Source organism: Mangifera indica, chromosome 7 (assembly GCF_011075055.1).
Source record: "Mangifera indica cultivar Alphonso chromosome 7, CATAS_Mindica_2.1, whole genome shotgun sequence".
NCBI classification, from domain to species: Eukaryota; Viridiplantae; Streptophyta; class Magnoliopsida; order Sapindales; family Anacardiaceae; genus Mangifera; species Mangifera indica.
Genome location: NC_058143.1, coordinates 19,287,020 through 19,514,842, shown reverse-complemented (window position 1 = coordinate 19,514,842; position 227,823 = coordinate 19,287,020). Strand labels below are relative to the sequence as shown.

Sequence of the window (227,823 nt, the reverse complement as noted above, 5' to 3'; positions counted from 1 at the left end):
TTTGTGTTTCCCTCAATCTTTTTGTAATCATCTTAAATTCTCGATCTGATGTAAATAATAGAAGATGAAAACAGCTATCTTTCCTGTATAATAAGCAAAACTGAATATCGAAAGCTCCAATAACATCAATCATCAAAAGATGCACAATATAATATGGCAAAACCCTTTATGCAATTTGTATGGTAATAAGAACAGGACGAGTTGCAGGTAGGATTTACTGATATATATAAGTTCAATGGCCGGCAATCTATGGTGATTGATGCTGATCGCTGCACTAATATACCGACGGTCTATCAGATACAATAATCTTCCGTTGATGTCAAAGGCTTCGTATAATAAAATGAAATCTTCATAAGATGACAAAAAAGTAATCCCAGCTGGGTTTAGAAATATTTGAAAAGAAGGCTTGAAATCAATCTCAGAAGTAAAGACGAAGATCTTAATACATGCACCGACAAATTTGAAAACAACCATGCATTATGCTTCTTTTTCTGCAGGCAATGAAGCTGCAGCAAGAAGCCATAGCTATTTTGTCTCTGCTTATTTATCTCCTATTTACAATGCACAGATGATGAACTCAACATATATTAAAGCATGAAACTGAAACACCAACAGAAGAACCATATAATTAGTACATTAAGAGGTGATCACGATCAATATTCTGCTGATAAACAGGCGCCACCACGTCATCCAGCATCCATAAATCAGCTGAGTAACAGTCGCCGTTTCCGTTCAGCTGCTGAGTCGTTGGATCCAGCCCCAGGAACGTTTCCAAGCTGCAGATTTGCTCTTTCAGCTCCAGCTCGTTGTTATTCCGCCCAACTTCATTGGGTTGATGATAAAACTCGTTTTCAAACCCGAAATCCGCGTAGGGTGATGGTAAACTCGGCTGAGTCAACTCGGGTGGGGATATGCAGCAGCGCTTTTTAGACGGAGGTTCGTCTTGAGGTGGTGGGGTAGGCGGAGGTGGTGGAGTAGGCGGAGGTGCTGGTGGTTCAGAAAAGTTGAGCTTGGCTTTATCTCCACGTATGCGCTTGGCGGCTTCGTCGTAGGCTCTGGCGGCTTCTTCGGCTGTGTTGTAAGTACCGAGCCAGACTCGGACACCCTTGTGAGGATCTCTAATTTCAGCCGCCCACTTCCCCCATGGCCGCTGCCTTATTCCTCTGTAAACGTTCTTCCGAGTTCGTTGAGTCTTAGCTTTACCTTCCACCTGCTTCTTCTTTTCACCTTTTCCGTTCCCCTCTATAAATTGAAACAAAAATTATAAAAATTATAATCTTTTCAGAGATTAAAATATGAAACACTTAGTTAGATCTCGTATTATATTCTAGCAGCTCTGCCATATCCATTAAAGGGCATTAACTGCAACTGTCAACTTTCTAAAAAAGGTAAAAACCCAAATAAACAGACATTTCTAGACGATCAAGATCGAACCTTTAGATATACCCAGATGAGAAAAGAAGAAAAAACTTCACCTTTCTGAAGTTCGCCTGGTTTTTGTTGAGATTCAAACTGCTTAGCGTAGTCCAAGCCCAAGAGGTCAGAAATGATGTCAAGCTCCGACCACAAGTCTTCCGCGGTCAATTTCCGGCCACGCTTCAACTCAACGAAATCGGAAATAATGGCACCGCCGCACATCTTGTTCGGTGTGTGATACTTTCAGAGAAAGCAAAGAGAGAGAAGAGAGGATTGTATTGTACTGTATTATATAGTGGTGGAGTAATAAATTTATAGCGTCAGCCAGGGACGGTTTCTGTTTTAATGAGCCTCATAAACAGACAAATAGATTTTTATATTGTATCAACCTATTAATGGTATATATATTTATGTATAAATAATATTGTGTATATTTATTTTTAATATATAATTTATATATCTAATAATATGTTATTATATAATTAAATAATTTTAAAATATATATTATTATATAATAAAAAAATATCTAATTATATGATAATATTTTATCTGTGTATATAAATTATCTACAAAAATAAATACATATAATATTACTTTTTTATATATAATCAAATATTATTTTTTTTATTATTTAAAATTATTAAATTATATAATAATATATATAGATATGTATTTATTTTTTTAAATAAATTTTATTTTGTTTTTGTTATGATTATGATGATCTGACGGTTGAGAGAAGACCAATGAAGTTGAATCAACGCAAAAGCCAGGACCAGGACCGCAAAATGAAAAAGGAAATATGACCGTGCGATCATGGGGGAATTTAGAAGCAAGTGAAAGTGGGGCCGAGGTGGTGTTTATAAAGACAAGTGGGTGGTGAAGAGGTGACGTGGCGAATGGTGAATGGCGCAGGAAATGACGGGACTGTAAGTGTGTCGTGAAGAGCTTTTGTTGTCACGTAGATGATCAGGGCATCTAGACACCCAAACGGAAGGGTGGGTCAGTTTGAGTGGTATTTTAATATTTGATCAAAATTGAGGGCATTACTTCGATAAAGCCATTGACCTATTTAATGAATGATACAATCACATTGTATTTTTGGTATCAAGTGGGCTCTGGCTATTGCCAAAACTGGCAAAATGGCTAATCATATGAAGGTACAATGAAAAGAGTTAGTTCCCACCTAAGGTACCATAAATTTCTTTAATTTTAAAAATTTTGAATACTTATTTATAAATTAAATCCCGTTAATAAATTTAATTAGAGTAAAACATAAAATTATTATTTATTAAAAGTTTAAAAAATTAAAATTTTACTATATTCTCATCTCTAAGTTAAAAAATATTACAATTTTTCTCTTTAGAATTTTTTCATTTCTCTTCGATAATGATTCGTTAACCTTCGACTGCCACCCATCTTTCCTCCCACCTTATTTTTTCCTTTTGGTCTCTCCTTTACCTTGCCAACTGTCATAGGCCAAGATGAGACAAAAAAATCATTTTTGTCTCAAACGAAAACATGTTGTCTTCGTTTGAGTCTCGATCGAAAACGATTGGCAAGGCAAGAGAAAGTACTAGGAGGGAGAGACGAGATAGGAGGGAGGATGGCTAGTGGTTGGAGGCTAGCAAATCATCACCAAAGAGAAAAGAAAAAACCTTAGGGGATAAATCATCGTTTTTTAAACTTTTGATTGGAAAAAATTATGAAATTTTTAAATCTAAGGATAAAAATGTAATAAAACTTTTATTTTTTAAATTTTTTAGTAAATAACAATTTTATCATTTACTCTAACTGAGTTTTTTAATAGAATTTAATTTATAAGTAAATATTTAAATTTTAAAAAATTAGAGAGAGTCACTTAAATTTTCACTATAGCTTGGGTGAGGAAAAGTCTTTCGGCCTATTGTATTTTTGGTATCAAGTGGGCTCTGGCTAATGCCAAAACTAGCTAAATGGCTGATCTTATGAAGAGTTATTCCATTGCCCTATAGTGAGATATGCTGAGCCTGAATAAAACCCAGGTGGAGACGACGTGGTGGATATAAAAGCATCAATTTCTAAAACTTAAATTTAATTTGCAATTAATTCAATTTTAAATTAAATTTTTAAAACAAATTCAAACTTAATTTATTTAAAAAAAAAGTTTAATCTTTAATTTGAATTTGACTTATTCATTGGGATTCAAATTCAAACAACTCATATTATATTGAATTTTAGTTCCACCCCTTCTCTTTCTATCCTAACGGTGGAGCTTCAGAGCCCACAATGTCGAAATAGATGTAAAAGGGATGATCTAATTGTTGGGATTTCTCATTAGTTCAACTGAAACACATTTAAATTTTTTTATCATATCATATATTTTACATTAAAGTTATATTTGACTCTAAACAAGACCTAATTTGAGATTGATTCAGATTTAATAGAATCAATTCAATATCTGACTAATAGATGTTTGAATTCAACTAAAAAATAATTAACTTTAAATTTGCTTTGATCTAGCTTAAATTTGAATATTTATATTGACTCATACTCGATTTGTTCATAAAACTAAACTCAATCTTGAATTCAAACTTAATTAGTACAATCTAAACTTGAATTCAAACTTAATTAGTACAATCTAAACTTGAATTCAAACTTACTTAGTACAATCTAAACTTGAATTCAAACTTAATTAGTACAATCTAAACTTGAATTCAAACTCGAATACTTTGCATAGACTTCGAGTGTAACTTACATAGGGGAATGGAATGACCCCTTTTAATGTTAAGCACTCCAAGTGATTAAATGAAGCAAGCCCAATAGTTAGTGACAAGGGTGTGTGTGGGGGAAACCACAGATTTCTTCAGCGTTCATCGAGTAGCATAAAAGCATGGGAAGGAAAAAGGACCAAAATGTCGCAGGCTTTCAGGAAACAGGCAGGGCTAAAGTTGCAGAGAAACGCTTTCTGTTTCCGCGTCCTCCCAACTCAGACTCATATAAACTTTTGTTCTCTCTGATCTTAAAGGATTTATAGATACATCCATTCTTCAACAACCGTTATAGACTTATATACACCCAGTTCAAGGAGGTTTTCCCACCTAGCCGCCTTCATTCCAATCCACACAACAGATATCTTGAACAGGGAAAATCATAATTACAACCATATATTGTCATATTCCATTCTTCATTCTTCTCACTTTAACAGTATCAAGGGCAAAAGATAAGATATGTGGGCGACACCTATTTGTATCTTTTCTTGATTTCAACATCCAGCCGCCCGCCCCATTATTTGACATTTCTCTCTCCCTGATGCACTTATAATCGATCAATTATTAGATCCCATGAATACTTTCGTCTCTTTTGCAAACAGCTACAGCTAGTCCACCATCTTACTCCACTGGAACCAACCTACAAAAAAAAATCTGCTGCTTTCATTTATCGCTAAAATGTGCTGCCTGTGGTAATGTTTCCAAACATCAAGACTTATCCAAGTTAGACGTCTGCACCTTTTCAACATCCATGGATGCTTAGCCCAATACCTTTATCATGATTGCGGCTGCCTCTGCTTGTTTGCTATCAACAACCGACCTCATCTTCGTTACTCGGTATCAGGCCAGTTTGATATACCATGTTCTTTCAAATTCAACTTCTATCTGATACTTTATGTGTCTCCTCAACTCTTGAGAGTTTCTCTGGTGTGCTTTTTACTAAGACAAACTTACCTTCACTTATTACATGGCCTCTTTCTACTATCAACAACTTCATTTATTTCCCAACTGCACAGCTCTGAGATTCAATCTACTATGTAATACCAGATAAATCCTGAGGTTACAGTGAAAACAGAGAAACAAACGAAAACAAGAAGGCAATGAATTTAATAGTTTCATATCTATGAAAAATACAGTACAGTTGACAAACCTACGGCAAATTCTGAAGGCCATTTAATGCTAAAAAAGGAAAATCATTTCCAGTCGCAAAACAATAAAAGATATCACGCACATTAAAATCCTCCAGAAGGACACACTGATAATATGAAATCCACATATCATGGAAAATTGCTATACTTGCCCACTTCCTATGGTAAGAGGGGAAAAGGTATTGAGCTAAATCAAGGAGCTAACACAAACAAAAAATTATCCCAAAATCTCTCTAGTCTGCCATTTTTGTCAAGCGATGAATTGTACTTCTCGCAATCCGGTTCGTAGGATCAATCTTCAGGACGGTCCTCAGGTCTTCAGCCCCAAGTTTATACTTTTCCATGCTTTCATACAGGAGTGCACGCTGTACAAGAATGGATACATTTGCTTTATCTTGTTCTAGCACCTGCACAGAAAATTCCAAACTAATAAGCCGCACACAAATGATATTAAGAAAAGTTATAGGAAAATATATTATTATCCCCATAATCTATGGGAACAACACATGAATTTGAATCACTCTACTGATTACCATTGTTTAAATCAGCCCTTGTCAATTAAGTGCATTAACAGAACTAATCAATGAATAGAAACTGAATGAACTGAATGCTATTCCAATAAAAAAGGAATACAAGCCTCAAACTGGCAATTGGCACAACACCAGGCCAGTGAGAACTGGTCTATTTGTGCTCCTGAGAGCAAATAAACAATCAGCTTTGAGAGTGAGCAGAGTCAAGCTTGAAATAAATTTGAGAAGCTGGTAACATAAAAATGATCCAGAAACTACTTCATTTGACACCCAAATTCAACAGCTAAAAATTTCTCAACATTATTAATATTCACAGATTTAATACCGACCAATAGTAGCTAGCTAATTCCTCAGCCCCTAAAGACCAATAAGAATTTTGTGATTATTGATGCTGAAAACACACAGTAAGTGCTCAGATGATTCAAAAACCAACACATACTCACAAATTCCTATTTGCAAACTAAACAATCATGTTCAGATTAAAAATTAAAATTCCTAACAAACTGCTAGAAATAATGAAGCTAAAGGAAAGAGATGATTGATAATACCTTTGAACAGTCAGCCACGGCCTTCTTATACTCCCCAACTTCTTTATAGCACGAAGCCCTGGTCGATAAAACCTCCTTTGTAGCATCCTTGTCGCCTGATTTCTCAAAAAGTATAACAGCCCAAGACAACCACTTAATAGCATCAGCATATTGGCCTGCCTTTTGATTATCTATACCTTTGTTCTTTGCGGCAGGACCAGTTACCCCAGTTGGAGGAGGAGGCAGTCCTTCAAGTTCAGTGGTAGAACCACCAGTATCATTTCCTCCTCCAAAATCAGATTCCAATCCCCAGTCATCTTCTGAAAACTGCTGCCCTCCACTAGATACAGTAGCAGCACTTCCTGTTGCAGCTGATGATGAGGAAAAGAACATGTCAAGTGGATCACTACCAGTACCTTGACTTTGACCAGAGGACTTATTCTGAGAACCATGATCCTTGAATGCCCCAAAACCAGATTCTAAATTGGATCCCATAAAATCATTATTACTTGAAGCAAAACCGCTAGAAGGAAATGTTGTTGTGCTAGGTTTAGATGCATTCTGGAACTCCCCAAAAGAATCATCAGCCCTACTCTTAGTATTCTGTTTACTAGCTGAATTAAGGCCACCTGACTGCTTCAATCCCGTATCAAACAGAGAACCAAAAGGGTCCTTATGGGCACGCATCCCATTTCCAGTCATGCTCTTCATTGGCGGACCCCCAAGAACATTAGTATTAACATTCACATTCGAATTCAGATTCACATTACTACCACCACCACTATTAAATCCACCAGTATAACTCCCAAAAATCTCTCCAGATCCCCAATTTCCACTACTTTTCGATGCATTACTTGTTTTCGGTAATGAATTAGCCAGATTACCCATCGAATATGAACTCTTATTCGATGCCACTGGTGTTGCATTTTTCAAAGGAACATTACTATTACTCTCGCCCTGACCTAAAGCAGAGCTAACAAGATCACCAAACAAATTCGGATTCTTATCAACTATCCCAATCCCGATCCCAGAATTCGATTTAGCCGGGCCTGAAGCGGCCCAACTTTTGCCATGTATATCACCCACCATAGAAGTGGGTGCATTTTGCAACCTGGATTGACTCGGTGCCGGTTGATGAGTCCACGATGGCTTGTTTGGCTGCCACGCGGGCTTTGACTGAGTCTGTGTAGTCGTAGATGACGAATATGAAGATTTAAACGACGAAGTGGCTCCGCTCTTTTGGTCATTAAGTGACTTGGGCCGACCGGACCCGATACCCAGATCGAAGTCAAAATTAAAGCTATTGAGTGAACCAGATGTCGATCCTTTAGGTTTTCCGTAATTGGAATTCATGGTTTATTGCTTAATTTGTAATTTTTTATTAAAAAATGAAAGAAAGAGATGAAATGAAATGTGCGAAATTTATGAATTAAAGAAGAAGTGATAGCAATTGCGGATCTGGGTTTAGCCAGAGAACATACCTTGTAAAACGAGATCTTAAGAAACAGAGATCGGAGGGAGAGAAAAGACAGAGAGAGACGGTGGGAATTCGGACAGCTTCTGATCTGAGGTGATTTGGAATTAGACCCTGAAAACTATTTTTAGTAGGACCAGATCGTAAATTTTCCCTCTTAAAAGGGTATTTGTAAAATAAACTCATTTTTCTTTCTTTCCAAATTTTCTCATTTTTAATTAACATCGAAAATAATATAAAAATATTTTAAAATAATTAAATAAGAAACATTTAAATAAAAAATATATTAATATTTTTTTATTATCTCAAATCAAATACAATAATTATTTATAACTATATATTTTTATCAAAATTTATCAAATATAATAATAATAATAATTTATACTTAATAATTCTTAAAATAATCCATCTTCGAAATAATTTTTCAATTTTGATAATAAAATATTAATTAAAGGACTATTTTTCACCCAAGATATGTTTTTACTCTTCCCCCCCTCCCGGGTTAACTTTGAAAAACCCATTTATCTATCATTAGACTGTTAAAAAAAAGGTCAGATTGGCGAATTCAAGGGTAAAATCGTTATTTTATCTGTAATATTACAAATAAACTTAAATTTAATTTCTTTTTTACCCTCAAACCCTACCAACTAATAATTTTCTTTCAACCCAAGTTTTCAAAAACAACATTTTTCCCCCTAAGATTTCCAAACTTTCGGATTAAATTTTCTGGCAACGACCGACAATCTCCAGGCGACGTCTCTTCCTCCCCGGCATCTCCTCTTTCTGATCATGCGACATCTTCCCCTCCTAGGCGTCGTCTTCTTTGACGACGATGTCATACAGTGTCAGAAGTATACGATCGGAAGGAAAGGCCATCAGAGAGGGAGAGTAGGTGCTTGGAGATCGTCGGTCGTCACCAGAAAAATTGAATCTGAAGGTTTGAAAACCCTAGGGGGGGAATACAGTTTTTGAAAACTTAGGTTGAGGAAAAAATGTTAGTTTTTAAGATTTGGAAGAGAAAATGATATGACCAACTGACTCAGTTAAGTTTAACGACCCATGAGTGGTTAAATGAGATTTTCAAAGTTAATGAAAAAAATTTGGAAAAAAAACATACCTTGGGTGGGAAATAGTCTTATGGCCTAAAATATTTTCTAAACCAAACGTCTCTTATACACAACTCATAATTGTTTGTATGCATTTACTTAGGCAGCTATGTGAGGAGCTGGATTAGAGCTTGCAATGAGTCAAACTCATTCCAAGATAACCCAATTTAAGTTTGAATCAAGTCAATTAGAATCTAATGAATCATTGAAAAGTCACTAATATATCCATCACTTCTAGTGACTTCTATTCTTCTTTGATTTCTTATCTAAGAACTCTTTTTCATCATCTTTAATAACTCTTTTTCTTCGATGTTTTACAAAGACTTTTTTAACAATCTCATCACTAACTCAAATTGAATTTTTTAAATTTGAATCAAATTTAAACTGATTCTTATTTTGACTCGATTCCTAATTAGGTGGCCTGAGAAAGTATAAAAACAAGTAATACTGCATATACTAATGTATGGACAATAATAGATGCTAACAATTTAACTTGCTATCATTTAAATGAATAATTTTGAATTAACGACCAAATCATTTACCCAAATAATAATACATTAACAGTAAATATCCTATCCGATGGTATATACTGTATTTCTCCTCACTCCGACGTGGGACAACTTCAAAATGCAGTTTCAGTCTCTTCACAGACCTTCAGTATCACAAGACAAGCTCACAAATCATTGACAATTTTAATAATTCTGACCTTACACTCAACAGCTGGAAAATCCTATCCGAGTTTTGATGGTCAATCAGAAGTAACACAGTTGCGTGGTTCATAATCTCCATGCTCAAGGATGTTATCAGGGAATGGGAAATTAGGACCAGGACAATCCAGAGGGACACTTACAAGATCAGTCTCACGAGTTTGTCCCTTACATGAAGTGCTTCTCTTCAAATTTTTATAACAAATGTAAAAGCTAAACTACAAAAATGAAATCTTCAAGTGTCAGAAACATATTGTCAGCAGATGATTGAAGTAGACATCAATATATAAAGAAATATATCACATTTCAATTTGGCAGGCATTCTCCTAGAAAACAACATATTGGAAGGATTTAAGAATACGATGACCACTTAATTATTCAATTTTTGATTGCCTAATGACCAAAAATATGCATAAATTTGCAATGAAACAAAGAAAGCAGGAAAACCTGGTTGTTATCCACCAAACAAGAAATGCAACAATGAACGTTAATCCGATATTCTACAACTACATTGAGAATTTGAAGCGTGTTTCTAGACAAACTATCCTTTCTTCACTGGAAATCTGACCCTCCACCTTGAGCAGAATTCTGGTTATTCATTGATATTGGTTGCTGCATGGGTGCAGTCTGATTTTGAGACCAGTTCTGTCTTTGCATTGGTTCTCTTCTCTCAACCTGCATTGTTTCTCGGCGCCTATCATATCGCGGGCGAGGCCTGTTCCTACTATTTTGCTGCCTCTCATTGAATCTATACTGTGGCCTATGGATAACTTTCCCATCGATAAACAAATCACCTAGTAATCAATATGACACGAGACAAAGAAAAGATTGAAAAGGAAGTTCATGGTCCATAAACTTCAACAAAAACACCAGGTAGCCCTGTTCCATTAAAATCCAATAAACATAACTTTAGGAAATACCAACCTCCATAATCTTTGTTGGGGACATCAAGGTATGAATCTGGCAAAACCCAAAGAACACCAGGCAGCCCTATTCACCACAAAAATCCAACGAAAAATCAAGCCAGTGTGTATTGAGAAAAAGGATACATCTAGGCCTAAATCATGAAAATCAAGTGACAAATATATCAATGTTGATTCAATAAATCATCCAGAATACCCAGTGAAAATAAATCAAAGCTGATTCATTAAAAAATCCAGAACTTGAGATAAACAATAGATCATTCTTCAGCAACTGTTACCTCTAATTTGCATCCACAAAAGAGTAAGCTTACCAACACTAATAAACCACAAAAGCCTGAGCGTTTTATACTGAATAAAACTAATCAAAGCGAATTCCAGCAAGCAGCCATATTGAAACTAACATAGGATGCACAAGAACTCCTTAACATAAATCTTTGGGCACCCAACATTATTAAATCAATCGACAGAGGAAAAAAAACAAATATATTCAACAAACATTCAAACTACAGTGAAATACAAAAACCTAATACCCTGAACCCCCCAAAAATTGTAAATTTAATTCAAAAGATTATGAAACAACCCAAATTCGAAATACTTAAAAATAAACCTAAAACCCTAAACCCACCAACATGAATGACTAATACTACATTACATACACCTTTAACTTTGTAAGAGAGCTCTTTAGAGATCAGAGCACCAAATCCAGTATATGTCGTCGTACACACCGAGTATATCTTCTTCTTCGCCTCCTCCTCACTACAACAAAACCCCATAACAAAATTAATAACTTTATCTTAATTATAAAAGAAAAAAACACAAATTGAAAGAAAAAAAAAAAAGAAATGAGTCAATGCAGTACCTGCCAACAACAGTAGCGAGTGTTTTGTCATAGGCGTTGATCATCTCGTCTTCGGTAGGCTTGGGATCATTAGGGAACTCCATAACAATGAGTCAGTGCTCGTAGTCACAACCATCGAGCAAGATTGTCTCCTTCGGTGGATGGTTGCTCCAGTTGGGAGAGGGGTCATTGAGAGGCGAGTAGCCCAACCCGTTTGTTTTGAAACGGATCGGGCTACAAACTGAGTTTTGGATGAGCTAGGGCTGTACTAGTGGGTTTTTGTTGAGAAGAGGTAAAGAGAAACGACATACAAATTGAGAAGATAGTGTTCAGTGAAATGACCGATGCTATTGTGCACTGGCAAACGATGAACACCATGTTGGCTGTTTTACTCGATCTTCTCTGTTTTTGGTGTTTGCTTACAGTCGGGGCGATTTATCGCTGGGACTGAGAGCCAAAACTTATTTTACTTTTGTAGTTAAACTATACCGTTAATTTTCTTTGCACTTATAATTTTATTCATTTTCTATTGTTTTTTATTTCATACATGAATTCAATAAAAATGGCTTCTATTGAAACATCAGTTTTTAAACACAAATTATACATAATTTGTGTTTGGTAGCTGCAACCAGGGGTGGACGTGGTGATCGAGTAGGCTTGGAAGTAGCGAGTGTTTTGACATAGGCGTTGATCATCTCATCTTCGATAGGCTTGGGATTGTTAGAGAACTCTATAACAATGAGCCAGTGCTCGTAGTCGCAACCATCGAGCAAGACTGCCTTATTCGATGGACAGTTGCTCCAGTTAAGAGAAGGGTTGTTGAGAGGCGAGTAACCCCACTCACTTGTTTTGAAACGAATCGGGCTGCAAACTGAGTTCTGGATGAGCTGGGGTTGTAGTAGTGGGTTCTTGTCAAGAAGAGGTAAAGAGAAACGACATACGTATTGGGAAGATAGTATTCGGGAAACGACTAATGCTATTGTGCGTCGGTAAACGATGAATGCCATGTTGGCTCCTTTACTCGATCTTCTTTGTTCTTGGTGTTTGATCACAGTCGGGGCAATTTATCATTGGGACTGAGAGCCAAAACTTATTTTACTTTCGTAGATAAACTACACCGTTTTGGCTCCGGCTTAATTTTCTTTGCACTTATAATTTTATTAATTAATAGTTGATTTTTTTTTTCATACATGAATTCAATAAAAATGATATCTATTGAAACATAAGTTTTTAAACAAAAATTATACAAAATTTGTGTTTGGTAGCTACAACCAAGGGTAGACGTGGTAATCTGAGTGGGCTTAGGCAGTAGAGTGTTTTGACATAGGCGTTGATCATCTCATCTTTGGTAGGCTTAGGATCATTAGCGAACTCCATAATAATGAGCCAGTGCTCGTAGTCGCAACCATCGAGTAAGATTGTCCCCTTTGGTGGATGGTTGCTCCAGTTGGGAGAAGGGTTATTGAGAGGCGAATAGCCCAACCTACTTGTTTTGAAACGGATTGGGTTATAAACTGAGTTCTGGATGAGCTGGGGCTGTAGTAGTAGGTTCTTACCAAGAAGAGGTAAAGAGAAATGATATATAGATTGAGAAGATAATGTTTAGGAAATGACCGATGCTATTATGCGCCAACAAATGATGAACGCCATGTTGGCTGCTTTACTCAATCTTCTTTGTTCTTGGTGTTTGATTATAGTCGGAGTGATTTATCACTGGGACTAGAAGCCAAAACTTATTTTCCTTTCGAAGTTAAACGACACTGGTTTGGCTCTGGCTTAATTTTCTTTGCACTTATAATTTTATTCATTTTATGTTGTTTTTTTTTATACATGAATTCAATAAAAATGGCATCTGTTGAAACATCAATTTTTAAACAAAAGTTATATAGAATTTATGTTTGGTAGTTACAACCAAAGGTGGACGTGGTGATCTGAGTGGGATTGGGCAGTAGCGAGTGTTTTGACATAGGTGTTGATTATCTTATCTTCAGTAGGCTTAAGATCGTTAGAGAACTCCACAACAATGAGCCAATGTTTATAGTGGCAACCATCGAGCAAGATTGTCTCCTTCGGTGGATGGTTGCTCCAGTTGGGAGAAAGGTCGTTGAGAGGCAAGTAGCCCCACCCGCTTGTTTTGAAATGGATCAGGCTACAAACTGAGTTTTGGATAAGCTGGGGCTGTAGTAGTGGGTTTTTATTGAGAAGAGATAAAGAGAAACGATATACAAATTGAAAAGATAGTGTTCGGGAAATGTCTGATGCTATTGTGCGTCGACAAACGATGAACGTCATGTTGGCTGCTTTACTCGATCTTCTCATTTCTTGGTGTTTGATTACAGTCGGGGAGATTTATCGCTAGGACAAGAAGCCAAAACTTATTTTACTTTCGTAGTTAAACAACACCATTTTGGCTTCGACTTAATTTTCTTTGCACTTATAGTTTTATTCATTTTCTGTTGTTGTTTTTTTCATAATGAATTCAATAAAAATGGCATCTATTGGAACATTAGTTTTTTAAAAAAAAATTATATAGAATTTGTATTTGGTAGCTACAACCAGGGGTGGACGTGATGATCTAAGTCGGCTTAGGCAGTAGCGAGTGTTTTGACATAGGCGTTGATCATCTTGTTTTCGATAAGCTTAGGATCGTTAGGGAACACCATAACAATAAGCCAGTGCTCATAGTCGCAACCATCAAGCAAGATTGTTTCCTTCGGTGGACGGTTACTCTAGTTGGAAGAAGGGTCATTGAGAGACGAGTAGCCCCACCCAATTATTTTGAAATGGATCAGGTTACAAACTGAGTTTTGGATGAGTTAGGGCTGTAGTAGTGGGTTCTTGTCAAGAAGAGGTAAAGAGAAACGACATACAGATTGAGAAGATAATGTTTGGGAAATGACCGATGCAATTATGTGCCAACAAACAATAAATGCCATGTTGCTGCTTTACTTGATCTTCTCTATTCTTGGTGTTTGATTACAGTCGGGGCGATTTATCGTTGGGACTGGGAGCCAAAACTTATTTTACTTTTGTAGTTAAACGACACCGTTTTGGCTTCAACTTAATTTTCTTTGCACTTATAATTTTATTCATTTTCTATTGTTTTTTTTTTATACACGAATTCAACAAAAATGACATTCGTTGAAACATCAGTTTTTAAACAAAAATTATACAAAATTTGTGTTTGGTAGCTACAACCAGGGGTAAACGTGGTAATCTGAGTAGGCTTGGGTAGTAGCGAGTGTTTTGACATAAGCGTTGAGCATCTCGTCTTCAGTAGGCTTGGGATCGTTAGGGAACTCCATAACAATGAGCTAGTGCTCGTATTCACAACCATCAAGCAAGATTGTCTCCTTCAGTGGACGATTGATCTAGTTGGGAGAAGGGTCGTTAAGAGGCAGTAGCCCCACCTGCTTATTTTGAAACAAATCGGGCTACAAACTAAGTTATGGATGAGCTGTGGTTGTAGTAGTGGGTTCTTGTCGAGAAGAGGTAAAGAGAAACGACATACAGATTAAGAAGATAATGTTTGGGAAATGACTGATGCTATTGTGCATCTCAAACGAGGAACGTCATGTTGGCTGCTTTACTCGATCTTCTCTGTTCTTGGTGTTTGATCACAGTCGGGGCAATTTATCCCTGGGACAGAAAGCCAAAACTTATTTTATTTTTGTAGATAAACTACTCCGTTTTGGCTCCGACTTAATTTTCTTTACACTAATAATTTTATTCATTTTCTGTTGTTATTTTTTTAAACATAAATTCAATAAAAATGGCATCTATTGAAACATCAATTTTTAAACAAAAATTATACAAAATTTGTGTTTGGTAGCTACAACTGGGGGTAGACGTGGTGATCTAAGTGTGTTTGGGCAATAGCGAGTGTTTTGACATAGGCGTTGATCATCTCATCTTCGGTAGGCTTGGGATCGTTAGGGAACTCTATAATAATGAGTCAGTGCTCGTAGTCGTAACCATTGAGCAAGATTGTCTCCTTCGATGGATGGTTGCTCCAGTTGGGATAAGGGTTATTGAGAGGCGAGTAGCCTCACCCATTTGTTTTGAAACGGATCAGGCTGTAAACTGAGTTTTGGATGAATTGGGGCTGTAGTAGTGGGTTCTTGTCGAGAAGAGGTAAAGAGAAACGACATATGGATTAAGAAGATAGTGTTCGACAAATGACCGATGCTATTGTATGCCGACAAACGATGAACGTCATGTTGGTTGCTTTACTCGATCTTCTTTGTTCTTGGTGTTTGATTATAGTCGGGGCGATTTATCATTGGGACTGGAAGCCAAAACTTATTTTCCTTTCGAAGTTAAATGACACCGATTTAGCTCCGGCTTAATTTTCTTTGCACTTATAGTTTTATTCGTTTTCTATTTTTTTTTTCATTCAGGAATTCATTAAAAATGACATCTGTTCAAACATCAGTTTTTAAACAAAAATTATACAGAATTTGTGTTTGGTAGTTGCAACCAGGGGTGAACGTGGTGATCTGAGTGGGCTTGGACAGTAGCGAGTGTTTTGACATAGGCGTTGATTATCTTGTCTTCGGTAGGCTTGGGATCGTTAGGGAACTCTATAACAATGAGCCAATGCTCGCAGTTACAACTATCGAGCAAGATTGTCTCTTTCGGTGGACGGTTCTTCCAGTTGGGAGAAGGGTCATTGAGAGACAAGTAGCCCCACCCGCTTGTTTTGAATCTGATCAAGCTGTAAACTGAGTTCTGGATGAGTTGGGACTGTAGTAATGGGTTCTTGTTGAGAAGAGATAAAGAGAAACGACATACAGATTGAGAAGATAGTGTTCGAGAAATGATCAATGTTGTTATGCACGGGCAAACGATGAATGCCATGTTGGCCGCTTTACTCAATCTTCTCTGTTCTTGGTGTTTGATTACAGTCGGAGAGATTTATCATTGGATTGGGAGCTAAAACTTATTTTACTTTCACAGTTAAAGGACACCGTTTTGGCTTCGACTTAATTTTTTTTGCATTTATAGTTTTATTCATTTTCTGTTGTTGTTTTTTTTCATAATGAATTCAATAAAAATGGCATCTATTGGAACATTAGTTTTTTAAAAAAAATTATATATAATTTGTATTTGGTAGCTACAACCAGGAGTGGACGTGATGATCTAAGTGGGCTTAGGCAGTAGCGAGTGTTTTGACATAGGCGTTGATCATCTTGTTTTCGATAAGCTTAGGATCGTTAGGGAACACCATAACAATAAGCCAGTGCTCATAGTCGCAACCATCAAGCAAGATTATCTCTTTCGGTAGACGGTTGCTCTAGTTGGGAGAAGGGTCGTTGAGAGGCGAGTAGCCTCATTCGCTTGTTTTGAAATGGATCAGGCTACAAACTGAGTTTTGGATGAGTTGAGACTATAGTAGTGGGTTCTTGTTGAGAAGAGATAAAGAGAAACGACATACATATTGAGAAGATAGTGTTCAAGAAATGACCGATGTTATTGTGCTTGGGCAAATGATGAATGCCATATTGGCTGTTTTACTCGATCTTCTCTGTTCTTGGTGTTTGATTATAGTCGGGGAGATTTATCGTTGGGACTGTGAGCCAAGACTTATTTTCCTTTCGTAGTTAAATGACACCGGTTTGGCTCTGGCTTAATTTTCTTTGCACTTATAATTTTATTCCTTTTCTGTTGTTTTTTTTTTCATACATGAATTCAATAAAAATGACATATGTTGAAATATCAGTTATAAAAGAAAAATTGTACAAAATTTGTGTTTGGTAGTTGCAACCAGGGGTGGACGTGGTGATCTGAGTGGGCTTGGGCAGTAGCGAGTGTTTTGACATAATTGTTGATTATCATGTCTTTGGTAGGCTTGGGATCGTTAGGGAACTCCATAACAATGAGCCACTGTTTGTAGTCGCAACCATCGAGCAAGATTGTCTCTTTTGGTAGACGGTTCCTCCTATTGGGAGAAGGGTCGTTGAGAGACGAGTAGCCCCACCCGCTTGTTTTGAATCAGATCAGGTTGTAAACTAAGTTCTGGATGAGTTAGGACTGTAGTAGTGGGTTCTTGTTGAGAAGAGATAAAGAGAAACAACATACAGATTGAGAAGATAGTGTTCAAGAAATGACTGATGTTATTGTGCGCGGGCAAACGATGAACCCCATGTTGGCTGCCTTACTCGATCTTCTCTGTTCTTGGTGTTTGATTACAGTCAGGAAGATTTATTGTTGGGACTGGGAGCCAAACTTATTTTACTTTCGTAGTTAAATGACACCGTTTGGGTCCGACTTAATTTTCTTTGCACATATAGTTTTATTCATTTTCTATTGTTTTTTTTTTCATACATGAATTCAATAAAAATGACATCTAATGAAACATCAGTTTTTAAACAAAAATTATACAAAATTTGTGTTTGGTAGCTTCAACCAAGGGTAGACGTGGTGATTTGAGTGGGCTTGGGTAGTAGCGAATGTTTTGACATAGGTGTTGATCATCTCGTCTTTGGTAAGTTTGGGATCATTAGGGAATTTCATAACAATGAGCCAGTGCTCGTAGTCGCAACCATCGAGCAAGATTGTCTCCTTTGGTGGACGGTTGCTCCAGTTAGGGGAAATGTCGTTGAAAGGCGAGTAGCCCCACCCGCTTGTTTTGAAAAGGATCAAACTGCAAACTGAGTTTTGGATGAGCTGAGACTGTAGTAGTGGGTTCTTGTTGAGAAGAGATAAAGAGAAACAACATACATATTGAGAAGATAGTGTTCGGGAAATGACCGATGTTGTTGTACGCGGGCAAACGATGAACATCATATTGGCTGCTTTACTCAATCTTCTCTGTTCTTGGTGTTTGATTATAGTCGGGGAGATTTATTACTGGGACTGGGAGCCAAAACTTATTTTTCTTTCGTAGTTAAATGACACTGGTTTGGCTCCGGCTTAATTTTCTTTGCACTTTTAATTTTATTCCTTTTCTATTGTTTTTTTTTTCATACATGAATTCAATAAAAATGACATCTGTTGAAACATCAGTTGTTAAGGAAAAATTGTACATAATTTGTGTTTAGCAGTTACAACCAGGGGTGAACGTGGTGATTTGAGTGGGCTTGGGTAGTAGCGAGTGTTTTGACATAGGCGTTGATTATCTTGTCTTTGATAGGCTCGGGATCGTTAGGGAACTCCATAATAATGAGCCAATGCCTGCAGTCACAACCATCGAGCGAGATTGTCTTTTTCGGTGGACAGTTCCTCCAGTTGGGAGAAGGGTCATTGAGAGGTGAGTAGCCCTATCCGCTTGTTTTGAATCTGATTAGGCTACAAACTGAGTTCTGGATGAGCTGGGATTGCAGTAGTGGGGTCTTGTTGAGAAGAGATAAAGAGAAACAATATACAGATTGAGAAGATAGTGTTCGGGAAATGACTGATGTTGTGCACGGGCAGATGATGAATGCCATGTTAGTTGCCTTACTCGATCTTCTTTGTTCTTGGTGTTTGATTACAGTCGCGAAGATTTATCGCTGGGACTGGGAGCCAAAACTTATTTTACTTTCGTAGTTAAATGACACCACTTTGGCTCCGACTTAATATTCTTTGCACTTATAGTTTTATTCATTTTTTGTTGTTGTTTTTTTTGTGTGCATGAATTCAATAAAAATGTCATTTGTTGAAGCATCAATTTTTAAACAAAAATTATACAGAATTTGTGTTTGGTAGCTGCAACCAGGGGTGGACGTCGTGATTTGAGTGGGCTTGGGCACTAGCAAGTGTTTTGACGTAAGCGTTGATCATCTCGTCTTCGGTAGGCTTGGGATCGTTAGGGAACTCTATAACAATGAGCCAGTGCTCGTAGTCGTAACCATCGAGCAAGATTGTCTCCTTTGGTGGACGGTTGCTCCAGTTGGGAGAAGGGTCGTTAAGAGGCAAGTAGCCCGACCTGCTTGTTTTGAAACGGATCGGGCTGCAAACTGAGTTCTGGATGAGCTGGGGCTGTAGTAGTGGGTTCTTGTCGAGAAGAGGTAAAGAGAAACGACATACAGATTGAGAAGATAGTGTTCGGGAAATGACCGATGTTATTGTGCGCCGGCAACCGATGAACGCTATGTTGGCTGCTTTACTCGATCTTCTCTGTTCTTGGTGTTTGATTACAGTCGGAGCGATTTATCGCTAAGCGTGGGAGCCAAAACTTATTTTACTTTCGTAGTTAAACGACACCATTTTGGCTCCGGCTTAATTTTCTTTGCACTTATTTTATTCATTTTCTGTTGTTTTTTTTTTTAATACATGAATTCAATACAAATGACATCTGTTGAAACATCAGTTTTTAAACAAAAATTATACAGAATTTGTGTCTGGTAGCCGCAACTAGAGGTGGACGTGGTGATCTGAGTGGGCTTGGGCTTGGGCTTGGAATGTAGTTTGATCCTGATCCACTAGGCTTGAGATTTATTTCTTGTCAATGTCATTATATCAAATATGGCTTTATCAATAATTCTTCTTCTTTTTCTTTTTTCCAATAATTTTTAATTTTCTTTGGCATCATTGATTAACTAGTTTAAACAAACTAAACTTTAATTAGCTATAGTTTGAACTAAACTCGATTCAAATCCATCTTTAATAGTAGTTTGATATTGAACTTGAGACCATATTAATGAGTATTAGTCGATGGTGCTTAGTCTAGAGAAGACTTAATCACAAACAAAGTTATATCATTTCAAAATCAATAAAATTATATACACTTAGTTTTGAATAACAAATTAGATAATTAAATGATATATTATTATATGGATGAGTGATTTTAAAATAAGAATAAAATAGCATTTTCCATGTAACTTGTTTTAAAAACAGTTGACAAAGAGTTATGAAAATTCAAGCAAGTGGTTCATAACCGCATTCATACATTTAATTACATCTTTTACGGTCCGTTGCGTTTAAGTTGTTTATATACACTATTTTATTATAAAATTCGTATCACTTGAAAGATATAATATTCAATTATAGTCATTTATTTAGCAATGGTAGGGGGTTGGTTTTTTTTTTTTTAAATATTTAGCAAAATATTAATTTAGTTTCTGTAACAGGCAATTTCGCTTTTATATGAAATTTAATTTATGTTTAACATTAATCGTATAATAATATATTATTTAAATATGTAATCAGGTACTTAAAATTTAGTATACATAATATTTTTGTTTCAAAAATTCGAGGTGAAATATAAACCTATAATTCTGACATTTCAACAGCTGAAAAGATCACTGCAGGGATTACAGAGTGCGAAACCTGGTGTTGGTAAAAAAAAAAATTCAACTTAGAAACTCGAAGTTAGAATTTCTAATCCATGAACAACACCCATCACACTAAAATGGCCCTGGTCTCGAGTTTCCCTTTTGATGAATTGCATATTAATGTCGGCCAGATGAATGTTCTCGCAAGGCACACCAGAGCTGCAAAACAAGCTCACCCCAGTTGGTGTATTGTATGTCCCTCTTATGTTCTTGAAATTCATGTTACTGATCTTCACTCTAGAGGGCTGATTACAAAAACATTGAAACAAGAATTGATCAGTTAGCTGTATATGTGACAAAAAAGTTTAAAATTTTCAGAATTGCTTTGAAATTTTTACCCCAGAATCTTGGCAGCTACCAGAGGGACAGTATTCTTGATCTATAATTATGGGGTTTGACACATTGATCATCACAATATCCTCGAATGTGAAGTTGGAAGCAGTGCTTGCCGAAGATCCTGGCAATGTCTTTACTCTTACTCCATTCTGAGTGTTGCTCATTGTGCAGTTTCTAACCAAAACTCCCACAACATCTGCTTCGTTTTTGTATTTGCCTAGGCTTCCAACGCTGCCCATATTGCAGAAATTTGTTCAGTTTTGGCTTTGCTCGAATTCACCCCTAATAACTAGATAAGAAGCAGAATTGGTACCTGATTCCATGGCCCGGACCACATCGAATATCAGAAACAGAGATGTTGAAGCTGCCAGGTCCGATTGAAACACAGTCATCGCCCACCCCGATAGCAGCAGCAACAATGTTGATATTAGAGGACTCATGAACATGAATACCGTCAGTATTTGGACTATCCCCAGGTGCTTTGATGTTCACATTGAACATTTCCATCTGGTCGCAGTTATTGAAACTAACATGGAACGCCTTGCTATTTGTTACAGTAATGTCGCTAATGGTCCCATTTGAAACTCTGTACAATTTCAGCGACTGCATAATGTGTTTTGGTTACCAATTATTCAACTCTGTTCCTTTAAATAAAATTACAGGAGACAAACTTACTGTGATCAATCTGTTGCAATTTGCAGACTGGACGCAGCTTTCCTGTTTCCAGGCATCTAGGCCTCCCTGGCCGTCTAAAGTTGGCTCATCAGGGTCTCCAATGAGATTGAAACCTTGAAGATTATCGAACACGATCCAATCATCAGCCGGGTAGGCGCTGAGATCAGGCACAGCCAGCAGAGTCCCTCTGATCTGAACATCGGGAGACTGGTTTTTGTAGCAAGGGCCGCTAAAAGTTATGGGACCAAGAAGAAATTTTCCCTCTGGTATGAAAAATGTGGAGCTTCCGGTATAATCACATGCGGCTTCCCAGGCCTTTAAGAATGCCTACAGGTTTTCATCACAAAGATTATACAGGTCAACGATAGTTTTCATTTCTACCCCTTGAGGTTTCATAGAAATATTATTAGACCCAAAAGTTCTAGCAAAATGGAAACTGTAAATACAATGAGAAACATACTGAGGTACTGTCTGTTTCCCCATCAGCTACTGCTCCATACTCTGTGACATGAAAAATGGCTTTCGGATAATTTTGTTCTGGTGGCAGTGGTGGCGGTTGGCGAGGAGCTGGTACTGGCCGGGTTTTGGATTTATGAGCTGAAGAACACTTGCCTTGGACTGCACTAGGTATATGGAAACAAGTTAAATAAAAAATAGCTATACTTCTGAACATCCTGGATGCCACCATTTTAATTACTTTGTAAGCTCCGTGGTACAATGGCTGCAGAGCTTCAATGCCTTGTTTACCTCATATGGCATTATACAGAAAGTCAATACACATTGTTAATGAGAAAGCTGCAAGTTATTTATATATAACATTATAGTTTATTCATATTTTATAATTGTGCAAAGCGATGGTGATTTAATAATGTAAAAGGGTGTGAAAAACAAAAACAAGTATAAAAACGCCACAAAGTCCAATTTATTAGGTAAAAAGAAGCATTTGAGGGCTACTTCTTCATGTTTCTTGGTTCCGGTGGAAGTTGGGGGCTGGCTGGAGCATGCTGCTGAACCTGAACTCGATACACACACGGTTTTATGCATCTTTGTTTAGGAAAATACAGTACACTTTCTGCACACCAGACCTCTGAGATTTCTGCTGGCGTTTACCACATGAACTTATCTGCTAATATTTCAATTCATTCATTTTTTTTTCTGGGATTCTAGAGGGGCAGGACAAAAGCCTTGCACGGGCGAAAAATTATAATTTTGACTTCAAGTATTTTTGCATACATTTCTGAAATTCAAGCGCTCAATTGGGTATCTAATTTTGAGTAACACTTGATCACTAATGATACATCAAATGAATATCCAATCGGTTACTTAAAATTAGATTCACATATCTTCCGACATTATTTATCGGAAGTTTATATATATGTTTCTAAATATATAGATTGTATTTGCTTATTCTTTTCATTGCTTTAGAACGCATTCATAACATATTTCCAGATTTGTGCTATAATTGTTTAAAATATGAGCCCACGGGACTCTGGAAATCGAATATGCAGGTGCATGCAGCCACATGAACTCTATTTTATTAGGGGCTCGTTTTGTTTCTGCTACTGGAAGTAGCTGCATCATTGTTAAGTGTTTTGGAAATATATACGTGATTTTATTTTATTTTTGCTAATGCTGGAGTTTTCATCATGAAAAATATGATAAGGGTTTCCATGTTGCTTTCCATCAATGTGAAACAAATGGGGATTAGTTATATGTATATCGATTCCTTTATTACTTTTTTTTTTTTAATAAATAGAAAATTCCATCATTTTATTATAATAAAAATGTAATTCTTCGCATATGAAATCTAATCCGTATCGGATTATATCCCAAATCAATCCAATAATTGAAGAATCCTTTCGCGTCACTTACAAGGAAGAGTTACAGTAGGCGACAAAGCCGCCACACAAAAGCAATCGCCCTTATCGCAGTATACACTGGTGCAAATGGAAGGGCACTTGTCAACACAGTCGGGGCCCTTAGAACATCGAGCTGCAGCTTTATTTGGAAACAGGAACTCATTCGGGTTTTGCAGTGGCTTAGCCGGCATTTCTGCTAGCTCCCTTGATCTTGCTCCATGAAGAAAACCAGAAAGAATGGTTGCCAGGATGAGTAAGAAGGATAAGTTGAGAGGAGTTCTCTGCATTTTTGCTGCGTTTGAGTCGCTGAAAATGGAATCTGGTGAATGATTTTGACAATCAATAATTCAATATATATTACTACAGTTTAAGGAGTTACCACTAGTTCAATGTATATTTGATTAATAAAGTAATAAAATATTTTAGGAAATTAATATAAAAGGTATGAAATTTGCTAGATATAAAAAAATTACCTTCAAAGTTATTGCCTTTTCAGGATAAAAATGTTTCCATATTCAATTAAAATAAAATGTGAACCGAAGTTGGTTGATGAATTTAGGCCTGTATATATTCCGAATTGGCTCAATCTTTAAAAAAGATTTGATTTGATTTATCTAAATTTAAATTCTTTTAATTAAAATTCAAACTAAAAATTTTGATTGTTTTTTAATTTGAACTAAACTTGAACCAAGGGGTGTTCGGTCAAATTTGACTTGAATTTAAGGCTAAATCAGTATTTCAAATTCGTGACTTGATTCAATTGAAATTGAATAGGTCAAATTTATTACTTGATTCGGTTCGAATCTATTGCTCAAATTAGAAATTTTGAATACTATTTGTGTAAAACGGCATTGTTTTATCAATGAACCACAAACTTGAGTCATGAATCTGAGTTATACAATCGAACCATCAATTCAAACCAAACCGAGCTTCAAATTCGAACCATTGATTTAACCTACAAAATCAAATCAAACTCGAATTAAGTCGAGTTGAGCTATTTTTCATTCGAACCGAACTTAATTTTGGTTCAACAAACTTGAGCCAAATTTGAGCAAGACCATTTTCTGTCCAAACTGAACTTGAGTCAAGGAGTGTTCACGCTGGACTCTAACCAAATTTACCTTTAGATGAATTGGTGGTAATTTAGTAATATTTTTTATGCATTTATTTTTAAACAATAAAATTATAGATATTAATTTTTTTGAATTATTTTAAATTAATTATAAAATAACATTTAATTATATAATAATATATTATTTAAATTAAATATTCAAAATCATAAATATTTAACTGAATGCTGATAATTATATTTGAATTTAGCCTACAAAAATTACTATTGACCAAGTTTGGAGTACATGTAACTTTCAAAGTTAAACTGTAAATTCAGTCAAATCATACTAATAAAATATCTTTAAAGGGTCGGTCCAAAGTCAACAACGTTTCTTGTGGAGCTTCAAGAGATTCGTTTGTAATTATGCTGTAGCAAATTTTCTTTTTATAAACAGATCTCTTGCATTTTATACGTATAAAAATTAGTAAGAAGCTTAATACAATTGCGGACGTAAAGATTGTTTACCGAACCAAGTAAATTTATGTAAGTTAGTCCCATCCTTTGTATAAAAGAGAAAGACAAAATTGTAAGACAGACACAACAGCCCATATATAAGAACTACAAAATTTAAAGGCATAATATGGCTCTAGCTCTTTACAGAGTTCAACATAATTACATACTCAGTTTCAGATTTAATATAACTTTCACACTCTCTACTCCTTAAATTTGGGACACCAAGAAAACCTGTACAGATTAATGCATACTTTACACGGCATATTAAGGCTACTAAGCATGCAGGTTTCTGAAGAAAATTAACCAAAAGCTTAATAACCATCGTTGGGAATTCGTTTTCTTGTCCTATGATCAACAATCACCACGCCACCGTAGAGTTGAGTTGCCTGGTTGCAATCTATAATGGGCTCTTTCAACCTGATAATTTGAGGACCGCCACGCATATAATCAAGAGGCTGATGAAGCTCGTGCTGAAAGTTAGTGTAGTAAGCTGCTGTTTGATGAAAATCATGTGGTTGAGGAGGCTGCTGATGCCCGTTTTCAGACTTCTTTGACCGGCGGTTGAGGTCCAACTCCTCCAAGAGAGCAAAGCCCTCCCTGCCAACCTTAGCAAGGCAGTTGTAGTGATCTGCCTGATGAGCCATTGATTAGCAGTGTAAGTTTACAAAGAAGAGTAAGTTCTTGTTGTGTTTATCTTGGTACAGAGAAGAGAAGTCAGGTTTCTTTATATAGAAATCATCACAAAGATCTCACTTTATTAAGAAGAGATATCTTGCAACTTCAGTACTGTGGGAAAGCTATCCTAAAAAAGAAGCAAATTGGCCTTCCAAATATGCTTAAACCTTCTACGATTCCATTCAAAACATATACAGTAATATCACCCAGTTAGATTTCCAGCATTAATTGGTTAAGATTAAATAGAAAAAAGAGCTGCACTTCAGGCAACTTTATTCTTGTGCATTGCCTATAGCATATAGAGTTTATTAATATCTCATAATTTTTCACTTTATTCTTTACACAACAAAAAGTCAGGCCTTGTCAATCATTTAAGATAAAAGATGCTCCAAAATTGATTGTTTAGAACCTTGTCTTTTCACTGCAGACTATATAATTTATGTGGCAATCGTAACTAGAAGTTGATCTATACATGATAACTCCGGAGAGACGAATATTTGATCATAGAATTTCCATTTTATTTCTTTCATGTATTATTAACTATATATTCCAAGTAGAAGACAATAATCTTCCTCTCCTCTCCTCTCATTAATCTATCTGAGAGATGATGAAGAGGTTAAGATAATAAAGAGTTTTCAGAAGGCTGCTAAGAGAATTTGTCTTGTGGCGTAGGCCAGTATGTGTCGAAATTCATTAGCATACATAAGTTCATATTTTTGAGATACGAAAAAATAATATTCTTTTATCTGAACAGAGAAGGCATGCAAGGTCACTAGCGGTTGCAAATGGCAGGATACTTTTAAGATGCATATGGTGAAGCATGTGTCATGTCAGTTCTTCCTCCTATGCGTAAGTGAGACATAAATTCAAGAGAATTTTTAAATGGTCCCATATAGTCTTCCGAATTTGTGATGAGGAATGCCTGAGTTTGTTGGGGTTAAAATTCCATATTGATATGCATGAATATATGCAGATTTGACTTGGTCCAATAACAAGCCTCAGGATGATGACGACTTAACGAGTTCAGATATTTTGAACGCAAACACAGTCAGAGAACCTTATCTTCTATAAGTCTGTAGTGAATAATGTCACAAAACTTAGTTGAAAGTGGCAGTACTGTTGATTTCCAAGCTTAGCCTGCTGACATGTGTTACTGCAAATTGATACTGTGTGTGGTTTGCCTTCAGCTCATAGTCATATACAAAGCTAGATACATTGACATCTTGTGGGAAGAAAATTATATCCCACTTGTGAAATTTCGGCCGATTTATCAGTTTCTTTTTCTGATGATAATGGTGTATATATATCGTAAAGTATTGAGTACAGACCAAAGCCTCTTACTCGCCAACAGATATGCATGGGCTCAAAAGAGACAATATATACAACAACAGAAGATTATTGGTTATTTATAACAGAAGGCCTTGTGGGGATGTCCTCTAATACACCTTATTCTCGACCCTGTCGTAGAACTTAGCTGCATCCTTAACCTAGTGATAAAAGGAACAGGTCCTTCATTATGAGGACCTCGGTAAATATAATAATTAGGGTATTGTCTCTTTCGAGCTTGGTAAATATGATAACAGGAACAAGTAAGTAAGGCATTTGAGATGGCAATATCTTCTTCTATCTTAAAAACATATAAAAAGGAATTAGATACCCACCAAGCCTTTCGTATAGATCAAGTAAAGCATAAATTACAAGGGCCAGGGCATGCCAAATAATTAAACCTTGAATGAAATAACATCAAATCTTTCATGGTCCCATACTTCGAGATTGTGATTTTTGTGCTTTTGGAAGGTTCTTAATTTATTCATCAACACATCTTAAACACAGTTATATAATTTTATAAACAATAAAATTATATATATTTATTTTAAATATATAAATATTATATTTATATATTTTATTATGTAATTAGATTATTTTAAATTAATAATAAAACAGTACTTAATTATATGATGACATGTATAAGTGTACACATATTCATATGTCTAAAATGAGTATATATAGTATTACTTTTTTAAGAAATTTTTTTTTTCCAAAAAAGCCTTGAGAAATATAGATACGGCCAATGGAGTGGGAGTTTAGTTTATTCCAAAATCGGTAGAAGATGAGTTTAATATTATTCTTGGTGAATTAGATTCCTCTCGCATACACTTTCTTCTTTTTTGTGAAGATTTTATATTACTCGTGTTCAGATCAAATAAACTAAATTTAAGCTAATATATGAATTTTTTTTTATAAATAAATCGATTTTAAACTTATATAAATATTCAAATTTGATTGAACTTTCATCAAATTCAAAATTAAATAATTTTTAACTGAATTTAAATATCAACTTGTCATTTTCAAAGTGATCTCAAATTACAATTTTTAAATCTCAAGCAAAATTGGCCTTAATCAAATGATTCAAATCCTCCCTTTATATTATTGTATATGATAATTTTTTTAAATTTTATTTTTAGGTCTAATTATTTATTCTTAATCCTTTCAAATATCTTTTTATCATCACTGTTTTTGTAGTGCAAAATCTAATAAAATCTTTTTTTTATAAAATAAATCTTATAATGAGTTACTAAGTAAAATAAGTTTTTATATATAAATGGTATGGTTATTGTAAAATAATTTTTCAAAAAATGAAAATGATTTTTCCTTTTTTAAGATTCCCAATTAGGTAACCCTAACTTAACTTGATTGAATCGTTAAAAGAAAAAAAAAAAAGTGGTAATTTCATCTTCTCTATTGACATTTCAACCTGTCTCACAATTTTTATTTTTTTAAATTTACAATAATCTATCTTTTTCGTTCCCAATATATATATGATAGTTTTTCGTACAAATAGAATGATTAATCAAGTAACTTAGACCTGATTTCAAACTAATCGTTTTTGTTTTAAGTTAAGTTCAAACTCACCCTTGAAAAATTTTCAAACATTACACAATGTCAACTAAAATGAAATATTAATTAATTTATATATTTTTAAAATTTCTTAAGTATAATACTGTCAATTAAAATAAGCTCGGGATTGCATAGTGAAGAGGTGACCCTAGGACAAGCAAGGCCCAAGCTTCAATCCATAATTTGACGGGTTCTTGTATAATTCCAAACGTCCTTATTGATCGGACTCGTGATCCGATCAAAATGCAGGTGCATGCAGCCACATGAATTCTATTTTATTAGGGGCTCGTTTTGTTTCTGCTACTGGAAGTAGCTGCATCATTGTTAAGTGTTTTGGAAATATATACGTGATTTTATTTTATTTTTGCTAATGCTGGAGTTTTCATCATGAAAAATATGATAAGGGTTTCCATTTTGCTTTCCATCAATGTGAAACAAATGGGGATTAGTTATATGTATATCGAATCCATATAACTTTTTTTTTTTTAAATAAATAGAAAATTCCATCATTTTATTATAATAAAAATGTAATTCTTCGCATATGAAATCTAATCCGTATCGGATTATATCCCAAATCAATCCAATAATTGAAGAATCCTTTCACGTCACTTACAAGGAAGAGTTACAGTAGGCGATAAAGCCGCCACGCAAAAGCAATCGCCCTTATCGCAGTATACACTGGTGCAAATGGAAGGGCACTTGTCAACACAGTCGGGGCCCTTAGAACATCGAGCTGCAGCTTTATTTGGAAACAAGAACTCATTCGGGTTTTGCAGTGGCTTAGCCGGCATTTCTGCTAGCTCCCTTGATCTTGCTCCATGAAGAAAACCAGAAAGAATGGTTGCCAGGATGAGGAAGAAGGATAAGTTGAGAGGAGTTCTCTGCATTTTTGCTGCGTTTTAGTCGCTGAAAATGGAGTCTGGTGAATGATTTTGACAATCAATAATTCAATATATATTACTGCAGTTTAAGGAGTTACCACTAGTTCAATGTATATTTGACTAATAAAGTAATAAAATATTTTAGGAAATTAATATAAAAGGTATGAAATTTGTTAGATATAAAAAAATTACCTTCAAAGTTATTGCCTTCTCAGGATAAAAATGTTTCCACATTCAATTAAAATAAAATGTGAAAATTGATTTGATTTGGTTTATTTCAATTTAAATTCATTTAATTAAAATTCAAACTGAATTTGAACTATAAAATTTGATTCGTTTTTTAATTCAAACCGAACTTGAACCAAGAGATGTTCAGCTCAAATTTGACTTGATGGCTCAAATCAATAGTTTGAATTGTGACTCGATTCAATTGAAATTTAATAGTTCGAATTTATTACACAATTCCGCTCAAATTTATAGCTCAAATCAGAATTTTTGAATACTATTTTTGTAAAACGACGTTGTTTTGTCAATGAACCACAAACTTGAACCATGAATTTGAACCATACATTCGAACTGTTAATTTAAACCATTAATTCAAATTGAACTGAACCTTAAATTTAAACCATTGATTCAACTTACGAAATCAAATCAAACTCGAACCAAACCGAATTGAATCATTTTTCATCCAAACCAAACTTAGTTTTGGCTCAACTAACTCGAGGCAAATTCAACTTAACTTGAGTCAAAGAATATTTGGACTCAGTCCGACCTAAATCTATCCCTAAATGAATTGGTGGTAATTTAGTGATGTTTTGTATGTATTTATTTTTAAACAATAAAATTTTATGTATTAAATTTTTTTGAATTATTTTAATCTAAATATTTATTTAATTAAGTATTTAAAATTATTTATATATTTAATTAAATATATTATATTCGAATTTATCCTACAAAAATTACTATCGAGTAAGTTTGAAGTACATGTAACTTTTAAAGTTAAACTGTAAATTCAGTCAAATCATACCAATAAAATATTTTAAAGGGTCGGTCGAAAGTCAACAACGTCTCTTGTGGAGGTTTGAGAGATTTGTTTGTAATCATGCTGTTGTAATTTTTTTTTTAATAAACATATCTCTTGCATTTTGTACCTATAAAAATTAGTAGGAAGCTTAATACAATTGCGGACGTAAAGATTCTTTACCGAACCAAGTAAATTCATGTAAGTTAGTCTCATCGTTTGTATAAAAGAAAGACAAAATTGTAAGAAAGACAAAATTGTAAGACAGGCACAACAGCCCATATATAACAACTACATAATTTAAGGGCATAATATGGCTCTAGATGTTTACAGAGTTCAACATAATTACATACTCAGTTTCAGATTTAGTATAACTTTCACACTCTCTACTCCTTAAATTTGGGACACCAAGAAAACCTGTACAGGTTAATGCATACTTTACATGGCGTATTAAGGCTATTAAGCATGCAGGTTTCTGAAGAAAATTAACCAAAAGCTTAAAAACCATCGTTGGGAATTTGTTTTCTTGCCCCATGATGATCAACAATCACCACGCCACCGTAGAGTTGAGCTACCTGGTTGCAATCTATAACGGGTTCTATCACCGTGATAATTTGAGGACCGCGGTAAATATAAGCAGCAGGCTGATGAAAATCATGTGGTTGAGGAGGCTGCTGATGCCTGTTTCCAGACTTCTTCGGCCGGCGGTTGAGGTCCAACTCCTCCAAGAGAGCAAAGCCCTCCCTGCCAACCTTAGCAAGGCGGTTGTAGTGATCTGCCTGATGAGCCATTGATTAGCAGTGTAAGTTTACAAAGAAGAGTAAGTTCTTGTTGTGTTTATCTTGGTACAGAGAAGAGAAGTCAGGTTTCTTTATATAGAAATCATCACAAAGATCTCACTTTATTAAGAATAGATATCTTGCAACTTCAGTACTGTGGGAAAGCTGTCCAAAAAAAGAAGCAAATTGGCCTTCCAAATATTCTTAAACCTTCTACGATTCCATTCAAAACATATACAGTAATATCACCCGGTTAGATTTCCAGCATTAATTGGTTAAGATTAAATAGAAAAAAGAGCTGCACTTCAGGCCTCTTTATTCTTGTGCATTGCCTATAGTATATAGAGTTTATTAATATCTCATAATTTTTCACTTTATTCTTTGCACAACAAAAGGTCAGGTCTTGTCAATCATTTAAGATAAAAGATGCTCCAAAATTGATTGTTTAGAACCTTGTCTTTTCACTGCAGACTATATAATTTATGTGACAATCGTAACTAGAAGTTGATCTATACATGATAACTCCGGAGAGATGAATATTTGATCATAGAATTTCCGTTTTATTTCTTTCATGTATTATCAACTATATATTCCAAGTAGAAGACAATAATCTTCCTCTCCTCCCCTCTCATTAATCTATCTGAGAGATGATGAAGAGGTTAAGATAATAAAGGGTTTTCAGAAGGTTGCTAAGAGAATTTGTCTTGTGGCGTAGGCCAGTACGTGTGGAAATTCATTAGCATACGTAAGTTCATATTTTTGAGATGCGAAAAAATAATATTCTTTATCTGAATAGAGAAGGCATGCAAGGTCACTAGCGGTTGCAAATGGCAGGATACTTTTAAGATGCATATGGTGAAGCATGTGTCATGTCAGTTCTTCCTCCTATACGTAAGTGAGACATAAATTCAAGAGAATTTTTAAATGGTCCCATATAGTCTTCCGAATTTGTGATGAGGAATGCCTGAGTTTGTTGGGGTTAAAATTCCATATTGATATGCATGAATATATGCAGATTTGACTTGGTCCAATAACAAGCCTCAGGATGATGACGACTTAACGAGTTCAGATATTTTGAACGCAAACACAGTCAGAGAACCTTATCTTCTATAAGTCTGTAGTGAATAATGTCACAAAACTTAGTTGAAAGTGGCAGTACTGTTGATTTCCAAGCTTAGCCTGCTGACATGTGTTACTGCAAATTGATACTGTGTGTGGTTTGCCTTCAGCTCATAGTCATATACAAAGCTAGATACAGTCGACATCTTGTGGGAAGAAAATTATATCCCACTTGTGAAATTTCGGCCGATTTATCAGTTTCTTTTTCTGATGATAATGGAGTACATATATCGTACAAGTATTGAGTACAGACCAAAGCCTGTTACTCGCCAACAGACATGCATGAGCTCAAAAGAGACAATACATACAACAACAGAAGATTATTGGTTATTTATAACAGAAGGCCTTGTGGGGATCTTCTCTAAAACACCTCACACTCGGCCCTGTCGTAGAACTTAGCTGCATTAACCTAGTGATAACAGGAGCAGGTCCTTCATTATGAGGACCTCGGTAAATATAATAATTAGGGTATTGTCTCTTTCGAGCTTGGTAAATATAACACCAGGAACAAGTAGGTAAGGCATTTGAGATGGAAATATCTTCTTCTATCTTAAAAACATATAAAAAGGAATGAGATACCCACCAAGCCTTTCATATAGATCAAGTAAAGCATAAATTACAAGGGCCAGGGCATACCAAATAATTAAACCTGGCATGAAATAACATCAAATCTTTCATGGTCCCACACTTCGAGATTGTGATTTTGAGAGCTTCTTAATTTATTCATCAACACCTCTTAAACACGGTTATATAATTTTATAAATAATAAAATTAAGTGTGTTATATTTTAAATATATAAATACATATGTATCATCATGTGATTAGATGATTTTAAATTAAAAATAAAATAATATTTAATTTTATAATAACATATATAAATATATATATTTATATGTTTAAAATAGATACATATAAAACTTTTTTTTTTTCGGTTTCCAAAAAAGCCAAGGGCAATATAGATATGGCCAATAGAGTGGAAGTTTAGTTTATTCCAAAATCGGTAGAAGATGAGTTTAATATTATTCTTGGTGAATTAGATTCCTCTCCCATACACTATATTACTCATGTTCACATTAAATAAACTAAATTTAAGCTAACATATGAATTTATTTTTATAAATAAATCGAGTTTAAATTTATATAAATATTTAAATTTGAGTGAACTTTAATTAAATTCAAAATTAGAACAATTTGTCATTTTCAAAGTGATCTCAAATTAAAATTTTTAAATCTCAAGCAAAACTAGCCTTAATCAAATGATTCAAATCCTCCCTTTATATTATTGTATATGATAATTTTATTTAATTTTATTTTTAGGTCTAATTATTATTCAAATCCTCCCTTTATATTATTGTAGTGCAAAATCTAATAAAATCTTTTTTTAAATAAATCTTATAACGAGTTGCTAAATAAAATAAGTTTTTATATATAAGTGGTATGGTTATTTGTAAAATAATTTTTCAAAAAATAAAATATTTTTTCCTTTTTAAGATTCCCAAACAAGTAACCCCAACTTAACTTGATTAAATCATTAAAAAAAAAAAAAAAGAAACAACGGTAATTTCATCTTCTCTAATGGCATTTCAACCTATTTCACAATTTTTATTTTTTTTAAATTTTCAATAATCTATTTTTTCGTTCCCAATATATTTATGATAGTTTTTCCCACAAACAGAATGATCAATCAACCTAAACTGAATTTCAAACTAACCATTTTTGTTTTAAGTTAAGCTCTAATTGGTATTTAAAAAATTTTCTAACATTACATAATGTCAACTAAATCGAAATATTAATTAATTTATATATTTTTATTAAGTATAATACTGTCAATTTAAGTAGGCTCGGGACTGCGTAGTGAAGAGGTGACCCTAGGAAAAGCCGGGCCCAAGCTCCGATCGATAATTTGGCGGGTTCTTGTACAAATCCAAACGTCCCTACTGATCGGACTCGTGATCCAATTGGTCAGTGGACTCCACGAACTCCGACTCCGACGGGGCGTTACAGTCTATGAACAGAACTTTACAAATTTGAAACCCAGCCCACTGTTTCGTTTTCATTTTTAAAACAGCGAGGGAAAAGAGCTGCGTGGTTTTCACTGAGCTTCCTTCAATACACTGCCAAGTGCCTCTGAACTTTTATCACTTTCGCATGCTAACAATGGCTGTTTCTGCCCTCCTTTTGGCTTCGTTTCTCCGTATCGATTCCTGCTTATCTTCGGTTCTATCACTTCTATTTGGCTATATATACAAAGCATCTTCTCTTCTTGATTTCTCCATCTGTTTTGCTTTGTTTTCATTTTCTCTTTATTCGTTTTTGAGGAATTATGCCTAATACTAGGTTGGATCGAGTTCAGGACACGCTTTCTGCTCACAGAAACGAACTTGTTTCACTACTTTCCAGGTTAATTTCAGATTGTGCTGTACTGTACTGTATTCTTGTGAAATTTTCAGTTGCATTTTTGAGATAGATTTAATTTAATTTTTTTTTTTTTTTTGGGTTTAGATATGTGGCTAAGGGAAAGGGAATCCTGCAGCGTCATCAAGTGACGGATGAACTGGCTGAAATTGCTAAAGAAGATAAAGGAATAGAGAAGCTGAGCAATGGCTCTTTCATAAATGTCCTACAATCTGCACAGGTCAAACCAAACTCAGCGTGATCGTGGTTTCTGGTCACTTCGTGGGAACTCTTTATTTTGTTATTTTTTTGTTCTTACGTCCCAAGTACCTAGGAAAATACATTAAGAAGCAACTTACGTTCAGAAATTACATTTAGATAGTACTAAATGTGTGTATCTTGGTTTTTCCTTTAGCTGTTTGCTTTTTTATTTTTCTTCTCTTCTAAGGTTATTGATAATTCATGTTAACAGGAAGCCATAGTTCTTCCTCCATTCGTGGCTCTAGCAGTTCGCCCTAGACCTGGTGTTTGGGAATATGTTCGTGTTAATGTATATGAACTCAGTGTGGATCACTTGAGTGTGGCAGAATATCTTAAATTCAAAGAAGAACTCGTGGATGGGCAGTAAGAAATTGATCTGTTTTGTAAATGATATAATCTTGATTATTGGATTTAATCTCAGGATTTGGTTCTTGAGAGTTGGGAGTGCCTTGTTTTCTCAAATCATTTTATGGTGATTGGAGTTGCTTTTTTAAAAGGAATGACAATTTCAATTTTGAAACACGAGGACTCTTTTCTTTAATAAACTGCTACTGAAAAGGGTGCTATGTTTGTGCCGCTTCATGTCTTATTTCACTTTTCTTCTTGTTTCATCATCAATATTAGAATCTGGACGATTATTTATGCTAGGTCCAATGAAAACTATGTGCTTGAACTTGATTTTGAGCCATTTAATGCAACTTTTCCTCGACCAACGAGGTCATCATCCATTGGCAATGGGGTTCAATTCCTCAATCGTCATCTATCATCTATTATGTTCCGCAACAAAGAAAGCTTGGAGCCTTTGGTTAATTTTCTTCGTGCACACAAGCATGATGGGCGTGTAAGTTTGCTTGAGCTTTTGGCTTTTAGTGAATGTACAGACTATATCTCTTTTTATTATATGTATATTCAACCTGAAGCCTATGCCTTTTTTAGAATATATTGTTGAACAATCTGTTGCAAGATGCTATATTGATATTCTTCCAAAAAATTGTCTTTTTACCTCTGGCTTCTTACCAATTTCAAATATTGATGACAATGGAAGAAGAATTATTATTACTTTCAAAGGCATACGATGAAATAAATTTTGAAAATTTCCACTATATTGTCTAGGCTATGATGCTGAATGATCGGATACAGGGCATATCCAAACTACAGTCTGCTTTGGCAAGAGCTGAGGAGTACCTTTCTAAGCTACATCCTGATACACCTTATTCTGAGTTCGAATTTGAGTAAGTAGTTTTATTTATTTACATTTGCTCAATGTAATTTATTCTAGTGAAGATTTGCTGGAAGTTCCTTTTATTTGTATGCTCAAATAACCTATTACTTTAGTTTTTAAATTTAATAATCTAAGAGTAGTTTACAAGGAATGGGCTTTGAGAGAGGTTGGGGCGACACTGCACAACGGGTATCAGAGATGGTGCACCTTCTCTTGGATATTCTTCAGGCTCCTGATCCTGCTACTCTGGAGACATTTCTTGGGAGGATTCCAATGGTGTTCAATGTTGTTATCGTGTCTCCACATGGTTACTTTGGCCAAGCAAATGTCCTGGGTCTGCCTGACACTGGAGGGCAGGTATACTTTCAAATTCCACTTAATACAAGCATTAAGTGTTTTTTCTTTTGTCTTATGTCTTCTAGACTTTGTACTTCCAGCTATACATGATTTTATTAATGACAAATTGAACTGTTCACTTTTAATACACAGATTGTTTATATACTTGATCAAGTGCGTGCTCTAGAGAATGAGATGCTTCTTAGAATACAAAAGCAAGGACTGGATGTCATTCCAAAAATTCTCATAGTAGGTTTTCTAAAATTTCCATCTGCTTAAAAGTTCAACCAATCTATGAATTCACTCTCTTTTTTGTGCACTGAGTTTGACATAAATGGCCTTATTAATTTATGAACAAATGGTGATTTAAGGTTACCCGACTCATACCGGATGCCACGGGGACGACATGCAACCAACGATTAGAAAGAATAGGTGGAACAGAGCACACAAACATACTGCGAGTGCCTTTTAGAAATGAGAATGGTATTCTTCGTAAGTGGATTTCAAGGTTTGATGTGTGGCCATATTTGGAGACATTTGCTGAGGTAGGCATTAAGCAGTGTTATATTTGTTTCTTCCTGTTGTTTGTCTCTATTCCTTCCAATTGGTGTTGCCAAATCAGAGCTTCAATTACATACCTCAGATGCCGAAGGATTCTTGGTTTTGAATTCTATTACATAGTTGAAGTATGGATGCCATTGAACTACTGGATCTGTAATAAGTCTTGGGCATGTAAAAGTTAACTCTTATTATATTAACACAAGACTAAAAGATTAGTAAACATCATATGCATTTTTTTTCCAAGTAAAAACTTCTCATAAAATCATTATATGTTAGATTGAAAGAGAGAATAAGTGGAAAAAGGATATCTGGAATGCTTTTGTAGAGGTTATTTCTAGCAGGCTAGCTTATATCTTTTAAGGTTGAGATTTTAAAAGCTATAGGAGTGTAGAATTCTGAACTCACAGCATGGTAATCATTTCCTAGTTTATCAAAAGAAGAAAAGGGGGACTGGACTGCATAATAGCAGACAAGTAGCCCATATTTTGTATGCTTTCTCCCATTACATGAAAAGGTTATATTTCACTCTCTTTTTTTGTCTGTTGCTAGGATGCATCCAATGAAATTGCTGCTGAGTTACAGGGTGTTCCAGATCTGATCATTGGCAACTATAGTGATGGAAATCTTGTTGCTTCTCTTTTATCATACAAGCTAGGAATCACACAGGTTTGCTGTGATTTTTCCTAATTTATTTTTCAGAGAATAAAAGTTTCGGTATCTATAGAGGTCATTTCTTCTAATCTAAACTTTTTTATTTTGCTCTATTAATGTAGTGCAACATTGCACATGCGTTGGAGAAAACAAAGTATCCTGATTCTGACATATATTGGAGGAAATATGAGGACAAGTACCATTTTTTAAGTCAATTTACTGCTGACCTCATTGCAATGAACAATTCAGACTTTATTATCACTAGTACATATCAAGAGATTGCAGGAAGGTAAGTTCTGTGTTTATTGATTTGCAATGGAATTGGAATTCTAATAGCAAATTGTTGTTTGGCTTGAATCAGTTTCCCACCATACTACATATATTTCTGCTACCTTTCTAATAAGCTTCTACCAAAGTCAAATGAAATATATATTTGGTTTGAATTTTATAATTAAGTTCATTATGGATCGAAGTTCTTATAACCCTCGGTCCCTGTGTTCTTCAGAGATCCTACTTCCTTTACTTCTTACTTTATTAGCTTTATTGCTTATTATGTTACTTACAGTCTCTGTTCTGTACCTCAGCAAAAATAATGTTGGACAGTATGAAAGCCATACAGCTTTCACGCTTCCTGGGCTGTATCGAGTTGTTCATGGCATTGATGTTTTTGATCCGAAGTTCAATATCGTCTCCCCAGGAGCAGACATGTGCATATATTTTCCTTACTCTGACAAGGAAAGAAGGCTTACTGCTCTACATGGTCAAATTGAAGAACTTTTATTTGATCCTGAGCAGAATGATGAGCATGTGTAAGATCTTACTACCTGAAGTTCAATTGTGTGATTTTGCAGCCTGTTATCCATCATTTTATATATGATTCTTGATGTTCAAGGTGTATTTTTAAATTGCTTCAATTATCACAAGAGCCTCAAGGCATGACTTATAGGGAAAATTTACATAAACTTAATCAACCACAACATACTCTTGAACAAGACAGTTTGTACATGCATTTTTGTTCGTGTCTTTTTAAATGTGCAATTAGTTCATCTTTACATGATCTAGTTTCCGATCTTTCCTAAATTTCCATTGAGAACTATGCTTTTTGATCTGCTACTTCATCTATCCCCTTGCAGTGGTATGCTGAATGATCGATCAAAACCCATCATCTTTTCCATGGCAAGATTGGATCGAGTGAAAAATTTGACGGGGCTTGTTGAGTGCTATGGTAAGAGCAGCAAGCTAAGGGAAATTGTAAATCTTGTAGTGGTTGGTGGTTACATCGATGCCAAGAATTCCAGGGACAGAGAAGAAATGGCTGAGATTGAAAAGATGCATAGTCTCATCAAAGAATACAATTTGCATGGCCAGTTTCGATGGATAGCAGCTCAAATGAATCGTGCACGTAATGGTGAGCTGTATCGCTATATTGCAGATACAAAAGGAGTTTTTGTGCAGGTATGTGACTCATAGGTGTGGACATGCAGTGAAACTAGTGGTTTTTAACCATAATAAGCTTTTGATGTCTGAAATTCCTTTTCTTTGTTCTAATTTCTTGCAGCCTGCTTTCTATGAAGCTTTTGGCCTGACAGTTGTGGAAGCCATGACTTGTGGGCTTCCTACATTTGCCACTTGTCATGGAGGCCCTGCTGAGATCATTGAGCATGGTGTTTCAGGGTTCCATATTGATCCTTATCACCCTGATCAGATGGCTGCTACTCTTATTGAATTCTTTGAAAAGAGTGCAAAGGATCCTAGTTACTGGGGCACGATCTCTGATGGAGGGCTTAAACGAATTTACGAAAGGTCCATTTTTTCTTGATAATCCTGGATTTAAAAAAAAAAAAAAAAGCTTTTAGCATACTTGATTATTACTGATTCAATATCAATTCTGCAGGTATACATGGAAGATATATTCTGAGAGGTTACTGACATTAGCCGGGGTGTATGGCTTCTGGAAGTATGTGTCTAAGCTTGAGAGAAGAGAGACTCGCCGATATCTAGAGATGCTTTACATCCTCAAGTTTCGGGATCTGGTTTGCACTCTTATCACCTTCCCACCATTTTCTTACCATCAAATGCCATCACTATGAACTTGACCTATAATTGAAGTGGATAATGTTTTAAATTATTAAACTATTTTGACACTTTGAGAGTGAAATTTTATCATTGTTTTTTTTTTTTTCAATATTCAGGCAAAGTCTATTCCGTTATCAGTGGACGAGCATCATTGAACTTCAGCTGAAGTGGAAGCCGTGTGAGTGTCTGCTTCTGCAGCTGGTTTCTCCGTCAGACACGTATCAAGTTGTTGATTTTGTTGTAAATGCATCTTTCCTTTAGTAGAATAACGTGGTGGCTCCTCTTTGATATACAGAGGACGCTACCATTCTGTTCTTGGTCAGGTTCAGTGTGAGTTTTCCATTTATGCCTAATAAAATGTCTCCAAGAGTGTCTTGCCTGTCTGTCCAGTCACTCTCAACACGCCTCTATTTAATTTTCAGTTGTTATCCAAATAGCTTAGGGCGATACTGGATGATTAGATAGCTTTGTCAGGTTGAAATCCTAGTCAAAGTTATTAACATATCACCCATTAAGATTTATTAATTTCATTAAAAAGCCAAACAAATCAAACCAAAAATTAACAGTCTTAACTCTTAAAAGGAATTAAAATCCAACAAGCAAAACTTGCATTAAAATCCAAAACTAGAGTTACGTTTTAAAACAACAAATGAAGAAATAAAAGGGTGCACAAGTGGAAATTTTGGTGGCGATATGGGTTGTGTTTGCATTGGATTTTAATTCAAAATGACTCTCACCACCACCATTGTTCCAGAGTAAAAATTGAGGCGGAAGTTTGAGCGAAAGCAGAATCTGTAAACGAAATTATTTTCACTACCGCCATAATTGGAGAGTATAAACTGAAGCGGAAGTTTGGGTGGAAACCACTCAAATCAGTGAAGTCTAGGTTGTATCAGCATGGTTTGGATAAGAGGTTACAAAATTGGCTGTCAAAAGTTATATATATAATCTAGGAGGGAAGGGTTATAGATAGAGAGAAAAAAATAATACGGTAATTATATGAAAACATTTATTTTGGTAATTAATTATATCAAAACTTAAATTTAATTAAGGAAGTTGTATTTTGGATGAAAAATATGTTATTTATAAAATGAGTGGGTTAAAAAGTCTGACTGCAAAACCTAGGCGGCGCACACATTTAAAGTCTATTCAGTTTTCAAATTACCAATTTGGCCAAAGAACTATTTCCCACCCAAGTATGCTGCATGCTCAATTTCCCCCTTTTAACTTTGATAATACTAATACCCACCCATAAATAGTTCAAATTAACTATAATAAAGGTAAAATAGTTATTTTATCTATAATATTAAAAATAAATTAAAATATAATCTCTATTTGTCTTCCTAAACTTTAAAAACTGAAAATTTTTTCTAGCATAAATTTTAAAAAATGGTAATTTCATCTTAAGGTTTCGTTTTAAAATCTCTAATATTATCTTCGGTTCTATTGTCAATAGCCTTTTTCTCTCAAAGTATTTTCTTCCTTCAATGGTCCTTCTCCTCATATTTAGACGCCTGATTGATGTCAAAGAAGAGATGAAAGACGAAGAGCTTCAAAGTAGACAAACATGAGAATATAGCATTTCTTGGATGGAATTCGTCCTTCGGCCTACCAATTTTCGATTCAAGAATTCATTGCAACAGTGGAGCATATCCATCCGGGCTATTATAATAATATTATTATTAATACGTAAGACAAAAATTAAATAAAAAATTGAATAGATGGATATCTTCAAGGCTTCAACAAGCGACTGTTTAAGGAAGTCTCAGACTTCTTTCTTAGCACTACCTGCTGGCGAGTAGCCTCCATTTCTCACTCTATCAGCTCGGTTTTTTATATGAATTTTGTTTAAAAAACAAGACGAAGAAGGAAGATATTGGAAGATTCTTTTGATTTTATTCCGAGGACTGGTTTGATTTTGTTGATCGCAGTAATCAGATCAAGAAGTTACCATGGCGAGCCGTACAGGAGATCTAGTGAGCCAAGTCCATCCAGCTCACCAGCTTGACCTCTATGCCTTGCTGCGTTACGCCTCTGCTAACGTCTCTGGCTTCCCTTCATCTCCTTCTCATTTCAAAGTCTCTCAGGTTATTTTCCTATCTGTCTGTCTCTCTTTTAATTTTGTTTGATGTCCTAATTGTCTCTTTTATTTATTTATTTATTTTTGTTTTGGTTCAGTTTGGCCATGGACAATCGAACCCGACGTTTCTGTTGGAAGCTGGCTCGGGAGGCATAGTGAAACGATATGTTTTGAGGAAGAAACCTCCCGGCAAATTGCTCCCTTCTGCTCACGCTGTTGACCGAGAGTTTCAGGTGACATTGATTATTTTTCATAGTCCTTTTTATATTTTTCATATCGACTTTATTTGGTTCTGATCTACAGTATTACCAATAGTGTGTTTGGAAGTATTCATATGATTATGAGAAAGTAGATATTTAAGCATTTTTAGAGCGTTTCTATAAAAGCAGAGTTTTTTAACGGAAAGCATCTGCTACAGAAAGTACTACAAACACTACTTTCAGTATTTTCTCTGCCTACTGAAATATATGTTGAATTTTACATTGATCAGAATTTTGTAATTATTACAGCTTGAAACACGTCTTCACTAATAACAATGATTTTAAGTGTGTATTACTTTTTTTTTATTAGTAGAAACGAATTTACTAGGGAGTGTGAGCTATTTTAATGGCACAAATTATGGAGTCTGACAGTTCTAAAAATCACATGGCCACTTTTTAAAACCTTTTCTTAGTTTTTCCATGTAATCAATCATCTGAAGAATTTTGAAAATTCTTGATGTGACAGGTACTCCGAGCATTAGGTGATCATACTGCAGTTCCAGTTCCTAAAGCATTCTGTTTGTGTACAGATCCAAAAGTTATCGGAACTGCATTTTACATCATGGAATTTTTGGAAGGGCGTATATTTATAGACCCCAAGTTACCGGTAATGTGTTTGGTCTTAATATTTGATGGCCAAACTGAACTTGTAATACAAAGACTTAATTCTGATTGGTGAAGAATTTGGTGTCGGCTTGAAAGCTTGGATAAAATTATTCTTCTGTTTGACTAGGGTGTGGCACCAGAAAGGAGGAGGGCAATGTATCGTGCAACTGCAAAAGCATTAGCTTCTGTTCATTCAGCCAATGTGGATGCCATTGGTCTTGGAAGATATGGACGGCGAGACAACTATTGTAAGCGACAGGTGATTAAGCTTTTTGAAAAATTTTAGCTGTCATAATGCAATTTTTATTTTAATTTTACAAAATAGTTTCATGAATTGAGTTAAGGTTTTGTTTTTAAAAGAATTGGATTACAGTGCAATAATGAAAATACTATGTTGTTTCTTACACTAAGTAGCCCTTTTGAATTTTGTGGTTGCTTTAGGTAGAGAGGTGGGCTAAGCAATACATTGCTTCAACTACTGAAGGGAAACCTGAGAGCAATCCTAAAATGTTTCAGTTGATTGATTGGTTACATCAAAATGTTCCACCAGAAGATTCATCAGGAGCAACAGCAGGCCTAGTTCATGGGGACTTCCGTCTTGATAATCTTGTATTTCATCCCATTGAGGTCTAGTAATCCTAAACTCTTGACTAATATAAATTGCATTTTTTTTATACATAACTTGGTTGTTATATGTATTTCATTTATCAAATATATAAACATTAAGTCAAATCTTCCTATCTCACATTTCATTATTAAGGAAAATCAGCATGGGAGATTTTGCTCTTTATAATTAAACTGTTTCTGGATTTTGTCAGAGCTCTAAATATTTGAAGTTTTCAGAGGAACTTACATAAACTGATTTGCAGATCGGATTATTTATGTATAATGGTTCAGCGTCGAGTGATTGCTCTTTACACTTAAACTGTTTCTTGATTTTGTCAGAGCTCAATATATTTGAAATTTCTCTGAGGAACTTACATAACATGAGTTGCAGATCTGATTATTTATGTACAATGGTTCAGGATCGAGTGATTGGTATTCTTGACTGGGAATTGTCTACTATTGGAAACCAGATGTCTGATGTTGCATACAGTTGTCTGGTAATAAACCAATTTTTAAACATCAGTTTTGGCATGGAAGGTTCTATACTCTATTATCTTTTTTTGTTTCTGTGTTGCACTTGCCATTCTGTTCTGTTGAGGCTTTCTTTTTGTTAATTGACATATATACCCTTTTAATGTAATAAGTTTTTGTTGTTGAGCCTTTTTAACTGACTACTTCCTCCCTTTCTTGTCAGCCTTATCTTGTGGATTTTGGGAACAAAGAAGGGGTGTTTCAAGGTTTTGAACTTACTGGAATTCCAGAGGGGATTCCCTCACAGGCAGAATTTTTGGAAGACTACTGTTCTACAGCTGTAAGACCCATTAAGTAGCTTCGATTAAAATACCATCTTTTTTGCACTTTTTTTTTTTTTTTCTGTCATAGAATTTAGTTGCCTAAAGAGGAATTTGAGTCAATTGGAAGATTCTTAGGTAGTTCTTTTTTTACCGCAAAAGGGGCTACCAGATGTGAGGAGACATTAAGCATACATCATATTATTGTAGCTAACTGGCACGCATTATTAAGCAAGCAATTAGGTTGTGTCGGGTGAAGTACTCCAAATGTTTCCGTGGAAAGTGATGTCTGTTTGATGTATTGCACTTCAAATACATGTGAACTTGGGAATTACTTGCTGAAAATAATGAATAATTCTATTTACGTAATGGTCTTGATTATTTGACAAGCATTACTCCTTATTGAAGGACTTCTTATAACACTTATGTTGCAGGGAAAACCATGGCCTGCAGCAGCATGGAAGTTCTATATTGTGCTTGCTTTGTTCCGTGGGGCATCAATATTCACAGGAATATATAATAGATGGCTTATGGTATACTTTGAAGAAAAAACAGTGTGATACTTGAATTTTGAATTTGATTAGGCTTTTCTTATGGAGGATCAATCCATACATATCTTCTTTTATTATCTGTCATATGCAGGGTAATGCTTCAGGAGGTGAACGTGCTCGGGATTCAGGAGCTCGAGCTAACTATCTTATAGATTTTGCACTTACTTTTGTTGCAAGGAAATCTGTGCTTCCTGAGTTCCCTCCATCTGGTAACTGAAACATTTCTCAATGTCATTGGTCTTGATATTTATTCATTTATTTATTTATTTTTTTTGAGCATATCATCATGCTTAGTTTTTCTGAAATATGAAAAACATCAACTTCCCATATCAGTTTTTTTGTTATATATGTGATAGGAGGGGATGCTTTTTAAAAGATCACCAGACTTTTCTCTGTTAAGACTTTGTTTGAAATCTTTATCAGTTCCAATATAGCACAAGTCCTTACTTTCATTGGAATTGGTGACTTTCAATGCCCAACTCTCTATGGTTACTCAGGCTTTCCGTAGTTGGGTTTGGGTTTTATCTAAAGAATAGTCATGTGTGTGATTGCGTTAGTATCCCAACCAATATTCAACACAAGCAATGTACAACACAAGCAACATAAATGGCAATGATGAAAACAAGAGCTTTTTGAATTGCTTTTGTTCAATAATTACACCCTGGACAGACTACAGTACTTCCTTATAAGAAATCTGTTAACAAAGTATGAACAATTCAACAAAAACTTCCCCAATGGACTGGCATTTGAGAGGGCAGCCACACTCCCCACTCAGCCAGAGGCTGCCCAACACTTGAAACAATTTTCTTCCTGGATTTTCCTCCCTTCCCCCTCGTCCAACTCTTATTCTGCTCATTCTTCTAACTTCCCATACCAATTCTTGCCAAGTCCTTCTCTTTCAGGCGGTCCACCCCTTCCTTGTGTGTTTGTCACATCTGTGCCCTCAAGGTGTTGCTCTCTGCTTGTGCCATCTGTGTGGTCCCCAATTTTATACAAATGGGGTCCTGACAGATTGATATGCAATAGAGTGGTTCTTTCTGTTCTTGAGCCTTTCCTTCTTTATCTTTATCTTTTTTTATGTTAGATTGTTGAATTGTGTTCTTCACTCTTATATTTGATTATATTCAATTTTACATTTTTATGACCTGTTTGTTTGTGTAGATGTATCAAAAAGCTTTTCAGAGGAAAGAGGGAGGTTTGTTCCCTATGAAAGGGTTAAATTACTGAGAGACAAGTTGATTAAGTTCATGGAAGAACACATATATCCCATGGAAAGTGAGTTCATTAAACTTGCTCTGTCTGAATCACGTTGGACAGTTCACCCTGAGGAGGAAAGGTTAAAGGAGCTGGCAAAGAAACAGGGTTTATGGAACTTATGGATTCCTGTATGTTTCCAGATTGCTTCTAGTCATATTGCTTTCTTTCCAAATTTATGTTTATGTCTATTCATTCATGTTGCTCTTCCTAGCTCAAAAGAGATTGATTAGTGATAATTTCTTTTTCCCATGAATTTCTGTTTTGATGCAGTTTGACAGTGCTGCTAGGGCAAAAAATCTTTTTTTTAAAGGGGGTGGACATGCTTTCTCTGGTGACACATACAATTCCTTGCTTGGAGCAGGCCTCTCAAACCTTGAATATGGATATCTTTGTGAGATCATGGGTCGCTCTATCTGGGCTCCACAGGTCTTTAACTGTGGTGCTCCTGATACAGGAAATATGGAGGTAAAAATTATTTGAGACTCTTTATTATATAGGTATTATTAATTGCAATGATGGTCACCATATTTATCTTACCTCTGAAAGTTGCAAATTGTCTGTAGCCTAGAAAAGTTATCTTGATATGCTCGTAGAAATTAAAAAGTAGCTAGTGGAAAATGATTATGGCCACTTGCTTGATCTTATTAGGAGATTCATTGTCTGGTCCTTACAAATAAGCTGTTTTATGTAGGTACTATTGCGTTATGGGAATGAAGAACAACTACAGGAATGGCTTATTCCATTGCTTGAAGGGAAGATTCGATCTGGATTTGCAATGACAGAACCACAAGTGGCGTCTTCTGATGCAACCAATATTGAGTGCTCGATTAAAAGGTATTTTTTTTACAAAATTTTCGCAGAGTTATAACTTCTGAATGGTAATTGTGAAAGCAACCCCTTTTTTTAATTAATATAGAAGTGGAAATTCTATAGTCGGTATATTTCATTGTTTTCATCCTAGATTAACTTATGATTCAAGTTGGACCTCCTGCTCAAATAATATATAGATGTCTATGTACTTCCTCAGACAAGGGGATTCATATATTATCAATGGAACCAAATGGTGGACCAGTGGAGCCATGGACCCTAGATGCAGAATTCTTATAGTCATGGTTAGTACTAGTGTGGTGTGGCTGGAGTATTTTTATTAGTTACCCATCTGATTGCTGGGAATGATCTAATCAATATGCAGGGAAAAACTGACTTCTCTGCTGCTAAGCACAAGCAGCAGTCAATGATCTTAGTGGATATACAAACTCCAGGCATACACATTAAGAGACCACTCAAAGTGTTTGGTTTTGATGATGCACCTCATGGACATGCAGAAATTTCATTTGAGGATGTACGTGTGCCAGCAAAGAATATTCTACTGGGAGAAGGGCGCGGGTTTGAGATTGCCCAGGTAAAGTTGTTAAGGGCGAAGATGAGATTCAAATTTTGTTCCCAATGTTATTATAGCAGTTTTGTGCTGTACAGACATTTGTTTACTTTCTTACAGGGTAGACTAGGCCCAGGAAGGCTCCACCACTGCATGAGACTGATCGGAGTAGCTGAGCGTGGCATGCAGATGATGGCTCAGAGGGCACTTAGTAGAAAAGTTTTTGGGAAATATATAGCTGAACATGGTTCTTTCCTCTCAGATATTGCCAAGGTAAGCTCATTTTGCTGTCAAACACTGTCAATACCATCAATTAGCTTAATTTTGCTTGTTTGATAACGCTCTCGGTGTTTGTAAATGGCCATGGATGCAGTGTCGAATAGAGCTGGAGAGAACCAGATTGTTAGTGCTGGAAGCAGCTGACCAACTCGATCGGCTTGGAAATAAGAAAGCCCGGGGAACCATCGCAATGGCCAAGGTGAACAATATATTATGTTCATTGATATTTCAATCCGCCACATAAGATACGTGTAAATTTTTCCTCAAAAAATGTTTTTGATGTTGCACGGAGCAGGTAGCAGCTCCAAACATGGCACTTAAAGTCCTGGACATGGCAATTCAAGTGCACGGTGGCGCTGGCGTATCATCTGACACTGTTCTGGCGCATCTCTGGGCCGGAGCAAGAACTCTGAGAATTGCAGATGGACCTGATGAAGTTCACTTGGGTACCATTGCCAAGTTAGAGTTGCAGAGATCTAAGCTTTGAATTTTTATAGGGAGAAAAATATAAAATAATTTTAAACGACAAAAGTCCACATATCTGATAATCCCAAAATTGGGAACAATATTATATATGGCGACTACTCCAGCGGCCGAGTTGAATAATATATTGTTTTGTTTTATATCTCAATCAGCCACATAATCTACGTGTGAAATTTTCTTTTAAAATGTTGTAGTAAATAACATTTTTTTAACACAAGGTTTGGCCATTGAAAAAAGCTAGTAAAATAATTATCTTATCATTTAAATTTTGTAGAAAAATAAATTTTTATATTTTTATATAGTGCAATGTTATGTATATCCATTTTTTTTACATAATTTATGTATTTAATGATATGTCATCATGTAATTAGATAATTTTAAAATATGTGTTATCATATAATAAAAAAATATTCAATCATATGATAATATTTTATCTGTGTATATAAATTTTATATCAAAAATAGATATACATAGTTTTATTGTTTTATATATATCTCATGTTAAGGTATAAAACATGATATGGCTGATGGAATTTAAGATTTCATCAATGAAATCATTTCGTCAGCGAATTGATCAAGTGGAGTTGTCAAGACCAAGGTTTTAAGAACCAGATTGTAGCATGAACCGTTTTGAGGTTCAATTTTGAGCGAATTGGTTAAACTATTTTGATCGATCAGTTCAATCACAATTTTAATCTTGTTTAAGAACTTGAAAATTTACACACTTCTGTAGAAATATATATGTATGTGAACAGGTAACAGGTCATAAAATATTAAAAATAAGTTCACATTCATAATAACTCTTTACTGTTCAACATCTTCTTCTTCAATCTTCACCTCTAATTTCTTTCTCTCTCTAGATTCTTCTTCCTGTATTTCATTGTTAGCTTGTTTCTCACTCCAGAACACATCAAAGCTGTTAGTATATGGGTGTAATTGTAAGATGGCCAAACTTGAGGTACTAAGAGGTGAGCTCCAAAAATGAAGAGGATTTAACTGTTATGTGTAAACAATTGAGGCGTTGATTGGTAGGTTAGCCACACGCATATAAAAGGCGGTGGTAATTGTAAATATATTTGAACAATTTTGCAGTTAAATAAAAAATAACTCTATCTCTCTCTCCTTTCTAAAACATTCCAGAGAGTTCCTCACTCTCTTCGTCTTCACTCGTTCTACTTGCAAATCTAGGGTTAGCTCCTGATAAAAGAATCCTTGTTTGGCTTATCTCACATATCTTTTCATGGTATCAGAGCAACAGACTTGCGTCTTCAGATCTGGACCTGTGCGTGGAAAAGGCTGAGGTATCGACAAACGATTACTGTGATAATGATTTTTTTGTTGTATATTTTGTTTTTTTTGTGTTTTGGTTTGTTCCTCTCTTGGCCATGAGATGATGAATGATTTGTTCTCTGTAAGAGTTTTTCATGTTAGTTAGTTCGTTGTTTGATTGTTGATATCGAATAAGTTGTTCTCTGCTAGATTTACATGCTATTCATTTTTTTTGTTTGTTTATTTGTTTGTTAACAACGAATTATTTGTTCTCTGCAAGGTTTACATGTTATTCAGGTTTTTAGAACTGTTTGGCTCCAAGATATTTGAACTTGAGTCAGTTTTGCATGTTAGCCAGTTCGTTGTTTGATTGTTAATAACGAATGATCTGTTCTCTGCTAGATTTGCATGCTATTTAGGTTTTCTGTTTGTTTGTTAATAACAAATGACTGGTCCTCTGCAAGATTTACACATTATTCAGTTCCTTTTACTAGATCTGTTTGATTCCAAGATATTTGAATGTGATTCGGCGTTATTCAGTTCCTTTTACTAGATCTGTTTGATTCCAAGATATTTGAATGTGATTCGGCTCCTTGCTTAATATGTAAAGTATCAAATCTGATTTAGTACTACCCGGTCTGCATTTTTTTTAATCTGTTTTTTAATATACTGGATTGTTTTGCATATATAAAGGTTATTTTGATGTCTCCTTCAATCTGTGTGCATCTGATATACTGCTTATATGCAAATTTTTTGTTAGTTCAACGTGTTAAGCTGTTATCTCAGTGCTGATGTTCCCTAGCAGGTTCTTTCCTTTAAATAGGTTGATTTTTTTTGAATGTGATCTTTTAGACTTGGTTTTCTGAGATCCTTTTTTAAAATTAGCTTTGATTCCTTTAAAATAGATCTGGTTTTGGATGTTATGACTCTGGTGTGCATTGCTTGTCTCTTGATAGTATAATCAATGTGTAATCTGCCTCTTAGTTACATGAACTGGCAACCCGAGGGTGCAGTGCTACTGGCGCGAAAGAGGAGGTTTATTTAAAACCTCGTCCCTCTGGTATAACAAGGTTCTGCAACTTTGATGCAGGTTATAACAATGGTTATAACATCTATAATTGTCACTTTACACTGTTAGTTGAAATGTTGTAAATAATACAAGTAATATTACTGTTTTTTTTTTGTGGTGCACTGTAGTGTGATCCTGGTGTATCCTGGTGTGTTTCTCTTAAATCTGTTAAGCCCTTACAAATCTATCCTATCCCAGTGTGGTCTTCTTGAATCCTATGGAAAATTCAGCCAGTTCTGTTGCAGAAGGTATCTCCACTAGTGGGGGAACCTCTAGTTGCTCCTCTCACCTACAATCCATTAGTCCCAAACTTGATAAGTCTAACTTCAATTTTTGGAGATCCCAAGTCCTGTTTACTGTTGGTGCTCATGGTCTAGATAATCACCTTCTAGGCTTCTCAAACTGCCCTCCTCCTTACATACAAATTCAAACTGAAGATCAATTAATCTTAAAAAAGCCAAATCCTGAGTACTCACTTTGGCAAAAGACTGATAAACAACTAATGAGCTGGCTTCTGTCTTCAATCTCTGCGTGCATGTTTAGGGTAATATCCAAGTGTCAACATGCTCATGATCTCTGGATCACTCTTGAAAATGAATTCTTATCTGTGTCTAAGTCTCAACTGTTGCATATGAAAAACTTGATGCAAACTACAAAAAAGAATAATATGAGCATTACTGAATATTTTGAAAAAATGAAAGAGTATGCTGAGATTCTTATGTCTGGGGGACACAATGTCACTGATGATGAGGTCTTAAGCCACATTTTGGATGGATTAGAATCTGACTATGACTCAGCTGTAATCACCCTCAACTCCAGAATGGAATCGAAATATGACAAACCCACTCTTCAAGATGCCCAATATCTGTTACAAAAACATGAACTTAGACTTTCCAAAGCCCAGCAATCTCTCACATCTAATGTGTCTCTGGAATTTCATGGTGCCCACTCTATCAATTTGGTTAAACCTTTGGATAAATCCCCTGAACCTACAATAAATAGTCACAAACCTTCTGCTACTCACACTGAAGGGAACAAACATTCATACACTAAAAATTGGGTTCCTCCTGGGTCCTTGAATTATGGTCAACACACTTACAATCAGACTCCAACACCGTACTATAATCAAACACATTTCCCTGGTCCTCCCAACTATAGACATTCTGGTCAGAACAATTTCCCTTACCAGTCTTACAATAGGTTAGCTAGGGGTAGAGGAAGAAGTGGAGGAAGAGGTCGTGTCATCTGTCAACTGTGTAATAAACCAGGACACTCTGCCATACAATGCTACCATAGGTATAATCATAACTATAGTAGTCAAAATGTCATGCCCCAATTCTACCCTGGTTCTGTTCCACCAACTCAATCACATTACTCTCAACCCATATCCCTATCACACAATACCTATCATCAGTCAGAACAATACCAACCAATGTCAGTTTCCCACACTCCTCAGTATAGTACAAATTTTCCAGCTACTCATCTCACATCTCCTAATGCTCATCAAGCATATCTTACCCAGAATTACTTTCAGCCCAATGTTACTCCTCATAACACTGTCAGAACCCCTTCCAATAATGCTCCAAGTGTTATCAATACACCTATAGCTAGTCCTACTACCCTGCAAGATGGTGCTTGGTTTATGGACTCAGGAGCTACTGATCATGTCACTGCTGATCCCTCTCAGCTTGCAACAGCCTCCACCTATCAAGGCACTGATCAACTTCAAGTGGGAAATGGTGAGAATCTTCTTATCTCTCATACTGGTCAGTTAATCTTACCAAGCTTTATCCACAACAAAGCTGTTCACTTGAAGAGTGTACTTTGTGTTCCCCACATTACTAGGAATCTCCTCAGTATATCTAGAATCACCAAAGACAATAATGTTTTAGTTGAATTTTCAGCTGAGAAATGTGTGATTAAAGATAGACTGAGTAATGCTATCTTATTGCAGGGAACCCTTAGAGATGGTCTCTATATGCTGTCTCTACCCAAACCATCTGATTCCCAAACTCAAAACAAGACTAAAAATAATATTGGCTCAAATTGCATTAACAAACCTGTCTGTCCTGTGACTCACAAGAATAATGACTATCATGTTGTTACTGTTGAAAACAAACAACTCTTGAATGATAATGTTGACAATTTTAAGAACAAAGGTGATTGTACTTCTGTTTTTACAACAAATTGTGTTGATTGTTCCTCTGTTTTTACAACAAATAAGGTTGATTGCAATTCTATTCATGTCACTTCTAATGACAAATTTATTAAGATTCAGATAGACAAAGGGACAACTTGTGAAGCCACTATTAAATCTTCCAAGTCTGAATCAACTCAAGCTCTCTGGCACTCCAGACTAGGTCATCCTAGTTCCAAAATTGTTACCACAATTCTCAAATCTGTTTGTCCCTTGCAGAGATACTCTAGCAAGAATTTCTTCTGCAATGCATGTCAATTTGGTAAACTAAAACAGTCTAGTTTTCCTGTGTCTCAGTCTAGAGCCTCCAAACCTCTTGAACTCATACATACTGATCTCTGGGGAGCTTCCCCAACTGTGTCATCTGAGGGATATAGGTACTACATCCATTTTATTGATGACTATAGTCAGTTCACGTGGATTTTTCCGCTAAAACTCAAGTCTGAAACTAAGACCACCTTCATGACATTTCATAAATTAGTTGAAAGACAGTTCAACAGTAGAATTATGTGTGTTCAATCTGATTGGGGAGGAGAATATAGATCCTTAGCTCCATACTTAGCTAGTCTAGGAATCGCATTTAGGCATCCCTGTCCTCATACTCATCAGCAAAATGGAAGAGCTGAAAGAAAACATAGACAAATAGTTGAAACTGGTCTCACTCTGTTAGCTCATTATGGTATGCCACTTAAATACTGGTGGCTTGCATTTCAAACAGCTGTGTATCTTAGTAATAGGTTACCCTCTCCTGTTCTTGACTTTCAATCATCATTTCAATTACTGTTCCACAAAAATCCAAATTATCTTGCCCTAAAAGTGTTTGGGTGTGCTGCATTTCCTTATATAAGACCTTATCAGTCACATAAATTTAGCTTCCACACAGAAAAATGTGTCTTTGTTGGGTACAGCCTAACTCACAAAGGGTATAGATGTCTGTCCTCCTCAGGAAAAATTTACATCACTCAAAGTGTTAAATTTAATGAAACTGTCTTTCCTTTCCTACATGATCCAGATTTTAAACAAAATGAGTTCTCTTCCAAGGTGAGTTTTCTTAAACCAGAAGATAGGTGCACTACAACTTATAAATTTCCTCCTCCACAAATGAGTAAGTCATGTGGTCTTAGTTCTCAAACAAACTGTTCTCCAGAGTTAAACAGATCAAACTCCAGTATGTTTGATGCTGAATTATCTGCTTGTGCACCTAATGATGTTCAGCAACTCTCTGAGAACTACATTCCATTCCCTGCTACATTAGCATCTTCCATGTCTCAACCAGGCTCATCCAACCCTAACATACCACAACCTTGTTCAAATACTACCCAATTCAGGTTACCAAGTCCTACTACCACCAGTCAAAGTAACCAACATGAAACCTCTGTGATCAACACACATCCTATGTTAACTAGAACTAAAACAGGAAAACTTCCAAAACCAAAACAATGTATTACCTCTAGTGCCACAAGATGCTCTGCACATATATCTGTCACTTCCTCTGTTGCCAAAACTGAACCTCAAACAGTTACAGAAGCTTTACTTGATTCAGACTGGAAGCAAGCTATGCAAGATGAATATAATGCCTTGGTGGCTAATAACACCTGGACTTTAGTTCCTTTGTCTGATGATATGCACATAGTTGGGTGTAAATGGGTTTTTAAAGTTAAACATAAACCTGATGGGTCTGTTCAGAGATATAAAGCCAGGTTAGTTGCCAAAGGTTTTCAACAAACACCTGGAATTGACTATTTTGAAACCTTCAGTCCTGTTGTTAAATCTGCCACTATTAGAATAATCCTGAGTGTTGCTGTGAGTTACAATTGGGAAATTAAACAAATTGATGTGAATAATGCTTTCTTAAATGGTGATCTCACTGAGACTGTGTTTATGAGCCAACCAGAAGGATTTTCTGAGTGGTCTGAAAGTGGTAAGCAGGTGTGCAAGTTAAATAAAGCCCTATATGGGCTAAAACAAGCTCCAAGAGCTTGGTTTGAGAAGCTGAGAAATGCTCTGATAACATGGGGTTTTACTTCATCAATCTCAGATACCAGTCTGTTCATCTATAAGTCTAGTCATGTGATTGTGTATGTGCTTGTGTATGTGGATGACATTTTGTTAACTGGGAATGATAGTTCTGTGATCACTCAAGTCGTTACTCAATTAAATCAAGAATTTGCATTAAAAGATTTAGGCGCATTACATTTCTTCTTGGGCTTTGAAGTGCTGCGAAATCACACTGGTCTGCATTTGAGTCAAACTAAGTATGCAAAAGATCTTCTGTCAAAAACAAATATGCTTGAGTCCAAACCATGTACTACTCCTTTTTCAACAGAAACCAAACTGTATCCAGAAGACAGTGAAAAATTTGAACATCCATCATTGTATAGGAGTCTGATAGGAGGTCTACAGTATTTAACCTTTACTAGACCAGATATTACATATTCTGTAAACAAACTCAGTCAGTTTATGCAAGCTCCCACTAAGTTACAATGGAAAGCTTGTAAAATGGTACTGAGATACATCAAGGGAACACTCAACTTTGGTCTCTTATTTCATAATGCATCTAATCTTCAGTTGGAGTGTTATTCTGACTCTGATTGGGCTAGCAGTTTGCATGATAGAAGGTCCACAACTGGTTACTGTGTTTTTCTTGGAAAAAATCTGGTTCAATGGAGTTCAAAGAAACAAAAAGTGGTTGCCTTATCCTCCACAGAAGCTGAGTATCGTGCTCTCACACACACAGCAACTGAAATTGCCTGGTTAAAATCTTTGTTTAGTGAATTACATTTAGAATGTTTCAAACCACCTGTGATTTGGTGTGACAACCAAAGTGCTAATGCACTCTGTGCAAATCCTGTTTTTCATGCTCGCACAAAACATATTGAAATTGATGCTCACTATATAAGAGACCAAGTCACTGCCAAAAATGTTGTGGTTCAGTATGTGCCTACTGAATACCAAAAGGCAGACATTTTTACCAAAGCCTTACCTGCTGTTAAATTTGAGAATATACGGAATTCATTAAATGTGTGCAGTTTGAGTTGGTTGGAAAACTCTAGGAATGGTGACTGATCATGGTTTTTGATTGAAGTTTGTGTGTGCTGATCATAATATCTGCTTTGAGATGTATTAGTGCCTGAACTGTTTTTTCTGAACTGTTTACAAGTTTTTCTTTGTAATCATTTTGTGAACATGAAGACTGAAATTTACAGTGATCTACATTAGCATCTGAATTGGGCTAAAAGCAATTGATTGAGTAATCATTTTGTAACATAAATCTGTGAGGTCTGAATTGTTTAATATTGTTATCCGAATCATACACAATTTGTTGTGGTGGTTGTGATTTTCTGGTGTGCTCTGGTCTGTTAACTCTGATGATCTGGGGTGTGAATAAGTTGAGTGGTGAAACTTAAGCACCACCTTACTTGGTGAAAGAGAATGACATTGTGTCCAAGCATTGGTGAAATCTGAAAACACTGCTAATCAGGAAGAAATCAGAAGAGCTGACAAATTTACAAATTGAAAGGTATGCAAGGTAGTATCCCTGGTACTCTCAATTATAACTTGTGGTTTCTGCTAATGAAAAAAAAAAAAGGGAAACCAAGAGGAAAGAAACATGAATAATTTGCCAGTCAGAAGGGAGAAATCTGCCAATCAGAAGGTATACAAAGGTAAGTTTTTTTTTTGGAAAAAGGAAAGAAAAAAGAGAGGAAAGAATTAAAAATAAATAAATAAATAAAAAGAGAGGACAGACTTGAAATTGAAAAAAAAAAAGAGAGGAAAGAATTGGAACTGAAAAAGAGAGGAAAGAATTAAAAAAAAAAAAAAGGAAAGAATTGGAATTGAAAAAAAAAAGGTGAGGATTGAAAAAAAAAGGGGAGGAAAGAATTGAAATTGAAAAAAAAGAGAGAGTAAAGAATTGAAAAAAAAAAGAGAAGAAAGGAAGGAAGAGTCTGAGTCTGTCCCCAATCAGTATCCTATACCAGTTTGGAAGCTATACTTGAAATCACTGTAGCAGTATTGGTTTCTTACGAACGTGCTATGTTCTGCAAGTTGTAATGGTTTGCTCAACCAAGACACAATAAATGTTCTCTCAAGGTTACAGTGTCTACAGGAACACCTGGTCTCCTCTAGCATTGTTCCAGTTTTCGCCTGCCTCTAGCATTGTTCCAGTTTTCGAACTGAGGTGCACTCTGGAATGGAGAAAGAGTGCTGGTGAAAGATGGACCTACAGAGAGGGTCAAGCTTAAGGGGGGATGTTAGTATATGGGTGTAATTGTAAGATGGCCAAACTTGAGGTACTAAGAGGTGAGCTCCAGAAATGAAGAGGATTTAACTGTTATGTGTAAACAATTGAGGCGTTGATTGGTAGGTTAGCCACACGCATATAAAAGGCGGTGGTAATTGTAAATATATTTGAACAATTTTGCAGTTAAATAAAAAATAACTCTATCTCTCTCTCCTTTCTAAAACATTCCAGAGAGTTCCTCACTCTCTTCGTCTTCACTCGTTCTACTTGCAAATCTAGGGTTAGCTCCTGATAAAAGAATCCTTGTTTGGCTTATCTCACATATCTTTTCAAAAGCCATACTGTTATCAACGAAAGTTATCAATGTTTGCGACAGTGAAGTTATTGACACTTTGACAGGAAGAGTCGAATGCTTTCGTTGGCTGGATGCAAGATTTTTCGTCGGCAGTTCACAAGTCATAGTTGAATCGCATGCAAGAATCTTGTGTCGGCTGGATGCGTTTAGTTTGAAGCTGAATTTGTTGAAAATTGTGAATGAGTTTATTTTTAGAGTTGTTGTGCTTCGTGACTGCGCTGGGGAAATTTTCTAAAAAATTTGCACTTCTCTTTTTGTTTTTACTAAACCGGACCATGAATGAACCGACTGAAATCTTGAACCGTAGGCAAGCCTGCGGTTCATCTGCGGTTCAATCCGAGTTTTAACCAAAACGGTTTTTTTACACACAAAAGTCGCTGAAGTCACCGGTTTTTCAACCTTGGTCAAGACAATCTCATATTATGGCTGAAGAGACGGCAGGGGGTAGATTGTGTCTGAGGTAACTTCCCAAAGAAAGGGGAAGGTGGGAACCGACCAGGGACGTAAGAAAGAGCTAAAGAAAAATAAAATAAAAAGATTTTTATAACAATTATATATTTAAAGTTTTCTTAAAATTTTATTAATTTAGAACAGTAATTTTAAAGAAAATTAAATAGTTATAAATGATACGTTAATTTAACTTTTTTACTGTATGACATAGTTCATTTTCAGTTAATAATTTTAAGTAAAAAAGTACTTTTTTTACCGTCCGTCATAGTGAAGAAAGTATTTTTGAATCAAGTCTTACGGGAAAAATCTAAAAATAGTTTGAATATTTACAGAGAAAGACACAAATTAATTTGAAACCACAAAAGTCCAAAGATCTCAATACTACTTAGTATAAATGTCTATAAGTTACCACGAAGCCGAAAAAGGCTCCATACAAGTCGTTTTAGTTACCAAAATTAGTAAAGAAATAAATATGGCGTCTCAGATTTAGTCAAAATAATACCAGCCCTTAGTTTCTTAACAGAAGCAATCCCTTTTCAGCCATTCATTTCCCATATAAGTACACTTTAACTTCAACATCTTCAACGGATCCAGGGGGCATTTACAATAAAAATAAAACTTCAGAGCCCGCCCCAAACGGCTCTGTAAATATTTCATCAAATAAAAGGTCTGTATTTTCAATTTCATACCCAGGAAAAAAAAATACACAGATAAATATATATCGTATCATTTTATTTATATTAAAAAAAATGGCGAATAAGACTGTTTTTATTGGCTTTGGCGCTGTGTTGTTGATCGCCATGGTGGTGTCTATCGGGGTGCTTATTAGCCGCAGCAGCGAGAAAAAAGATGACTCTGATTTATCCACTTCAACAAAGGCTATTAAGGCCGTTTGTGAGCCGACTACTTACAAAGAAACCTGTCAAAAGAGCCTCGAAAAAAAGGGTGGTGAAAATGTGACCAACCCGAAAGACTTGATCAAGATGGAGTTTGAAGTGGCGATTGATGAGCTGAAGGCTGCTCTGGATAACTCTTCTGCCTGGAAAGAGGCTAACAAGGATCCAATGGTGAAACAGGCTTTTCATAATTGTAGGGAACTTTTGCATGATGCCATTGATGATCTGCACACCTCCTTTGGGGAAATGAGCAAGGTTGATGTTCGTAAAGCTGATCATTACATTGAAAACGTGAAGGTCTTCCTCAGCGGTGCTGCGACTTTCCAGGAAAGTTGCTTGGATCAATTTGAAAATGTGACGGGTGATTTCGGAGAGAAGATGAAAAAGCTGTTGAATACTTCCAGGGAGCTTACAAGCAATGGCCTGGCGATGATGCATGATTTCTCTGAGGTGCTCAATTCATTGCATGTAGGGCAAAAAGAGAGACGACTTCTCTCTAATGATGATTTTCCTGACTGGGTTAGCGCGGGTCGTCGGAGGCTCCTTGCTGGGCCTCCTCCAGCTGATGTTGTTGTGGCTCAGGACGGCAGTGGCAAAGTCAAGACCATCGCGGAAGCTCTCGCTCTTGCTCCCGATGCCCAGAACAACCCCACCAATAAGCCCTTCATAATTCACATCAAAGAAGGAGTTTATAAAGAGTACGTGACGGTCGATAAAACCAAAGCAAATGTTATGTTCATCGGCGATGGCGCCACGAAGACTAAGATCACCGGCAACAAGAACTTCATCGACGGAGTCAACACCATGAACACAGCCACAGTCGGTAAGTTAGCTAAAATGTTAAATCTGATAAAACATATGATGTTTAGGGCAAACGTTGATGAAATTTTGTTCATGTTTCAGCCATTTTGGGACCCAATTTCATCGCCAAGGACATGGGATTCGAGAACAGCGCCGGAGCTGAGAAGCACCAAGCGGTGGCACTGCGTGTTCAAGCTGACAGCGCGATCTTCTACAACTGCCAAATGGATGGCTACCAGGACACTCTCTACGCCCACGCCCATCGGCAATACTACCGAGACTGCACCATCACCGGCACCATAGACTACATCTTCGGTGACGCAGCGGCCATCTTCCAGAATTGCAGGTTGATATTCAGGAAACCAATGGCGAACCAAGCCGTGATCATTACAGCCCAAGGAAGAGCCGATAAGAACGCAGTGACAGGATTCGTTCTCCAGAACTGCGTAATCGGCGGAGAGCCAGATTACGTGGCGGTGAAGGATCAAAACAAGGGTTACCTGGGAAGGCCCTGGAAGGAGTTCGCGAGAACATTATACTTGCAATCAGAGATCGGAGATGTGATTCAGCCTGAGGGGTGGATGCCATGGCAAGGAGACTTTGCTCTGAACACTTGCTGGTACGCTGAATTTGGCAACAGTGGCCCTGGTTCTGACACCGCAAGGAGAGTTACATGGCCTGGTATTCAGAAAATCAATGCTCAGCAAGCTGAAGGTTTCACCCTCGCGAAGTTCATCGGGGTTGACTGGATTCAGAACAAGAATGTGCCCTTCACTGCTGGAATGGAGACCGCTTAAGCCCAGGGATGGCTTCATAATCATATACATTCATACATACAAAAAAATTTTTTACCAATGTTTATCATTGAAACAGATATTCAATTTATTCTTGTAATTTTTTGTATTAATGTTGAGAGAAAGGTTACCTAACTTTTTTCTTCAGATAAATAAAGACAAAATTTTATCTTGAGAAGCTTGTAGCTTAGTCTACCAATTTTGCTCTCCATAACGACAAACCGTCAAGGCCAAACGAGTATTTCCCACCTAAAGTATGTGCATTTTCCAAGTGTTTTTCCATTAACTTTACAAATCTTATTTACCTACTCATAGATCGTTAAAATTAATTGAATCCATTAGTTATATCATTTTTTTTCTTTAAACCCTAAAAACTAATAATTTTCTCTCCATCTAAGTTTTAAAAACAATATTTTTTTCTCTAGGGTTTTCAATTTTTCAAATTCAAATTTTCGACGTCGTTTTTTTCTCTTCGACAATCTCCACGTGATGCCTCTTTCTCTCTGACGACTCTCCTAGGTATGGTCGTCGATGAAGACGAGACAACATAGTCGAGACAAAAACAAAGTCTTCGTCAACGACCATGCCAAGAAGAGCTACTGGAAGGAGGTCGCACCAGAGAAAAAGACATCATCTGAAGGTCACCGAAGAGGAAGAAATGACATTGAAAATTTGAATTTGAAAAATTGATTTAAAACTTGAGTTGGGAGAAATTGTTAATTTTTAAGGTTTATGGGAGAAAATAAAATCAAATTTAAATTTATTTTTGATAATACAGACAAAATGACGAGTCGTCGACAAAGACCTTATTTTTCTCACGATTAGGGTTGGACTTGAACCAAGCCTGTTCGAGCTTGGCTCAAACGAGTCCGAAATGAGTCCTATAAAAGTTCAATCAAGCTTGAGTTACTCGTCAAATTTTTTAATTAAAAATTTTAATATAAAATGACATCGTTTTGACCAATATGTGTTAAAATGACGTCGTTTTAATAACAAAATAGTTAAAAACTAGAGCTCAAAATAAGTAGAGCTGAATTTGAACAGAGTTTGAGCTTGGCTTCCACGAGTTCGAGCTTGAACTCGAGCTTTGTTATATATAAATCGAGTTGAACTCAGTTTAGCTCGAATCTAATCATAATCTAAATAAAGATGACTCGTCCTCGTCGACGATTATGCCTAGGAGAGCCCCTGAAAGGAGGTCGCATTAGAGAAGAAGAGGTGTCGTCTAGAGATCCTCGGAGAGGAAGAAATGACGTCAGAAAATTGAATCTAAAAAATTAAAAACCTTAAGGTAGAAAATATTGTTTTTGAAAACTTGAATTAAAAAAATTATTAGTTTTTAGAGTTTATAGGGGAAAATAAAATAATATTTTATTTTATTTTTAATAATATAAATAAAATGATAATTTTATTTTTAAAATCGTTAATTTTAATTACTTATAAGTAGGTAAATAAGATTTTTAAAATTAATGGAGAAAACACCATATTATGGGTGGGAAATAATCCTTTGGCCAACCGTAAACTATTTAATTGAATAAACAAAACTATAAATTACTAATTAATTAAAAGATTCCGACCTGCCGGATTCGAACCAGCGACCTAAGGATATGCTGTCGTATTTAACCACTACAGTCCTCCGCTCTACCAACTGAGCTAAGGTCGGCTTTTATTCAAACTTGCCTCTTTTTTTATTAATTTATAACCTTAATTAATATTGAGATATGATAAATATTAAATAATGTTTTCTTATTGGAAAAATTAAAATATATTGATAGAATGTTTAATTTGGGAATGTTTTATTATCAAAATAAAAAAATTATCTTGAGCATTATTAGGTATAAATTATCACTATATTTGATAAAAATTAATAGTTGTAAATAATTATTATGTTTAATTAAAGAATATATTAAATTTTTTTTACTTAAATACCCTTAAGTTTAATTATTTTAAAATTATTTTATGTTATTTGTTATATTAATTGAAAATGAAATTATTTTTATCTTAAAAAATAATAAATAAGAATATGGTATAATAAAATCAATATTTTCTTAATAATTTTTTAATACATAAAATGAATATTATAATCAAATTATCTCTTATATTATTTATTAAATCATCATTTGTAATAAAAAATTATTGAAATATTTTTATTATTTATAAATAAAATAAAATAATATTATTTATAAATCAAATAAAATAATATTATTTATAAATCAAATAAAATAATATAAATAATAAAAAATATATTATCAAAACAATTTTAATAAGTGTTTAACTAAATTTAAGTGAAAAGTCCTTAAAATTTTAAGTGTAAATGTAAACCAGAGTCAATTTAACTCTAAATTTTATTTAAATTAATCCGAATTTAATTCATTTAATTTTAAACTTAAATTCGAGCTTAAGAACTTAGAATTTAGATAGAATCCGACCTTATTCACGCCAGTGAAGAGGCTTCAATTGGGCGAACACCAGCCCGTTAAAAATATTAAAGTGGCCCAGTGATATTCAAATAAATACGCTTGACGAGCGAGCGGGAAACCAGATCGACTCTTTTTGAACCTTCTGTGTCTCCCTCTCTTTCTTTCCAAAAGCAAATCCAAACTCTGTGCGTCTTTAGCTCCTGAGGATTAAATCTCACTCAATTTTCCATCACTTTATCTTCATTTTTCTCGGGAAACAAACAATCGAGCAAAGCATTCATAACCCCCAAAGTTTTTCCCTTTTTTCATTTCCACCCCCAAAATCCAAAACCCTAGGAATCGAAATGTGCTCCAATGATAATGTGAGGTCCAATTACCCAGCACTTTCAATATGACTAACCACAGAGAACAAGAACCCAATTGCGATGCGGCTGGTTGTAGTGGTACCCGGTTCACGGTGCAGCCAGAGCGTGAACTACAAGCTAACTGGGAAGTTGATTTGGCGAATAAGCTCGAAGACTATCTCTTGAAAATTTGCTCTGGTCAAATTTATGACTCCGAACATCTCATTCCCCCGGTGAATTTCGCTGAAGGTTTGTCTTTTAACTTGCTTTTGTTTTTCCATCTTGATGTTTGATATTTGATTGTAATTAAATTTTGGAGAAATGTAGCTGCTTTGCTGGTTCAGGGTTCGGTTCAGGTGTATAGCAGGAAGGTAGAATATTTGTACAACTTGGTTTTGCATGCTTTGGAGTTTCTTTCTCAGAAAAGGTTTGTTTTTTTTTTTTTCTTCGTAAAAATAATATTCACTATGACCGACAACTGTATGTCTTTCTCAAATTTTATTTGTAATTTTAAATTTGTTTGGTGTTCTATGGTTTTCGTTGGAAAGGAAATGAATTATTGTGAGAGCTTATTAGTCCATCTAATGGATTAGGAAGGTTGACAAATAAATTAACTTGTTATGGATTATCACTGCACTTCAGTTGTTGTAATTTTGATGGCAAGTAATTTAACAGTAGTTCTTAGTTCACTCAAGTTATGTTGTCGTTAATCTACTGTCTTGCAAAATTTGAATGGCAAGTAATTTATAGTTCTCTCAAGTTAGTCAGCGGACAGTGATGAAACTGTATTGTGGGTTTAGATCCTACTTCTATGGCGCTTTATCGTTGTTATTTAATTATCCAGCCAGCAGGATCAATCAAAGGAGACATCAGTCCCTATCGAAGGAAGTGAATCCCATGCAGTTTCTGATGAAGAAAATGATCTGTTTTGGGGCTTAGATGACATCCCAGGTAAGCTTTAACCATATACTCTATTTTGGTGTAGTTCAGAGAAACATTAGCTAAAATTTCCATATGTTGCAGTGGAAGCAAAAAATCGCTTAGACAGTCCAAATGGAAATGATAATTTTTTTAATCACTTTGTGAAGCCCCCTGCAAATTTAATTGTTCTTGAAGGTGACTGCTTAGACTCTCTGGGTGATGGCACGGAATTAGAGTCCTATCTGGTATTACAATTGCTTTTACTGGTTTTGTGTTATGCATTGACTAACAAAATAATTTAATTATTCTTTTCGTTTTTCTGTGGTTGCAGTTAGCTACCAGTGATCTCTATCGAGATTTTATTCTATTAGATCCGTGTGATGCTGTAGCAGTTAATGACTTTTTAGAGGGAGGTCAAGTTGGCAAGGGGCATAATGGTGCCTACAGAGGAAGTGCATCTCGCAAGAGCTTTCAATCCCCTACGAGGTGTTCTGGTGGAACTGCAAATAAGCCATCTATCAGAAAGAAAAAGGATGCCAATCTTAATCCATCGCCAAGCCTTAACATGGGCCATGATCCTCCTGCCTTTGATGATGTTGGAGAGAGCAATCATGAATTTGATATGGAGGACAGATATTCAGAACCTAGGAACTTGGATAGTAATTCTGATGAGGAGGAGGAGGATCCTTGGAAGCCCTTGAACCCTCATGAACCTGGGAACTTGAAAGTCATACCTTTCAAAAAAGGTTGTTGAAGCATACTTTTTTAACTCGAGTTACCATTAATGTCTTGTGCTGTGGTCCTGATGTTGTGGTCCCTTTATTTTTTTCCTTACAATCAGTTAAAGCTTTCAGAAGAAATGCGGTAAATTCTACTAAACAACACTCAGTAACTACTCTGTTTCCGCTTGCAAAATTGCATGGTACTATCAGTCCAGAGCTCACACAAATATGGGAGGCACGACAAAAAGCATCTGAAAAGCAACAGGCTTTCCATTCTTCTCCATTATATGAAAAGGTTCTGCTCTCCAGATGGTGTGTTTAGCCAAATTCTGTCTTATTATCTCTATGTAAAACCTGATATTGTTATTACAGCTCCGGCAATCACTTGCTAACAAAGGACAACAAGCTTTTAGTGCTTTTGGTCATCCTGACAATTTTAATGAGGACAAGGGATATGATAGTGGTGACCCAGATTCTGAGCATCCTGATATTGACATGCCAGAGAGTATGTATATGGATGAAGATGTACTTCATTTTGATAAGGTTTGCAGGACAACTTTTTGAGTGATTAAAGTCAAAACAGTAGCATTAGATTTTGCACATTGCTTATTCATTGACATTTACACAGCATGATGATGGTACTACTCACTGTGAAATCAATGAAGCATTTGAGCATGAAGTTCAAGATTGTCATGCAAACCTAGAAGATCTTTGTCGCTCTCACCTAGTAAGCATAAATTTCTTATCAGTTTGCTTCTATTGAATCTGCTCTCTGCAATTTGTTCTTACTTAGTTCATCTTTCCACTAGATAATTATATTTCTAGTTGCTACCAAAGCATTACTTGGTTGATTGAATGCCTTTTCTCTTTCAGGATGCTCTTCTTGCTAGCATAGCTGAAACCGAAAAATTGACTGAATTAGCTGCTCGAGTCTCATCATGGAAACAGAAAATTGAACACAACCTAGATGAGCAAGTAATTCTATTTTTTTCCTTCCTTTCTTTGTCTAATCCAACCAACATTGATCAATTATCACCACTAGTTTTATCATAATGTTACTACCTCTTTTAAGTTGAACTTTTGTTGGTATTTGAAGCTTCTCTTTTTTGATAGGATTCATGCCCTCCTTTTGATATTCATGAATATGGAGAAAGTATTATTGACAAGCTATCTCTTGAAGGAGACCAAGAAAATGTCACATCTTTCACTGATGTGGTAAAGGGCCAAGAGAAGTATGATATTGCTCGAACATTCTCTGCACTTCTTCAATTGGTAATTTCCTTCCTCTATTTGAAAATTTTTTCTACAATTATTGTTTGTTCTGATTGCAGTTGTCTATCTTAAAGTAGTTTATTCTGGTGAATTCACTAAAAAAGAATCTGGTATTGCTTGTTTCATGTGTGAAAAATGAATTGCTAGGCATTTTAAATTTCAGGTGAACAATGGAGATGTTGCTTTGGATAGGAGTGGGATTGATGGTGAGTCCATCTGTTACACAGCAGTGAATCCTTTCCATGTCCGGCTGCTCAGGCACGACAAGAGACAAAAAGAAACACAATATCAATTGTCAAAAAAGAGAGCCAAGTCTCCATCAAGAAGATTTTCAAAAGATGATAAGGGCAAGTCCATGAGAGAGAAATCCCCAGTTGTCAATCCATCTACAGAACATGGATCATCAGGATTGCCGTCACAGCCAAATTGTAAATTTTCTGTGAAGCTTGGTGGTGCAAGGTGTACCCCAGAAGGAAAGAAGCGAAGAAGGTCTGGACTTTTTGAACCAGCTGATTTACATACCTCAAGCTGAACCAGCTTTGAACTGTTGGGGAATTCAACGACTCTGCTGAATGGCTCCTAGCAAATTCTAGTTGTGACATGATTGTAGCTCAAGTTAAATTACAATGATCAATAATTTACTTTTCCAAATTATTATCAGACACGTACTTAATAGTCAAGACTAGGCCTGGATTTGAGCCAAACTTGTAGTCAAGACCCTGTAATAAAACTATGATATTGATATCCCTTGTAGAATGAATATGTTCCTGTACCATACATACAATGCCACCAATACTTTCAGCAGAAGTGGTCACCTCTTTTAATTCTTTGTAATTTTATTAAAACTCTCAATCAGGTATCTTCAGAGCTGTTTGTCAATGATTGAAGCGATATGTTTCAAGAATATATAATTCATCCTATGGCGGACAACTTTGACACTGGCAGTGGGTGTAATAGTGTAAACGTTGAACACAAATTCCTTGTCCACCAAGAGAGCTTCAAAGTGTTTCAGCTGACCAAGAAACCCACTGGTTTAGTATCTTTTTATTTGAATGTGGCTTGCTTTGCTTTCCCACTATACGTGTATACCACTAGCTTGTTCGTGGAAAAGGTTACTTACTCTTTTCATCTTACCAACCAAATTGAACAACTACGTCATTCCAGCCAAGTTTTGTCTTGATGTGAAAATATCGACTCATTTACTTTGTTGATGTGGGTTTTCGGATTGTGCTGAAAATGTCTCTGATCCCTGTCATTGTTTGATCCAAAGTAGCTTTTTGAATAATTTTTTCATGAGTTTGGTTAAACAGGGGTTTTACAGAATAATCACTTCTTGACACAATAGTAAACAAATAAAAGAAACGCGTTTATGAACAGGGCTTGGCGTGTCGCTGTAACTGGGGCATGGGGATTAGGCAGATTAGGCCCCAGCAGTTTCTCTTTTGTTGGAATCACACTTCGACGAGCTTTACTGGAAACCTCGTCACTCCATTGACGTCTGTGTAAAAATAAGATGCCAACATTTTGAATAATTTCTATTTATGTTGAAGGCAGAAACAAACTCAACTGTGACAGCAGCTCAATTAATTACTCTCCATCGCTGCGAAACCAACAATTGTCACAATAATTCACTTTCTTGAGCGTTTTTCTCTTTCTGCAGAGGCCCCCACACGGATGCTAAAGAAGGAATCAGCGGCTGCTGCTGCTGTTGCACTTAGTTTGGTTATATTTGGGTCAAACTAAGACAGCTTCAGCTTGAACAGGCAACCCACCATTCTTCTTATTATTATAAATTAAATTATACACACTCATAATTGGGTGGAACGTCTAATTTAATACGATATGTTGTTTGGACGATGAGAATAGTCCGAGAAATTCAATGGGAAAATACACATCACATGTGCCTGCCATCTACTCCAAATAAATTATAACTGAACCCTACATATGTAAATTGTTTCAACAGACTCTCAAAACTATAAGAGATTTGATCCGCGGCTTAAGAAGTCCACATATTTGGTCATGTTATTGACAAATTTCGTTGACAAGTTTCCAGGAATTATGCACTGGAATTTCACAAGAATCCAAACTATATAATATTATTAGGCCTTTCAATTCTTGCTTTCACATTCGGAATTGGAACAATATCTGATACAAAGGACTTATCAAGTCAACAATCCAATATAGTCATTGTCTGCCGTTTGTAAATTGCAATCAACACACAAGTACTCAAATTTTACTTACGATAAAATTATAATAAAAAAATCAATAAGACAAATAATATTATCTATACAAGTGAATATTTTAACAGACGTCCAATATCTGCCACGTGTGCATTCTCCGCCAATCAATACTAAAATGTTTTCGCTCCAACGAAATATCTGCTACGTGGCCCACTTACTCTGTATCCCTGAGTTACTGCTACTGAGTCTGCCGAGTCACCTATCCTCTACCTCGCTCGATGTCTAACTCAGTGACAGTTCCACCACAGCTTGCGGTATTCCCTGAAGGAGATAAATTTCCTCTTCTTTCTCTGCTTAGAATCCTTTTAAAAGATAGCATACGACTCACCGGAGATCGAAACGACGACTGAGTTTGAACCTGACTAGATGGTGAGTCACACCTGCTTGACTCGCTATCAAAACCTTCGTTATAGTTCCTTGCCGGAACCTCTATCGACACGTTTATAACGTCCCTCGGCTTGCCCTTATCTTCAAACGACGATGTTCCGGCCGTTTCGTCCTCGTGCTGACGCGTCATAAACAACCCGGAACTTGACCCTGGCTCAGTCACTGAAACCGCCACATGAGTCGGGTTTTCGGGCTCATCCTGACAAGGCTCCACTGAGGACCGACACAGAGGGCACGTGGAGTGAGAGTGGAACCACATGTCAATACACTCGATATGAAAACTGTGCTTACACTTGGGCAATATTCGACCCGATTCGTTCTCTTCAAACTCGGACAAACAAACGGCGCAATCCAGAGACTCAGGATGGGTCTTGGAGGAGTAGGCAAAAACAGGGAGCGATTTCAAGACAGCCGCGTCGAGGCCGCGCGTGGCTGCGGCGACGGGATTGGGGTTAGCAGGGTCAACATAGAAGACAAGATGCGTACGTCGGTGGAAACGGCTAGGGCGAATTTGGCGGCGGCGCACGTTGAGTAAATACCAACGAGCGTAGAGATGTAGACAGACCATTAAAATAACAACGAAGAATAAAATAACGATGGCGCTGAGCATGATTTTGCCACTGAGGGCGTAGCTATTATTATCGGGCGCGTATAAATCTGGCTGATCGTTGAACTCGTTATTCATTTGAGCTTTGCTAGTCAGGTACAGAAAGAGTTGAAAATTGAAAGAGGTTGGTTGAAGGAAATTAATGGAATGGGAGCGTAGATGGAGGGAAATACAGAAGGGTTTTTAGAAAGGGAAGGTTTAGGAGAAGAAGAGAAAAGTTCTTTTTTTATTATGGTAAGTTGACGAAGAGGAAATTTCTTGCGGGTTTCTTTTTATTAACTCCTTAAGCGCCATAGGTTGCCACCTGCTCTTCTATTCCTACTCCTATTACATTCTAACAGACGCCGGGGCTGACGCGGGATCTTCGTATTTACTCTTTTACCCTTCTCCCAAAACGACACTAAAAATTTTAAATTAAATTATTTCCATACAAGCAAGACAAAACTTGTGGGAATTGAAAAGTTTGAAATGGACAGTTAATTTGGGAGTCAAAAGTTACTTGAGATCTAAAACTTAGGTAAAAAAGGCTCTGACCACAGTAACTTATATATATTCATCCACCGTTATATTATAATTAAAGTTAAATATCAAAATTTAAAAATAAAATTTTAATATTTTATTTATATTATTTTCAAATTGAGTCATGAGCTTATTATTAAGTCATGCAATAACAAATTCAAGCTAAAACTTAATTTAAAATCCAAATTTGAGTTATTTAAAATTAAACTTGATTCAGTAGTAATTGAATCGAGCTTGCATCTATTATAAGTTACCAACCCAAAGCCATCCCGCATTAGCTTCTCCAATGGGCAAAGGGCCCAAATCAGTCCAAATTTGGATGATAAGTTTTGAATAAAACTGTGTGATTTATTAAAAAATGTCGAATAAAAGAAGCCGATCAAATCCCATTAATTAAGGAATATTAAATTCTGCAGCACTCAAATATTCTTCCTAGCTTTAATACCATACACCCTGCACTATATGATATTTTATTGCCTCCAAGCCCATGCGTGCATCGAAACCTGGAAGGGGAAAATATTAATAAGGTCAAAACTCTATTCCCACCCAATGATTGCTAAATATGTTTATTCCCACCCCTTAGGTTACAAAAAGCTTAAACCCCACCCATCATCCACTTTGTTAGTGGTATTTTAATAAAACACAAAACCATTATTTTTTACAAAACTTAACAAGAGTTTGACTATGGATGAAAATTTGATTTTTTTCAAATTTAAAAGAGGATAAAATTTTATATTTTCATCAAATTTTGGGTACAAAATAATCATTTGATATGAAAATAATAGTAATAATAATATAATATAATGTGATTTGTCCACATTTAATGGGTGAATTCTTGTCTTGTCCGCATAGCCCATTCCTCATGCTCATTCCTAATGTCATGACACAATAATATAAACATAAAATAAATCCATGTCCGGTTTCTTTGAGGCCCGGTTTGGTTTTTGTTGGCATTAATGAGGGACATTTGAGTAAAAGTGAATCTCTATACAATTCTCATTTAGTCACACCTCTAATCATGCTCTCACTAAGATGGTATGTTTACCTAGAATCGTATAATCTTAATACGGTTTTAACTAAATTAAACATAGTCAATTTGATCAACAATATTCACAATTTCGATCGTAAAAAATCTAGTTAACTTGATCAATGATATTCATCATTGATGTAGTAGATCTCAATATCAAACATTCTTTCTACCTATCCACCTAATTGGTTTTATCAACAAAATTTGATAACTAAATAATAAAACAAAATTTTTAAACCTAAAAGGTAAAAGAATTAATTCATCAAAGTTTAAGTAAAAAATACTCATTCAACCGTCAAGAGATTAATAAAATTATACGAATATAATTTTAAATACTTAATTAAGTATTTAAATAATGTGATTAAATAGCTTAAAAGAGAAAGAAACATAATTTTAGAAGTCCCTTTATCAAGTGTTTTGTTTGTGGCTTCAGAGGTATTTAGGTTTGGTATATATTTGTTATCCAAATTATAAGAACTTTCATAAAAACTGCACTTATATAATTTATACATTTTCAATTTTGACTTGTGCACGTTTGATACATAGTTTAAAAACTTAGTTAAATACATGAAATTAAATACATATAATGTTACTCCGGGTAAATGTTGGAAACAGTCCACATCTTCTCAGGCAGAAGAAGATCACGTCACGTGGTTGAAAATAAAGTTTGACAAATAAGAGGAGGTTAATAATGTAACGTAATCATCCAATTCCTAAATTCGTGAAAATCAATAAATGTATGCCGTCCGAAAAACACCAGCATTTATTTCACTAGCGTTTACCAATAGCATTTTGTGCCCCCAAAGTCTTCCTTTTTACTCTTTTTTTCCATCACCAAATCACAAGACACAGCCTAAACGATTTCTGGACAAAATATGTCAAATAAGTCTCCTGTCTTCCCCATGCCTGAGCGTCAACACTTCAGTGACTATGGATTCGACCCTCAAATCGATTACTTCCAGGTCTCATTTACTTTTTTTTTTTTAAATTGTTTTTTTGTGTTGCAGAAGCTTTGTAGTTTACTGTTATTGACTCGTCTGTTGAAAACAAGGTGTTGGAAGAAGCAAGGAAGCATAAGAAAGAGTCATCGAGATCCATAGACTCTTTGCACTTCAAGCTTCAGAAACCCATCTCGAAAGAAGAGTCTAGGGTCAAGAAGTCCCTCCACAACAAGGCTAAGAAGAAACGTTGGTGGAAAAATGCCTTCTTTTTCTTCAAATGGAAGTGGATCTACAACAGCCGCCATGAAAATGATTCTAATTACAGTCTCGAACATGATGTGCATCACGGAAGAGCTAGAGATTTCAGGGCTTCAATATCAGGCCCGGTTTATGTAACCGAGAGCAGAAGTGGGTCTTGTTCTCCATATAGAAGCACAAGCCGGCCGTCGTCAGGCCCACTTGCCGGAACTCTTTCTCCAGTGAACAGGAATGAGTTTCAGGTTCCTTATTTGAGTCTCAGAGAGCTGAACACGGAGCAGCAACAACACCAGAGGATGTCTACTTCTTCAATGCCGATATATCTGGTCACTTAGAAGAAGGAGAAAGTTGTTTTTTCACTTAAAGATTTAGTTTTTGAGCTCTTTTAAGCTTTGGTAAGAGCCTGTAGTGGCGGGATTCTCTTATGTTTTCGGATATCCCCCCTGTGATTTCTGCAACTAATGAACTCATGCTTTGACTTGGTCACTTCATATTTCTTCATTTTATTTTAATCATTATGATGATTTTATATGTTTGAATGGGTTGTTGGATCAGAATCCAACAAACACCATCTGGGGTCGACCTTTCTGGTTTCCTGATACGTGTCTGATGGAGTCGGATGTAGAAGATGATTTCACAACCGTTTGATTGGTCCAGGAAGCAATCAGCAGCGTTAGTTCTTAAACTAAACTGCTAGTCATCGTGTTCAACGGCTACTAAATACAGACTGACTGAGCCAGTAAAACGGAGGGTCAATTTAAAATTTAATCGCGAATCCCACAAGGTTCCAAAACAAGAAGCGGCGCATACTGGACGCATTGGCACTGGCACCATCAGCGACTTTTACTTGACCTGCAGACCACGTTTCAAATGCTCTGGAGTTTTATGCAGTGGTGGACCCCAAGCAGCTGGTTAAGGTCCAAAATCTACTATAAATAATTTAATATGATTTAATTTAATTCATAATTTTATTTGAATTATATTAAATAATTTTATTTTATTATTAAATTATAAATTCAAATTATGAATTTGAGTTATATATTCAAGTTATAAATTGAACTATAAATTTAAGTTAAATTCAAACTGAATTATTTTTATTTGAATCAAATTCAAATTACTCTTAATATTGGTTCGATAAATTCGAATCAAATTTGAGTCAAAAAACTCTTAATATAGTTCTTTTTATTCTAAAGAAACTCAAATTAAGAGATATTCAAATTTAATACGATTTATATTTATCCTAATTTTAGATATTATGTTTGATCAGTTTAATCTTAAATAAATAATTTCACTTAAGTAAAGTTTATTCGTTATAACAAAAAATTGATAACTATAGACATTTTTGTTGATTTTTGATAGAATGTCTTTTTAAGTTAAAACTAATTTTCGATCAAACTGATAAATATAAAATTCATAAAGATGACTATAAGTAATAGATAAATATTTCATAATCGGTCTATAAGTTGAGAAGTAGACTCAAAAAATATTTTTTTCATAAGGAAGTGACAAATATTAAATGGAGGTTTAAGTCCGATGCGACTTTCGTAATTATACCAATATTTAATTAAAGTCTACTATTATCTTGAAATTAAATCTTACCATTTCAATAATCAATCACTCAGTTAACATAACAGGATCACTATGATGTCTAACAAGTCACGAAATATCATATTTTATTAGAACGGTTATACATGTGATTCTAATTTTCGTTAGTATAAATCATTTGTATTAAAAAATCTAAGAGAAAGATACTTCAAACACTCAAATTATACTCTACTAATATGATATTGTATTTCTGTTTACATTACCCAAATAATATTATCACCATAAATATAAGTTCTTAATATTTTTCAATCAAATTACGTTAAAAATTCATTTTCTATTTATTTCTCGTATCCCTTCTTATTCTTAGACCTCTCGGTGATTTATTAGAATTCTTGTTTGGCTAAATCTGGCTATGAACACCTTCAATTTGTCATGGTACCTAAGAGACAGGCGTCCCATTGAATAATTGGTGTTCTTTGACGTTATTACATGCCTTTTTTATTCCATATTTTTACTATACATTCGCATCCAAATTTTGATGCATTTTCCATCTCCCCCCTGCAAGGTTTGAAAACCCAAAATCCTACCCATTAGCAGTTTGCGTTAATATAATCTGTGGGTGAAAAGGGTATTTAAGTAAATTTGATCTTAATAAACGCTGGCGGCTGAAGAGTGGTTGAATTCACACGCAAAGACAGTAAAAGATTAAATAAATAGGAAAGCTCGTAAAAAAAAAAAATTGTTATACTTTTTCTGCATCTTTATCTGTACTTTCCAGCCTTCACTCCTCATTTCTCAAACACCACTCACTCATTTTCTCTCTCTCGTTCATTGAACCTTGCCTCGGAATTTCTATGCCAGGACCGGGCTTCGGCCCCCAGTTATGGGCTTTGAATTGGGTTGACCTATAAAATTTGTAAGAGCTAATATCTGACTCTATATATATATATATATATATATATATATATATATATATATGATAGATCTTAGTTGGACTGGTTTTTTTAAACAATTTTTTTAAAAAAATTAAAATATAAATTATTTTTTAATTATTAAAATTAAAGATAATATCTAAATACTTTATTTATAATCTTTTACTTATAATAGAGAAATATCATAATTATATGATGAAAAATATTATAATATAATACAAATAAATTAATTTACAACTGTATAATTATAAACATAAATAAAATATATATATTATATAATTTATCTAAATGAATTGAAATTGAATGAATTTATTTGATATTAGATTCATTTGTAATAATAAAATTGAAATGAAAATAAAATTATAAACACAAAAAATTATTATTTGTGAATTTAGATAGTTTTTGAAAGAAAGTTAATATAAAGAAGTAAGATTGAAAATATAATAAAAGAATTAAAATTGAGATATTTGTAAATAAAATTATATAATAGAAAAAAATTAGATTGTTTATATAAAAGAAAAAAAAAATAAAACAACTTCGACATAAGCAATTGACATTTTTTAAAATTTTTTAACAATGATGGGTCAAGTCAGGTCGACCTATGGGCCTAAATCTATGCCCACAATCTAGCTTGAAAAACTCATAGATTGGGCTTGACACGCTATAATATTAGATTAACAATAAACTATGTGTACCCACTTTGAGTACACAAATATGTACATATTTATATGTGTTATCATGTAATTGGATGATTTTGAATTAAAAATAAAACAATAACCAATCATATGATGACACATATGAGTGTATATATATTTATGTATCCAAAGTGAGTACATATAATATTACTCTTAGATTAAATCCTTTCAAGTCAAACCTCTATTCAGTTTAACCTAATTGATGTGTCTAACCTTGCCCATCCATCACCATCATTTTTTTCATCTCCTTTAATGGCCATCTTTTCCTTCACTCTTAGAACAACCTAGTCAGGAATTTTCATTTTCATTTTCATTTTCATTTTCGTCTTCGTTTTATTTTCTTTCATGAAGAGGGAACACAACCAGTTGGACCCACCTACCAATTCGGCATCAAACACAGGGAAAGTGAAGATGTGGGAGGATGACATGGCAGTGGTGACTACAAATGGAAGGATAGATGAGTTAGTGGGTTAAGTGATGGGTTTTTTCAACTCGCTTTCAATTCAGTTCATTATGACCTACCGATTTTGTCCACGTGGCTTAAGTGGTTTAGCAAAACAACCTCATCATCACCAAAGCCTTTGTCAAGAATATTTGGTTGCTTTATTCTAGTTTGAATTTTTTGGAGTTTGATTGACCTGGAATGGTGGGGGTTTAGGTGGGTGAATATTTTTGGATTTCTAGAATTCATTTACTGGATTTTTGGAATTTTGTTTTAACTTGAATTGTTGTAGTTTGAGGAGTTCTGGATTTCTGTCCTCTGGAATGAATTTTTGAATTAACTACAGCATTACCATATATTTTTGTTTGAATTTATTTTATTAATAGATTTGATTCTGTCTAGCTCTTCTACTTTTGCCATATATTTTTGTATGAATCCATCAAACAATCACATAAATATGCATTGAAATTGCAAAATTAGCAATTAAATTAGATGAACAAATCCCATAATAAGAGGTAAATTGGTAATTTATATTCAATATATAATTTATAATTTATATTTAAGGGTATTTTTGTTTTTATATTTAAAAATGATAAAATTATCATTTTAATGTTTCACTAATTAACAGTAATGAAAGTGAGATTTTTGGCCGTTCAAATCTTATATTATATGTAAGAGTTTGATCATACATCAAAACTCGGGTGAGAATTAGTCTTTTGACTAATATTCATATGTCCATACAATTATGCCCTTGGAAAAGCGACTCAATTAGTATTTGGGTGTGGTGTGGTCCGTTGGATTTGAGTGTTCCACTTTTCTTGAGGAAAATATTTATGATGTCATTAATAAACCATAATATTTGTAAAAAAATGAAAAAAACCCCTGTAATTCAACTTTATTAGTTTTATTTTAATGTTCCACAAATGGCCCTTGAAGGAGATTACCACCTACCACGGATCCAAGCCCATATTGAAACTCAAGGTTTTGTTTCTATTGATTGGACCTCGGGGAAGTTTCACTAATTAGTTTGAATGGGCCTTCTTTTTCACATATTTAGGGCTAAATCCATGGTCGCTTGCTCCAAGGGCATCAACAAAATCCTGATTCCTAATACATTACGGGCCTCTGACCGGGTGATTTTTGAATATTTTGTAATATAATAAAATTATATGTTATATATAAATAATATATTATTATATTATTAAATAATTTTAAATTAAAAATAAAATAATATTCGATAATATAATAATATATTATTCATATATCCAAATTATATATAAAAAATTTGTACACATAATATTACTTTTGATAATATATATTTTATTATTAGTATTATTATTATTGATTTATAAGATAATATAAAATTTTGATAATTTTTTTATCACTAATATGACATAACAAATGATATAAAAAGTAATTTTATTATAAATTCACTTAAATATTAACAAATTATTAAGAAAACGTTAAATTAGTTGTTATTTTATTTTTATTTAATTTAATTTAAAGATAAAATACCATCGTTTTTAATTAAAATGATAAATAACAAAAAAAAATATTACTTATAAAATAGTAATTTAAATTATTAATTTTATAATATACAAAATATTTTAATATAGAAAATATTTCAAAAAATATATAAAATAAATAATTTAACCAAAAACAAAAAAAAAAAACAAACTGAAACTGGAATTAGCCGATTCTTAAAACCAAGAATTGGAATTGAAATTAATGGATTTTGAAAAATAGAAACTGAAACCAATTGCTATGCTACCCATAATTGACATCGTTCATCTTTATCTCTTAATTGAAGACACTCAACTTTAAGGCAAATTTGACTTTCGTGACATCCTCTTACCATTATTTCCAATTTAAATTCAAGCACACCCTCGATAAGAAATTGAAATTTATATCTCTAAGGAAATAAAATAAATATTATATATAATTAGTTTTGAATATTCAAATAATATATTATTATATTATATAATATTATTTTATTTTTAATTCAAATATTAATTAAATCTAAGTACATATAATTTTATAAAAGAAAATAATTAATAAAGAAGTTTTCCGGTTTTACTTGACAAATAAAAATCTCTTTATATTAGTAAAAAAATTTATTTTGAGAATCTATTTTATATTATTTATATTATTTTGTTTGATTTATAAATAATAAAAAATTTTAATAATATTCTATTATCAATGATGATGTGATAGGTAATATAAAAAATAATACAATTACTATATTTACTTTAAGTATTAAAAGATTACCAAGTAATTTTTATTTTATTATAATTATATTCTTATTTATTAATTTTTTAAGATAAAAGTAATCTTATTTTTAACTAATATAACAAATAACATAAAAAATATTTTATAATAATTATACCCAAAGATATTTAAGTAAAATAATATAATAGTATACTTTTATTATCCTTAATTAAATATAATAATTATTTATACATATCTAATTTATTAAATTTTATTAAATATAATAATAATTTATATCCAATAATCATCAAAGAAATATTTTTTTAAGATAATCATCTAATTTTAGTAATAAAATATTTTTCAAATCAAACTTTTTTGTAGGGTTACGGATACTCCCAAAAAATTTAAAGAAATTATTCAATTTTATTTGTAGGTCCCAAAAATATCTCTTTACAGAAAATATAAGACAACCAACATATTTTTGGTGATTTAACTTTTTCAAAAAAGTTTTTTTCATTTAAATTAATTAACAAAAAAATATTAATTTATTGAAGAATAGGGACTTATTTAAAATTCATATTATCAAAATAATGTTTTAATTTGAAAAATAAAACAGACGAAAAGTCCCACAAATATTACCTAATTAATCCGAAATTCAGGTTCTCAATATTTTTAAAATTATATTCATAATTTTTAAATATGAGTATTATTTATCTAAATTTGTATCTGAAACTTTTATTTAAAAAAAAAAATATAATAATTTATAATTAATTTGTAAAATAAAAAAATTACAAAAAAGAGAAAGCAATTTTCAAAAGAACAAAACAAAAAAAAAAAAAAAAACCATGAAACAACTTTCAATATAGGGCCAGACAACTATGAAACAACTTTCAACATTGGGCCGACCGACCGAGTCTGAGTTTTCTATATATGTTAATAGTATTAGTAAAAATGGAATCGTTTGGTTTTTTTCAAAGTAAATATTTGATATTTGCATACATTTCGAATCGACCGTCAAAAGATGCGGCCGGGACTATCATATCGATCTGCTTGCGTCATGGCTTTCGTCTCCTTATGCTTTCCCACAAAGCATCTGGCTACTTTTTCTACTCGCCTTCGTGTTACTGTCACAACTACAGCCCATCTCTTTATAACGCTACACAATCCACAGCCCATCTCTTTATAACGCTACACAATCCACAGCTTTCAACTGCTCCAACAACGAAACTTCAACCCAGAATCAGCGATGGAAGATATACAGCACAGAATTGTGAATGTCAATGGCTTAAACATGCACGTGGCAGAGAAAGGCGAAGGTCCAGTCATTCTCTTCATTCACGGTTTTCCCGAACTGTGGTACTCCTGGCGGCATCAGATCATCGCCTTGGCTTCCCTCGGCTACCGAGCCATTGCTCCGGATCTACGTGGCTTCGGTGATACTGACGCGCCGCCGTCTGTCTCGAGTTACACGTGTTTCCACGTGGTGGGGGACCTCATTGGACTTCTCGACGTCGTTGCCTCTGATCAGGATAAGGTTTTCGTGGTGGGCCATGATTGGGGTGCTCTTATTGCTTGGTACTTGTGCTTGTTTAGACCGGATAAGGTCAAAGCTTTGGTCAACTTGAGTGTTGCGTTTAATCCCTGGAACCCCAAGAGGAAGCCACTTGAGGGTTTGAAAGCTGTTTATGGTGACGATTATTACATGATCAGATTTCAGGTTCATTTTTCAACTTATTTTAGTTTTGTAATTGTTTTTTCTAACTGCTTTGGGGGTTTTGCTTCTGCTGCTAATTAAGTTATCAATGAATGATTGATTTGCTGCAAAGTTTTGAGCTTTGATTTCTTATTTGCTTTGATCCTTGAATGTTTCATCAGATCTTTACTGAAACAACATGAATTTTAGCGAACCTGGAAAGTAGGAAGCTCTGTATAGATATTGCTCGTTGGTTTAGAATTTCTACTATAGTGCTAAAGCTAGCTTTTGAAATGGAGAGTTTACCGCCACCTCTACAGCGGTGATGGCTCACTGTTAGCCTTGGGTAAACACTGTAAAAGTTAGTTATTGAAATTAGAAAATCTAAAACTATATAAACCCTAAATCAAAGACCATATTTTTTGATGTAGAAATCAAATCTCGTAGCATACACTTGGAGTGATAACATTTCAGTCTGTTTGAAGTAGGGTTCTTTGATCACATCATCTTGCACATGTCATAGCATCTTTAATTTGAGCATGTGAAAGATAAAGTTAGAAGTTTACATTTATTAATCATAGATTCAGTTGATCTTGTTGCCTATGAACTTAAATTTTTTATTTGTTCCAAAGTTTTAAGGCAGTTCTACTGTCATTCCATAACATGCCAGAGCATTTTGCCCTGTAGCTGGAGGTTCTACATCAATTCATTTACTGATGAATATCAATCATAGAGCACAATTTCGCATTTTGATAAAATCAAAATAGCTCACCTAATGAACCGATTGCTTGACGGGATTGTAGGAGCCTGGTGAGATAGAAGCTGAGTTTGCCCAGATTGGTACTGAGACAGTTGTCAAGGAATTCTTTACATACAGGACACCTGGTCCTCTTTTTCTCCCTACAGGTAAAGGATTTGGACATCCCCCAAATGCTGAAATTGTCTTACCCTCTTGGCTATCAGAGGATGATGTTAAAAACTACACCAGCAAATTTGAGAAAGGCTTTACAGGAGGAGTGAACTATTACCGTAATATAAACGTGTATGTCTCCTTCCAAGTCATATGAGCAGCTATATCTGTTTTGCTTGATCCAATCTGGCATGAATTTGATTATCTAGTGGTGATCTTTTACTCAATTATATGGCATTGTCACTCATGTTTACTCTCCTTATTGCTGCAGGAACTGGGAACTTACAGCTCCTTGGGCCGGGAGTCAAATAAAGGTTCCTGTTAAGTTCATCGTGGGTGACCTGGACCTGACATATTATATGCCAGGAGTCAAGGATTACATACACAAAGGTGGGTTCAAGCGAGATGTGCCATTATTGGAAGAAGTGATTGTAATGGAAGGTGTAGGTCACTTCATTAATGGAGAAAAGGCTGATGCAATCAGTGAGCACATATACAACTTTTTTCAGAAGTTCTGATATGTTATTTGGTTTCTAGTAGAGTTTTCACTTCATCTGGGTTGTTCTGCGGCAGTGCAACAGGAGTTGTTAAGTATTTTATCTCAAGCATTAATAATTGTATTTGGGTTGTTCTTCAGAGTTCAGAGTGCAATGCTAGTTGTTTGAAATAAGCCATGGTGTGTAATGGTGTATGTTTCAAAATCGTATAATAAGTATGCCATTGTTGTCAAGCATTCTGAATCTCTTGAAGATTGTTATGGACTGTTCTGGGCCGTATTGAAAACCTCAAGTTAGGTTTTCTTTTGATTGGGCCTCTGGAAAGCTTCTATAAATGGTTTAAATTGGGCTTTACTTTTGGCATATTTAGGGCTTAATTTATAGTCACTTGCTTTAAGGGCTCTAACACCACTTATGTGTTAACAAATCACCAAGAATTTTAGCTACGCAAACTAAACCTGATCTACACCACACAACAGCCCAGATCAATCAGCCCTTGTTAAAATTTGAAATTTTAAAGAGAAAGGTGTAATTATTATATATTAGATGGTTTCCACCACAAGGACGCTTGGCGTTTTCAAGCCCTCATATATGACTTTTGTGTGTGAAATCATTTATTGCAAAATGAAGAGAGTCAAAAATATAGGCTAATGGCAGTGGCTCATGCCTATATATATTGCCCTTGTTTCCTTTTATGAAGAAGCATTCGGATTCCATAAAGAAAATTGCTCTCTCAATTTCTTCTCACTTTCATCTTCTTTATTTCAATTTCTCCTCCATTTCTTTATCTTTGGTATTAGTTATATTAATTTTATAACACGTTATCAGTACGATCAGTTCAGGTATATTATATCTTTATATTATACCATTATGCTGCTTAAATATTATAAATACGGATATCCCAGTTGTGATGTCCCAATTGACTTTTAATTTCTGTTATATTTCTGTTTAATTTTTCTTTATACTTATACAATATTTGCAACCCGAAGTTTACAAAATTGTAAATCTGGACCTGAAGTCCTGCATATTATTTGTAACATGAAGTTTACAAAATTATAAATTTAGACCTGAAGTCTGAAATATCTTAAATCTGGATCCGAAGTTCTGAATCCTATTTATAACTTGAAGTTTACAAAATTATGAATCTGGACCTGCAGTCCTGAATATCATGAATCTGGATCTGAAATCTTGAATATCGTTCGTAACCCGAAGTTTACGAAATTATAAATTTGTGACCTAAAGTCATAAATATTACTTGTAACCTGAAGTTTACAAAACCAAGAATCTGGACCAGAAGTCCTGATATTATTTAAATATTTATTTTTATTGTATTTCATTTATTTGAATATTTATTTATTCGCATATTTATTTATTTGAATCTTTATTTTTATTTATATCCGATTTACAACCTGAAGTTTGTAAAATCGTGAGAAAATCATATATATGGGCCCAAAGTCCCGAGTTTTACGATTTACAACTTGAAGTTTGTAAAATCATGAGAGTACATGTTTATGGGCCGGAAGTCCCCAGTTTCATCAAAGTCTTTATTTTAATAATGATATCACCTTTGCAACCTGAAGTTTGCATAAAGTGTGAAAAATATGGACTTGAAGTCCAAAACATAATCAGAATACGTATTATAATATTCTGAAAACGAATTACAAAACCAGAAGTTTTGTATATATAAGATAATATATGGACCTGAAGCTTCCAAAATTAATTCCAATATTTCTCCTACAAAATCAGCTGTTTTGTAAATATGAAATAATATTTGAACCTGAAGTTTCAAAGATTAACTCATATATATTGTTTACAAAACCAGAAGTTTTGTAAATATGACAATAATTGAACCTGAAGTTCCTAAAATTAGATGGATAATATTAAATGGGCTTTTTACATGAGTCTCCACCTAGAATTTGTGAGCCTTGAAAAACTAACTAAATAAAATATCCCAGAAGGACAAATACAAGGTTATTATCTTTTGGTATCATATCCCTGAAGGATTGCAAGTCAAAATATGAATACAGTGACTCTATATTCAGTATAAATTTGTAATATTCAGAATCTTTTCCTGAATGTGGAAGATAAAATATTCCCCACATTTTATTTTTGCTCCTGTAGTAGCAATATCAGAAAAGAAATTCTGAATTAATATTTTTTTCGTTATATATCGTTCCCTGAAGTGAACGCAACTACCAGAAGTAGTTATTATGAGTATGAAATGCCCAAAATTTTTATAATTAAATCCATCATATATATTTATTTTTGAGTCATGCATATTATTTTGTATTTTATTGTCATGTTCTCTTCCTTTCAATATTTTGTATACGTTATAACTAACGTAATTTTTAAATGAAAGAAAATGGACTCCAAAATTGAAGCGTTGACTTCAAAAGCTGATGTGGGAGACATGTTTGGTGGATAGTGCAACAACGCACACAATTCTTAAAGAAAAAATTTTTTTCTTATCTTTAGCATTAATTGAAGCTAAAGTAACCACCATATCAGGATCAATTGATCTGATAGAAGGCTCCGGAAGAGCCACAATTATGTTAAATAATGAGACCAAATTAAGCATTAATGATGCATTATATTCAAGTGGATCTAGAAGAAATCTACTAAGTTTTAAAGATATAAGAAAAAATGGTTATCATCTTGAAACCATGAATGAAAATAGTGCAGAATTCATCTGTAGAACTAGTAATGCCTCCGAAAGAAGGCTTATACTAGAAAAGTTGTCTGCTTTATCATCTGGATTGTATTATACAACCATAAAGGTAATTGAAACCTACACAGTATCGAACCAGAAGTTCGTTGATCCAAAAGTATTTACGCTTTGACATGATCGTTTAGGCCACCTAGGATCTACAATGATGCGTAGGATTATTGAAAATTCACATGGACATACATTACAGAACCATAAAATTTTATTGTCTAGTGAACAATTCTGCACCGCCTGTACTCAAGGTAAATTAGTAATAAGACCATCTCCCTCCAAAATTGGAGGTGAATCCCCATCATTCCTGCAAAGGATTCAAGGGGATATATGTGGACCCATTCATCCACCAAGTGGGCCATTTCGTTATTTTATGGTCTTAATTGATGCATCTGCACGATGGTCTCATGTTTGTTTATTGCCTACTCGAAATGTTGCATTTGCTAAACTGTTAGCACAAATTATCAAATTAAGAGCACATTTCGTAGATTATTCGATCAAGTCAATACGGCTTGATAATGCTGGTGAATTTACATCCAAAACATTTTATGATTATTGCATGTCTATGGGAATTGAGGTTGAACATCCAGTCCCACATGTCCACACACAGAATGGATTAGCTGAGTCTCTTATCAAACGACTCCAGGTAATTGCACGTACTTTATTATTAAAAAGTCAATTACCTACTTCTATGTGGGGACATGCTATATTACATGCTGCAGCGTTAATTCGCTTGCGACCTTCTTCTTATCATCAATATTTTCCCCTACAATTGGTTCTTGGTTTCCAACCTAATGTATCTCATTTGAGAATATTTGGTTGTGCTGTATATGTCTCTATTGCGTCCCCTCAACGCACAAAAATGGGACCCCAATGTCGTTTGGGAATATATGTTGGATATAATTCACCATCTATTATCAGGTACCTGGAACCATTAATAGGTGATCTTTTTACTGCATGATTTGCAGATTGTCACTTTGATGAGACAACTTTTCCATCTTTAGGGGAAAAGAAAATGCCTCCTGAAGTTAGGCATGAACTTACTTGGTATGTACCTACCATGTCTCATTTAGATCCTCGCACATCCCAAAGTGAAACTGAAGTGCAAAGGATAGTGCGATTACAAATTATCGCCAACCAAATGTCTGATGCATTTGTTGATACAGCAAAAGTGACAAGATCACATGTTCGAGTTGCTAATACACCAGCAAGAATCAATGTGACTGCTGAACAGTCCATTCGAGTCGTGACTGATCCATCTACCTCACGCCAGAAGCGTGGTAGACCTGTTGGATCGAAAGACACTGTTCCTCGAAAAAGAAAGGCAAATAATCAAACAAATATTCCTCCAGAAGAGGTTATAGTCCCTGAAGAGACTCAAGCCCCAGAAGTGGCACAAGCCCCTGAAGTGGTGCAAACCCCTGAAGTGGCACAAACCCCTGAAGTGGTACAAACCCCTGAAGTGGTACAAACCCCTGAAGTGGTACAAAATCCTAAAGAACAGAAAAATGAGAATATTGAAATATCTTTAAATTATGTTCATACACAAAAAATGTGGAATCGTGAAACAATTATAGTTGATGATATATTCTCATTTGCAGTAGCTACTGAAATTCTGAATGATGATGATTTTGAACCACGTACTGTGGCTGAGTGTAAACAAAGACATTATTGGCCTAAATGGGAAGAAGCAATTCAAACAGAATTAGCTTCCCTAGTAAAACGTCAAGTGTTTGGGCCTGTAGTTCCAACACCTCAAGACGTACAACCCGTTGGATATAAATGGGTATTTGTGAGAAAAAGAAATGAGAAAAATGAAATTGCTAGATATAAAGCCAGGCTTGTAGCCCAAGGCTTTTCCCAAAGGCCTGGGATAGACTTTGATGAAACATATGCACCTGTAATGGATATAATCACATTCAGATATTTAATCAGTTTAACAGTCTCTGAAGGACTAGATATGCGTCTAATGGACGTAGTTACTGCTTATTTATATGAAAATTTGGACACTGAAATTTACATGACACTCCCTGAAGGATACAAATTGCCTGAAGCAAAAAGTGTCAATTCAAGAGGCTTGTACTCAATTAAATTACAACGATCATTGTACGGATTAAAACAATCCGGACGTATGTGGTACAATCACCTCAGTGAATATTTGAAAAAAGAGGGTTATGTGAATGACCCTATATGCCCATGTGTCTTTATCAGAAGGTCAGAATCGGGATTTGCTATTGTAGTAGTTTATGTTGATGACATGAATTTAATTGGGACTCCTGAAGAGCTCTCAAAAACTGCTGAATATCTGAAAAAAGAATTTGAAATGAAGGATTTGGGGAAAACAAAATATTGTCTTGGCCTGCAGATCGAGCACAATTCAAATGGAATACTTATCCATCAAGCAGCGTATATTGAAAAATTATTAAAACGCTTTAATATGGATAAAGCTTATCCTTTGAGCCCCCCAATGGTTGTTTGGTCTCTTGATCCAAAAAAGGACCTATTTCGTCCTAAAGAAGAAGATGAAAAGATACTTAGTCCTGAAGTACCATATCTTAATGCCATTGGAGCCTTATTATATTTGGCCCAATGCATGAGACCGGATATATCCTTCGCAGTCAATTTATTAGCACGATTTAGCTCTGCACCAACCCGTCGTCACTGGAACGGAATCAAAACATATTCTCCGTTACTTATGTGGAACTAGAGATTTGAGATTATTCTATTCTGTCAAATCCCCTAAAAATCCTAGTTTGGTTGGATATGCAGATGCTGGTTATCTTTCTGACCCCCATAAGGCCCGTTCACAAACGGGATATGTTTTCACTTATAATGACACAGCTATATCATGGCGCTCCACCAAGCAGGTCTTGGTTGCAACTTCTTCAAATCATTCAGAAATTTTAGCTCTCCATGAAGCCAGCCGAGAATGTATATGGTTACGGTCTGTCATCCATCATATTCAGAATACATGCAGTCTTCCTTCTACAACAAAAACTCCTTCCATATTATATGAAGACAATGCAGCATGTATAGCCCAAATTAAAGGTGGGTACATCAAAAGAGACAGAACTAAACATATCTCACCGAAGTTCTTTTACACTCATGAGCTCCAGCAGAGTAAAAAGATTGATGTCAAGCAAATCAGATCCAGTGAAAATCTTACAGATTTGTTCACTAAGACACTATCGACATCAACATTTGAGAAGTTAGTGTATAACATCGGTATGCGGCGGCTCAACAAGCAACCAAGTTAATCCTACTATAAAGAGGGGGAGCGTTCATCAGGCAAAATTTTGAAGTTTATCTAATATTGGACAAAAGGTGCACTGTACTCTTTTTTCCTTCACTAGGTTTTGTCCCACTGGGTTTTCCTAGTAAGGTTTTTAATGAGACAGTTTAAGCACGTCCAACGCCAACTTACAGTATATTTAATAATTATGATCCTTTGCTTTGGTTTTTATTCCATTGGGTTTTTCCTTAGCAAGGTTAATATAATTATCTGTAAGTGGTGGAAATCCAAGGGGGAGTATTATATATTAGATGGTTTCCACCACAAGGACACTTGGCGTTTTCAAGCCCTTATATATGACTTTTGTGTGTGAAATCATTTATTGCAAAATGAAGAGAGTCAAAAATATAGGCTAATGGCAGTGGCTCATGCCTATATATATTGCCCTTGTTTCCTTGTATGAAGAAGCATTCGGATTCCATAAAGAAAATTGCTCTCTCAATTTCTTCTCACTTTCATCTTCTTTATTTCAATTTCTCCTCCATTTCTTTATCTTTGGTATTAGTTATATTAATTTTATAACAGTAATAAAATTTTAATTTTTTAAATTTTTAATAAATAATAATTTTATTTTTAATTTTAATAAAAAAATTTAATTTTTAAGAAACGATGTATGGATAAATATTTAAATTTTTAAAGGTTAAAAAATAACACTTGGGTGGAAAAAGTCTTTTGGCCTGTGTCTAAAAAGGATAAAGCACATGTTCAAATCCAAGCAGAACAGACAAAACATGGTTCCGTAAGTAGGCTTTCGTCTCATTTCCCGGTCAAGCATTCGCTACTTTTTCTACTCGCCTTCCTGCCACTACCTAATCGGACCATCTTCTTTATAACGCCACGCAATCCACAACTTTCAACTGCTCCAACAACGAAACTTCAACCCAGAATCAGCGCTCCACTGAATTGAAATGGAAGATATACTGCACAGAATCGTGAATGTCAATGGCTTAAACATGCACGTGGCAGAGAAAGGCGAAGGTCCAGTCATTCTTTTCATTCACGGCTTTCCCGAATTGTGGTACACCTGGCGCCACCAGATAATCGCCTTGGCTTCCCTCGGCTACCGAGCTATTGCTCCGGATCTACGTGGCTACGGTGATACTGACGCTCCGCCTTCTGTCTCGAGTTACTCGTGTTTCCACGTTGTGGGGGACCTCATTGGACTCCTCGACGTCGTCGCCCCTGAAGAGGATAAGATGTTTGTGGTGGGCCATGATTGGGGTGGTCTTATTTCTTGGTACCTGTGTTTGTTTAGACCAGATAAGGTCAAAGCTTTGGTCAACTTGGGTGTTCCTTTTAATCCCAGAAACCCTCAGATGAAGCCTGTTGATGGTTTGAAAGCTGTTTATGGTGACGATTATTACATGATCAGATTTCAGGTTCATGTTTAAACTTCCTTTAGTTTTGTAATTGTTCTTTTTTATTAGAATTCTCTAATTGCTTTTGGGGTTTTGATTCTTCTGCTAATTAAGTTATCAGTGAGGGATTATGTTCTGCAAAGTTTTGATCTTTGATTTCTTTTTAGATTGGCCAAAAGACCTGTTCACACCCAAGGTGCAGGGAGAACTCAAAGTGATTCATTCTAATTTTAAAGAACTCAAAGATTTATTTATGAGCAAAATTCAGATAAAAAACTCCCATAACGTTAAGACAAAATTGTCCTTTAACCAAAAAAATATAAAATATAAAATTTATTATATTTTCTTCTATGAAGATTTAAAATCTAAAAAAGAAACTTTTGTATAAAGTTTTTAAATTTTAAAAAATAATAGTTTCTTCTCAAACTTAGGGTTTTCTTCCTTCTTACTCTAGCCACCATATCCAACAAACAATGATTAGTCTTTTTTTTCTCTCAAAGATGTCTCTTTGTTCAAAGCCCCCAAACGACATCTGAATCGAAAAATTTAGACAATGGAGCCCATTGTTTGGACGGTGAAGGTGTTGTCTAAATAAGTCGATGTTTAGATTTCGTTTGGGAAGAGATGACTTCGAACTAAGAGATATCATCGAAAGAAAGAAAGATCGGTCATAGTTCGTTGGAGATGGTGGTCGGAGTGGTGAGAAAGAAAACCTTAGGTTTGGGGGTGAGGGGAAATGTTACTTTTTGAAGTTTGAAAACTTTAGTAGAAGTGAAATTGTTTGTAAAATTTAAGGGGAAAAATATAATGAATTTTATGTTTTTACAATTTTTTTTGTTAAATGACGGTTTTGTCCTTAACTTTAATTGCATTTTTTTAATGGAATTTTGCATAAGGAGAGTGTTTGGGTTTTTGAATGTTTGAAGAGGTTACTTTGGGTTTTCACTATATCTTGAGTGGGAACAAATCTTTTGGCCTTTTAGATTTGATCTTGAATTGTTCATCAGATCTTTACTGAAACAACATGATAGTTTCTGACAAGTAGGAAGCTGTGTGTAGACATTTCAATTAGGGTTAGAATTCTACTGTTTAATTTAATATGAACGTTGGAAAATAACATCCCCAATGAGAGCCGTTGAGATTGAAACCTAGGATGAGGGGCTGCAGCCCCAATGCCATGCGGGGTGGACAATATCCAAAAACTAGTTGTTGAGATTGAACAACTGAAAACTATATAAAACCAACGCCACAGGATCATACATTTTTTTTGGTAGGATCAAAATCTCGTAACTTAAACCTGAAAATTAAAATCATTACATAATTTTAGTCTGTTTTAAGTAGAGCTCTTTGACCACTGCATCTTGCATATGGAATGGCATCTTTAATTTGAGAATGTGAAAGATAAATTTAAAAGTTTACATTTGTTAATCATAGATTCGGCTGATCTTGTTGACTGTAAAACTTAAATTGTCTATTTGTTCCAAAATTGTTTGGCGGTTCTAGCAACTCTGATTCCATAACATGCCAAAGATTTTTGCTCTGTAGTTGGAGGCTCTACATCATTTCATTTACTGATGAATATCAGTCATAGAGCACAATTTTGCATTTTGATAACATCGAAATAGCTCACCTAATGAACCGATTGCATGACGAAATTGTAGGAGCCTGGTGAGATAGAAGCTGAATTTACCCAGATTGGTACTGAGACTGTTATCAAGGAATTCTTTACATACAGGACACCTGGTCCTCTTTTTCTGCCTACAGGTAAAGGATTTGGACATCCCCCAGATGCTGAAATTGTCTTGCCCTCTTGGCTATCAGAGGATGATGTTAAATACTACACCAGCAAATTTGAGAAAGGCTTTACAGGAGGAGTGAACTATTACCGTAATATGAACGTGTATGTCACCTTCCAATTCATACGGCCACCAATATGTGTTTTGCTTAATGCAGTCTGGCACAATTTTGATTATCTAGTGGTGTTCTTTTACTCAGTTGTATGGCATTGCCACTCTTGTTTACTTCTCTATATTGCTGCAGGAACTGGGAACTTACAGCACCTTGGACCGGGAGTCAAATAAAGGTTCCTGTTAAGTTCATCATCGGTAACCTGGACCTGACATATTATATGCCAAGAGCCAAGGATTACATACACAAAGGCGGGTTCAAGCAGGATGTGCCATTATTGGAGGAAGTGATTATAATGGAAGGTGTAGGTCACTTCATCAGTGAAGAAAAGGCTGATGAGATCAATGAGCACAGATACAACTTTTTTCGGAAGTTCTGATATGTTATTTGGTTTCTAGTAGATTTTTTTTCACTTCATCTGGGATGTTCTGTGTCAGTGCAATGGGAGTGGTTAATCATTTTATCAGAAGCATGAATAATTGTGCTCGGGTACACCATGTCATACGACCATGTCGAGGTTGTTCTTCAGAGTGCAATGCTATTTGTTTGGTAAGAAGCCATGGTTTGTGATTGGTGTTATGTTTCAAAACCGTATAATAAGTATGCCATTGCTGTAAAGCCTTTTGAATCTCTTGAAGATTGTTATGGAGTGTTCTGGGATGTATTGAAAAGAATTTCGACTCAAAATGTTGATCAAATTGTTTAGATGCTTCAAGCAAGTAGCTGCACACAAGGAGCAGCGAGGAGAGACAAACCATGGCCATAAACCCGGATTGGACCAGCTGGTTGAACCAATCTAAGTGAGACTTGGTGCTTAACCTGATACAAGCAAGTTTGATTTTTGGATTTGCAGTTGAACTGCTTTCAAGTATGGTTGAATTGGATAACTCGTATTGAATCATGGCTCAACTGTCGATCTAGTCCAGCAACATCATCACGATTTGGCCAGTTCCTTTGAAAAATGTTTGCAATTCAAGTTCCAACTATTGTAACATAAACAAATATCGAACTGTTCCCTTGACCGGGTCAAGACTCGATCTGTATGTCAGTGGTGTATGTCCCCGTTTTTCAGTAAAATTATCCTGGATAACTGAATATAGGGCTTGTATTTATAAAACCTTCATAACACTTCACACATCAAGTCTAAAAGTGATATCTGATACATTATTAATATCTCATCTTAACTGTTTTTTTTTAAAATTAGATATCCTCCCTTCTTAGAAAAGCCAAGACTCCATTATTAGATGCAATTCAATTGTGTTCTTGATGTTTGCTTCCATCTGCTCAAAACAGTCAACTAAAGCAGAACAATGCTTCATCCAACCATGGATACAATTCCAGCCTCAGCCCTTTTGCCAGGATGCAACATTCCAAACGCTATATCTTGCAGCAACCGAGTAAATTTAATTACACCTTAAAGCCATAAGCTCAAGCACTTCCAGGCCTTCGGCGCTTTGCAACATCAAAGTGAACATCTAGGAGGCCTGTTATTCCGGCTGTTATCTTTTGACCTGCTTTTACAGGGCCAACACCCGGTGGAGTGCCTACAAAAACAATAGTGATAGCAAAACAAATCAGGACGTCAATCTGATTCTTACACTTAACATGCCCTCATGGGGGTGGCAGATTATCTAAGTTGAAAAGGAACAGTTAAGATGCAAGGATAGAGGAAAAAATGTGATACAGAAGCAAATATAAACTTTGATTGTAGTATGCAAACTTATCATGTGATACCACACCCTGGCAAATTCAACAAATTTTTTCTTGCAGCAACAATGAATGATTGAAAGATTCATTTTACAATAAGAGAAAATATAATGACTCGTCCCAGAGTAGCTAACTTTGACATTGAAAATTAAAATCGTGCATTTGGATCTAGGAAGGACCACAGCCATACAAAATAAGATCATAGACACAATACCTGTCTAATAACACAGATATAAAGCTCACTAAAGACACCTAGTATCAATTGTATACCAACTTTTTTAAGAAAATCATATTTTTACACTAACTGGAGTAGGCTTTAAAAAATTAAATTTATGAAATAATCCTGCAATACCTGTTAAGATGACATCTCCTTCCAAAAGTGTCATTATTGAACTTATGTGGCTGATGAGATACGGGATCTTAAAAATCATATCCTTGGTGGAGCCCTTCTGTCGTACTTCTCCATCTACCTGCAGTGAAACAAATTTGAAGTTGAACTGAGGGAATAACCAAAGGATAACATCATTGCAGCACTCATAAACCACATGAAAACACAAATCAGGGAAGAGTAATCATTAAACAACCTTTAACCAGAGTTCCACGTTGTCAGGGTCGAGCAATGCTGACTTTGGTAGCTACAGAAAAGTTAAGGAGAGTCAAACAACTGACTATGAATAATGTTTAGCTAAACAAATTTAAAGTGAAAAATTAATCCATAGATGATAAATGTTGTCTACAATCTCATTTCCTTTTACCCCAATTTGCCATAGAATGACTAACTATTAGGGGCACCATAGATGGCATGGCCCATACCAGCATCTGATGAACATTCCATATTCCTTTTACAACTTCAGTAAACAAAGAACAGTGCCATATTTACAATGCAATTATTTCCCTAGCAAATGCTACCTAATGCCAAGTTCATTTTTCTAGGTGGTCATCAAATAGGGTAAAGTGCACACCTCATTATTCTAAATAGAATTTACACATTGAGATTTAAGATTCATAACAAATGTAACCATGACATAAGTTCAATAGACACAAATATGTTAAAGTATTCAGTTCAACTTCTTACAACAGCACTAATTGGTGTGAAGGTGTCCTGCCCCTTTGCAACCGTCCATGGAAGACCTGCAGACTGAAATATGGGACAAAGTAAACAGCAATAATAAGACATTTCATACCTGCAAACAAACACTTGATTGTAGAACAATCTACAGAGCAAAGTTGATAAGCTCTGATTAAAAGTAGGTTTATGGATTGTAATAAAAATAATCCCTGATCTATGTTTAACAGCATGGTGATAAATCCAACAGCATAAACAAATGATTTTCTATAGATTTTGACAGTTTATCAACACATAACAGGGAACATGGACAATAAATTTATCCTAAAAAATACCAGATGAAAAGAAACTCATACCTTCGCAGCAGATTGTATTTCCCTAGCAGTCATATCTAGAGCCAAAGCATAGCCTGCAACCTCCAAAAATTATTACTTGGACAAACATGAACAATAAGCACAACTAAAACATGTACGAATGAGTATATTACTACATGTTCAAACATTTGTTATTAACTTATCTATACAAAATGACATGACAACATGTCACACCACCAAATTTCATGTTGTTACTCCAATCTTTTGGACAAGTTAGTAAGAAATGATTTTGTATGTAGTTTTATTCCGAAATAATGTGTAACAAATCATCAACTAAAAGTTTGCAAATTCAAGATAATAATAATTCTTTCCAAAACAAATCTAAAAATCCATGAATTTACATAAAGACCAGATAGTTAATAATAAATAAAGAAAAACCTCCAACATAGTCCATGGCTGTGCTTTCGGGCACATCTCGAGCTTTCTTTCCGATCACGACGGCGAGCTCCACCTCATGATGAAGTGATTCCAACGGATGAGGAACCTCGATGGTCCCTCCATTTTCTAAATAAGACGACGTTGGCTTCAGAAACAAGACCGGCTCCTGATAACCATGAACATAAGGCGTAGTACGGAAGTAAATTTCAGTGTGGACAATTTCATTATAATTGAATTATGATATATATATAAAAACTGAGGTTGAGTTACCTTCGGCACAGCGTTGCCGAGTTCTTTGGCGTGGGCGGCGTAGTTACGACCAACGGCCACGATCTTGGTGCCTACTTCTAGAAGCTTTTGCATGCCGGACAATGCAGTCGCCATCGATTCAGAAATGTCGTCGATGATCGTAATTCAACAGCTGACACTTAAAGCTAAAAAGAGTAGGTAAGGATGAGAATTACAGTTTAGTCCTTGTGGTCTTTGTGTATTATATCAAGGACACTAATTTTAAGTACGACAAAGTTGGTCTTTTGATTTCACATACAAAATTTCAGTGAAATAAACAAAATTCTATTTATTTTGATGACGATTAGTTCCTTTCGACCTTGTTAGCATTTGATCCAAATCGGAGAACATTGTCTAATATTCGAGTTTGTCTTGATTTGGTATTAATCAAAAGTCTAATTTGAATCTTTCTGATCCTATAAACAATTGAATTAAAATATCAATGTTATTAAATGGTATGATACAATATCGAAAATTTTTTTAATATAAAAATAAAATTTAATTATATAGAATTGTGACCTAATGATATGGTGCATTTCCTTTCATCGGAATTGTAATCTAGCAGTATGATGCATATCTTTACAATTATGGATAGTAAAAATACCATTTAAAATATTTTAAAAATAATTATCAAATTTTGAGATCTTACAATGGTTAACGTTGCATTATGAAGTGTTTAAGTAATATGGACTCAAAGCAATTGTTGAAGATGTTTCAGTCTGCTTCCTTCAACTGGCCAGAGCCTATGCATTGATCAGCAGAAGCTTCAAAGGAATGAGCATGAAGCAGTAGCTTTGTTCTTGACTGCATATATAAGAATAAATTCAATGAATCCATGGAAATGGATTCATATATTTATGGTACACTTACAGCAGTTTGTGTATTCGAACTCTGCATCCTGGAAAGCTTTGAGTTTTTGGCATCACCATGTCTTCTCTCATTCACCAGAAGAATTGCACATTTGCAAGTGAAGAGAAGAAGTACAACTCCAAGAGAAAGCACCATAATGAATTCAATGATTATAGCTGATCCTAAGGCTGTTCTCAGAAGTAGAATTGCAATGAGTTTAGCAGCAATCACAAAAATCTATGGCCATTCAAGACTGATATGTTGATTTGTCACTTACTATGAGCTGCCAATGAACTCATTGGCCTTTTTCTGATCAAAGTTACATTAGCCTCTGCAGATAGAGGCACAAAGAACTTTTCAGCGTAGTCTGGATAACAACCATAACGCCCCATGTCGTTCACTTTCAGTGTCAAAAGGGTGTTATGTTCCTGACCCTGTACATAGAACCAAATCACGTTTAACCAGATTTCGCTTCCAAAAAAGGAAAAAGAATGTGTCTTCCCAGCATGCAATCTTACTCACATGATAAAAGAGCTGTTGCATTACAGTGTTGCAGTCATTTATTGATGCCTGAAATCTAATTCCACTGGCTTGGACCATAAAATGTTTTGAAATGGTGACATAGGTCTGAACGGGTTGCCATAGATAACTGTCCTTTAGCTTCACTTCAGTTACACTGATGAGCTCAGCTGGTAGACTGGATAGCAATAATCCATCACTAACTTCCATGGAAAATGCCACCACGAAGCGAGATGGACCGCCTGACATACCACCCACCAAACGGATATTACACTCAGTACAAGTTTGATCTCTGTTTTAGATGTTAAACTTGGTGCTTCATAGCTTACCAGCCCAATGATTTACAAATGATTATAAATCATACCTGGATACTTTTGCATATCTGGATCCCCAATGCTGAAATTGAACTTGTCTCTTTCTCTGTTGAATATCAGTGACTCATCTCCAGTAGCATTTAGAACAATGTATTCGGGGACTTGAATGAATGGAGGATCATTAACAGGCTCCACAGAAATTGGAATATCCAAATCATTTTTCCCGTTTCTGTTTCTGGCAGATATTCGAATGGTATCCTCCCCATAAAAGTTTTCATTTCTGATATAAAAAGAAATAAAAAATCAAAGTCACTGAAACTATCACAAACAGGCAAAACAAGCAGAATGCCTAGACTAATACCCAAGATATTGGATTGACTGAAGGGTAAAATTGATGACATCTATACTGCCTTCTAAGATCAAATCCTTCACGGTTTCATTGCCATTCCTTACAGAAAGTCCACTCCACATTGATGGTTGCCAAAACTGCATTAGCAAAGAAGACAAGAATACAGTCCCAGACTTTGCACTGAGAGTGACAGAAATGTTCTCCTTCAATTCTGAATATCTAATCCCTAACCCAGTGAAACCACTGCAAATCAAGAGAGTGAGAATTCTGGACAAAACTAAACACAATTGAACAAAACACTTAAATATTAGTTATACATTGTACCGTACCCGATCCTGGGACTCATCAAGTCTTCAGTTGCTAGCAATTGAGTAGGAAAGGAAACAAACTGTGGTGGGATACTGAGAACAGAAATGTTGACAGCAGCAGTGGCAAGGTTACCATTGACATCAGATATTGTGTATGAAAAAGAATCATTCCCAATATAATCTTTGTAAGGGGTATATCTGAAGATCTGCCCAAAATGTAGAAGTGAACCAAAACCAGGCTGACAAAAACATAACATACAGCAGTAGGTCAGATTTACGAGCAACCTCTTCTGCAGAAACTCTTTGTGATGAGTGCAATCTAAATGGTGCTGTATTTTTTTTTTAACTGCTTACGTTGGAGAATTCAACAAGGTTTGCCTGATCCCCGGCATAGTAGTCATTAGCCAAAGCATCAAAAGCAATCGACTCATCCTCCCAAACAGACACTATATCATCATATGCTTTAGGAAAATATTGACCTGAAGACATTGAAAATATAATCTTAATATAAAAATATACAAGAAACTTTACCTCAAATATTACATTGTGAATCTCTTTTCTGACAACCAAGCTTTATAAGAAACATGAATTCACATATATCTCATTATACCCAGAGAACAATCAAAATAGCAAATCACACTTTCTAGGATTGTTACAAAAGAAGAACTAATATTATGAGTTGTAGCATCTCAACTTACTGCTGTACACATGAACCTGGAAAGGTGAGAAACATCTGCCATCCAACGAAACACACATCTTGTAGGTACCTACTTCCATAGCCAGATATCGAACGCTGTATGAACCATCATTGTTATCCACGAACATCCAACTTGAAAAGCCAGAATTGTTTATTGAAGTAATCTCCAGTTTCAGCCTCGACTGTTGTGACAAGACAGGATTGGAAATTGAATCCAGTAGCTGGACCACTACCTCATGTGTAATCAGCATTGGCACCTTAGGACTAAACTTCACAACTCCCGAGAGTGACATATTCACATCTCCTGTGGCATAGCGATTATTCAGTCACATAACTTTGGTTATTCTACAATATAATCAAATTATGTCAAGTAAATTAAGATACCTGCTTTGACTTCCATTCTGAATGGATAACCACCATTTAAAAAAATATTTCCACAGAGTACCAGAGTATTATAAGTACCACTCCTTTCAGGAATATAAGTAACATCAAAAGCACTGGCCAGAACTTTTGAGTTCTCTGAAGACTGGATTCATAAAAAGAAAAAGTATCAATAAGATTCTAGAGTAGGACTGCTGAAAGTAAGTATATAAATCCACTTCTTACAGTGTTAGTCTGATCAATAGAGGGTGCCAGAGCAATTTCTAACTGATCAATAGAACCATTACTCAGCTTTTCAGTAGATCCACTCCCTATTTAAGAGATGGTTGCTGCTTTGTAAGTAATGAATACAAATATTAACACAAAGGAAACTATGACATTGTGCATACCATTTACAATCTGTGTGGGTAATATACTTGGCCGTATTTGATAAGAGTCGTTTTCCCTTATAATTTGTACTTTAAGCATTTCTATTTCAACCGGAGATGGGAATTGAAAATTGTCATTCAAATAAACTGAGAAGACTGCAATTTCCCCAGCAATGGAACCATTTAAACCAGAGCCGTTGACAACACTGCTTAATCCATCACAATATCCTATTCAAATAAGAAATAAAATGGAAATTTTATTATAAGAAAATTATAAATTAAAGTGTTTGACAAAGGGATCTGAACTTGTCAAAACTCCAGCCTTCTAAAACCTGAGCTAATTGCTGACCTTAATCAAAATTTTAACCATAAACCATTACTTGTTTTGAGAATCTAAATTCAAACAAATTAAGTAGAAAAAGACCATAATCACACAGAAACTCCTGAGTCTTTCAGCCGCACCTACAAAGACAGAATAAGCAAAAGGCATGTTGGAGATGCTTATACTATGCTTCATATCAGATATTGTGAGCAAGAAGTTTCCAGATTCCTGTATGGTAAAAGAAAGCAACTGAATTCCTGGAACCACTTCTTCAAAGTGAAAATCTACAACTGGTATAGACAAATTTGTCTCTTTCTCAACAATATCAGCATCAAATGCATACAATCCTGGAACAAGGTTCCTATATTGATCATGCTGGTGTATAAATACTTCCATCTTGGAAAAAATCTGCCAGGCAGACACTTCATATTTCAATTTGGCCTCACAACTGGAAATGTCCAGTGCTCCTGACAGACGTTAATCCAACATTTAGTTGCACAGATGATATTCAAGCACAGTAGAAGATCAGAACCCATCAACATTAAATGAGCTTATATTAGAAGTGATAGGAAATCACCTGGATTGACCTTGAATGGTAGTGGAGAGCCATTCAATGTTTGATTTCCCCCTTCCATGCGCAATGAAAGGTCCCCGGCTATACTAGCAATAAACTCTAAGACGATGTAACCAGCTTCATTCCAACCCACGTTAGTAACATTTGGCATGTTAATAAAGGAACCATTTGCCTGACATACAGACACTATGAAATTAAAAGAACTTGGTTCTTTGCTTGTCGAAGAAACATTATTTCCAAATGCATCTTTAGGAAGAATCAAAAGGGTAGCTTTTGTCCCCGCTTCAAACTCATTCACACCACCCATCCATGAAACAACAGAGACAGATGGATGCATTTGCCCTTCAACCAGAAAATGACATGAAACAAATCCCATTAACTGGGATTATTCGAAAGTGAAATTCCCATTCTGAAAAATCAATTTCGAAAACAATATAAATACCTGGATCAACATAGAAATGAAGAGAGGAGTCCAATACTTTGAAAGGTTCATCAAGGACTAACAAATTAAACAAACCAACCAGGATTGGCGTGAATATAATTCTCCAATTGCTAGTGTCTCCACTGGTCTCTAGCACAACCCCAGAAATGTAACAACTATTTCCCACCTTCTCGTTTATTATGAGTGAAGGCTTGAAAGAACTTTTTTCAAGTGAAGCATTTCCTTGGCTGTCAAAATTTCCTAGCACTATGATCCTTACGGCTGCTTTATCGCCTGCTAGAAATTTGTTCTTGTCGTCCAACCAACTGAAAGCGAATAACGGCACTGCAATAAACATATAAACCTTATCACCTTCAAATAACATCCCTGAAAGTATGAAAGAAGTTTGAAATTACCTGCAGAGGTTGAGAAGGGGAGAGTGAAGAGAGAAATGAGTAAGAGAAAATGGACCTGGAGTGCCATGACTGAAAGAGAATTTGAAGGAACTTTAATCCCAGACCAGCTTTATAAGGCAGTTGATCAATGTTTTGATGAGAGCATTTAAGCCGTTGGATACCGTCGGATTTTCGAGAGCGGTTGCTTACAGTTTCCAACGGTTGCGTGATTGGCGCGGTTTTTTATTCCACAGTTCATTCTCAAATTAAAAATTAATTTCAGAGTGTTTTTTTTTTTTTTTAAACTTTTTGGGTTACTACACTTGGACATTTTAGAATATTTAAATTTCCTGACAGTTTCTTCAATATATTGGCAAGAACCCCCTCCCAAATTTGCAAAATTATATAGTTATGTCCATATTGTGATCATGCTACGTCTTCCTGGGATGGAAAGTGTCGGAAATATAAATTGGGCTTACAAGTGTGAAGATTGAAACTCATGTTACATAAAACCAATTGACTTATGTTAAGGTCCAATCCACAACACTTATATACCACTCATTTTACTTAAGTTTATTAGATGTGAGACTCTTCTTTATTTGAGTCCTCAACACCCCCGCTTAAGTGCAAGCACCTAAGCTGTTAAGCCTGCCTTTCGGCTCAGCCGATTCTTGGCTGGGTGCGTTGTCACTTGTATCCAGGAACACTTAGGTTGTTAAACCCGTCGTTTGGCTCGCGCTCTGATACCATGCCGGAAATATAAATTGGGCTTACAAGTGTGAAGATTGAAACCCATGTTACATAAAACCAATTGGCTTATGTTAAGGTTCAATCCACAACACTTATATACCACTCATTTTACTTAAGTTTATTAGATGTGAGACTCTTTTTTATTTGAGTCCTCAACAACCCCGCTTAAGTGCAAGCACCTAGGCTGTTAAACCTGTCTCTCGGCTCAGCCGATTTTTAGCTGGGTGCGTTGACACTTGTATCCAGGAACACTTAGGTTGTTAAACCCGCCGTTTGACTCGTGCTCTGATACCATATCGGAAATATATATTGGGCTTACAAGTGTGAAGATTGAAACCCATGTTACATAAAACCAATTGGCTTATGTTAAGGTCCAATCCACAACACTTATATACCACTCATTTTACTTAAGTTTATTAGATGTGAGACTCTTCTTTATTTGAGTCTTCAACAGAAAGAGTCATTGTGAGACATACTGGCTCGACTCATTCTTAACTTGGGGCTGCCTTATTTAAGCTCAACTCATTTGAGCCAAACATCAATCTAAGTTTTGAATGGTTGGATGGAGTCCACTAATGATATGAATCAGAATACATTTAGTTCAGATGGCACTCCCGTAGAATCTATTTGACAGGTTCAAATTAAGAATCCATTTTCAGAAGTAGCCATAATGTTTTAAATATTTTGTTGGCACGGCATTACATTTCAGGTTTTCTTGCCATACGAACTTTTTGTTTTGTTTGTATATACAGGGAAATGCTGACTAGTGTTGAAGACACATCATCTTGATGCAAGTGAAAACCAGTCATCTCATATGCAACATCAGCAACTCTGGGTTTTCAATAAACTGTTTCCACTCGTTACAAAATCTTGCAACAGTTGCTCCATCCAGAACTCTATGGTCTGCACCAATATTAACCTGAAAAACAAACCCCCATCACACCCGTGTCAGATGAAAGCTGTAACCTGCTGATAAATACTAAATCAGTTCAGGTAGAAACCGAGCATGAAAGATTTCTGATTTCATTACCGGTTTTCATTTTTTCAATAGCGTATTGGGAACACTCACCCCTATTTTACCCCTTTGTGGTCAGCATTTATTAAATAATATCAAATTATAGGAAACCGTTGTCCATAGCTTACCGTCATTATTGATGTGGGGTACACAATTCCATCGTCCGCAAAGTGTGGAACTCTCTGTATTCGGCCAAGTGCAATGATTGCAACTTCAGGCAAGTTGACAAGAGGAGATCCAAACTTTCCACCAATTGCTCCAATGTTGCTTAGAGTTATTGTTCCACCAGATATGTCTCCAGGACTAAGCTTGTTGTCCCTTGATGATTGTTGCAAGCGTGACAGCTCCTTCGTTATCTAATCAGAGAGAGTAAGTTTTCAATGAAAAGTACATGATAGTGCACACTGAAGGACAGTCAAACACTGATACATAGGCAAATGAATTATGTGAATAAATAAGGGAAGGTACTCTGTTATTCTGATCTATAATCAAATGGAAAAATAGAGGAGAACAAAAGGACACAGAAAATATGTTTAATTACAGTATGAAGTTCTGCAATTGTCATTATTCACTAAATGTTCCCGATAAACAGAGAAGCAATGCAAGAATATCAATATTGCAGCTCAATTATTGTGAAGATGAGAAGTTACACAAAACTAACCTCTGCAATGGAAAGGGACTGCACATTCTTTATGTTTGGTACAACTAGACCATTTGGAGTAGCCATGGCAACTCCGATATTGTGGGAACCTACAATGACCAATGACGATACTATAAATTGTGTATATAAATAGCATTAATAGGCTGTAGAAGGAAACTAAAACCAGTAATCTCTGGATAAGTTTGCTTGTGCATCCCATGGAATTAGTTGACCTTAAATGGTTTTCTATGGGAAGTCAAGATGAGTTTCTAAATGGCATTGAGTTTTTTCAACTAGCAGAAGTAATTACCAACCTCTAAGGATGACCTCAAGTGACTCCTCATTGAAGCAACTATTCATGAAGGGATATTTGCTCAAAGCCATTGAAAGTGACTTTAGCAATAAAGGAAGGAATGTGTACTTAACATTTGGATCAGAATTATTATTTTGAAAAGATGTTTTAAGATCCACAAGCGCATCACAATTTATCTCTTCGACATAATGAAAATGTGGGACTTTAGCAGCCATGGACATGGTTTTGACCATTGTTCTCTGGTATCCCCTGAAAGAATAAATTTAATTAACTAAGATTAGGATACTAAAAAAACAATCTACAAAGTTAATCAGCCAAGTACTTAACAAAAATAATGAACCTAAAAGGGAATGCAATTTACAATTATTGAAATTTAACTATGTATAAAGCTATGGCGTAAATAACTTTTAGATTGATCAAACAAAAGAAAATAACTTTTAGATTGATCAAACAAAAGAAAATGTGTAGCTAAGATATCGCAGGCCTATGGATGCCACCCTCTACCCCTATTTCGAAAGTAAATAGGTTACTCCATCATGTGAATATCTAACGTTACCTCAAGGGGACTGTCTTATCATCTAAAATAACTTCTGCAAATGCAGATGAGTCATTTCCTTCTTCTGAGTCAGAACTATCACTGGCAGATGAAGCTTCAACAATTCCTTTCTGAGCAGAATATTTAACCACATCTTCTTTCAATATCCTCCAGTCTTTACCACTTCCACGGACATCATTTAAATTTATACCATATTGCTTTGCAAGGTGCCTTACAGCAGGAGTGCATAGAATTCCACCCATTGCATTTTCATTCTGCTTAGAATTGGGTAAGCTCATGTCCTTGGAACCTGGTGGTTTTGCACTTTCCAAAACATCTGAACTAGGTGCTGACACAAGACATTCCTCAACAACCATCTTTAGTAGAGTTTCACCAACCTGGATTTTCAAGTTTATAAAATCTTAGAACTATGGTATACATTTTGAAACTGTCAAAAGGAGTCCAAGGATAATGTTCTGATTTAGAATTCATTACTCGAAACAAAAATTTTAAACCGATAACAAAAAGTAAAAATGCATATTTGTTTTGTTTCTTTTACAACTTATTTTTAAGTGCTAAAAGCACTTATCTATTCTTTTGTCCTTTCTGCACCTGAATATATGTATATGAAACCTTCTGCTATGCAATATTTAATGGAAATGGACAATCAAATCCATTATTCAAGAATACTGAAGAAAAAATTAATGGTTCAAGATAATCTTCCTAATGTATTTGAAACAGTTTTTCTTTTGATGCCATGGTCTATACTTGTCTCTGAAAACACAATTCTCAATAAAAGGTCATCAGTTCCCTCTTTCATTGCCCCTAATACGACACACCAGCTATGTGAATCATTAAGCACATACATAAGAGCTATATCAGTAAAGCACGAAATAATTTCCAATAACAGATTACTCACTACCCAAATGTAACAATTAATACTCCACATCCCAAAAAAAAAGTAAATAAAATAAACCTTCACAATGTTTCCAGAAACATGGAGAATTTTAGCAACTTTTCCTTTGTAACGACTTGTTATTTCAATAGTTGCTTTGTCACTCTGAACTTCACAAAGTGGTTGAAACTCATCAACTTGATCCCCCTGCCACAGTAATTCTATCAGAATTTCTTTATATGGACCTACTGAACACATCACTGAATAAACGTGCAGACATATAAATAGATAGTCTTTCCAAGTAGTTGTAATGTGCAACTGTACAAGATTTCATTTGTTGAAGGACAAAGAAGCCATGAATTGCCAGTAACTATATTCAAAACCCTACATGCCAAAATCAATGCAACATTCTAACAATTAAACAATTAAACACATTTCTGAAGATACTTTTACTTCATAGATACATATTCCAGTTGCATCTTATCCAGTAAGACAGACAGAAAAATCACTAACAAAGCTTCACAAACAATACCAAACAAAAAAAATGTACATGTGACGCACTAATTTAGCCAAACAAAAAAAAAGACAAGAACTTTGGAGTCTAGGACGGGGAAGATAAATCATCCACAATTTGGACTAAAAAGCAGCAATTCGGAAATTCAACAGAATACTAAGAAATGTATAGATCAAGGAATACGTGAATGCAACAACTAGTGTCTCTCACCCACCTCTTTAACAAACCATTTGAGGAGTTCACACTCAGCAATACCTTCACCTGTTTGTGCCAATGGTACATCAACTACTCCACCTACCGGAACATCTGCCAAAGCATGACTTGAGTAGCTACATCTATTCACTGCACAGGGGATGCTGAACTATAATATAGAAGAAAAGAGAAGAGAATTACACAATGAATCTTAACACATTTCCATAAAAATATTGTGCTTCAATGAAAGTTCAACAATATGTTGCCTTAAACATCAGGCACATCAACATGCTTACTTAAATCGGCGTTCATGAGTGTCTCCCAAATCCACACAATAATATTCATAACAGGCAATCATAACAACATAGAACAGTAGCCTATCAACTGAAGCATGGGTTAAAAACACACTAACAGAATAATGACTGGAATGAATGAAAACAGAGCACTCTCATATGCCTGTTTTATGTTAGTTCGTGTGTAAACCAAAAGGAGATTCACTTAATCATTTAACTTCACTGTATGAATGGCCCAATTCCGCTGAATCATAGCATGTTAAACTCTCTCTCGTATGTCTCTTTACATCTTATAAGATCGCATAACAGAATATCTCTGACAGAAAATGCAGAATTTACTTCTCACTATACAGCTACAAAATTAAACACCGGAAACAAGAAGAAATTTTATCGAACAGTAACTACAAACAAAGAGAGTTAGATTAAATCACTTGTAACAGAATTAGGAAACTCACGTCCTTAAGATTATTATTAGCCGAGCCAAACAATAGTGAAGCATGACCAGAGAGAAAACCTAGCACTGGAGCCTTCAGCCCCGGCAAAGAAGACGTAATTGACTCATGATAGGTGTACGGACACAGCAATGTCCGGCCGGAGCTCCAGTTCCGGCTCCAAGGCCGCTTCTGCCAAATCCTTCTACCGATCATCACTCACGCACGAGGATGGAAACGGCGAACCTTACTACCGTTTACAATATAGAGAGTCACTTAATAATACACGTGGCTGAATCTGACGATAATCTTAATGATGCTTTGTGTGTATAATTGTTGTAATTATAGGCGCATTAATATTTGAAGTTAGGCTGCCTGATTAACCATTAGCAATTAATTTTGATATTAGTGCTGATAATTATCAAAAGGATAACTAATCAGCCAGATTAGGCTTGAATGACACGTGGAACTGATTGGTCAACAATGGTCATCAAAAATTTTATTCTAGTGTTTTATGGATCATCATCTTCATCTTACGCAGCTGGTTTTGACAGCGGATAGAGATTGGAATGAATTCCAACCAAGGTGTCCCTGAGGTAGACATGTCAATTGGGTCGAATCGAATATAGACTCAATCCGAAACATGAAAAAATATCCAAGTATGATAAAGCTCGGTCTGATACTATAAAGTGCTGGGCCAAGTCTATGAGCCTATGAGATTGGGTATTGGGCCTTTATATTACACTCATGGGCTGATCCAATACTGTTTTTAAAAAAATAAAAATTTTTATTTTTTCTCCTTACTTCTGCCGCAAGGCAGCAGAAGACGCAGAAGCAGAATCTGCCTTGCGGCAGAAGGCAGAAGAGGAGCGGAAGGAGAAGCAGATCTGCTTCCCCCAGCATCTGCTTAATTTTTTTAAATTTTTTTTTTATTTTTTCCCAATAAAAACCTACTAAATTTTTCATTTTCACTTTCAATTACAATTATAAATTTCTCAAACTTTCAATCTCTCAAATTCTCAATCTCAATTATTTTATTATATTTTTAATCTCATTTTATTTTAATTTTATTATTTCAAAATATTACAAATAGATCCAATGTCAAATAAATTCATTAACGACAGTTGTTTCCCTTCCTGGGGATCCTTCAAGACTTCAAGCGAGAGAAGAAAACCCTAAAATCTGATTCTAATTTCTTATAAAGTGTTACATAGGCCATCTTTTCAAGTTTATATAGCCTATTACAGGCCCACATTCACAAGGTAAAAATTATTTTAATAAAATATGCATATCCCATGTTTAATGTCCGATTAAAAATTTTTTAAAACTATTGATTAATTGGGCCGGCCCGGCCCAATTAAAGCCCATTATTTAATGGGTCAAGCCTTGGGCCTTTATATTTCAATGGGTCAACCCGATCCGAAAGCACATTACTATTTAGGCCTTAAGCCTGACCCATTAACTCAATGAGTCGAGTTAGAGCCGACCCGGCCCATTGACATCTCTACCCTGAGGGATGGTCATTTTCAGGGCACATTATAAACTTCATAAATGGTTTAAATTTTGTTTGAGTAACGTTACGTATATTTAATTTTAAAATAATTATTTTTAATTTAAAAATATTTAATCATATAATTATAAATTATTTAAATAATTAGTTAAATACTCAAAACTGAGCTCCGAGTGATTGGATGAAAGGGTAATAGATTAGAAACGTAATAATTCAAAAGTAGGATAAAAAAAGAAGTTTAGAAAAGAAATAAGAAAACTAAAAATGGAAAGCAAGTTGGCTGTAGTAGCTTTAATAGACAAGGTGCGTGCTACAATCGAAGACACAGAAGAATTTAGGTCCTATTGTTTTGGAACCATCGATACATACGTGCGAAAGCATGTGAAATTTTTTACATTTTAATAAAGAATCAAAAGGCCTTTAATTTGCTTCTAATACAAACTAAAGTTTAACTCTGCTTATGACGTGGACACTGATCGATAGAGCTACAAATGCAATCAGTCTCTTCGATTGTTCATTTCATTGGCCCTATATAGTCATTAATAATGTCATTGAAAACATGACCTCATTCCAACAGTAAACGGAATGATATTTTCAAAATCTCTTGAGAATGTTCGCACATTATTTATAATTATAAATAAATCCAAATCGAATTAAAATAAATTGAATTTAAACAAAATATCCAGTTAAAGTTCGAGGTTGGTTGCTATAAGTGAATGGTAACATTGGAATAGGTGAATAGTGATGCTTAAGAATATTGGATTAAATAATTTGTTCAATTAAATTTAAATTTGTTTAGATTAAATTAGAATCAAGTTTGAATTGAGAGGGTCAATTTATTTTTTAGCTCAATCAAATTAATAAGTTAGATGGATAATTTAATTTAGTTTAAGTTTGATTTATGATTCGAGTCAAATCATATCAAACAATTATTAAAATAACGTTATTTTATTAATGAACGACAAACTCAAGTTATGAATTAGAGTTGAACATTAAACATAATTCGAACCTAGGGAACAAACTAAACTCAAGCTATTTATAACCTTGGCTCAACGAACTTGAGTTATCTTACTTTTCAATCAAGCTAAACTTAAGTCATAAAATATTTAAAATTAATTCGGTTTTTATCCACCCCTTAGAAGAAGTAGAAGAATCACAAGATAAATAGAAAAATCATCTATACGATGAACTCTAACATAGATATCTATCAATCGTGAACCAAATTTGAGTTCGAAAATATGAAATTATTTTAATTTGAGTTTGGATCAACAAACTGAGTCAAAAATTACTGACTCGTAATCCAACCCTATCTATCATCCTTGCTGATTAATCGCTTGCGTACTCTGTCAGTAGATATTAATGGCATAACATTAATATACCAAAGAAAAGCTTTTGCCCACATATTAATACTTGGATAAAAAAATGGTAATAGAATCGAGTTAAATGATGAACATATTGAAATAAAAAGATGGAGACTCACGCGGAGAGACAAATCGGGGCAATATACGGCCCGATATGTGGAGAAGAGGAAAGTGGGTATGTTTGAGCAAACCTGGGAAAGATGACAAATATGATTGGAACAGTAGGGTTCGGCAAACTTCTGTTTAAGAATTATCACACGGTTAAAATAAGGTTCTAGTGCGGCTTTTCCATCCATAACTTTGTTATCTATTTGTCTACAATACCGTACATAATATATATCTGCACTCAATTTACTTCAAGAGTACACACTTGTAGCAACAAGAAATGAAGATGTTTGCAGCAGAGAAATCGCAGAAGTATCCGGCAATGCCGGAGGTATATAAATACAGTTCATCTTAAAAACCCATATAGAGCATGTATGCATGATCTTTCTTTGTTTATTTTAGTGATTGTTTAATTATTTGTTTATTGTAGGTGGTGGAGGAGCTGAAGACAATATCAGGCATTGGTTTGCCATTAGCGGCTATGAGCTTGGTGGGATATCTCAAAAATATGTTTTTGGTTGTGTGCGTGGGAAGACTCGGAAGCCTTGAACTTGCAGGCGGGGCTTTAGCCATCGGCTTTACAAACATCACCGGCTATTCGGTTTTATCAGGCTTGGCCATGGGGATGGAGCCCCTTTGTGGTCAAGGTTTTGGGTCAAAAAATCTGACTTTAGTATCTCTCACTCTAAAGAGAACAGTTTTTCTGCTACTTCTTGCTTCAGTAGCTATTGGGTTTTTATGGCTCAACCTTGAGCCTCTCATGCTTCTCCTCCATCAGGACCCCGATATAACAACAGTTGCTAGCATTTATTGTCGCTATGCCATCCCAGACCTTATCGCCAACAGCCTTCTTCATCCTTTACGTATTTATTTGCGTAGTAAAGGGACAACATGGCCATTAATGTGGTGCACCTTACTCTCAGTTGTTTTTCACCTCCCTGTCACTGTTTTTTTGGCCTTCAATCTTGGTCTTGGTGTGCCTGGAATCGCAATTTCCAACTTCACCACCAATTTCATCACCCTTTTCTTCCTTGTTTGTTACATGTACTACACTCGCACCCTCGTGGAAATGCCCTTATGCACACCATTAACAACTGATCAATCGTTGCCACTTTCTGCAACAAGTTTTTCTTCATTAGGGGATGAATGGAGAGTTCTTCTTCAGCTCGCCATACCGAGCTGTGTAGCTGTTTGTTTAGAGTGGTGGTGGTATGAATTCATGACGATTTTAGCCGGGTATTTAATCAATCCTCGTGTTGCTCTTGCAACATCAGCTCTAGTGATACAAACAACCTCTCTAATGTACACATTGCCAGTGGCTCTTAGTGCTTCTGTGTCAAGCCGAGTGGGGAACGAACTTGGAGCAGGAAGGCCAAAAAAAGCCAATTTGGCCGCCGTGGTAGCCATAGGATTAGCCTTATTTGTGTCAATATTCGGTTTGTTAGGGACAACTCTAGGGAGAGAAGCATGGGGAAAAGTTTTCACTAAAGATAGCGAAGTTCTTGAGCTAACTAAGACTGTACTGCCCATTATTGGATTGTGTGAGCTAGCGAATTGCCCACAAACCACAAGCTGTGGGATTCTTAGAGGCAGTGCCAGGGCTGGAATTGGAGCAACGATAAACTTTTACTCGTTTTACTTGGTGGGTGCACCATTGGCGATAGTATTGGCGTTTGTTTGGAAATTAGGCTTTGTGGGTCTGTGTTATGGCCTTCTCGGGGCTCAAATTGCATGCCTAATTTCAGTCTTAACTGTGGTGTTCAACACAGATTGGGAAAAAGAGTCGATTAAGGCCGCAGACTTGGTAGGCAAAAGTAACTTTTCAGCACATGCAGACCCAACAGTCAAATGTGAAGAAGGTTTTGTTGGTTTTTCAGATGATATGTCATCATATGATTAAATGATTTTAAATTATCCAATCACTAATAAAGAAACATCTCAATAACTAATTAGATACGTAAAACTAGATACATATAACATTGTAATTTGTATTTTCAAGAAGCCTTTGCCATCACCTTAAGTTGGATTGAGAAAAAAGAAAAATGTTTTCCTTTTTTTTTCAATGTTAAAGTAAGTGTTGTTGCAATATAATTTATAATTGTAGTGACTTGGGTTCATGTGTAAAATTGAACACTCTTTCCTTGTATAGCTTAATCGATGTAAGCAGCCTTAAGGTATACGAATTGATGATATCGTAACCTAGCATAAACATTTTTCACATGTTTTGATAAAGGTGCATTGTGAGTGCATATGCATGTGTTCACAACTTCATACATACATGTGCTCTGCACATGCTTTCATTGAACTTATACATGTAAGGGTATATTCTATTCAAATTGACTTGAGTTTGGGTCAATGCAAGCTTTTATTGAAGTCTAATTGTGTCTAATTTGAATTCGTTTGAAATGGTGTACAATATCATCATAGAGACACTATTAGAGTAAACAATGTTGTTGAAAGATGAAACAATTTTGTTAAAATGATGATCCCAAAGGTTAGCAAAAGTAATAAAGTATTAAAACTTTCAGGGGGTGTTTGGTTTGGGTAATATTTTATTACTAAAATAGAAAGATTACCTTAAAGATAGATTACTTACAAGATTACTGGGTATAAATGATTACTATGTTTGATAAAATTTGATAGGTATAAATAATTATTGTGTTTGGTTAAAGGTAATAACAGATTACTAGTAACTTATTTTACTTAAATACCCTTGAATATAATTATTTTTAAATATTTTTCATATTATTTGTCATATTAATTAAAAATAAATTTATTTTTGTTTCAAAAAATTAATAAATACTAATATAATTATAATAAAATCAAGATTACCTTGGTAATCTTTAAATACCTAAGGTGAAGGTGGTAATCAGATTACCACTTATATTACATGTCACGTCAACATAGGTAATAGAAGATTACTGTAATATTTTATTACTGATAAACCAAACAAGGAAATAAAAGATATATTACCAAGGTAATATTTAAAACTCATAACCAAACGACCCCTCAAGATGAAGGTTTGGATTTGAGTCTTTATTATGCTTGGGAAACCTTAATTTATTTGATGTAATGGTTGTGAATTCGATCATTATGTCCTAAATTTATCTATCTAACAAATACAGGTGAAATCTTCGATTACCAAAAAAAATCGTTGAAATGATGAATAGTTTCAAATAAACAAACAAGTTAATCGCAAAACGAATTATTGAATTAGAGTTCTAACTCAAAATCGAATCATTTGAGCCGAACCAGCTTGAATAGGAACCACCCCTTTACACATGATATCTCTTAGCCGAAGTTTCCTTCATTCAAACAAAACCATGTTCAAATAAACCTCACGTTCATAGGATCTTGGAAATACTTTTCCAACTCAAACACGAATGTCAGCTATGGCGCGTAATCTAATTTCTACCGTCATTTTATTAAATATCCGAATGAAAACATCAACTCTACGAACCCACCAAACTCAACCGATTTTTGTTGTAGAAAGTGAATTCAATTTCAATAAAAATGAAAAAACACACCAGTTGGTCTTCGTCCCCAAGTCTCAAGCTCTACGTACGACTGATGTTCCAATTAAAACAAAATGTTTAATCTTTGATATCACTTCACGAGACGTTAAATCAAATCTCAATGGTAACTTTCTTTCTTCGTCTTCTTTTTTCTTGGCTAGCTAATAGTTAATAAAAATGTCCACGTAAAATCAAACATTTTTCATTCAGGTACAAAAGATGACAAGATTACGTAGTAGATCCATATGAACAGGATTCCAGATAGGCAGTTACTGTTAAAACAACCAGAAGCATGCTCACATACAGAAGTTGCCAATCTAAACTCGCTCGAGCGCAGCCAAGTATTCAAATTATCATTTGTCAAATCGCAGTGATAACGTGATGCTGTTTCCCTACGGGTAACAAATGGACCACCAGATTCTGTATCCAAATTTTATTATTGCATGTTCATGACATAGTGTGCATGACTCTTGAAAATGACCTTTAAACTTTAACATGAACTCATGCAGCTACCGAACAAAAGGCTTCAATTTAAATGCCTCAAATTTCTGAAATTATAACTCTTTACAATCCAAGTTTTTTCCCATTATGATTTACACAAATTTGCTTAAATTGTGGATTAATTCGAAATCAGAAGCTTATTCCCTTGCCACTCTATATGGGAATTAGGTCAAAGACCACAATCTCAATCTCTTAACAGCTTTGACACAATCTCTCTTAGTTATTGTGTCGACCTACTTCAATAGTTTGTTCTCTGTTATGGAACTGGTAAGGACTAGGGTTTTTGAATGGTTTGTTCTATGTTTGTGAAGAAAAATACAGTATAATGCAGTTATCTCCCTCAACAATGGAAGTCATATCCATCAATCTTATACTCTGAACAAGGAATTGGAAAGAATAATTGTCCCTATAGATTGACAAACGTTCGTTTTTTCAACTTTTCCTGTTAATTAGCTTAGTTTCAATCAGAGCCAATCTTTTCAGTTCTTTCAGGAAACAGTACAATGGCTGAAAACTTCCAAGAAGCGCATTGTTCATATCTACAGAAGATCAATTATTGCACCATAGAAACAAACACATACGTAAGCCCACTTGGAATCTCTCACTGCTTAATCAATTTCCTCCTCACAAAAGAATGGGGGTCGATAGGTTCTGTGAGATGGATCATAGATGCCTTATCTTCAACTGACTGACTGCCAACCTTTAAAATCGTCTGATATTTAGATAAAGCTTCATTATTCATTTTCAAAGCAGCATCAGACTTTTCTGGGATGATGATCTTCACAGCTAATTGGTTAATCAGAAAGTCCATATTTAATTTCAGTGGACGATGTACCTTCTGTTCATTGAGCAATCTGAAAAGACGTAAAAAGTTTATAGGACCATGCTGATGGTCGGCTATACAGAAACAAAGAGGCGAGATAAGTTTGTGGTTCAGCCATTGCACATTTAGTACAACCAGCCAGTAAATTTATGCTTACTTCATAAATCACACAGACTTAAAAAGTTTACGCAATCAAGTTGTTGCTCAACCTCCTGTCAAATAAGTCTGAGTTCAAGTTAAAAATGAGATGTATTTCATAAAACCATTAAATTTAAGTTTATTTAAACATTCGAATTTGAAACAAATCTAAATTGTTTTTTAACTATAATTCATCGATTTTAGATTTATTTTTCTGGATTTGAGTTAACTGAGTTAAATTTTGTTTGAGTTTGGTTTTGATTGAACCCAACACTAGAACTGACAAAAGATCATTGATAGAAGATGGTTTAGATTTTTCCTTTTATTTATAATTTTATTACTAGATATATATTGTTACAATTTTTACCCACATCTCAATTCTCCATCTTAATTCATCTTTCAGATAGTGGATGATTGTTTGTGTTTTAAAATTATTAAATATAGCGGACATATTGTAATTGAGAGTTTGTGATTAGTTGATTTTGATGATGGATTGATATTATAATATATGATTAAGTAATTTTTTTTATAAAATCGGAAATCTGTTTATATTTATTTGACAGATAAACCTAATGTATAATGACTAGATTTATAATTATTGTATCAAGTAAGTCAAGATTTTATAAACATGATATAGGTTTGAACTCAGGATTTCACTTTTAAAATGTGATTAATTAATTTAAAGTGTGAAAATAAATAAACAATTATAATATCTAATCACATGTTGTCATCTCATATGATAATAAGGCTGCAACATCCACCCTGAAGATGGTGGGGCTGCAAATCAAATGGCTAAAGCAACTCTAAATGTATCGTGTGGGACGACTCTCTTCCTTAACTATCCAGTAGGTTTTGCGGGAGCTATTCTGGATACTTGTGGAGGATCTCACTTGTAATCTATTTCTTCTTTGTCTTTGAGTCTGTCTTTGGGTTTCTATCTCCTATAACCACTTCTATTCTCTCTGGGCTCCTCCTCCAGCCCATTTATACCAAGCCCAATCTTTATCTTTGATTCGGCTCTTGCAAGTGGAATGGCTTGTTTATTGGGCTTTTGTAGGCCTAATAGATTCGTGATTGCTTGTGAGAGAGAAAGAAGATGATATGAATTTGCATTATATCAAGCACAACAACTTGACCTATAAGTCCAACCAGACCCATGTTGTATGAAAATTCTTTAACATAAATAGAGATAAAAACAAAAACAATTTGAAAAGCTGAGACAAGGCGAAGAAGAAGGGTATAAATAATATATTTCATAAAATAAGTATATGACAGGGATAGGTGGGATGGGAATATGTTTATACATTTTTAATTATTTATCATAATATTATTATAATAATAATATTTAACAATAATATTTAAACTAAAACGATAAAAAAAGAGTGAGAGATCGAAAGAAGATGAAAAAATAATTATTATTGTGATAAAGGGGACAACGATTATTTATAATCGATATAACAAGAACGATATTTTGCTTTAGAAAGATATTTTGGCTTGTCGCAATATTTTGCTCAATTAATTCGAGCTAGGTTTCAACCTCTAAAAGCTCGTGACAAATCCGGATATATGACACTAGTGTTGCTCTAGAAAGATATTTTGGCTGCCCAACGAGAGTGTACAATAATAATGAAAGGAAGCTATAACATCAAATAATCATTGTTTTTGTTTTCTTTATTGAATGTTAAATTTTCAGTCCTTTCCAGGTCATATTTTTGGTTCAATATTTTTAGGATTGTTTACAGGGATAATGGATTTATTTATATATATATATATATATACATAAATAAATTTCAATATAAAATTTAAAATAAATATATTTATGTATTCCCAATTTTGAGAACTTAAATTAGTATCATTATATAATTGAATAATTTTAAATTATAGATAAAATAATATTTAATTATATAATAATATTATTTAATTAAATACTAAAAAAATTTGAACAAGATATTTTGAAATACATCCATAATCATATTTATGTTGAAAAAAAGTTGTGAGGGATACAAAGCGTTGCCATGATCTTTCACTTTCTTTTTCTATTTATATTGAAATAGACAAAAGAAAAGAATCGACCAACAATATTGAAATCTAATATAATTTCGAGAATAAAATATTAACATCACAAATTTAAACAAAGTTTGAGTGCTCCAAAACTCACCCCTGTCACCTAGAAAATCTTCGCATAGAATATATTCCACAAACCTAACCTAACACCAAAAAAATAATATATACACATATATTCCGATACTAACCACACTAGTTTACTTTTGAAATGATCCTCGCATAATGTACTAGTTTACTTTTGAAAAATATTGAAAAAGAAGAAAGGTCACTTGAAACGAAAAAAAAAATCATCCAAAGAAAAAGAAAATTTGTTTAAAAAAAATAAAAATCATTAGAAAAAATAAATCTATTGGTGACTTATATGAAAACCTATTAAATTCGAATCAACTTTACTTAAACTTGAATTATGGGTATTTTAATTTGAATTCAACTTGTTTAAACTAAAAACTAAACTGAGATCAAACCAATTCGATTTGGATATAACCCGGGTTATAATATAAAAGTCTCTTTTTAGTCTTAGGGTTTCTTTTCCTTTGTACAGATAATATAATGGAGCTGAAACTATAGCATAATTCTTTTATATATATATATATATATCTACATGACTTTAAAGTTTGTTCCCAGATCCCCATCTTATGTTCCTTTTTAGTTCTAACGCAAGAATTTTACCAAAATTCTTTGCATGTCTCCATCATTTTTCAAGGACTTTGCGACCATAAAATAAAAAAAAAAAAAAAAAGAAGAAGAAGAAGAAGAAGATTTTGAACATCATCTTTAAGAAGAATAATAAAAGGAAGTTGCAGCATTGATGGTGGATTAAAACTCGTTGCCAAACAAGTCTTAACATTGTGACTGGTCATATCTATCTCAAATGGGCCCAAACATAGGCCCATTCAACCGCACACTCTTCTTCGATGGCATAATCAATTGGGGCCCATGAAGGTTGTATGAGTGTTTTTACCCTTATACCCTTGTCATTATCTAATTTTTCTTAACACATCCGTTCGTTGTAAAATAATATTTTATATATTAATAATGTAAATAAACTCGAGTATAAATATTAATATATTATTACGTAATTAAATAATAAAAATATTAGTTTTACGAATTGAAATGGCTCCAATTATGCTTGCCTGCATGCATGCGTGAGTAGCTCGACGTATACATAAAGAGGACGGATTTTCTTCAAAGGAGGGCCAGTAACTCAGAATATAATAATTAGGCCAAAGAGCCATTTCCCACCTGAGATTTAGTGAAAGGACAATTTTTTACCTATTAACTATCAAAAACCTAAATCCCCACTTATTTGTTAAAATTTAGTATTATAAATAAGAGTAAAATTGTTATTTAGTTAAAAAAATAAAAATAATTTATTTCCCCTAGGTTTATAAATTTAAAATTTTCTCTCTTAAAGGTTTGAAAAATCACATTTTCCTCCTAGTATTTTGAAATTGTCACCTCATACGATAGAGTTTGTCATCTTTGACAACATCGCTTCCACTTTGACAGATCTTGACATCGTTTAGAAAAATCTCTAACGAGTAGAAACATGACAAAAGTGGCTAAGATCTGTCGTGGGATAGATCTGCAGGAAGCACAATAGATCTTCGATGATATCGCTTCCAATTGTCGCCTTCATGGCCTCTTCGTGACTGTGTCTTCGTCATAGAGGCTAAAGGGAGCGTCGATAGATGAAAGGTCAGTCGAAAAATATCGTTAGAGAAAGAATAAAACCCTAAGAGGGAAATGGCGATTCTTCAAACCTTGGGTGGGGAAATGTTAGATTTATACACTTGGGGGGGGGGGGGGGTAAGTGATAGTTTTAATATTTTTAGTTAAATAACAATTGTATCCCTAACTTTAACAATAAATTTTAATGGGTGGATAGGTATTTGAGTTTTTAAAAGGCCAAACGACTATTTTCCACCCAAGATTTGATGTTTTCTCAAAAGTCCCCCCTTTAACTATGGAAACACCAAAGACCCACCCATGGTCGGTTAGATTTAACCAAACCCTAACAGTGGTAGGGGTAAAATCGTCATTTTTGCTATAATATTAAAAATAAACTAAAATAGAATCTATTTTGCCCCCCTAAACTTTAAAAACTAAAATTTTCCCCCAGCCTAAGTTTTGAAAAATAGCAATTTTACCCTAGGGTTTGGTTTTAAAATCTCCGACGACCGTTCCGGCTCCATTGCCGACGGCCTCTCCCTCCCGAAGCAGCCTCTCCTTCCGACGAATGTTTTCCTCCCATTTGGAGGCTCGATCGGCATCGACTTCGCCTTGGGAGACGAAAAACTTCGTCGGGGAAGACGAAGTTCTTCGTCTCCCCAGACGAAGTTCTTCGTCTCCCTAGACGAAGCCGACGCCGTCGTCTTCGTCTGGGAAGAAGGGAAGACGACCGTCTTCCCAGACGAAGACGACGGCGTCTGCTTCATCTGGGGAGACGAAGAACTTCGTCTTCCCCGACGAAGTTTTTCGTCTCCCAAGGCAAAGCCGACGCCAATCGAGCCTCCAAATGGGAGGAAAACATTCGTCGGAAGGAGAGACTGCTTCGGGAGGGAGAGGTCGTCGGCAATGGAGTCGAAACGGTCGTCGGAGATTTCAAAACCAAACCCTAGGGTGAAACTGTCATTTTTCAAAACTTAGACTGGGGGAAATTTTAGTTTTTAAAGTTTAGGGGGGTAAAAAGAGATAAAATTTTCAGGCGTTAGGGTTTGGTTAAATCTAACCGGTCATGGGTGGGTATTTGGTGTTTTCATAGTTAAAGGGGGGACTTTTGAGAAAATATCAAACCTTGGGTGGAAAATAGTCATTTGGCCTTTTTAAAATTTAGTAGGTGGAAATTTTAAACCTTGGGTGAGAAATAGTCTTTGGCCTAATAACTATAAAGAAAATTCAAATTACTTACAGCAGTGATGTGACAGGCCAAGATAAATAATTAACATTAATCCCACTTTAATTAATATCACTTAGTGACTAATAATTTGTGTTTATCTTCGTTTAAAGTGGCTAGCTAGGCCGACTCATAAATAATTATGAAAGTAAACATATTATTATTATTAATGTTTTTGAGGACAGCTAGCTTCTTTCGTAACCATGCGCCAACAAGATTCTGCCATTTCATTGGTCCATCACTCAACTATACAGCCAACTTAGGTAAGTTTGCCTTTACAGATATTCATACTCATAATATTGTTTTATTACCACCCACTGGGGAACGAAGATTTATATGTGGTAAATGATTATAATGGAGCATGTTTTATTCTTTTCACGTAGAAGATAAAAAAGTTTAATCATAAACTAAACTAAAAGGAATTGAAGGCAGGCCATCCTTATCTACAATATTACCATGCAATTACAAAGATTAACCCTAGCTCGGTTATTGGGTAAGAATGGGTTATGACAAATTTGATAAGTAGTAGAATATGTGAATTATTTAAATAATTGATATGATTTAATTGAATTGATATGATAATTGAATCGTAATCTGATATGATTTTTTCTCAATCTAACCCCGATCATTTTAGTGTGATAACTTAAATAGATTTAAACACTATTAATCATATTAGTGATTAAGTTCAGATCGAATCAGCTGTCCAACTGATCTGCATGGGTTTTAAATCAATGACTAATAGCAGTGCTATCTGTCTTGAGGCCAAATCAAAGAGTGGTAAGCAAAAGCAATTCAATGAAAAGAGATAAAGCACCATACAAAAACAAAAGCTCATCTGGTTTGACAAGACTGACTGCCTTTATTTTTACCTCCAACGAGTTCCAGTCAAGGGGACTGAATGCAGAATGAAAGGTGAACGGTGAGTTTTACTCGCAAGAAAATGCGACTGGGTTAGTCATTTGTGGATAGCTTCAACTCTAAACTACGCCGTTCAATCGAAGAAAAAGGGAATTAATGTACAGGCAGTGAGACAGAGAATGAAGAAGAAGAAAAAACAAAACACAAAAAATGAAAAATAAATGGAGACTAAAAAGAAGGGACACGTGGCAGTAAAAAATCACAAGGAGTCAAATCGTTGGTTCCGTTCATGGTCCTTGTTACTGCTCTCTTCTAGCTGTGAGGGACCCAAGTCAAGTACCTTCTCTGCTCTCTTTTTCTTCTATTTATTTTTCTCTCAAGCTCTGAATGTTTTCACAAAGCTTTAAAAGAGAGAGATTTGTAGAATGAGATATGGTGGGACTAAGTATAGTCTTGGAGAACCAGAAGTCTGGTAGTTCCAGCAGCCAGAAAAGCCCTCAAGTTATCAACAAAGCCACTATGAATATGAACAATAATAAGTTCTCTTCATCATCATCTTCTTCTCAGTCAAATTTCCCAGTCCCTACTTTTCTTCAGCGATGCTTTCTCTGCCAACAGCCTCTTTTGCCAAGCAAAGATATTTACATGTACAAGTAAGCACCTTTTTTCATTTGAGTTATGTTTTGTCTCGTCTTTCAAGTTTCAAGATCTTTGTTTATTTGTAGTATTATTTCTAAGCAAGCCCATGTTTTGATTTGTTGGGTAGAGGAGAGAGTGCTTTTTGTAGCGTGGAGTGCAGGTGCAGGCAAATATTTAACGAAGAAGAAGATAGTATTAAGAAAGAGAACTGTTCGTTGGCTGCCATGAAACCAGCTTCTTCCTCATCAGCATCTGGTTCCCGTCGTAAAGGAAACAAAAACCGAGGAGGAGGAGGTGGCGGCGGCTTTGCTTACTGAGGAAGAAAAAGATGATGATCACCAGGAACTGAAAAAAATGGTTTTTTTCATTTTAAAAAAACTATCTTCCAGTTTTACCCATGTCTAATTTTGTAATGACTATTAAGTGCTATGTCGTCTTGCTCCTGTGTTTGAAGCCAAAAGGGCATTTTACTTTCTAGCCCACGTATCTATGGAACCCCTGGTTTGATTTTGCTTCCCGTTCTCCTGAAAGTCTGGAATTTTTTGTTTTTTCTTAATTTTCTTTTATTTTTCATAATGTGACGTTTAAGGGTATTTATGGTATTTTGCTGTGGTATTTGCTTCAGTTGAGGCCCATGAGAGTTATCAGTTTCTTGGGGATAAAAAACAATAGTGTTATTATTTGTTGTCGTCCTCCTAGATGACAACCTGCGCATTTTAGTGGAATTATATAGGGGATGTCTAGATTACGCATTAAGGACACAGTGATTTGGTGGAGAATATTTCTTTCTTTTTCCTCTTGGGGTGGTGTGGGGGGGAAAGCCTAGTGATGGAAGAATTAATGGTATCAATGGACAAAGTTATGGTCCCCAATGGAACATTTAAAGAATTCCAAGTTTGTAAATTTTTATTGAAGTCCCACTATTTGTCGGTTAATTACTTAATAAATAATGGGTTGGTTAATTACTTAATGAATAAGGGGTTGAGTGAAGCAAAGTGCTAAGGGAGGTCGGCTTAGGCTCTGACCATTCAGTACAATTCATAAACTCGATTTTGAGTTGGATTGAATTAATGATAAAATTATTAAAAAAATTATCAAAAAAATCATCAAAAATAATAAATAAAATTATTAATAAGATAAATTTATTAACGACTTTTTTATTTCTCTTTATATTTGAGTTGGTTTGATTTGTATTTAAATTGGGATTAATCTCGCTTGGATTTGGTTTGTTAAAAATTAAATATTTAATTAAAATTAAATTAATTTAATTCGAATCTAATCTTAATAATATTGCATCTGGTTTGTTAAAAATTAAATATTTAATTTCAATCTAATCCTAATAATATTGCATCGGTGGCTGCATTTCCTAGGCTAATGTTCGTCTCAAAAATGTGCTATGTTGAGAGCTAGCTGGGTTCAAATAGGACAAATGAATAATTAAATCTGTCCAACTTTGAGGGGCCATGTTTCTTGTAAGGTTAAAACTCTAGCTGCTCACTCTACAGTATCCAGAAATTATTTGAAGGGCGTTGCTCGATGATTCGGGACATTCGTTTTCTAGCATTGACAGACACTGGACCCCTTCCCTCTTCATGGCTTTAAATGAAGTTAAATTTTCTCATGAATAACCATTGTTGAAGAACAGTACCAGCAGATCACCTCACTTGCCCCTTACATGAATGCTTCGTGAATAAACAGGACTACATAATTGGATTCTAATGGCTAATAATACTTGCCAACCCAATAAAGGCAACAGATAGATGAAACAAGAAGACCGTGAAAATCAAACAGTTAATAAGATATATTACATAAAAGTTGTACATGCCAAGAATAGAGAAAATGTATAACCCGAGGATGCAGATGAGCAAAACCGAATATTTTTTTATTTGAGTTTGATTCGATAAAGTTTACTAAGGTTTGAGCTTGAGTGTGAAAGTGAGGCCATTAGCTCTATTCGGGAAACCACAATTTTACTTATAATTTATATATTTATTAATTACTATTGTATTCAAAATTAAAAAGTAAAAGTTTAGGAATATAGATATAAAATTTTAAATATTTAGAAATTTATTAATAATATACTTGATATGAGCTGCGTGCTCATGGAACCAGAAAACAATAAATTCGAACTTGGCTTGAATCTTATATTCAAACTGCTCAAGATAAAGCTCGGTTTAAAAATAACCAAGCCGAGCCACAAGGGGCTAGTCTGAATTTCGGCTTCTGGGTGCATGCATGAATGGTAAGTATTGTACACGACTGTATCGACCATAAATCAAGGATTGGTGGGGCGAAGGTGTTGGTAGCTGGGGGTTAAGATGGCATGGGCGAGCATTATAAGTTATGGAAGTCACTGGCGATGTGGGCAGTATAAGCAAATTACAAATTCTATATGTATAAAATATACATATTCATATTCATCTTCACGCATCTAAACGTTTTCCTCGGGCTATTAAAACCTCAGTCCTACAAAATTTAGGTACTTTAGGGATGTTGGCCAGAGAAAAATGGTGTTTCTAGTTTTCCTATGGCGAAATGTCAATGCTATCAATGGCTGAATGCCTGAATCTAAATCTAATTTGGTCTAGGTGCCGTGGAAGAGTAAAGATTCTTTAATAGTGAACATGAGGCAATACTCTTGTGGTTTCTTCTCGCTGTTTATGCGTGAGTGAAAATCAGAAGTATAAGATTGATGCCAAAAGTCTTACATCGAAGAGAAACCAAGAGTTTGCCAAGTGCCCTACACAAATCCCTTGATTGGGGGCCTTAGATAAATATGAACCTATTCTCTCTCTTGTGAAACCCTTCTTAGGATAAGATCCTAGACCATCCAAGACCAAAATAGATAATATCTCACTACCTCAAATAGCTTACTTTAAGTGATACTATGTATATGCACTTATAACACATCATTATTGATATTCAAATTAGTACCTCACACAATAACACATCATTATTGGTATTCAAATTAGTTTCATTAAGTAGGCACAGTTATATCAAAATTAGTTAAGCACAAGAATCAGCATTCGCCATTTAGAGTTTCAAAAGCAAAACAGAAAGCGTTTCACATCTGTATGAGGTTTCAAGATAAGTTTCAGTGGATACAAATATACAAGTTAAGCACAAGTATCACCATTCAGAGGTTTCACTAGCCAGCAGGTCTTGATTAATACATACAGACATCAACTCTCACATGATGAACATAAACTCATCATCAGCACCATTTTCATCCATATTTATCAACATCGCTGTCCTCATTAACCAGATTTGAATAGCAAAACTGCTTTCTGATCCAAGTAGAAATAAACAAAGTGGTTTGTTTCATGCGTGACATATGAGCCTGTACCAAAAACACACACAAACAGACAAAAAATCAGAAGGCATCAGTCCAAGCTCTAGTGGTGGTGACTGATCCTCTTCTCAAATTAATCTTCCCTAATTTCATAATGAAGTGGCAAGATCAAAGCAATTTGCTTTATAAAGAAAATCAGGTAAGGCAAATATGCCTCCTAAAACAGCAAAATGATGCAACTCTGTTATTCAACAAGAAGATCCATGCTGAAAAGACATACAAAATGCATTTCTAAATCCAACAAATCAGAGATTAATGCTATAATATAATCAACACTAAGAGGAAACCAAAATTTTGATCAGAATAGTGGGCTATCCAACAGGTCTGGCAGCGGTACATTTGGAGTTGTGCAGGGGGAGATCAACTTCAGAAATGCAGGGCACTCATACCATGACCTTCAATAAGCAAGGCACCACATTATACAACAGAACATGTTCAGGTGATTATCTGACTCTTTGAAACCAAGGATGCATCACTAAATTATGCACTTCTATCCTCAACCAACAGTAGTGTATACAGTTCCTCAAAATGATCACCAAAAGGCATGACCACACAGATAACCCTAAAGCTTCTGAGAAAGTTTTTCTTAGCTTTACCAATGTTAACAAATTAAACAATCTTTTTACGTGAAGTATTTCCATTATTAAAGTTTAGGAACAATAAAAAGAAAGTTCAGTGGTTAGTTTACCAAAGCATAGGTCAATGTAAGATGAGTAACACCAAGCTGGATTCTGGGAGGCAGGTTAACAAATAGATATGTTTTCTCATAATTTGTAAGTCTTTGACATGTGCATATTTATAATTGAGTTTTTTCTTATGGAAATAAGATTTCAAGTGAGTATGGGCAACCCTAAACTGGATACAACTTACAATAAAGGAAGTTAGGAAAATAACCAGCACATTTATTAACTTAAGAACATGTAACAAAATAGGATAAAACAATTTGTTTCTAATAAATTGCAACAAAATGAAGTAAACAAAATCATTTTATGTAAAGTTAGATATTCCATTAGTCATGAAAACTTGAACTTCAATATTTGGTCAATAATGATTACAAACTTAAAAAAAATCATAAAAGATAATCCTTAAGCGTGCACAGCATCATCATTGATTTGACTTACATCAGTCATAAAAGGGAATAGTTTGGAAACCAAACCCAATGAGTTCCTGCTACATTATAGTTGTTTGCAAGACACCAGGCATCTTTAAATTGAAACTCCATTCTCTAAGCAATATGACTATTACACACCTAGATCAACTCATGGTCATGGATCAGCTAGTAAGAATCACAATTTGCTTAGCTAAATTTTAAGATACCATGTTTTGAGAATAAACCATTAATAGTACACTAGACCTTTCAGTTTCTACATATAAGTGACAAAGTAAAATCTAAAAGTGAGAATATAGACCAATTCTAAATTCACTCAGTGGTGTCTCTTATGATATGTAAAAAGCAAAGTGCTGAAGCATTATTAGAGTAAAGCTAGAAGAATGCTTTCAGAAAAGTGCAAAGTTTTGTCAATGGACTCTCCATCATGCTCAATGGGTCAAGTTGTTTAGTTTGCCTCAAAATACGAAATCAAACCTAATCCAGATTTGGCCAAAAATACTTAATCTTGGCTGCACTACTTCCTTGATGTGCAACAGCAACACCTCATGTTTCATATAAACTTGCAAACTGATGAATAAAATACTGTAACCTAACAACATCAAAATGTTATCGCCAGATAACTCTCGCATCATCCATATGCTTTCCCAAGATCAGACAATTTTCTTCCTGTGATAAGACCCTGAGATCAGACCTGATAGTACAGATCTATTAACACCGGCTAGCAATTGGCTGCCAGGCCAGTCCTTGTATCAAGCAGACATTTCCATTTGACTAGACTGAATAAGATTGCAAAATCATTCAATAAAACGAACAAACATTCACAAGGCAATCATAAAATTCTACACGAAACATAACTAATAATTATGTACTAACCTGAAATTTTGGGTGCAAATTTTCCAACCAGAACTAATATCACTATACGACTACTCAAAAAACCCACAAAAACACAGCTCATCCAAAACCATTTCACTACATTCCCTTAATAAAAGCTAATACTCATGCAACAAAAGATAGGAGTTATAATTTTTGCTTCCCAAATCAAAATATTACAACACAAGAATCATGTATAAGAGAACATTCATATGGAATTTATCCTAGATCTATTTCATCTATCCACCTAAAGATTGTTGAAATAAATAATCAGAGATAATCGAAAATAATTATTCAAAAAAGGAAGAAGAAGAAGAAGAGGAAAAGGAAACCCTAACAGAAGCAAAATGGAATTACCAAAATTGCTACCAACGATGCAGTGCCAAGTGGGTCCGTGTCTCTTGTCGAACTCCTTCTTTATTCGCTCTGCTACATCTTTCTCTACATTGTTCCTCTCAAATGCCTACGAGAAACAACCGAAATCAAATGACTGAATAAAATCTCGATAAATGAAACTTTACATTAGAAAAAAAATGATGTGTTAAAAGAAGGAAAAACAACTGCGATGGCGATATCAACAGCTTCTTGTTGCATTTCGTCTTTCATGTCGGCGCTCTTGATGATGATTCTTTTAACAGATTGCGACACCGGCTGGGTGGGTTTCCCATCATCGGAGTCGGTTTTCACGACAAGAGCTCCGCCGTTGCTTTTCTTCGTGTCTTCACTCATGGTATTTGTTTCTTCGTCAAAGTGAAAGCAGTGAATTCGATTTCGATTTGTTTTTTATTGAGTTTGGTACCAACTATACCAGCTTCTCTTTTCCAAAGCGTTTCGCTTACTTTGCTGAATCGAGTCACTTGCGTGTTGACTGTGTTAAATTGTGGACGGAGCTCAGTTCACTTTTTCCAGTGGAGGCAGGCAAACAAATAAAAAACGCTGTCGTTTTAAGCTGTGCTGGATTTTGGATTCTTTCCCACCACATACCAGGACAAGTATTTTAAATCTGGACCGGATTGATGGGTTGAACCGGTTCATTTAGTAAGATATATGCATTATGTATCACCACAATTTTTTTTGGTAAAAATATATTCTAATGTGTATTTAATCTGTCACCGAGTCAACAGTCCACCCGAGTCAAAACCCCAAATCAATATCTCGATTCAAATTTGAAAACATTAACTAATAGTAATAGTAATACTAATTGTTTAAAGGTTGAAATTAGTGGAATATTATAATTTTGAAAAAAAAAATCTGAATTTAAATATCTATTATAATTGTAAAACATTTATTTAATAGTAATATTAATAATATTACTATTTCATGTTTGTTCAATTATCTTATTCTTATTATTGCTAGATCAAATTAAAAGTATAAAAATTTGAATTTGACTTTCAAATCAAGCTCAAGTTTGTTGTTGATCAATTTGATGAGATCATAAGCATGTAGTTCAAATAAAATATTAATAAACCTTTAATAACTTCAAAATTTTCACTTACATTTTTTAAATTTTCTTTTTATAATTGATAAATATATAATTTATAAACTTTAAAATGATTTTTTAAAAGTTAAGGGATTTAAAATTTAAAACCAAACTCGAGTTAACCATTTATATTTCAAATTAGTCATTTTTATTTCAAGCTTATATTGAAAACTTATCAATTTAACGAATTTGAATTTTACCCAAATACTATCAAAACAAACTCTCTTCAATTTGTCTAACTGATTACACCCCTAGCTCAAATTTAGAAATTCAAATCTTTAAAACTATTTTTCTAATTTAAATAGCAAAAATAAAATTAATAGGTTGAAGCCATAACTACTGGTTTGTTTGGTCACAAGAAGCTTTTGTGGAAGCATCAATTCTTTGCCTTCTTTTCAAGCATTTATTGTGAAGTTGCCCCAAAAGCACAATTGAAATCGAAATCACCACGTTGGATTCTTTTCTCAGGTAAAGCACATGGAAAAAGCTAACTGAGCTGCATATTTGGGATATTAATTAAAATAGGCAAAAAGTTTTTCGCTTAAACTTTTTTAGGCAAACGCATAGTAGTTTTACTTTTATAAACAATTTTTTTTGTAACTCCAAAAATACCCTTCCAACCTTGTATACGTAGACACAAGAAGAAAATTTTGAGTGCGTGGGTGCGTGCAGAGTGCTCACGGAGTGCCCGGGTGCGTGCACAATATACAGAGTGCGTGTGCAATACGCGCACTGTGCACAGTGCGGGCACAGTGAGTATGTAGTGTGTGCACTGTACACAATATATATTATATATATATATATATATATAATATTATATATATATTTAAAAATTATTATTATTATTATTTATATATATTATATTAAATATTATAATATTAATATATTTATTTATTTATTATATTTATTTAATATATATATATATATTTAAAAGAAAGAGTGCGCGCACCCTCACACTTTGTTTATATATATTAATCAGGGTGCGCGCACTGCGCACGCACGCACTGCGCACACCACGCACGCATCGCAAGCAACGCGCGCTCTCCTCACGCACTCACGCACTCCAGTTTTCCTTCCAACGCCTACGTATACAGGGTTGGGAGGGTATTTTTGGAGTTACAAAAAAATTTGCTTATAAAAGTAAAATTACTGTACGTTTGCCTAAAAAGGTTTAAGCGGAAAAAATTTTGCCTATTTTAATTAATATCCCTGCATATTTTGCTACAATATAGAAAAAATAAATAAGACAAATTATTGTCAGTTTGTCAGGATACTGATATAGTAATCTCTTGTGCACTGTACATCATTTCATAAACAACCCTGAAATGGAATTCAAAATTATCATCAATGATTACATGGATTCAATCAGGATGATTACTGTATATATTGTATGTGTATGTATTGCGCAAAATGAAAGTTCAATGTGCCATTCTTTGTATAAAAATACCTCAGTACCCAGTTCTCTGTGTAAGGCAAGAGATGGCATTTAGCTATACTTGTTCTGACTTGCAGTTACACTTCCGCATCAGAGTCCTGCACCACTCTGCCTCTCTTCAATCTTTTGGCAGCTGGAGAAACACCCCCATTCTGGCCATCGGATTCAGAATCCTCGACAGCAGGAGGTGACAACACATTTTCTGAACTGTTCATCTCGTTGTCTTTGGAGTACTCACCTGATTCATCTTCAGCGGCTGCAGAATCGATATGGTTGGCTTCATGTTCATGGTTTGAAGCATCTTCCCTGATGGGATCCAATATTCTGAAATCCCTGGCAGTGCTACGCTTGGCATGCCTCAACAGATTGACTTTGCTCTTCTTGCTGAGTTGAATGAGATATTTTTCATAGTCTTCTATCTGGAAGATCAAGTCTGGGATGCATTTATTCTCCCTTTTAATCTTGTTGATAGCACCCTTACTCTTATCATTTTCTATTTGAACCTGCAAGTGCAATGAAACTGGTGAATAAGAACTTTTGGAGAACTCCATACAAAATCATTAAAAAATTTTCTTTGTGGTACGATTGTTAACACTGCACCAAGTCTATACCCTTTGCATCTCTGCCACAAAGTTATATAGAGGAACTGTGAGCTGCTTGCATGTTAATTCCACGAGCTTCTGGTATTGAAGACTAGGAAAAAGCTGCTTGCAACCTTTGGGAGCAATCTTAAGCTTTGACATCTGAGCTAAATGCTTATAAAACTTTGCAGCCAATCTGAGGTAATGCTCTGCTTGAGGATCTGCAAATTATAATGTGAAATGAAATACATGAATTTAGGAAGTGTAAAGGACAGAATAGAATCAGTTTTTTGGAAACTGCTTGCTTACAGTTAAGGCTCATCAAAGCAAAAGAAGATAGCACTTTGACCACTGCCTCAGCCCTCAAGTACAGATTTTCTTCAAATGTCATCCCAGGAGATTGCTCTCCATTCCGATGAATATGAATGCTTTTCTGAGCAATTAGACAGAATCTCTTAAGTTCTTTAATAGCCCAATCCATATCAACTATGACTGTTTCAATAATTTGCAGTATGCAGGATGTTATGTTAGTACTTGTTGACTGGTTTATGAGGGGGTACACTTCAGACACCTCTAAAGAATCATCTACTTCCATTTTAGTGACCTTCAACAGCTCCTCAGCAATGGCCTGAGCCACAAGTAAGTCATTTGGAGGTGCGGTTAAACAGACGGCCAGTTTGACCACACTTTTTGCAACATTAGTATGAGGGCTTTTGCACAGATCCATAGCCCATGCTCCATGAGAATTCTTCCACTTGCAGGGCAATTTATTCCCCAGCATTAGTAACACATCATAAAGAACCTGAGAAAAGAATAATGCTTTTGAAAGATTTATAACAAATGAAAAAAAACTTAAGAATACTGGCCGGTGAAATTGCATAAACTAGCTAATAATTGTGCATTAGTGGAATGAGGCTGGTAAAAATGGATTTACCTCAACCTCTCTTAAATATGAAAGCCCAAGGAGCTCCAATATTAATGGCTTCAGAAGTTTCTCAATGAACAATTCTTTGCTTCTTATATGTTGATCATCAATTTTGGAGGATTCTTCACTTTCATTATCCAAACCATGCCCAACTGTGGCAACTGACAATAGATCTTCAAGCAATTCAGTTAATCGTGAGCTCCGCAAGCTAATTGTGATCAATTCTTTTAAGCAAACAAAGGCCAGATGGAGATGTTCTTTCCTTTCTTCCACACTTTTTCTTCCTTTTGTTTCCTTTTTCTTCTGATCTGTCATAGACTTGGGCCCAGATTTTAGCAAAAAGATCAGTTTCAGCAATGGCCCTCCCAGGATATTAATATCAGCATAGATCAACGTCTTCAATGGATCTTCCTTCCCAACAATAGGGTAAGATTTTATTTGACGAAGGGTAGCATCCAAAACAAAAGAAATCATTTTAGAGCAACATTTTGTTGTCTTGCTCAAGGATGATTGACTATGTTTCTGGGAAGCTGTAACACCATTAGAGCATTCAATGTTGTATAGTTTTACCACTATCTCCAGAAGCTGAAAGATGCTTGAAGTTGCCAGAAAAGAAATTCGCTCTTGGGTCAAGTTGTTTCCAGAATCAGGAATATTGGGTGTATCGGGAGCCGTAGCTCGTACATTTACTCTTCTAGTGCCGCTACCATGTCTTGTACATGAATCTTTTTCCAGTGAGTCATGAAGATCAACAAATCCAATAAATTCCTTTTCAAGTTCCAACTTCTCTGCATCGCTGGCTTTTTCTAACTCATTAGCAATAGTATTCAACAGCACTTCAATAATTCCTAATAAAATTAAAGAGCAGCATTTTCTTTTCTCTTCTCCAAGACATGTGTTTTCTTCCTGGGTCTGACCAAGAATGTCTGATCTGACATGACATAGAAAAGAAATTAGAAAAGTAAATCAACTAAGACTTACGAACATCATCGAAAACTAAGCTGACGATACTTACAACTACCTTGACAAGGTTTTTAAATATATATAACATAATAAGTGGAAAAACTTACAAAACTTTCAAATTTCCATTTTGAAGCAACTTCCGGATTTTCAATAAAGCAGAAGAAAGTGTCTCACTAGGCAATTTTCTTCCCTCCTGCAGTTTTCATATCTGAAATGTCAGTAAAATTACAAGTCTTTCCCATCTAACCTATCATCATAAAAGCAGAACTAGACGCACAAGAGATACCTCAGCCTCTTGTGAAAAAGAGAAACCAAAACACGTCCATGGAGCGTCTGAATCACGATTAATTTTGCCATGTGGTTGGAGGAGTAGAATCAAAGACACACAAAATAGAAGACAATCTAAAGGCTCTTGAATTAAAGCTTTTCCATTTTCAGTTTTAACACACTGACTGACCCCAAGTTGACCATCCGTGTCCTACCAAAAATGTTCTTTACTGTGAACAAAGAATTTTGTTGTACAAACCCAAGATGCACATAAAGCAATACTATAAGAGAGAAGATCATATATTTTACACAACTCAAACTTAATTAAAGGGGTTCATCTATGAGCTAGCAATGGATAATACCTCCCCGATAAAACAGAGAAAATGAGGCAAGAGAAAATCAAGAACTGGCCCCCCAGTTGATGGGTCCACCAAAACAAGCCTCACAAATCCATGGTACATGACTTCTTTGACTTTTGCCTAAACACAGCAATTCAGCAGTTTGAGAACATGGTTCAATAACAACAGAATGAATTGCATGACTGAAGATAAACCTGCTGATAAAGACATCTTTGCAATAAGGCATTCAGCTCCTGAAAGAGACCTCCTCCTGTGCTGCAGGGTATCTCTTGCTGGCTGCAACTGGCTTGGCTCGATGAGTCTTGGAGAGAAAATGAGCCATCTGTCTTAGATTGCTTTTCTGCCAGTATAAGATCAATAATGGCATTTGTTGCTGCAAGACGAACTGTATCTTCTCGTCTAAACATGGCTTTACGCACAACCAAAACCGTGTAATCCTTCATCATTAAGTGAAACAAGTAAAAATGCTTGCATAAACAACTTAACCGAAAAAAAAACAGAAGTTTTAATAAGAATTCCTTATCTTTTTCATCCTAATCCTATCTAGCCTAAAATTGAGCCAAACCTCCCAACCTTAGAGAACATGATTCAATCTCAAGACAACAAGCTACAACAAATTAGTGTAATTGATGAAAAAATTATTAAAAGAAAGGATAGCTAGAAACAAAATACAACTTCCATATTTGTCGTCATAGATTCAAACCGAAATATATTCGCTTAATTCCTCCATTTTAATATTCTTCCATGGTGGTTTCTAAACACCGCTTTTTGCACAAAAAGAAATTACAGTGTCATACTCTATATTATCATTTAATAAGCTATAACAGGATTGACCCTCTTTCTTTTATCAGATGAATTTGAGTAGGAAATTACCTGAAGATCACGACTGAACTTGATGAGAGGCAGAAGAGCAGTAACAAGATAAGAGGCAACCTTGCCATTCATGAAAGTGAAATAATCCAACAATTCCTTCAGACGGGGAACATGTTCCAACATTGGGTAAGGATAACTTCGTACCAAGATGCCGATCAGTCTGACCATTGAATATTAGTGCCACTAATAAGTAATAACCAGAATCAAACAAAAACATTACAACTGATGATGATGCAATTACCTTATGATTAACATACTTTGAGCTGGCTTTAAAGAAAGGACACGAAACTTGCATTGCTCAATAATCTGCGAACAGCACAGTAACATACATACAAAGTGGCGTCTAAATCAGATAAAAGTTCAGCAGAGTTCCTTTGCAAGCTGACAAGTGAATCACAAATGATACGGATGGACGAATCTATGGTACAGAGAATAGAAATCAATCATCTGTAACTATGTTAGCTTATTTTTAGTATCACCAACCTCATTCCTAGCCATATCATAGACTTCAAACAGGGTTTTAAGAATCTGAATACCAAGCTCCTCAATGCCCAATAGACCATTTGAACTGCAGAATTCTTTAAGGTTTCCCTCTTCCAATGACTCCAGCAATAGAAGACCAAGCTGAACAACGCTTGGCACAATATGCTCCCTTCCATTATTGCTCTCATTAACCTGATGATCAACAGCAGAGAATTTAGTTAAAACCTAAGATGTCTTATTCACGTTGTGCATAAAAAAGAGAGCAATACACATAATAGATATTAGGCAAAAAGACATTACAGCTCTTAAGACGGCCTTTTCAACTACTTTGACCCTCTGCAGATATTCTTCCTTCAAATTATCAGGTAGCCACTTGCAATCTCTGAAATAGCAGCAATATTAAAATATTTAAATAAAGAACAAACAAATCAACTCCACCTTTTTTTGTTTTAATTTAAAAATATAGAAGCATTTGATACTTGGAAAACTTGGAATCGTGATAAGCGGCCACCACTGCTGTTTTCAAAATCCTCATCGAAGTCTCACTGAACCTCCTGACCCTTGCAATTGACAACATAACAGAAACAGTAAAATGATTAAAAGCTTGAACATCCGACTTCACAAGCCCGATAACCTCTTGTCCCAAAGACGGGTCCTGCTTCACTGCGAAATTAAAATGAAGCAACACAGTCCCTTCAACTTGCCTAACAATTGAGGTTACCTTAGACCCCATTTTCGACCCAAAAAACCCCACAATCCCTTCAATAATCTCCCTCTTATTAAACCCTTTCGACGCCAAAACAAGCAACTGGTACACTAGGGAAGGCAAATCTTGCAAGTCCACTATCTTCATTTCATCAAACACCTTCTCCAAAAACTCCCTGCCCCTCGCCTTATCAATAAACGCAAAATCTTTTACCAGCGAAACCATCTTAACTAACAAGCCCTTTGACCAATTGCAATCAAGAACACGATCAAATACTGAATTAACATAATCCCCGCCTCTCTCGCTCTCTCTTATCAGATCAAAACACTTTGGCAAAAGTTCAAGCAACTGGGCATCATCCAAATTCACGATATGTAAAACATCCAATACAATTAAGTTCACAACAGATTTGAGATCTTTAATTGGCACGTGATTTAATAAGGTGCTAAAGAAATGAATCGTTTTAACAGAATTTGTATCACGTGGGATTTTAAGCAATGCGAATAGATTAATGTAATTGACGAGAAGAGAAGATAGCAGGGAAGAGAGAGAGGGAGTTTCAGGAGCAAGGAAGATAAATGAGAGAAGAGAATGGGCATATTCTGAAACTGCGAGAGAAGGCGAATGAAAAGAGGAGCGAGAGTGAAGAAATGAAATGAGCGCTTCGTGGGATTCTGAGGAGAGGAGATATGGAGGCACAGAAGAGGTGTCTTGGTGATCATTTTGAGCTAGGCGGATGATGTCAGCGTCGCTGAGTGGTGGCGCTGTGGCGGTGGTCATGGTGGCAGTTCAGGCAGAGCTCTTGAATTTTGTTTTTTTTTTAATATTTTAGCATTGCAAATTTTAAAAAGCGGGAATTTGGGTATTGACAGGTCAGTTTTGCGCGGGAACATCTTGGGCTAACTCAAAAAATCTGTAGGCCCTTCAGCTGCGGGTTTATTACAATATTCTCCTCATGTTTTTCGAAATGAATATAAAACCGATATATTTCTGAAAAGTAACAAAACACCCAAAAGTGATTAATTTACAGCGTAAAGACTTCAAAATCATTTGCTTATTTATATATTATTTTTAGGGTATCATCACCAACGAGAAATACATAGAACAATTTAGATAGTTCAATACAAGAAGATGATTAATTGACAACAAAAATTTTAACTTGGTTTAGCCAATAAAATTTTAATTATATCACTTTTAGATCATTGGTTCATCTAATTGATTAGACCAATCAACTTACGAACATATCATTTGAATAGAATAAACTCAATTCGAGCCTAAGGTTTTATAGAATTTAGTCAATTTTTAAGCATTAGTCTAATTAATCATATATTTCTCGATCAATTTTAAATGATTAAATAATATGTAATATATACTATTATATATAAAAAAATACATCTAAAAAGATACATTAACTAAAAATAAAGATGATTAAAGTCTATGATTATTAACAAGTCAATAGAAAATTGAATGTTTTTTTTAATCAATGTTTTATACATATTAATGAAAATATATTATCACGTTGTTGGATAATTTTTAATTAAATATAGAAAAAGACACATAACATTTTTTTATAACGAGAAATCTCATTGCTTTAATTTGGATATATCTTTTTTTGTTTTAATCTGAATATATCAACAATTAAATTAAAAAATAACCTGTTTCTACATTAATTTATGAATATTTTGATTCATAAATTATTAAATTTATAATTAATGTAATAATACTAAAATATATTAACAAAAAAGTAAAGAAAGATAATTATAAAAAAAGGTATTGTTAAAATAAATATTAAATTTGATTAAAAAATAAATTTATTAAAAATTCGTCAAACAAAATTTTGATACAAATTTTTTTACGTATTTTAATTACTATCCCGACAACTTAAAGAACTGTGATCAACAACTAAAGAAGGAGGATAAAATTGGAATGTGTGATTACAACTTTGGAAATATCGATAACTCTTATCTTATTCTGCAAATATCATTTTTCCCTCTGAGACACGCTAATATACATCCCTTTCAGAAGTGTTATTCTACAGACTCGAATCAGAGAGTGAAACGTGGAATCAAAGAAATTATTTCTTCTAGACTATCAAACGTGGCTATTTGTTAAACAAACACGTTCGAGAAACAAATATTTAATAGGCTAGGCACTTATTTGCTCTTTGATTCCACTCGCTTCTGGACGCGTGGATACACGCCCTATCACCGTCGTTCAAGAATAACCATGTCAAGAAAAAATTTTAAAAAATCTATATAAAATACATAAATTTGGAGGTTAAACGAAAAGAAAATGCAGGCAATTATGTTAAAGAAGCCTTTAACAGTTGTACAGTAAGTGATATATGAATAATGAATAGACTATAACTCACCGAAGTTTTTGGTGAAAAAATAATATATAACATATATTAAAATAATAATTATTTTTTTTCCTTTTTAATTTGAAAAATTAATAATTTTTATTTCAAAATTAAATTTTAAAAAAATTCACTTTTCCCCTTAAGATATTAAACTTGAAATCTGACTACTTTCTTTGATGAACAACAACCCTCTTTTGACAAGGCAAATGATAGATGAAAACAAGAATTTTTTATCTTAATTGATGTCGTTGTCATCTAAATTTAGATAACGTTTCATTATTTAGACTGGATTACAAATGTTGTCTAACAAAATTTGGGGTAAAGTTATTGGCAGTTGTCTATGGGTGGAGAGATGAAGACAAAAAAAACCTAAGGATTTGGGGGTGGGGGAAGTCACTTTTTAAAACTAAAGTTTGGGATGAAATATTAATTCTTAAAATCTATAAGGGAAAATGAGATAAAATTATATATTTTTAATATTATTATTAAATGATAGTTTTATTTTTATGATTAATAACACTTTTAACAAAAATTTAAATATTAATGAAAATTTAAATTTTTTATTGGTTACAGATATTTTTTTAAAATTGAACTAAAACTTAAATAAAATAATATTACTTTACCCTCTATCGTATAGATGAAAACTCAACTATTCAGAAGAAAAATAAAAGCTAAGGTTGACTGTTTCAATCAAATTTATGAACATACCATTTATATTATTTATTATAAACAAATTTCACTTGATAAATTGTTAACAAATAAATAAAAAATTGACAACACATCAGACTGGGGGTGTGGGATTGGAATGTGTAACGCGTGTTGTTTACACCCCTTAAGCGAGAGTAAGCTTAGTCAGTAAATCCTCATCCGTATGACGTATATGCACACAACATTACAGTTGAGGAGCCTCATTAAAGTGAGTAACTGTCTCTCTTCCAGCGAACGAAGCTACATAATTCAGAGCAACAAAGCTCGAGGCTTCAAAATCTCATTGATCTGAACCAAACAGAAGAAAGTCTTCTGGAGTAAAATTTGCAGCGAAGAAAAGTCCAGATGGGGAAGGGAAGAACAACGATCGAAGTTGGAGCTGATGGGGTTGCTCTCATCACCATCGTCAATCCTCCTGTCAATTCTCTCTCTTTGGACGGTACTTTTTTTGTTTATATATATATTTTATTGTTCATTATTATTTTGAGGGTATGAATTTTTAGCCCATTTTCCTGTCGAACATGATCTGATGGTTGTTGGGCTGATGAATCTGTTGTGATCTGATGGGTAGGAGTGGCACAAGCTTGTGAAACACGGAGGCGAATTGAAATTTCAGAAGTGTGTTGATGATGTGGCAGTTGTAACATTTAATTTTCTGATTCCGACTATTTCATTCATTAAAGCTTGACTTATATTTTTGGTTGCAAAATTAGGCGGAGTGATATTGATAATGGTTTGGTTTCATGGACCAACAGTGGAATCTAGAATGGTTAGACTGTCGATTACTAGCTTAGCGAAAAAGAGGGTCAGAGTGAATTTAATATTTGACTCTAATTGAGTGATGTAATCATCTGAAATAACAACTTTTGGAGTGAAATTCTGTTAAGGGCAATACTATGTGCATCCATTTGAGTATACAAATGGATACATATTTATATATCATTATGTGATTAGACTTTTATTTTATTAGTAATTCAAAATCACTAAATCAAATGATAACACATACTAATGGTGTACTTATTTATATACTTTGACACTTATTTATATATTCAAAGTGAATACATATAGTTTTATTGTTATTTTAAATCCAGTTGTGGGAATTACAGAAAGATCAATTGTAATGTCTTAGTTGAGTAATCGGCCACTTCAAGTTCAAGATATTGTTCTATTTGGACACATTAGGAGCTCATATGCTATTTTAAATTTTTTTTGTTATTATTCCTAAGTGGTATAGGATGCTTATACATATTCAACATTTCTCTTATGCTTTATTGATGTGGGATTTGCTTAGAAGTGTTACATCATTTGAAGTCAACTTGAATGAGATGTAAGCTGGACATGATAACTTTGGTTTGAAAATCTATATTGAGAAGCATGTGTTCTAGATTTTTTAAATTATTAGACTGTTTGGTCATAGATTGAAATTGTGCAATTTACTGTTTGAAGAACTTCTAAGGTAATCCAGATGACTGATTAGACTTGAATCTCATTTGGAATTGTATCATGTGTCGCATTCTCTTTCTATTTTAGATAAGCTTTCAAAAGTCATAGTTCTAAGAATGCTTTGTTTATATTTTTGAATGAACACTGTATTCCTAATAAATGTGGTAAATTATCTAACTCATCTCTCTTTTCGCTCTCCAGTGTTAAGGAGCCTGAAAGAGAGTTATGACCAAGCCTTATGCAGAGACGATGTGAAGGCAATTGTTGTTACAGGTAAGTGAGTGGAGGACTGGAGATAATATAAGCTTATAATGAATTTTTTGATGAAATTTTCGTTCAGTATTGTCTAGCATTGTAGATGAATATGATATGAAGCTAATACCTTATGATATTGGAGCAGGAGCCAAGGGTAAGTTTTCTGGTGGCTTTGACATTTCCGGCTTTTCTGGAGTTCAAGAAGGAAAAGGTATGCTTTCTGTTTCACAGGGCTCTTTCTTCTGGTAATACTTCAAGTGAGCTCCTTCAGTGATATTTCTCTGATGTTTTCTCAGCGGAGCAGTCTGGTGGTTCTGTATCAATAGATATTCTAACTGACACTCTGGAAGGTATGTACCTAGTCTGCTCTTCATCTTCTGAATTGTACTTCTCTGCATTGACTATTAAACTGGTGCTTTGTCTTCCAGTTGCAAGAAAACCTTCAGTTGCTGCAATTGAGGGGCTTGCCTTCGGTGGAGGTTTAGAGATTGCAATGGTATGTTTCAGTTCCTTTGGTTGGTGCTGCTGCTAATAATTTTGTTTGATGATCTGATGATTTTGGTTTTTCAGGTCTGCCATGCACGGATATCAACCCCTACTGCACAGTTAGGCCTTCCTGAACTTCAACTAGGAATCATTCCTGGATTTGGAGGTATGCCTATTTAATTAAAATGCTGTATTTATGTTATTTAATTTTTTAAAGCATTTTAACATAGAATCAAAGCTTAAAATATTTTGATATGATGACCTTATTTTTTTTTTTCATTTTTTTGAAAATAAGTTATGAATGCTCTCTGCATCACCAATCTCTTTCTGTCATCTATTTGCTGAACTTTCTATCATTTTTAAGTATTAGTAGAATCTACTAATATAATATTTTGCTCTCAATTTTTAGGTGTGATGTTTGCAAAGTTATTTTGCCAATTCTTGTTTTTCTATAGAATATTGTAGATGATATGACTGAAAGAATTAGACTTGGATGTGTGAAATGGAGAATTTCGTTTGGACTGTTACTGAACCAACAAATGCATGTTAAGTTAAAGGAGATATCATGAAATCAAATCTATTAAAAATAGAAAAAAAAAATCAGACATGCTGCTACCAGCTTTTAATACATAACCCAAGTTTAAGGGGCAGAGTACCTAGAAGCTGATTCAGCAAAGTTGAGAGTTTTGGTAAATATGATTAACTATACAGCTAATGGACTATGTCGCAAATGCAGTTGGGCAAGGCGATAGTTATTTATCATTAACATGCAGATAGGAGAAAGTTAGCTGAGATAACTTGATGATTTGCTATTAAATGTGATATTTGTTCATTTCCTGATACCAAAAGGACAAGAGGAAGGTCAAACAAAAAAGAAATAATTTTTTTGGTGGGGGTTTGGTAGTGACACAAAATGGAAAAACTGTGTTCCCTTCTTTGTCCTTCCAAAATATCTTTTCTGATACTCTAGTCAAGATCTAGTTGTGAAGTTCTCTTAGAGAAGACCTAGTTGAATGATGGATGGATTGTATTACACATAAATTGGCAAATGTTATTCTTTAGACAATCTGGCTTGATGTGCAGATTGAAGCCTAGAGCCCATGTTGGATATAAGTTATAATGTAATGCACTAAATCAATAATAAATAATACATGGTTCCCGTCATTTTAAAAGAAAATTTGTTAAGCAATCACGAAGTCATTTTACAACTTTAGTAGGTGAAAAACAATTATAAGATATTGAATTTGACATGTTGATGTTGCTTAGTAATCAATAGGTTCCTCTGTATTTTCACTAAAATGCTTCTTAATTGTGTCAGGAACACAGCGACTTCCCCGTCTTGTTGGTATTACAAAGTCCCTTGAAATGATGTTGGTATGTTGTTGCTACTTCTTTGTCTTCCTTGAATACAAATTTAGTGTGCTTTGATGTGGTTGCTGTATGCATTTCAATTAACATCTCTCTATCATTCCTGCCTCCGAATAGACTTCAAAACCGGTTAAAGGGGAGGAAGCTCATGCTTTGGGCCTTGTAGATGCCTTGGTTGCACCCAATCAGTTGATAAGCACTGCACGTCAATGGGCCCTGGATATCTTGGAATGTAGAAGACCATGGGTTGCTACTCTTTACAAGACTGATAAGTTAGATCCCCTTGGGGAGGCAAGGGAAATATTCAAGTTTGCTAGGGTTCAGGCCAGGAAGCAGGCTCCAAATCTCAAACATCCAATAGTCTGCATTGATGTTGTTGAAGAGGGTGTGGTTTCCGGTCCTCGGGCTGGACTTTTGAAGGTCCTTTCCTAGTCCAACTTTTTTTTTTTCTGCTTCCTTCCAGTTGTTGCTAGAATGCAATTTTGTGACTATGGATTTTATTTGGGTAGGAAGCTGAAGCTTTCCAAGAACTTGTACATTCTGACACATGCAAAAGTTTGGTTCATATCTTCTTTGCTCAACGTGGAACCTCAAAGGTTTGAATGAAATTCACTACTGCTAGAAGAGATTTTTGTTCATCTGTATATGTTAGTATAATTTTCGGCCTTAAATTTGGGTTGTGTTGGAGGATTTTGAATTTTATTTTGAGTCTTTATTCCTTTTGCTTTTAGATTGCATAGTTTATGGGCATGTCTGACTTCAAGCTCAACCATGATGGATAAAAAAAGGAATGGCTTACGTTTTGATATATAGATTGGTATTTTGTGTTATTTGATTCTAAAAGAACTTGAAACTCATGACTCTCTAGTGATATGGATGAATTTCAATGCTTGCATTAGTTTTCTTTTACAATCTTAAGAAGCTTCGCCAGCAATGATTATAAGTTAAATTGCTCAACTATGTGTACTTACTTTGCCAGTTGCAATCTTACTTCAGTCCTAATAATGCCAACTATTAATGCTTTAACCTTTGAACTTCTCTGCCACTTGTCTCTTTCCAATGGATAGGTTCCTGGGGTAACTGATCTTGGCTTGATGCCACGACGAGTGAATAAGGTTGCAATTCTTGGTGGAGGATTAATGGGCTCTGGAATAGCTACTGCGTTGATTCTCAGTAATTATCCTGTGATTCTGAAAGAAGTAAATGGGAAGTTCTTGGAGGCTGGGATTAATAGAGTCAGAGGTCGGACCAGAGCCATGCTTTATCTAGTACTTTACTGCTGTATATGGCCATTCTCATTTAATTATTGTATTATCTTTTCAGCCAATCTGCAAAGCCGTCTCAAAAAAGGAAAAATGACTCAGGAAAAGTTTGACAAGACCATGTCTATCCTTAAGGGTACTTTGGACTATGAGAGCTTCAAAGATGTTGATATGGTCATTGAGGTACTGCAGTGTGCATACTGATTTACTGCAGTATTTGTTTGCCATCTTAAAGTTTGACATTTTATTTTATCAATTTGTTCTTGATGCTTTGAACCAGGCTGTTATTGAAAATGTTTCTTTGAAGCAACAAATTTTTGTTGATCTTGAAAAATATTGTCCACCACATTGCATACTTGCTAGTAACACTTCAACAATTGACTTGAATTTGATTGGTGAACGGACCAAGTCTCAACATCGGATCGTTGGAGCCCATTTCTTTAGGTAGTATTTTGTGAAAAATTGTCATTGCTTTTCAGCCTATATCTTGTCTCAACAGTTGACTTGTGCTTTTGATACAGTCCCGCTCATGTCATGCCACTTTTGGAAATTGTTCGTACTAATAAGACTTCTCCCCAAGTGATTGTGGACTTACTAGATATTGGGAAAAAGATAAAGAAGACTCCTGTTGTGGTCGGTAATTGCACAGGCTTTGCTGTCAACAGGATGTTCTTCCCATACACACAAGCTGCTTTATTGCTTGTTGAACGTGGAACAGATCCTTATCTGATTGATAGGGTGATTACCAAATTTGGAATGCCAATGGGTCCTTTCAGGTACCTAATTAATTTGCAAAATATGATTTGGTAATTTGTTCTCACTATTGTTTTTTAGAAATTTGATGTCACAATGAATGGGTTTGTATGTTCCATTTGTTTATCCAGATTGGCTGACCTTGTTGGTTTTGGAGTGGCAATTGCAACTGGCATGCAATTTATCGAGAATTTCCCTGAGCGAACGTATGGATCAATGATTATCCCAATCATGCAAGAGGATAAGAGAACAGGTAGAGTTTTGTTGAGTTCAATGAAGCTAGCAATTATCTCTAACCAAGATTTGTTTAACTTCTTACAATTTCTTTAAGTCTTTTGTATCTGATATACACTTATTTTAGGTGAAACCACCCGCAAAGGATTCTACTTGTATGATGATAAACGCAAAGTGAGACCGGATCCTGAACTAAAGAAATATGTTGAGAAGGCTCGGAGCATTTCTGGTGTTACCATTGACCCAAAGGTCACTCTTTCTCATCCCTTCTATCTATTTCTCTACTTGGGTATAAAATTTATCTTGTACTCACATTTTATGGGATCAAATTGGGATACAGTTTGCTAAATTATCAGAGAAGGACATTGTGGAGATGGTATTTTTCCCAGTGGTTAATGAAGCCTGTCGAGTATATGCTGAAGGAATTGCAGTCAAAGCTGCTGACCTTGATATTTCTGCTGTTATGGGCATGGGTTTTCCGCCTTACAGGTATGTAGTTTTATTGATTTAAGCGCACCCTTTCCAAACTCTATGGTATACTGGCTTTAATAAATGCTGTAATATCTTTACTAGGGGGGGTATCATGTTCTGGGCGGACTCTTTGGGGTCTAAGTACATCTATTCAAGTTTGGAGGAATGGTCAAAACTGTATGGAGAATTTTTCAAGCCTTGTGCCTTCTTGGCTGAAAGAGCTGCCAAGGGAGCTCCTCTGGTGGGTAATCTGAAATACTACCATTTCTTTAATTATCATTAAAATGACATGTCCATTAATTTTGATGCCATTCAGCCTATAAGTTTAAGAGGGTCAGTATGCCCAGGATCATCTGATGGGTTCTCTTAGTTTTAGGACAGCCAAACTTAAAGAGAAGTCATTGTTAAGTACTTGATTTCCGAATGGCTAATATTGTACCCATTTGTTTCCATTATGTAAATAAATCATAAAATTGGGATTCTTGACCCCTTTGATATCCTGTTTGTGCATGCTGTATGTCACAAAATTTACACCAAAATTCACAGCCATAGACTACTTAACTTTTACTGTCTTGTCGCTACAGTTTTGCCATATAATTCATATTAGCTTTATCTAATATCATTTGCGGGCTGTTTGCAGAGTGTCCCGGTGGAACAGACCAAGTCAAAATTATAAGCTTTACTTGCTCATTATGGTAGGCGTTGGTTGGGATCTTTGTTTCATGCATGCTGCTGTGTTGTACAACTCTGATGCTGTATCATATAGCTCTGGAGAAGCCAGATAATGTCGAGATAATAAAGTGATGTAAAGATGTTGAGAAAGTGGCCTGGACATCTCGGAATGTAGTCTCTATAGGCATTTCTTAAAGGCAAAATGTGTTACTTTCAGCTCTCACACTGTTATCCTTTTGCTGTCAACCCAAGAAAATATGTCTGTCCGTTAAAATCATCAGAGATATTTATGGGGCCACGGCCATTGCTGTAGTAACAGTATAAAGTGTGGAGACTATTTGTTGCATGATAATTGTTATATATACTCCAAACAAAAATCACAATCAACTTGTAGAAGGGATGACTTTGAAAACTATTGGAGCTGGGTGAGGACTCAATGTTGAGTCAAATAAAGTTTGAGATAATAAAATGTTGCAGAGATGTTCAGCAAATGAACGAAAATTGGAGGTTTGTTTATGCAGAAATTAGAGAGGATGGACCATATTGGCCTGATCCTTTATTATTCTACCCTGGAGGGTGCTTTTGAAGCAACCCGCTGATGCCCATTTTCAGTCTAATGCAGCTGGTTCTGCAACAGGAGTCAGGACCCATATGACAACAAAACCTTAAATCAAATTTATCAGCGATACCGATGGGGCCATCGTTGTGGTAATGTTATAAAGTGGGAAGATATTTTTCTTGAATAATAATTCTTAATAGAACTTTCTCCAAATAAAAACAACAATCAACTTGCCAAAAAAGATGACTTTGAAGGGACTAGAGATGGTCATCATAATGTTTCGACGGCCACCAGCCAACCGATGAAGAGTTGAATAAAGGGAAATATAATAAAGAGTAATGTCAAAATAGGTAAATAAAATTATTATTTAATTAAATATTATATTATCATTAATTTAAAATTATTTAATTATATGATAATATATTATTTATATATTTAAAAATGTATATAATTAAGTTTATTTTATAATAAAAATATGAATCATGAATCATGTTGATGGAAAGGTGACCATTAATTATTTGACTATGAGCAACTTGGACTAAAAGGCAGAAGTAGTTAGCCCTAAAAATATGAAAGAAATCATTGTTAGTTGAATCAATGTCCAAGAAATAAATAAAGCATGTGTTTTAAGATTAAAACTTACCCTATGGTGTTGAATAATATTAAATCAAAAATTTGGGTTTTCTATGGCTTGGAGTACACATGTCAAAATGTGTGGGCTCGACTTATAGTACGGTCCATACCCTTAAATTTAGCATGGTCCATCAGGGCTTGATTTGTAAAATTGTGTGATATGTGTTACTCGTGGGTTTGACATACCATATAAGAGGCTCAAAATTCAATCCAATATGGTCGCTTTGAATAAGACCTGTGGGCACAATTGAGCTATATTGAATACAACTCGTGAGCATAGTAAATCGTGTTGAATATGACTTGTGGGTATAATGGGCCACATTGAATATGACTCGTGGGCATAATGGGCCACGTTAAACACAATTTGTGAGCACAATAGGTCACAATTAATATGATTTGTGGGCACAATGGGCCACATTGAATATAACCCGTAAGCACAATGAGCCAAATTAAATTCAACTCAACATAGCTTATTGTCATGGCTAGTTTGAAGACTGGTAAGGGGCTTTGCCGACATAACCTACAAATTTTGGACATTGTTTGGAAATGAGATGGGTTGTGCTCGAATCTTATGGGAACGTTTATATCATTACAATACAATTTTTGAAACAAAAATTTTAAAAAGTATATTTTTTGCTAATTGAGTTTTTAAAAAGCTTACAGAGACATGACTTACCATACTGGGGTTAGTACCCCTAACGTTGAAAATTCACAAACTTTGGCATGTGTCATAACAGGTTATGCCAATTTTAGCCTCGTTGTTGGATCTATTTGAAACAATCAAATATTTATTCTAGAGAATAGATTGGATCCAAATTAAGTCAAGTTTAAACCTATTTTGAATTCAGATTTATTACATATAATATTATTGAAAATTATTAATTAAATAAATAATATCATCAAAAAATTGTTAACAAAATAAACAATATAACTAGATTAATAAGTGATATTATTAACAAAATAATCTATATCGTTAAATGAATAAATAAATAAATTTTAAAACTGAAACTTAAACTCAAAATAGATATATTTCTCTTTAATTTTCTGCCTACAGAATTTAAAAAAATTATTTATATCAAACTTTAATTATATCTACTAAGTTCATCATCATGTTTATAATTACTAACTATTATCAGTTAATTAGTAATTATGATACCCTTAGGTGAATCCCACATCGACAAAGCACGAGAGAGATGTTGATTTTGTCTATGTATCTCACATTGGTTAGTGGTGGGAGAATTTGATTGGTTAAATAGCCTGTGAGCTCCTTAATTGTTAAAACACGTTTTGGGTTACAAAGCCCAGAAGCAAACTTATGATGGACTGTGTGTCCAAAGTGAACAATATCTTGACAGTGGGCCGGGTTATTGGACATCATATAATGCCATTTTATTTTTTTAAAGATTTATACATGTAATACAATTTCATTATTGATAATTATAAAATTACATAAAAATTAATTTTTTTTAAGTGACGAGGAATCTTATTTGGTAGAGCTTGATTACATAAAAAGCAATATAGTTTTACAGCGTCATGTCCTCCACTACTTTCTGCCAGCAAAAAATTTCATGAAGATAAGCTACCTTATTCTATAATAATTCCATCGCATGCTACATTTTACAGCTTTTATATATATATATATATATATATATATATATATATATATATATATTTATTTATTTATTTATTTACAACAAACACTCAACCCAAAGACCCAGTCTCCAACATCGGAAATCTCTTCTCCTTTAGTTTTTGCCAAATATGGAAGACTTGAGCTTTTATCTTGGAGTCATAGGTGAGCATATTTATAAATATATTTCTGAATGTATAAGCAGATAAAGCATGCATACATGCTCATGCTTCTTTCTGAATTATATGTTGCAGGCAATGTTATTTCGGTGTTGGTGTTTCTTTCTCCAGCGTAAGCTCTTCATTTTAATCAAGCTTCTGTTGAACAATTGGAAGTTTTGGTGATTTTAATAATTCTGAACCTTCTGTGGATGCAGAAGAACGTTTTGGCGAATACTGAAGCACAAATCAACTGAGAACTTTGAAAGCCTTCCTTATATTTGTACATTGCTGAATTCTTCGCTATGGACTTACTATGGCATCATAAGACCTGGAGAATATCTTGTAGCCACTGTCAATGGTTTTGGCGCTTTGGTTGAAGCTGTCTTCGTCATTTTATTCCTCATATACGCTCCATCAAAACAGATCAGGGTAACTACTTACAATAATATTTCAATATCATAAAGAATCAATCTCCCTGGGAAATCCTTAAAAAAAAAAATTATCTTCTGGTTATTCCAGGACAGAACGGCCGTTCTTGTTGGGATCTTGGATGTGGGTTTTTTAGCAACGGCTATTCTCGTTACTCGGTTGGCTTTGCAAGGAGAGTTGCGTACTATCGCTTTAGGCTTCATCTGTGCAGGCCTCAATGTTGTTACGTATGCGTCGCCTCTTTCTGCCATGGTAATACTTTTCAGTCATCTATGTTGTTTTCCTTCAGGATATTCATTCAGATTTTGTTTTCTTATTTTATTTTAAGCTTGTATAATTGTTGTTGTTGGCTTATAAATCTGATAAGTCAACTTGCTTTGGTTTGCTTTTGAAGAAGCCTGCGATTAAAATAATGTAGAGGCCAACTTGGTTGCTTGTTAGATATACTAAAGAAATTTTTTTATAGCAAGTGCTTAGCAGCCATAACTGAAGTGATCGAGAGAAAGTGATTATTGGCTTCTGAAGAACACAGCCCATAAAACTGTTCGAGATTTAAATGAATTTTATTAAGTTTTTGGAGATTTTGAAAGTTGAAAAGTAAAAACGTGTTGATTGTTATGGAATTCAGGAGGTGAAAAAGTTTAAATTTAAGTTGAAATTCAATTTGATATATAATAAAGGACTCTTCTTATTTTTTGCAGCTCAATAATTTGAGTCACTTTTTTTCTCCTTCAATTTCTCTCGAGGGTTGGTATCTCTCTTACTATTGTACTGTATAGTATACTGAGATATAGACGTTGTTCAAATTCTTATACACCTGATAATAGGGTAAATCTAAGAATCAGCTGAAATTGGTGGCATTCTGCCATTCTTAAACATATTGGTCATTTTGTCACCTTAGAAACCCAAATAGCTGCAATCTGCCATCATCAGTTGGGGTGCGTCTAATAGGTGCTTTATTTGATTCTAACTGTTTCCATCTAGAGTTTTAGTATGATAAAACGTTTCAGTTTGGCTCAAATCCTTTGACAATATCTCGAATGAATTCTAGCTTAAACTATCTTATGTTCAAGTCTAGTTCGAACCAAATCCAACTCTTAAGACAACCTCATCAGTTTTCATTCATCAATTTTCTTCATTTTACATTATTGATTTGGTGATCCAGGTTTTTCTGTTTATGTGATTGCAGAAAACAGTGGTGACCACCAAGAGTGTGGAATACATGCCATTTTTGCTCTCGTTTTTCCTTTTTTTGAACGGTGGAATATGGGCTCTCTATGCCTTGCTTGTCGGCGATATCTTTCTTGGGGTAGGACCTTTTTTTTAATCGCAAGGTCACAATCCTGACAATTGTGTGATGAAGCTAAGAGGATTCCAAGACTGGGTCCTGGAAAAGGACTCAAAACCTCTCTTATGTTTCTTCCCAGACCATATCAAATTATGATTGTGTTGTGCAGTCTTCTCGTCCTCTTCTTCTCTCACCCACACGTTTAACTCATTTTCACCATTTTCATGGCTGAAATTAGTTAGTTGAATTGGTTAATCATGCTATATGATATAGGTGCCAAATGGAGCAGGATTTGTACTGGGAGCAGCCCAGCTTGTGCTCTATGCAATGTACAGAAACGGCAAGCCATCAAAGACTGCTGGGAATGCATTAGAAGAAGGAACCCGACAGGAACCTCTACTTGTTTCCTCCTCGTAGAAATCAGCATTTGCATATTATCATGAAGAGCTAGCAGAGAAACCCTATATACCTGAATTTCTGAAGGTTTAAATTGGTAGTTGACAAGAGAGGTAAATCCAGGTTTACACGTATAATTTGGAGACTGTTCAACTTTTGTCACTCTGAGAAATCTTGTCATTCGCTAGATGAAAATGCTTGCAGGCTTGTGCATTCCCTTCTGTATCGTCATTAATGTCCATGCAAGGTAAGAAATGAAGGTTTTGTACTTAATCTAAACTATAAAACACACTTTAATTACAATTTTAGGTCAAATATATATTCGCTTTAGTTATGGGGATAAAATTCTTCCTCAAATCACTCGAAGATTCGACTCTCAGCGGCGACCAGCGATTACTAAGCAAGTTTCATTCCAGCCCGCAACGGGTAGGATGGGCCTGAGCATAATATTTTTCTTCTGGAAGTCTCAAAACAGGAAACAAGACACAATAATCATACGACATTAAATAAATGTTTTCTATTGTCAGGGAATTATCTTCTCAAATTCGACAATCAAATTTGAATAGAGGTTTAAACACCAGAAATAAATTGAGAAGTTTTTCTATATGATAGTGTTAGACGCATACGTCCGAATGTATATACTTTTGTTAAAATTAGGTCGGCATCATGTTGAAAAAATTTTATTTGGAAGAATGATTCATCGGCCTTAAACTTCAGCCATTGTCAGTTTTTCCAGCTAGTTACCACCCACCATAAACGCACAATCAAGTTTTGGAAAAGGAGATTTCAGTTCTTTTTTATCATTATTTTATGTTTTAAGTGTTCTTCAGGTAGTTTGTAGATGGAAGGAACCTGCATTGACATCGTCTTAAATACCCTTAACAACAAACTCATAATCAATCAGCACGGACCAAGCTCGGGGCTTCTTAATCTCATTGCACCTTACAGAAACACATACTACAGAACTTAAAAAAATAAATAAAGGGTAAAATTTACAGTAAAGAGAAAAGCCAGATGGGTAAGTGAAGTTTTAGAAATATTTATTTCTTATATAATAGCATATATTAATAATCAAATATATGCATTATCCGACTTCGAAGTTTTGGATAATTTCATTATTATTGAAGTTTAGGCGCACTTCATTAAGATTATCATTAATAGTATAATAAAATAGATATACGTTATCTAGCTCTGCTGAGATTTCTGTGTAGAGACTAGAGAACAAAACAGCAGCGGCAATGTGGCCTAATAAACCAGCGACTTTGGACTACCTAAACAGCAGCAAAACCAGTCTAAACCAGCGGCAGCTTTATAAACCGGCTCCTTGCTCGCCGTCAGGCGTCGCCATCTTGTCCACCCGAACTTGGCCCACTTCGGCCGCTGTTTATTTTTTCAGCCACCTCATAAAAATAATGAGACTGTTAACAATCTGAGTATGTTTGATTCTGATTATAGTCAGTGGGATAAAAATCTTGATTTTAAAATGAGATTTTAAGTCTTTTATCATTAGTTTAAGTTCATGCAAAAGTGTTTCCAGGTGGTCGTACATCTGCCTTCCATTTTCTGAAAGCAAAACTGAAGCGTGCAAATTGCTGAACGTCCTCTGCACATTCTGCTAGAAAAAAACAAAATGAGACTGCACGTTGGACGAGATAAAAGAAGTGATAGTCTCTTCAAAATTAACGTCAAGTAGACTCAGGCATAGTTCACACGAACACAGCTTGAGTCTTCTCACTTTCACTGCACCTAATAGAACAAACGATTGAGAAAAGCCAGATGGGTAAGGGAAGAACAACGACTGAGGTTGGAGTTGATGGAGTTGCTCTCATCACCATCATCAATCCTCCTGTCAATTCTCTCTCTTGTGATGGTTCCTGCTGATCACTATTTCTAAGTTAAATTTCTGTTCTTTTATCAGTTTTATTAGTACTATTATTCTAAAATATAATTTCACGAGTATCGCTTGAACCCATTTTTATGTTTTTAGGTTATTGTTTTTGTTGTTATATGATGTGCAAGCTTGTTTTTCACAAGGCATTGATATATCAAAAGTTTGGTGATAATGTGTCCGTTGTTTTAACAATAAGTTCCTGTATATTTCATTGAAACTAAACTTTCTTTTTCTTTTGCCTTCTAGGCCAAGCGGAGTAGTGTTGATAATGATTTAGTTTAATAGTACCAATGGTAGAATTGAGACGAGTTTGGAGTGATGATCTTTAACTTTGAGAAAAGAGGGTGCAATGTGAATTTAGTATTAGACTCTGGTTGAGTAAGCATATGAAATTATCATGTTGGAGTGAAAATTTTTCTGAAATCCATTTGTGGGAATTACATAGAGATCAATATAAGTCAGCCTGATTAAGGTGCAGCCTGCACACGCCAACTTTCGGTTAAGGGTTTACAATGATAGAAGCATGCGTTCTGAGTTTCTTTTTGTTGAATTTCTAAACTGGTTGGTGGAAGAGTGATTGTGAACTTTACTGTTTGAAGAGCCTCTATTGTAATCCAAGTGATTAATTAGAATTGAATCTAATTTGGAATTGTACCATTTCTGGAATTCTGCGTCTAGTTCAAATAGGCTTTCAGAAGTCATTGTTGTAAAAATGTTTATTAATGTTTTTTAAAGAAGGCTGTAGTTCTAATAAATTTGGTAAATTTGTCCTCTCCGCAGTTTTTTGGAGCCTGCTAGAAAATTATGACAACGCCATGTGCAGAGATGATGTGAAGGCACTTGTTATTACAGGTAAATGAGTGGAGATAATACAACTTATAATGAAAGGTTCGATGACATATGCATTCAATATTTGTCTAGCAATTTAGATGATTATAATAGAGGGTAGTATCTCATGTTATTCAAGCAGGAGCCAAGGGTAAGTTTTGTGGTGGCTTTGACATTGCAAGTGTTTCTGGATATCGAGGAGGAAAGCGTATGTTTTCTGTTTCACTGGTCTCTTTCTTCTGGTAACATCAGTTGAGCTCCTTTGGCGACTTTTTTGTTACATGTTCTCAGGAGAGCTGTCATTTGATGCTAAATCAGTAGAGATTCTAACTGACACTCTAGAAGGTAAGTACTTCGATTGCAGTTTTGTATTTTACCAAGAGACACTTCCCTGCTGAATTGTCCTCCCCTATGTTGACTATTTAACCAGTGCTTTGTTTTCCAGCTGCAAGAAAACCTTCAGTTGCTGCCATTGAGGGATTTGCTTTGGGTGGAGGAATAGAGATTGCAATGGTAAGTGCCAGTTCTTTTGGGATTGACGCTATTGTTCATAATTCTGTTTGATGATCTTATATTCTTATGATTCCGGTTTGTCAGGTATGCAATGCACTGATAGCAGCCCCCAGTGCACAGTTAGGCCTTACTGAACTAACACTAGGAGTTATTCCTGGATTTGGAGGTGTGTCTATATAATCTGAATGCAATGTTTATGTTATTTAATTCATTGATAACACTGTAATCAGAGTTCAGGCAATTAAAGTTTAAAAAGTTTTGATATGACGATTCTTTCTTTAAAGAAACCAAATCCGCATATATAATCTGTCTGTGTTCAACCTGGTGAACTTTGTTTCTTTTCTAATATATATAGAAGCTTCTGATTTAAATTGCTGATTTTTGTAGATATCATAGAAGATTGTAGATCATATACTGAAAGAATTAGACTTGGATGCGTCAAAACGAAGAATTTCTTCTGGACTGCTGGTTCAGTAGCAGTCCGGAAGAAAAACATTGGAATGTTGAATTGAAGGAAGATATTATGAATTGGAATCTATTAAGTATAGAAAAACATTGCCAATATACTGCCACTGCCTTTTCTATATATAATGTTGGGTGTCTATGGAGCGTAGTACCTAGAAATTGATTCAACTATACTGAAAATTTTAATAAAAATGAATAATTACACGGCAAATGATGGACTACGTAATAATATAGCTGGGTAAATTTTAAGGTGCAGATTGAGGAAGTTCGCTTAGACTACTTAATGAAATGTGATAATTGTTCAATGCCTATTACCATTTGGAACAAGAGGACGGTCTAACAAGAAAGAAACAATTTCTTAGGGTGGTGATTTGATCGGGACTTGTAAAATTGAAAAACTATGGTCCCTTGTTTGTCAATCTGAAATATTTTTCCTGATACTTCAGTCAAGATCTAGTTGTGAAGTTGCACTCTAGAAGAGCTAGTTGAATGACGGATGAACAGTATAGACATAAGTTGGCAAAATTATGTTCTTCAGACAGTTTGGCTTGATTTGCAGGCTGAAGTCAAGAGCCCATGTTTGGATTTTTGTCTTAATGCCGTTCATGTTTGTACACATCAACCTTAAATGAACAATTGAATAATGCATGATTCTTTCTTAAATAATTGCCAAAGTCATTTTACGACAAGAAGGTAAATTACAATCATGAAATATTGAATTTGACATGTTAATGTTGTTTAATAATCAATGGTTTCCTTTGTCTCAGGAACACAGCGACTTCCACGTCTTGTTGGTATTACAAAGTCCCTTGAAATGATGTTGGTATGTTTTGGCTGCTTCTTTCTCTTGCTTGAATTTAAAGTTTGGTGTGCTGTGATAATGTTGCTGTATGCTTTTCAATTTACATCTCTTTATCCTTTCTGCACCAAATAGACTTCAAAACTAGTTAAAGGGGAGGAAGCTCATGATTTGGGTCTAGTAGATGCCGTTGTTGCACCTGATCAGTTGATAAGCACTGCACGTCGGTGGGCTCTGAAGTGTCAAAGACCATGGGTTTCGACTCTTTACAGGACTGATAAGTTAGAGCCCCTCAGGGAGGCAAGGAAAATATTCAAGCTTGCGCGGGCTCAGGCAAGGAAGCGAACTCCAAATCTCAAACATCCAGCGGTTTGCATTAATGTTATTGAAGAAGGTGTGGTATCTGGTCCTCGGGTTGGACTTTTGAAGGTCCTTACATGCTCCAAATTTTCTTTCCTTCCCTCCAGTTGTCATTAGCAAGCAACTCTGTGACAACGGTTGTTACTTTGGCAGGAAGCTGAAGCTTTGTAATCTCTGACACCAGCAAAAGTTTGGTTCATATCTTCTTTGCTCAACGTGGAACCTCAAAGGTTTGAATGAAATTTTGCTTCAGGATTGGTTTTTGTTCATCTGTAGATGTTAGCATATTTATATTTATAGGCATTTTGTGTTATATAGTTTGCAAATGAACCTGAAAATCATGACTTCAAAGAGATTATAAATGACTTTCAATGCCTGAACCATTTTACATGTACAATGGCAAGGACTACTGTCTAGTGGCTATTGATGCCTTAACCTTCTCACTTCATTAGTCATCTCTTACCAACGGACAGGTTCCCAGTATAACTGATCTTGGTTTGACGCCACGGCAAGTGAATAAGGTTGCAATTCTTGGCGGAGGACTAATGGGCTCTGGAATAGCTACTGCATTCATTCTTTGTAATTTTCCGGTGGTTCTTAAAGAAGTAAAAGTGAAGATCCTGGCAGCTGGGATCTATAAAGCCAGAGGTGGAACCAGAGCCATTCTTTTCATTGTACATAACTGTAATATAGGACAAGTCACATTTTAATTTGCTTTATAGATCTCATTCATTTATGAAGTAATATATCTCATTGTATAATATTTTTTCAGCAAATCTGCAAGGCCATCTCAAGACAGGACAAATGACTCAGGAAAAGTTGGACAAGGCCATGTCTCTTCTTGAAGGTGCTTTGGACTATGACAGCTTCAAAGAGGTTGATATGGTCATAGAGGTATTGCAGAGTGCATGCTGATTTACTTCAGCTATTTGTTTATGGATTTTTATATCAAAGTTTGACAAAATGTTCTCTTTTGAATTTGTACTTAATGCTTCCAATCAGGCTGTTACTGAAAATGTTTCTTCGAAGAAAAAAATTTTTGCTGATCTTGAAAAACATTGTCCACCACATTGCATACTTGTAAGTAACACTTCCACGATTGACTTGAATTCGATTGGCGAGCGTACGAAGTCCCAGGATCGGATTGTTGGAGCCCATTTCTGCGGGTAGCATTTTTTGTAAACTTGTCATTGCTTTTCAGCCTGCACTTGGCTCAACAGTTGTCTTGTGCTTTCGATGCAGTCCGGCTCACGCCACGCATTTCTTGGAAATTGTTCGTACCAATAGGACTTCTCCGCAAGTGATCGTGGACTTGCTAGACATTTGTAAAAGGATGAAGAAGGCTCCAGTTGTGGTCTGTAATTGCACAGGTTTTGCTGTCAACAGGATGTTCTTCCCTTACACAATGGCTGCTTTTTTGCTTGTTGAACATGGAACAGATCTGTATAGAATCGATAGGGCCATTACCAAATTTGGAATGCCAATGGGTCCTTTCAGGTTTAGTTTGTAAATTACGATCTGGTAATTGTGTTCTCAAAGCTTGCTGTTTAGAAGTTTTACGTCAAAATGAATGGATTTTTTGTGTTTCATTTATTTATGCAGATTGACTGACCTTGTTGGTTTTGGAGTGGCAATGGCAACTGGCCTGCGATTTCTTGAGAATTTCCCTGAGAGGACCTATAAATCAATGCTTGTCCCGATCATGCAAGAGGATCATAAAGGAGGTAGATTTTTTGTTGAAATCCTTGGAGCCAACAATTGGTCTCTAGGCTCTAGCCAAGATTTAATTCAGTTTTTGGGTTGATTTTTGTAATATTCTAGTAAGATAGTCTCACTCACTAATAAAATATTATTCACTTTAAACATATAATCTCACAATTTAGGAATTTATTAGTTATCTTATTATAGACTAAAGAATCTCAAACATTTTCAATTATTTATGTTATCTTCAATTATTATCTCAAATGACATAACTTATCTCTTGTGTTTTGTCACGCTTTTAACGTAATGTTCGATATGATTTTATTTTTAAGCTTTATAACCTAAAATACATAATGACAATTTAAGAGTTTACAAATTATTTAACAAATAATCTCTTATCATTTATGAATAATACGGGATACTCAAACATATTTTTCATCTTTACAGTACTTTCTGCCTATGTAAGATTTGCCTGTGAGTTTTCGTATCTAATATGCAGTTATTTTAGGTGAAACCACAGGCAAAGGATTCTACTTGTATGATGATAAAGGCAAAGCTAGACCAGATCCTGAACTAAAGAAATACATTGAGCAGGCTAGGAGCATTTCTGGTGTTACCATTGACCCAAAGGTCACTCTCTCTTACCCCTCATTTCAATTTCTCTATAAACAAGGGACAATATTTTTATCCTGCACTCACATTTAGCGGGATTAAATTGGAATCCAGTTTTGTAAATTTTCAGAGGAGGACATTGTGGAGATGATATTCTTCCCAGTGGTTAATGAAGCCTGTCGACTCTTAGCCGAAGGTATTGCAGTCAAAGCAGCCGACCTTGATGTTGCTGCTGTTATGGGCCTGGGCTTCCCAGCTTACAGGTTTGTAATTTTATTTATTAAGGTGTTCACTTTCCTAAATGGCTAAGTCCATAGAGACGGGAAATTAATTAAAATAAGTAAAATTTTAAGCGTTTATATATTTTTAGGTCATTCTAGAAAAGTTTTACTAAAATAAGTAAACTGTAATTTTTTTACCTTTATGTTGAAAAATCAAGTAAAAATATTTTTTTTGAGAATGTGCGTCAATTTATGGTGGTTACGATGGTGGGTAGGGATTTTACAGTAACACCCTAAATATGTCGAATAATGTATATAGATATTTTTGAATGTTTCGAACGCTTAAAATGATGTAGTTTCGATGTTAATAGATGTCTGGAAGTGTAGCCATTAAGAGACAAAAGTGCACAAATTTACAGTGCTGCGCAAATCGCGCTAACTGCGCTAACACTGTTCAACTGCACAAACCGTTTGTAAAATCGCTCAAAAATCCTATTCACAGACTATGATATCTACTTTTGCGTGATGCGAACAATATTTACGCAATATAAACAGTATTTATGCGATTTGCGCGACACTGTAAATTTGCGCAGTTTGCGCGACATTGTAAATTTACGCGCTTTGGTCTCTCAACGGTTACACTTCCAGACGTCCATTAACATCGAAACTATATCATTTTAAGCATTCAAAACATTCAAAAATATTCATATACATAATTCGACATATTTAGGGTTTCACTGTAAAATCTCTACTCACCGTCGTAACCACTATAAACCGACGCACATTTTTAAAAAAAATATTTTTACTTGGTTTTTCAACATAAGGGTAAAAGGGTAAAAAAAAATACGATTTGTTTATTTTGATAAAACTTTTCTAGGGTGACCTAAAAATGTATAAACGCTTAAAATTTTACTTATTTTAATTAATTACCAATAGAATACAGGCTCTAACTATAATAAGCTGCAATTTTTATTTTTTTTTCAATCAGGGGAGGAATCATGTTCTGGGCGGACTCTCTGGCATCCAAATACATTTATTCAGTATTGGTAGAATGGTCAAAGCCAAAGGTGTATGGAGAATTTTTCAAGCCCTGTGGCTTCTTGGCTGAAAAAGCTTCAAATGGGGCTCCTCTGGTGGGTAGTAGTCGGAAACTGTTAAACTCTTGTCATTATGGTCAAACTGATGAATTTGTTAGTTCTCGTGTCATGATTCCTAAAAGATATTAGTGCATTCTATACAGGACTTCAATTAAATCAAGTTAACTCGAGTATTATTAGCATCGAGCTCAGTTCAATGAAATAGATACATGACTTAAACTTAATTCTATAAATTACATAAAACTTTAAAACTTATTTATTTTTTAATTACTCTTATATTCAGAGTTCGATATTGAGCTCAGTTTATTGATATTAGATAACTTAGTTAAGCTTGCAAACTTACCAAATTGAATAACAACCTATTCGAACTTTGCTTGAGCTTGGCACAACAATTACCAAGCGGCTCATCTGGATTGTAGCCATAATTCTAAATTTCATAAAGTGGACCTCCAAATTTTAACTCTAATTTTATCTTGTAATTTGTTTTAGCTTCGTTAATAACGTTAGTGCTAAATGCTGCAGAGTGCTCCGGTGGAACAGGCCAAATCAAAATTATAAGCTTGAGGTGTAGATCTGTGCTCATTGCATGCTCCATTCTACAATTCCGTCTCTGTATAATGTTGCTCAGAAGTGGCCAAAATAGTGTTGCAAATATGTTTAGAAAATGGCGTGGACCTCACTAAAATTAATCTCCGTATGCATTCTTAGAAGTTAAAATGCAAAATATTTATTTTACCGCGTGAGCTCTCAGGGTCTGTGCTTTTGCTGGCAACCCAAAATACAGTGACTGATAAAGGAAAAAAGGAAACCACTTGGGCCAAAAAAAAAGGAGAGGACCCCTGATAATACAGCTGTGGTGTATCATTATCAGATATTAATTGGGCCATTGTGCATTAATGGTAAAAAGTGGACTTGCTTGTAAACACATAGAGATTTGATCTGTGCCCAACTGAATTCAAAACAATCACATTATTGGGGTCGAGTTTGATACATTTAAATTATCAAAAAAATATTATTAACAAGTATATTTTTTTTGTACAAAAACATCAACATAATAAAAGAGTTCGAATTAAGTTAAACTCGAGTTAAAAATTCTTTAATTCAAACTTTGTCAATTTAATTTAAAGATCAAATTGAGCTTGAATAGCTCGAAACGAATCCACCTTAATATATATTATGTGTTATATTATAATACATGCATAAGAGAGGAATATTGTGCTAACTAGAGCTACGTAGATCCAAGAGTTTATTTTCTTGATCTTAACCCATTTAAAGTGAAGGTGCTTCGTTTGGATTAAAAGTAGATTTGATCTATAAAAATAATTAATTTAAGTTTAACTCGAAGTTATAACAGTCACTTTTAATTTTTGGACAAAATACCCTCAATTTGGGGGCCTCTAATATATTTTAGCAGTGATTAAAGAGCAATTATGGATGTACGAATGAGTATCTAACCTGGAGTTATCCCTCTTATATCACTTGCTAATTATTCTTATAACAATTTATTGGATGATGTACAAAACTTAGCTGGATGCTCAACTGGCCATGAAAATAAATAAATGGTAATTAATCAGAATTAATTGGCAGGGCCCTGTCCTGTAATTGTATTGGTATCCCCAACGTAATCACGGGTCTAACCAAACTGTATTCGTATTTTATAATCAACAGATCCATGCTTATCTTTTAAGTATTCTGCGTTTCAATGGACAATTCTACGTATTATCCCTAAATATGCTTCTTCTCAATTCTTTAGAATTGTATTGGTGTCCAGCCCTATTATTGATACGTATGTATGCACATGTTGCACCGAAGATTTGCTCAGCTGCAACTTACAGTAGTCAATGAATAAATATGGTAGAAGGGTTTGGTCAAGTTTCTCAGATCGCATGACAAGGATGAAAGCGAAACAAGAGGAAGAATGAACGGCTAAGATTGGGGGTGTGGGAAAAGTGGAATTCTTTTCATGATGATCTCATTGAAAGTGGCCTATACAGTACAATCCAACGGATGGGGACACATCACAAGCGGACCCTCTAATCATGTGAAGTGGTGTTAGATTTACAATAACAAACCAACAATGTCATTAAATAAAAAGTCCACGTACGTTGACGAGAGGTTCGCATGGGACAAAAGAGTGAAGATCACTAAGCCTTATTCTCATCCAACGGCTGTCATCAAAACATCAAGTAAGTTTGAAGGTGAATCGAGCCAACCCAATCACAGAAAATTAGTTTCATACTATTTAAATCAGTTTAAATTTATTTAAATTAAATTAAAATGACTAATTCATATTTAAAATTAAATTAAATTGAGATTAACTTAATCTAACTCTAAATAAAAAAATAATTTAATTCATTTTATATTAAATAATTATCATAACAATACTATTTTATTTATTATTAAATAAAATCCCCTGCTGGACGATACAAAAGTCAAAAACACAAAGATAACTGTTTACCCAGAAGAATTTGTCCGCATTGTGATTTTTTTTTTTTTTTTATAATAAAAGCCATTATTATTTTACAGTTTTATTTCAGAGGGGAGAACAGCCGTTGGTCCCCAAGGTTTGGGTTCAAACTTTAGCTTATGGTTTATCTCTTCGTGCCATTTGGTCCCTATCAAATTGTTAGTGACATTTTGATCCCTTACATTTGTTAATGATAGCAGGGATATAAACAAATCAAGTCACCCACAAATTTCTCACAGCTCAACTCAGCAATAATAAAGTTAAACTCAAATTTAACTCTTAAACTAAGCTCGATATTATTATTAATTAATTCGATGAATTTACGAATTCATGATTAAAGTTGAAAAATATAACAACCAACTCTTAAAAGTATTAAATCATACATCTTCACCCTTGAAATCATATCTATTTACTTTGAATATCTAAGTAGTTACTAAATATATAGTAAAGTAAACTTTTAGATGAGCTTGAACCAATTACTCCTATCTCAAATTCAAACTCAAACAAAAAATGTGTACGTTTGATGAATTCAAATCAAACACTACTCAACTCAGTCAATTTTATTATACCTATAAGACTGAAGACCACGGCCCAAATTGTAGGGATGATATTGTTATTGTCCCTTTATGATGCAATGGGTTGGTCACAGAGGGGGGACATCGAGTCAACAAAACATGAGAAGGGTCCTGAGTGGGCATTACAAGCAATCCAGGTGCGGCTGTTGTGGCTCCACTCCACAGCTCTGTTCCAGTAAGACACAGCAGACAATAATGAGCTCAATTTATGCCCCCCCTTTTTTTTTTTAATCACCTGACCATTTCAACATAATATTATAATATATTTTTAATAATAATTTAATTAAAGCTAACTCTGTAGCTTCAGCCTAGCTAAAATTTTGAAATCCAAAGTTCCACCAAACCATCTCAATGCTTTGGGAGTTATAATTTCCTTAAATTAACCCTACCTTGAACACAGTACAGTACAATACAGTACAGTGCTGTAAACAAAACGGTGAAAGTCTGTAAAGATATAGAAAGCAAAGGAGACACTGACACGTGTCGTTTAAAATAAGGAGGTAGATTATAATAATAGTAGTGAAACGGCATATAGCAGGACCAGCAAAGCAACAGAAAGAAGGAATCTAGTGCAGAAGCTAGCTTTTCTTCTTCTCATTCTAACATGGTAATTGGTTAAGAGATGAGATAATAATAAATGAAGAGTAAAATGCAATGATGGTTCTGAAAAATTTAGGGTTTTGTTTGTCGTGTTATGGAGAGTAAAAGTCAGTCTTCCATGTGCGTCTGGGACTCTCTCCTTCTCCAGTCCAATCCCATTACTTGATAAGGCTTGAATTGAATGCCATATTTTTATTTTCGCTCAATTGCAGTCTCTGACCATCTGTTTCCCTTGTTTTGTTTTCTTCTTCTTCTTCTTCTTCTTCTTCTTCTTCTTCCGATTTCTCTCTCTCTCTGTCTGTGCCTGTCCTTCAGTCACTCAAAGTAAGCAAAGAAAAACAAAGCTATCAAAGAAAGGCTTCCATCGAATCGAGGTATGAGAAAAGGGCAACAAGAGAAGAGATTTGTTGTACAGAATCTTTAGACTTTGTTTTAAAAAAAGAAGATAACAATGGAAGGTGGAGGAAGAGTTGGTGTTGGTGTTGTTGAAGATGACACGGGAGATGGCATGCAGTGCAGTGATCATCCTTACAGAAACAACCCAGGTGGGATCTGTGCTTATTGTCTTCAAGAAAAGCTTGGAAAGTTGGTTTCTTCCTCTTTTCCTTTACCTGTTCGTGGCTCTTCTTCTTCTTCTTCTTCTCCTCCTTTCAGTTTTGACATTAGTGGTGGTGTTGCTGCTGGTGCTGGTGGTTGTGTTACTGCTACTTCTTCTTCTTCAGCTTCTCTTGCACTTTCTCTTTCTGTTCGCCCCAGAACCACCTCTAAAAGTCGTCGAAATGATAATGCCAATGATCGTCATTGTCAAGAATATTATACGAGGCGGGCCAGGATCCCTTTTCTTTTAGCAAAGAAGAAGAAGAAAATCATGGTGGCATCATCAGATCGTGCGGCAGATATTGTTTTCAAGAGAAGCAAGTCCACTGCCACTCCACGAAGAGGCCATTTGTTGGATGCTGATGAAGGTGAAGTTTTTAGCCCCAGAAAGCGAGGTGGGTTTTGGTCATTTCTTTACCATTCCTCTCTAAGGTCAAACGCCACAAAGAAAGCGGACAAGATCTCAACTTTAACATCAACTACCACAAATGGCTCTCATGTGAAGTCAAAAGAGAGAGGCTTGGGCTCTTCACTTTCAAGGAAAAGTGATATTGTTGTCAATGAGGAAGATGATAGTCCCAACGGTCAAGCAACTGCCTCAGCTTCATCTTTTGAGCGTAAAGTCTCGAGATCCAGATCTTTAGGGTGTGGAAGCAGGAGTTTTTCTGGCGATTTCTTTGAAAGAATCTCTACAGGTTTTGGAGACTGTACTCTCAGAAGAGTTGAGTCTCAAAGAGAAGGCAAACACAAGGTGAACAACACAACTTCATCTCACATGAAAGAAAGAGTTAAATGTGGTGGGATTTTCGGTGGGTTTATCATGACATCATCTTCCTCTTCATCATCTTCATCATCATATTGGCTTTCATCTTCTGCAGAAGATCATGTGAATGGGAAACCAACAGCCGCTGCTGCAGGTCCACTCACTCATGGAAGAAGTAAAAGCTGGGGAAGGGCTTTTGCTAGTCCCATGAGAGCTTTCACCAAACCCTCTTCTAAGCATGCAAATAAAAACACTACCCCAAATTTAGCAGCCATTCCTTCATTGTTGGCTGTGAGAGGCTAAAAGAATAAAGATGACAACTTTAGGATCTTGGGGTATACATCATATTGGCATGATAATTTTTTCCCATATTTCTCTTATGTAATTGCTTTTTTCTTCTATTTACAAACTGGATTTCCTTTTAGATATTTGCTTGCCTGGTCTTTTGTCCACCATTAATGGTGGGTTGAGATCAGCTAATCAAGCTAGCCTGCACTGATGGAATACAAGAACCAGAATTCCAAAGTGAATCATGCAGAGTTCAATCTGTATTCTTTAATCTTTGTAGTGTTTATTTGTAAGTTGAATCTTGAATGTTATGCCATAGAAATGTGTAATTCTGATATTTCCTTAGCAGAAATTGTTAATTTTTTTATCTCTTGTGCACATGCACACACATGTTTGTTGGTGTTGGACATGTTGCAGAAGAGAGAACCCAGTTCTTAAAATTACAGAAGTACTGCTTCACATGCTGGGAAATTTTCTCGGCAGCGTTGGTCCCAATTCATTAAACAATGAATTCTTTGAATATTCTTGTAAAGCCTTTCTGGGTTTTCAAAATTCATCAGGATCTTCTTCATGGTTTCTATCAGGACGCTGAAATATTTGAAGGATAGAGAGAAAAGATCTACACGATAACATGATAGGGACGCAAGACAAAGACCGGAGAAGTACACAAAATGCAAAGAGGCGTGCGAAAAATGCTGCCTATACTCGTGTGGGCACAGTGTTATTGGCACCGAAATTAATTTGTGGACCCATTTGATAGCTCCACCTTTCAATGCAAGCAGGCCTTGCCATGGATGGATTCGAGCGAGCGAACCGTACACAGAGCTCAGTTTGAATACGTAATACTAAATTCAATTTCATTTGAGTTGACCTGTAATGTTGTTGATATGATAAACAGTGAAGTAAATGGTAAGCAGTGTTATTAGAAAAAATAGATAAGTTAAATTTGAGTCAAATTATTTAGTTAAAACTATAATTTAAATTCAATTCATCCAAACCAAATGATAGAGCCAAGTCGACTCAACTCAAACCCAATATTAAAGCCTAAGCTTTGATTTTTTTAATCCAACACAAAGCCTTCTATGTCAAAAAGATAGTTGCTGGCTTTGTATTCCTTAAGGATTGGAGAGGGGCAAATCTCCTTTTGACCTTTGGGAATCCGAAAGGCTTTTGTGTTCCCCTAATTAAATTTAATCTTTTCAAAACTAAGTAAACAATATTAGGGTATGGTTAATTATCATCAATTAGGTTAGGCTTTGAAATGGACAAACCAGAAAAGTTTAATGGCAGTTTGATTCAACCTTGTTAAGGAAAAATTATATGCACGTATTGAGTCCAAAACTTGATTTATTTGGAAGGAAAAAGAAATCAATTTGACATCTGGGTTTAAATTTTTATAGGCTATTTATAATAACATGATTATAATCTTTGAATTGTGACCAATTATTCAATATCAAGACATAAATTAGGACCCATAAGCCCCATAATTGGAAGATTATATACAAAATCGTTATTAAAATGATGATTAAGGGCAATTTGATTTTGCTTTCAATAAGTTGGAGCATCTTTTGCTTTCAATAAGTTGGAGCATCCTCAGGGTTTCCTCAAAGAAAGAAAATGATGAAAATGATGTTATTTAGCTCATTTTTGAAAGGGGGAATTGGTCGGTAAAACAAGAATTAAGATCAAATTTGATTTGAGTCATAATTAAAACCTATTTTAATTCTTTGATTGGATTGATTAAAGATTAAATTAAGTAAATAGTATCGAATCGTAATTCAATTATTAAATTAGACCAATATAATCATTATATTGACATCATATTATTAAAACCTATTTTAAAATTTTAATTATATTATGCCGTATCATCTTACCGGCTGATTAATCGGATCAAACAACCTACAAACATTGAGCGAGCATACATACAAAGACAAATACAAATTTCAAAATGGGAATCATTTTGGATAGTAGATTTGAGACAATTGTAATGGCCCATCATGTTTCAATGCTTAATCTTCGTTATGGCCCTCATTTGTGCAGCTTATTTGATGCGACTCGCACCATTTAAACATCACAAATTCCTTCTTTTTTGTTTTGTGGCTAAGGCTAACATCAGTGTCTTAAAGCACTATCCAACCAACCTGACATGACTTATATTTCTCACCATGTTCATCCAACAATCGAAGATTTATTTTTCCACATCCTTTTCTTGCTGGCAATGTCTAATTTTTGTATTCTTTTAAAATGTGATAAATTTTCTAGAAATTCACGAGACAAAATGACTTGATGAAAGTTGTCCTGGGAGACACGGCCAAAGGTGATGATGTAGTTCTGTTGGTGTTACGTGGCCATGCTTATACGAAAGAAAATGCACAGACAAAAATTGATAGATACATTAACATGTATAAAAAAATTATATAATATAATAAATTTATTATATAATATAATATATATTATAAGATATAATATATATTTTCAGTATGTATTATATAATATAATATCCATGGATAGAAAATAGAGGCCCTAAAATGAACGTCCGTGCCAGTCTCACCTTGGTTCAAGAAGTAAGCTGAAACATAGGCGGATTCAGTCTAAAAATTCTAACTCGACCTGACCAGAAGTTCACCTTAAAGCAGTTGAGTGAAGAGCTGAAAGAAGGAAAGTCGCCATAAATTTACCAACAACTCTTGAATTGAGTTGGCTCCTCTAAAACTTAAGTTGACACATCCGTAGCTTTAGTTTCCAAGCTGGAGCCGCTCAAATTCATTTTATCTGCTACATACCTTAATTACTGCCAGTCAGCTCATCAATAGCGGCTTTAAACTCAACGTTAATCAAGTCATTAGGGTCAGTTATGCTTGCACCCTGAGCACTGAGGCTCTTTCCTCAAGTTTTCTTATAATCAATAGGCTGACAAATGACTTTGATAGCCTTCGATGTAGTGTCAACCTGACTAGATGGAAGAGTGGCACCTCTGCTACAAACACCAATCATAACAGCCACCGCCATAGCTACCAAGATCACAGCGGAAACACTAACTATAATGCCCTTCACCAATCACCATTTTTTGTGACAGACATTGGTTTATATGGTTTTTGTGCATCAAATTGAGTCTACAAAAATTGCTAATAATGAATGAAAGATGTATAATGAAGCTATCTTAAAAACAGTGCATGAATTATTGAAGAGACTTAGGTTGACGGGAAATCAATAAAACTATGTGTACTCAGTTTTAAACATACAGATTTTTTTTTCATTCCAGCACAATTCTTTTTTACTCAAACTCAACCCTAGAAAATCATATCTGGACAAGTTCCTCACACTGCAAATCCAAATTCGTACCTCTAGAATACCCAAGAGTCCAAATTCCAAATAATGTGGCAACAAAAAAAATTATCTTACAAGAGTGCCTATTCAACAAAGCAACTATTAAAAAGCCCACAACATCAAAACCCTAGCTAGGTAAGAGTTGTGCAGTAAGATTCACTTGCCCAGTTTCACCAATTACAGCAGAGGATGATAAAACTATATACAAAATCATTGTCACAATTTAGAAAATCCATCAGCAACAAACTTCCACAACAAAAGACTGAACTTTAGTGTGATTTAGCAATGCAAAAATGTCATATATTCAACTTCCAAAAAGCAGAAATTCAATCCTAAAGTCGCCAGTGTCTCATCACAAGAATTCTACTATTACAAAAATAAAAAAAAAAACACACAAACCACTAGACCCAGCAACTTAATCTCCCTCCTCACCCTCATTTTCAGCAATGTTGAAGTATCTGAGTTCATAAACATTACGGTCCTTGTTGGAAGCAATTACCCGAAGCCAGTCTCGCACGTTGTGCTTCTTCAGATACTTCTTTGTCAAGTACTTAAGGTACCTACAGAAGGGCCGAAACAGATCGCTAGTTTCAATCAAACAGCCAAAAATAAACAATCGAAGCTAATACTTTTTTGCTAAAAAGGACTAGTGTACCTTTTCGAGAAGTTGGAGTCTGAGGTGACAGTGATCTTAGTCTTCTCACGTGTGACGGTAACGGAGTCACCAAGAGCGCCAGCTTTGCCGCCAACTTTGATACGCTCTTGGAGGAATTTTTCTAGTGAGGCGATGTCCATGATCTTATCCTCCACTGGCTTAGCACAGTCGATGGTGAATGTTGCTCCTTTCTTCTTTCCTTTGGCCCCAGTGGCCGCTCCGCTTCCTCTGCTCATCTTAACCTAAACTCACTGATTCAAACCCTGAAAATCAATACGAAAAAAATAATGATAAATAATCGAAGCTAAAACGAAACGAAGGAAGAGCGACGGTTATAAAGAGACCCTAACCTTGAACGCCGCAGAAAAGAGAGAATGAGAACTAGGGTTAGAGTTTTTATGTAGCTAAGCGGCTGCATTTATCATAATGAAAGTGGGCCGAAGTATTTGGGCCGTTGATCAACATTATGAGGAGAGTCCAAACATGTTACATGTTTCAAACTCGGTTCGGTATTTCACTTGAACAAACTGAACTCAAGCTCAATTCAAAATCTACGAGGTTATCTTCTTTGATGACTTTTCTTCTCCTTTTATATTATACGACAAATTTTACATGCTTTTTAACACTTTCTTCAACAGATTCAAACTTGAGCAAGCTAAAACAAATCTATCTAGATTTAAACTTTTACCCAACTCAATTATAATTCGGCACAAGTCAAATCCAATTGTAGTTTCAAACTCGTTTTGAATTTTGTTCTGTGAAGTCATCCCATATTATTATAACTAAACATCAACAAAAATCAACGTACATAGAACTAAGAGTGTTGCTTTTGGATTTTACATGTGCAACATTATTCATCGTGTTTCTAATGCTTTGTCAGTGCTTATATGCGCGATATTATCTTTAAAAATCACTAGATTTCCGAAAGAAATCCGAAACTGCTCTACCCGAAACATGCATGGAAGGAGCTTCCAACAAATATGGCTTGGCAGCCACCATTATATATCAAAGTTTATGTCCATAATCAAATGGTAACAAATCATCAGTATTTGGCATTACCAAGAGGAGTATAACAAACAATTGCAATTCAAATAATGTTTTCTTCTCCATCTAACAAAAATTGTCCCAAGCAACTGTCTTCCTTCCCACGTGTATCAAAACTATTACTCGCACCGTTGTACTAGTTTTCTCTTCCTGCAATCATTCCTTTATCTCCTTCACGCTAGCGGGGGACAGGCAGGAACATCTAGCGTGGTTCCAGCTTGAATCTGACCCCACCCAATAAGACGCCAGTGCTTCTCAACTCTCCGACTGAGAGCAATCTTCTCACCCTTGCTGGTACACACTGGAGATGTGAGTTGCAGTTTTGCTAAATCATTCTTTACGGCAATAACCCTAGCACCAGTTGACATAGACCCTATATTCAACATAAGTATCTCGGCCTTGGCAAGCTTTGAGACTTTTCCCTGCCTTTCTGAGCCCTTTGTCCTGACACCAAGAAGCCGACGCAGTAGGAAGAAGTTCACCTGCAACATCAAACACCATTTGAATTTCAGGGTGTCATAATCTATTCAATGACCACATATTCTAATTTTTTCTACAGCAAGATAGCAGACAATTTGAAACATCTCCTGTCCTGAAATCATAAAATGAAAAAACCTGCATTTGAATGTTCACACATGTTGGGGACTTGAAAAGTTGCACTTGCACAAAAAACATGATAACCCAGTTAGCTAAAATAGATACTGGGCATCATCAAAATTCAAAGATCCAAAGAAGATTCTTGCAGGCTCAGTTTCTTACCTCAAGCTCAACAAAAACTTCAGGGAGTGATCCAACTTCCCCAAGAACCTGACCGACCAACCTATCTGCACGTGTCAAAGTAGGATCCATGGTTGTGCCAACACCAATGAGACCTCCAGGTACAGCAAACTGTAGTTCGTTTTGCTCAGCAAATAATGAAACTATTCTAGAATATATTGGTGTGCACTTTATATTCCCATTCTCATCTTTAACAACAATACCAGGTCGAACCTCAATAAATTGGTTTACTTTCAAAACACCCTGCAAAATTGAATGACCAATTAAACTATTGAATTGGGACAAAACTAAAGTCGACTAATATCTAAAATGCAAAACAGCTCAAAGTCGACAAATTCAGATTCCCGGTTTGGACGAACATGAAATCAAATGCAGAATACTGACAACAACTTGATAATTCACATTTAAATTATGACAGAAATTTTATCACTAATATACTTATTACCCATAGTACATAAATTTAAAAATGTATTAGTTTATTTGGTACATCTGTTTGGTCCTTAAAGATTATTATCTGGAACCCCATTGAATTTATTTCATTTCTCAAAATCAGAACCCAACAAGGGACTTCAGAAAAAATATGTAATAAAATTTTCTGCCTTTATTATCCCTCACAAATACTGGAGCTCATAATTAAGCATGTTCATAACACAATAAATAGGTTCTCAAAGTGAAGTCATAGAAAAGAAACATACCCTAAGGATACTTCCACCAGCTACACCACCTTTTATCTCATCAACCTCAAACCCAGGCTTATTGACATCAAATGAACGGATAACAATCATATTAGGTGGTGAGGTGAAGTTCCTCTCTGGAATGGGAATCTTTTTAACAATGTATTCACAAACAACATCAATGTTGTATTTCAGCTGTGCAGAAATCGGCACAACTGGAGCACCATCTGCAACAGTTCCCTGGCAAAATTATGTTAAGCATGTCAGTTTCTTGAAGGTGGGGAAACATTCCACAAACAAGTCAATAAAAACAAGAGATATTTGTTCTACAAGAATAGTCTAAGAATATTTAACCTGGATAAATTTTTGAATGGCCTCATGTTGGTTAATGGCTACATTTTCCTGAATGAGATCAACTTTATTTTGAAGAATTATGATATGTTGAAGGCGCATGATTTCAACGGCAGCAAGATGCTCGGAAGTTTGTGGTTGGGGACAACTTTCATTGGCAGCTATGAGAAGTAACGCCCCATCCATAATTGCTGCTCCATTAAGCATTGTAGCCATGAGAATATCATGACCCTAGTCAAAGGAAGAAGTGCAAATAATTGGTTATCAGCAAATAAATTCTAGAAAACAAGTGCCCTGCAACTAACAGATACTGCACTCAAACTTTTTCCTTTTATTTCCTAAGGTAGATTAGTTTGTACCAATGAAATAATTTATTTGATTAGAAGGGCCAAGTCTGTTTAAGAACTTCACAAAAGAATACAGAGGAGGGCCTATCCAATGAAGAAAATTATACAAATATTCCAAAATAAGCAGACCCAAAGACAGGATTGATCAAGACAAAACAGTGATACACATTCTTACACAAATACACACCAAGCAGAAACACAATGAAATTACCATATTTTATACATCATCCAGATCCTAGCCAGAATCATCTATAATACACATAAAAAAATCATTTACTACTTACTGGGCAATCGACAAAAGAGACATGCCTCAGCAATTTCATCCTGTAGTTTTCATAACCGGGCACATCACACATAGGACTATCCTCCTTGCCACTCCCATATGCCCTACAAAAATGAAAATTGACTATTAGCTTGCAGTGCTACAGAGAAATTTGAAAGCAGAGTTAGATCTTCATTTCTCAACAAATTTACAGCAGGATAGGGCACCCACTTGTAGCACATAGGTCGAGGGCATCGATCATCTTCACATTTGTAAATTTTTGCATTTGCATACCCCAGCTTGATTGTAATATTACGCTCCAACTCATTTTTAAACCGAACAGTCTAAAAATAAAGGCAAAGAAAGAGATCATATTAGATTGCTAATGCAAATAACTCCCAAAAAATCAAATATTAAATCCATTATCTTCATAATTAACTGCCTAATCCCAACCCAAACTCGAATGAAGACACCGGTACCATTATCAAATGAAGTCTTCACCAATTCATAATAAAATTTATGCAGATAGTTTAGATAAATTCAATGGAAGCATTCAACTAAGAAAAAATTGGCAATTCAAAAAACTTAGGGAAATTTTTTAAACTTTGATCTTTGTTGGGAAACATTGCAATTTCGGGCTCCAACTCCCACATAATGTTCGTTTGCAGTCAATTAAAAAGTATAGAGGTTGTCTTTCTATCTAGTGAATTGATCTTCAAAATCATTAGCCTTCCCTAGTGTCAAAATTTCGTACAATCTATCTTTGAGAAACTTTCTGCAGAACAAAACAAAGGATAGTCACTACTCTCAAATGCCTCACTTAAGAGAGGCATTCCCTTCTCCACAGCAAGAGGCAGTCACTCAAGACGTCCAAGTCAGCAGCCATCTAATCACCAACTGGTATTTTTTATATAGCCCAAAGACACTTATAGATCCATGTTCTCTTCTTTCTTCCCAAGTTGAACTATTATTTTTTTATTTGACATCTGATAAAACTAAACAAGCAAAACAAGCATCGAAACCTTATAGTGCATTCAAATAGAGGAAGAACACTACAGAATTATTTACTGAAATCAATTATCATTGTATGGGAGAAAAAATCAAATACAGAGCATGCTTCACAAGAGAGTTCTAAGCTTAGCAGCAAAATCAATATAGCAATTAATCACCTGAACACCAGATATCGCCTTCACAACAGTTGATTTTCCATGTGCCACATGACCAATGGTGCCTGGAAACATGAATGAAACCATAAGTAATCAATCTAAACCCTTAAATAAAATATAAAAGGGACTAACAATTAAGAAACAATGTAAAAAGATCTACCACACAACTTTTTTGGTGAGTGGCAAACGTAAAAAGACATCCTATCCATCTCATATGGGGAAGAAAGAATATTACCTATATTTATAGTCGCCTGCCTAGAGATGACTTCAGGAGAAAGTGGATGCAACTTTGTCACATCCAATTTACTCAAGTCTTGCTCCATTAAACCTTTCTTCGACATCTTAGCTGTTTCTTGAAAAGTTCCTCTTTAAATAACCTTTATGGCAACTAGAAATGTTAAACATTCACAAGCTTTAGGGCTTAAAACTGCATCAATCGTATAAGTAGCACTATAAATTTTCACTCAGGTACGACTAAACATGATGTTAACATAATTCAATATATACTAATAGGAATAAAAAATCCCAAATATTCACAGAAACCCTAAATTCAATACAAAAATATAGCATCACAATAACTTAAAACAAGCAATACGCAAACCCTAACTATTTTTTATGCAGTTATAAAGAAAGATATTTAAACAAAATCACATGCCATTAAAACTAAAACAAGGAAAAAAAAAATTTAACAAACTCACAGTCAATAAAAGTTATCACCTGCAAAATTGAATCTTTGTCCGAGAGATTAAGATCAGAAGGAGATGAAATGGAGGTAACTGACTGAGTGTGAAGCAAGCCGACGAGAGAGTATTGTGAGTCTGAGGCTTAGTGCAGCGCTGGGAGGTGTTGAGTTGAGAGAGAAGCTAGGTCTACAGGCAGGGATTATTGTAGGGGAGCTTATCTTGGAAGTTGGGAAGCTAGGGATGGTTGTTTAGTGATTTTAACGGGGGCCAAGTGAGTTTTCCACTTTTAGGAATCTGGGCTGGGCCTAAAATGAGATTCTTATGGATTTTTTAACATTTTAAATTTCAAGGGAACATTAATTGCCCTAAATTATATTTATCTGATCAATTAGATCTAATTCGAATTTAACTTAAATTAATAATATGTAATTAGAGTTTGAGTGTATTTGAGTTATTTTTGATGAAGTAAATATTATCATAAAAATATAAATAATATCATCAAAAAGATAAATAAAATGAATTTGATAGGAGTTATCGAACTAAAATTTTAATTCAAATTTGACTACTTCAAATTGAACAATAAATTCGAATTATGTTTGTTAGCCCAAATCTTCCTTTTATTCATAATCCTAACCTGCTAAAGCAATGCACTTAAAAATTATAATTTTGTAACAAATTATTTTCTCGTTCATATTTTATAATGAATTGTGAATTTGATTTAAATTAAATACATATTTTGAATTTAAACTTATTTAAATTTATATATAATAATATCATTAGAAAATTATTAATTAGAGTAATAATATTACCGAGAAGGGAATCGTTAGGAGGGCGAACAATGTTACTAAATAATGTCACTCATAGGAAACCAAAACGCATGCTATTGGGTAACATTGGGTTTGCAAGATTTACTCTCCAATAAATGTGAAATCACATGTAACCACCCAAGATTTACCCTTAAAACACTTTTCACCCTGCTTAAATGATATAAATAACACAATTTTATGCAAAAATAAAACTTCATTTGAAAAAAAAAAAAAAAAACTTCTTAAGTGTATAATGAAAATATTACCATCGAAATATATGAAAAATAAAAAGTATATCTTATACAAATTACACCTAAACATTTAAAACGTAATAGTTTAATATCTATTATATGGTTAAAACTTATATTTTATTCCATATTATCCATTAGAAACTCTAGTCATCGACCACTTTTTCATTATAATCAGATCTCACCATTGTCATGAGATTCAACCTCTACTACCCTCTGTCTGATCATAAATGAACTCATAAAAAATTTCTTTTGATAAAGTTATTGATGATTTGATTAATCAAGTTATCGATAACTTGATCGAGTGAAGACTATTATTGATAACAACTTTCACTCAATCAAATCATCAAGTGAATTATCCAAGCAAAAGGATCATCAAGTGAAAGTTGTCATTGTCAATCTCATTGTTGTGGAAAGAGAGGGTGAAATTATTGATATCAATAATAATCTGATAACTGAAAAAGTAAAGATAAAGACGAAAAGAAAGAGAACAAAAAATTATTTATACAATTTGAATATTTAAAAGTTTTTGTTGATATGTAGTTATTTGATAAATTTGAAAAATAAAATAGTTAGGATAAACTAATAATAATTTTACTTTGTGGCACTATATCATAAATTTATTTTCATTAACATAGCTTGATTCTAAGGTGAAAAATCAAACCCAGAGTGGGGAAATGTAATTTATTGTAAATGTAATTTATTTATTAGATTATAATTTGTACGCTGCACTTGGTACACTATTATTGCTTGTTTGACAAGTTCTGTAGTTTTGTTTGTTTGTTTGTTTGACAAGATTAGTTTTTGCCAGCAACGACTACGTGTTTCTAGTTGACTTGTGTTTTGTTGTTGGTATTCCATGTGACTATTTATACCTAATTTTAAATATTTAATTAAATATTTATATAATATAATATTAAATAATTAAAAAAATTTAAATTAAAAATAAATAATATATAATTATATGATAATATATTATCCAAATATTTAATTAAATATTTAAAATTATATATATATATAATATTTGCTCAATTTTCTATTATAATTTGGCTTGTACAGAGAGGCCAATGAATGTTCATTGAATAAAATCATCTCATCCTTCTCTTTAATGTTTTAGTATTGTAGATTGCATGCTTTCTTTGCTTCTCTTGTTTTCCTTTTCAATTTGGTCACAAATGGTTTGAACAACTTCAAGGTCAGGGTTCCAGTCGCCGATCCAACCATGGCTGTAATAAAAGACACTGTAACATCTCTTTCCGACAATCATGGTTGTAAGAATAAGTTGGTGAGAAAATTAAAAAACATAAGTCTTATTCATAGTTGATTGCATTAAATTGTCCGAGAATTTTTTCTCTTTTTTTTTTTTTTTTTCATCCCTGTAGTTTTAGTTTTTATCTATCAAACTTGAAAACGATGCTGAGACAACAAAAATTCCTTAATAGAAAATGATGAAAATGGCATTATATCCAGTACATGGATACATCTGTTATCTGAAATAACTGGAATTCTAAAGATAAGGAGAATTCCGAGACATCAAACTGCAAATTGGGCATCTGGGCCTCTGCAAATCACAACAACAACAACAAAAAAAATTATTGGCTTAAGTTAAACGGTGGCGCCACCTTCCTTTTGGTTGCCAAAGATGCGGTGTTTGAAGTCAGAAACCATGAGAGGCAGGCCGTTCCGGAGGGAGACGGTGGGCTCCCACCCTAGAAACTTTTTTGCTTTGGTAATGTCTGGCTTTCTCTTGTGTGGGTCATCCTCTGTGTTAGGCCTAAACTCTATTTTAGCATTTGGATCTATCACTTCTTGGACCACCTGCGCAGACAAGGGCGTCCAATAAATATATATAATGCTGGAAAGATAAGATTCCAATTTATGATCAATGATAAGGGATGCACCCGAACTCAATTAGCTCAAATTCATCTCGAAATCAATGACACCAATCCTTTTTTAATTGTTAATTATTTTTATATTTTTCAATAATGGTTTTTCTCGTTAATGCTAATTTTTAATTAATTATATTAGATTTAAACTAAATTTAAGTTAATCATTGTTCGGATTTGATTTTATTCGGATCCACCCCTAAATCACATTGTCATTGATAAAATTTCAATGATACCTGTGCGAGTTCAAGCATGGTAAATTCACCAGGGTTACCGAGATTGAAAGGACCGACATGTTCACCTTCCATAAGACGAAGTAGACCCTCTACCTGTAGATTTTGCACACAAAAAATCTATCAGCTGTTATGTTCATCTTCAATTATGGAAGGATATTAGTACAGTTTTCAATATATAGGCAACTTTTTAGGTCCATTATGGCAGGAGTAAGTTTGTGACCCACAAAGAGAAAATATACAAGAAGTCGCCATCTTGCCCAAGCATGATGGCACCAACATGTGAATTCATTTCAATGCATGAAACAGACTACAGAACTTACATATCTCAGATTATTCTAGACAAATATAAAAGCTAACAAAGGCTTTAATTACCAAGTCTGAAACGTATTGGAAGCTCCTGGTTTGCTTGCCGTCCCCATACACAGTCAATGGCTGCTTCCTCAATGCCTGTACAGTTTTCAATTCAATATTTTCCTTCACGGCGGGCCAAAAGCCATTAATGTTAGCTAATCAGTAACAAGAGGTGAGAAAACTCACCTGGGCAACGAAATTGCTAACCACACGACCATCATCAATACACATACGTGGTCCATAAGTGTTAAAAATCCTAGCAATCCTCACCTGTAAAACAAATTATGAATTTATAATGCAAGTTTGTCTTCATTTACAGTAAATTTAAAAATAATTGACCTCAATTCCAAGTCCTCTGTGATAGTCCATGGACAAGGTCTCGGCTGTGCGCTTTCCCTCGTCATAGCAGCTCCTCACACCTGCCGACGAATGAGAATACAAAATGACTTTCACTTTCAGGTCCCAATGGCATTCACATACATAAATTTGCAGGAATGAAAATGATACTGACCGATGGGGTTGACGTTGCCCCAGTAGGTTTCGGCTTGTGGGTGCTGCAGAGGATCGCCGTACACCTCACTTGTGCTGGTTAACAGGAACCGTGCACCTACTCTCTTCGCCAGACCTAACATGTTCAGTGTCCCAACCACATTCGTCTTGTGCAAACGCCACACCAAAAACACAGTTAAGAAAAGAAAAACTTTTAACATTCTCGATACATGTGTAGATGAGATTCACCTATCTACCATAAATATTTGTATTTGTATTGTATACAATGTGAGGTTGGATTCGAGTCAATTGGCTCAAATACAATTCCAACTAATCGAATTTGAATTGGGATTCTTAATTTAACTCAAATCTAACAAGTTGCCGATGTATTCATCTCCATCGACCTTAATTCTTCTTTTCCACATTTTCAAGAGATTTTCCAACGCTCAAATTAGATATTTTAGATTTGAGCAAAATTCCAACCTACATATCTTCAAACTTAACTCGAATTCCCTTCAAAAAAACTATTTGAATTGGGGGTCTCGGCTGTGCACAGATTAGTCCCTGATCATAACATCAATAATCACTATTTAATTGAAATCATCAATCAAATATACCCCAAAGGGAGCGAAAAATTCTTTTTGTTTTTTGAAAAAATTTCTTTGAAAGCAAACGCAATGGAGAAAGAAAATAATGCAGACATGAAAAAGGATATAATAGTCTTGACGGGATTGAATTTGTAATGAACGGGAGAGGCGGGGCAGGCCAGGTGGTAGATCTGATCAACTTCAAGAAGAATCGGCTCGACGACGTCGTGTCTGATCAGCTCAAACCGGTGGTTACCGAAATGATGCACCAGATTATCTTTTCTCCCCGTGAAGAAATTATCAACCACTATCACGTTATCGCCTCTCTCCATCAGACGGTCCACAAGGTGGCTGCCCACGAATCCAGCTCCACCGGTGACTAGAATCCTCAAGGCTTTTCTTTTCAGGCCTAAAGGCACTTTTCCACCCGCATTTGTGCGGCCAAACGACGACTTTTCCTCCTGGTGAGTCTCGTAGAGGACCCGGCGGCGAGCCAAGTGAGTCGAGTGGGATTGAAAACCCGAGTCGATTATCTGATGGTGATGTGACGGTGGTGAAGTTGACACAGGGAATCTGTTGAAAAAGAGAGCTGCGATGGAAATTCCAACGAAGAGAAAAATGAGTCGCTGAGAGCCCAGCATGTAGCGAACTGAGTTGGTAAATCTTTTGAGAAATGGATGTTGTGTTTGGTCTGTTTGGCTTCCATGGATCAAATGATCATGAGAATCCATTAAAACTATACTGAAGGATTTGAAGAAGAAGAAGAAGAAGAAGGTTATGTGGAAAGAGAGAGGCTTAGTTTAGTTTAAGTCTGTGTATGAGTGGCATCCATGCATGAAATTTCGGAGCATAATCTCAGTGAAAAGGCCGAGGTTGGTTATTCTCGTTTGGTATGGCATTTATGGTGCCAAATAACAAGCTAATGGCTTACCAAAAGTAAAAACAAAAGCAGTTTCTCTTTAGAGTAAATTCCGTTTCCCACCCAAGTTTTGCCTTAAATCAGTTGCCACCCTAAGTGTTATAAATAACAATTTTCACCCAAATCAAACTCATGTAAAGGCAAATTAGTTTTTTTTTTTAAATTAATTTTGAGAAAAAAATAGAAAAATAACTCTTTTACACCAATTAGACCTAAAAATTGTAAACGTGACAATATAACATTAAAAAAAGTTTAAAAACTTATAAACTAATCTCTAAAATTTAAAAAAAATAGTAACTGTGGCACTACTCCTTTAGAAATGATAATATTTGTCCTTATATCCTGAAAATACTATTATAACACTAATATATTGTAATATGATTTTCACACACCCCTAATTTATTGAGTTATGTCCAGTCGAAAACTACCAAGGGGTACATTAATGTTTTAAAATTTTCAAATATAACCCAAAACTTTTTTCAAATGTTCAAAATCCCCTAAAAATTTTTAATGCCCCTAACATTTTCAAAAACTCAAGTATACCCCTAAACATTCAATGTACATTATTAAAAACTCTATTTGTACTTCTTCTAGTACAATTACAACTATCACTTATTTTTATTTATGTTTGAGACATGAATGATAGTAAAAAGAAGATAACAGTGAAAAGAAAGAAAAATAAGTGGGTTATTAAGTAATTTAAATATTTAAAGAATTTATTGTTAATTTTTATTAATTTAAGGTTATATAATAATTATAAATAATAAAAATATAATGATACTTTTAGTATCTAATTTTTTTAATTAAAAAAATTGATTTTGATTGAAAAAATATCATTTGTCATCTACCGGTGGATAAGCCTCTTTAGGCCAAACCTTCGGTGGGAAAATATATTTTACACTCCTTTTTCCGTAAACTTTGTAGTTTTGTCTAATTTTTGTTGTTCCATGTGTGAGCTTGCATTTTTAATGTGGTCGGTACATGCCCCTTTTATGTCGAAATTGGGCCACAGAACGTGCATATAGAAGAAAATGGTCAATGCAAATGAAAGCAAAGCCAAAGCACATGCATGCTTCTTCGTTTCAGACAGGAAAATCATTAAATTAATTTCAAACCAAGCTTGTGTAGGAAGGAATTTAAGGTCATTTCAATTAATTATGATATTCCAACCCATTTAGGGGGAGAAGAGGCAGCTCGATCGTGAATCACGCCATTTTTTTTACTTGATCCAAGCTTAACCCGAACTTTGTTCAAGCTCGGCTCGATTCGACTCAAATCCACTCTAAATCCAATGCTCTGACAAAATTAGAATGATTCTTAAATTACTGATACATGATTAAGATATCCAAAAATGCAATATTTCCCAGTTAAATAACTCAAACTGTAATAGTCTAAGAACTTATTGCAAAATTCAAAACAGGACTAATTCAACCCTCTGAAATTTTCATTACCAGGAAAGGGAATAAAACCAGACTAGGGTCAGGTTGTTTTCCATGGTGTTCAGAAGATGCTAAAATTTTTTTCTTCTCCAACTCTATCTAGCTTGGGCAATTTTGCATTTGGGCTCTCTTCCTTTCCCACACAGAAGCAAGCAAAATTTGGCTTCATTGGAGAGTGAACCAAATGATATTGCTAAATTAATTTTACAAGATGCTAGAACATAACCAAACAGTGTTACACCCCCACAAAAGCAGCCAGATACGCTGATGAAACTAGAAGCGCCGAATGTCTTTTGGCGGCTTAAAGTTGAGAGGATGGGTTTCTGGTGTGGCAGTTTCATCTTCTTTCCACATTTTGATTGTCTTGTCAGCTTCACATGTAATAAGCCTAGAACCAGTAACATCATAGGAGAGAGCATAGATACCGGCTTCACTCTCCAATGACCCTGGAACAAAATAAGATTCAGTATTTAACCTTTTCCTCACTCTACAGTCAGGCTAACTATGATAATCAAAAGCCTAACAAAGAACCAGACATACCAGGCTGCACAATTGTTTGGTCCTGCTGAAAATTGTGACCACTCTTCCAATCCCAGAACCACAAACTTCCATTGTCACCTTCAATCACAAAAGTTTAAATAATCAGATATGTATACATAGGTATATTCTGCTCCAGGAGAATCTGCCAAATTCACTGCCAAAAAAAAGGGGGAGAATATCTCCTTGCCACAATCTCAGGCACCACTATTGAAGCAAATCCAAAATGTAGGAAAGACATACCTCCTGTAGCCAACACACCATCCTCATTAACAGCCATTGCATTAATTATAGTTTTCTGCTGTGAGCTGCACAAAATAACAAGGGTTAACATTCAAATAAATAAGACTGTGAGGGCAACCAAAAAAAAAAAAAGATTCCACAATACAAAGAAGAGGTTTTTGAGATGATGCATTATCATAGCTTTCAAAGTGAGTTGAGATCATATATTCAAACCACAGTGTAAAGCCAATCTCAAGTGAAAAATATTTTTGTTTCACAGTTTTTGAGAGTGAAACAGTGTCATAATTAGATTGCATCTCCACAATCTTCAATTCACCTAACTTCAGACAAAAGTCATCTATGATAAATTTAAAAATGAAAAATTAAGGAAAAATAATGAATGAATTATTATAAAAGGAAAGCACCTAAAATCATATATCTTGAATTATAGACTGAAAGCACATTATGTATGAGAACTTACAGCATGTTGTGTAAAAACTCTCCCTGTGGAAGGTTAAACTTCTTTATATTTTCAGCTGAGGCAGATGCAAAACAATTTCTGCAATAAGATAGAGAAAATATTTAAAAAAGAAAAAAGACACAATGTTTAAGAAAGTACAATAAAATCATGATCTATTGTTTCACAAGTGGTAAAAAAACAACAGTCCAACAACATACTCTGTAGGATGTGATGCCATCGCTCGCACAGATTTTTTATGATGTGTGAGAGTCAACATTGTTTTTCCTACAAGAAAGGAGTATTTGATGTATTAATTTTCATATCTAGAGAATAAAAAATGACGAGACTTGTTGCAAAAAGTAACAATAACAACAATAGAGAAGAGTATAAAATACCATATCTAAGGTCCCAGAATTTAATGGTCGAGTCGTGGGAGCCAGTAACTACCTGTGGATCCTGGAAACAAAAAGAAGCCAGTTCAGTTTAACCAATAAAATTTTACAGCCAGTCATATCATTTGCACAAACAATCAACATTTTTTTCTTTTTGGACACTTAGGATATTGGAATGGCAAGCTTGCATGAAATCATGACAAATGAACATATCTCAAAATATGCATAATAAGCATATCATCACCTTAATGGTTTTAATGTATCAGAAACTACCTACATGAACTTTTTTTTTTTTTTCTCTTCAAGAACAAACACTATCACTCTTGATCCAAACCCTTTGCCCTTCATTTACTTTGCAATTTTCAATCAAGGGCATAGTAGGGGCAGAAAGGGTGACTCGAGCATTTCATAAGACTGTAAAAGTAAAGGGCATTAAATTCAGACATCTCTCATTTGAAAGTTCAAATTCTCTACAGCATGCAAGTTCCTTTAAATCCTCATGTCTTTAGACACATAAAATCAATGAAGAATCTTGACTAAGAAACTAAAGAAAAAGCAGCAACAGAAACAGAAAAAATAAAAATCAACTGCTGAATTATTTTAAGACAACAGCTATAAATAAAGAAGGCAATTTTCTTTTTCTAGAGATGCACATTACATGAAACAATCAATACACCCCTCCCAAAACATAATTTACATACCGTTGGTCTAGTGAAAACAGAGCAAACTGTATTTTCATGCCCAGATAAAGCAAAAATTTGCATCTTTGTGCGAATATCCCAGACCTGAAAATTGTTGTAACATTAAAAAAAAAAAAAAAAGATCACTTTCCATCTCCTGAATTCAGCAAAAAACATAACCTCCCTCTGACAAACAATCACAAACAATATATCGATGGTTGTGATGATATTGGTAAATAATTTCTTAACAATGGTTAATTTCATACCCGACAGACAGAATCGCGTCCCCCTGTAAGTAATATATCGATGGTTGGATGAAGACCCAAGCAGTAGACACCACTTAAATGACCATGATAAGACCGTATAACCTAAATCAACAATTAAAGGTATCAAGATCAAAGCCCTTCCACAGTATATAGCCATGAAAAGTTAATTTAAAGAAAAAAAATTTAAACTTCTTACCTTATTTTGCTCAAGGTCCCAGCATTTAACTTGTTTGTCATCACCAGCAGAGAACATATAGGTATGTTTTTTGCTGACGGCAAGGCCTGAAAAGGAAATCATATGAGCTCACCAGTTAATCCCTGACTCACACTAGAATTTAAAAGCATGTCACCAAATTACAATTCAAGAGAAAGTAATAAAAAGAATAACCTCGAATTTGCTCTATATGTCCAGTTAGTGTGAGCTTCAATGTTCCTTTTGCAACATCCCATATCTAGTCAACAAAAGACAAGATTTCATAATGGGAGAAAATATAACCATTAGAAGCTGCATCTATGGATGCTGATTAATGAAGAGATGATCAGATTATATGGTCTGCCAATTAGATACCCCCATTTGGAGATACTCTCGGACCGGCATTAATCAGAATTCTTTAGGACAACAGCGAAAATAATTCTTTTAATCAAATCCTTCATCCAAATTAATTAAGCCTAGCTAGCCTAAAAATTTAATCTCTGATTTCATCCAACAATAGACAAGCATCTTAATGATCAGATTATAAGGTATAACATAACTGTGAAAAACAAACTATCTGCAACAACACTGAGATAAGTTATACAGTGCAGTCAAGCAAGCCTCAATACTTAAATCATGACATAATCACGAAAAAATCAAGAAAACCAACAGTTCCAATACCTTAATTGTGCGGTCTGCAGAGCCAGTGCAAAACCATGTATTACTAGGATCAAATGCAACGGACCTTACCCATCCCAAATGGCCACTAATGACCTGCAAAACAAAAGCAAAGTTTTGTCAAGTAACATGCCATGTCAGCAAGTGATTGATGTACAGAACACAGAAACCAACCATACAGAAAGATTGTCAACTTGAACAAACATGCATGGGGAGGTTAAAAGAAAAGAAATTAAGTCATCCCCGCCCAGTCAACAGGCAGCAGTGAAACAATCTCATATTTCCTATGTTAAATTTTAGTCAAGTTTGAATCCATATGAAGTATATTAAGTTCCTTCCCTTCGACAAAATTTTCATGGCAAAGCTCACCAAATTGATGGTCTATAAACGTAAATGGTTGCATTCTTACTTTCAAAACGGAATGGAATTTCATAATAGATAAGAAAGCATGTAAAAGAATGTACAATGCACCTATAAGTCTCCACTAGTTAAATTTGCAAATGTAATAGAATAATAAACAGAGCAGCCAAATCAAACCAAATAAATGATTTAAGGAGATTTCAGAACTCAAAAATATATGAAATGAAAACTAAGAGTAGAAAATTTCCAGCTGCCCCATGGTCTGAGTACAGAAATCAAGGGAAACTGTGATTTGGCTCTATCAAACATTAAACACTAACTTTTACTTCTAAAGCAGTTGTCGGTTCCATAGCTATATATATGCATGATATTGTATAATTTTTAAAGAATTTATTATATAATAAATAAATAAACTAGTAACCTCAATTGGTTTGCATGTGGCCAACAACAAAAACTTAATGAATTCTTACCCTGTAGCACTTCCATGGAGGATGCCATACAGGCCGTGGCCATTTGCTAGGCATTCTTTCAATCAATGCAGTGGTTGAATAATTCCTAGGAAGAGCAACCAACAGGTTTTAGTAAGAATTGCTTCAACGTCTAGGGTAATATCCTCATAAAATTGTGAACAAGAAACTCCACCAAGTGGTGTCCACTGTTAAGCTGAAATACTGCATCAAATTAAAATGCAAAACAGTGGAATGCAAATTCACTTGTTTCCTACTGCTCATACATATAATAAAGGAGTTGAAAGAAGCATGACAAAGGAGAAACAAGACACCTTTCAGATGATCCAGTTGTAGAAGCATCAAATTAAAAATGCAAAACGGTGGAATGCAAATTCACTTGCTTTCTACTGCTCATACATATAATAAAGGAGTTGAAAAAAGCATGACAAAGGAGAAAACAAGAAACCTTTCAGACGATCCAGACGTAGAAACAACCATAGTGCCTTTCCCTTGAAGACCAATATTATTTCTGACAAAAACAAAATCCAGGTTAGCACAAAAGTAAAAGCATTTCAAAGACAATAGAGAACCAATAGAATCCATTGAAACTAAAGTGTTAAAGCAAATGACAAACCCCTATGGCAAACCAAATAGCTAGAAATGAACAAGGGAAAGTTCATAAAACAGGGACAGACCAAAATATACACAAAGATACACCATTGTCTATCCAGAAAGAACTAAGAAAAATAATGATAGAGAAGACTCACGGGCCCTTTGTTTGCACAGATGGACCAACAACCAAAGCATTTTGGGAGCCTCCTTTCTGGGGATCTCTAGAATCCTCCGGCCCTGCATTGCAGTAAAAGCAACATTCCAAGTGAAGATTTAAACTACGTCAAGATTGCCAACAGATAAAAGCAAAGTTATATTACTGAACCAATGCACTGGAACTTTCTGCCAACAACTAACTAGTCTAAATTCCTAAAACTAAAACACGCAAGCATATATTCTTAAAACCCTAAAACATAACATACAGAACTCTCATTGATTAAACCCGAAAGTTATACCAGTCAGAGCAAGGACATTGAAAGATCCTGACTGTTGATTTCCGCTACTCGCTGCACTCGAATTAGCGTGGCGTGCAGATTGACTCGAACTTTTAATTCCTCCGTACTCAAGATTAATCTATAATAAATTCGAAATTCAATTTCTAAGCCACAAAATAACCGCGTTATACAAACAAATCACTTCAACTAACCTTGTGGCTCGTGCGAATTTTTTTACTGTAACAAACCAGAAAACAAGTCAATAAAAATAACAAAAATTTAAAAACGGAAAAATGAACATTAGGGCTTGAGAAATTAACAGAGACCTCTCAGGATCGGAAGGAGCTAAGAGGCCATGAACAGGGCTAAAGAGATCGAGAGTTCGCTTTAGGGATTTGAGACTAAGCTTCTTCAATGATTGTGGCTCCACGGGCTCCAACTCCACTGTTTGTACGGGCATCTTCTTCTCTTCTTCTTGGATACCGTTTCTGCTAGTAACTCCTCTCAACTCGAGCACCAGCTAGGGCTTTAGACAGAGAGAAGAGGAACCCGAACCTGATCCGTTCCAAATATTATGTGGTTTAACGAGGTTTTGTATTTATCGAAAGCGAGTAAGTTTTGTCCTTGTACCCGGCTTGGGATAACCCGGGCCGAGTGGTAGTTGTGAGAATACTTGTTCCCAAACACCAGCGCAAGAGCGTCCTTTTGGAATAAGCTCTATTATTCCACACCGTCTCTAAAACACAAAAGCTCCATTATTGTAATATAATTTTATTTCACTCATGTTATCTATTATTGCCATCGTTACTCCCAAAATCCATACATTGATTTTGGCATACAATAAATAAACTCTTCAAATATATATAAAGAAGAAAGGAATTAAAAAGATCCATGCATACAACTTGGTTTCAAGTTGAGCCCACTTATATAGATTGAGTCATCGGTATTCATATTCTCCAATTTCTCTTATAATAACTCTTTTTCTTTATTTTGAATGGCTTTTGTTATTCCTTTTTTACGAATCATCTAATAACTTATCGTTAATTTAAATTCAATTTTTTTTATTCAAATTATTTTTTATTGGGTTCATTTTTATTTGAATCTATCCTCAACTATAACTATGACATTATAATTAGATTAGCATCAATCATTAATTTAATTTGAGCACTAGGTCTTGCATCTCTAGTTTATTTGTCTTCTGTCCCATGCATGGCCATAGCATAAAGGCCAAAAAGAGAAAAGAGAAAGGACCCTTATTGGGGCCCCAGCATTTAAAATATACCATCTGATTAAGCTTGGCCTCTTGCGTGCACGCTCCAACATGGCCTTATGTATCTCAAAGTCAAGAACAAAGAAAGGTGGATGGCTTTTGTTTCCCATTGGTTTTGGTATTGCCTATCCAAGCAACGACTGAGCCCTTTCAGATCCAATTATTTATTTCCATTTCCACGGTTTTTAATTTTAAGGAGAAACTTTATTTGTATTGGATTGTCATATTAAGTTAGAATCACTCTAATAAACAGAACCTGTAGGAAAGTAGAAGGCTACTGTCTATTCTGCCAGGTTCTATACTGACTAATAATCGATGCCCATCAAAGCCTGTCAACCTAACTACCGTCTACCAAAACATTGGTTTCTGTGGTGAAATTATTTTACCAGGGCGACGCGCTTAGAGTTGTGATAAGGGCAAGAGAGACAGCAAGCATTATAGCGGAACCAGAAATGACCTAGAAGCTTCAACATTTACTCTTCAAGGAAAGACCGAGACATCCACCTTCCTTGCAATTTCAGGCTTCGGCTTCAAAACCCAAAAGGGTCTTCTGGTTTCAAATATTCTGCAGCCAGAGAAGCCGAGGTCTCCCAGTCTACCCTAAAAAAAGTTCTTCTATTAAATGACAGATTACCTCACCATTTAATATCTTCGCATCCATAAGCTTGTCTTATTTAGTTTAAATGTTTACATACAACACTCGAAAAAAAAAAGTGAGAAATGAGAGCTTTTACAGCTGGAAATCTGGGAGAGTGCACAAATTTCGTAATGGTACATAGGGCTTTCCATTAACCGAGCCAAGGTTTAAATTTAGTTAACTTCGAATCCATCTCTAATGATACTAAAGTTATGACTTCTCAATGTCAATATTAATTATAATGTGAAACATGATATTATGAATAAACATTAATGTAACATATAATTATTTAAATTGTATTTATAATATAAGTGATTGGGTGAATTAATTATTTATTTCTATACACTTTAAGTATTACCAATAATGTAGAATTATATGGTGGATGTATTATGTTATATTTAATTTAAAATTATTTAATTAAATAATGATATATTATTAATATTTAATATAAGTACATATAATTTTTATTGTTATTTAAAAAAAATTATAATTGGACAAACATTATAGGCCAAACAACAAAGAAATTTACGCTGAAGTGTTAATTTACATTAGGGTTTAAATGAGAGTTCAATTGAGTCTGAATATGAACTGTCTTGAACTCAACTTAAATCTATAATGGTTAAGCTTAAATTTGAGTTTATTTGAATTGATTGGAGACGCCATCAAATGGTTGTTGATGGGATGAATTGTATCATTAACATGAAGAACAATATTATAAGAGAGGAATTGGAGTTGAGTTGTTGAGCTAAAGTTTCAATTTGAATTAAGTTAAAACCTTCAGCTCATCACCTCATATGTTTTAGTAGATTGATCCCTCATATTATATATTTATTATTTATTATAAATTTTGTTTTTTTTTTTTATAGGTCGAATCCTAAAACTTTGACACCGCCTGTAAAATTACAAACAATACCCCCCACAAGAACCACGCCTTTTCAACAGTATAGTCATACCGTGTTGCGGACCGAACCGACCCAGATGGTTGAACATATCAATGTATTATTGAAAATAAAGGGGTAAAAAGTTCTTTCCCCCTGGGACAACCGCGTCCCCATACTCGAATCCTATTATAAGCCCACCATCCGCTTTCTCTCACATTCACTGTAAGGACTCTTGAAGAGAGAAAAAAAAGACAGAGAAAACTCGGACGCCCAACCAAACCAAACCAGACGCAAAGCAATGTTTGAAGAGAGGCCACGCGGTCAAGGTGGAGCTCCTCACGGCCTGATACTGGCGGTGGTGGTGAGCATAGTGGTGCTGGTTCCGTTTCTGTTCGGTGACTCAGGCGAGGCCGTGACCGAGTTCATTGCCGAGCTCTTGAGCCCAGTGGGGCTTTTGCTCTTGCCTATTGTTCTCCTACTCACCATACAGTTTCTGTCGTCCGATCGTGGCTCATTTGTGTCCAGCTTTTTCTCCACCGGCGAGCCAGACTCCATTCACAGGGTTAGTGGGTCGCCTGTCGGTGTGGCGCTTTTCCTCGTGTTGATTTTGTTTTTGCTTTACAATCGTGTATCGATCTTTGGCGGTGATGATGATTCTGGTGAATGATGGATCTGGGTTACCCTTCTTTGTTCTAAAATACTTCTGAGATATTGTATGTATACAGTGCACTGGGGAAGGATCTCTTTTGTAATTTTACCTAATTGTCCAATGTTAATTATAGATATTACCCTTTCATTATCATGAGTGTCCTTTCTTATTTTTAGGGCATAATGGTCTTTTCGTGCTGTAAAAAGTGTCAGCTTGGGTTGGTCAGTGGAAAAGCCACCGTCGGTGGGTAGTGTTGCAGCGCCTGTGGACAGAGTTGGCTGGTCTGGCTCTCTTTTTAACATTTTCTTTTTGTCTTTTGATAATGAGGTCCCTTTTTCGGATATTTTAATTGCTTCTTGAATCTTGATATCTTGCACTGGCACGTGGGCACGTGGTCATCTCTTTTTTTTTTTTTATGTACGAATTATTTAATGAGGTAGCACTGTCAATAAATATGGCTCTTAAGTCTACAATGAGGTCACTGACATGTGGGTGCAGGAGCATATACTCCTCCTGACAAGGCAGATCGGTTGCCGCGTGTCAAATTGATCATTTTCTATATCAATTCTCAAATCATGGGAGGAATTGGTGTAGATGAGTTTGAGTTCACATTAAAAATTTATAATTCAATTTTATAATGAATATAAAATTATAAAAGTGTCAAAAAAAAATTTTCAGTTCTTTTAAAGAAGTGATCTGTTCTAAAGTAAAAAATATATTTTAATAATTTATTTTTTATTATCAACTGTGATATAATAAATAATATATAAAGTAATTTAATTATTATTTTTATTTTATATATTAAAAAATTATTAAAATAATTTTAATTTTATTATAATTATATTGATATTTATTAATCTTTTTAAAACAAAAATAATTTTATTTTTAATTAATATAATAAATAACATAAAAATATTTTTAAATCATTATATTCAAAATTATTTAAATAAAATAATATATTAATATTCTTATATTATCTTTAATCAAATAAAATAATTATTTATCTCTATTTATTTTATTAAATTTTATAATAATAATTTATATTTAATAATCTTTAAAATAATATTTTAATTTTGATAATAAAATATTTTTCAAATCAATCCATCCTAAGAGTTATTAGTATTAGACACTGCAAATTTCCATCTATCCAAGTTTTAGTTTTTACCCATAATATAACTCTGGTCATAGAAAGCAATCTTAACACTGTATTAGAAGGGTAAATTATTATATTACCTTTAATTATTTTGCTTTAAGAAATTATCATATTTCTCTTGAAGACGATCATTGACAATTTGGCCACATCCGGCGAAATGTGATCTTGTACGGTTCCACTAGAATTTTCCCTCGCCTTACTATTTCATTTTTTCTCTTTTTTCCGCTCCTCTATGTTTCTCTCTCATGCCTCTTTCTTCGTCCCTTGTTACAAGCTACAACTACTTGCGACTTCAATGGTGCGCCTTGAGGCCAAATCCAACGTCTATTGGTTGTCTAAAAGCCAATTATGGCCTTTCAGGTGAAGTAGAGGCCAAATCTGGCCACAACTGGTTGTCAAAAGGCTGATATGGCCTGATTCGACTTTGCCAAGAAGCCACCATGGCTTTCCTGGCTGTCGCAAGGCATTCCACCGCCTTAAAAGGCTACCGCAGGGCCTCTAGTGACCTCAAGCAATTGTCATGAAGCCTAGAAGGCCTCTACTAACAGAGCAAGGTCTTGTTGCCACCAATGACAACCTTATTTAGAGATTTCCAAGATCTTACGATTCAGCATCAATACTTTTTTTTTTTTTTAAATTTTGGAAATAGAATGCATTCATTAGAGAATCGCATCCTTCACAAGCCAATATCTATTGGATCTTTTACTATGACAATGAGACATACAAAAGAGCTTAACAAAGGTGAATATTTCTACAAGATAATCTTCAAAAATCCAATAATCTAATCAGGATCAAACTCAGGGAGAAGGAAACCTAGAAAGACATACAATGCCAGGTAAAATATAGAGCTCTTCTAATCGCAATGCAATAAGAAGCTGCATACAAGTTTCTAATTGACACTATTATCGAAATGAAAGTGTGAAATGGAAATGAAATAGGTTCACCTTGGCAAATTCTGAAAACCAGTCTGCAGACGAGGGACCACCTCGGCAGAGGGACAAGTGGCTGCTAATGCTAGGCCTGGCTCACATATTTGGGACTCAACCCCACAAAATTGTCTTATTAACCCACCACTACTCGACTCTTGGGTCCATGCTCATTATTCACGGTTTGTAATTTTACCTTTCCAAGATTCTAGCCATAATGCTCTGTTCGATTGAAGAAACATCGTGTTATTTAGATAAATAAGATTGTAAGATCGTGCCAACACTAAAAAACATCTAAAGAGAAATATGTGGTCCAAAATGTTGCTTGAAATATGCATTACAACCCGGTCTGACATAAGATCCTCTAGTAACCAAAACTTTAAACACTTTCGAGTGAGTGTTCATCACAGTGCCAAGTGTAAATCTCTGTTTTAAAGTAATTGCTTTAGTTCTCATTCTTGGATAAAAAAGCAGCTCGGTCGTCCTAAGTTGCACTATAGCTTTCTGCCCAGAATGGATGCCCATATGCAGTTAAACTTGTTACTCTCTCAAGTAAATTAGTGACAATTTATGAGGAGACTGAATCTTAAATTGCAACCCAAAAAAATAAAAGCCGAAGAACTGCTTGAACTAGAAAGATTTGTCAGAACTACTTGAACTAGAAAGATTTGTCAGGTTTTGCATCCGGATGAAATACAGAAGTAAATGTGGAGCTCGCTGTAATAGCTCTACCGAATTTATAGGAAAGATCCATAAGCTAGCTTTATATATTTATGTCAAGAGGCTGCAAAGAAAAGGTATCAAAATTAAATTTTAATCTTGAAAGATAACAGCAACAGTGTTGATGCAAGATGATGAACACTGTGTGCTCAATAATGTACAACAGAAGACACAGAATGCAGCATTTAGAGACTCCAAAGAAATGGAGAATGCTTAAAGGTAGGTAGCTCCATAATGGAAATGGACAAAGCTAACGCAAACAGGAATTCGAGTCACCAATCTAAGGTAGTTTTTCGTCAATGGATTGTTAGCAAATCATTCCCAAACATATAAAAGACCAAAAAACTTGTCTCTCTGTATGCAAGATTGCACTACCAATAAGATAAAAATGTAAAATATGCCAAAACGGTTAGAAATGAAAATTTGGTCCTATTATATTGATCAAATAGCAGATGATAAAAGGGATGGGTTACCAACAATTTCAAATGCTACTGCTGCATCACGGTTAAGTGACATGTTGCCTGGCTGGTCATGGCCAACATTTAATAAAATTTTTTGGCTTAAGCAGCCGAAAAGGGTATTCAAGTTGAGAATGCAGATGAAATTCCAGTACAATTCACCATAACAGACTGCATTGGCATTTAAGTTATTAAATCACTTTGGATGCAAAAAACACTAAAACAAGCATACATAATGTACACAAAATAAGCAAGTGGTTTACCTTTATGCTAGTCCAAAATTTTCTAGTTTATTGCAGTGAGGAGTAGGCAGATTCTTATTCCAATGGCGCTTCTGTAGCTCTACATTACAATACCTCCAAAGCAATGTTTTGTAATCCTTAACCACATTGTTCTCAACATGAGCTCGAGCAGGACTACCATGAGGAAAGTGCTCATCAAATGCTAATGATTTCACATAAAATTCGACTCCATATTTCTCAGTAGTCCTAGGAATCTGATAGTGAAAATTCTTGTGCAATGAGTAACTGGGCTCTGAAAATGGCAGGAAAGCAAGCAATAATATCAACAAAAAAGGAATTATCTGAAGAAGAACCAAAAGATTAGGCCCTGGTCCATGAAACTCCTCTCTTTGATGACTCCTTGATTCTCTATTACTATAAACATATGCTGATCGAAACATATTTGTTTGACCAAAGAATGACCTAAATATCTCATCAGGATCAAAATCCTCATAAAAAAAATCATGCTGAGTTCTCCTTCTCCTCTGCCTAACATTATGCCGTTGGTTATATTCGAATTCATCAAACAAACCAACATGATCATACTGCCTCCTCGAATCATCATCACTCAAGCACTTGAAAGCCTTGCTCACTTTCTTAAATGCTTCCTCAGAACCCGGCGCCTTATTCTTATCTGGGTGGACCTTCAACGACAATTTTCGATATGCCTTCCTAATCTGCTCTACTGTAGAAGTCCTTTCCACACCGAGAATCTCATAATAGTCTTGTTTTCTCTTAATCTGCCTAATCAATTCAACATCTTCTTGACCATAATTCCTCTCCCCATTCAAATCCTCATCAAATTTCAACGGGCGCTTAATTTTCTTATCATCACCATCATCAATACGCCTCTTCAACCCGGAATCACCAGAACCAAGCTTCTCACAAGCAGCCAAAAGTTCATCAACAGATAAATCACGATTGAGCCGTCGCGCAATTTTAATAAATTTCAATGCACGCTCTTTATTTTCAGAAGCAATAGCTTGTTCAGCAATACGAAAACATCTCAACGCCTCGTCTTTGTTACTCTCCATAACGATAACTCGACACTCGAATTCAAAATCAAATCACCCAACTCGACACTTTCAATTTTCAATCCGTAAATTACACATTACCTAAATCAAACAAAAATGTAAAATAATTAAATTATAAAAATTTGCATATATTCCTAAAATTCTTAACACGTAATTTAAAAAATAAAGTAGATCACAAAAAAAAAAAGATAATCTAAAAATAGAATAAAAAATTACCTGATACAGAGATCCAAGAAGCCTCGTAACAGCGAGAGAGGATCCAGGAACCCGACGCCAGAAGAAAAGTACCGGTTTATTTAATGGAAAGCCACGTCGGCAATGTTTGTCAGGCTCTCTAATAGGAGTCTGCCACGTAAGAATGTAACTGTTTCTGGATTTTCAACAAATTTTTTCCTGACCAACCCAAGACACATGATATGAAAGAAGAAACAATTAAATTTATTGGAGGGAGAGTGATAAAACAATAAAAGAAAATGTTTTTTACGGTGTTATAGCCTAACAAAGTGTATACTAGTTTAACTGTTTGGTGTGATTAATTTTGTATAAAAAAAAAGTTTAACAAATTAAACCTCTCTTAAATTTGATAACAATATACTTTTAAATTCGAATCTGAGCTCAAACCCGTCTAAATTGAATTCATTTCACCCAAATTTATTTTAGAATTTATGTCAGTCCAATTCGAATCAGCCCATGTGAATATTTATCTCACATTGCTCAGTCTCACCTCCCTACAATCCATTTACATTCATCTGAAAAGCCATTTCTATTCTAATTCCTACTAAGATAGTATGATTGTATCACCCTAATTTGGTAGAAAACGATTTACTTTTCCATTGGAATTCAGAATAAAACATGAATGCACTTCCATGACAATAAGAAACTTCGACTTATTAAGACGAAGGAAACCCACCAAGTCTCGATATTTCTGTTTTCTTGCATATTTGTGAAAATTGGGTGATAAAAAATAAAATATAACGGAAATTATGTATATGTGAAATTATACAAGCTAAAAACAGAGCCCACACGAATTAATATACATCAGTTTTCTTCATCTGAATCAAAAGATTTTCTACTTCTCAGAGATTCTAATACATGTAAGGGTCTGTCATTTCGAGCTGCGGTTCCTCCCTGGGCCGTCTTGAGTTTTGGCACACTCATGGCACTGAGTGGCGGTGTTTGAGTGTTAACTTCCTTGAGCACAGACCGAGCAGTGGCTGCAGCCGCTGCATTTGCCATTGCTGAAGCCATTCTAGAGTCAGTTTGCAAATTCTTAGCCAAACTGCTATGCCCCTTTGAGAGGGCAGGTGACGTGGCAACAGCTGCAGCAGCCTTGGCTGATTCATATTTTTGCATATCATAAATGAGTTCTTTCTGGAGCTGCCTATCAGCAACTAGAATGTCATCAATCTCGTTTTTATAGTCCTTGAGGAGAATTCTAAGGCATTCCATTAGTGAGCCTGAGAGAGGGCTGTTCTTGCTCTCTAGTAGCCTTTTAAGTTCTATGAAAATGGGGATGGTGTTTTGGATGAGCCCCTTTCTCACTGCTTGTGTTATGGCTCTTCCCTTAGCAGCAGCTGAAGATGCTCCCGCATCTCCGGCTTCTTCCTCTATTTCTCCTGCATCTGATGCTGACCCACGTGTAGCAGTGATTCGAATCTCTTTGCAGGCAAGAATTTGGAATGCATCCTGCTCCATGACATAAACATTGAATATTTATTTACATTCTTGTTTGTTAAATGAATGTCTTTAGGATTGTACCTGAAGAACAGACTGTCCAGTGGCATCCTCTACGTTGAGCATGCCATCCGAAGCAGCTGCAAGAATTTCAGCACATAACTTTGCAAAGGTGGCTAAGAGGTGCTCTGGAGCCATTTGCTTAAGCAAAGAAACATAGATATGCATTCTTTTAGACCTGGACTTTTCATCATTTCCCCTGAAAAGAGTAATACTTTCAAGGTAATAAATCAGCAATTTTAAGTTACAGAATTCTTTTTGTCCTGAATGTGAACACATGTACCTGATGGAAAACAATCGGTGCTCTGTTTGCAAACCCTTAGAGTCATTGAGACCATTATGAACATGGCAATCATTTAGGACAAATATAGCCTCGACAAAACTGTTGTAAGCTAGAAGTGGAGCCTTGGCTGCCAAGATGTTATACACAATGATCAAAGCCCAGAAACAAGGAAAATACATCAGCAACTTCTTTGAAAAGGAAAATCTGATAAGTTGAAGAATCAGTGTAACCTTTTAAAATATTCCCAAAAAGAAAATCAGCAAGTTGTCTAATCTTCTCTGATTCATCAACCAGAGACAGAAGAAATCGAAGGAAGAGCACCCCTCTCCACTTTACATAGTCTCTCTGAATGTATAAATAGAAAAATTAATTAATTCAAAGTGTAAGGACAACTAATAATTTGACAGAACCATAAAGAATATACCTGTAATAATCTTGACAGTAGTATAAACGTCTGTCTTCTCACAAGTTCACATGAATCTCGTAGACACATAGTGATCTTTGCTATATAACTGTCAACTTCAGAAAGCAAAGCCATTATTAAAAAGTAGCAATTCATACCCAAAATATTAGTGTTTTCTCAATAGATAAAATGATGAGTACAACATTTCAATTAACTTTCTACAGGCCTCACCAATCAACCAAAGCAGTGTAACGAACACAAAAGTCTGCCATCATTACTACAATATTGTTGCGAAGGGCCACACAATCACTTTTTTCAAGCTCCTGCAACAAAACATCCACTGTAAGCAATTTGAAACCAAAATTTTGGGACAGAAAAAAACTAGGTGCTAGAAATAGTGACATGATCTGGTAGGAACAATTCAAATGGTAATGGGGGAAGGAGGAGGGAAGAGTTGCCTTTTGTAGAACAATAGAAAGAGCAATGCTAGTATGTCTCAGGGATCTTACAAGAGACTCAAGCATTGGTACTCCTTCAAAATTCTTTTTGCAAATAAGTTGGTCAATTACGCATGAAAAAAAAAGTCTGCAGTTAGATAGTTCACAAGAATAGGACATCCTCTCACTATTGACTATTATAATATATCAGATAAAGAGTGCTGTGGAAGATTTTTGTGTAATTCCTGGTTTAGACACTCAAAGCTTAGTGCTGATTGTTAAGAGTCATCTAATAGTATGAAAGTGGTGTGAAGATAAGATGATGAATGAACCTGCACAAACAGAGGAATATAACTCTTTGCAAGTTTGCCATCCGCAAGGCACAACTTCCCCAATGTAAGCCATGCTTGAATATACAATGAAGGAGCTATCTGCTTTATAGAGACAGATGGACCTGGTAATTTATTCAAGTTTGGACCAGAATTCCCTGAAGTAATGATGGTGTATAATAGAGGAACAATAGAGCTCATATCAGCAGTGGGACAAACTATAACCACAGATCCAATGGTATAAACGGCAGTGACTACTTCTGACAATGATCTGGACACTGCCATTGCTTTCTTGCCCTCTCTACCACTTCTGGGAGGAGTAAAGAAACTGCTATCTTTATTTGCTTCTGAAATCTCTGAAATGAATTTTTCTAAAATTTGAGAAGCTTTGGAGAGAAGTTGGTGCACCCATTTCAAGACAAGCATATCAGCTTCTGTAGCATTCAAAGCCTTCTGTCTACACAATGTTCTAAGAGCTTTTACATGAGCATTAACCTGCCATCAAATTTACTAAATAAACAAAATGCAAATAAAAAATCATGTTTTCACTGTAATGATACTAATTTAGGTTACCCTGGATTTGAACACATACTAATGCTTTTTATCTTAATTATGATTGGTGAGGACGTTCAAAAGACTAGTCCCTAGGAAATAGGCTATACAGTTCAGACAAGTCACCTATAAAATGAGCTGAAAATTTAGTAACATTGTTTTCTTTAATACCCTGATCAAAGCTCCAAAGGCAAGTACCTCTGTTGTGTGCATGTTGAATCCTTCAATCCGCTTAAGTAAGTTATGAGCTAAATCTGCAGCAGCTTCTGGAGGCAACTCTACAGAAACATTAGAGATTGTTTGAAGGAGGCAAACACGATCACCAGCCCACGAAACAGAACTAGATACAATTCCCTCTTCATCTTCCTGCTCATCTCTTGATGCAAGTGGGCTTTTGAAGTCACCTCCTGCTTCATACTTGTCAAGAAGCTGCCAGTGGTGATGAAGGAACTCCCAGTCCACTGCTTTTGGAAGGTATGCTGATACCTCTGATAGAAGAAACCAAGCACCAGCTGGGGCTGTCCACTTCTCAATTGCCATGGAGTGTTTTAACCAGATAGATTCAGATGATCTTATAACATTCTGAAGAGCTATAGCAATTTTGGGCTTCAGTCTTTTCTTCTTCCCCAGGCTGGTGCAGATTTTCTTCACCCAAGGTGTCACCTCCCCATTACAGATCTCTTTCAGAAGACCCAAGACCCCCTCAGGAAACAACAGCTTAATCTCCTTTTCTATACTTTTTTCCTTCACATTTGAGTCATGGAGAGTGGAACCAGAAGATCCAGCCCTCGATACTCGATCCAAGACCAATTCCAGGAACAACTTCTCACATTCTTCTTGAATGCTAGTTTCATTGTCAGTTATTAAACATGGAACAGAATGTAGCCACTCTGCAGTAACACTTTCATCAGAAAATGTTCTAAAAGCCTGCATAATGGATATAGATACAACATCAGATTCTGAAATGCATGAAGTGAAATTTATCAGAGAATAATAGCAAGAAGCAAATTTTAGCTATATATGCATCTAAACAATCTCATTGAATCAAATGACACTTCAATTTGATCTTCTAAGTCTCCAAATGTCAATAAACGACTTGTAGGATAACACAAACTTATGTAGATGGGAAACATAAGGGAGAACATAAATGCATCAGAAACCAAACTAAGAAACTTTATATGAAGCAAAAAAGTAAATTAACCTCAGAAATAGCTGAAATTGCTGCTTTCCTGATGCTAACAAGCGGATCAGAACAAGATATACTCAGTGTCTTGAGCACAACTCCATCTACTGAACCACCAAAAAGCCCTGTAAACTTGGTAACTAGCATAAGTGCAGCCTTCCTAACAGCAGCTTTCTCATCCATACATCTAATCCTTAAAAGGGTATTCATTTCACCTTCTCGAAACCCCATTACTTTCTTCAAGACTTCCCTATTCTTTTCATTACTCATAAATTCTCCTACCAACTGAGCCAAATTTGACAAAGCTCGAGCACGAATTGCGGCACTAGAATCTGAGCAACGCTGAATCAAAGCCTCCAAACAACTCAACCCCCAAGAATCTTCAACTTTACCATCCGAATCCACGCACAGTCGATCTCTCAATGACATCATTAACATTAAAATAAGATCAACTGCTATCAATCTAAGATTAGGCTTCCCTTGACACATCTTCACTGTATATTCAGCAAACCCAACTTGATCCTTAAACTCCATTGCTTTAACAATCTCCATTATGGCCTCCACTGCTAAACCCCTTGGCTCAGCCTTCTCCTGAGCTTTGTTCGCCAAATACTTCGGCAAGTTCATCACCGCTTTTTTCACCCCATCACTCTCTTTAGCCAAACCCATCATTTTACCCCTCAAAAACCCCAATGCAAAAGTTCTCGCTTGAGATTTACCCATCAAAATCAACGGTGTCAACGACTTCAACACCTCAGCAGCAGTACTCGCCATGTCACCGTGTTCACTCCTCAGCAATCTACTCAAAATCCTGGAACACAAATCAGTCAATCCACTATAACCACCAAAAGAAGCACCCATTTCAAGAGACAGAACCGGAATTTCAGCAACCATTTGTATCAAAGATTTCAAACTGTCAGGAAACCGGTTCAAATAAATTAAACCCATCACAGATTCCAACTTCTCGAGTACAATTAACAATGTCCTTCCGTCATACTCGCTCTCCTCCTCGTTAAATTCATTCAAACTTCTCGTAATATTCTTCGAACCCTGGGCCTTCCCACCTCTTTTCCTCTTACGAGTAACTGTCAGCTGGGCCCCACCATTTGCCCCGTGTTGTGGACACTTGAGAGCGCGGCGGATGGAGCGGAGGAGAGAGAGAAATGCCATGGGCGTGAAGAGCGTGAAAACTGGGGAGTTAGGAGAGAGAAGCAGAGAGAGATAAACTTTGGAAGCCAAGAGCGAGAGGTTGGTGGGGCCCCCGTCCATAGCCGATGAAATCGGATGTATGAGAGATGATACGGAGAGGCCTTTGGATGGGAGTTGGTCGAAAAATCGAAAAATGAGATCCGGGTCATTTGTGTTCAAAAGAGACTGGAGATCTTGGAGAGTAGAGTGAGAGATGGGAGTAGTTGGGTTTTGATTTAGGGTTTCTTCAAGGTCAGTAATGATTCTTGATATCGTTGCATCTTCTTCTTCCATGGCTATGGCTGCCCTTTCAGACTCGGGAGCTTTTGGCCAGCCAAAACGCTTTGAATTTTTGAGCGTTCCCGCTTAAACGAAAAAATACAGAATACCTGAGAGGACATCGCAATCAAAAGGACTATTTTTTTTAAATGTAACAATATGTTAAATTACTGATTTTTTTTTTATATATTAATGCAATTTTTTTAAATAAAATAACAACAAATATTATTTTAAACAATTAAAAAAAATAATGTTATCAATTGTCCGATTCAAACTATTTAAATTTATATTAAAAAATTGAATTTGAATTAACTTGAATATTAGAGTTTGAATTTATTTAAATTAAATTTAATAAAAAAATATTTTTAAATTAAATTTAAACTTCAATTGAGTTATCATAAATTAGCTTTTTTTTATTCGAATCAATTTTAAATTAAACTCCATTCAAACTCAACCAAATTTAGAGATGAAAATACAAGGGCCTTAACTTATCTCTATATGGAAAGCCTTGCCCTAGATTGAGTCCTATTTGAACATGTTCATTATTTTAATATTATATTTTATAAATAAATAAATAATAAATAATTCTTTTAAATTACTAGGTAATTTTTTAATCTATTTTATTGTTGGGCCCAATCCTAGGAGCTGGACATTATACCATCGAGCCCTAGGCTTGGTCTCTAAGTCTGGTCCCGAGGCTCATTATCCATGAGGCCTGAGTCAAGGTTTAGAACCCCTTCCCTTGGCCTAGCTTAGCCTAGGGTGTTTGTCTAACTGTAGCTCGATCAAATCCAATCCTAATATTGACAAGGGGAAGGACTATTTCCCACCCATTGTTTAGTCCCATCTCAAAAGCATATCCACATCAGATAAAAAATCCAAAAACCCACCTAAAGTTTAATCTGTTTGCATCCATCCACAACTGCCGTTAAATTCTCTGTTAAATAGAAGGGTAAAACCGTCATTTTACTGTTTATATTTCACTGATATAATTCTATCGCATTTTTCCTCTCCGATTTTAAAAGTTACACTTTACCCCCATCCCTAAACTTTAAAAAGTGACTTTCACCCTCTCAAATCCCTTTTTTTTTTCATTTTCCCTCCGGCCACCGGCGACGACGTGGCTGGAGAGAGAGTGACGAGGGCTTGTCCATTCTCTGTACGACGCTCGTCGTCCATTCCAAACGACCCTCGTCGTCCATTCTCTAGACAACACTTGTCGTCTAGAATGGACAACGAAATATCGTCCAAAGATCTAGACGACGAAGCGTCGTCTAGTTCTGGACGACTCTCGTCATCCAAATCTGGACGACGGTCGTCCTTCTTGGACAACAATCGTCTTCCAGAAGTGGTCAATCTTTGGACGAAAACTTCTCCGTCGTCACCAGAAAAAGTGGCTGCATTTCAGGAGGGAAAAGTGAATTTTTTAAAACTTAATTTAGGGGACAAATGTTAGTTTTTCAAATTAACGGGGGGAAAATGAGATAAATTTTTAATTATTTAATATTATTGATAAAATGACGAATTTACCCCTTCATCTAATAGAAAATATGTGGGTGGAGCAAATAGATTAAACTTTGGATAGGTGTTTGGGTTTTTCATCTGACATGGGTATGCTTTTGAAATAGCGCTAAAAAATGGGTGGGAAATAGTCCTTTTCCCTATTGACAATAACTTCCTCCGATGTCACTGGCAAGTGCTGCCATATTTTTTTTCTCCCCTGTGAAACTAGAAATGATCTAACAATGCCGAATCTCCATTACCGGAGATCCACACAGAGTAGGCAGGCAACAAGTAAATAAATATCATCCCGCTGAATAATATTTTGCAAGCTTGAAAAAGACTATCCATAAACCAAATTAATCGCCAAAAAGGTAGTCCAGGGTATTTATTCTATGGCCGAAACATCATAAGCAAACAAGCAGTTGTATCAGTTTCAAAAATTATTCAAAGCCTTCTACCAGCAAGTTCAGTTTTAGAAGGAAGAGTTTTATTTTCTGTGACACCTCAGATGCTTGATAATGTCACACAATGTTTCAGCCAGCTTCATTAGGTGCCAGGAAGGGCACCTAATCTTCTGGTGCCCAATGAATCTCCGCATCGTCTGGATTACATTCGTCAGGCAGAGCATTAACTTGTTCCTCGACATGCTGATGAACATGATTTGCCGGCTCCATGAAGTTCTGATAGATAGCAGGTTGGTGTTGTGCTGGAACACGTGCTTCTGGAAACCAGTTATGAAAAACGTAGGGTCGTCGCCTGTAGGATAACATAAAACCATGAATTGCAGGTCATAACATACGATCTACCAATATATTGTAAGTGGGTGCAGTTCTGATTAGGCATGAACAAGAAGCTCAAGAATCAACAGAACAAGAAGCATTGAGCCTACAAAGATGAAGTGCATGCGACAACATCATTGGAGCACAGATGCAACACTAAATCGGAAAAGTAAATTTGCTTATTTTCACATCTTAGTTGCAGACATCTAATGAGAATAAGAAAGACTAGACTGCTAATCTGAACAACATTGAAAGTTTTAAAAATTTGTGCAGGTAACTATTGATACAGTTAAAGATTACTTCTTTAACGTTCTGAACCAAAAATTAAAATCACAGCAAAAACTGTTTCTGATGCAAAGTTGTCCATGCCACATTAGAAATTCAATGGCTCTGAGAGATATATATTCGAAAATTTACTAACTAAATTTATCATGCAGGTAGAATGAAGCTATTGGAGCTTACCCATGTTCACGAATAATTTCATAACCACCTAATTCCATATTTGGCAGATTGGCACCATAATGACCCCCAGGGGCTCCCTGGATTCCAGATGAAACTAAAGTCCGATTTGTACCAAGAACATGGTTGGCATTTGGATGATGAAGAACATGGTTGGCATTGGGATGATGAATGATCATTTGGGAAGTAAATATCTCAGTGATCATCGGCTGTCCATGATGCTGATGATGATATTGATGAGCACTAGGGAAAACGGCTGGCATTTCAGCTTCAGCTATATCCTGATCAGCATCTACAAAAGGAGTTTACTAGATTAATTAATAACAATGATTCGATTTGATGATCAGCAATCCCAACAACTTACTATCCAAAGCTGGTTGCATTGGAGCCCTGAAAAATTAAAAGAAACAACGAGTGAGACAAAGTAGTCATATCCCTGATAACTTATAAGGTCCATGTGTACCATTTTCAACATGCGAAGAGTGTGGTTGGCAGTTTAATTTTTACCAAAGACTGGAAAAAGAAAATGTAAGACAAAGGAAAGTGGTAATAGAGTCAATAAATCATTCCTCAATTTGCTAATTCACCATATAGATGCTTTGAACTAAATTTACGGACAAGTAGAAAGGCATCCCCAAGCCACTGGTTTAAACCCGAACTTAGACTGGCCGGTCCAACAGGGAACCGGTATCAAATCTGGTCCAAGTCAAGCTAAAACTTATTTTAACCATTGAACCACGAGTGAATAGTGTTGAACAGCAATTGACCATTATGTTGATGTCACATGGTTAAACCCCATTTTAAATTTTGAAGTATGCCATGTTGATTTCACTGGTTTGACCAGCCAATTGACTTGCGGACCAACCATTTGACTGAATCAACACCAAATCAGGGTCTAAAAGCATTGCTTCTACAATTTTCTTATTTAGGTATCATAATAAATGCAGTAAACCAGAAAAAAAGGAAAGAAGAGTTCCATACGTAGTATTTTTTAGGGTACTAAATAACTTTTTGCAAAAAATCATTTAGATACAATGCACCACAATTCAGAACACTAAATAAAAACATCATAATCTCTTAAATCAGAGTAAGAAAACTTCAGGTAAATGAATTCTTTCTTCATGAGCAGAAAATCAGATTTTGAATTTGAATCTTCAAAATTCACTAGGCAACAAGAATTCTTTATGATACAATCATCCAGGTCTGTCCCTTGGCATTGCCTCTGGACATAAAATGAGAACTAAGCATATGCAGATAAGTGCAGCAGCGAACATTTTTTCAAATGTCAAAAAGAAGCAAGTTGGATATTGAGGGGGGATGCAACATTCATAAAAATATAGCACATTTCTTTAATCATAAAGTATTTTTAAAACTTAACTATCACTGCTGTCAGCATTGCAAAATTTAAAGTACATAACCTAAAATCCTACACATGGGAGATCATGCTTACCCACCATCCATGAATTGGGCACCAGTGCTGTCCAAGAAATTGCTGAAACTGTGAAACATCCATAACCATACAATGTAAGAAAAAGGCATTCAACACCAATTATCGATTAATATGGCATGGCATCTATTAAAAGGACAAAAATGAGGTACACAAATTATTTCAATCAAAAGCAAACAGTAACTACTTTGTAACAAGAAGTCTAAGAACGACATTTAAGTACCAAAAATATCATCAAGAGATAGCAGTCTTAAAGTTTTAAGACACATTCACATCAGTCAAATCATGAAAAACCAGCAGGTACACAGAAAAAAAAAGGCACAATCACATAAAAGGTGTGCATGTGAACACCCAGACAAAGAGCAGAAATAAAGAAGCGAGTGGGGCAAAGTAGGATATCTGATAGGTGGTTAGAGACAGCATTATATGTTTGCATATGAATTACAAAAGAAAATCCTTCTGAATTTCCATGTGGTGGTATTAAAGTGTACTAATACCTCTACAAGAATCAAAATAGATTTTCCAAGCCACAGTAATTTCTTAGGTATTAACTTCAAATTTAAAAACTCGCTTTTTCGGAGTCCAAGTTCCACACTATTTTTACTGCCAATTTAATTCTATTTAAGGCATTCCTTATATATGCAAAATGAAAATAAATGGTAATTAGTCCAATTACTTAATCATCAAAGATCTTTGTATCAACCTAGAATTCAATAACCTTAGCATCTACCCAAAGGCATTTCTAACTTTGGAAATGGCCCTTCAGGGTAAGTCTTAGGGGAGAAAAGCATGAAACTGGTTAATTAAAGGTCCTCAAGCACCTTGTTTCTCACAAATTTTTAGCAACTATTTGATGAAAGGAACACGGTCTCATACTCCCACCATGGTCATTTTCTTGTGTCTAATATTTACTAGCTAATTCACATGGTTCATGTAAGAAAGAACTACCAGGATCATACAAATGGTTCAACCGTATGACCTTCAAAGAAACTAGACTGAACAAGATTGTGTTCTTTCAATGGTATTGCCATCTAAAGAAAATTGAACACCAAAAGGAATTACTATAAATCTCGTTTTAAACTTACCTACTTGAATTGTATATCTTAAATGCCTATCATGTAATATTTATAGTTTAATGAACATTTGAGGTCTAAGCAAACATTTTATTCAAGCACGTGAGTAGCTAGATATGACCTGAAAATAAAAGACGTGAAGGTGACAATGATGGTAAACTTCACAACCACCAAAAAGTATCTAGAAGAGATAAAAGGGTACAAATAGATTATTGGTTAAACAACTAATAAATGGGTTTCGGTATAACTTACTCCCAAATCCCAGCTTAAAGCAAGGTGCTAACCACATATATATACCATTATAGCCCAGCAACTTAGCGATGTGGGATAATTTCAACTTTTAGTAAAAAATCATTTCCAGAGAAAATGTGTTATTTTTTATAAAAATAAAAGCAATAAGGTTACGACTTAACTATGAGGTTCACCTAGAGGCAATCACCAAGGAACATGTATGATAGTTCATTCGTTTACCAAAGAGAATTACTTTTAGTAGTTACTCAACGTCCATAGTTCAAACACAATTTTGCAAGAATGCAATAAGTACCTTGACTTTCAATTTTAGCTTCCTATACTAGCTTAACAATATTAATGGTCAATTTTAAACAAAGAACCAAGATCAGCCTACTTAGGTATAGATGAGGACGGGAATTTAGCTAATACAAAGTCCCATGTGTGTTGAAAGAATAAGTTAACAAATTTTACTTGCCATTTTCCAATTATAATCTTCTTCCTTTTCTAATCAAGCCAAAATTAAATACGAAGCAAATGATGATGATGATGGAATTATTCTATAAAGTAAAACCTATATTGGTCAAATGTTGTTAATTGACAGCATTTTTGGAAAAATTTATGACGACTAGACTAATAAATGATAGAAGAAATTTCAAATTTAAGATGATTAAAATAGAGGGGACTACGAGTTGGTTGATTTAAATTTTTTATGTTTACTAAATACTATTTGTTGCTTTCAGTTTTGACATTAAAGGTTCAAGCATTCTTGCACATGCTCTTCTTAGAAGTTGTAGGCCCTTAACAACCCATTTCAAGTTATAAACAACAATGTAATAGTATATAGAAAGTGACGATCCAAAGAGGGTAAATTATAGCCTTATGGAAGTCTACGTCAAACCAAAGAAGGAGTTTTTTTTAATATAGATAATTGAAGCTCATATCAAGTTTGAGATTCTATTAGACAGGCAAGACCACTTGAAAATTGTAGATACGTGGCAAATGAAATCATGGGTAGTTGGAGGAGAACATTGTATAAAAAGAGAAGAAAATGGGGTGAGAAGGAGCGAAGATTTTCTTGGAAAAGTTTTGGGCAACTCTGGTTGAGAAGAAGAGCACCTAGCCTCTCGAATGTTAGGAATTTTTGGGAGAGATTTAGCCTCTTGAATAGCCAATTAGTGACTGTTTTGTTATTCTATTTCAATAAACCATTGTTCCTCACCAAAATTGATTCTATTTTCTATCAATTTATTCCGTTTGTTTGGGTTAAGAATAGGAACCTAGCTAGGTTGCTAATAGATTCTAATTGACTTGAATACCCAATTTCATGAGTTACAACATTTCAAAAACATTGATGAAGTCATCTCAAAATTTCTTAATTCCATATGCAACATGTTGTCATCATATATAGATTTTCACTTTCTAAAACAAGCACGTACCATGCTTGAAAAGACTTCTTAGGCAGTCGTGTATCCTTAAAGTCCTATGATAAGAGCTTGCTAAGTGAATCAAAATTACCAAGGCAATTAGGCAAACTTGACTAGTCAAAATAGTTCAAGGCAATCAACTACGAAATATATGCTTTCATTGTTGTATCCTTAATTACATAATTAATGATATATGTAGGCTTCCATAATCGAACATTTCAAATATATAAGAATATGGTTCTTCTAATAAACTCTAATACATGTAAGCTAGCTCTAGGATGGAAAGCAAGAAAGCCACATGTAGCACTTGTGTCCAACATGCACAAAATGCATCCTTAGTTCTCCTTAATACAATTATAGTAGGACACTCAATTATTTAAAGAACATTAATATCAAGATGGTATCTAAAGGGAAAGAATTGTAAATTAACTTATAATTCGTAAATAGGACTTAAGAAAATCCTGACAATTGATTCATGAACTTGAGACAAACCATAATATCATCATGCATCCATTAGGCTATCCAAAAATTTGTCAATACCCATTCTTTGATGTAATTTTAAATAGCTACAAATCGTCAACATTAGTCTCTATACAAAGAAATACCATAAAACCAATAAATTGATGATAGATTTCTCAATTCCACTCTTGGCCTTAAAAAGGTAATCTTTCTTATAGCTTAGTTAAAAGATTCTTCTTGTCTTTGTGAGCTACACGTTTTTACTAGAAGATATATTACATCATGAATCTCATAACATAAAGAGAAATCCGAAGACAGTTTGATCAAGAAGAAGTTTAGGATCTTTTGGATTGAATTTAATATTTCAGAGAATATATCAAATATATCCTTCTGTTATTCATGTAAAAGCTTTGATTAATAATACTTAAATGTAGTTTAACCATCATAGTATTTTGACACATTAGAGTATTGACATACTTATTAATTTATGAGATTTACTTTATCTAGTCTTTGACTTGCTATAAAATCAAAGAAGGAACTCCAACTTGCGAAGCAAGCTCAAGGGACTTCAAGATTATCAAAAAATAGAACATTATATATGGACGTAACGAGCTAAAGAGGACAAATAACGGCCTTATGTTTAGGTTTTTAACATCGATTATTGAAGCTTATTAAGTTTGAGATTCTTGTTGAAACAAATACCCATTCTATGAGCAACAACATCTTAAAATGATTATTGATATCATCTCAAAATTTCTTAATTCCATAGGCAACATGTTCTCATCATTTTCTAAATTTCACTTTTCTAAGACAAGTATGTACCATCTTTGAACAAACTTCTTAAGCAACTATATATCCTTGGAATCCTATTACAGAAACTTTCAACATAAATCAAAATCTCCTAGGCAATTAGACTAACTTGACTAGTCACGAAATTCCCATAGTTAAAGCAATCAACTATAAAGCATATGTTTTCATTATTGTATGGTCAACTCTATAATTAATTACCTGTATATTTTTCATAGTCCAACATTTCAACCATATAAGAATATGGTTCTTACTATGAACTCCAATGCATGTAAGCTAGCTTGACAAGCAAGAAAACCACATATAGCCCTCATGAACATGCAGAAAATGCATCTTAATTCTTCTTAATACAATTATACTGGAACACAATTTTTTTATAAAATTCATAACATCAAGAAATGTACAAGGAAATCCTTGTATAACTTACTTTCTTCCTCATGATATCTCAGCTAAGGATTCCTTTACTTGTGATAAACCAAAAATCTCATAACACTTCCACTAGGCTATCCAAATTTGTTACTTCTTAAACCATTATTTGTGAAAATTTTAGACAGCGACAAATTATTGGCATTATTTTCTATCAAGACAAATACCATAAAACCAATAAGTTGATGACAGATTTCTATATCAACCTCTTGGCCATGAAAATGTAATCTTTCTTGTAGCTTAGTGAGAAGCTTCTACTTGTCCTTTGTGAGCAACAAGGTTTCCATTTATAATCAAGAAAATATATTACATCATGATGTTTATTACACAAGAAAGTTTGATCAAAGACAACTTAGTATCTTTAAGAGATTGGATTTAACATTTGTAGAGGACATTTCCAATATTTTCCTAGTGTACATGTTTTATCCATGTAAATATATCAGTAAATACAATGCAGTTCAACAATCAAAGTATTTAGACGCTACCAACAAACTTATCAATTTATGAGATTTACTCTATTTGTTTTTGAATTAGCTATAAATCTAAAGAAGGAGCTTTCCTTTTGAAATCAATAAAATGGAACTAATCAATCAAAAGTTGTTCAATTTGAGACAACACAATGTCTTACTTTATGTATGTGCAAGGAGCAAAGCATAGCTTTCCATCAATACACAAACATCCAAGAATATTGAATGTTGTATGAATTAAAGAAATAAATTTCAAATAATTTTGTAGCCTATCACATCCTTCAAAGCAATTTCTAAGAGAAGCATCAAATATAAAGTTTATGAAACCAAACCAAATAAGTTTTGCATAAAAGTACTGCAATTGTTATAACAGAATTATTGCATCCATTGTAGGAAAGTCAAGATGAAAAAACATTGAATACCAGAAACAATTTTAAAATTTAAGGGTAACACGACAATTTATTGGGATTGTTTAAGAATCATAAATCAAGGAGGCCCCTATTTTACCGTTTGGACATGTTGTTCATCTCCATCACCCTCCTGATCCACATCTTGTTCCATAATCTCAAAACGTCGCCATACACCATTTTCCATTTCTTGACAAATAGGACATTGCATAATCCCCGCAAAATTAAATGCAGAACCAATGCAATCTGAAAATGAAGCAGAATATTAGTTATAAAAGAACAATAAAGTTCAACATACAAGCTATAATAATTGATACCAAGAAGAACACATACAACATTTTTCAAATTAACTGTATATTAAGCTTCACAAGTACAAAACATACAGTTGGTTGTGACTTCTAAATGAGAATGAAACAACAGAGTATGTTAGTCCCAGTTGCCCCAACAGTGGGCAAGACTTAGTGTACTTGGAAGCCAGGAAATAGAGTTTCACCGATGGATTGTGCAATTTCACTGATGCAGTTATATGAATACTACAATGTTCCACTCTCAAAGCACCCAATTCATCATATGCTTATTACACAAACCAATTGAACAACCATTTTATAGTCAAATTTCAATAACATTCAATAGATATTTCCCCAATCAACAACTTTTTAGCATATACAACCAACACAAAATTACAGGTAAATCCTCATAGAAAGCATAATTTCACTATACACACATAAACATCCATAACAATAACCAAAAATGCAAACTTCATATTACTGACCGAGGTGGAACAAATGGGAGCACTGGAGCCTGACAATGGAGCGGCCACAGGTGTCAGATAGCTCACCGCGGCAAATTGGGCAAACAACAGCTGAAGTTGCAGGTGCCTGAGCCATTTCTAATCAAAATTCTATATCTCTTTCACTCTCAGACTGGAAATTGGAACTCCAAAAGAAGTAAAAAAACAAAAGAACTGTATTTTTATAGTGGCCCTGAGTCTTCATTGACTCTTAAAGAGCAAAATCTGGTGCATGTAAGATTGATTTGGCACTTCTTCCATAACTAGCAAGCTTTTGAATGCTAAAAAGAATCCTCATAGTGTGTTTTGAAATTTTACGCTCGACTCCACTGGAATAAAAAATAAGACGAATCATTTCTGAACACGTAGGTATCAGGCTTATGTGTTGGTTGTTGATTCGATGTTTTTAATTTATCAGGAATTTTGACTTTTGACTTCTATGAAAACAAGAAAAATCACCCACATTTTGAGGGGTATTATAGTAATTTAAGGAATGAACTCAATTAATAAGCATTAATTATGGTTGAAGTAGGATTCTCTGGCATAATAGGATGTCATTGGCTCCTTTATGGGATGATGTAAGGTTGGTTACACTCAAAAGTCAAATATTTTTTTATCTTAATTTGTTTATATTTTTCAATTTAAATTGATTTTGTATTAAAGTTTATTTAAATTCCGTCCAAATCAAAACCAACCCCTCTATGAAATTGTTTTTAACAACTTCAAATTATTATCATTTTAAGATGTTAAATATTAAAAATAGCGAAAATTTTGAATACCCACTTTATAAACTTTTGAGTATGGCTATGAATTGAAAATCTCTTCCATGGATAAATTGAGTCAACTTGTTAGACTCGAATAATATATGATAGATTTATGTTACGGTGACACAAATTTTGAACACAACCTAAGTATAACATGATTTGACAAATTTATGAGGTGTGGCAAGACTTAGGAATAAAGCTATTGTTTCATGACCTTAGAGGAAGGCTACCGGATATACAACATGACCCACATAAAATTTCATTTTTGCAAACCAGTGTGCAAAAAAAAAAAAAAAAAAAAATCAAAAGATATATCATGTTGTACTGTAAGTTTTGTCATGAATCTCGAGATTTTATGGGCTTCCTCAATTTTTTGAGCCTTAGCATGACATGACATATGATATATTGAACCTTACCATTTTAGGTGGATCCATTGTCATCATACATATGTATGTATATACATAGCCCCCCTGAAATTTTTTGAATGTCTTTTTAATGGTTTTCCTAACAAATTTATTATTAATCAAACGAGCTAAACTTGATCTCAAATCAAAATTAAACTGATTTTTGTCCAAATTTGATTCAATTTAACTAAATCAAATTTACCCCTAATCAATACAACTTCACTTTCTTTGCGTATTAATTCTCCGTTTATATGTTAGTTATCCAGAGACATTATTTAGAATATGAAATTTGGGATAAATAGCACGGGACGCCCATTAAGCAACAACACAACAAAAGCAAAAAGAATTAAAGCCCACTATGATTCAGGCCTACTTATATCAGCCCAACCATTTCCCTGAACCCAATAAAAGTCGGACTCGCGAGGAATTTGGCATAAAGAATATCCTGATTCCGTAATTTAATAGTTGCGTAATTTTCCCGATTCTCAGCCAAACCCTAAGCCTATATAAAGCCGCTGTCCAATCTTCTCTCACCCTTTCACTCTCTCACCACCGCAGCGTCTCTCTCTCCGCTGCTGCTCCGTCGATTTATTTTCTCGTTTGATCTCAGAGGGAGAGACTGCAATCATGTTGGTCTACCAGGATCTTCTCACCGGTAAAATTTTCTATAATTTTTCACATATTTGACGCTGATTGTCGCTCGACGGTTTTTTTAATATTTTTTTCGTCCTGTGCCTTTAGTGCTTCGATTAGATCTGTAGTAATTATGTTAAGTTCAATACTATTCGGATCTAGAGGGCTACTGAAAATTTCGATCTCATGTGTTACTGAGCCGTCGATTCAATCAAATTGGTTTAGTAATTTGCTTTGTTTATGTTTTGATAGAGGTGTGATTGAATCATACATGGTTGAGTTACTATTGATCTTATGTGTTGCTGAGCCGTCGATTCAATCAAATTGGTTTAGTAGTTACTGTGTTTATGTGTTGATGGTGGTGTGATTAAATCATACATGGTTGAGTTACTATAGCATGTCATGGAAAATCGAGTAATTGATTTGGTTACCGTCCGGATTTGGATTTTTATTTTTTTTGAATAGAAAGCTGTGATTTTTATCTAATTCTTGAATGACTGAATATTTTTTTCAGGTGACGAGCTACTCTCCGACTCCTTTCCATACAAGGAAATCCACAATGGTGTGCTTTGGGAAGTTGAGGGCAAGGTTAGTTTCTCTTTGATTTAGTATTATGATACTCTTTTGATTTGAACATTTGAGTTTGTCGCTGTCTATCACATCCTTAAAAAACTATGATTGTACTTTGTTTATGATCGAAAAAGTAGTTATTTGTAACGATTTTTGTTAACGATTTGTGTTTTTATAGTGGGTTGTTCAAGGAGCAGTTGATGTAAACATTGGCGCTAATCCTTCTGCTGAAGGTGCTGATGAGGATGAGGGTGTTGATGACCAAGCTGTTAAGGTGGTTGACATTGTTGACACATTCAGGCTCCAGGTTAGTTGATATTTTATAGTTACATTTATTTGTTTTTTAGTTATCTAACTGAAGATGACATATTTACTTTGGGTGCTTGCAGGAACAACCTGCTTTTGATAAGAAGCAATTTGTCACATACGTGAAGAGGTACATCAAGTTGTTGACACCCAAGCTGGAAGGAGAGAAGCAAGAGGAGTTCAAGAAAAACATTGAGGGAGCAACTAAGTTCTTGCTCTCAAAACTCAGTGATCTTCAATTGTAAGTATTGTTTTGTCTATGTTTGTCCGAGTCAAATCTTTTTCTGGTTTCAGTTATCACCCAGGCTTAAATGTGTCCTTTTGTGCTAATTACAGCTTCGTTGGTGAGAGCATGCATGATGATAGTTCCCTGGTGTTTGCCTACTACAAGGATGGTGCCACTGACCCAACATTTCTGTATTTTTCCCATGGTTTGAAGGAGGTGAAGTGCTAAAAGGTTGGGCAGCTGGCTTTAAAGATGAAGTGCTTGCTGTAATTCTAGTTTTATTTATTGCCTGTCCTTTTCCTAGTGTTACCTCTCTAATGGTTAGACTTGAGGTATTGGGTCTGCTTATTTGCGTTAATTGTGGGTTTCAGTTTCGATTTATTGTGTTTTATGTTTTGGTTGACTGGGCAAATAACAACTTATGTGTATTGCTTTCTTCAATTTTGCCAATGCCAATTTATGAATTTTGTTATTACCGATACACTCCCAAAGCTGCATCATTTAAGTATTAATGATGATGTATTATTTAAGTATTAAGAGTTTATTTGAAATTGTTTATTTGTAGGATGATGTATTATTATTAATATCCAAATATTATTCCTTATATATATCCATAAGATATATATATATATATTTTAGAGACTGGCGTCGGTTTAGGACTTGGGTTACTTTACAATCATTATAGAGCAACTGCCCAGAACAGCCCTGCGAGAACTCGCCCAGACATAAATAAACGAAAATAACAAGTGCCTATGCAAAAATATAAAAAACCTTCTGACCGCGCTGTGGCCTCGACTTCCAAGGACGAAAATGATGGCGTGGTGTTTATCTACTGCTTCAGTGATAACATCTCCAGGATGACCTTTCCCCTCGCACGGTATGCACCTGTCAGCAATATGTATTTGATAACTATACTAATCAACTATCATGCATGCCTAGTGTATTCTTAGAAGCTCATTTCTCCATAAAATATTATTTTCACCTAGAAATTAGGATTGGATTTGATTTGAACTGCTAGTTTAGTGTTAGATTTAAAATGAGTCAAATTTGAATTAAGATTGTTTAAACTTGAGTTTAAATTAAATTGATTTGAATCTTAACAAGTTGTCCAAAAGTTTAAGCTGAATTTTCTCGATTCTAGTCAAATTCGTGCCTATGTTTTGGCTTGATTAGGCTGGAATCCTCCCTTACTTGGAATGCATCCACTCACACAAAAGATTAAGTACTGATGCTCGAAGCAGAAGGCTTGCTACCCCGAGGAAAAATACCACACTGTATAGTGTGAACTGAACTCAATGATTTTTTGAGCCGATTTCTTCGCATCAACATCCATCATTGATATAACACGAGTAGACGCTGCATGTTGCACGAATCAGATTTAACCATGCATGCATGCAACTTTGTCGAGTCTAAAGGCAAGGTTTTTGCGGAAGAACAAGAAGCTAAAAACTAAAACGAAGATGGATCTGAATATTTGTACTTGTCCAGGTCCTCCGAATCGAAAAAGAGCATTTGGAGAGGGTCGAGCATCAAGAGAATATTGGAACCGACGGAAACAAAAAAATTATCCAGAACCCACTCTAATGCAAAGAAGCTGTGATTACTGTTGTCTACAGCCACCACCATCAATGGCTTCGCTGTATCCGTCATGCTCTCAACGAAATTTCCTTTTCAAGGTATCAATCTCTTGCTTTTCTTCCTTGAAAAAACTGAAGCAAAATGCAAACTAGTTGAGGTTTTTCCGTATAGATCAGGCTTGTTTTGAGTTTGTGGGCTCTAGCTGAAATGTGTTGCTTGTGTTGAGTAGATGCATTAAGTGTTTTTGCGCAACCGCCGTGAAGTTTTTGCGGCCATTTGATCTCGGTTCTTGGCGATTGATTGATATTTATCCAGACAGGTAGATATTCAGGCTTGGACTGGGACTGAATTGCATGAGCCTGATCTAAACCACAGTGTTATTCAATTTTAAATAGTTAAATTACAGTATGAGTGCCATAATTTCATAAAGGTTTTAGCCTTAATCTAGGATTAAATATTTTATTATTACTGTCAAATAAATTTCCATCGAAACATAGCTTTCAGGGTTGGCATGGCCGGTGATGTACTTTTGAAAACTACTCAGAATTTAAATTATGTTCTCAACTTCATTGCATAATCAGCATTGCGAGCTGTGAGAGTGCTGCCAATTGGCCATTTCAATTTCAATAATTAAATAGTATTTATTTTTTTACTAATATTGATAAATGCCAAAGGACTTATTACCACCCAAAGTATGCTATTTTTTTTAAGTTTTTATCTCTTAACTTTGAAAATCTTATTTACACATTTATAGATGATTAAAATTAACTGAATCTATTAGTTATATCATTTTCCTCCCTCTCAAACCCTAAAAACTAACAAATTTTTTGAATCTAAGTTTTCAAAAATAACTTTCTTTCTACAGTTTTTAATTTTTTATATTTAAATTTTCTGACAATGAAAAGACTTTTTTTGCGATTTCCAGACAATATCTCTTCCTCTCTGACAAGTTCTCCTTCTAGCATATCCTCCTTTCAATATTGTGCGACATTATGGGTATTAAAGAATGAAAATGACTTGTTTACGTCAATTGTCTTTGTCCGGAGACGAAGACAGTCTCTATCTACAATGAGTATTTTCAAAAAGGGTTCATATTCATGTTAAGTATTTTTAAAATCATTATAATTAAGATTATACTCAAATGGAATATCTTTCTAACCGATAACACTAAAAAATACCATACAAACACTTATCAACACAAACTGCCAACTGCATCTAAATGAAAGGACTAAGCAGAAGGGAATGTTAAGAGACTTCAATTAAAAAATAAACTGTTATGAACCGTTGGATCTCACCCACATAGCCTTCAAGCTAAAGCAAGACTTTAGTCACCCATATCCACCAGCATGATTTTTCTTTACATGGCCCACAATGACCACTACAACACACCTTAAAAATGACCCTTTTTTAAATTCTTAAACTAAGATTTTTTTTTGGGTCATTTTTTATAATTTTATTTGCTGCCTAACTCCATTTCCATGCAAGTTTGGAGGAGAGGGAAGGTCCATCAAGAAACTGATAAAAGAATAAGTTTGGGAAGGACTATTTAGGACACCTAGAAAAATTCAGCCTCAGGGTTTTATTTATGTAATTACTGTTATCATTATTTTTCTTTTTTCCTTTTTTGACCCTTGGTTAGTGGTTACAATAAATATTATTTTAATATTGTTTTTATACATTAATAAATTTATTTTATCATTAATTAATTCGGTCAAATGACCCGTGAACCTTTAAAGGTCGCATCGGGTCTTAAAAGCATTGATGGCCAACCATCAACATATTTGATTTTGTTCATTATTTTATGGGAAAATCTAAAGAAAGTAGTTTCTTGACAACCGAATAGCACCAGGCAAGGGTATTTTTGTCACTAAAAATTTTAAGGAGTTTCAGAATCTGCAACAAAGGCAAGAGCAAATTGGTCATTCTACAAAATCAAAACAGCAGTTCAATAATTTTGAAAAGACAACGTACCAATTGGAATGGATTATATCTGTGTCTCACAGAGTATATTATAAATGATTAAATCGTCTCGTGGAGCTTCTGGCTTGGCTATCATCATCATCTCTTACATAGTCTATAAAATAAAATAATTAAAAAAATTTAAAAAATTAGGGTTCTACTTTTGCTTTTAATTTCTCCCCTTCAGAGTCAGATCTGATCATTTCATTGATTTTCAAACCATTTTTAATCTCAGATCTCAGTCCATTGTCACAATTCGGTAATTTGATCTCCATTGTATTTTTATTTTTGAAAATGTTGAAACTGTTTTACAAATTTGTTTCGATTTGTGTTTTAGGTTGATTTCAACTCTTACATGTCCGTCTTTGGATTCGGATTTTCTCCTTTTTGTAAGTATCGGTGAAATCGTAACTGTTCATTTTGTTAGCGATGATGATCTTGTTGCTGTTGTTTTTTTTTTTTATTTAAATAATTATAGTTTTCGTTTTTGGATGTGGATGAAGTGGTGTCGTTTAACAGATCTTGAAAATTGGCTCCACAAAGGCGGTCGCAGCGCCACATGGGTGGCCAGATGCAGCAGAGCAATGCTGCAGCGGCGACGGCGCTGTACGATCACGCAGGTGCCGGCGTCGGTGGGTCCATGCATAACAATGCGGGTCCCACAAGCGATGCCGGCGATGCAGTTATGGCCCGCTGGCTCCAGTCGGCAGGACTGCAGCATCTGGCCTCTCCCTTGGCTTCTACGGGCATCGATCAGCGCCTCCTCCCCAATCTCCTCATGCAGGTACCGAAAATTCTTCACATAGCTGTATCTTGGCTTGTTATTATTGTCTGTTTCATTCCATAGGAATTGAATATTGGATTTTGGTTGAAAAGCGACTTTATTATACTCTGCATGTATTTACGTGAAGATTATGTATTATGTTTTGTTAAGTTTACAGTTTAGAGTGAATCCTTAAATGGATTATTTTTATTTTTCTTTTGTTATATTATTTTTAAAGGGCTGTTGATAGTTTAGATACTTTCACATTTAATTTATATGTATTTGTATGGTTTTGCACTTCATGAGATGACAAGGTGTTGTGTGTCATTATTAAGGGTTATGGAGCACAATCTGCTGAAGAGAAACAGAGGCTTTTCAAGTTAATGAGAAACCTCAATTTTAATGGGGAATCTGGGTCTGAGTTGTACGCACCAACTACACAAACTTCAGGAATAACTGCATCAGATACATTTTATTCTCCAGAGTTCAGGGGGGATTTTGGAGCTGGACTTTTGGATCTTCATGCTATGGATGATACAGAACTTCTATCCGAGGTAGGTTCATTATAGGGCACTCCATCTCTGCTGCTGGAGATTTTTAGGTTGCTTTATTACATTATTTGTATTATGAAGCTAGAATGGCTGCAGTAGTTAGTTTATTTTATGGTGTCTTACTTTGAATGGAATAAAATGGACTAGTTTTTCATGACAGCATGTCATATAAATTTAAGTTTCCTTACTTCTCTTCCCTCCATTGTTGCGTTTCACTGTATAAGATGCGGATTTTTGCACCCATTGCAGCATGTTATTTCAGAACCATTTGAGCCATCCCCGATTATGCCTGGTGTTAGCAAAGGGTTTGAAAATGACTTCAATCTGACAACAGGCCAGCAGCAAAAGGAGCACAATGATGCAGATGTCTCAGCTTCAGTTCTCACAAATGAAAAAGAGATCAGTGTGAGAGAAAATAATGTTGCTAAGATCAAAGTTGTGGTATGTTAGTTCTAATAAAAGTGAGCTTCTCTAAAAGTGAGTATTTTCATATGTGTGTATAGCTCATTCTATTGTGTCTAGGTTCGTAAAAGACCATTAAACAAAAAGGAGGTCGCACGGAAGGAGGATGATATTGTATCCGTGTCTGACAATGGTCTTACTGTCCATGAACCCAAGCTAAAGGTTTGTTTCCCATCAATATTAGAACCTTTTATTTAATATCACTCAGATGAATGAGTTGGGTTTACCAGATACTAGCCTCATAGGGTCTATTTATCCATCTTGTTTTGTACATCTTGGAAGTACTAACTTTGGTTTTAATGTGAAAGGTGGACTTGACAGCATATGTGGAGAAGCATGAATTTTGTTTTGATGCTGTTCTGGATCAGCATGTCAGTAATGATGAGGTAAACTCTTCTTGTCACTCTGGCATACAAATCTTCTATGCTTATATTTTTTTTATCTTGTTCCAGGTGCTCTATTTTTAAGGAACTGTGTCAATGAGACTATCATAAAAGATGTGTTGATTAGCCACTTTTTATATTGATGGCATGATTGCTTATCATGTTTGCTTAAACAGGTATATTGGCATACTGTAGAACCAATTATTCCAACCATTTTTCAGCGAACAAAAGCTACTTGTTTTGCATATGGACAAACAGGTGTGTGGAGATGCTATTTTCCCTACCAACACTTAATGCTAATTATGCTAGTTTCTTTTATACGCTTGAAGCTCTATTCCTGTAGAAGAAAGTAGTTTTGGGTTCATACAAATTGGGATGCTCCTTGAGCAGCGACTAGTTTACTAACTGTTGTGTTTGTGGGTGTTATAAGTAGTGTTTCTAAAATTCTGTGCTAAAGTCAATTTTGGGAATGCAGTTTGTAATTATTTTGCTGTCTTTTGTTTGTATAATCACTCTATGGTTCTATGGTTCTATTTCTAATAGTGCTTGTTGTCTTACCATCTTCTGTGATTGTGATGATCCCTTTAATTTCTCTGGAATTTTCATTTTTATCTGTGGCTTTGTAAATTTTTTCTTGACATAAAAAAATAATAGGCACTCGAGCCCCAAGTATGTTAACTTTGGTGCAAGAAAGAGTAGCTTCTTTTGACATTCATATTACATATTTATTGTCAGTGATGCAGTTGTTCCTTTGCATGGTATCTTATACTCTGCATTGACAAAAATATGGGAAGTGTTTTTGGGAACCACTGTGCTACTTTATCCTGTGAAATTTCTCATGTTATAGTAAACAAGATTCTGTGCTGTTGTTATCACAGCTCATGTGTATAATAAGGTTGAGGTGAGATGTTTACAGTCTATTTAATATGCATCTGTAGTTTTTAATATGGTGTATTATTGGCTAGGATTTAGAAGATAATTTGTACAAGGAGGTTGATGCATATTAACGTGCATTGAAATCTGTTTAATGCAACAAAACCTAGTACATGTTGGAAAAAAGTACTAATTCTGCTCAACAAAGAATGATATTAAACTAGAGACATCTTTGGGAATTTATGGTACTGAGATTAGATTTTCAGTAATTTTATTGATTTTTCCTGTTGTCCCCTTTAGTTATTTTTTATGCCTGCTTAGAAAATGGCTTATTTCTGCACAAGAATCAGTTTTTAACTGGTGACAATGTATGGAAGTTACGGTGGCACTGTTCTTAATTAGTTAGTCGTTTGTTGCATTTTCTTGTTGTATTTGTCAGTTATTTGGTATGCTTGCTAGTTTTTCCTGAAGCTAGGCACATGTTCGTGCTACAGAAAAATGGAATACTAATTTTCAATCCTTAATTTTATTTTCAGGTAGTGGCAAGACATATACAATGCAACCTTTACCTCTCCGAGCAGCAGAAGACCTTGTTAGATATTTGCATCAGCCTGTATATCGAAATCAGCGGTTCAAATTGTGGCTTAGCTATTTTGAGATATATGGTGGAAAACTTTTTGATCTTCTCAGTGATAGAAAGTAAGGATCTGCTATTTGTTTTACCTTATCTCTCTCTCTCTCTTTTTTTTTCCCTATCAGTGCATCATCTGTTCTCTTCTTGCATTTGTTGTGATTCTTATAAGTAGGTGTTCATTCTATGTATTACTATGTACATACATTTGCATGTATTCATGTGTACAAGTACCTGTTTGTGCTTTGTAATGTCGATGGTTCAATTTTTTTTTCTTTAACAAATTGTTTTATTTTTCTCAAATAGGAAGCTCTGTATGAGAGAAGATGGACGACAACAAGTTTGCATTGTCGGACTGCAAGAATTTGAAGTTTCTGATGTGCAAATTGTAAACGAATATATTGAGAGGGGCAATGCTGCAAGAAGTACAGGATCTACTGGTGCCAATGAGGAATCTTCAAGGTCTCATGCCATTTTACAACTTGTTATCAAGAAGCACAGTGAGGTAAAAGAATCTAAGCGGAGCAATGATGCAAATGAATCTAGAGGAGGGAAGGTTGTTGGAAAGATTTCTTTCATTGATCTTGCTGGTAGTGAAAGAGGTGCAGACACCACTGATAACGACCGCCAAACTAGGTGAGCTTTTATGCATTGTAAGATCTTTCCTCTTTTGCCTTTGGGTTTAGCTCTAAGGTGGTCTACCATGGTTTTGTATGGGAGTTACGGTCGAATCTTTTGTTTGCTGATATAAATTGTGTGGACATTGAACAATTTCCTTTTCTTTGTTTATTTAATGTTTGCTGCTTGTTAATTGAGACTGAAAATAATGGTAACCAATGGTTTTGGCACCTTTAAAGATGAATTTCATATATATAAGACTAATCTCATTACATATGTTTTTAAGGACACATTTAAGGGGTGTTTATTAAATGCTGTATGATGTGCATAAGTGTTTAGTAGCAAATGCCTGCAAAAGCTAATGTAAGAATCCAAGAAACAAGAGTGAAATTAGCTGAAAGTGAAAATTTACATCTAAAATGCTGTCTTTCTGCCTGGCATTGGGTTGCTAGATGTGACAAGGTTAAGACAATCAAATTCAAATAGTAAACCAGACTAAGCTCAAAGCTGAGAACTAATCAAGCTGTTAGTTTTTAACCTGGTCAGTTAGATCAGACTGTTGCTTTTTCTGTGGCCTATGAATGTTGCTGCTTGGTGACATATGCACCACTGTTAGAAACTTCAGCTTGATGTATTTATGGTCAGCTGTTGTTTTGAATTGATCTTGCTATTGGCAGCTGTTAACTAGATGGTATGACTATAATACTTATTTCTGTGGCATTTATAAATAATTTTCAGGCTGTTAATTTCTTTTGGGTAGACATTCCTAGTATTGCAATTTCATTTTGTTTCTCTGGTAGGACTGGTGTTGCATTTGCTGATACTAGTTTTTGTTCATTATCAGGATTGAGGGTGCGGAAATCAATAAGAGTCTTTTGGCTCTTAAGGAGTGCATTCGTGCTCTGGACAATGACCAGATCCATATCCCATTTCGTGGAAGCAAACTTACAGAAGTTCTGCGTGACTCCTTTGTTGGCAACTCAAGGACTGTTATGATCTCTTGCATATCTCCGAATGCAGGATCATGTGAGCACACCCTCAATACATTGAGATACGCTGATAGGTAATGCTTATTCTTATTTTGATATTATGCAAAATATATTACTAGTACCATTGATTTAATTGTTTTATGGTTTTTGACCAATGGCTCTCTACATAAATTTACAGGGTCAAAAGTCTCTCCAAAGGTGGGAACACAAAAAAGGATCCAGTTGTAAATTCTCTACCACCAGTTAGTAAAGATACTTCATCAGCATCTTCTATTCCAGTTACTGTTGAAATGGAAGATGCCTTTGAGCCACAAGAAGTTAAAATGGTTGATATAGGTAGAAAAGTCATAGAAAAAGAATCTCTTTCTTATAATCCTACTGTTGATGTTGACAAACAGCAATCAAGCTATTCTTCTAACCATTCCTTCAATGGAAGAGAGGAAAGCGGGGTGGTTTCTGGCTCAATGGACAGGGAGAGGTTTGAAATTAATAATTCTTGTGGTGGTTCCACAAGTCAAAAGATGCACCCATCATATTCCCAAACTAATATCGATGCAGAAGAGAAAGTGCAAAAGGTATCACCACCTCGAAGAAAAGCATCTAGGGATACTGAAAAATCAGACAAGTTGGGGAACTGGCACAGAAAGGATAGTAGTGGTTCAGATTTCTCCACCACTTATGCCAGGCAGCAGAATACAGGAAGTTTCAACACAAATAATGTTGGACCTAGTCAATTGGAACCTGAACCTCCTTTAGATGGCAATATTAATGCGTTACTGGAGGTTGGTGATCCATGTGGCATTGTCCACTACTTACTATTGTTTAATCATGTTAGGAGCTTTGTATACATGTTGCTTTAAGCATTTGAACTCTTGTAGGAAGAAGAGGCCCTAATTGCAGCTCATAGAAAAGAAATTGAGGATACAATGGAGATTGTTCGTGAAGTAAGTGATGTTTTTCAACTTTTTATAGATTGAACTAGATAAAGTATTTATCAAGTAGCACTGGTTTTTTGTGTTCTGCAGCATGGAAGTGCATATCGTGTGTTTCTCATGCTGCATTTTATTGTTTGGTTTGGATGTCAGGAAATGAAATTATTGGCAGAAGTCGACCAACCAGGCAGCCTCATTGACAACTATGTGACCCAATTGAGTTTTGTGCTTTCACGCAAAGCAGCGAGTCTGGTTAGCCTTCAAGCTCGACTTGCCAGGTTCCAGCACCGCCTCAAGGAACAGGAAATACTCAGCCGGAAGAGAGTTCCTCGTTAGGCAACAACATTTCATTTTCCTCTGCATTGCTGACTGCCGCCTATCTTGTAATTCTTCTCTCCTGTATTGTATTGCAATATGATTTTCTCATTGTTGAAAGATTTTTGTTTATTTTGCTGTAAATGGCTCCATGGTTGATGTCACCAAAAAATGTGCTTAAGCTAAATAATAATATATATTTTTTTTTTTGGTTTCAAAATTTATGTTTGTTTTGGCAGTTGAAACACAGGCAGCCGTGTTTAAATGTTATGTGGGAGGAAGAGAGAGAAATTGCAGGGCCAAATTGATTGCCATGCCAAGCATGATTGGTGTTGACATCCAGAATTGTGGATTTATATGATTGAAAAGTGGTGAAAGCGTCTGTTTGTTGGTGAAGGGTGGATTGTCAAATGTATGTATTTTCCTGGATGTATTGTTGCTGAGTTTTTTTATGGATTTGTGGCTGTGGATGCTGCTGGTGAGGTGACTGGGCTGGGGAATATTTCTAGGGAAAAGAAAAGGAGAAATGGAATAAATTACTCTGGAATTTTTTTCTTTCTTTTTTGTTGTTATTTTTACTCCAATGAAGTATGCTTTTGATATTCTAATTGAAGATTCAAAAAATAAAAAATAAAATATAAAAAAATATTCATCCAACCACTTTATTTCCCAGTAAGGGTAGATTTGAATTGATTCGATTTGAATTTTAAATAGTTAGTTTTAAGTTTGCACTCATTTAAATTGTTTGAAATGTTGTTAGAGATCACTGCCGGATAAATGCTATCAGCAACAAGATTGAATTAATTTGAATCCAGTACTAAATAAAACTTAAATATGCATTCAAAAGCCCGGTCTGGTAAGAAAAGTGCAGTTGAATATGCTACTCAAAAATCAACACTGTCACTGATGATCAACCCAGCCCCAGGGTACAAACAGGTAATTTCTCATTCCTTAAATTTCAATTTTCTTCATTACAATTGCAGAAAAATATGATACTCAAGATAGAGCCTTGGTAAACCAGCAAAAAAGATCGACCAAGATGCAGAGCAAAAGAGTAACACTACACATAAATCCTAAACATTTTCCAATAAGCAACGCCTCATTCTTGCATATACAAAATATAAACCACTCAATGCTCCTGCATCTTACTCATCTTACCAGCCAGGATAATAATCTTTGATCTATCAGCCAATCTAAAAACCAAAACTTAAGCATACTCAATCACTCTTAAGATCTTCACAAAGGTGAAAGCATCCTCACACATCTACCATGTCATTAGGGAGAATTCTGTGGCGTACCACATTATGTTATTAAATTAGCAGAATCCCCAACCATCTCCCCGTACAAGATCTGCTATCCGCTAAACGGTGGAATAATGATAGGGAGCCACAGTAAGTTACAAATAGCAGATTCACTCGTTCAATCAATCAGCTCTCAATCTCAGTATCTCTTTTGCTGTCCTCACACGAAAATAGGGCATGTGACTCTGCAAGGAAAAAGAAATATGAATTAAAAGAGTTGAAATATGGCATGCAATGCAAGCTTTTCTCCATAATGCAATCAGGAGAGGGCAGATATTTAGCCAATATGTCATATGTGGATGCCCACACCAGTATCATTTTCCATTAACAAGACAAAATACATAAATATACTCTTTCACCCTAATAATATATTTGGCATGAAGTTTCCATATCTACAATGGTGTATACTTAAAAACAAAAAATTACATAAAAATTTACAAATGCACAGTTGTGCAGGAGAGCCAAGTTCCTTGTCTCTTTACCTGGTCAAAACAAAGCCCTAGACCTCTGCTATAAAAGTCAACATATTTGAGCATAAACATACCACAGTCAAACCTGTTTGGGAGAGAAAGTTCAAGCAGAAAACCATAAATAGTTAGATGGACACACAGGAAAACATTATGAAACTGGAGTATTTGGCACTTGAAGATGCCTGACTAAATAGGGGAAAACAAGATTTAATTAGAATAATCTAGAGGAGCATGGTTGATCACCTGAACTTTAAAATTTGAAAAAAATGGCCTATTGACTTTAACAAAATTTTCAAAAATATGCTACAACCAAAATATTACATGTAAACTTATTTCCTGGACTCGAATTTTCAAAATTGATGTAATCTTGTTTATTTATTTCTTAATCCAAAATTCTGTTTATGAAATCCATATAGAAATAGCTTCTTCACATGCATATCTTTCCACTTTGAAAAATCTTCAGTTGTAATTATTGCCATATACGAAAATATAAAGAATACATACCCATTCTTCTGTTCGGGAAGGTCTTCAACAAAGTCTTGCTCCCAAGCACTTACATCTATGTCCTTTCCACTCTTGTCCTTCACTTCATCCACGTAATATCTAGCCTGGCCCACACAAATAACCAATCAAGAAACTTTGCAACAGCTGGCTGACTGAATGAAGATCTTTAAAACAAGAAGTAAACAGTTCAATTTCCCAATATACACAATTTTGATCAGCGATAAACAAGACAGGCAACACAATAATGAAAAGTTGCAAATTCAAGTGGCTGAACAATCATGTTGGTCTTCATCACAGAGTAAATTTGTATAAAGACAAAACCCACCTGTGCAAGCTATGAAATCCTTTGAATCGATTGACTACATGAATCTCACAGTGTGAACTTTATAATTACAAGAATAAGATTACTAAAACATACCAGGGCACTCAGCACTTTCATATCCATTCCTTTTAGTGAATCAAGATACTGAAATTTCTTATCCTTTTTATTAATAACAGCTAAGCACCAATGAATTTCCTTGTGGATAGGGACAAATATCTGAGCCCAAACGAAGAATCAAGTCAAAGATAAGTGCAATATTCAATTTAAAACAAAAATAAAAAGTTAAAAAAAGGTATGGTGAACAAGAAATTTACTTTATCACACTCAAGGAGAGTGTATCCCAACTTCCTGATGGATGTCCATCTTTTAACTGCTTTATAATCATAGCCATTGTTCCCACTCACTAACTGAAAAATAGGTATAAATACTCACCAAATGCGCAGAAATTACAAAAGCATCAGAGACATAAAGGAGATATGGGGATAAGATGCGAAAATTTTACTTAAGTAGGAAACAGCTTTTTTAAGTTCTAAAAACAGACCCTAAAACTCATCTTAGATGAACAAAGTAAAATGATAAAAGTGAGCACTGCTCAGATAATTACTGATAAAAGAAATGTGTAGAATGATTTATAAGGAAACAAATCAGCATACCATTTCTTATCTTCTATCACCACTGGAATACTAAATCCCAGAAATAGAAGAAAATGATATCCATTGTTGTCTTGCTGATATAATTTGATACAATGTCCAACAGCATGGAAAAACAAAGGCAGAAGTCTGGCAATTAATTATATTGCAGAATGCAGAAACAATACTTGCATTTTCTTTCACTTTTCAGAAATGATGAAAAACTTGATTAGAAATGAACAAAGTATGCAGCTGAGGACAATCAGTGTTCACATAGACTATCTATAATTGAGATTACTGAAAACATTGAGGAAACAAGTCACTTACCTTCTTGTAAAAAAATGTGTTGAAGTAATGGCATTTCAGAAACTTCTGTGGATCTCTCTTTTCCCTTTCTTTCAGCAAGCCAAGATACACATTTATGACCTATAAATGAGAAAATGCATACACATGAGAAAAAGAATGACTATCCACTAATCTCAAGGTAATCCCTAAAATTATTAGGATGTGAACAAACTAAATTTTCCCTTCTCATACAAAATTCTGCAAAAATTAAGCCTCAAATGATACCTCATCATTCAACCATGCACCTGGCCTAAGGCACTGAAGAACTTGTCCAGTAATGTCAATATCTGTCCCTGGATCGGTGACCAAGACCTGCCTCCTCCTGCATGAGAAAGTTCCAGTTGTTTGTCTTAGCATTTGAGCATTTGTAAAAACAACAACCATTAAACCACCCAAAAATAACATCATTTGGTCATTACCTAGTAGGAGCAAAAGCACAATCAACCTCAGCTTCTTCCTCCTCTGTCACAGGGACAAAGGGTTCACAAGGTGCTTCCTGAAATGAATTATCACCAGTTCTCAGCGTCATATAATAAATAGGGCAATCCCTATTTGCCAAGGTCCCAAAAGTAATTTCCTTGATGTTAACAACAGTTCTATCATTTAATTCCAAAAGCAACTGTAGCATTAACAGTTACAGCAGAGTTCTAAATATATAACAAAGAAAATGAACATACCTCTACCAGTTTTTCCTCTACTTGCTTAACAGGCTGCAACAGCCTGAGAGAATCACGACGCTTCTCATTCAACTCAATATCAAACCCTATTGACTTCAACTTAGCATCCCTCCCCTGTGCACTCTCCAACAACTTCTTATACACCTCAACATCTGGCACGCCGATCAACTCTCGATTTAAAGACAATGAATCTAAAATCTTCTCTGCACTCTCCATTCTCAACATACCAACATCAGCAACACCATTATTCATATCTGCAGTGACCACGGATGAAGATGACTGCTGGAAATTACTAAGATATCTCTCCTCCACAGCCTTCCCACTAATTTCCCTAACAGATGCCTCAAATTTCTGATGCTTTTCATTCTCAATAACCTCAACTTCTTCAACACTCGAATCATCCGAAACAATTTCCTTCTTATCATGATGTTCCTTACCACAATCAATCACTTCCTTATCTTTTCTCAAATACCTAATTGTATCTAATGCAGTTTTCTTCGCGTCAACTAAGCGAGAAGTCAACAAATTACCCATAGCAATACCTGATTCTTGATTTTCACTGTATCCACGCGCACTTTTCTGGTTCGAATCCTGTTTTAGCTTTTCCAGAAATCCAAATTTAAGTATTCTGGAAGGAGCATGAACTTGTCTTTTCAGAGGGTTTTTGGCTTCTGGATACCTAGAGATTCTCGAGGCCGTGCTGTTCGATGAAACTAAGTCTTGGTTTGAGGTATGCTGCATGAAAGATAACCGGGGTCGTTTAGAAACGTGAGAGTTTTGATATGGACTTTGAAGATGATTCAATGACAAGTACTCGTCGCGACGTTTACGATTGCTCGTAAGAGCGCCCATAACTGTTGAAATTGTAAAACTCTAAAAACTTGAGACCCATTTAGAAAACCCCATTTTGCAGAGAATTCATGTAAAAACCCCAGACATAACAATGCAACTGAATAAGCAAATATCACTGAATTCAAAAGAAAAAAAAGAAGGTAGATATAAAATCAACGTGGGACTCTGGCAGAACTAAACTGAAACCCTAATATTTCACAAATTAAGGGCATAAATGGGATAAAAAGTAACGAATGACAACTGGAAAGTGTAATTCAAAGCAAAACAAAGACAGATATTGAGATTCTGCAAGAGAAAATTTTGAGTTCAGTTGAAGTGGCTTCGGATCTGGAGAAGTTTGGCTCCGCCGTTCATGTGGTATTGTCTATGGTACGGCAAAAAAAATTCGCGGCAGAAACACAATAAAAATAAATTAACAAAAAAATTAATGAAAAATGGCCCGTAGGATTGGATTTTAGCAAATCAGTTCGGTCTCAACTTTTAATATAACTCAAAATTATTTTATATAATATATTATATTATATATCGAAAGATAATCTAATTAATGTATTATCATATTATAAAATATTTTAAATATTTTTAAAATTTTAAAATCTTTTATATATATATATATATTATATTATTATTTTTTAAACATGTCAATTTATATAAATAATATATATATTTTATTTTAAGATATATATTGTGTGATATAATAAATTTATTGTATCATATTAATTTGATATATTTTATAATATGTATTATTTTATACATATATTATATTCTATGTATCATATATTAAAAAATATTTATAATTATACTTAAAATAAATTCAAATTAAATTAACTTAAATTTAATGAATTTTTAAAATTTTGCTAATAAATTCATTTTCTTTAAAAGAATTTTTTCATTATTTTCATCAACCGAGTTTTTTTATTTTTTCTGAAACTTTTTTACCATTATTAAATTTAATAAATTTTAATTAAATCTGAACCGACATATATTTAAACTAATTCTATTCAATTATATCTTTCATGAAATTTTGGTTTTAGAATTACATTCAAATATTTAAACAAATATTACACAAATCTAAAATATAATAAAATAGTAATATTTTAATTTGAAACATAATTATCTATAACGAATGATATATCACATAAGAAAAGTTAATTAACTTAATATTATTTAATATATAAAACACAAAATCAATTTTATCTAATTATAAATGAAAAAATAATCAGATATATTAAATAAAATTTTGAAAAATAATATCATAAAAAATAGGCCAAAGGACTATTTCCTACCCAAGTTTAACTGTGTTCTCAAACTCACATTAATGGAGTTTGAAAAACTCAAAGTCTCATATATGACGTTACTCCAGTTAAAATTCACAATTAAAAAGAGGGGTAAAATAATCATTTTATTAATAATATTAAAAAAATAAAATTTATTATATTTTCCCTTTAAGTTTTAAAAACTAACAACTTCACTTCTAACTAAAGTTTTCTAACTTTGAAAAATCACATTTTCCTTTTAAATTTTTTCTTCACCTCTCTAGCCACCATCTCCAACGTCGACGACTTCCACTCTGCACTCTAAACCATTGGTCGAAGCATGTAGACAAATCTGGAACGGATCTCTTCATCAGAGATGAAGAGATCGATGAGATCTGGGTGAAGAGATATGGACTCTTTGTCGACGAAGAGATCCAAAACTCTTCGTCAACAAAGAGATGACGAAGCGTCCAGATCTCCTCGTCGACAAAGAGATCTGTAATCTCTTCGTCAGCAAACAAACTTAGTA

The 227,823-nt window shown here is 35.0% G+C and overlaps 35 protein-coding genes and 1 non-coding gene across 49 annotated transcripts; 16 read left to right on the top strand and 20 right to left on the bottom strand.

Moving 5' to 3' along the window:
* Window positions 1-459: 459 nt before the first annotated feature.
* LOC123221206 (ethylene-responsive transcription factor RAP2-3-like) lies at window positions 460-1,742 on the bottom strand. The gene is made up of 2 exons (XM_044643974.1): window positions 1,476-1,742; window positions 460-1,242 (listed from the first exon to the last, which is right to left on the bottom strand). The coding sequence occupies exons 1-2, from the start codon at window positions 1,636-1,638 to the stop codon at window positions 629-631; spliced, it is 777 nt and encodes a 258-aa protein (XP_044499909.1). The 5' UTR covers window positions 1,639-1,742; the 3' UTR covers window positions 460-628.
* A 3,513-nt stretch (window positions 1,743-5,255) lies between these two features.
* LOC123219999 (stress protein DDR48-like) lies at window positions 5,256-7,954 on the bottom strand. The gene is made up of 2 exons (XM_044641984.1): window positions 6,390-7,954; window positions 5,256-5,718 (listed from the first exon to the last, which is right to left on the bottom strand). The coding sequence occupies exons 1-2, from the start codon at window positions 7,719-7,721 to the stop codon at window positions 5,545-5,547; spliced, it is 1,506 nt and encodes a 501-aa protein (XP_044497919.1). The 5' UTR covers window positions 7,722-7,954; the 3' UTR covers window positions 5,256-5,544.
* A 1,986-nt stretch (window positions 7,955-9,940) lies between these two features.
* On the bottom strand, window positions 9,941-11,608 carry LOC123220487 (multiple organellar RNA editing factor 3, mitochondrial-like). Its single transcript, XM_044642725.1, has 4 exons — window positions 11,438-11,608; window positions 11,237-11,334; window positions 10,580-10,645; window positions 9,941-10,449 (listed from the first exon to the last, which is right to left on the bottom strand). Exons 1-4 carry the CDS (start codon window positions 11,518-11,520, stop codon window positions 10,208-10,210), a joined length of 489 nt encoding a protein of 162 aa, XP_044498660.1. The 5' UTR covers window positions 11,521-11,608; the 3' UTR covers window positions 9,941-10,207.
* An 8,990-nt stretch (window positions 11,609-20,598) lies between these two features.
* LOC123221709 (exopolygalacturonase-like) lies at window positions 20,599-22,498 on the bottom strand. Its single transcript, XM_044644611.1, has 5 exons — window positions 22,145-22,498; window positions 21,685-22,011; window positions 21,323-21,612; window positions 21,012-21,240; window positions 20,599-20,918 (listed from the first exon to the last, which is right to left on the bottom strand). Exons 1-5 carry the CDS (start codon window positions 22,370-22,372, stop codon window positions 20,697-20,699), a joined length of 1,296 nt encoding a protein of 431 aa, XP_044500546.1. The 5' UTR covers window positions 22,373-22,498; the 3' UTR covers window positions 20,599-20,696.
* Window positions 22,499-34,364: 11,866 nt separating this feature from the next.
* On the top strand, window positions 34,365-40,369 carry LOC123219960 (sucrose synthase 2-like). 2 transcript variants are annotated; one of them, XM_044641935.1, is made up of 15 exons: window positions 34,365-34,879; window positions 34,982-35,114; window positions 35,346-35,497; window positions 35,783-35,975; window positions 36,248-36,366; window positions 36,497-36,713; window positions 36,846-36,941; window positions 37,064-37,237; window positions 37,803-37,919; window positions 38,027-38,193; window positions 38,489-38,713; window positions 39,038-39,359; window positions 39,463-39,707; window positions 39,799-39,937; window positions 40,097-40,369. In XM_044641935.1, the coding sequence occupies exons 1-15, from the start codon at window positions 34,803-34,805 to the stop codon at window positions 40,133-40,135; spliced, it is 2,415 nt and encodes an 804-aa protein (XP_044497870.1). In that variant the 5' UTR covers window positions 34,365-34,802; the 3' UTR covers window positions 40,136-40,369. The 2 variants fall into 2 exon arrangements, with proteins under 2 accessions (XP_044497870.1, XP_044497872.1); XM_044641937.1 differs by lacking the exons at window positions 34,365-34,879; window positions 34,982-35,114; window positions 35,346-35,497 and having other exon boundaries at window positions 35,834-35,975; window positions 36,505-36,713.
* Window positions 40,370-41,682: 1,313 nt separating this feature from the next.
* LOC123221613 (probable acyl-CoA dehydrogenase IBR3) lies at window positions 41,683-48,419 on the top strand. The gene is made up of 17 exons (XM_044644469.1): window positions 41,683-42,067; window positions 42,159-42,293; window positions 42,787-42,927; window positions 43,054-43,185; window positions 43,368-43,553; window positions 43,952-44,029; window positions 44,227-44,343; window positions 44,758-44,856; window positions 44,966-45,083; window positions 46,036-46,259; window positions 46,402-46,596; window positions 46,823-46,965; window positions 47,159-47,243; window positions 47,324-47,533; window positions 47,630-47,782; window positions 47,883-47,987; window positions 48,084-48,419. The coding sequence occupies exons 1-17, from the start codon at window positions 41,933-41,935 to the stop codon at window positions 48,273-48,275; spliced, it is 2,448 nt and encodes an 815-aa protein (XP_044500404.1). The 5' UTR covers window positions 41,683-41,932; the 3' UTR covers window positions 48,276-48,419.
* Window positions 48,420-58,442: 10,023 nt separating this feature from the next.
* Window positions 58,443-60,525, top strand: LOC123221761 (putative pectinesterase/pectinesterase inhibitor 28). Its single transcript, XM_044644668.1, has 2 exons — window positions 58,443-59,572; window positions 59,653-60,525. Exons 1-2 carry the CDS (start codon window positions 58,603-58,605, stop codon window positions 60,345-60,347), a joined length of 1,665 nt encoding a protein of 554 aa, XP_044500603.1. The 5' UTR covers window positions 58,443-58,602; the 3' UTR covers window positions 60,348-60,525.
* Window positions 60,526-61,915: 1,390 nt separating this feature from the next.
* On the bottom strand, window positions 61,916-62,007 carry TRNAY-GUA. Its single transcript is given in 2 exon segments — window positions 61,916-61,951; window positions 61,971-62,007. It is a non-coding gene; the product is annotated as a tRNA-Tyr (tRNA).
* Window positions 62,008-62,897: 890 nt separating this feature from the next.
* On the top strand, window positions 62,898-66,802 carry LOC123220467 (condensin-2 complex subunit H2-like). Its single transcript, XM_044642694.1, has 11 exons — window positions 62,898-63,357; window positions 63,436-63,535; window positions 63,953-64,059; window positions 64,132-64,274; window positions 64,361-64,775; window positions 64,871-65,046; window positions 65,124-65,294; window positions 65,380-65,478; window positions 65,625-65,726; window positions 65,865-66,023; window positions 66,187-66,802. The coding sequence occupies exons 1-11, from the start codon at window positions 63,156-63,158 to the stop codon at window positions 66,553-66,555; spliced, it is 2,043 nt and encodes a 680-aa protein (XP_044498629.1). The 5' UTR covers window positions 62,898-63,155; the 3' UTR covers window positions 66,556-66,802.
* Window positions 66,803-68,092: 1,290 nt separating this feature from the next.
* Window positions 68,093-69,492, bottom strand: LOC123220405 (RING-H2 finger protein ATL2-like). Its single transcript, XM_044642621.1, has one exon. The coding sequence runs from the start codon at window positions 69,333-69,335 to the stop codon at window positions 68,463-68,465; it is 873 nt and encodes a 290-aa protein (XP_044498556.1). The 5' UTR covers window positions 69,336-69,492; the 3' UTR covers window positions 68,093-68,462.
* A 2,098-nt stretch (window positions 69,493-71,590) lies between these two features.
* Window positions 71,591-72,488, top strand: LOC123220580. Its single transcript, XM_044642843.1, has 2 exons — window positions 71,591-71,765; window positions 71,855-72,488. The coding sequence occupies exons 1-2, from the start codon at window positions 71,679-71,681 to the stop codon at window positions 72,335-72,337; spliced, it is 570 nt and encodes a 189-aa protein (XP_044498778.1). The 5' UTR covers window positions 71,591-71,678; the 3' UTR covers window positions 72,338-72,488.
* Window positions 72,489-78,975: 6,487 nt separating this feature from the next.
* On the top strand, window positions 78,976-81,278 carry LOC123220183 (epoxide hydrolase A-like). Its single transcript, XM_044642227.1, has 3 exons — window positions 78,976-79,541; window positions 80,321-80,559; window positions 80,699-81,278. The coding sequence occupies exons 1-3, from the start codon at window positions 79,071-79,073 to the stop codon at window positions 80,943-80,945; spliced, it is 957 nt and encodes a 318-aa protein (XP_044498162.1). The 5' UTR covers window positions 78,976-79,070; the 3' UTR covers window positions 80,946-81,278.
* Window positions 81,279-87,561: 6,283 nt separating this feature from the next.
* LOC123220184 (epoxide hydrolase A-like) lies at window positions 87,562-90,828 on the top strand. Its single transcript, XM_044642228.1, has 3 exons — window positions 87,562-88,311; window positions 89,952-90,190; window positions 90,331-90,828. Exons 1-3 carry the CDS (start codon window positions 87,841-87,843, stop codon window positions 90,575-90,577), a joined length of 957 nt encoding a protein of 318 aa, XP_044498163.1. The 5' UTR covers window positions 87,562-87,840; the 3' UTR covers window positions 90,578-90,828.
* A 457-nt stretch (window positions 90,829-91,285) lies between these two features.
* LOC123220185 (probable acylpyruvase FAHD1, mitochondrial) lies at window positions 91,286-94,168 on the bottom strand. The gene is made up of 7 exons (XM_044642230.1): window positions 93,994-94,168; window positions 93,724-93,889; window positions 93,328-93,380; window positions 92,981-93,043; window positions 92,490-92,540; window positions 92,258-92,375; window positions 91,286-91,742 (listed from the first exon to the last, which is right to left on the bottom strand). Exons 1-7 carry the CDS (start codon window positions 94,105-94,107, stop codon window positions 91,627-91,629), a joined length of 681 nt encoding a protein of 226 aa, XP_044498165.1. The 5' UTR covers window positions 94,108-94,168; the 3' UTR covers window positions 91,286-91,626.
* Window positions 94,169-94,661: 493 nt separating this feature from the next.
* LOC123220181 (protein GAMETE EXPRESSED 2-like) lies at window positions 94,662-99,826 on the bottom strand. Of its 4 annotated transcripts, none has more exons than XM_044642225.1 (16): window positions 99,530-99,825; window positions 99,135-99,458; window positions 98,696-99,034; window positions 98,259-98,585; window positions 97,818-98,024; window positions 97,654-97,739; window positions 97,432-97,573; window positions 97,049-97,351; window positions 96,705-96,829; window positions 96,372-96,589; window positions 96,055-96,285; window positions 95,744-95,973; window positions 95,383-95,621; window positions 95,138-95,294; window positions 94,882-95,048; window positions 94,662-94,754 (listed from the first exon to the last, which is right to left on the bottom strand). In XM_044642225.1, the coding sequence occupies exons 1-16, from the start codon at window positions 99,594-99,596 to the stop codon at window positions 94,740-94,742; spliced, it is 3,177 nt and encodes a 1,058-aa protein (XP_044498160.1). In that variant the 5' UTR covers window positions 99,597-99,825; the 3' UTR covers window positions 94,662-94,739. The 4 variants fall into 4 exon arrangements, with proteins under 4 accessions (XP_044498160.1, XP_044498158.1, XP_044498159.1 ...); XM_044642223.1 differs by having other exon boundaries at window positions 94,678-94,815; window positions 99,530-99,826; XM_044642224.1 differs by having other exon boundaries at window positions 94,678-94,815; window positions 99,135-99,500; window positions 99,585-99,825.
* Window positions 99,827-100,802: 976 nt separating this feature from the next.
* On the bottom strand, window positions 100,803-105,455 carry LOC123220192 (lipoamide acyltransferase component of branched-chain alpha-keto acid dehydrogenase complex, mitochondrial-like). The gene is made up of 8 exons (XM_044642244.1): window positions 105,111-105,455; window positions 104,385-104,531; window positions 103,738-103,863; window positions 102,783-103,159; window positions 102,228-102,475; window positions 101,935-102,023; window positions 101,402-101,629; window positions 100,803-101,177 (listed from the first exon to the last, which is right to left on the bottom strand). Exons 1-8 carry the CDS (start codon window positions 105,300-105,302, stop codon window positions 101,064-101,066), a joined length of 1,521 nt encoding a protein of 506 aa, XP_044498179.1. The 5' UTR covers window positions 105,303-105,455; the 3' UTR covers window positions 100,803-101,063.
* A 2,865-nt stretch (window positions 105,456-108,320) lies between these two features.
* Window positions 108,321-109,984, top strand: LOC123221736 (protein DETOXIFICATION 55-like). The gene is made up of 2 exons (XM_044644637.1): window positions 108,321-108,393; window positions 108,493-109,984. Exons 1-2 carry the CDS (start codon window positions 108,343-108,345, stop codon window positions 109,960-109,962), a joined length of 1,521 nt encoding a protein of 506 aa, XP_044500572.1. The 5' UTR covers window positions 108,321-108,342; the 3' UTR covers window positions 109,963-109,984.
* Window positions 109,985-119,169: 9,185 nt separating this feature from the next.
* LOC123221639 (FCS-Like Zinc finger 15-like) lies at window positions 119,170-120,118 on the top strand. The gene is made up of 2 exons (XM_044644509.1): window positions 119,170-119,510; window positions 119,624-120,118. The coding sequence occupies exons 1-2, from the start codon at window positions 119,290-119,292 to the stop codon at window positions 119,811-119,813; spliced, it is 411 nt and encodes a 136-aa protein (XP_044500444.1). The 5' UTR covers window positions 119,170-119,289; the 3' UTR covers window positions 119,814-120,118.
* Window positions 120,119-122,571: 2,453 nt separating this feature from the next.
* LOC123220268 (dynein light chain 1, cytoplasmic-like) lies at window positions 122,572-125,786 on the bottom strand. 2 transcript variants are annotated; one of them, XM_044642372.1, is made up of 4 exons: window positions 125,391-125,786; window positions 125,187-125,292; window positions 123,186-123,243; window positions 122,572-122,836 (listed from the first exon to the last, which is right to left on the bottom strand). In XM_044642372.1, exons 1-3 carry the CDS (start codon window positions 125,556-125,558, stop codon window positions 123,215-123,217), a joined length of 303 nt encoding a protein of 100 aa, XP_044498307.1. In that variant the 5' UTR covers window positions 125,559-125,786; the 3' UTR covers window positions 122,572-122,836; window positions 123,186-123,214. The 2 variants fall into 2 exon arrangements, with proteins under 2 accessions (XP_044498307.1, XP_044498306.1); XM_044642371.1 differs by lacking the exon at window positions 123,186-123,243 and having other exon boundaries at window positions 125,391-125,776.
* Window positions 125,787-127,547: 1,761 nt separating this feature from the next.
* Window positions 127,548-133,681, bottom strand: LOC123221563 (Fanconi anemia group I protein-like). Its single transcript, XM_044644390.1, has 13 exons — window positions 132,675-133,681; window positions 132,496-132,577; window positions 132,196-132,387; window positions 131,954-132,018; window positions 131,713-131,872; window positions 131,034-131,276; window positions 130,843-130,959; window positions 130,500-130,691; window positions 130,321-130,406; window positions 129,260-130,181; window positions 128,635-129,127; window positions 128,356-128,546; window positions 127,548-128,247 (listed from the first exon to the last, which is right to left on the bottom strand). Exons 1-13 carry the CDS (start codon window positions 133,679-133,681, stop codon window positions 127,822-127,824), a joined length of 4,176 nt encoding a protein of 1,391 aa, XP_044500325.1. The 3' UTR covers window positions 127,548-127,821.
* A 2,503-nt stretch (window positions 133,682-136,184) lies between these two features.
* Window positions 136,185-143,258, top strand: LOC123221025 (glyoxysomal fatty acid beta-oxidation multifunctional protein MFP-a-like). Of its 2 annotated transcripts, none has more exons than XM_044643691.1 (18): window positions 136,185-136,407; window positions 137,613-137,684; window positions 137,812-137,877; window positions 137,963-138,016; window positions 138,095-138,162; window positions 138,237-138,318; window positions 139,471-139,526; window positions 139,638-139,940; window positions 140,030-140,116; window positions 140,588-140,762; window positions 140,844-140,965; window positions 141,063-141,226; window positions 141,304-141,558; window positions 141,667-141,788; window positions 141,897-142,018; window positions 142,126-142,258; window positions 142,343-142,481; window positions 142,881-143,258. In XM_044643691.1, coding segments are annotated over exons 1-18 (2,115 nt in total). In that variant the 5' UTR covers window positions 136,185-136,313; the 3' UTR covers window positions 142,882-143,258. The 2 variants fall into 2 exon arrangements, with proteins under 2 accessions (XP_044499626.1, XP_044499625.1); XM_044643690.1 differs by having other exon boundaries at window positions 136,186-136,407; window positions 142,110-142,258.
* A 2,551-nt stretch (window positions 143,259-145,809) lies between these two features.
* On the top strand, window positions 145,810-148,243 carry LOC123221026 (bidirectional sugar transporter SWEET17-like). The gene is made up of 6 exons (XM_044643692.1): window positions 145,810-145,899; window positions 145,989-146,025; window positions 146,111-146,324; window positions 146,415-146,576; window positions 147,514-147,633; window positions 147,886-148,243. Exons 1-6 carry the CDS (start codon window positions 145,866-145,868, stop codon window positions 148,027-148,029), a joined length of 711 nt encoding a protein of 236 aa, XP_044499627.1. The 5' UTR covers window positions 145,810-145,865; the 3' UTR covers window positions 148,030-148,243.
* A 2,471-nt stretch (window positions 148,244-150,714) lies between these two features.
* Window positions 150,715-157,184, top strand: LOC123221562 (peroxisomal fatty acid beta-oxidation multifunctional protein MFP2-like). Its single transcript, XM_044644388.1, has 17 exons — window positions 150,715-150,751; window positions 150,870-150,935; window positions 151,019-151,072; window positions 151,173-151,240; window positions 151,325-151,406; window positions 152,473-152,528; window positions 152,640-152,980; window positions 153,028-153,094; window positions 153,338-153,512; window positions 153,637-153,758; window positions 153,867-154,030; window positions 154,107-154,361; window positions 154,467-154,588; window positions 155,074-155,195; window positions 155,292-155,440; window positions 156,387-156,531; window positions 157,018-157,184. Exons 1-17 carry the CDS (start codon window positions 150,715-150,717, stop codon window positions 157,051-157,053), a joined length of 2,061 nt encoding a protein of 686 aa, XP_044500323.1. The 3' UTR covers window positions 157,054-157,184.
* A 2,976-nt stretch (window positions 157,185-160,160) lies between these two features.
* Window positions 160,161-162,130, top strand: LOC123220472 (vitellogenin-2-like). The gene has a single exon (XM_044642699.1). The coding sequence runs from the start codon at window positions 160,589-160,591 to the stop codon at window positions 161,798-161,800; it is 1,212 nt and encodes a 403-aa protein (XP_044498634.1). The 5' UTR covers window positions 160,161-160,588; the 3' UTR covers window positions 161,801-162,130.
* A 3,229-nt stretch (window positions 162,131-165,359) lies between these two features.
* On the bottom strand, window positions 165,360-166,224 carry LOC123220248 (60S ribosomal protein L22-2-like). 2 transcript variants are annotated; one of them, XM_044642338.1, is made up of 3 exons: window positions 166,118-166,224; window positions 165,768-166,030; window positions 165,360-165,672 (listed from the first exon to the last, which is right to left on the bottom strand). In XM_044642338.1, exons 2-3 carry the CDS (start codon window positions 166,001-166,003, stop codon window positions 165,528-165,530), a joined length of 381 nt encoding a protein of 126 aa, XP_044498273.1. In that variant the 5' UTR covers window positions 166,004-166,030; window positions 166,118-166,224; the 3' UTR covers window positions 165,360-165,527. The 2 variants fall into 2 exon arrangements, with proteins under 2 accessions (XP_044498273.1, XP_044498274.1); XM_044642339.1 differs by having other exon boundaries at window positions 165,768-166,018.
* A 512-nt stretch (window positions 166,225-166,736) lies between these two features.
* Window positions 166,737-171,301, bottom strand: LOC123221899 (eukaryotic translation initiation factor 2 subunit gamma-like). 3 transcript variants are annotated; one of them, XM_044644871.1, is made up of 9 exons: window positions 171,106-171,301; window positions 170,624-170,815; window positions 170,392-170,453; window positions 169,454-169,566; window positions 169,245-169,347; window positions 168,617-168,844; window positions 168,284-168,502; window positions 167,571-167,831; window positions 166,737-167,293 (listed from the first exon to the last, which is right to left on the bottom strand). In XM_044644871.1, the coding sequence occupies exons 2-9, from the start codon at window positions 170,727-170,729 to the stop codon at window positions 166,985-166,987; spliced, it is 1,401 nt and encodes a 466-aa protein (XP_044500806.1). In that variant the 5' UTR covers window positions 170,730-170,815; window positions 171,106-171,301; the 3' UTR covers window positions 166,737-166,984. The 3 variants fall into 3 exon arrangements, with proteins under 3 accessions (XP_044500806.1, XP_044500804.1, XP_044500805.1); XM_044644869.1 differs by having other exon boundaries at window positions 170,624-170,776; XM_044644870.1 differs by having other exon boundaries at window positions 170,624-170,765.
* A 2,262-nt stretch (window positions 171,302-173,563) lies between these two features.
* On the bottom strand, window positions 173,564-176,565 carry LOC123220534 (UDP-glucuronic acid decarboxylase 2-like). Its single transcript, XM_044642782.1, has 7 exons — window positions 175,803-176,565; window positions 175,110-175,257; window positions 174,938-175,017; window positions 174,785-174,868; window positions 174,620-174,694; window positions 174,248-174,340; window positions 173,564-173,943 (listed from the first exon to the last, which is right to left on the bottom strand). Exons 1-7 carry the CDS (start codon window positions 176,403-176,405, stop codon window positions 173,731-173,733), a joined length of 1,296 nt encoding a protein of 431 aa, XP_044498717.1. The 5' UTR covers window positions 176,406-176,565; the 3' UTR covers window positions 173,564-173,730.
* Window positions 176,566-178,016: 1,451 nt separating this feature from the next.
* Window positions 178,017-184,058, bottom strand: LOC123220361 (protein pleiotropic regulatory locus 1-like). The gene is made up of 17 exons (XM_044642559.1): window positions 183,642-184,058; window positions 183,528-183,552; window positions 183,337-183,454; window positions 183,037-183,118; window positions 182,736-182,798; window positions 182,291-182,375; window positions 181,464-181,556; window positions 180,978-181,041; window positions 180,786-180,871; window positions 180,590-180,691; window positions 180,345-180,428; window positions 179,647-179,707; window positions 179,470-179,536; window positions 179,273-179,350; window positions 178,813-178,877; window positions 178,573-178,650; window positions 178,017-178,478 (listed from the first exon to the last, which is right to left on the bottom strand). Exons 1-17 carry the CDS (start codon window positions 183,773-183,775, stop codon window positions 178,306-178,308), a joined length of 1,458 nt encoding a protein of 485 aa, XP_044498494.1. The 5' UTR covers window positions 183,776-184,058; the 3' UTR covers window positions 178,017-178,305.
* Window positions 184,059-186,401: 2,343 nt separating this feature from the next.
* LOC123221561 lies at window positions 186,402-186,770 on the top strand. The gene has a single exon (XM_044644387.1). The coding sequence runs from the start codon at window positions 186,402-186,404 to the stop codon at window positions 186,768-186,770; it is 369 nt and encodes a 122-aa protein (XP_044500322.1).
* Window positions 186,771-188,511: 1,741 nt separating this feature from the next.
* LOC123220087 (chaperone protein dnaJ 49-like) lies at window positions 188,512-191,693 on the bottom strand. Of its 2 annotated transcripts, none has more exons than XM_044642099.1 (3): window positions 191,541-191,693; window positions 190,273-191,405; window positions 188,512-189,053 (listed from the first exon to the last, which is right to left on the bottom strand). In XM_044642099.1, the coding sequence occupies exon 2, from the start codon at window positions 191,322-191,324 to the stop codon at window positions 190,275-190,277; it is 1,050 nt and encodes a 349-aa protein (XP_044498034.1). In that variant the 5' UTR covers window positions 191,325-191,405; window positions 191,541-191,693; the 3' UTR covers window positions 188,512-189,053; window positions 190,273-190,274. The 2 variants fall into 2 exon arrangements, with proteins under 2 accessions (XP_044498034.1, XP_044498033.1); XM_044642098.1 differs by lacking the exon at window positions 188,512-189,053 and adding an exon at window positions 189,062-189,615.
* A 571-nt stretch (window positions 191,694-192,264) lies between these two features.
* LOC123220541 (condensin-2 complex subunit D3-like) lies at window positions 192,265-197,803 on the bottom strand. 2 transcript variants are annotated; one of them, XM_044642788.1, is made up of 9 exons: window positions 196,264-197,803; window positions 195,261-195,989; window positions 194,514-195,005; window positions 193,976-194,067; window positions 193,766-193,853; window positions 193,572-193,686; window positions 193,342-193,468; window positions 193,083-193,272; window positions 192,265-193,010 (listed from the first exon to the last, which is right to left on the bottom strand). In XM_044642788.1, the coding sequence occupies exons 1-9, from the start codon at window positions 197,725-197,727 to the stop codon at window positions 192,363-192,365; spliced, it is 3,945 nt and encodes a 1,314-aa protein (XP_044498723.1). In that variant the 5' UTR covers window positions 197,728-197,803; the 3' UTR covers window positions 192,265-192,362. The 2 variants fall into 2 exon arrangements, with proteins under 2 accessions (XP_044498723.1, XP_044498724.1); XM_044642789.1 differs by having other exon boundaries at window positions 193,083-193,257.
* A 1,730-nt stretch (window positions 197,804-199,533) lies between these two features.
* LOC123220688 lies at window positions 199,534-208,224 on the bottom strand. The gene is made up of 6 exons (XM_044643243.1): window positions 207,967-208,224; window positions 207,295-207,440; window positions 201,908-201,951; window positions 200,818-200,843; window positions 200,457-200,745; window positions 199,534-199,971 (listed from the first exon to the last, which is right to left on the bottom strand). Exons 1-6 carry the CDS (start codon window positions 208,079-208,081, stop codon window positions 199,782-199,784), a joined length of 810 nt encoding a protein of 269 aa, XP_044499178.1. The 5' UTR covers window positions 208,082-208,224; the 3' UTR covers window positions 199,534-199,781.
* Window positions 208,225-209,652: 1,428 nt separating this feature from the next.
* LOC123220315 (translationally-controlled tumor protein homolog) lies at window positions 209,653-211,362 on the top strand. The gene is made up of 5 exons (XM_044642449.1): window positions 209,653-209,807; window positions 210,300-210,373; window positions 210,534-210,662; window positions 210,745-210,902; window positions 210,998-211,362. Exons 1-5 carry the CDS (start codon window positions 209,780-209,782, stop codon window positions 211,113-211,115), a joined length of 507 nt encoding a protein of 168 aa, XP_044498384.1. The 5' UTR covers window positions 209,653-209,779; the 3' UTR covers window positions 211,116-211,362.
* A 190-nt stretch (window positions 211,363-211,552) lies between these two features.
* On the bottom strand, window positions 211,553-212,537 carry LOC123221560. Its single transcript, XM_044644386.1, has 3 exons — window positions 212,368-212,537; window positions 211,659-211,772; window positions 211,553-211,592 (listed from the first exon to the last, which is right to left on the bottom strand). Exons 1-3 carry the CDS (start codon window positions 212,535-212,537, stop codon window positions 211,553-211,555), a joined length of 324 nt encoding a protein of 107 aa, XP_044500321.1.
* Window positions 212,538-214,479: 1,942 nt separating this feature from the next.
* Window positions 214,480-221,502, top strand: LOC123221940 (kinesin-like protein KIN-13A). 2 transcript variants are annotated; one of them, XM_044644931.1, is made up of 15 exons: window positions 214,480-214,683; window positions 214,762-214,813; window positions 214,944-215,208; window positions 215,523-215,741; window positions 215,988-216,179; window positions 216,261-216,362; window positions 216,509-216,586; window positions 216,760-216,841; window positions 217,993-218,155; window positions 218,394-218,723; window positions 219,550-219,768; window positions 219,873-220,476; window positions 220,573-220,638; window positions 220,780-221,009; window positions 221,181-221,502. In XM_044644931.1, the coding sequence occupies exons 3-14, from the start codon at window positions 214,984-214,986 to the stop codon at window positions 220,960-220,962; spliced, it is 2,463 nt and encodes an 820-aa protein (XP_044500866.1). In that variant the 5' UTR covers window positions 214,480-214,683; window positions 214,762-214,813; window positions 214,944-214,983; the 3' UTR covers window positions 220,963-221,009; window positions 221,181-221,502. The 2 variants fall into 2 exon arrangements, with proteins under 2 accessions (XP_044500866.1, XP_044500865.1); XM_044644930.1 differs by having other exon boundaries at window positions 214,928-215,208.
* Window positions 221,503-221,795: 293 nt separating this feature from the next.
* On the bottom strand, window positions 221,796-226,479 carry LOC123221350 (ubiquitin-like-specific protease ESD4). 2 transcript variants are annotated; one of them, XM_044644195.1, is made up of 9 exons: window positions 225,190-226,477; window positions 224,932-225,008; window positions 224,738-224,834; window positions 224,495-224,593; window positions 223,853-223,945; window positions 223,635-223,754; window positions 223,217-223,320; window positions 222,725-222,797; window positions 221,796-222,427 (listed from the first exon to the last, which is right to left on the bottom strand). In XM_044644195.1, exons 1-9 carry the CDS (start codon window positions 226,039-226,041, stop codon window positions 222,365-222,367), a joined length of 1,578 nt encoding a protein of 525 aa, XP_044500130.1. In that variant the 5' UTR covers window positions 226,042-226,477; the 3' UTR covers window positions 221,796-222,364. The 2 variants fall into 2 exon arrangements, with proteins under 2 accessions (XP_044500130.1, XP_044500131.1); XM_044644196.1 differs by lacking the exon at window positions 223,635-223,754 and having other exon boundaries at window positions 225,190-226,479.
* Window positions 226,480-227,823: the final 1,344 nt, after the last annotated feature.

Coding starts and splice junctions, on each gene's coding strand:
- LOC123221206 (XM_044643974.1), bottom strand. CDS start 1,638: ATGTGCGGCGGTGCCATTATTTCCGATTTCGTTGAGTTGAAGCGTGGC. Junction 1,243..1,475: donor ACCAGGCGAACTTCAGAAAG/GTGAAGTTTTTT, acceptor TTCAATTTATAG/AGGGGAACGGAAAAGGTGAA.
- LOC123219999 (XM_044641984.1), bottom strand. CDS start 7,721: ATGAATTCCAATTACGGAAAACCTAAAGGATCGACATCTGGTTCACTC. Junction 5,719..6,389: donor CCGTGGCTGACTGTTCAAAG/GTATTATCAATC, acceptor TTTTCTGTGCAG/GTGCTAGAACAAGATAAAGC.
- LOC123220487 (XM_044642725.1), bottom strand. CDS start 11,520: ATGGAGTTCCCTAATGATCCCAAGCCTACCGAAGACGAGATGATCAAC. Junction 11,335..11,437: donor CTCGCTACTGTTGTTGGCAG/GTACTGCATTGA, acceptor GTTTTGTTGTAG/TGAGGAGGAGGCGAAGAAGA. Junction 10,646..11,236: donor GCTCTCTTACAAAGTTAAAG/GTGTATGTAATG, acceptor TGTGGTGAATAG/GGCTGCCTGGTGTTCTTTGG.
- LOC123221709 (XM_044644611.1), bottom strand. CDS start 22,372: ATGGTGGCATCCAGGATGTTCAGAAGTATAGCTATTTTTTATTTAACT. Junction 22,012..22,144: donor GGGAAACAGACAGTACCTCA/GTATGTTTCTCA, acceptor GAAAACCTGTAG/GCATTCTTAAAGGCCTGGGA. Junction 21,241..21,322: donor GGTCCGGGCCATGGAATCAG/GTACCAATTCTG, acceptor CAATATGGGCAG/CGTTGGAAGCCTAGGCAAAT.
- LOC123219960 (XM_044641935.1), top strand. CDS start 34,803: ATGCCTAATACTAGGTTGGATCGAGTTCAGGACACGCTTTCTGCTCAC. Junction 34,880..34,981: donor CTTGTTTCACTACTTTCCAG/GTTAATTTCAGA, acceptor TTTTGGGTTTAG/ATATGTGGCTAAGGGAAAGG. Junction 37,238..37,802: donor ATTTGGAGACATTTGCTGAG/GTAGGCATTAAG, acceptor GTCTGTTGCTAG/GATGCATCCAATGAAATTGC.
- LOC123221613 (XM_044644469.1), top strand. CDS start 41,933: ATGGCGAGCCGTACAGGAGATCTAGTGAGCCAAGTCCATCCAGCTCAC. Junction 42,294..42,786: donor CTGTTGACCGAGAGTTTCAG/GTGACATTGATT, acceptor TTGATGTGACAG/GTACTCCGAGCATTAGGTGA. Junction 42,928..43,053: donor TTATAGACCCCAAGTTACCG/GTAATGTGTTTG, acceptor CTGTTTGACTAG/GGTGTGGCACCAGAAAGGAG.
- LOC123221761 (XM_044644668.1), top strand. CDS start 58,603: ATGGCGAATAAGACTGTTTTTATTGGCTTTGGCGCTGTGTTGTTGATC. Junction 59,573..59,652: donor CATGAACACAGCCACAGTCG/GTAAGTTAGCTA, acceptor TTCATGTTTCAG/CCATTTTGGGACCCAATTTC.
- LOC123220467 (XM_044642694.1), top strand. CDS start 63,156: ATGACTAACCACAGAGAACAAGAACCCAATTGCGATGCGGCTGGTTGT. Junction 64,060..64,131: donor GGGCTTAGATGACATCCCAG/GTAAGCTTTAAC, acceptor CATATGTTGCAG/TGGAAGCAAAAAATCGCTTA. Junction 65,479..65,624: donor ATCTTTGTCGCTCTCACCTA/GTAAGCATAAAT, acceptor TTTCTCTTTCAG/GATGCTCTTCTTGCTAGCAT.
- LOC123220405 (XM_044642621.1), bottom strand. CDS start 69,335: ATGAATAACGAGTTCAACGATCAGCCAGATTTATACGCGCCCGATAAT.
- LOC123220580 (XM_044642843.1), top strand. CDS start 71,679: ATGTCAAATAAGTCTCCTGTCTTCCCCATGCCTGAGCGTCAACACTTC. Junction 71,766..71,854: donor CTCAAATCGATTACTTCCAG/GTCTCATTTACT, acceptor GTTGAAAACAAG/GTGTTGGAAGAAGCAAGGAA.
- LOC123220183 (XM_044642227.1), top strand. CDS start 79,071: ATGGAAGATATACAGCACAGAATTGTGAATGTCAATGGCTTAAACATG. Junction 79,542..80,320: donor ATTACATGATCAGATTTCAG/GTTCATTTTTCA, acceptor ACGGGATTGTAG/GAGCCTGGTGAGATAGAAGC. Junction 80,560..80,698: donor TATTACCGTAATATAAACGT/GTATGTCTCCTT, acceptor TTATTGCTGCAG/GAACTGGGAACTTACAGCTC.
- LOC123220184 (XM_044642228.1), top strand. CDS start 87,841: ATGGAAGATATACTGCACAGAATCGTGAATGTCAATGGCTTAAACATG. Junction 88,312..89,951: donor ATTACATGATCAGATTTCAG/GTTCATGTTTAA, acceptor ACGAAATTGTAG/GAGCCTGGTGAGATAGAAGC. Junction 90,191..90,330: donor TATTACCGTAATATGAACGT/GTATGTCACCTT, acceptor ATATTGCTGCAG/GAACTGGGAACTTACAGCAC.
- LOC123220185 (XM_044642230.1), bottom strand. CDS start 94,107: ATGGCGACTGCATTGTCCGGCATGCAAAAGCTTCTAGAAGTAGGCACC. Junction 93,381..93,723: donor AGCCATGGACTATGTTGGAG/GTTTTTCTTTAT, acceptor TGGAGGTTGCAG/GCTATGCTTTGGCTCTAGAT. Junction 92,376..92,489: donor ACGTGGAACTCTGGTTAAAG/GTTGTTTAATGA, acceptor GTTTCACTGCAG/GTAGATGGAGAAGTACGACA.
- LOC123220181 (XM_044642223.1), bottom strand. CDS start 99,596: ATGGCACTCCAGGTCCATTTTCTCTTACTCATTTCTCTCTTCACTCTC. Junction 97,352..97,431: donor CAGAATGGAAGTCAAAGCAG/GTATCTTAATTT, acceptor GCTATGCCACAG/GAGATGTGAATATGTCACTC. Junction 96,590..96,704: donor ACCTTGTTGAATTCTCCAAC/GTAAGCAGTTAA, acceptor TGTTTTTGTCAG/CCTGGTTTTGGTTCACTTCT.
- LOC123220192 (XM_044642244.1), bottom strand. CDS start 105,302: ATGATCGGTAGAAGGATTTGGCAGAAGCGGCCTTGGAGCCGGAACTGG. Junction 102,476..102,782: donor GATAAGACAGTCCCCTTGAG/GTAACGTTAGAT, acceptor TTATTCTTTCAG/GGGATACCAGAGAACAATGG. Junction 102,024..102,227: donor ACTTGAGGTCATCCTTAGAG/GTTGGTAATTAC, acceptor TGGTCATTGTAG/GTTCCCACAATATCGGAGTT.
- LOC123221736 (XM_044644637.1), top strand. CDS start 108,343: ATGAAGATGTTTGCAGCAGAGAAATCGCAGAAGTATCCGGCAATGCCG. Junction 108,394..108,492: donor AGTATCCGGCAATGCCGGAG/GTATATAAATAC, acceptor TGTTTATTGTAG/GTGGTGGAGGAGCTGAAGAC.
- LOC123221639 (XM_044644509.1), top strand. CDS start 119,290: ATGGTGGGACTAAGTATAGTCTTGGAGAACCAGAAGTCTGGTAGTTCC. Junction 119,511..119,623: donor AAAGATATTTACATGTACAA/GTAAGCACCTTT, acceptor TTTGTTGGGTAG/AGGAGAGAGTGCTTTTTGTA.
- LOC123220268 (XM_044642371.1), bottom strand. CDS start 125,558: ATGAGTGAAGACACGAAGAAAAGCAACGGCGGAGCTCTTGTCGTGAAA. Junction 125,293..125,390: donor CTGTTGATATCGCCATCGCA/GTTGTTTTTCCT, acceptor TGTTTCTCGTAG/GCATTTGAGAGGAACAATGT. Junction 122,837..125,186: donor CATCGTTGGTAGCAATTTTG/GTAATTCCATTT, acceptor TTTTTGGTACAG/GCTCATATGTCACGCATGAA.
- LOC123221563 (XM_044644390.1), bottom strand. CDS start 133,681: ATGACCACCGCCACAGCGCCACCACTCAGCGACGCTGACATCATCCGC. Junction 132,019..132,195: donor ATGATATGGCTAGGAATGAG/GTTGGTGATACT, acceptor TGCTGTTCGCAG/ATTATTGAGCAATGCAAGTT. Junction 130,182..130,320: donor AATGGAAATTTGAAAGTTTT/GTAAGTTTTTCC, acceptor ATGTCATGTCAG/ATCAGACATTCTTGGTCAGA.
- LOC123221025 (XM_044643690.1), top strand. CDS start 136,314: ATGGGGAAGGGAAGAACAACGATCGAAGTTGGAGCTGATGGGGTTGCT. Junction 139,527..139,637: donor AGTCCCTTGAAATGATGTTG/GTATGTTGTTGC, acceptor GCCTCCGAATAG/ACTTCAAAACCGGTTAAAGG. Junction 139,941..140,029: donor CTCGGGCTGGACTTTTGAAG/GTCCTTTCCTAG, acceptor TTATTTGGGTAG/GAAGCTGAAGCTTTCCAAGA.
- LOC123221026 (XM_044643692.1), top strand. CDS start 145,866: ATGGAAGACTTGAGCTTTTATCTTGGAGTCATAG. Junction 146,325..146,414: donor CTCCATCAAAACAGATCAGG/GTAACTACTTAC, acceptor TGGTTATTCCAG/GACAGAACGGCCGTTCTTGT. Junction 147,634..147,885: donor TCGGCGATATCTTTCTTGGG/GTAGGACCTTTT, acceptor TATATGATATAG/GTGCCAAATGGAGCAGGATT.
- LOC123221562 (XM_044644388.1), top strand. CDS start 150,715: ATGTGCAGAGATGATGTGAAGGCACTTGTTATTACAG. Junction 150,752..150,869: donor GAAGGCACTTGTTATTACAG/GTAAATGAGTGG, acceptor TTATTCAAGCAG/GAGCCAAGGGTAAGTTTTGT. Junction 150,936..151,018: donor TGGATATCGAGGAGGAAAGC/GTATGTTTTCTG, acceptor ACATGTTCTCAG/GAGAGCTGTCATTTGATGCT.
- LOC123220472 (XM_044642699.1), top strand. CDS start 160,589: ATGGAAGGTGGAGGAAGAGTTGGTGTTGGTGTTGTTGAAGATGACACG.
- LOC123220248 (XM_044642338.1), bottom strand. CDS start 166,003: ATGAGCAGAGGAAGCGGAGCGGCCACTGGGGCCAAAGGAAAGAAGAAA. Junction 165,673..165,767: donor GACTCCAACTTCTCGAAAAG/GTACACTAGTCC, acceptor GCCCTTCTGTAG/GTACCTTAAGTACTTGACAA.
- LOC123221899 (XM_044644871.1), bottom strand. CDS start 170,729: ATGTCGAAGAAAGGTTTAATGGAGCAAGACTTGAGTAAATTGGATGTG. Junction 168,503..168,616: donor CCATTCAAAAATTTATCCAG/GTTAAATATTCT, acceptor TAATTTTGCCAG/GGAACTGTTGCAGATGGTGC. Junction 167,294..167,570: donor AAGTTTTTGTTGAGCTTGAG/GTAAGAAACTGA, acceptor TTGATGTTGCAG/GTGAACTTCTTCCTACTGCG.
- LOC123220534 (XM_044642782.1), bottom strand. CDS start 176,405: ATGGATTCTCATGATCATTTGATCCATGGAAGCCAAACAGACCAAACA. Junction 175,258..175,802: donor TCAATCCCGTCAAGACTATT/ATATCCTTTTTC, acceptor TGGCGTTTGCAC/AAGACGAATGTGGTTGGGAC. Junction 174,341..174,619: donor TCCAATACGTTTCAGACTTG/GTAATTAAAGCC, acceptor CAAAATCTACAG/GTAGAGGGTCTACTTCGTCT.
- LOC123220361 (XM_044642559.1), bottom strand. CDS start 183,775: ATGCCCGTACAAACAGTGGAGTTGGAGCCCGTGGAGCCACAATCATTG. Junction 182,376..182,735: donor ACGTCTGGATCGTCTGAAAG/GTTTCTTGTTTT, acceptor TGCTCTTCCTAG/GAATTATTCAACCACTGCAT. Junction 180,872..180,977: donor ACATATAGAGCAAATTCGAG/GTTATTCTTTTT, acceptor TTTCCTTTTCAG/GCCTTGCCGTCAGCAAAAAA.
- LOC123221561 (XM_044644387.1), top strand. CDS start 186,402: ATGTTTGAAGAGAGGCCACGCGGTCAAGGTGGAGCTCCTCACGGCCTG.
- LOC123220087 (XM_044642099.1), bottom strand. CDS start 191,324: ATGGAGAGTAACAAAGACGAGGCGTTGAGATGTTTTCGTATTGCTGAA.
- LOC123220541 (XM_044642788.1), bottom strand. CDS start 197,727: ATGGAAGAAGAAGATGCAACGATATCAAGAATCATTACTGACCTTGAA. Junction 194,068..194,513: donor ATATTCCTCTGTTTGTGCAG/GTTCATTCATCA, acceptor GTTTTGTTGCAG/GAGCTTGAAAAAAGTGATTG. Junction 193,854..193,975: donor TACACTGCTTTGGTTGATTG/GTGAGGCCTGTA, acceptor TGAAGTTGACAG/TTATATAGCAAAGATCACTA.
- LOC123220688 (XM_044643243.1), bottom strand. CDS start 208,081: ATGGCTCAGGCACCTGCAACTTCAGCTGTTGTTTGCCCAATTTGCCGC. Junction 207,441..207,966: donor CTCCCATTTGTTCCACCTCG/GTCAGTAATATG, acceptor CTTCATTTTCAG/ATTGCATTGGTTCTGCATTT. Junction 200,844..201,907: donor TGGTGCCCAATTCATGGATG/GTGGGTAAGCAT, acceptor TTAATTTTTCAG/GGCTCCAATGCAACCAGCTT.
- LOC123220315 (XM_044642449.1), top strand. CDS start 209,780: ATGTTGGTCTACCAGGATCTTCTCACCG. Junction 209,808..210,299: donor CTACCAGGATCTTCTCACCG/GTAAAATTTTCT, acceptor TATTTTTTTCAG/GTGACGAGCTACTCTCCGAC. Junction 210,374..210,533: donor TTTGGGAAGTTGAGGGCAAG/GTTAGTTTCTCT, acceptor GTGTTTTTATAG/TGGGTTGTTCAAGGAGCAGT.
- LOC123221560 (XM_044644386.1), bottom strand. CDS start 212,537: ATGACGGATACAGCGAAGCCATTGATGGTGGTGGCTGTAGACAACAGT. Junction 211,773..212,367: donor GATTCGGAGGACCTGGACAA/GTACAAATATTC, acceptor TATTGCTGACAG/GTGCATACCGTGCGAGGGGA. Junction 211,593..211,658: donor GGCCACAGCGCGGTCAGAAG/GTTTTTTATATT, acceptor GAGTTCTCGCAG/GGCTGTTCTGGGCAGTTGCT.
- LOC123221940 (XM_044644931.1), top strand. CDS start 214,984: ATGGGTGGCCAGATGCAGCAGAGCAATGCTGCAGCGGCGACGGCGCTG. Junction 218,724..219,549: donor GATAACGACCGCCAAACTAG/GTGAGCTTTTAT, acceptor GTTCATTATCAG/GATTGAGGGTGCGGAAATCA. Junction 220,639..220,779: donor CAATGGAGATTGTTCGTGAA/GTAAGTGATGTT, acceptor TTTGGATGTCAG/GAAATGAAATTATTGGCAGA.
- LOC123221350 (XM_044644195.1), bottom strand. CDS start 226,041: ATGGGCGCTCTTACGAGCAATCGTAAACGTCGCGACGAGTACTTGTCA. Junction 224,594..224,737: donor GTGCATGGTTGAATGATGAG/GTATCATTTGAG, acceptor TCTCATTTATAG/GTCATAAATGTGTATCTTGG. Junction 222,428..222,724: donor TAGGGCTTTGTTTTGACCAG/GTAAAGAGACAA, acceptor TTTTCCTTGCAG/AGTCACATGCCCTATTTTCG.